Source organism: Bombina bombina, chromosome 5 (assembly GCF_027579735.1).
Source record: "Bombina bombina isolate aBomBom1 chromosome 5, aBomBom1.pri, whole genome shotgun sequence".
Lineage (NCBI taxonomy): Eukaryota > Metazoa > Chordata > Amphibia > Anura > Bombinatoridae > Bombina > Bombina bombina.
Genome location: NC_069503.1, coordinates 97141124 through 97429481, shown reverse-complemented (window position 1 = coordinate 97429481; position 288358 = coordinate 97141124). Strand labels below are relative to the sequence as shown.

General features: G+C 40.3%; 2 protein-coding genes across 2 annotated transcripts; one reads left to right on the top strand and one right to left on the bottom strand.

Moving 5' to 3' along the window:
• Positions 1-108446: 108446 nt before the first annotated feature.
• On the bottom strand, positions 108447-133755 carry LOC128659968 (oocyte zinc finger protein XlCOF6-like). The gene is made up of 3 exons (XM_053713560.1): positions 133724-133755; positions 120021-120136; positions 108447-119123 (listed from the first exon to the last, which is right to left on the bottom strand). Exons 2-3 carry the CDS (start codon positions 120037-120039, stop codon positions 116854-116856), a joined length of 2289 nt encoding a protein of 762 aa, XP_053569535.1. The 5' UTR covers positions 120040-120136; positions 133724-133755; the 3' UTR covers positions 108447-116853.
• Positions 133756-135777: 2022 nt separating this feature from the next.
• On the top strand, positions 135778-282544 carry LOC128661353 (uncharacterized). Its single transcript, XM_053715617.1, has 8 exons — positions 135778-135808; positions 159444-159559; positions 160480-162234; positions 185038-185807; positions 192782-192844; positions 237097-237376; positions 279067-279223; positions 279393-282544. The coding sequence occupies exons 2-8, from the start codon at positions 159541-159543 to the stop codon at positions 280828-280830; spliced, it is 4482 nt and encodes a 1493-aa protein (XP_053571592.1). The 5' UTR covers positions 135778-135808; positions 159444-159540; the 3' UTR covers positions 280831-282544.
• Positions 282545-288358: the final 5814 nt, after the last annotated feature.

Here is a 288358-nt window from a genome sequence, read left to right as displayed (position 1 = left end):
CTGCAAATTATTGGGGATGGAAACCCGATGATACCAACTGAAGACAAGCCACATCCGGTGCCAGGGACCTCTGGACAAACAAGATGGACAAAAGTAAACCACAAATGAGCAAAGAAATGATACAATTCTGATACAAGAGAAGTTGTTCCTTGCTCTCTACTCTCATGACACCACATGGGGAGGGAAGCCCCCCATCAAAGCCATCATCTGAATGTCTACAATATCCAGGGATAGGAACGAGCCAAGGCTGTGGCGGACATTTTCTAAAGTAAACACCTTTAGTGAAGGACACTAAGGTACATTTACAATAAAAACTATTATTTTATAGTGCTGAATTTTATTATATAGATGCAGAAGATACACATCCAGTATTTCACTCAGGCTTTATTTATTCCATAACTTATCACCCAATATTGCTAGCAGTCTCTTGACAAGCCACTAATTTTATTCTCACTAAATATTTGCCCTTTCCTATTATTTAATCAGAAAGAAAAGATATACTAAGGTTATGATTCACAACCTTACTATATCTTTTCTTTCTATTTAAATACTACTTATAATAAACCTCAGGTGCTGGTTAAAGTGCTTTACCTTTGCATATAAAGCTCCAGGGACACAGTGGCAGCTTGCTTCTTGAATCTTCCCTCCCTCTCTGTCTCACTCAGTCATTTTCTGGTACTAAGCGGCATCATGTGGGAGTGGCCCCAACCATGCAAAACGTAGTGCCGCATGTGTTAAGGAGGAGTCAGGACCAGTATTCATCTGTCTCACTCCTCCCTCCCCACAGCAAAATGGGCGGCGGACATTGCAAGGGCCAGTCACGGACACCAGTGTCCCTCTACGGACACCTTGCCTATCCCTGACAATATCAGATGCTCTCTGGAAGGAGCACCTATGACAGAAATGTTAACTCTGCACCTGTTGAAATGAGACAAAGCTAATAGTTTACTTCCTTTAATATGAGGAAGAAAGTTGACAACAGTTAGTTCTTGTTTAGAATATATGTTCAGTTAGGATAGAATGGTTTATAAGCTGCTGACACTTTAGCTAACCATATACCCTTTGTTATTACTCAGCTCCAATATCTAGCCCTGAACTGTTATTAGGACTAATGTACATCTACCTACTAGCTAGGGTGTAAACTCTGTTATTATATTTTTTGTTTTCAATGTTTGTTTTTTATTAGTACTGTTTTATTAACATTCTCTATCTTTTTTAAGGATGCTGGGAATTCTCTCCCCCTCAGGTCAGAACAACACATAACTACCCTCTTGGTGGAACCACCCAACCTCCCAGGGCTGTATGTATCAAAGGTCTATGTTTTTAGGCTGTCAATGATTGTGCACCACAATACACTAACGTCATGATCCCAAGAATACACCTTATATCTCACATTGTGAGAGGTTTAAATTCCAATGTTAAAAGACGTACAGCTATGTCCCAATACCACCACTTAGGGGCCAATATTATTTTCTTCAGGAAACTCATTTTACTAAAGATATAATCCCAAAATATTGGGCTAGAAACTTCACACAACACTTTCACGCAACCACCAAAACTAAAAAAAGAGGGGTGTTGATCCTCATCCACACAAATTTAGCTTTCAAACACGAATCCACTATTGCGGATAAAGAAGGACGATATCTCATAATTAAAGGCCAGTTCGATGAGACTAACATCATTCTATGTAACATATATGCACCAAATGACAACCAACATTCTTTTTTCAGCCATGTCTCCAACCTGCTCACTAACGGGTCCCAACATAAAGTTATATTGGCGGGAGATTTCAATATTACCATGACCAAATTTATAGAAGCCAAAATTAAACTTACAGCTAAACGAATTAGACATAACAAAATAGTGAACTCTATTCAAGAACACTTAGCTCCACATGCACTATTTGACTCATGGTTCATGCTATACGGAGATACAACAGACACGACTTTCTATTCGGCAGCCCACAAACAGTACACAAGACTAGACTATGTCTATATTATGGATGTGTTAGAAAAATTAAGGGATTTTGGCATTGAAGCCAAGTGCTGAATTAGGCACTAGTAAATTAATATGAAAAGGGGTTAAAAATAAACACTTTATTTAACAAATATGAAGTAACAAACAAAAATATCAAAATGGATCAAATTAGGAAGTGGGTAATCACCATCCACTCCTAAATATTCATTGTTAAATGATCCAACAAATTTAAAAACATTAAAATGGGCTGTGTGCCCTAGAGGCTGAATTGCTGCAACACAGAATATAGAATGAAATGAGCATACAGGAATAGGTATCACACAGACCATACAGACTATGCGCTCAAAGGCGTCCTCCTGCCTGCGTACTGCTGGGATTGAACCCAGTCAGCCGATTTCTAAATAATTGCCCTGTATCTTGTTATCACATTCATACCACAAATCACTCAGTGGCTTTTCATATCATACGGTATGCTTATATTCTTAAAACTGCTCCAAATTCACTCTAAATGGCTTGTATACGTTCATAGATAGATACAGTGTGTTACCAATTGTCACTGTGTAACACAGAAACTAATCATAAATTCTTCTGTATACTAAATATATTCGGTAGTTTCAAACAATAACTATATTCACTTTATGCTCAATATTATGCCCAATATTAGGATAGCGGTATCTCTATATAATGTAAAGTACACATTGTGCACTAAGAGCCAATCTTGTTGGACTCTAGATAATATATAGAGTCTGCAGTCAGCTTATAAATCACTATCATAGGCTATTGTAGCAATAGTTAGACCAAAATAACAAGCCGTAGTAACTGTGAGCAACAAAGAGCGCCTCTAGGACACTATGTCTATATTAGCCAGATTTTACAACCATTCCTCCAGACATCGACAATTCATACGTGCGTGTGGTCGGACCATTCTATACTATCCCTACACTTGGAAGGATTTGTTGACACTCAGAGAGCTAGAACCTGGACTTTCGATCCATCAAATTAAAAAAATCCCATACATAAAGATAAATTCATCAAATCACTAACTGACTTTTGGGAAATCAATAAAGGTTCTACATCCAACACAATATCCCCTTGGGCGGCACATAAAACGTATATGCGAGGATTACTCATCCAGGACAAATCCATCAGGAATAAACAACACAAAGCACAACTAACACAATTACACAAAGAAATATCTGACCTAGAGAAACAACACAAACTTACTCAGAAGAAGGAAGTTGTATCTACCCTCACAGTTAAGAAAGACAATTTGGCTAACACATTAAATAATCATTCCATTAGAGCAATCCAGAGATTGAATACACAATATTACATCCATGGGAACAAACCTGACAAATTCTTAGCAAATAAACTAAGAGAAAGATGCAAGGAGTCTATTATCCCCTCTATTTTACTGGCAAATGGCGCCTCCGTGTCCCATCCACAGCACATAGCAGACACGTTTGCAGATTTTTACGGAAATCTGTATGACGGCAATAAAGTAACGTACTCCAACACCCTAGAGCAGCAAACGACGAAATTTCTGAAGGATACTGATTTACATACACTCACAAAAGAGGACAATGATACACTGAATGCCCCAATCACGAGTGCAGAAGTCTTGTCGGTCATTAAGGACCTCAATATGGGGAAGGCAGCAGGGCCGGATGGGTTTGCAGGGGAATACTATAAAACATTTAAAGAAATATTAGTTCCACACCTTACGGATTTTTGTAATTTTATTCTAGAGGGACATAGTATACCGAAAGATATGTTACAAGCAAAAATAATAGTGATCCCCAAACCTGGCAAAAATCATAAGATATGTGCAAACTACCATCCTATATCGCTTATCAACCAGGATCTGAAAATCCTGACAAAAATTCTAGCCAATAGACTAAAACATATTCTCCCAAAACTGATCCACCCGGATCAAGTTGGGTTTGTAAAAGACAGAGAAGCACCGGACAACGTACGATGGTTGCTGAACATCATAGATTATGCAGGGGGGACTCGGATGCCTTCTCTGCTCCTTTCGTTGGATGCGGAGAAGGCATTCGATAGAGTAGACTGGAGGTACATGTCGGCTGTGCTGCGCTATATGGGATTCGGGGGTGCCTTCGTTAAAGCCCTAGACACAATTTATTCAAACCCTACTGCCCAAGTATCTGTCTCAGGATATAAACCTAAGATTTTCCCTATATTAAATGGCACGAGACAGGGGTGCCCGCTTTCCCCTCTCCTTTTTGCAATTTGTATAGAGCCCCTTGCAGCTAAAATTAGAATGGCAACAGACATTACAGGTGTGAAAATCAAAGATCAAGAATACAAGTTGACACTCTTTGCGGATGATATCCTTCTAACACTATCCAAACCCCTTACATCATTACCCAACTTATACAAACTCTTGGATCAATTCTCCCAAATTTCAGGGTATAAAATTAACCTCGATAAATGCGAAGCACTGTCTCTAGGGCTTCCTCAACATACCAAGAAATCCATAGAAATTAACTTCGAAATAAAATGGGCCACTCACTCACTTAAATACTTGGGAATATACCTAACACCACAGATCAACCAACTATATAAATATAATTATGAACCTATATACAAAGAGATTGGGAAAGACATACGCAATTGGAAGAAACACACTTTCTCGTGGTTAGGCAGACTAGCATCAGTCAAAATGTCAATTCTACCCAGGATACTATATTTATTCAGGACCCTCCCTATAAAAGTACCGATAAATGATTTAAAAAAACTACAAAGAGACTTAATAGCCTTCATTAGAGGGAACAAAATAGCTCAAATAACAACCGCGCTCATTACAAAACACTGTGGGTTGGGAGGAATAGGAGCCCCCAATATAATAGAATATTACAGAGCAGCAAGGCTGGCCCAGACGACAATAATGGGAGGGAGATTCAATGGGATCATATGGCCTAACCTGGAAGCCAAACTTAGAGACTCAACCTACCCTGATGATAGTCTATGGAATAAACACATTACGAGGGAACTTACAGACAAACCAGGCCTACAAGTCACAACGCACACTATTCAAATGTCGTCTTTCTTGACCAAAAGACAAAACCTATTATCCAACCAAACACTAGTCTGCCCAATCACATACCTACTTCCTAAAGACTTACAACATACATTAGATAAACGGGCCAATAAGGGCCTATATAGGGTTGCAGATTGGATGGATGGTAGGAAAACTAAGACATTCAACCAGATTCAGACCCAATTAGATACAGTGCAACTACAATGGTTCCAGTATCTGCGAGTCAATTCGGCAATTCAAGAATACACTAGAGACCTTCAGCCTAATATATCCACTGCACTAGAGAGACTGCTTAATTCCACACATAGACGGAAGGGGGCCATCTCCAAATTGTACATACAGATCCAGGCATCCAGTAACTCACTTAAATCCAAGATGCTCCTGAACTGGGAGAGAGATTTGAATATGAACAAAGATAAAGAATGGTGGGATGACATGATTAACTCAGCTTGTAAGGGACTATTAAGTGCAGACATGAGAGAGAACACAATCAAGACCATGTTTAGATGGTACTTGACCCCGGTTAAAACTGCCCACATGTCATCTAGTCATAATATATATTGTTATAGGGGATGCGGGGAAATAGGCTCATATTGTCATATGTGGTGGGAATGCCAGACAATACAAGAAACTTGGACTAAAACATCCAGTCTGCTTAGCTCTGTCCTGGAGGAACATATTCAGTTAACCCCGATTCAGGCTCTGTTACATGAACCTCTACCACAGTTCAACAAACAGATAAATACATTTATTAGAATCATTTGCACAGTCACTAGAACCTGTATTGCAAAATACTGGAAAACCTCAGCCCCTCCTTGGGAGGAAATATACAATAGAATTTCCCTAACATACCCAATGTACGAATCTGCATCACAGGTGATGGATACACAGACACAGTTTGAGAAGGTCTGGTTCTACTGGACATTGAATAGGACATCAACTACTGAGATTTAGATCTGTTTTTTAGATGAAAAGAGGAGACTTAATTATTGACCTGTGGTGGGAGGTAGGGGAGAGACTCTCGGCAATCCTTTTTTACTTTTTTCTTCTTTATGTTTTCTTTTTTTTTTGCCTGAACTGGTTACCAAGAGATCTAGAGAGATACTAAAGAAAGCAAATTAGGTTTTCTTTCCTTTCATTTTAATTGGTTAATGTTTTAGAGTTTATCTAGGAGTTACTGTTATACTCTCATGAAAAATGGTATGCAAAAGATATCACATCTGGGTGCCTTCAGGAATCCGAAAGAAGGTAGGGTTTAACCTGTTTTTAGAAACTAGTTGACATGAAGATAATGAACAACAGTATAGTTCTTGATGATGAAGCAAGTTGAAGCTTTTACAAAAAAGAAAACTATAAGGAACTCATGTTATATAACAAGCCTGTCTTAAGCACTTTGCCCTGATTGTTAAGCCATCTGCAAACTGGCTACTCCATTGATGTGTTAATACTCGCTGTATTCAGTATACCTTTAATAAAAAAGATTTAAACATAAATGATTAATCTATTTGCAAGAGTTAAACACAAAATTGTCAGTGGTATGATATTTTTAAAAAACTACTTGTCCAAGGGACTAAAGCAGGAGCCCAATCTACTTGTTCTGATTCATAAAATAATTTAAACCAAAACGGGGTAATGGGTGGGATCAAAAGTTGTGAGTGGCGAATATAAAAAAATGACTGCACAATAAGGGGGGCTCCTTGCATATGTCTAGCCAATGTGAAACACCTTATTGTGCAGTCTTTTTTTTATATTATTTTTGTTTTCTAACATAAATTAAATAATACTACATAAATTAACAAAAAATAAGTGCATAGCAGTTAGCAAGATCAGCTAGGGTTCTGGGGAAGACAACAGCTGGACAGAAAAAGGAAATTGTTGAACTGAGAGAAAGCAAGCAGAGTGTGTTGACATTAATGCGAGGTCATAGCAGACCAGGGGATTTTTTTATATAATAATAATCTCTTATCTATCTTTCTCCACTCCCTCCTCTCTTCAGTCTCTCTTTTTACCCTCTCCCTTCTCTCTCAGGCCATATCTCCTCTTTACCCTCTCTCCTCTCTCTCAGGCCATATCTTCTCTTTACCCTCTCCCTTCTCTCTCAGGCCATATCTTCTCTTTACCCTCTCTCCTCTCTCTCAGGCCATATCTTCTCTTTACCCTCTCCCTTCTCTCTCAGGCCATATCTTCTCTTTACCCTCTCTCCTCTCTCTCAGGCCATATCTTCTTTTTACCCTCTCTCCTCTCTCTCAGGCCATATCTTCTCTTTACCCTCTCTCAGGCCATATCTTCTTTTTACCCTCTCCCTTCTCTCTCATGCCATATCTCCTCTTTACCCTCTCTCATCTCTCTCAGGCCATATCTTCTCTTTACCCTCTCTCCTCTCTCTCAGGCCATATCTTCTCTTTACCCTCTCTCCTCTCTCTCAGGCCATATCTTCTTTTTACCCTCTCCCTTCTCTCTCAGGCCATATCTTCTTTTTACCCTCTCCCTTCTCTCTCAGGCCATATCTTCTCTTTACCCTCTCTCCTCTCTCTCAGGCCATATCTTTTTTACCCTCTCTCCTATCTCTCAGGCCATATCTTCTTTTTACCCTCTCCCTTCTCTCTCAGGCCATATCTTCTCTTTACCCTCTCTCCTCTCTCTCAGGCCATATCTTTTTTACCCTCTCTCCTATCTCTCAGGCCATATCTTCTGTTTACCCTCTCTCCTCTCTCTCAGGCCATATCTTCTCTTTACCCTCTCTCCTCTCTCTCAGGCCTTATCTTCTCTTTACCCTCTCTCCTCTCTCTCAGGCCATATTTTCTCTTTACCCTCTCCCTTCTCTCTCAGGCCATATCTTCTCTTTACCCTCTCTCCTCTCTCTCAGGCCATATCTTCTCTTTAACCTCTCTCCTCTCTCTCAGGCCATGTTTTCTCTTTACCCTCTCCCTTCTCTCTCAGGCCATATCTTGTCTTTACCCTCCCTCCTCTCTCTCAGGCCATATCTTCTCTTTACCCTCTCTCCTCTCTCTCAGGCCATATCTTCTCTTTACCCTCTCTCCTCTCTCTCAGGCCATATCTTCTTTTTACCCTCTCCATTCTCTCTCATGCCATATCTTCTCTTTACCCTCTCTCCTCTCTCTCAGGCCATATCTTCTCTTTACCCTCTCTCCTCTCTCTCAGGCCATATCTTCTCTTTACTCTCTCTCCTCTCTCTCAGGCCATATCTTCTCTTTACTCTCTCTCATCTCTCTCAGGCCATATCTTCTTTTTACCCTCTCCCTTCTCTCTCAGGCCATATATTCTCATTACCCTCTCTCTCAGGCCATAGCTTCTCTTTACCCTCTCTCCTCTCTCTGAGGCCATATCTTCTTTTTACCCTCCCTCCTCTCTCTCAGGCCATATCTTCTCTTTACCCTCTCTCCTCTCTCTCAGGCCATATCTCCTCTTTACCCTCTCTCCTCTCTCTCAGGCCATATCTTCTTTTTACCCTCTCTCCTCTCTCTCAGGCCATATCTTCTCTTTACCCTCTCTCCTCTCTCTCAGGCCATATCTTCTGTTTACCCTCTCTCCTCTCTCTCAGTGTCAGGTTTTTTTCCCTGTTGTGTTTGCCATGTGCTGCTGGCAGCCATTTTACTCACCTCTCTTCCTGACTTGGTGCATTGTGGGGGATGCTGCTCATTGCCTGCACTTCCTTTTATGGCCAGACTGTTGTGCATCATCTATGTGAGACAGGATGCGGTCTCAGAATTGTGATGTCATCACTTATTATTTAAAGGCCCTCTGTTCAGTATGCTTTGCCCTTGCGTTGTCTCAGACCTGTTTGTGAGAGCTCCTGTGTTTTACCTGGCTGCCTGACGTCCTTTCTGCTTCCTGATCCCTGGCTTGTTCCTGACTCTGCTGTTTTCCTTGTTCCTGATTCCAGCTCATCTGACTATTCGCTTTGGCTCCTGACTCGGCTCGTCTGACTACCAGCTCTGGTTTTGACTCCTGGCTTTGTTATTTGACTTGTGGACTTTTTATAATTTTTTCTATTAATAAAGGTGTGATTATTTTTGTACTTCTCGTCTCAGTCTGATTCCTGGCACCCTGACAGTTTTTGAACCAGGTGGGCATTTAGTTTGAGATGTTACCTCAGGCGTTTCCCTATGACAGAGCTAAGGTGGGATTTCTCATCTCGTTACTCTCTGACACAGCTCTTGCCTGGGCTAATTCCTTGTGGGAGACTAATAAACCTGTGATTTCAAATTACCCTGAATTTGTGGCCTCCTTTCGAAGGGTATTCGATGTTCTGGCTCGCTCCTCCTCTGCTGCTAAACGACTCATGTCCATTCAGCAAGGTACAAGATCTGTTGCTCAGTATGCTATTGAGTTCCGTACACTTGCCGCAGAGGTAGGTTGGAACAATGAAGCCCTTGTTGCCGCCTTCTGTCATGGGCTCTCTGATGCGATCAAAGACGAAGTTGCTGCCAGAGATTTACCAGAGGATCTCGAGGCATTGGTGTCTTTTTTATCCTAATTGACAAAGGAGAGACAGAAAAGACAGGGGCTTAAATAGCACTCATCCTTACTAGATAATAGTAATGGTAAATATAAAAATTATATACTTTAATATTAAAGGTTAAAATAGGGTAAAACACCCCTAATATATCCTAAACCCACTACCATAGAAAACAATTAGCAAAAAATTAAAACCAAACTAACAGTCACTTTTCTGTTTCCTGGCCGATAGCGGGAAACGTCGGCATCAGGTGGCTGAAGTGACTGTATAGTATGGAGTAAAGTAATCTTAAAACAAACGCGTTTCGGCTAATCCATAGCCTTTCTCAATGCTGTACTTTACAATGTCAAAATGTTTAAGCCGAAGCTCAAGCGTGTGTGGCCTTATATACCGGTTAGTAACTTAACGACCAGCCAATCAGGAGTGTCTAGAGGGAAACGCCTACGTATTGTCCAATCGTAGTGTGACACTAGAAACGTCTTCTGTTTTGGCTGCTATGTGTGGTTAAAGAGTATACCTTCGGTCATAACATACACGCTCATTGGGTGACTTGAAAAAGATAGCTCAGAAGCCCAACTTTATGGCAACAACACAACGATCACATTGTAACTTCTGGGTAACAGAACTTATGTACCAAAAAGAACGAACGAATTTCAATGAACCACTATTATGTAACATAGCAATATTTAGTAAATAGATTCGTCACGATCGTGTTCCGCACAATACCCCGGTGTGACTATCCCAACAGAAAAAAGACCAATCCAAACACAGTGATCAATCAATACACACTGATAATATCCCCAGGATAATATCCCAAATCGGAATTACGTGTTTGATTCCTGAGTACTTTATATTTTTATAAGTGTGGCATATTGTGTGTGCGAATTTGAATTGGGTTTCAGGTTAGATGGTAAATATTAAGACTGTAATCGTATACATATGCAATAGTGTCAGTATACAACCTTATAACTTATTTGTAATAGAATATTGATCAAAGCTAAACAAATTGTTTCCTGCTTTATACAGTCATATGAAAGAATGTATGCTCACAATTCTCCTCATAACTATATAAGTAATAATGGTTCAATCATGGCAATATTAAAATTATTACATTTACCTTCAATAGACTATGTATGTATGTGGGAAAATAAGGTATATGTTTGCTATGATCATAAATTCCGTTTTTTTAAAAAGTATATATAGTGAGTTGTGACTGACATATGCATTATGTGTTGTCATTATGGGTTTTCTATCAAAAAGATACAAGCATACCCATAGTGGACTAGGTTGCCATAATTCAGAATGGGCAAATGGTTATCTTAGTGTCACCCAATTTAGATATACACCCAATAATTATTATACTCATTCATACCATTGGGTATGACGGTATTCAGATTAAAAACCCACTTGGTTTCCATCTGTAATGATTTATTCTCAGTACTTCCCCCTCTTATTCCAGGCTTGAGTCGTTCCAAGCCCCAACATCTTAAAGCATTGGTCTTCCCATTATGGGCATGTAGAAAGTGTCTTGCGACACTTGTTATTTGTTTATGTTTATCCACATCCCTCTGGGCAGTCCTTATATTACTGAGATGTTCTGTAATACGTGTTCCCATACTTCTTGTTGTCATACCAACATAAAATAAATTACAGCTACAAGAGATACAATAGATGACATTAGTACTCTGGCAGTTGATATGTTGTCTGATTTTACACGTATTCCCAAATCTATCGACTATTGTTTGTTTTTTAACCATATGCTGGCATACTGAGCAATGCCCACACGTGATAGAGCCTTCATAAATAGGTGATTTTTTAGCATTTCTGTCATAATGGCTTGTTATGAGTGTATCTTTGATATTGCTAGCTCGCCTATACGTTAATAGAGGTCTATCTGGTAGCAATGGTTTCAATAGTTCGTCTCTGGTAAGGACATGCCAATGCTGTTTTAAAATGTTGGTAATTTGGTCACTTTGTGTGGAATATGTAGTGATACATCGCAGGGGAGTATTATTCTCTTTAACTTTCGGGGTTAATAACTCTCTCCTATCCTTTAGCAGTGCTCTGTTATAGGCTTTAGCCAATGATTTTCTAGAATAGCCTCTTTCAAGTAGTCTTTTTCTTAGATCGTGTGCAGCTTTTTTGAAACTATCTAGTGTACTACAATTTCTACGTAGGCGTGTATATTCTCCCATGGGTAACCCTTTAATTGTGGCAGGATGGTGGTAACTGCTTGCATGTAGTATATTGTTAGTAGACGTGGGTTTTCTATATGCATTAGTTTCAATTAAGTTGCCTTTCTTGTGGATAGTAAGATCTAGAAATTCTACTTTTGATTTTTGTATAGTAGATGTTAAATATAATCCAAAAGGATTATCATTCAGAGTATCTATGAAATCTATGAGGAGGTTTTCAGGGCCATTCCATATGAATAGAATATCATCTATATATCTGGACCAGTGGGAGACATGTTGAGTGAAGTGTTTTAGATTTTCATTAAACACTACTGTTTCTTCCCACCAGCCCAGATATATATTCGCATATGTCGGGGCACACGAAGTGCCCATGGCCGTCCCACATATCTGCAAATAGAATTTATCATCGAATACGAAAAAGTTGTGGGTTAATATAAATTCTATCATATTCAGCAGAAATTCTTTAACCTCCTCACTCATATTGGTGTTTTTGTTTAAGTAGTATGATACCGCTTTACACCCCCAGTGTGTTTTTATACTGGTGTAAAGCGATTCAACATCACATGACACCAATACAGAGTTAGTTTCAATATTGATTTCATTGATTTTGTTAAGTAGATGCATTGTATCTCGTGTATAAGATGGTAAAGAGTCTACAATGTATCTTAAACGTGCATCTACATATTTGCTTGCTTTTTCTGTGAGGGAGCCGATCCCAGACACTATCGGCCTCCCTGGTGGCTTGTGCATGTCTTTATGTATTTTTGGCAGCAAATATAATGTGGCTGTTTTTGGATCTTTAATTTCTAGAAATTTAAATTCCTTTTGATCAATGATTCCATTAGTGAAGGCGGAATGAATAAGTGTATTATAACTATTCAAAAACATATCTGTAGGATTACACAGAAGTGCCTTATAGTTTGAAGGATTGTTTAGCTGGCGCAATGCTTCCTCACGATACATTGTATCAGGCCAAATGACAATGTTACCTCCCTTGTCACTATTTTTTATTTGTATTCCTTTCATATCTTTGAGTTGTTTTAAAGCTAAACATTCACCCTTTGTCAGGTTTTGATTGGTGCCTCCATCATTATCTTGTATTTCTAAAATATCTTGACATACTAAATTGAGGAAGGTTAATGTATTGTGTGACGTAGTGTTAGGGGGTACAAATTTTGATTTTGCTTTGAGGATTTTGCGCCAGCTACTATTTTCTTCTTCAGAGGTAGTACTAATGGTTTCATCTAAAAGGGCAATTAAATCATTGATAGCCACTTGATCACTGGCATTTAAGGAATTAGATTCAGAGTTATTAAAGTATTTTTTCAAAAGAATTTTTCGAGTAAAAAGGTGTATATCTTTAATGGCTTCGAATTTGTTGAATTTTGGTGTGGGTATAAACGACAGGCCTCTTTTAAGGACTGATATCTGATCATTAGTAAGAGTTAAATTGGAAAGGTTGATAATATTTAATTCAGGGCTCTCTACTTCTTCTTGTGTTGTGGTTTGTAATTGAACCTGACTTGTCTCCTGGTTCTGGGTTTTGTGCTTGCGGCCCCTTCGTGTTCTACGCCTAAAGGGATGTTTGTATTGTTCACTTTATGAGGTATAATTCTATTTTTTAGGATGGTTTTGGGTAGAGTTTCACCATCAGATATTTCTGCATCAGTGCTATCTCCTTCTTTATCAGAATTGTCTATATCTAGACTCGCTGTTTTGTTCTGACCCCATGTATATATTGTATCTGAGGAATAGTCATTGAGATCTCTGTCAATTTTGCGTTCTTTTCTTTCAGAGATATAACGTGCAAATTTCTCAACCTCTCCCTTAGTTTTATTATAAGACTTTTGAAATTCCTCATTACATTCATATTGTTTGAGTTCATCACATAATTTCGATATTCCCTCATTAATCTCATTTAGCTTGTCTAGTTCATGTTCTGTTAAATACCCCATCAATTTAAGTGAACATTCAGTTAGAGCACTTTCCCATTTTAATTTGAATTCAGGTTTATAATCACTGAAAGAAGGAAACAATTTCAATCTTAGACCTCTAGGAATGACATTGTTGTCTTTATAAAAATTGTACATTCCTATATTCCACTGTTTTTTAATTTGTTTCCTTCTAAATTTCTTTAGATCTTTTAGAGAATCAAACCATTCCATGATGTTATTATTTTCAATAGTACTTTTGTTTTTTAACTCTGAAGTAAGATTGGTTATATCATTAGTCCATTGTAGCATTTCTGCTCCTAGATCAAAAGAGGCCATAGTTAGGAGTTATTTATGTGTGTGCTCAAGTTAAATAAGAAAAATGTGAGTGCAATTCTCACATCGATAATGCAACAGTTTAGAAGAAATGTTAACTGGCACTACACACATATGCTAAGTAAGGAAAAAAATCTGTAACACAGATTCCGGTGCTGTCCCTTTAAAGTGAATATTAACAAAGGAGAGACAGAAAAGACAGGGGCTTAAATAGCACTCATCCTTACTAGATAATAGTAATGGTAAATATAAAAATTATATACTTTAATATTAAAGGTTAAAATAGGGTAAAACACCCCTAATATATCCTAAACCCACTACCATAGAAAACAATTAGCAAAAAATTAAAACCAAACTAACAGTCACTTTTCTGTTTCCTGGCCGATAGCGGGAAACGTCGGCATCAGGTGGCTGAAGTGACTGTATAGTATGGAGTAAAGTAATCTTAAAACAAACGCGTTTCGGCTAATCCATAGCCTTTCTCAATGCTGTACTTTACAATGTCAAAATGTTTAAGCCGAAGCTCAAGCGTGTGTGGCCTTATATACCGGTTAGTAACTTAACGACCAGCCAATCAGGAGTGTCTAGAGGGAAACGCCTACGTATTGTCCAATCGTAGTGTGACACTAGAAACGTCTTCTGTTTTGGCTGCTATGTGTGGTTAAAGAGTATACCTTCGGTCATAACATACACGCTCATTGGGTGACTTGAAAAAGATAGCTCAGAAGCCCAACTTTATGGCAACAACACAACGATCACATTGTAACTTCTGGGTAACAGAACTTATGTACCAAAAAGAACGAACGAATTTCAACGAACCACTATTATGTAACATAGCAATATTTAGTAAATAGATTCGTCACGATCGTGTTCCGCACAATACCCCGGTGTGACTATCCCAACAGAAAAAAGGATGAGTGCTATTTAAGCCCCTGTCTTTTCTGTCTCTCCTTTGTTAATATTCACTTTAAAGGGACAGCACCGGAATCTGTGTTACAGATTTTTTTCCTTACTTAGCATATGTGTGTAGTGCCAGTTAACATTTCTTCTAAACTGTTGCATTATCCTAATTGACATCAGACTCAGAGAGAGGCCCTCTTTCAAGGAGCGCTTGCGGAAGCCTCCTGTTCCATTGTCTCCTACGTGTTTGTTCCCAACCATGCCTCCCTCTCCTCCCATGCCTCCTGGTCCCAAGTCACCAGGGCTACAAGTTGAATAGCCGATGTGAGAAACCGGACCTGCAGTGAGGACTTCCAAGCGTGCCGAGCGTTCGCGCCGAAAACAGACGCGGCGCTGCAGAAACAATGGCATGCTGAACAGACGGTAACCGCATACAATCGCCTGAGAGAAGCTGGTTGTGAGGCACACTGAGAAAGAGCAGACACAACGGCTGTATGTGGGCTAGCTACCCGGACCGATCGGATCCTTCATCGCCACACAGGTAGGCGGCAGCCATAAGTATTACATACCGGCCTAGTGAAGTCTTAAACAACTAGATTATTGCTAACAGCGGGAGAGGGAGATCATCCTACTGGAACAGTTGTGCCTCTTTTTGTCTCTTCACACTGCAAAACATTACGAGAAAAGCAGCAATAGAGAAAGAGAGTAAATATTACAGACTGCATTCTTTTACACGCTCTGAAGGGGATATGCAAAACACAGAGACATTAGACGGGGCCATTTGGGGCACAACAATATGAAAGCAACAATATAGAGATGTGTTATTTTCTATAATATAGAAAAGAACTGAGGCCACCTCTAGTCAGATGATTACTAAGAAAAGCTTACATCAAATAGATGTGAGAATACAGTTATAATGGGAGAACCGATAAAGGCAGTATAACCCATGCTATATATGCCCACGCAGCAATAAATAAGGGACACTGGAAGTTAACTACACCTCATTATAAGCATGCAAACAGACAGCTCTATCTCTCCCATCTAATCTGAGGCATTTTTTTTTCACCTGACTAGCAGAGTTGATATGCAACAATAGAATAATATTCCCAGTCTGAGGACCCCGCACAATTATTTGCTCCTCTGCAAGATACAACCCACACTTTTGACAGCTAGCAGCTAATATGTCAGTTAAAAAACCTGTTAAGGGAGATAAAACAAATAAACCATCAAACGTGAGCACTTTCTTCAAGCCCTCGTGCCACACCAAATCAACGGAGCCAGCAACAATGGCAATGGAAAGGGACTCAGATACAGAAATAGATCCCTCTCCTCTTAGTGAGACATCCCCAGTAACAAAAGCAGACCTCAAAGATCTGGTCTCAAAACAGGACATTGCGGCAAACTTCGAAAAGCTATGGGGGAAAATAGATTCGATGCATACAGCTGTCACATCTAGCCTTACAGAAATTCGGGCCGATTTAGCGGACCTAGGAGGTAGATTGGAAGTTCTAGAAGAACACAGAGAGACAGTAGCAGACGAAATGGAAGCTTCTTCTCGGGCTTTGCAGTCACAACAACAAACCATCAATGATCTGCAAGACAAGGTCGACGACCTAGAAAATAGGTCACACAGAAATAATATCAGACTAAAGGGAATCCCAGAAACAATTACCAACCCTGATCTCCTCACATATCTGCAACACGTATTCAGAAATATTACAGGGGAGACGGAAGAATCTGAGTTTGCTATTGAAAGAGCCCATAGAGCGCTAAAAGCAAGACCTAAAGGAGAATCACCCCCTAGGGATGTCATTATAAAACTATCATTCTTCCAGATAAAGAAAAACTTATGCAGGCCTCCAGAAATAAGCCAACCTACAAATTTCAAGGAAGTATCATAGAATTCTTCCAAGACCTCAGCCTCAGGACTCTTCAAAGAAGAAGCTCCTTACGCCCCTTAACCTCTCTTCTACGCAAAAAAAACAAATTAAATACAGATGGGGCTTCCCCTTCGCCCTACATATCCTCAAGGATAACAAAACCATCACAGTCCATGATATTGAAGATATTTCCTCTACCTGCAAATTATTGGGGATGGAAACCCGATGATACCAACTGAAGACAAGCCACATCCGGTGCCAGGGACCTCTGGACAAACAAGATGGACAAAAGTAAACCACAAATGAGCAAAGAAATGATACAATTCTGATACAAGAGAAGTTGTTCCTTGCTCTCTACTCTCATGACACCACATGGGGAGGGAAGCCCCCCATCAAAGCCATCATCTGAATGTCTACAATATCCAGGGATAGGAACGAGCCAAGGCTGTGGCGGACATTTTCTAAAGTAAACACCTTTAGTGAAGGACACTAAGGTACATTTACAATAAAAACTATTATTTTATAGTGCTGAATTTTATTATATAGATGCAGAAGATACACATCCAGTATTTCACTCAGGCTTTATTTATTCCATAACTTATCACCCAATATTGCTAGCAGTCTCTTGACAAGCCACTAATTTTATTCTCACTAAATATTTGCCCTTTCCTATTATTTAATCAGAAAGAAAAGATATACTAAGGTTATGATTCACAACCTTACTATATCTTTTCTTTCTATTTAAATACTACTTATAATAAACCTCAGGTGCTGGTTAAAGTGCTTTACCTTTGCATATAAAGCTCCAGGGACACAGTGGCAGCTTGCTTCTTGAATCTTCCCTCCCTCTCTGTCTCACTCAGTCATTTTCTGGTACTAAGCGGCATCATGTGGGAGTGGCCCCAACCATGCAAAACGTAGTGCCGCATGTGTTAAGGAGGAGTCAGGACCAGTATTCATCTGTCTCACTCCTCCCTCCCCACAGCAAAATGGGCGGCGGACATTGCAAGGGCCAGTCACGGACACCAGTGTCCCTCTACGGACACCTTGCCTATCCCTGACAATATCAGATGCTCTCTGGAAGGAGCACCTATGACAGAAATGTTAACTCTGCACCTGTTGAAATGAGACAAAGCTAATAGTTTACTTCCTTTAATATGAGGAAGAAAGTTGACAACAGTTAGTTCTTGTTTAGAATATATGTTCAGTTAGGATAGAATGGTTTATAAGCTGCTGACACTTTAGCTAACCATATACCCTTTGTTATTACTCAGCTCCAATATCTAGCCCTGAACTGTTATTAGGACTAATGTACATCTACCTACTAGCTAGGGTGTAAACTCTGTTATTATATTTTTTGTTTTCAATGTTTGTTTTTTATTAGTACTGTTTTATTAACATTCTCTATCTTTTTTAAGGATGCTGGGAATTCTCTCCCCCTCAGGTCAGAACAACACATAACTACCCTCTTGGTGGAACCACCCAACCTCCCAGGGCTGTATGTATCAAAGGTCTATGTTTTTAGGCTGTCAATGATTGTGCACCACAATACACTAACGTCATGATCCCAAGAATACACCTTATATCTCACATTGTGAGAGGTTTAAATTCCAATGTTAAAAGACGTACAGCTATGTCCCAATACCACCACTTAGGGGCCAATATTATTTTCTTCAGGAAACTCATTTTACTAAAGATATAATCCCAAAATATTGGGCTAGAAACTTCACACAACACTTTCACGCAACCACCAAAACTAAAAAAAGAGGGGTGTTGATCCTCATCCACACAAATTTAGCTTTCAAACACGAATCCACTATTGCGGATAAAGAAGGACGATATCTCATAATTAAAGGCCAGTTCGATGAGACTAACATCATTCTATGTAACATATATGCACCAAATGACAACCAACATTCTTTTTTCAGCCATGTCTCCAACCTGCTCACTAACGGGTCCCAACATAAAGTTATATTGGCGGGAGATTTCAATATTACCATGACCAAATTTATAGAAGCCAAAATTAAACTTACAGCTAAACGAATTAGACATAACAAAATAGTGAACTCTATTCAAGAACACTTAGCTCCACATGCACTATTTGACTCATGGTTCATGCTATACGGAGATACAACAGACACGACTTTCTATTCGGCAGCCCACAAACAGTACACAAGACTAGACTATGTCTATATTATGGATGTGTTAGAAAAATTAAGGGATTTTGGCATTGAAGCCAAGTGCTGAATTAGGCACTAGTAAATTAATATGAAAAGGGGTTAAAAATAAACACTTTATTTAACAAATATGAAGTAACGAACAAAAATATCAAAATGGATCAAATTAGGAAGTGGGTAATCACCATCCACTCCTAAATATTCATTGTTAAATGATCCAACAAATTTAAAAACATTAAAATGGGCTGTGTGCCCTAGAGGCTGAATTGCTGCAACACAGAATATAGAATGAAATGAGCATACAGGAATAGGTATCACACAGACCATACAGACTATGCGCTCAAAGGCGTCCTCCTGCCTGCGTACTGCTGGGATTGAACCCAGTCAGCCGATTTCTAAATAATTGCCCTGTATCTTGTTATCACATTCATACCACAAATCACTCAGTGGCTTTTCATATCATACGGTATGCTTATATTCTTAAAACTGCTCCAAATTCACTCTAAATGGCTTGTATACGTTCATAGATAGATACAGTGTGTTACCAATTGTCACTGTGTAACACAGAAACTAATCATAAATTCTTCTGTATACTAAATATATTCGGTAGTTTCAAACAATAACTATATTCACTTTATGCTCAATATTATGCCCAATATTAGGATAGCGGTATCTCTATATAATGTAAAGTACACATTGTGCACTAAGAGCCAATCTTGTTGGACTCTAGATAATATATAGAGTCTGCAGTCAGCTTATAAATCACTATCATAGGCTATTGTAGCAATAGTTAGACCAAAATAACAAGCCGTAGTAACTGTGAGCAACAAAGAGCGCCTCTAGGACACTATGTCTATATTAGCCAGATTTTACAACCATTCCTCCAGACATCGACAATTCATACGTGCGTGTGGTCGGACCATTCTATACTATCCCTACACTTGGAAGGATTTGTTGACACTCAGAGAGCTAGAACCTGGACTTTCGATCCATCAAATTAAAAAAATCCCATACATAAAGATAAATTCATCAAATCACTAACTGACTTTTGGGAAATCAATAAAGGTTCTACATCCAACACAATATCCCCTTGGGCGGCACATAAAACGTATATGCGAGGATTACTCATCCAGGACAAATCCATCAGGAATAAACAACACAAAGCACAACTAACACAATTACACAAAGAAATATCTGACCTAGAGAAACAACACAAACTTACTCAGAAGAAGGAAGTTGTATCTACCCTCACAGTTAAGAAAGACAATTTGGCTAACACATTAAATAATCATTCCATTAGAGCAATCCAGAGATTGAATACACAATATTACATCCATGGGAACAAACCTGACAAATTCTTAGCAAATAAACTAAGAGAAAGATGCAAGGAGTCTATTATCCCCTCTATTTTACTGGCAAATGGCGCCTCCGTGTCCCATCCACAGCACATAGCAGACACGTTTGCAGATTTTTACGGAAATCTGTATGACGGCAATAAAGTAACGTACTCCAACACCCTAGAGCAGCAAACGACGAAATTTCTGAAGGATACTGATTTACATACACTCACAAAAGAGGACAATGATACACTGAATGCCCCAATCACGAGTGCAGAAGTCTTGTCGGTCATTAAGGACCTCAATATGGGGAAGGCAGCAGGGCCGGATGGGTTTGCAGGGGAATACTATAAAACATTTAAAGAAATATTAGTTCCACACCTTACGGATTTTTGTAATTTTATTCTAGAGGGACATAGTATACCGAAAGATATGTTACAAGCAAAAATAATAGTGATCCCCAAACCTGGCAAAAATCATAAGATATGTGCAAACTACCATCCTATATCGCTTATCAACCAGGATCTGAAAATCCTGACAAAAATTCTAGCCAATAGACTAAAACATATTCTCCCAAAACTGATCCACCCGGATCAAGTTGGGTTTGTAAAAGACAGAGAAGCACCGGACAACGTACGATGGTTGCTGAACATCATAGATTATGCAGGGGGGACTCGGATGCCTTCTCTGCTCCTTTCGTTGGATGCGGAGAAGGCATTCGATAGAGTAGACTGGAGGTACATGTCGGCTGTGCTGCGCTATATGGGATTCGGGGGTGCCTTCGTTAAAGCCCTAGACACAATTTATTCAAACCCTACTGCCCAAGTATCTGTCTCAGGATATAAACCTAAGATTTTCCCTATATTAAATGGCACGAGACAGGGGTGCCCGCTTTCCCCTCTCCTTTTTGCAATTTGTATAGAGCCCCTTGCAGCTAAAATTAGAATGGCAACAGACATTACAGGTGTGAAAATCAAAGATCAAGAATACAAGTTGACACTCTTTGCGGATGATATCCTTCTAACACTATCCAAACCCCTTACATCATTACCCAACTTATACAAACTCTTGGATCAATTCTCCCAAATTTCAGGGTATAAAATTAACCTCGATAAATGCGAAGCACTGTCTCTAGGGCTTCCTCAACATACCAAGAAATCCATAGAAATTAACTTCGAAATAAAATGGGCCACTCACTCACTTAAATACTTGGGAATATACCTAACACCACAGATCAACCAACTATATAAATATAATTATGAACCTATATACAAAGAGATTGGGAAAGACATACGCAATTGGAAGAAACACACTTTCTCGTGGTTAGGCAGACTAGCATCAGTCAAAATGTCAATTCTACCCAGGATACTATATTTATTCAGGACCCTCCCTATAAAAGTACCGATAAATGATTTAAAAAAACTACAAAGAGACTTAATAGCCTTCATTAGAGGGAACAAAATAGCTCAAATAACAACCGCGCTCATTACAAAACACTGTGGGTTGGGAGGAATAGGAGCCCCCAATATAATAGAATATTACAGAGCAGCAAGGCTGGCCCAGACGACAATAATGGGAGGGAGATTCAATGGGATCATATGGCCTAACCTGGAAGCCAAACTTAGAGACTCAACCTACCCTGATGATAGTCTATGGAATAAACACATTACGAGGGAACTTACAGACAAACCAGGCCTACAAGTCACAACGCACACTATTCAAATGTCGTCTTTCTTGACCAAAAGACAAAACCTATTATCCAACCAAACACTAGTCTGCCCAATCACATACCTACTTCCTAAAGACTTACAACATACATTAGATAAACGGGCCAATAAGGGCCTATATAGGGTTGCAGATTGGATGGATGGTAGGAAAACTAAGACATTCAACCAGATTCAGACCCAATTAGATACAGTGCAACTACAATGGTTCCAGTATCTGCGAGTCAATTCGGCAATTCAAGAATACACTAGAGACCTTCAGCCTAATATATCCACTGCACTAGAGAGACTGCTTAATTCCACACATAGACGGAAGGGGGCCATCTCCAAATTGTACATACAGATCCAGGCATCCAGTAACTCACTTAAATCCAAGATGCTCCTGAACTGGGAGAGAGATTTGAATATGAACAAAGATAAAGAATGGTGGGATGACATGATTAACTCAGCTTGTAAGGGACTATTAAGTGCAGACATGAGAGAGAACACAATCAAGACCATGTTTAGATGGTACTTGACCCCGGTTAAAACTGCCCACATGTCATCTAGTCATAATATATATTGTTATAGGGGATGCGGGGAAATAGGCTCATATTGTCATATGTGGTGGGAATGCCAGACAATACAAGAAACTTGGACTAAAACATCCAGTCTGCTTAGCTCTGTCCTGGAGGAACATATTCAGTTAACCCCGATTCAGGCTCTGTTACATGAACCTCTACCACAGTTCAACAAACAGATAAATACATTTATTAGAATCATTTGCACAGTCACTAGAACCTGTATTGCAAAATACTGGAAAACCTCAGCCCCTCCTTGGGAGGAAATATACAATAGAATTTCCCTAACATACCCAATGTACGAATCTGCATCACAGGTGATGGATACACAGACACAGTTTGAGAAGGTCTGGTTCTACTGGACATTGAATAGGACATCAACTACTGAGATTTAGATCTGTTTTTTAGATGAAAAGAGGAGACTTAATTATTGACCTGTGGTGGGAGGTAGGGGAGAGACTCTCGGCAATCCTTTTTTACTTTTTTCTTCTTTATGTTTTCTTTTTTTTTTGCCTGAACTGGTTACCAAGAGATCTAGAGAGATACTAAAGAAAGCAAATTAGGTTTTCTTTCCTTTCATTTTAATTGGTTAATGTTTTAGAGTTTATCTAGGAGTTACTGTTATACTCTCATGAAAAATGGTATGCAAAAGATATCACATCTGGGTGCCTTCAGGAATCCGAAAGAAGGTAGGGTTTAACCTGTTTTTAGAAACTAGTTGACATGAAGATAATGAACAACAGTATAGTTCTTGATGATGAAGCAAGTTGAAGCTTTTACAAAAAAGAAAACTATAAGGAACTCATGTTATATAACAAGCCTGTCTTAAGCACTTTGCCCTGATTGTTAAGCCATCTGCAAACTGGCTACTCCATTGATGTGTTAATACTCGCTGTATTCAGTATACCTTTAATAAAAAAGATTTAAACATAAATGATTAATCTATTTGCAAGAGTTAAACACAAAATTGTCAGTGGTATGATATTTTTAAAAAACTACTTGTCCAAGGGACTAAAGCAGGAGCCCAATCTACTTGTTCTGATTCATAAAATAATTTAAACCAAAACGGGGTAATGGGTGGGATCAAAAGTTGTGAGTGGCGAATATAAAAAAATGACTGCACAATAAGGGGGGCTCCTTGCATATGTCTAGCCAATGTGAAACACCTTATTGTGCAGTCTTTTTTTTATATTATTTTTGTTTTCTAACATAAATTAAATAATACTACATAAATTAACAAAAAATAAGTGCATAGCAGTTAGCAAGATCAGCTAGGGTTCTGGGGAAGACAACAGCTGGACAGAAAAAGGAAATTGTTGAACTGAGAGAAAGCAAGCAGAGTGTGTTGACATTAATGCGAGGTCATAGCAGACCAGGGGATTTTTTTATATAATAATAATCTCTTATCTATCTTTCTCCACTCCCTCCTCTCTTCAGTCTCTCTTTTTACCCTCTCCCTTCTCTCTCAGGCCATATCTCCTCTTTACCCTCTCTCCTCTCTCTCAGGCCATATCTTCTCTTTACCCTCTCCCTTCTCTCTCAGGCCATATCTTCTCTTTACCCTCTCTCCTCTCTCTCAGGCCATATCTTCTCTTTACCCTCTCCCTTCTCTCTCAGGCCATATCTTCTCTTTACCCTCTCTCCTCTCTCTCAGGCCATATCTTCTTTTTACCCTCTCTCCTCTCTCTCAGGCCATATCTTCTCTTTACCCTCTCTCAGGCCATATCTTCTTTTTACCCTCTCCCTTCTCTCTCATGCCATATCTCCTCTTTACCCTCTCTCATCTCTCTCAGGCCATATCTTCTCTTTACCCTCTCTCCTCTCTCTCAGGCCATATCTTCTCTTTACCCTCTCTCCTCTCTCTCAGGCCATATCTTCTTTTTACCCTCTCCCTTCTCTCTCAGGCCATATCTTCTTTTTACCCTCTCCCTTCTCTCTCAGGCCATATCTTCTCTTTACCCTCTCTCCTCTCTCTCAGGCCATATCTTTTTTACCCTCTCTCCTATCTCTCAGGCCATATCTTCTTTTTACCCTCTCCCTTCTCTCTCAGGCCATATCTTCTCTTTACCCTCTCTCCTCTCTCTCAGGCCATATCTTTTTTACCCTCTCTCCTATCTCTCAGGCCATATCTTCTGTTTACCCTCTCTCCTCTCTCTCAGGCCATATCTTCTCTTTACCCTCTCTCCTCTCTCTCAGGCCTTATCTTCTCTTTACCCTCTCTCCTCTCTCTCAGGCCATATTTTCTCTTTACCCTCTCCCTTCTCTCTCAGGCCATATCTTCTCTTTACCCTCTCTCCTCTCTCTCAGGCCATATCTTCTCTTTACCCTCTCTCCTCTCTCTCAGGCCATGTTTTCTCTTTACCCTCTCCCTTCTCTCTCAGGCCATATCTTGTCTTTACCCTCCCTCCTCTCTCTCAGGCCATATCTTCTCTTTACCCTCTCTCCTCTCTCTCAGGCCATATCTTCTCTTTACCCTCTCTCCTCTCTCTCAGGCCATATCTTCTTTTTACCCTCTCCATTCTCTCTCATGCCATATCTTCTCTTTACCCTCTCTCCTCTCTCTCAGGCCATATCTTCTCTTTACCCTCTCTCCTCTCTCTCAGGCCATATCTTCTCTTTACTCTCTCTCCTCTCTCTCAGGCCATATCTTCTCTTTACTCTCTCTCATCTCTCTCAGGCCATATCTTCTTTTTACCCTCTCCCTTCTCTCTCAGGCCATATATTCTCATTACCCTCTCTCTCAGGCCATAGCTTCTCTTTACCCTCTCTCCTCTCTCTGAGGCCATATCTTCTTTTTACCCTCCCTCCTCTCTCTCAGGCCATATCTTCTCTTTACCCTCTCTCCTCTCTCTCAGGCCATATCTCCTCTTTACCCTCTCTCCTCTCTCTCAGGCCATATCTTCTTTTTACCCTCTCTCCTCTCTCTCAGGCCATATCTTCTCTTTACCCTCTCTCCTCTCTCTCAGGCCATATCTTCTGTTTACCCTCTCTCCTCTCTCTCAGTGTCAGGTTTTTTTCCCTGTTGTGTTTGCCATGTGCTGCTGGCAGCCATTTTACTCACCTCTCTTCCTGACTTGGTGCATTGTGGGGGATGCTGCTCATTGCCTGCACTTCCTTTTATGGCCAGACTGTTGTGCATCATCTATGTGAGACAGGATGCGGTCTCAGAATTGTGATGTCATCACTTATTATTTAAAGGCCCTCTGTTCAGTATGCTTTGCCCTTGCGTTGTCTCAGACCTGTTTGTGAGAGCTCCTGTGTTTTACCTGGCTGCCTGACGTCCTTTCTGCTTCCTGATCCCTGGCTTGTTCCTGACTCTGCTGTTTTCCTTGTTCCTGATTCCAGCTCATCTGACTATTCGCTTTGGCTCCTGACTCGGCTCGTCTGACTACCAGCTCTGGTTTTGACTCCTGGCTTTGTTATTTGACTTGTGGACTTTTTATAATTTTTTCTATTAATAAAGGTGTGATTATTTTTGTACTTCTCGTCTCAGTCTGATTCCTGGCACCCTGACAGTTTTTGAACCAGGTGGGCATTTAGTTTGAGATGTTACCTCAGGCGTTTCCCTATGACAGAGCTAAGGTGGGATTTCTCATCTCGTTACTCTCTGACACAGCTCTTGCCTGGGCTAATTCCTTGTGGGAGACTAATAAACCTGTGATTTCAAATTACCCTGAATTTGTGGCCTCCTTTCGAAGGGTATTCGATGTTCTGGCTCGCTCCTCCTCTGCTGCTAAACGACTCATGTCCATTCAGCAAGGTACAAGATCTGTTGCTCAGTATGCTATTGAGTTCCGTACACTTGCCGCAGAGGTAGGTTGGAACAATGAAGCCCTTGTTGCCGCCTTCTGTCATGGGCTCTCTGATGCGATCAAAGACGAAGTTGCTGCCAGAGATTTACCAGAGGATCTCGAGGCATTGGTGTCTTTTTTATCCTAATTGACAAAGGAGAGACAGAAAAGACAGGGGCTTAAATAGCACTCATCCTTACTAGATAATAGTAATGGTAAATATAAAAATTATATACTTTAATATTAAAGGTTAAAATAGGGTAAAACACCCCTAATATATCCTAAACCCACTACCATAGAAAACAATTAGCAAAAAATTAAAACCAAACTAACAGTCACTTTTCTGTTTCCTGGCCGATAGCGGGAAACGTCGGCATCAGGTGGCTGAAGTGACTGTATAGTATGGAGTAAAGTAATCTTAAAACAAACGCGTTTCGGCTAATCCATAGCCTTTCTCAATGCTGTACTTTACAATGTCAAAATGTTTAAGCCGAAGCTCAAGCGTGTGTGGCCTTATATACCGGTTAGTAACTTAACGACCAGCCAATCAGGAGTGTCTAGAGGGAAACGCCTACGTATTGTCCAATCGTAGTGTGACACTAGAAACGTCTTCTGTTTTGGCTGCTATGTGTGGTTAAAGAGTATACCTTCGGTCATAACATACACGCTCATTGGGTGACTTGAAAAAGATAGCTCAGAAGCCCAACTTTATGGCAACAACACAACGATCACATTGTAACTTCTGGGTAACAGAACTTATGTACCAAAAAGAACGAACGAATTTCAATGAACCACTATTATGTAACATAGCAATATTTAGTAAATAGATTCGTCACGATCGTGTTCCGCACAATACCCCGGTGTGACTATCCCAACAGAAAAAAGACCAATCCAAACACAGTGATCAATCAATACACACTGATAATATCCCCAGGATAATATCCCAAATCGGAATTACGTGTTTGATTCCTGAGTACTTTATATTTTTATAAGTGTGGCATATTGTGTGTGCGAATTTGAATTGGGTTTCAGGTTAGATGGTAAATATTAAGACTGTAATCGTATACATATGCAATAGTGTCAGTATACAACCTTATAACTTATTTGTAATAGAATATTGATCAAAGCTAAACAAATTGTTTCCTGCTTTATACAGTCATATGAAAGAATGTATGCTCACAATTCTCCTCATAACTATATAAGTAATAATGGTTCAATCATGGCAATATTAAAATTATTACATTTACCTTCAATAGACTATGTATGTATGTGGGAAAATAAGGTATATGTTTGCTATGATCATAAATTCCGTTTTTTTAAAAAGTATATATAGTGAGTTGTGACTGACATATGCATTATGTGTTGTCATTATGGGTTTTCTATCAAAAAGATACAAGCATACCCATAGTGGACTAGGTTGCCATAATTCAGAATGGGCAAATGGTTATCTTAGTGTCACCCAATTTAGATATACACCCAATAATTATTATACTCATTCATACCATTGGGTATGACGGTATTCAGATTAAAAACCCACTTGGTTTCCATCTGTAATGATTTATTCTCAGTACTTCCCCCTCTTATTCCAGGCTTGAGTCGTTCCAAGCCCCAACATCTTAAAGCATTGGTCTTCCCATTATGGGCATGTAGAAAGTGTCTTGCGACACTTGTTATTTGTTTATGTTTATCCACATCCCTCTGGGCAGTCCTTATATTACTGAGATGTTCTGTAATACGTGTTCCCATACTTCTTGTTGTCATACCAACATAAAATAAATTACAGCTACAAGAGATACAATAGATGACATTAGTACTCTGGCAGTTGATATGTTGTCTGATTTTACACGTATTCCCAAATCTATCGACTATTGTTTGTTTTTTAACCATATGCTGGCATACTGAGCAATGCCCACACGTGATAGAGCCTTCATAAATAGGTGATTTTTTAGCATTTCTGTCATAATGGCTTGTTATGAGTGTATCTTTGATATTGCTAGCTCGCCTATACGTTAATAGAGGTCTATCTGGTAGCAATGGTTTCAATAGTTCGTCTCTGGTAAGGACATGCCAATGCTGTTTTAAAATGTTGGTAATTTGGTCACTTTGTGTGGAATATGTAGTGATACATCGCAGGGGAGTATTATTCTCTTTAACTTTCGGGGTTAATAACTCTCTCCTATCCTTTAGCAGTGCTCTGTTATAGGCTTTAGCCAATGATTTTCTAGAATAGCCTCTTTCAAGTAGTCTTTTTCTTAGATCGTGTGCAGCTTTTTTGAAACTATCTAGTGTACTACAATTTCTACGTAGGCGTGTATATTCTCCCATGGGTAACCCTTTAATTGTGGCAGGATGGTGGTAACTGCTTGCATGTAGTATATTGTTAGTAGACGTGGGTTTTCTATATGCATTAGTTTCAATTAAGTTGCCTTTCTTGTGGATAGTAAGATCTAGAAATTCTACTTTTGATTTTTGTATAGTAGATGTTAAATATAATCCAAAAGGATTATCATTCAGAGTATCTATGAAATCTATGAGGAGGTTTTCAGGGCCATTCCATATGAATAGAATATCATCTATATATCTGGACCAGTGGGAGACATGTTGAGTGAAGTGTTTTAGATTTTCATTAAACACTACTGTTTCTTCCCACCAGCCCAGATATATATTCGCATATGTCGGGGCACACGAAGTGCCCATGGCCGTCCCACATATCTGCAAATAGAATTTATCATCGAATACGAAAAAGTTGTGGGTTAATATAAATTCTATCATATTCAGCAGAAATTCTTTAACCTCCTCACTCATATTGGTGTTTTTGTTTAAGTAGTATGATACCGATTTACACCCCCAGTGTGTTTTTATACTGGTGTAAAGCGATTCAACATCACATGACACCAATACAGAGTTAGTTTCAATATTGATTTCATTGATTTTGTTAAGTAGATGCATTGTATCTCGTGTATAAGATGGTAAAGAGTCTACAATGTATCTTAAACGTGCATCTACATATTTGCTTGCTTTTTCTGTGAGGGAGCCGATCCCAGACACTATCGGCCTCCCTGGTGGCTTGTGCATGTCTTTATGTATTTTTGGCAGCAAATATAATGTGGCTGTTTTTGGATCTTTAATTTCTAGAAATTTAAATTCCTTTTGATCAATGATTCCATTAGTGAAGGCGGAATGAATAAGTGTATTATAACTATTCAAAAACATATCTGTAGGATTACACAGAAGTGCCTTATAGTTTGAAGGATTGTTTAGCTGGCGCAATGCTTCCTCACGATACATTGTATCAGGCCAAATGACAATGTTACCTCCCTTGTCACTATTTTTTATTTGTATTCCTTTCATATCTTTGAGTTGTTTTAAAGCTAAACATTCACCCTTTGTCAGGTTTTGATTGGTGCCTCCATCATTATCTTGTATTTCTAAAATATCTTGACATACTAAATTGAGGAAGGTTAATGTATTGTGTGACGTAGTGTTAGGGGGTACAAATTTTGATTTTGCTTTGAGGATTTTGCGCCAGCTACTATTTTCTTCTTCAGAGGTAGTACTAATGGTTTCATCTAAAAGGGCAATTAAATCATTGATAGCCACTTGATCACTGGCATTTAAGGAATTAGATTCAGAGTTATTAAAGTATTTTTTCAAAAGAATTTTTCGAGTAAAAAGGTGTATATCTTTAATGGCTTCGAATTTGTTGAATTTTGGTGTGGGTATAAACGACAGGCCTCTTTTAAGGACTGATATCTGATCATTAGTAAGAGTTAAATTGGAAAGGTTGATAATATTTAATTCAGGGCTCTCTACTTCTTCTTGTGTTGTGGTTTGTAATTGAACCTGACTTGTCTCCTGGTTCTGGGTTTTGTGCTTGCGGCCCCTTCGTGTTCTACGCCTAAAGGGATGTTTGTATTGTTCACTTTATGAGGTATAATTCTATTTTTTAGGATGGTTTTGGGTAGAGTTTCACCATCAGATATTTCTGCATCAGTGCTATCTCCTTCTTTATCAGAATTGTCTATATCTAGACTCGCTGTTTTGTTCTGACCCCATGTATATATTGTATCTGAGGAATAGTCATTGAGATCTCTGTCAATTTTGCGTTCTTTTCTTTCAGAGATATAACGTGCAAATTTCTCAACCTCTCCCTTAGTTTTATTATAAGACTTTTGAAATTCCTCATTACATTCATATTGTTTGAGTTCATCACATAATTTCGATATTCCCTCATTAATCTCATTTAGCTTGTCTAGTTCATGTTCTGTTAAATACCCCATCAATTTAAGTGAACATTCAGTTAGAGCACTTTCCCATTTTAATTTGAATTCAGGTTTATAATCACTGAAAGAAGGAAACAATTTCAATCTTAGACCTCTAGGAATGACATTGTTGTCTTTATAAAAATTGTACATTCCTATATTCCACTGTTTTTTAATTTGTTTCCTTCTAAATTTCTTTAGATCTTTTAGAGAATCAAACCATTCCATGATGTTATTATTTTCAATAGTACTTTTGTTTTTTAACTCTGAAGTAAGATTGGTTATATCATTAGTCCATTGTAGCATTTCTGCTCCTAGATCAAAAGAGGCCATAGTTAGGAGTTATTTATGTGTGTGCTCAAGTTAAATAAGAAAAATGTGAGTGCAATTCTCACATCGATAATGCAACAGTTTAGAAGAAATGTTAACTGGCACTACACACATATGCTAAGTAAGGAAAAAAATCTGTAACACAGATTCCGGTGCTGTCCCTTTAAAGTGAATATTAACAAAGGAGAGACAGAAAAGACAGGGGCTTAAATAGCACTCATCCTTACTAGATAATAGTAATGGTAAATATAAAAATTATATACTTTAATATTAAAGGTTAAAATAGGGTAAAACACCCCTAATATATCCTAAACCCACTACCATAGAAAACAATTAGCAAAAAATTAAAACCAAACTAACAGTCACTTTTCTGTTTCCTGGCCGATAGCGGGAAACGTCGGCATCAGGTGGCTGAAGTGACTGTATAGTATGGAGTAAAGTAATCTTAAAACAAACGCGTTTCGGCTAATCCATAGCCTTTCTCAATGCTGTACTTTACAATGTCAAAATGTTTAAGCCGAAGCTCAAGCGTGTGTGGCCTTATATACCGGTTAGTAACTTAACGACCAGCCAATCAGGAGTGTCTAGAGGGAAACGCCTACGTATTGTCCAATCGTAGTGTGACACTAGAAACGTCTTCTGTTTTGGCTGCTATGTGTGGTTAAAGAGTATACCTTCGGTCATAACATACACGCTCATTGGGTGACTTGAAAAAGATAGCTCAGAAGCCCAACTTTATGGCAACAACACAACGATCACATTGTAACTTCTGGGTAACAGAACTTATGTACCAAAAAGAACGAACGAATTTCAATGAACCACTATTATGTAACATAGCAATATTTAGTAAATAGATTCGTCACGATCGTGTTCCGCACAATACCCCGGTGTGACTATCCCAACAGAAAAAAGACCAATCCAAACACAGTGATCAATCAATACACGTGTGGGTATAAACGACAGGCCTCTTTTAAGGACTGATATCTGATCATTAGTAAGAGTTAAATTGGAAAGGTTGATAATATTTAATTCAGGGCTCTCTACTTCTTCTTGTGTTGTGGTTTGTAATTGAACCTGACTTGTCTCCTGGTTCTGGGTTTTGTGCTTGCGGCCCCTTCGTGTTCTATGCCTAAAGGGATGTTTGTATTGTTCACTTTATGAGGTATAATTCTATTTTTTAGGATGGTTTTGGGTAGAGTTTCACCATCAGATATTTCTGCATCAGTGCTATCTCCTTCTTTATCAGAATTGTCTATATCTAGACTCGCTGTTTTGTTCTGACCCCATGTATATATTGTATCTGAGGAATAGTCATTGAGATCTCTGTCAATTTTGCGTTCTTTTCTTTCAGAGATATAACGTGCAAATTTCTCAACCTCTCCCTTAGTTTTATTATAAGACTTTTGAAATTCCTCATTACATTCATATTGTTTGAGTTCATCACATAATTTCGATATTCCCTCATTAATCTCATTTAGCTTGTCTAGTTCATGTTCTGTTAAATACCCCATCAATTTAAGTGAACATTCAGTTAGAGCACTTTCCCATTTTAATTTGAATTCAGGTTTATAATCACTGAAAGAAGTTATAAGGTTGTATACTGACACTATTGCATATGTATACGATTACAGTCTTAATATTTACCATCTAACCTGAAACCCAATTCAAATTCGCACACACAATATGCCACACTTATAAAAATATAAAGTACTCAGGAATCAAACACGTAATTCCGATTTGGGATATTATCCTGGGGATATTATCAGTGTGTATTGATTGATCACTGTGTTTGGATTGGTCTTTTTTCTGTTGGGATAGTCACACCGGGGTATTGTGCGGAACACGATCGTGACGAATCTATTTACTAAATATTGCTATGTTACATAATAGTGGTTCATTGAAATTCGTTCGTTCTTTTTGGTACATAAGTTCTGTTACCCAGAAGTTACAATGTGATCGTTGTGTTGTTGCCATAAAGTTGGGCTTCTGAGCTATCTTTTTCAAGTCACCCAATGAGCGTGTATGTTATGACCGAAGGTATACTCTTTAACCACACATAGCAGCCAAAACAGAAGACGTTTCTAGTGTCACACTACGATTGGACAATACGTAGGCGTTTCCCTCTAGACACTCCTGATTGGCTGGTCGTTAAGTTACTAACCGGTATATAAGGCCACACACGCTTGAGCTTCGGCTTAAACATTTTGACATTGTAAAGTACAGCATTGAGAAAGGCTATGGATTAGCCGAAACACGTTTGTTTTAAGATTACTTTACTCCATACTATACAGTCACTTCAGCCACCTGATGCCGACGTTTCCCGCTATCGGCCAGGAAACAGAAAAGTGACTGTTAGTTTGGTTTTAATTTTTTGCTAATTGTTTTCTATGGTAGTGGGTTTAGGATATATTAGGGGTGTTTTACCCTATTTTAACCTTTAATATTAAAGTATATAATTTTTATATTTACCATTACTATTATCTAGTAAGGATGAGTGCTATTTAAGCCCCTGTCTTTTCTGTCTCTCCTTTGTTAATATTCACTTTAAAGGGACAGCACCGGAATCTGTGTTACAGATTTTTTTCCTTACTTAGCATATGTGTGTAGTGCCAGTTAACATTTCTTCTAAACTGTTGCATTATCCTAATTGACATCAGACTCAGAGAGAGGCCCTCTTTCAAGGAGCGCTTGCGGAAGCCTCCTGTTCCATTGTCTCCTACGTGTTTGTTCCCAACCATGCCTCCCTCTCCTCCCATGCCTCCTGGTCCCAAGTCACCAGGTACTGCTGAGCCGATGCAGCTGGGATTCACGCGTCTCTCCGCGGTGGAGAGGGCCTTTAGGAGGAGGGAGGGGCTCTGCCTCTATTGTGGGTTATAGGGCCACCTTTTGAAATCTTGTCCTACACGGCCGGAAAACGCTCACACCTAAGGTCCTGTCGGGGGCAGACCTTGGGTGGTTTATCATTGTCCCCGGAACCACTTAAGGAGAAACCTTTGGTCATGGTTGTCCTTTCCTGGGTGGACTCCTCCATAGTCACTCAGGCTCTTGTTGACTCCGGTGCTGCGGGCTATTTCATTGACAGTGCTAATGTATCAAAGCATTCCATTCCTGTTTTGCCTCGGTCCGTTCCGCTTGCTATTGAGGCCATTGATGGCAGGCCCCTTCAGCCTGCACTCGTTACTCACAAAACTACTCCGTTGTCCATGGCTGTTGGGGCTCTCAATTTTGAAACCCTCCAGTTCCAGGTGATAAACTCTACGCATTTTCCGGTTGTTCTGGGTTATCCCTGGCTCCAAAAGCACAATCCCAGTCTTGACTGGCGCAGGTCCAAAATTTTGTCGTGGTCCCCGCAATGTATTTCCACTTGTCTTCGGAAACCAGTTAAAGTCTTGTGCACTTCTTAGGTATCTCAATTGCCAGAGGAGTACCGAGAGTTCCTAGACGTGTTTGACAAGGTGCGTGCCGGTACGTTGCCTCCTCACCAGGCTCTTACGATTGTGCCATAGACCTGCAACCCGGAGCCATTCCTCCTCGGGGCCGGGTGTACCCTCTGTCTGTTGCAGAAAATTGTGCTATGGAGGAGTATGTTGCCGATGCTCTGTCGCGGGGGATCATCCGCAAATCCTGCTCTCCTGCAGGGGCTGGCTTCTTCTTTGTGAAGAAAAAGGGTGGTGAGTTAAGACCATGTATTGATTATAGGGGTCTTAATCGTCTTACCATTAAGAATGCTTACCCTATTCCGCTTATTACGTAACTCTTTGACCGCCTCAATGGAGCTACGGTCTTTACTAAACTTGATTTGAGGGGAGCGTACAATCTCGTTAGGATTAAGGAGGGCCACGAATGGAAAACAGCATTTAACACCAGGAGCGGGCTTTATGAGTATCTTGAACAAGAAAGGATTGTGGGTGGCGCCAAAGAGAGGCAGGCTGTTTAAGAAAAAAAGTTGAACTTCAATTTTAGAGATACATATAATTTTATTTGTAAAAAATTGAATAATTTCCAAATCAGAAGATTTATTAATTTATATTTCATTCAATTTGTCAATACCCAATAAAAATAATAATATTAAAAACAAGACCTAAGAGACTTCCGGTGGGCGGGCGCTGAGAGTGGAAGCAGGGGAGAGGAGCTCCGGACCCTTGGCCCCTACTTTGAGCTGGGAACACTCGAAACGGCCCATAACTATCCAAATTCCTTGGCAGGGAATAAATACCCCTGTCCGGAGCACTACGGTAAGGAGTCTGACACCCGACTCCCCCGCCGCGAAGCGCAACCAGAGAGAAAGGCAGAGGAGAGTGGCTGCAATAAGGGCGGCTGAAAGATAGGGCATAATAATAGCCCCAGAATTGTACCGGAGGGCTCCTTCAGGATCTAGAGTTCCGAGCGAGGTGCCCCAAGCAGAAGGAAGGAGAAAGGACCGGGTGAGGGGGTGAGTTGGAGCTTTGGCGGCAAAACGCCATCTTGACATAGCTGAGGGGAAGGTGAAGTGACGCACACAATATTACATAGTGCTAGCCCCCGCAGAGACATACACCAAAAGAAGCCTGAGAAGCTAAACGCCAAACACAAAACTTACACAAACAAAAGAGAAAGGCCCCAGATTGTAACAGGATTTGAGAGTTATAAACGCTATTGCTGCATATCAAGCGACAGGCTAGGGCCTGTGCTGTGTTGGGACTTTATTATTTTATTACTGCAGCAAACAGCCTCACCCACTGGTGTTAACCAACAAAGAAGTATTCAACACAATTCCAAATAAAAACACAGTCAGACAAAGGATTATAAGCAAACCCATCTGCCACATGTCAAGCATAATAGTTGATTGCTAGTTTGCTGAGCAATATAACAGGGGAGGTGTAAGACAGGACCTGCAGAGACATATCACAGAAGAAGGCAGGAGAGTCCTATACAGATATTCTACATATACCACAGCTGAGGGATTACAAGATCAAGCCTAACTCTCTGGTCACCTTTTTTTCTCTGTGGAAGTTGAGTATACACAGGCACAACATACAGGCTGCGCTAGACAAAATCACATACGCAGCTGAGAGTGACTTCTCGCCAGATCCCATAGAGAGGGTCACCCTCAAGGACATCACTGACATTCTCATTCATTTACCTGATATAAAAGGCTGTGATAACGCACCCCATCACAATGCAGGGCTAATCTGAATGGGCTCACGCCCCCCCGCTCACCCTTCCTTTATGTTTACTGAATATTGCAAGATCCTCTAAAAGACCTGAGACACCCAGACCTGTTTCTAGCGGTCCATTATCCTTATAATATACATTACACCATATATGTGTACAGTTGAAGCAACAACTGTGGAACTCTCAACGCTGTATGCAAAAGTATTACGATTCATACTCCAAGAAAACGGACACAATGACAAACAGGCTAAAGAACGCTGATAAAAGAAAGCACCAGGTGGAGAGTCACCAAGCTCCAGGGCCTGCGGAAGATGCTGGACCCAATAGTCTCATGGATGCCCATCCAATTGTCTCACAAATCTCAGCGTTGTTCCTACCCAAGATAGACCAACTCCAAACAGGTATGGATTCTCTTACAGCCGAAGTTAAATCTTTTAATGGCAGATTGACACGGGTGGAGCAGCAGGTGGCAGAAGGGGAGACCCGTCACAGAGAAACTGAATCCCATGTCCATACCTTACAACAACAGAACGAACGGCTGTGGGCAAAGATTGACGACCTGGAAAATAGGTCGCGACGGAACAACCTAAGGATAGTGGGCATCCCTGAGTCAATCCCAGGCTCCCAGCTGGTGGAGTTTGCAGAAAACACCTTGCCGGGACTCCTTAATATCTCCAAAGACTATCTCCCTTGCACAGTGGAAAGAGCGCACAGAGTGGGAGACCAGAGCAAACACAAGGAAAAAAACCAACCATCACGCCAAGTCATGGTGAAATATCTCAACTTCAAGGACAAAATCTCAATTCTACAAGCTTATAGGAAAGCTCCCACTCTCGAATACAATGGAAAAAGACTATACCTCTTCCAAGATTACTCTGCGGCAGTGGCTGCCAGGAGGCGAGAATTTTCACCATACTGTAAGCAACTGTTAGAACAGGGCAGAACAGCAGCCTTATTGCTTCCGGCAAGATTGAGATTACAAACCTCGAGAGGACCACTGTTTTTTGACTCGCCTAACTTGCTCAAGCTTCACCTGCAAAAAGAGGGGGAGAGAGGGCAAGGGGCAAATGAAAATGAAGATGACTCTGATGCTTAGGACTGGGTTCTTTGCCTGGTCGATAGAAAATGATCATTAACAGATAAGCAACATTATTGCAATGAAGAAATGTATCCTTGCAAAGTGAGGGGGGGGGGGGGGACCCACTTTATTGTTGGACAGGAAAGTTAGTCCATTGTTGAACTGTTGGGTTTGTTAAGAGGGGAGGTTATTGTTCATTTGGTTCTAAATGTATGCACTGTTTACCGCATTTGTGTCACTTAATTTTGTGTACTAACTATCTGTATTAGGAAAAGAGCTGACCGGGCCTGCCTCTGGGTGCCACCTTGGAGGGGAGGGTAGAATTATCGGTAATAAGCACAGTAACGGTGAGTACCACATCTTTACGTATACTCTGAAATCAATCTGCACCACTACACAAGCATAAGATTCACCCACGAAGATAAAACACCATAAATAAATATACACGAACATATAAAATGAGACTGACCACATGGAATGTGGGTGGGATTACATCCCCAATTAAGAGAAAGGCTATACTCAGACATTTGAACACCTTAAAGACAGACATAGCAATACTTGAAGAAACTCACCTCTCGCAGAAAGAACATCAAAAACTCAGACAGGGCTGGGTGGGGGAAGTGCTACACACAACTTACGAAAAAAAAAGGGCCAGGGGAGTGGTGATCCTCTTCCGCAGAGGTCTAGACTACACTATTTCGCAATCTCTAGTTGATACTGAAGGCAGATTTGTAATGGTAAATATGACAATAGGGGAACTTCGAATGGTTATCTGTGGGGTGTATGGTCCACATACTGAAAAGAAAACTTTTCTCACACAGTTACAGACCAAGCTTATACAGTTTGCAGACCTTCCAATGGTGGTAGGGGGAGACTTCAATATTGCCCCACACACGCCAGCAGATAGGTACCGAAACCCAAACTTCACATCACAACACCGAATAGAATACAAAGGATCTAAGAGGGAAACACGTATCTTACATAACTTCAAAGGTTCCTTGTCACTGTCAGACGTCTGGAGAGATAGAAACCCAGAAGCGCGAGGCTACACTTGCCTACACCCAGCAAAAACTACCCTATCACGTATAGACTATTTTCTGATCACCAAATCCTTTTGCTCCCGTATAACAGATACTAAAATTGATCCTATAACAATCTCAGATCATGCACCAGTCTCCTTACAAATAGACACTGATATTTCACACAAACGAGGACATAGATGGAAATTCCCGACACATCTGTACCATGACCTTAACTTGCGCAGGCACCTAATAGGAGAATGGCTGGTGTATAGGGACCTCAACGCCGAACATGTGAATAATATTTCACTTTTCTGGGAAACGGCAAAAGCAGTCCTGAGGGGGGTGGTGACAGCATATGCAGCCAAAGTTAGGAAAAAATGTAGAGCAAGAGGGGAACTCCTTCTGCGGCAATTACTTAATGCCAGAAACAAATACTTGCGTAATCCCACCACACAGAACAGACTCAAATATAGAAAGACCAAAGACCTTAGAGACACCTACCTCATCCAAACCACGATTTCCGCTCAAAACCGCTCACAGGCCAAATTTTATAGGTATGGAAACCGTACTGGGAAACTATTAGCAAGACTCACTAGGTTAGATAGGAAACCTAACAACATCTTAGCTATTAAGGACAAAGACAACATACTCACCCAAGACTCAGAAATACAACAAGCATTCACCTCATACTACTCGAACTTATATGACTCAGAAGACATTGACCCAGGAAAGAAAGAACAATTCTGGAGAGACTTGATACTGCCACAGCTAAGCGAAGACCACATACAAAAACTCAATGCCCCAATCCAACCATTAGAAATCACCAAGGCTATCGATTCACTCCCTCTAGAGAAATCCCCGGGGCCTGATGGCCTTCCTGGAGAATTCTATAAAATGCTCAGTACAGAAACTGCAGACACCCTAGCCCTACTATTTAATGCAATTCTAGAAGGGAAAACAAATTTATCCAACAGATTTGCAGAGGCAAACATTACGGTCCTTCCCAAACCTGACAGAGACCCATTGTTAACGGCATCCTACAGGCCAATCTCCCTGCTAAACTCTGACTACAAATTATTCACGAAAATACTGGCCAATAGATTAGCAGAAGTCCTTCCCCTCCTAATTCATGAAGATCAAACTGGGTTTGTAAAAGGGAGGTCAGCAGTAAAAAACATGAGAAAACTACAACTGGTATTATCACATTTTTGGGAGCAGGAGGGAGGAAACAGGCAGAAGAGTGCGGGGGAGGCATGTTTGATTCTAGTAGACGCAGAAAAAGCTTTCGATAAGATACTATGGGACCATTTATTTACCACCCTTAAAAAATTCGGACTGAAGGGATCCTACATGAGAGCTATCGAGACCATTTACAGTACCCCCCAAGCGGCGATTTTGATAAATGGGTCACCATCAAAAGTATTTCCCCTTAGAAGGGGAACAAGGCAGGGGTGCCCGCTCTCACCACTTCTGTTTGACCTGGCGCTTGAACCACTGGCGATTAAGATCAGGAACGAAGCAGAGGGATTGACCATAGGCAGAGACACCATACACCTGTCGCTCTTCGCTGACGACATGGTGCTGTACACAGAAAACCCCAGAGAGAACATACCTAAATTATTGACGACGATAGCTGAGTTTAGTGACATATCAGGATACCGGATAAACAAGGACAAATCAGAGCTATTATGGCTACTAAATAGGGACCCTAACACACCATTGGAAGATAACTTTAAAGTAATCACAAACACGTTTAAATATCTAGGCATTAAACTAACAAAAGATCCCACTCAATGGTATTCAATAAATTTCAAACCATTATTGCAGAACCTCAAACAAATGCTCCTGAATTGGACGCCATTGCCACTGACCCTGACAGGAAGGATAGGGCTGATAAAGATGACCCTGTTCCCCAAACTTCTCTACACCCTACAAATGCTGCCAGAGCTACTTCATAAGCAAGATCTCAAGACACTAAATAGGGACATTTTGAATTTCATATGGAGGGGGAAAAAACATAGAATCAGTTACCAAAAGCTAACATGCCAACCAGAGCAGGGGGGGCTAGGACTCCCCAACATAGAATATTACAACTGGGCAACCCTTTCAAAATATGTGATGGATTGGCTAGTGGATGGGGGACAATTTACTAACAAGTCGCTGGAGACAGCATTTATCAAACCATGGTCGCTTAAAATGCTCCCACACATGAACAGGGCACAGGTAGAGCCCATTCTCAGGGGGGCGGGCCTTTTTAGCAATACAATAAAGGCTTGGTGGAAGTTATGTGGAACTCTCGGAGTCTCACATGGCAGTACAGTTTACTTGCCCCTGGGGGGTAACCCAGATTTCCCCGCAGGATTTACCACTAAACCATTTAAACAATGGGAGAAATGGGGGGGTAACAACCCTAAAACATGTCTTATCAGGTAACGGGTCCACAGTCAGACCATTTATAGAACTGCAGAACGACTATGGCATACCAAACTCCCACCACTTCGCCTACCTACAGGTAAAACACTACGCGCAAGGTCTACTGAAAGCCGGTAATATGATGGAAATAGACTGTGACATTTATAAACTCTTAAGGTTGACAAAGGGAGGGGTGACCTCCATCTCGCATACCTACAACACGCTCCAATCAAAAGTACACAAAGCCAATATCGCACATTTACAAACTGCCTGGGGGAACCTGGTGGGACATGACATCACAGATACATGTGTAGTGCAGAGCTTTGTCGAGGTGAGGGAGGCATCGCTCTCAAATGACATAAGAGAATCCCACACCAAACTAGTCCACAATGCATACATAACCCCCAAAATATTCCACAAGTGGAAGAGTGATACATCAGGGCTGTGCCCGAAATGTTCCAACCCTAACCCAAACATTACTCACATGATATGGAACTGCCCGAAACTAACGAAATTCTGGGGCATGGTGCAGAGGTGGGTGGAAACATGCACAGGGGAAAAAATTCACTTATCAAACGAGTCAGTCATATTTCTAAACCATCAAACGAAGATACCGAGATACACAAGATTCATAAACAATGTAATTCTACTCACTAGAAAACTCATCTTGCAGCACTGGATGTCACAGGCATCACCAAGCCTAACACAACTCAAAGACACCCTGAGAAAACAAATGATTTATGAGCAACTGGACACTCAGGGAGACATAACACGCAGAACAAAAAAATTCATAACCAAATGGGAACCCTTCATTACCACTTTAGACACAGCGAACCAAAAACAAATAATCTATCCATTCAAAGACACAGAATACATACTGAATGCACAACTGCATGGGAAATGGAACATATTTACCTAAAAGACCAGAATCAGCAACCATGACCGGTGGCGGTACAGGGACAGACACATAGAGGAACCTGGGTGGCACCCGGGGGGAGGGTCAGGAATAAGGTAAGCTCTGAGGAGGGAGGGGAACTGGCAGGATGGATATTAGAAGAATGAGATAGAATCAGATTAAGTATCCAGTAGGTATGGTACCAACATGTTATCCTGCATATCAAGAACTGATTTATGTTATAATCCAACTTAGTGAGTGAAGATAACAATTAGGTGGGGAGTGAGAAGAAGCCCTAAAAGGGATGGAGAACGGATCTCCAAGGAAAAATACTGGAAAACTGAGATGCTAATGTATTGAATAGACATGTCATCATACTGTATTTAGCTGAATGACTCTGTAATTCTAGATGTTTGTCTATGTACTTGGCATTGAAAAAATAAAATATTTAAAAAAAAAAAAAAAAAAAAAAAAAAACAAGACCTAAAAAAATACATACAAAATCTAAGACACCGGTGTCTAACAGTCACTAATTGAAATTCATTAGACTCACTTTTAAAAACCAGTTAATTTTTACAATTTAATTTAAATTCATTAAACTCAGCAATGGCTGTTTTGCAGAGTTAATTAGTGGATGCAACTAGTTGTAAAATTAATACAATTGGCCAGCGTTGTGAGTTAAAATGTCTCTCTAACCTGATACAGTAGTACAATTTGATACAATTTGCAACTTGATCACACAATTTGAGATGAACTGTTAGAGGGTTAATACAATATTTCACTTATAATTGTCTCTTTTCAAGCTTTGTGTTTTTTGCCGCTTTCCAATGTTAGGTGAAAATCGTAAATCAATGTTAAACATATATGCAATATCCACAGTGGTTAAGTGATTGCTGAAATGCTTTTTATAAAACAGATAGCGTTCCCAAACTGCTGGAATCCGTAATCCTTAGCACAGTATGCAAGAACTTTCAAGTATAGTCAATTTTTAAATAGGTTTTAGAAAGGTATTACCTTAATCTTGTAATTCCCATCGATGCTTCTTTAAAGATGCATCGATGGGAATTACAAGATTAAGGTAATACCTTTCTAAAACCTATTTAAAAATTACTGACTATAATTTTGGCACTTAAGGAATGGAGGCATCTTCTCGAGGGTACTAGCGTGCCAGTGCTCATTCTTACTGACCACAAGAATTTAACTTATCTATCTGAAGCAAAACGTTTGTCCCCCCGACAGGCCAGATAGGCGCTATTTTTGTCTCGGTTTAATTATGTGGTCTCCTACCTGCCTGGTAGTAAGAATGTTAGGGCTGATGCCCTCTCTCGACAATTTTCGCCTCTGTCCAAGGAGGAGTCTGTACCTACTCCTGTTATACCTCCTGACCATATTTTGGCTACCATACGTACTAATTTGACTTCTCCCTTGGGGGAGGAGATCCTGGCTGCACAAACCAATTCACCTCCTGAGAAACCTAGTGGTAAGTGTTTTGTTCCTGAGAATCTTCGAACTAAACTTTTGCACACTTACCACTATCCTAAAGCCGCAGGTCACCCAGGCAAGAACCAAATGATTTGGTCTGTCACTCAACAATTCTGGTGGCCAGGTCTTCGTTCTGATGTTGCTGCGTATGTTGCCTCCTGCTCAGTTTGTGCACAGAATAAGACTCCTCAACGTCTTCCTGTGGGTCTTCTTCAACCTATTGCTAATGGTGAGGGTCCTTGGACACATCTTTCCATGGACTTCATTGTCAAGCTCCCTGTTTCCAATGGCAATACTGTTATCCTTATGGTGATTGACCGTTTTTCTAAAATGTCACATTGCATTCCCTTGATGAAGCTGCCTACCACTCAGGAGCTTGCTTAAATTTTTGCCCGGGAGGTCTTCCGTTTACATGGGTTACCCAAGGAGATAGTGTCGGACCGGGGTAGCCAGTTTGTCTCCAGATTTTGGAGTTCCTTTTGTATTTAAATGGGGATCCAGCTTTCCTTCTCCTCTGCATTTCACCCTCAATCCAATGGGGCTGCGGAACGGTCTAATCAAGCTCTGGAACAGTTCCTCCATTGCTATGTCTCAGTTCACCACAATAATTGGTCTGAACTGTTACCTTGGGCAGAGTTTGCTCGTAATAGTGCTATTAATGCTTCCTCCAAGTTATCCCCGTTCATGGCGAATTATGGGTTTCAACCATCCTTGTTGCCCGATTCATTCATGTCTCAGGGTATTCCGGCTTTGGAGGAGCATCTCCGGCAACCCCATTCCACGTGGGTGCAGATTAAGGATTGCCTTCATTGTTCTATGCAGCGCCAAAAGTTCCAGGCTGATCGTAGGCGTCTCCCCGCACCTACCAGGTTGGTGAGAGAGTTTGGCTGTCCTCCCACAACTTGAACCTTTGTGTGCCTTCCAATAAATTGCCTCCCCGTTATGTTGGTCCTTTTCGAATACTCCGACGGGTTAATCCCTGTGGCTTACACTCTTGACCTTCCTTCTGCTATGCGCATCTCCAATGTTTTTCATGTCTCCCTCTTGAAACCATTGGTTTGTAATCGATTTACCACTGTGTTGCCTCGTCACCGTCCTATCCTTGTTGACAACCATGAGGAGTATGAGGTCAGCAGCATTATTGACTCTCGTATGTCCAGGGGCCGTGTACAGTATTTGGTTCACTGGAGGGGCTACGGTGGAGCATTCTTGGGTTCCCTCCTCTGATGTTCATGCTCCTGCCCTCCTCCGTGCCTTCCATTCCCATTTAACCAATAAGCCTTTTGTCCTCCCGCGGGGGAGGGGTCGTTGAGGGGAGGGTACTGTCAAGGTTTTTCCCTGTTGTGTTTGCCATGTGCTGCTGGCAGCCATTTTACTCACCTCTCTTCCTGACTTGGTGCATTGTGGGGGATGCTGCTTATTGCCTGCACTTCCTTTTATGGCCAGACTGTTGTGCATCATCCATGTGAGACAGGATGCGGTCTCAGAATTGTGAGGTCATCACTTATTATTTAAAGGCCCTCTGTTCAGTATGTTTTGCCCTTGCGTTGTCTCAGACCTGTTTGTGAGAGCTCCTGTGTTTTACCTGGCTGCCTGACGTCCTTCCTGGCTCCTGATCCCTGGCTTGTTCCTGACTCTGCTGTTTTGCTTGTTCCTGATTCCGGCTCGTCTGACTATTCGCTTTGGCTCCTAACTCGGCTCGTCTGACTACCAGCTCTGGTTTTGACTCCTGGCTTGTTATTTGACTTGTGGACTTTTTATTATTTTTTGCTATTAATAAAGGTGTGATTATTTTTGCACTTCTCATCTCAGTCTGATTCCTGGCACCCTGACACTCAGGCCATATCTCCTCTTTACCCTATTTCCTCTCTCTCAGGCCATATCTTCTTTTTACCCTCTCTCCTCTCTCTCAGGCAATATCTTCTCTTTACCCTCTTTCCTCTCTCTCAGGCCATATCTTCTCTTTAGAGAAACTGTAACTTATGTCCACAGTGCTTATTTATTCAAAATGACTTTTATTTATCACACAGACTTTACACTTAAAAGCGACGTTTCGGGTAACAACCCTTATTCATGCTTAATATGATTATGATTACAAAAGTCATTTTGAATAAATAAGCGCTGTGGACATTAGTTACAGTTTGTGGATTTGTAGGGATTTGGCAGAGTCCCTGTCTTCATCTGCGCAAGTCTTTGGGTTGCTGTCTCACTCCTAAGTTCTCTTTAGAGAAGGGGGGGGGGCGGAAATCCCTGATAATTAAATCAGGGAGGTAAGGGTTAGTGAACAATCACCCAAATCCCTCCTACCATAGTATATACATATAGGAGGGCAGTGCCTATATAGATATATTAGAAGAAAAGAAACACTATTGTGACACACTAATGCTATAAGCGGGTAATATGTACAGTCTAAATAGCCGAAGAGGATTGGAAGACCGGATTTGATATATACAACTTTACTTTTACTATGATTATTCTATAAAAAAGGGTGAAAAAACACAAACATTTAAAAACAACTAAAAAAACATATAAGATTGACTGCTCCCTGAGTGTCACACCATATACTATAAGGTCCCAAGACCGGCTTGATAATTACAGATACATATCATAGAATATAAGGATGGTAATTCCTAAGCAAGTAGCTTGAAAAGACACAATTAAAGGTATCAGCCAAAATGGCTGATATAAATTACCATGAAAATCTAAATAGTGCTTATTGTAATTTTACCTTTATAGAAAGGACACTAAGCCTACAAAGGTGAGGGGGGTATGTAGAGAAAGGTATAAACTTTATTACAATGAAAGAGATAGACAGTGTGGTGACTGATATGACGGTGTAAAGGAATAAAGCTATTGGTCCTCCAGTTAAAGGTTGTGTTCAAATCTTGTTTCAAAATACATGGGTACTATAGGTACCAACCGTAGCTCATATATCAAATATCTTTAGTAAATTTATCAGTCTGTTAGTATCACAGTCAAAAGTGACTTGAGTTATACCTCTTAATACCGTATTGCAATAGTAGCCAGAATAGATAAACTAGTAGTATCACAGCCAAAGGGGCTGGATAGTACTTATTAATACTTTTTAATCAAAATATCAGTCTGTTAATATCACATCCGAAAATGACTGAAGTTATACCTTATAATACCGCATTAATTGATATTGCAGCCAAGGCGGCTGAATGCCACTAAATATTGCAGCCAAAATGGCTGGATAATACCTATTAATACCATTACTGTGGCTACCTATTACTTTACAACCAAAGTAGGCAAAGTGGAGAAAAAGATTAATTTAAAAATCCGGACCCACGTACATATTACAGCAGTTGGGAGAGAGAATGCTATCAATAGGACATAAAAGCAGGGAGCAGTGCGAACGCCTGACACACGTTTTGCAACTGCTTTTTCAAAGGCACCGGTCATTAACCAAAACCACTCCTTTATACCAGCAGAAGCCAATCATATTTGGGAAACACTGCTCGTCACTGAGCATCACTATTCAAGAGATGTCCCTAGAGAGGTAAAATATTGAAGACGATTGGTCAGGGTGAGGGGGTGTTGGCACCAATCATATTAACTGATTCAACACACGCCTTTTTTCTGAGCATCCAGCATACATTGCTCTGACAGGAGGCGTGTCATGATAATACTTGTAATTGAGGTCCCGATATAGCTGTCATTGCTCAACTAATAATCCGTACTTGACGGTATGTCAAAAAAAGAGCAAGAATGGCTCTGTATGTACCATGATCTATTGCTTTATTCACAAATTACCTCTGATCTAATGTAGTCATATATGATGCCACCCCTCTGTGGATGACAGAAAAGGGGGAGACAGGAGTGTCAGATTTGGAATTACGCACTAATCACTATAGTTTGAGAAACTTAGATTTCTGATCTAGGATATAAATGGTGTTTTATAACATTAATTTTGTTTTATTTACTCTGTCCTATATTATCACATATATTGTGTGTACAGAGCGCCAACAAGTTTTTTTTCTATTAGGACATGTTGTATGTCCTTTATAACGATTGTTAATTCAGGTCAAGTAGTTGTCATTGTTCATATATTAATATTTTATATCAATAAAAGTGTCTCGCATTATTCTCAAGAAAAGAGAGGGGTGGGGATGGGAAGAGTGAATAGATATTATTACCCAGATGTCCAGGTATTGAAATACATCTGAAAAATATATAAATCATTACGTGGAGGGGGGGGGACTTTAAGCAGAAACCCTCTTTTATATATATGTATATATATATATATATATATATATATATATATATATATATATATATATATATATATATATATATATATATATATATAGTTATTACAGAAAGGCACTGTAGCTAATTTATTCATTCATCCCCAGTGGAGACATACTTTGCAACCAGAAGATCCACATGGTTTCTGCTTTCAGAATTTCTTTTTCAGTATCACCTCCTTGTATCCCTAGTTTGATTTTTTGGAGTATACAGCATTTTAGTTTGGGTTTTCCGTTGTAGTTCCCTTAGGAAATATCTTGCAACAGTGGTCAACTTTTTGTTCTTATCTTTTTCCAAATCTTGTTGTGCATTTTTAATGTTGCAGTTATGTTCCCCAAGTCTAGTTCTCAGTTCCCTTGATGACATCCCCACATACCTTTTGCCGCACCTGAATTCAATGCAATATATTATATTTGATGTTCTGCAGTTGTATTATTCAGTCATTTGTCTTTTTCCACTTTGGAAAATATCCATTTCCTTTACATTGGACATATATGGGCAGAACTTGCAAGTGCCACACGGGAACATGCCTTTTAGTTTGTCTTTTCTTCCTGAGATATTTTTGACAAAATTACTTTTCAGTATTTTGTCGTCTCCATGTGACTGCTATTTTGTCACTTAAACTTTTCGCAATATCTTCATCTGTATGTAGGATGTGGAGATGCTTGTTAAGGATCTTGGTAATTTCCTCATTGGGATTGTTGAAAGTACCAATGAATCTGATGTGGGTATATGTGGCCCGTTTGTCCTTAGTTTTAAATAAATCAGTTCTAGGGGTATGAAGTGCCCTGTGATATGCCAGTTTCAAACTCCTATTAGGGTTTTGCCTCTGTTTGAGTCTCTCATGATTTTTGGCTTGTTGTTTGAATATTTCTTTATCTGAACAGTTTCTGCGTAGGCGTGTAATTCTCCAAAGGGGATAATGTTTTTGGTAGATATATGGTGAGCGTTTTCATAACTCAGGATAGAGTTTTTTGCTGTCTCTTTATGAAAGAGATCGGTTTCCACTCACCCAAACATGTCTCGGTAGATGGTGAGATCCAGGAAGTTGACTTTCTCAAAGTCAATCTCTGTAGTTAGTCTCAGATTCATGTAATTCTTGTTCAGGGTATCGATAAATTGATCGAAAAGATTTCTCTCTCCTCTCCAAAGGATGAGAATATCAAGCTCCCTACAAGCTACCTAATTAACTCCTTCACTGCTAGTCATAATACACGTTTGATGCGCAGCGGCAATTAGCGGCCTTCTAATTACCAAAAAGCAACACCAAAGCCATATATGTCTGCTATTTCTGAACAAAGGGGATCCCAGAGAAGCATTTACAACCATTTGTGCCAAAATTGCACAAGCTGTTTGTTAATAATTTCAGTGAGAAACCTAAAGTTTGTGAAAAAGGGAACATTATTTTTATTTGATCGCATTTTGCGGTGAAATTGTGGCATGAAATATACCAAAATGGGCCTAGATCAATACTTTGGGTTGTCTACTACACTACACTAAAGCTAAAATTAACACTACAATCTCCCTAATTAACCCCTTCACTGCTGGGCATAATACACAGCATTTACAACCATTTGTGCCATAATTGCAGCGTAACCTGCTTCCAGGTGGATTCCGAAAATGGCAGGGTGGTTCCGTCACCACAAAAGACTGCCCTCTGGGCAGGCTTTCCCACTTGTTTATATAAAAAAGAGTTACAAAATAGGTTGTTTCTACATCTGTAGTTTAAACAAAAATTAGACTGCCCTTATCGATATATATATATATACTAATGTCCCTGTCTCTCTCTCTCTCTCTCTATATATATATACTAATGTCTCTCTCTCTCTCTGTATATATATATACTAATGTCTCTATCTCTCTCTTTCTCTCTCTCTCTCTCTCTCTCTCTCTATATATATATATATATATATATATATATATATATATATATATATATATATATATATATATATATATATATACACTAATGTCTCTCTCTCTCTCTCTCTCTCTCTCTCTCTCTCTCTCTCTATATATATATATATATATATATATATATACTAATCTCTCTCTCTCTCTCTCTCTCTCTCTCTCTCTCTATATATATATATATATATATATATATATATATATATATATATACTAATGTCTCTCTCTCTCTCTCACTCTCTCTCTCTCTCTCTCTCTCTCTCTCTCTCTCTCTCTCTCTATATATATATATATATATATATATATATATACTAATGTCTCTCTCTCTCTCTCTCTCTATATATATATATATATATATATATATATATATATATATATATATATATATATATAGTGAAGTATGGGGTTCAGATGTCAGCACTCATAGAAGGGAGAGAACAAAAACATAGAAACAAATTATGGTGCAGTATGAAAACACTGGTGTGTCGTGTGACAAAAAAGTGAAAGAATATTGCTCACCTTTTAAAACCTCAAACATGTGAGATATGTTGGAAACATGGAGGGGATTTAATCCCTATCTGTGTTTAAAGCTGTTTTACCGTTTGGGTGATCACTTGTAGTGTGGCGCTTCCTTCTTCCAGTACCTAAAGGTATGGGTGGCTTCTTCTCTGTAGAGTAAGGTAAACCTTTCCTTCTCCTGGATGTGGTGAGCCTCCCTGTTGTGAAAGGAGGTGTACTTCTTCCCCATGGAGTAAGGTACGCTTCTTTTAAATAGACTTCTCGTCTATGGAGTATGGGACAATATTTTCTTCTTATTGGTAGACTTCTCCTCTATGGAGTATGGTGTAATTTTTATGTATAGTTGGAAGCCTATACAATGTGGTAGTGAGGGTTAACAATCCTCCTGTGTATAAAAAATGAGGTGCATAAAATATGCAAAGCCAAATGATATTTGCAGACAACCAGGGTGGCTGTTAAAAACTACTTTATTAAATAATGTCTAAAAACATAACACAATTGTTTGTGATAGTTGTATGTGAGGTTCTCCTTTTTAAACAGTACCAAAAGGAAGTAAGCTGTTGAAAGTAAATTGGCAAAGGGTATGTAAATGTCAAAACGTTCTGTGTATGATTTGTGTGTTAATGTTCAAATGATGATGGAGGTGGTATCCTGTTTCCATAGGTGCTGTCCTGAAATTGGAGACCAGGATCAATTATATAGGATGTTTCTGTTACCTATTTGATAACACTTTTGTATCTAGGTAGTTTGTAGAGTCTGGGTGTTCTTCAGTAATTCGGATGGCTGTGGATTGAAAAGCCTGTCTGTGACAGAGTCCGTTTCTGGCTGTATGATGAACAATGGTGTTGCTCTCTGCTTTCCTCATTAATATTCTAGATTCTGGCCTTTAAAGTTAGCAAAAATGCACAGTAACACACTACATAGCATACACTTACACATGCACATACACACACACTACATAGCCTACACTTACACATGCACCTACACACACACTACATACCATACATTTATACATGCACATACACACACACTACATAGCATACACTTACACATGCAGATACACACACACTACATTGCATACACTTACACATGCAGACACACACTACATATCATACACTTATACAGGCACCTATACACACACTACATACCATTCACTTACACATGCACAACACATACACACACTACATTGCATACACTTACACATGCAGACACATACTACATAGCAAACACCTAAACATACTGATACACACACAGACACACTACATACCATACATTTACACATGCACATACACACACACACTACATAGCATACACTTACACATGCACATACACACACACTACATAGCATACACTTACACACACACTATATAGCATACACTTACACATGCAGATACACACACACTACATATCATACACCCATACATGCACATACACATACACTATATAGCATACACTTACACATGCAGATACACACACACTACATTGCATACACTTACACATGCAGACACACACTACATATCATACACTTTTACAGGCACCTCCACACAAACTACATACCATACACTTACACATGCACATACACACACACTACATAGCATACACTTATGCATGCAGATACACACACAAACACTACATACCATACATTTACACATGCACATACACACACACTACATAGCATACTCTTACACATGCAGACACACTACATATCATACACTTATACAGATAGATACACACAGTCACACTACATAGCACACACAATTTAATTTAGACAGGTGCATACAAATCCAAGTATTTTCAACACAAACACATCCAGACATTCCTGGATCCAAAGCTATTGTACACAAAAATATCAGGATCCTACCAGAACCAACTCTGCTGAATCCAGTGATATATTTATACACAAACAAAATGTGTTGGTTCTGAAAGGACCTAGATGTTTTTGTGTAAAATATGGTTGGATTTAGAAGTGTCTGAATGCGTTTGTGTGGAAAACACTTATATGTGTGTATATCTGTCTAAATTAGTCATGAATCTGGTAGGATCCAGCTGTTTTTGTTTTAAAAAAAAAAAAGAGTTAGTTCTGAAAGTACCCAGATGTTTTTGTATAAAATATTGTTGGATCCAGAAGTGTATGGATGTGTTTGTCTGGGATAACAGTTACATTTCTGCGTATCTGTCTAAAATAAACATGGATCCTCTAAATTAGACATGGATCTGTCAGGATCTGACAGTTTATTTTATAAAAAAGTATTGCTTCTGAAACAATCCAGAAGTTTTTGTGCAAAATATTGTACGATCCAGAAGTGTCTGGATGAGTTTATGTGGAAAACATTTAAATTTGTGTGTATCTGTCTAAATTAGACATGGATTCGGCAGGATCCGGCTGTTTTTCTGTAAAAAAGTGTTGTTTCTGAAAGGACCCAGATGTTTTTGTGTAAAAAAAATTGGTGGATCCAGATGTGTCTGAATGTGTTTGTGTGTAAAACCGTTAAATTTGTGTGTATCTGTCTAAATTAGACATGGATCCAGCAAGATCCAGCTGTTTTTCTGTAAAAAATGTGTTAGTTCTGAGGACCCAGATGATTTTGTGTAAAGAATTGGTGGATCCAGAAGTGTCTGGATGTGTTTGTGTGTAAAACAGTTAAATTTGTGTATCCCTGTCTAAACTAGACATGGATCCAGCTGTTTTTCTGTAAAAAAAGTATTGGTTCTGAAAGGACCCCGATGTTAATGTGTAAAAAAAAAATGGTGGAATCAGATGTGTGCTGTTTTTCTTTAAAAAAAAGTGTTATTTCTGAAAGGACCCAGAAGTTTTTGTGTCAAAAAATTGGCATGTCCACCAGATCTGCATACCAAGTCCTGCGTGGCCACGCAGGTGCTATCAAAATCACAGAAGCTCTCTCCTGCTTGATTCTAGCAATCAGACGAGGGAGGAGCGGAAATGGTGGAAACACATAAGCCAGGCTGAAGGACCAGGGCACTGCTAGAGCATCTATCAGCGCTGCCTGGGGATCCCTTGACCTGGACCCATAACAAGGAAGCTTGGCGTTCTGACGAGACGCCATCAGATCCAGTTCTGGTTTGCCCCATAGTTGAATCAACTGGGCAAATACCTCCGGATGGAGCTCCCACTCCCCCGGATGAAAAGTCTGCTGACTTAGAAAATCCGCCTCCCAGTTCTCTACTCCTGGGATATGGATTGCTGAGAGATGGCAAGAGTGAGCCTATGCCCATAGAATTATTTTGGAAACCTTCATCATTGCCAGGGGACTCCTTGTTCCCCCCTGATGGTTGATATAGGCTACAGTCATGATATTGTCCGACTGAAATCTGATGAACCTGATCGCAGCCAGTTGAGGCCAAGCCTGAAGAGCATTGAATATCGCTCTTAGTTCCAGAATGTTTATCGGAAGGAGGGCTTCCTCCTGAGTCCACGAACCCTGAGCTTTCAGGGAGTTCCAGACTGCTCCCCAGCCCAGAAGGCTGGCATCTGTCGTCACTATAGTCCAATCTGGCCTGCGGAAACTCATTCCCCTGGACAGATGAACCTGAGATAACCACCAGAAAAGAGAATCCCTGGTCTCTTAATCCAGATTTAGCAGAGGAGACAAATCTGTGTAGTCCCCATTCCACTGATTGAGCATGCAAAGCTGCAGTGGTCTGAGATGTAGGCGGGCAAACGGAACTATGTCCATTGCCGCTACCATTAGGCCGATTACTTCCATACACTGAGCCACTGACGGCCGAGAAGTGGAATGAAGAGCACGGCAGGAAGTTAGAAGCTTTGATATCCTGACCTCTGTCAGAAAATTTTTCATTTCTACTGAATCTATCAGAGTTCCTAAAAAGGAAACTCTTGTGAGAGGGGAGAGAGAACTCTTTTCTCTGTTCACCTTCCACCTGTGAGACCTCAGAAAGGCCAGAACAATGTCCATATGGGACTTGGCGATTTGAAGAGTCGACGCCTGGATCAGGATGTCATCTAAGTAAGGAGCCACCGCTATACCCCGCGGCCTTAGAACCGCCAGTAGGGACCCTAGCACCTTCGTAAAGATTCTTGGCATCGTGGCTAACCCAAAGGGAAGAGCCACAAACTGGTAATGCCTGTCTAGGAAGGCGAACCTGAGGAATTGATGATGATTTCTGTGAATCGGAATGTGGAGATAAGCATCCTTTAAGTCCACGGTAGTCATATATTGACCCTCCTGGATCATAGGAAGAATGGTTCGGATTGTCTCCATCTTGAAGGATGGGACCCTGAGGAATTTGTTTAGGATCTTGAGATCCAAGATTGGTCTGAAAGTTCCCTCTTTTTTGGGAACTATAAACAGGTTTGAATAGAAACCCTGCCCCTGTTCCTCCCTTGGAACTGGATGGATCACTCCCATAACCAGTAGGTTTTGAACGCAACGTAAGAATGCCTCTCTCTTTATCTGGTTTGCAGATAGTTGTGAGAGATGAAATCTCCCCTTTGGAGATGAACCTTTGAATTCCAGAAGATATCCCTGAGAAATGATCTCCACTGCCCAGGGATCCTGAATGTCTCTTACCCAAGCCTGGGCGAAGAGAGAAAGTCTGCCCCCTACTAGATCTGGTCCCGGATCGGGGGCTACTCCTTCATGCTGTCTTAGAGGCAGCAGCTGGCTTTTTAGCCTGTTTTCCCTTGTTCCAAGTCTGGTTAGGTCTCCAGACTGGCTTGGACTGGGCGAAATTTCCCTCTTGTTTTGTACTAAGGGAAACGGACGCCGCGCCACTCCTGAAGTTTCGAAAGGAGCGAAAATTAGTCTGTCTGATCCTTAACTTATTAGAATTATCCTGGGGTAGAGCGTGCCATTTTCCCCCAGTAATATCCGAAATGATCTCCTTCAGACCAGGCCCGAATAGGGTCTTTCCTTTGAAGGGGATGTTAAGAAGCTTAGACTTTGATGAAACATCTGCTGACCAGGACTTAAGCCATAGCGCCCTACGCACCATAATGGCAAAACCTGAATTCTTAGCTGCAAGTTTAGTTAACTAAAAAAAACGGCGTCTGAAATAAAGGAATTAGCAAATTTAAGAGCTTTAATCCTGTCAAAAATCTCCTCCAATGGAGTCTCCACTTGTAGAGCCTCTTCCAGAGACTCGAACCAAAAAGCCGCTGCAGCCGAAACTGGAGCAATGCATGCGAGAGGCTGGAGAACGAAACCTTGATGTGTGAAGATTTTCTTTAGGAGACCCTCCAATTTTTTATCCATAGGGTCTTTGAAAGCACAACTGTCCTCAATCGGAATAGTTGTACACTTAGCTAAAGTAGAAATAGCTCCCTCCACCTTAGGGACCGTTTGCCACGAATCCCGCATGGCGTCAGCTATGGGAAACATCTTTTTAAACACAGGAGGGGGAGAGAACGGTATACCTGGTCTATCCCATTCCTTAGTTATAATTTCCGAAAACCTTTTAGGGACTGGGAAAACATCAGTGCAAACAGGAACTGCAAAGTATTTGTCCATTTTACACAACTTCTCTGGCACCACAATGGGGTCACAATCATCCAGAGTCATTAAGACCTCCCTAAGCAATACACGGAGGTGTTCAAGCTTAAATTTAAATGATGTCATGTCAGAGTCGGTCTGAAGTAATGACTTCCCTGAATCTGAAATGTCACCCTCAAATATCAAATCCCTTGCGCCAGCTTCGGAACATTGTGAGGGCATATCGGACATATCTACTGTGACAGACCCTTCTGTCAGGACTGAAGGAGTTAATTGTGTTTAGCTAAGAAACTAATTTCTAAAGACAGAGTTGCTGGCTCCAGCTATAATCTAATTAGTGCTAAGCATTCTATTGTTTGATCACCTCCAGAGAGAAAACGCCTAAGTGATAAGAAGAGCCAAGAGTGTCTTGTGGTTGAAGTGTTTAAGTAATATAATTCTATTGTATCATGTCAAAAGGGCGCTTCTCCCTTTTATCTAATGTACAACATTCTTTCAACCCCCATCTGGGGTCAGACCTGCATAAATACTAGGCATAGCCTTTTAATAAATGTCATTCTGTTTTAAACCTGAAACTGGCTGGGTTGTGAATTGTTGATTCCCTATGCAGGACATTGTTCATCTGGTATTAACCTTGGCATCCTGTTGGTACCGTAACAATTGGTGGCAAGCGACGGAATGAACCTTATCGCCCAGAAGAGCAACTACACAAGCCAGTAACCTCAGGAAGAGGGGGATTATTACAATACTGACTAAGATGGAAAGAGTACCAGGGACAGAAGGAACCAATGGGCCCAGCATATCAGACAGAACCCCTGAAGAAGCAAGCTTTGATCGGGCGGTTAAAATAAGACTGGCACATTATGGCCCCAACCCATCTGCGGAAATTATCGACCGGGTCATAGCAGCTGTGGAGGCCAACCTACTTCGCCAAAGCGGCGCTGCAGCAGCCCAAGTCACAGCAACCCCAGTGGAAAAGGGAAAAGTAAATTTTGCAGCTTTTAAAAACTTCCTGGAAACAGAAGGAGAGATTGATGGGTACCTTGCGGATTTTGAGAGGCAATGTGCACTACACAAGGTACCCGCAGAGGACTGGGTCATGATATTATCCAGAAAATTATCCGGCCGGTCCAGTGAGGCTTTTCGGGCCATTCCAGATGAGGAAGTCGGGGATTATAATACTGTAAAAGAGGCTCTGCTCTCCAGGTATGCGGTTACACCGGAGGCATACCGGAGGCGGTTCAGAGACACTGTTAAATTAACTGGAGATTCCTACCTTGAGTGGGCATGTAAGGTGCACCGCACAGCAGCTCACTGGATAGCGGGGTGCCAAGCCATGTCTGGGGAAGAGGTGCTGCAGCTATTCCTGTTGGAACATTGCTTCGACAAGTTACCCGCAGGAGTTCGAGAGTGGGTTCGGGACCGTAAACCCTCCACCCTGCATGAAGCGGCTCGCTTGGCAGATGAGTATACGGATGCCCGCAAACTGGACACTTCTACCACTAAGCCCCCTGCTAGAGTGGAGTACAGACCCCCAGTCACCCCAGCAGCTGCCAGTTACCAACCCCCGGCACACCGCTATACCACACGGCCTCTGGCCATGAACTACCCTCAGAGAGCCCGGTTCAATTTGCGGGGCTACTCACAACCGATTCGGTGCTTTGGATGTAAGCAACTAGGGCACAAAAGACCAGAGTGTCCCCTAAATGCAGCAAACCAAGCACAGTCCTGGAGAAGACCCGCCAGCGGAATCCCACGTAATCCTCAGCCTGCGGCCCGCTACGTAGAGGCGCAAGAATGCTGGGGCATCCTACATGAGGCAGACCTTGTGCAAGCTGCCCACCGGAATAACTGGCAACTGGTTAAAGTGAATGGGAAGGAGGTCAGTGGTCTACGGGATACTGGTGCTACCATGACCTTGCTTCGAAAGAACTTGGTGTCTGAGAAACAGCACACAGGAGACAGTGTGGCTGTGAGGGTAGCAGGGGGCACTGTGTTCCGCCTACCTGTTGCCAGGGTACATTTGGATTGGGGAGTGGGCGCTAGACCTGTGAATGTGGGGGTCATGAAGGATTTACCCGCTGATGTTCTCCTTGGAAATAACTTGGCCCCCCTTGTTTCTGCCTACGCTCCTATGGGTCCCGCTGATGTTAACCCTGTGACTACCCGTGCCCAGATCCGTGCAGCAGAGACTGACCCCCCTGCTGCTAAGCCCCAGGACGCTGAGCTCAGTAAATCTCTGTCCGCTATTGATACGTGGAAGTCCCGTTACAATGCGCTGATGAAGGAGAAGAGGAGCGCAGAGGAAAAAGCACGCTTAGAACAGGAATCTCTGCTAGACAGGCTGCACCGACAGACTGCAGAAAACACCAGCTTGAGAGTGGAACATGGAACATTAAAGACAAACTTAGTGACACTTGAGGAGAAGCTGACGCTGGCTCATAGTGAGGTGCAGCAACTCAAGGGCACCCTATGTCAGTATGAAGGGATTGTGGATACCTATAAAGAGCAGGTACAGAAAACTCGTAAAGAAGCTGATGGGATTTTGAAGGACTGTTTAGCCCTCGTCTGGGCACTGAGGAAGATGAACCCTTGTTTGTATGGACAGGAATTCTCTCTCATAACGGAAATACAGATGGATTGTCCTGACAAACTGACATGCCTACCACCTCCTAGTCCGGTCATCCACAGGTTGACCCGCCAAAGGGTCAAGCCGGGTCTGCCGGAGTGTTCCACAAGGGGGGAGCTATGTGACAGACCCTTCTGTCAGGACTGAAGGAGTTAATTGTGTTTAGCTAAGAAACTAATTTCTAAAGACAGAGTTGCTGGCTCCAGCTATAATCTAATTAGTGCTAAGCATTCTATTGTTTGATCACCTCCAGAGAGAAAACGCCTAAGTGATAAGAAGAGCCAAGAGTGTCTTGTGGTTGAGGTGTTTAAGTAATATAATTCTATTGTATCATGTCAAAAGGGCGCTTCTCCCTTTTATCTAATGTACAACATTCTTTCAACCCCCATCTGGGGTCAGACCTGCATAAATACTAGGCATAGCCTTTTAATAAATGTCATTCTGTTTTAAACCTGAAACTGGCTGGGTTGTGAATTGCTGATTCCCTATGCAGGACATTGTTCATCTGGTATTAACCTTGGTATCCTGTTGGTACCGTAACATCTACTAAAGCGTCAGAAAGCTCTGTATTTGTTCTAGCCCCAGAGCTGTCTCGCTTTCCCTGTAACCCTGGCAGTTTAGACAACACCTCAGTGAGAGTAGAATTCATAACTGCCGCCATGTCTCATAAAGTAAAAGAATTAGACGCACTAGATGTAGATGGCATCATTTGTGCGGGTGTTACGGGATCAGACCCATGGGGAGAGCTAGATGGCATAATCTCCCTTCTTACAGTCTGAGAATCCTCTGGTGATCTATTTTTTAAAGCCACAATATTGTCTTTGTAGCAAATAGATAGTTCAGTACAAGTGGAACAAATTCTAAGAGGGGGTTCCACAATGGCTTCTAAACATATTGAACAAGTAGATTCTTCTATGTCAGACATGTTTAACAGACTAGCAAAGACACAAACAAGCTTGGAAAACACTTTATTAAGCAAAAAACAGCAATTTCATCAAAACGGTACTGTACCTTTAAGAGAAAAAAAAGTAGCACTTAAACTGCATAACAGTAAAAAAAAGCAGTAAACTCTTTGAAATTTTTACAGTGTGTATATAGGCCCCAAGTAATATTGCACCCACTTGCAAATGGACGATTAACCCTTTGGCCCCCAAAACGGATTGAAAAAAACGTCTACCACTGGAAAAAAAATGCTAAACACTTCGCCACAGCTCAGCTGTGGCGCATCCCTGCCCTTAGAACAAACAGGAATGGAAGAAACCCTCTGTAGTGGTCCTCAGATACAGAAGGACTCCTTATGGAAGCTTGATATCTTTGCAAGAGAAAACAACTGCGCAACTGAGGTGCGAAAATAGGCCCCTCCCACCATACTCGATGTCAGAGGGGCCATAAAGAAACACACCTAGGAGTTTCTGTAAAGCCATGTGGATAAATAAAGTTTTAACCCTCTCAAAAAAACTACCTTCATGTGTAAACTGAAAACGTTTTTAGCACCTTAATCACCAGAGACATATAACATGAGAAATAATTAACTTTGCAAGCTTGATCCCAGTCATTATTAAATCACTGTATCTAGCTTACCTCATTTCTTAAAAGGTTCTGTCAGCATTTTCTAGAACTTATCATCTCTCTAGAAACAATTATACTGAACATACCTCAAAGCAGGCAATCTGCAGGCCGTTCCCCCAGCTGAAGTTTTCCCATATTCTTCAGTTATGTGTGAGAACAGCAATGGACCTTAGTTACAATCTGCTAAGATCATCATCCTCCAGGCAGAATTCTTCTTCTAATTTCTGCCTAAGAGTAAACAGTACAACGCCGGTACCATTTAAAATAACAAACTCTTGATTGAAGTAAAAAAACTACACTAAATCACCACATATCTCTTTATACTTCCTATCTTGTCGAGAGTTACAAAGAGAATGACTGGAGGTGGGGGTTAGGGGAGGAACTATATAGACAGCTCTGCTGTGGGTGTCCACTTTGCAACTTCCTGTTGGGAAGGAGAATATTCCACAAGTAATGGATGAACCCGTGGACTGGATACACCTTACAAGAGAAAATAACAACCTGTCTTAAAAGAACAGGGCGGACTGTGGACTCATCGTGTCTAAAAAGAAACAAATTTATCAGGTAAGCATAAATTTTCTTTTCTTTTTAAAGACACGATGAGTCCAAGGATCATCATCCTTACTTGTGGGATAACAATACCAAAGCTAGAGTAAAGGGATGATAAGGGAGGGACAAGGCAGGAAACCTAAATGGAAGGCACCACTGCTTGAAGAACCTTTCTCCCAAAAACAGCCTCAGCCGAGGCAAAAGTATCAAATTTGTAAAATTTAGAAAAAGTGTGAGAAGACCAAGTTGCAGCCTTGCAAATCTGTTCCACAGAAGCTTCATTTTTGAATGCCCATGAGGAAGCAACCGCCCTAGTGGAATGAGCCGTAATGCTTTCAGGAGGCTGCTGTCCAGCAGTCTCATATGCAAATTGGATGATACTCCTCAACCAAAAAGAAAGAGAGGTAGCCGTAGCTTTCTGACCCTTACGTTTTCCTGAAATAATTACAAACAGAGAAGATTGACGAAAGTCTTTAGTTGCTTGTAAGTAAAACTTCAAAGCACGGACTACGTCCAAATTATGTAGAAGTCTTTCCTTCTGAGAAGAAGGATTAGGACACAAGGAAGGAACAACAATCTTCTGATTAATGTTCCTGTCTGAAACAACCTTAGGAAGAAACCCCAGTTTAGTATTTAAAACTACTTTATCCGAATGGAAAATAAGGTAAGGCAAATTGTATTGCAACGGCAAAAGCTCAGACACTCTTTGAGCTGAAGAAATAGCAACAAGAATTAAAACTTTCCAAGATAACAACTTAATATCTAAAGAATGCATAGGCTCAAACGGAGCCCCCCTTAAAGAACCTTAAGAACTAAATTCAGACTCCATGGAGGAGTAATTGGTTTGAACACAGGCCTAATCCTAACCAAGGCCTGACAAAAAGATTGAACATCTGGGACATCAGCCAGACATTTGTGTAACAAAATAGATAAGGCAGAGATCTGACCCCTTAGGGAACTTGCCGATAAACCCTTCTCCAATCCTTCTTGGAGAAAAGACAAAATTCTGTGAATCCTAACTCTACTCCATGAGTAGCCCTGGGATTAACACCAGTAAAGATATTTACGCCATATCTTATAGTAAATTTTTATAGTTACAGGCTTACGCGCCTGAATCAAGGTCTCTATGACCGAATCAGAAAAACCATGCTTGGATAGAACTAAGAGTTCAGTCTCCAAGCAGTCAGCTTCAGAGAAATTAAATTTGGATGAAGGAAGGGTCCCTGAATGAGAAGATCCTTCCTTAATGACAGTCTCCAAGGTGGCAGGGATGACATATCCTTATGTAGAAAGAGCAAAATTATTGGCACTGTGACTATAATTAGTGGGAATAAGGGATATAATAATCCCTGGTGCTGACCCTTAATTACTCTAATGGAGGCAAAAGGGAGGGGGAAGTGGGACAAGAAGGGGTTAAATAGCACTCATTCCCTTGAATATTGTGATAGTGTTGAAGACTATTCAACTCCTAAATTAATTGGTTTATTTAAAAACGTTTATTTATTAACCACTATTTAAAAGTAATAAATATTATAGTGAAAAAGCTACCAAATACCACCCCTAAATACAGCAGAAAGCAAAAAAGAGAATTGCAATTAACAGAGACAGTGAACACAGCCCAAACCACCCCCCTGTATTCCTGGCCGGTAACAAGATACGCCGGCTTCAGGTGACAGGAATGGCTAGAAAACTATGTCCAAATCTCTTGCAATTTTAATTGTTAAAGCGGAAGAGCGATATTATGAGTTAAAAACAAAACATTCACACTAGCTAGATATACACAAATGCGTTTCGGCCGAGTAGCTGCCTTTCTCAATGTGCTGAAAATGACAAGCTGAGTGTAAGGCTGAGAACACTTTAAATACCCTGGTAGTATACACACATGGCCAATCGTATCGTGATTTGCATTCACGCCCATGTTACGTGGGAGTAGGTTTAATAGATAACTGGCTCACGATTGGCTGAAGGTACGCCATTATTGTCCAATCCGAGCTTGTTGACACTACATATGTTGCTCTCCATGAAGCTGTCATGTACTTTCAAAGGGTAATAGTGCGATCGCTCTTATCACTCATCTGTAACCCCAAATCTAGCGTGCACCACAAAGATACTAAATACTTAGATATGGTACCAAATAAAGAACAAGTAAGACTGGTTAACTCTGAAGATGAGTTGAGACCAAAACCAATCCTACGAAGGAGAATTACCCCACACAATAGTAATGGGGACATCCCTTTAGGCGTAGAACCCGAAGGGGCAGAGGCAAGCAAACCCAGGACAAGAAAACAAGTCCAATTCCATCAAAAATCATTCCCCAAAAAGAAACAAGCCAACAAGAACTAAACATAATTAATCTTTCAGACAAAATTTTAACTGAAACACAAATTTCAGTTTTGAAAAAAGGCTTATCATTTGTTCCAACAGCTACACTTGACAAGTTTGAAACTATAAAGGATGTACACCTTTTTACACGCAAAATACTGCTTAAAAAATACTTTTCCTCAAATAGAGAGATAGAAGGCCTGAGCCATGATGATGCTATAGCTATTAAAGACTTAATCTCTCTCTTAGAGGAATCAGAAACTGACCCAAATGAGATAACACACAGTGATAGAAAATGGCGAGAGATACTAAAAATTAAATCTAGTTTTATACCTCCAGCAAGTACCTCTCATAACACCCTAACATTCTTAGATTTAGTGTGCAAGGATATACTGGCAATCTCCTCTGATACTGACAGATCATTAAACAATTTGTCTGAACAAGAAAAACTTGCACTAAAATCAATGAATCAATGGACTGATGTCCAAATCAAACAGAGTGACAAGGGAGGGAATATTGTTATATGGCCCACCGAAATGTACACAGCTGAGGTTAAAAAACAACTCCATAATCAAAAAAATTACAAAAATCTCTTTGGGAAAAGAGGATTTTCTTAAGCAGTATAAAAGGTTGATTAATTCTGCAGCCTCTGATGGCACGATTGACAAAAAAGAACTACAATATCTAGATGTCAAAAACCCCAAGGTAGCAACACTCTATTTATTACCTAAAATCCACAAAAATCAAGAATGCCCACTAGGAAGACCCATTGTCTCAGGCATTGGGTCTTTAACGGAAAAGGCCAGTAAATACGTGGATGCTAGACTTAGGTAAATTTTAGACTCACTACCCTCACACACTAAAGATACGATGCACATCCTTAATAAAATCAATACATTAACTGTAACCCCACAATCAACTCTCGTCACTTGTGACGTAGAGTCACTATACACGAGTATAGACAAACATTGGGGATGTATAGCTGTTTCCCACTTTTTAACAAAAGATCAACTTTTATCCAACAAATCCAAACAGTTTATTATCAACCTATTGGAATTCGTTTTGGATCACAATTATTTTGTTTTTGATGGGAGGTTTTATTTGCAGTTATGTGGAACAGCGATGGCGACATCTTGTGCCCCCACGTATGCGAACATATACCTGGGCTGGTGGGAGGAATCTGTAGTATTTCACAGTAATCTCCAACAATATACCAAATATATCACCCACTGGTCCAGGAATATAGACAACATATTTTTTTGTGTGGGAGGGATCTACAGAAGTACTCAATGAGTTCATTTCATTACTGAACAACAATCCTTTTGGACTTTTTCTAACTATGACACATGATGACTATAAGGTGGAGTTTCTAGATCTAATCATAAAGAAAGTGGCTGATCATTTAGAGACTGACTCCTTCAGGAAACCTACTGCAACAAACAACATCTTGCATGCGAATAGTTTTCACCATCCGAACACAATAAAAAGCCTTCCAATAGGTGAATATCTAAGAATTCGCAGAAATAGTTCATCTTTAGAATCATTCCAAAAAGCAGCAAATGAACTAAGAGATAGATTGCTACTACAAGGGTATTCGAGAAAATCTCTTAAGAGAGCCTATCAGAGAGCTATAAATAAGAATAGACAAGAACTTTTAAGACCCAAAAAGTCAGATGAAAATTCCAACCCTTTAAGATTCATCTCAACATATTGTAGCCAAAGTCACCAAGTATCCAATGTACTATTAAAACACTGGCACATTTTACAATCAGATGAACAGTTAAGTTCTATAATTCCCACGAAACCTCAATTTACCTATAGACGAGCTGGCAATCTGACCAACTAACTAAAAGTTATTTTGACAGAAATGCCAAAAAGCCCCCATTATACAAAGGTTCAATAGCCTGTGGAAATTGCAAAGTATGCACACATATGGTCAAAAAGAAAACAATGATGGATAGATTCCATAGGCAATGGACCATCCAGAACCATATTACTTGCAAAACCCCAAATGTGATATATTGTTTAACCTGTAGTTGCAATTTATTATATGTAGGGATGACCACAAGACTAATGGGCAAAAGGATGACTGAACATCTTAGCAACATCAAAAATGCTGCAAAAGATGTTGAAAATGGTAAACAAATTACAGGCGTCGCTAGACACTTCCTACACCACCATAATGGGAAAACAAGTACATTTAGATGCGGGGGATTAGAAACCCTATGTCCAGGTATTCGTGGGGGTGATATAGAACAAGCTTTGCTAAAAAAGGAAGCAAAATGGATATTTAATCTGAACTGTGTAATGCCTAATGGCATGAATGAGAACAACAACTTTTGGGTGTTCTTGTAAAATCTGATATAAATTTTATAGCAGAAATATGCTGGTGTGTCACTTTAAGAGTTTAAACAGTTCCCCTTTTCTTGACGTGCACCCAGAGTCCCCCTTTAGAGGCACCTTTGAATTTAATAGCACATGAATTACAACCTTAAATATGGGTAGCAATTGTAAATTGACTATAGAGTCTATTACGATATGAGCTCCCATGACATTTCTTAATTATTTATATATTATGTGGGTCAATATTATATCACTATAAATAAAAATCACTATCTAGGGGGCACGTAGGCTATCTCAAATTACTAACATAATGGATAAACAAAAGCAGCCTCTTTTAAAGTGATGATTATAAGAAATGTATTTCTCCTTCATATTCACAATACAAATGAGTATTATGCATGATATTACCCATACGTTATCCTCACAATTCTCATGTGATTACTGTCCCTGGGTAGTACACAACATAAATACAATTTTTTTTTCTCTTGTATTATATGATCGATCATGTTTATTATCTTTTCAAGTTGTCATCTATTAATAGGATACTGAAGCAAGGGTAAAACATAGAACGATACAGACTATTGCAAGGATTGATGTAGTACGTTTTAACCAGTCTTACTCATTCTTTATTTGGTACCATATCTAAGTATTTAGTAACTTTGTGGTGCACGCTAGATTTGGGGTTACAGATGAGTGATAAGAGTGATCGCACTATTACCCTTTGAAAGTACATGACAGCTTCACGGAGAGCAGCATATGTAGTGTCAACGAGCTCGGATTGGACAATAACGGCGTACCTTCAGCCAATCGTGAGCCAGTTATCTATTAAACCTACTCCCATGTAACACTAAACGTGATTCGACCAAAGATGGGCGTGAATGCAAATCACGATACGATTGGCCATGTGTGTATGCTACCAGGGTATTTAAAGTGTTCTCAGCCTTACACTCGGCTTGTCATTTTCAACACATTGAGAAAGGCAGCTACTCGGCCGAAACGCATTTGTGTATATCTAGCTAGTGTGAATGTTTTGTTTTTAACTCATAATATCGCTCTTCCGCTTTAACAATTCTCTTTTTTGCTTTCTGCGGTATTTAGGGGTGGTATTTGGTAGTTTTTTCACTATAATATTTATTACTTTAAAATAGTGGTTAATAAATAAACGTTTTTAAATAAACCAATAAATTTAGGAGTTGAATAGTCTTCAACACTATCACAATATTCAAGGGAATGAGTGCTATTTAACCCCTTCTTGTCCCACTTTCCCCTCCCTTTTGCCTCCATTAGGGATGACATGTCCACCAGATCTTAATACCAAATCCTGCGAGCCCACGCCGGAGCAATGAGGATCACTGATGCCTTCTCCTGTTTGATTTGAGCAATGACTCAAGGAAGAAGAGCAAATGGAGGAAAAAGTAATGCTAGGCTGAAGGACCAAGGAACTGCTAGAACATCTATCAGCTCTGCCTGAGGAACCCTGGACCTTGACCCGTATCTCGGGAGCTTGGCATTCTGACGAGATGCCATGAGATCTAACTCCGGCTGACTCCATTTGAGAATCAGGTTGGAGAATACTTCCGGATGGAGTTCCCACTCTCCCGGATGAAAGGTCTGCCTGCTCAGAAAGTCCGCCTCCCAGTTGTCCACCCCTGGGATGTGTATCGCTGACAGATGGCAAGAATGGGCTTCTGCCCACCGGATTATCTTGGCTACCTCTGTCATCACTAAGGAACTTCTCGTTCCTCCCTGATGATTGATGTAAGCCACTGTCGTTATATTGTCCGTCTGGAATCTGATAAACTGGGCCGAAGTCAACTGAGGCCAGGCTAGAAGAGCATTGAAAATTGCTCTCAGTTTCAGGATGTTTATAGGAAAAACAGACTCTGCCAGAGTCCACACTCCCTGAGCCCTTAGAGGACCCCAGACAGCTCCCCACCCTAGAAGGCTGGCATCTGTTGTCACAATCACCCAGGATGGTCTGCGAAAACATGTTCCCTGGGATGGATGATCCAGAGACAACCACCATTGAACTGAATCCCTTGTCTCCTGCTCCAGGGATATTCGAGGAGACAAGTCTGCATAATCTCCATTCCACAGCCTGAGCATGTAACTGCAGAGGTCTGAGGTGAAACCGAGCAAACGGGATGATGTCCATTGCTGCCACCATCAGTCCTATTACTTCCATGCACTGGGCCACTGACTGCCGAGGATTGGACTGAAGGGCTCGACAGGTATCTAGAATCTTTGACTTCCTGACCTCTGTCAGAAAAATCCTCATGGATATCGAATCGATTACAGTTCCCAAGAAAGTCACCCTTGCTTTCGGGATTAAGGAACTCTTTTTCAGATTTACCTTCCACCCGTGAGTTCTCAGGAAGGACAGTACAATGTCGGTATGAGATCTTGCTTGTTGACAAGATGGCGCCTGGATTAGAATATCGTCCAGATAAGGCACCACCCCAGACCCCAGAACCTTTGTGAAAATTCAGGGTGCTGTGGCCAGCCCAAAAGGAAGAGCCACAAACTGAAAGTGTCTGTCCAGAAATGCAAATCTTAGGAACTTGTAATGATCTCTGTGGATAGGAACATGTAGATATGCATCCTTTAAGTCCACTGTTGTCATAAATTGACCCTCCTGGATCAATGGAAGAATGCTACGAATAGTTTCCATCTTGAAAGATGGAACTCTGAGAAACATGTTCAGACTCTTGAGGTCTAAAATATATCTGAAAGTTCCCTCCTTCTTGGGAACTACAAACAGATTTGAATAAAAACCCTGCCCGTGTTCCTGTACACAATGTAACAACGCCTCTCTTTTTGTCTGGTTTGCAGATAATCTTGAAAGAAGAAATCTTCCTCGAGGAGGAACATTTTTGAACTCCAGTTTGTATCCCTGGGACACTATTTCTATAGCCCAGGGATCCTGAACGTCTCGCACCCAAGCCTGAACCAAGAAAGAAAGTCTGCCCCCCACCAGATCCGGTCCCGGATCAGAGGCATGCCCTTCATGCTGTTTTGGAGTCAGCAGCAGGCTTCTTGGACTGTTTACCCTTGTTCCAAGGCTGGTTGGGTCTCCAAGTAGACTTAGATTGCGAATAGTTTCCTTGATGTTTGGAGGAGGAAGAGAAGGAATTGCCCTTGAAATTGCAAAAGGAACAAAAATTACTTTGTCGTCCTTTTTGCTTATTTCTCTTATCCTGAGGAAGGAGATGACCCTTACCTCCCGTAATGTCAGAGATAATTTCCTTCAGACCAGGTCCAAACAAGGTCTTTCCCTTGTAAGGAATAGCTAGAAGTTTAGACTTAGATGAAACGTCCACAGACTAAGGCTTTAAGCACAAGGCTCTGCGGGTTAGGATAGAAAACCCTGAACTCTTAGCTGCTAATTTAGTAATTTGCAGAGAGGCATCCATAATAAAAGCATTGGCTAACTTCAGAGCTTTAATCCTATCCTGGATCTCCTCCAAAGAAGTCTCATACTTAAGAGCCTCAGAAAAAGCATCAAACCAACAAGCTGCCGCACTAGTGACAGTAGCAATGCACGCAGACGGCTGCAAAAGCAGACCCTGGCGAACATAAATCTTTTTAAGTAGACCCTCTCACTTCTTGTCCATGGAATCCTTAAAAGCACAGCTATCCTCAATAGGAATAGTAGTTCGCTTGGCTAAGGTGGAGATAGCCCCCTCCACCTTAGGAACCGTTTGCCAAGTTTCTTTGATAGCATCGGCTATAGGAAACATCTACCTGAAAATAGGAGATGGAGAGAAGGGAATACCTGGTCTCTCCCATTCCTTAGAAACAATCTCCGAAGCTCGCTTAGAAACTGGAAAAATATCTGAGAAAGTTGGAACTTCGAAATATCTGTCCAATTTACTCGCCTTCACAGGAGCGACTACTACTGTGGAATCACAGTCGTCTAAGGTAACCAAACCTCCCTAAGTAACAGACGGAGGTGTTCTAGCTTAAATCGGAAAGAGACAACCTCTGAATCAGTCAAAGGTTCCGAATCTGAAAACTCGCCATCTGATAAGACCTCTATACCCTTCATTTCAGTTCCGTGGGAGGGTACCTCTGAGACTGCCACCATGGCATCAGAAACCTCACTGATAGCATGCTTGTCTTTCCTCTTGCGGGTAGCTTGAAGCATAGGAAAAGCAGACAACGCATCAGAAATTATGGAGGACATAACCGCCGCTATGTCCTTTAAAGTAACTCCAGCAGGAGCTAAAGCAGAAGTGCAGGGTACTGCTGGCGGGGGCATTGATTTTTGGGACACTTGGGCAGAAAGTTGCGGCATAAATTGACCCTCATAAGAAGACTCTTGGACAACATCCGCCTGAGAGGAGATTTGGCTCAGTAAAAATGTTATCCCTAGAACTTACAGTCCTTTCAATACATGTAGGACAAAAAAAAAAAGATTGGTGGTTCCACATTTGCATCAAGACATAAAGCACATGTAACTCCTTGCACCTCATCTTGATCCATCTTTTCACAAAAATATTGATATTAAGCAGAAAAAAATACTGGAAAAAGCAATAAAATAAAATTATCAAAAAACATTACTGTCTCTTTAAATTCAAACGGTTTTTCTTTCTCAGACAAATACTGACAATTTTACTATAGTAAAATAACACTCAGAAAAAAGTAAGCAATAAATAAACCTCTGCACCACAGCAACCTGCTGATGTGCACCTACCTGAACCAATGCTAACGGATCCCAGAAGCAAACGATCTGCTACTGCAGTCTGTCAAAAGGACCGGATTAAGGACGCATCTGTGCTAAAAGTGCATGAAAAGGTGATTACATGCTGCTCTAACCCAGAAAACCAGTACAGCCCAACTGAAGCCTGCAACTGCTTGGGAATAACGCTACAAGCAGAGGCCCCAAAAAAACAGGAAGTCCCGCCCTTCATGGGCGTGCTGCAACACTATGTTTCCCTCTATAGAAAAAAAATCAAAATGAAACCACCGGAGCCCTCCATTGCAATTAAAATGAGCAAACTAACTCCAGCCCCAGTGCCTGCACCAAATCACTGCCCAAATAAGATTTTATATTCAGAAAGTCTAACACAGTCCCCACATAAAAGCAGACATCCCAACTCTCCCTGAAGTTCAGTTAGTCTCCCTGATTGTAATAGCGGCTCCCTGATGCCAGCAAATGGAGTGCAATCTCCCTGAAACTCCAAGTACCATGATTCAATGTGGCCCAAATCTGGAAAAGTGTTTCTTTAAGAAATGCCTTTAGTTGCTGAGACGTTATAGAACCCTCAAAGCATGCATCAGTAACCAAAAAGTCCCCACTGATTTTAATAAAATAAAACACAAATACTACCTTATTTACTGCACGTAATTAAACTTCATATTCTAAAATATTTAAGCATTCAACAAGCGTACGATCACTGGGAAATCGGTTTGTTGTATGTGGTTGTGCAATAAAGCTACTTTTTTTTTTTTTTTTTTTTTTTCCAAAATTTTTTTATTGAGACAATTAAATGAGAAACAATACAAAGCCTTCAAATGATATGGAACAAAACCAATTGTACGTGTGAACACAATAGATAGGAGATATAACAATAGTTTGAGTAAATACAAGCATATACATATACATGGTAAGAGCATATAAAAAAAAGAAGGGGCATGAAAGAGGTCTCTTTTCTGAAAGTGGTCTATATAAGGAAATATCGCATAGAGCTGTGTCTGCTATTAACTGCATTTGGGAGTAGTGTCTTACTGTCTTGGGAACAGTGGGACCTGGGGGGAGTAGCGACCATAAGAGGGAGAAGGGGAGGAAGGGGAAAGAGAACACAGAGGGAAGAAGCATAAGAGAGAAAAAAAAAAAAAAAAAAAAAAAAAAGGGGGGGGAGGAGGGGAAAGGGAGGGAAGCACTAGGGGAGGGGGGTCTAAAGGTTAGTATCCCAGGCTGGGAATTTGGAAATCCAAGGGAACCAGATCTTGTGGAAAGAGTCCACCCTATCAAGGACTTTATGGGAATATTGTTCCATTTGTCCCACATAGTGGATAGTGGATATAATCTGGGAGAGAGCCGGTGAGCTTTCCTCTTTCCAGGCTCTGGCTAGGGCGAGTTTCGTGGCCATAAGGACATATATTGTGAGGGCTTCCTCAGGGGGGGTGAGGTTGGGCATCTGCATGTGTAGGAGGGCCACTTCTGGAGTGAATGGGGGAGTGAGGCCAAGTGTATGGAGGAGAGCGTATATTTTCTTCCATAACGGCTGGATCACTGGGCAAGACCACCATATGTGAAGTGCCGTACCGCTAGCTCTGCACTTCCTCCAGCATTCAGGGGATTGCGACTGGTAGATCTTATGTAGGACAACTGGGACAAGGTGCCAGCGAACCAGGACTTTGTAATATAGTTCCCAAAGTGTGGCGCAGTGGAGGAGTTTTTTAGTGGTCATAATTCTGGAGTGCCAAAGATCCAGTGGAGCAGTGAACCCTATTTCTTTTTCCCAAGCATGGTGCTGTGATATTTTGTGGGAGGGTTGTGAGTTGGTGAGGAAATTGTAGTGGAAGGATAAGAGGTGTTTAAGACAATGGGCTCCCAGCCAAGCCTTCTCCCAGAGTGTGATGGGACGGAGAGCCTGTTTGGGGTAGCCCCATGTGCGAAGGCGGGTGCTCAATCGAAAACCTTCAAAGGTTAGTCTAGGTGGAAGTTGTAACTTAGTACATAGGGCAGGGTGTGAAAGCCAGGTATCATTTTCATAAAAGTCTGTTACTCGGAGTGTTTGTAGTTGTGGCCACAGGTCAACGTGAGAGTCTGGTAGACAGTGTAGTGCAGCGGAGATTGTGAGCATAGGGGACGGGTGAGGGGAGATATCTGGGTTATGTCTTATCTGATCCCAGAATTGTAGTGCGTGTTTGAAGATGGGATGCAGGCTGTCAAGATCTCGTCTGTGATGGGTAGGAATCCACAGGAGATCAGGGAGGGTTACACTAGTGGGCAGTAGTGAGGATTCTAGGATGTACCAGCTCAATTGTCTTTCGGGATCATTCCAGCGAAGGATGTGGGACAGCCTAGCTGCGTTGTGGTAAGAGATTATATTCGGTAGGGCCAGGCCGCCTTGTGAGATCGGCTTTTCTAAGGTGCGTCCCGAGGTTCTGGGCCTACGGTCTCTCCATACGTAGGAGGTGATTAGGCTTTGGAGCCTGTTGAGGAGCGGTCTAGGGATGTTATAAGGGATGGCTCTGAGGAGGTAGGTTATCTTGGGGAGGAAAGACATCTTGACCGCGGCAATACGTCCAGTCCACGAGATTTCCCGGAACTCCCAAGACTCTAGGGTCTTTTTAAAGTCTGATAGTCTATCAGTGAAATTCAGAGCTATCGTGGTGGGGGGGTCTGGGGAGAGATGGGCTCCCAAAATCTTAAGAGAAGTAGTGTTCCACTGGAAGTGGTGTGACATCTGCATGGGAGCAAGGTCAGTAATAGGGATATTTACAGGGAGAGCTTCGGTTTTGGCGATATTGAGCTTGTAGAAGCTCAAGTCGCCAAATTTCTTTAGGATGATAAATACTGCAAGAAGAGAGTCTTTGGGAGATGTTAAAAAAAGAGTGATGTCATCTGCGTAGAGGGAGATTTTGTGGGTATAAGGCCCGATGGTGAGGCCTCTAACACGGGGGTCACGTCGAATAGATTGGGCGAGGGGTTCTATGGCCAAAGCAAACAGGAGGGGAGATAGGGGGCAACCCTGTCTGGTACCGTTGGCTATGGTAAATTTGGAAGATTGGAACTCGGCTCCTCGAACGATGGCCGAAGGGTGATGGTAGAGGGCCTTTACTGCAGATATAAAGACTGGAGGAATTTGAAGAGCATTCATGGTTTCCCATAAATAGTCCCACCTGACCCTGTCGAACGCCTTTTCAGCGTCAAGCGACAGGGCCAGGAAGGGAGCGTCTCCTTGAGCTGCGATGTTGAGGATGCCTAGTATCCGCCTGGACGCATCTGAGCCCTCCCTATTCGGGATAAAGCCAACCTGGTCGTTCGCTATGAGGGGGGGGATAATTTTTGAGATCCTGTTGGCTAGGAGTTTGGCATATATCTTAGTGTCAAGATTAATCAAGGATATAGGGCGATAACTGCTGCATAAGTCAGGTGGTTTGCCTGGTTTCAAAATTGTAATTATTACGGCTTCTAGGAACTCTTCTTTGAAGGAGGCTCCTGAAAAAATCTCTTGGAAGAATCTACAGAGAATAGGGGTAATCTGAGGAAGGAAGACTTTGTAAAATCTGGCTGTGAAGCCATCTGGGCCCGGGGCTTTTCCTAATTTTAAGTTCTGGACAATTTTCGATATTTCCTCCGTTGTTATCGGAGTTGTTAGGGAGGGGGCGTCCTCAGGGGGCAGCAAGGGAAGAGAGAGAGAGTTAAGGAAGGTTGTGATGTCTTCTAAAGGACATGCTGGAGATTTCAAGTTTGCTTCAATATTATATAGACCGAGATAGTATTGTCTAAAGGTGTTCCCTATGTCTGCTGGGGCAAAGACAGAGGTCCCTGAGGAGGTTTGCATGGACAGTATTCTAGCTTGGGCTGTTCTGTGTTTGAGTTTAGAGGCTAAGAGTGTGGAGGCTTTATTGCCGTGATAATAATATATTTTTTTAAATTTCTCTAACATGGTGTGAGTTTTTTTGAGTTCTAAGGCTTGGATTTGTTTCGCTACTTTTGCTATTTCATTATTAATGGTGGGAGAATAAGCGCGAGAGAGATCAGTTTTTAAGTTACGGAGTTGTATATTTAAGGAGGAGAGGGAAGCTTTGGCTTTCGAGCGGGCCTCAGATTCTGCCTGTATGAGGTGGCCCCTCATGACTGCCTTCAGTGTGGCCCATAGATTTTGAGCGGTGGTTTGGTTATTATCGTTAAGGGTGATAAATTCGTCTAACTTGTTCTGAAGGGTTGTTTTAAGGAGAGGGTCTGTAACTGTCCAGTCTTGAATGCGCCATAACCGAGGGGAGGGTTTGACATGTGGGCCTAGGTGTAAATGTAGAGAGTCATGATCAGACCAGGAAACAGGAGTGATGAATACGGAGTGAACATTGTCTAGTGATTTTGCGTCGGTGAAGAAGTAGTCAATGCGTGTGTGAGATTTGTGGGGGGAGGAATAGAAGGTAAATTCTTTGTCTTGGGGGTGTAGGGCTCGCCAGACGTCATATAACTCATATTGTGCCATCAAAAGTTGGAAGGCTAGAGAAAGAGAATGGGTTGCTCTATCCCTTCTAGAGAGTGGGGGTCCTGTTCTGTCTAGTTTTATGTCCCATATTAAATTACAGTCACCTCCGAGTATAAGGTCCCCTTGCTTAATTGTTTCTACAATCTTGAGGAGAGCTCTGAGAAATTTTACTTGTTTAACATTCGGGGCGTAGACATTGAGGAGGGTGACTAAGCGTGTGTTCAATTTACAAATGGCAACTATAAATCTCGCCTGGGGGTCTTGTTCTAGGTAGATCGGTTCATATGTGACATTTTTACCTATGTAAATAGCAACTCCCCTAGACTTGGAGGAGAAAGAGGCTTCTAGGAGTACAGGGAAATGTCTAGATGTGCGGGGGGCCGTGGGGACTGACTTCCAATGAGTCTCCTGTATAAAGGCGATGTCTATGTGTTGTTTGCGCATGTAAGTGAGTAGTAAACTGCGTTTGGTTGGGGAGTTTAATCCCTGTGCATTGAGGGTGAGTAGGTGAAGTCCTTCCATGACGTCTCGGGTTAGTGGAGAGAAAGGGAAAAAAAAAAAAAAAAAAAAAAAAAGGGGGGGGGGGGGGAGGAAAGAGTGGAGAGGAGTAGGTGAGTGGAGCAACAGTGTTTGGTCCGGTATAAATATCTAGGGAAAAATAGGGAGAGCTAGGAGATGGTGAGGAGGAGTATGTAGCGGGCTGACACAGCTATGTGTAGAGTATTTTGCTTTCTTAAATACAGTACTTGTGGGGGGTAGGAGGCAGCGGTCCAGAGCCGCTTTGGTTAAAAGGAGCAAGGGGTGGAGGGTTGGAGGATAGGGGGTAAGTTGGCAAAAGGGGGAGATATGTGACGTGGCGTATTATATAGGTATGGGAGGGGGTAAATAGAGTAAGGGAGGGGGGGGGGGGGGAGCCTAGGGTGAATAACCTGCCGGAGGTTAGAGTGTAGGTGGGTGTTAGAGCTTACTAGTAAGAGAGATAGGGAGGGCCGGGAAACAAGACTGAGTAAGGAGATGTGAGGGGATAGGAATTCTGGATAGGAAGAGGGGATGAGGTCTGGTGGGAGTGGTTGAGCGGGGGACTGAGGGAGTTAAGATATCAAGTAAGTTGTGGAGTGGGAAGGTGCTGGGCAGAGCACCCCCTCCAGTTTGTTGAGTAGCAGGAGAGAAGGACAGGAGGAGGAATTAACTATGGGACCACAGCTAACGTTGTAGTCGGGATAGGTGTGTGGACTTTTGGAGAGGAAAGGAGGGAATCTGTATAGGTTAAAGGGGGGAGAGGGAGACAGTGTGTATACATTGAGGATAACATGGACTAGTCAACAAGTATTTAACTTTTGAGATAAAAGTTTTTAAGAGACATGAGTAGAGTCTTGGGATGGAAGCTAGGCTGGAAGCAGTTGTCAATCTGGAACATTTGTATGGCAATTAAGGACAAGCATAGTGGTTAACATCATTTACATAGTAGGAAGGCTAATAGGGTATTCTAGAGTAACCTTAGTGGAACAAAACATAGAACAATAATATCGAAAAAAGATAGTGCACAATGATAAATAAAACAGAATTTCTCATTTGAGTCTAAATGTATTAAGGTGTATGGGTGTAGACATAAACATATCTGAAAGAAATTGTCAGCTTGATACATAAGCAATACTCTGATAGCTCAGTAAGACCAAGGGTCTAATGAGTCCAAAGGGCTATAGGAGTACTTAGCCTAAGATAGTAAGACAATTCCCAGAAGAACAAAATCTAATAAGCAATATAACTAAAACAGTGGAAAGCAAAACTGTAAACAGATGACCTTATAGCCATGAGCTAGAGTAGGGTAAAGTGGGTACCCGTGTGTGAGCTCCAGGCTTACCTGTCCGGGGGTCGTGTAATGAAGAAGTCTTGTTCATGGGGGTGGAGGAACATGGAGTGAGAGGAGAGTAAGATATGTACCCGTATGTGCACTCCGTTCCTTAAAATGGGCTTCCATCAATGTATGCAGTAACTCTCAGTCCAGAGAGAGTACCCGATGGGGGTGGAGGCCAGTGGAAGTGGAGGGTAGAGAAAGTTACATCAGGGCTGTTCTGAATCCGAAGGTGGAGGAAGTGGGGTGCGTGAGCGCCACTCTGGGGCTGAGATGTTAAGATCCCCCTCACTTCTTCTGTGGATAAGGAGAGGGTCAGGAGTCTCCGTAGGTTCCAGGGTGTTTAAGAGCTTCATGCCCTGATCCACAGATGAGATCATGTAGGAGCGGTCTTGATGTTGTACGTAGATCTTTACGGGGAATCCCCATCGGTATTTGATTTTGCGCTGTCTGAGCGCCAGAGTAAATTGGTGAAAGGTTCTCCTCTTGGCTAGTGTATATGGGGACAAGTCCGGAAAGATCTGTAGGGTTTGGTAGGGTTCTTTAAGAGGTTTATTAACAAAAGAGGCTCTCATGATTCTTTCTTTGGTGGTATAGTAGTGTAGACGTATTATAACGTCCCTAGGGGTATCCGCTGTAGAGTTGCGAGGGCGTGTCGTCCTATGTGCTCTGTCCAGAAGGAGGTCCTGTTCCGTCGTGGTATTTAGAAGAGCCTTAAATAAGGTGATCAAGTATGTCTGGAGTTCAGATGAGGAGATGTCTTCTGGAATGCCTCGGATCCTGAAGTTGTTCCGGCGAGCTCTGTCCTCCATGTCTGCCATTTTGGATTCCAGGTCCGAGATCTGTTCTGCCAGAGATTGGGAGTAGGACAGGAGGTTGGAGTGGTCAGTTGCTAAGTCTTCGTGTTTTCTTTCCAAGATCTCCGTCCTCTCTCCAAGAGAGGAAATATCACGTTTCAGTTCGCTCACCGATTGGCGAAGTTCTTGTCTTAGCGATGCATAGTGAGTGTCCATCTTGTCTGTTAACACTTTGATGGATTCTAGGAAGGTAGATTGAGATAGTGCTGCTTTGTCTTTACGTGTACCTTCTAGTCTGGCATGTTCAGACGTTAAGGTTATTGAATCTCTGGAATCCTCTCCCGATAGGTCTGGGTCTGAGAGGTTTTTGCTGTGGAAATGGTCAGTCAGGGTCCTCTTGGGGTTGTCTTGATGTTTTGGCTTTCTTTTGACTGAGTGCGCCATATTGAGAGGGATCAGTGTTAGGGTTGTAGTAATTAGTATGGCGAAGCGTCCTCCTGTTGTAATTGGTATCTGGGGGGGTGTACAGTCCGCACCTCTAAAGCATGGCGCCCTAGCCCTCCATCTCTCCTCTAAAAGCTGAAGGTAGGAAAATCAAGGCTATAAGAGATCACCCAAAAAAACCAGATATAGGCTGAGTGGACTGGTAGAGCGTCAGCAGTGGCCCCTCTCCAGGGAAAGTGCCACCTCTGGGCGAGTCCGGGAAAGGGAGGTGGGTATGACCCGCAACCTTGAGTGGTTGCGGGAAAGGGAGGAGAGGGGAGCTCTTGTAAAACAATTCGGTGTGCTTCTGAGGGATCTGCGCCGTTTAGACACAGAAGTGTGGTATCCCAATTATCTCCTAGGCGGAGTGTAGTGGAAATTTAATGGTGTTCTGTCCCAGGGAGGCTAAAAGATTAGAAAGAAGGGACAGGGTTCTGCAGCTGTTATGTGATTTACAGCGATAAGCAGGGAGTGCCAGAGATTATGCTTGTATTGATGATGTATCTGTAGCACTTATATGGAAGTTGTATCCTATATTAGCTGGAGCAGGTAAAGTGTAATCACAGAATGGGTTAGTGCTGGCTGCGTGCAAACCCACAGGAATTGATTGCTGCAATTGGGCCTTGTGGCACAGAATATATGGAGGGGAATGTGAAAGCTGTGCTTATTTCCCCTGTGTAGAGCTCACTAGTAGGCAATTTGGGGTTGATGGGGGGCACAGACTAAGTGCAGAGGGATCAGAGACAGTCACCCCAGACTTTTGTGTAAAGAGAAAAGGTTTTTTTTTTTGTTTTTTTGTTGTTGTTGTTTTTACTCACTCAGGGCATCAAGGTCCGGTGTACACTTTAAGATGCCTCCCTGCAGCCGTGCTGTGTGAAGGTGATGATTATGGCTGAAGTGCTGGAGCGGGCTGTCTTCAGTGAGAGGAAGAGCAAGTGCAGACCAGGCTGTTAGAGGGTCTCCGGTTTGCGCTGTTAATTCTCCGCTGCACAGTCTGGGTGAGTCAGAGCTCTGAGGGTGATGCGGCGCTCCGTATCCTGTGGAGCAGAGCTAATATGGCCGCCGTTCGCGGGCTTTTTGGAGCCTCAGTAGCGCCTCTCACAAGATGCAGGCGATGAAGTGCCGGGGCCTCCCACAAAGTCTCTTTTGTTGCCGGAGGTTCTGGAGAAGGTGAGGAGGCTAGTGGTGGGTAAGAGGGAGATCCGGTTGAAGTTACTGTACCCCGGTGGAGAGCGGCTGTGTTGGGAGACTGGTATGGCAGCAGGGGAAGATAGCCAGGGGAGTAAGAGACTGTGCTGGGCGGAAAGTAAAGGACTAGCGGGGTTTAGTAATGGGGGAAGTATGGGGGATATTACAGTCAATCAAGGGGTCTCTCAGGAGAGGTTTGGTGGTCTTTTAGGGCTAAATTTGGCTATGGTGGTATGAGAGCTCCAGCTCTGTGCCTAAAGCTACTTTTTTAATGTGACTTTAGTGGGAAGCTACTTTAATGATAAGTCTCTCTCTTTTTTAGGGTTTCAAGGTGTCCAATATATAACTGGGACGGGGGGTGGTGGCGCAGTAGCCGGTGAAGCAACCTCCCTGAAATGAGTTTGGGATGTCTGTAAAAGGCTCCATTGAACCCTTATGTGCCATAGTGCTAAGATGCTTCTCTCCAATGCAAATGAAAAACTGTGCAGCCTTCTGCTCCTGTGTCCACTTGTCAGCATCAGGGCCAGCAAATTATAATTCCATGAGCTATCTCCATCTTGTCCAGTGCTCAGATACATTACCTTTATCAAAGTCCATAGGAGGCACTTGCTGTCTGCTTGCAGCCATGACAAACTTATAGGGACAGTCTATACCAAAATTCATATTATTTAAAAAGATAGATAATCCCTTTATTATCCATTCCCCAGTTTTGCATAACCAACACAGTTATATTAATATACTTTTTACCTCTGTGATTACCTTGCATCTAAGCCTCTGCAGAATGCCCCTTCTCTCAGTGCTTTTGACAGACATGCAGTTTAGCCAATTAGTGCAGACTCCTATATAACTCCACGGGAGTGAGCACAATGTTATCTATATGGCACACGTGAATTAGTACTGCCTAACTGTGAAAAACTTTCAAAATACACTGAGCTAAGAGGTGGTTTTCAGCGGTTGAGAAATCAGTTTCAGCCTACCTAGGTTTAGCTTTTAAAAAATGCCAGCAAGGGAACAAAGCAAATTTAATCATAAAAGTCAATTGGAAAGTTGTTTAAAATTGCATGCCCTATCTGAGTCATGAAAGTTTATTTTTGACTAGACTGTCCCTTTAAATAAATCTGTTTACACTCCAATAGTGCAGATGGTCTATTTTAAAATGAACAATGCTCCCAGTAATAAATCCCCACTGAGATTGAATACTCACATACGATGCGCACTATAATGCAGTGCAAGTTGAGCAGGCTGGTATATCTGAGCCCACCAGCTGGCTCACTCCAGTACACAGGAACCAAAATATATGCAAGAAATAGGTCCACAGAAGGAATATATTCCTCAAAAGAAGCTCACAAATCATAAAAGATAAATATCACAAAACATGGGATATAGTTTATTAAAAAATGAAATTAAAATCAATACAAACAATCTGCTACGCGTTTCAAGGTGCTAATGGCACCCTTTCATCAGACAGTGATAAGTGAGCTATAAAATACACAACATATATATAGAGCATAACATTATACAATAATTAGAATAACATTAAGAGCACATGGTGACACCAAGTCACATGATTCTGATCAATGATGGTCTGCTGCTGAATGGAGATAAACTTGTTACACTCCCCCTCCACTGAGACAGTGTTTTATACCAGTTATAAAAATACTTATTGTCTCTGCAAACAAAACCCCACACCGATCACAATCAACGGATCCTAATGTTAACAGCAAATCCAAATGTCCTAACATGATTGTGTGAAAAACATTGCAGTTCATACAAACAGTCACAATTACATATTCCTAGTCATATCAAATAGGCATACTACAAGGTGTTATAATATCCCCGTGGATGTCCTAAACTTACATCTACCTTAGCAGGAGCATCACAAATGTTAGCTAAGACAAAGCAAATTCATTCCTGTTACAATAACCGTTCATGTTGTTCGGGTCACTGATCACCCACATTACGGCATCCCCATTGATAGTATGTATACCATGTGAACATAGTCGTCCACGTAAACGTGACGTTGTCATAGCGATGTATCCACACCAGCTATGACTCATCATTACAACAACCAACCAGGTGCCGCAATGCGGAGTTTCCAACAGTGTCTCAAGGGTACTTCGCAAAACAAACTAGTACGATACATTGTCAGCAATTGGAATTAAAATACAAACCTAAGACAAAATTAGTCCTACGTATTGTATAAAGGATATAACGTGTCTAAGAATATCCCAAAAGAACTTTCAAAGTATAACAAAAGTGATTGAATAGTGTTCCAAAATCATTTACACAGGCTCATGTGGAATATGGCCAGCTGGATAGACATATTGTAGACACAGTCGGCTAGATTTAGAGTTCTGCGGCCAAAGGGATGCGTTAGCTACGCATGCTTTTTTCCCCCCGCACCTTTTAAATACCGCTGGTATTTAGAGTTCACAGAATGGCTGAGTTAGGCTCCAAAAAAGGGAGCGTAGAGCATATTTACCGCCACTGCAACTCTAAATACCAGCGTTGCTTACGGACGCGGCCAGCTTCAAAAACATGCTCGTGCACGATTCCCCCATAGAAAACAATGGGGCAGTTTGAGCTGAAAAAAAACCTAACACCTGCAAAAAAGCAGCGTTCAGCTCCTAACGCAGCCCCATTGTTTACTATGGGGAAACACTTCCGAAGTCTGCACCTAACACTCTAACATGAACCCCGAGTCTAAACACCCATAACCTTACACTTATTAACCCCTAATCTGCCGCCCCCGCTATCGCTGACACCTGCATATTTTTTTTAACCCCTAATCTGCCGCTCCATATACCGCCGCAACCTACATTATACCTATGTACCCCTAATCTGCTGCCCCTAACACCGCCGACCCCTATATTATATTTATTAACCCCTAATCTGCCCCCCACAACGTCGCCGCCAGCTACCTACAATAATTAACCCCTAATCTGCTGATCGGATCTCGCCGCTAGTCTAATAAATGGATTAACCCCTAAAGCTAAGTCTAACCCTAACACTAACACCCCCCTAAGTTAAATATAATTTAAATCTAACGAAATAAATTAACTCTTATTATATAAATTATTCCTATTTAAAGCTAAATACTTACCTGTAAAATAAACCCTAATATAACTACAATATAAATTATAATTATATTGTAGCTATTTTAGGATTAATATTTATTTTACAGGCAACTCTGTAATTATTTTAAACAGGTACAATAGCTATTAAATAGTTAATAACTATTTAATAGCTAAAATAGTTAAAATAATAACAAAATTACCTGTAAAATAAATCCTAACCTAAGTTACAATTAAACCTAACACTACACTATCAATAAATTAATTAAATAAAATACCTACAATTAAATACAATGAAATAAACTAACTAAAGTACAAAAAATAAAAAAGAACTAAGTTACAAAAAATAACAAAATATTTACAAACATTAGAAAAATATTACAACAATTTTAAACTAATTACACCTACTCTAAGCCCCCTAATAAAATAACAAAGCCCCCCAAAATAAAAAAATGCCCTACCCTATTCTAAATTAAAAAAGTTTTACCTTACCAGCCCTGAAAATGGCCCTTTGCGGGGCATGCCCCAAAGAATTCAGCTCTTTTGCCTGTAAAAAAAAACCATACAATACCCCCCCCCAACATTACAACCCACCACCCACATACCCCTAATCTAACCCAAACCCCCCATAAACACTAAGCCCCTGAAGATCTCCCTACCTTGTCTTCACCTCACCGGGTTCAGCGATCGGTCCAGAAGAGAATCCGAAGTCTTGATCCAAGCGGCGGCTGAAGAACTCCATCATCGGGCTGAAGTCGGAAGTCCATCATCGGGATGAAGTCTTCTATCAAGCGGCATCTTCAATCTTCTTTCTTCCGGAGCGGAGCCATCTTCTTCACAGCCGACGCGGATCCAACCTCTTCAACCGACGCCTACTCGCCGAATGACGGTTCCTTTAAATGACGTCATCCAAGATGGCGTCCCTCGAATTCCGATTGGCTGATAGGATTCTATCAGCCAATCGGAATTAAGGTAGGAATATTCTGATTGGCTGATGGAATCAGCCAATCAGATTCAAGTTCAATCCGATTGGCTGATCCAATCAGCCAATCAGATTGAGCTCGCATTCTATTGGCTGTTCAGATCAGCCAATAGAATGCGAGCTCAATCTGATTGGCTGATTGGATCAGCCAATTGGATTGAACTTGAATCTGATTGGCTGATTCCATCAGCCAATCAGAATATTCCTACCTTAAATCCGATTGGCTGATAGAATCCTATCAGCCAATCGGAATTCGAGGGACGCCATCTCGGATGACGTCATTTAAAGGAACCGTCATTCGGCGAGTAGGCGTCGGTTGAAGAGGTTGGATCCGCGTCGGCTGGGAAGAAGATGGCTCCGCTCCGGAAGAAAGAAGATTGAAGATGCCGCTTGATCTAAGACTTCATCCCGATGATGGACTTCCGACTTCAGCCCGATGATGGAGTTCTTCAGCTGCCGCTTGGATCAAGACTTCGGACCCTCTTCTGGACCGATCGCTGAACCCGGTGAGGTGAAGACAAGGTAGGGAGATCTTCAGGGGCTTAGTGTTAGGTTTATTTAAGGGGGGTTTGGGTTAGATTAGGGGTATGTGGGTGGTGGGTTGTAATGTTGGGGGGGGTATTGTATGTTTTTTTTTTACAGGCAAAAGAGCTGAATTATTTGGGGCATGCCCCGCAAAGGGCCCTTTTCAGGGCTGGTAAGGTAAAAGAGCTTTTCTATTTTAATTTTAGAATTGGGTAGGGCATTTTTTTATTTTTGGGGTCTTTGTTATTTTATTAGGGGGCTTAGAGTAGGTGTAATTAGTTTAAAATTGTTGTAATATTTTTCTAATGTTTGTAAATATTTTTTTATTTTTTGTAACTTAGTTCTTTTTTATTTTTTGTACTTTAGTTAGTTTATTTTATTGTATTTATTTGTAGGTATTGTATTTAATTAATTTATTGATAGTGTAGTGTTAGGTTTAATTGTAGATAATTGTAGGTATTTTAGTTAATTTATTTATTGATAGTGTAGTGTTAGGTTTAATTGTAACTTAGGTTAGGATTTATTTTACAGGTAATTTGTAATTATTTTAACTAGGTAGCTATTAAATAGTTATTAACTATTTAATAGCTATTGTACCTGGTTAAAATAATTACAAAGTTGCCTGTAAAATAAATATTAATCCTAAAATAGCTACAATATAATTATAATTTATATTGTAGCTATATTAGGATTTATTTTACAGGTAAGTATTTAGCTTTAAATAGGATTAATTTATTTAATAAGAGTTAATTTATTTAGTTAGATTTAAATTATATTTAACTTAGGGGGGTGTTAGGGTTAAGGTTAGACTTAGCTTTAGGGGTTAATAAATGTATTATAGTAGCGGTGAGCTCCGGTCGGCAGTTTAGGGGTTAATACTTGAAGTTAGGTGTTGGCGATGTTAGGGAGGGCAGATTAGGGGTTAATACTAATTATTATAGGGTTATTGAGGCGGGAGTGAGGCGGATTAGGGGTTAATAACTTTATTATAGTAGCGGTGAGGTCCGGTCGGCAAATTAGGGGTTAATAATTGTAGGTAGGTGGCGGCGACGTTGGGGACGGCAGATTAGGGGTTAATAAATATAATATAGGGGTCGGCGGTGTTAGGGGCAGCAGATTAGGGGTTCATAGGGATAACGTAGGTGGCAGCGGTGTGCGGTCGGCAGATTAGGGGTTAAAAAATTTTAATAGAGTGGCGGCGATGTGGGGGGACCTCGGTTTAGGGGTACATAGGTAGTTTATGGGTGTTAGTGTACTTTAGAGCACAGTAGTTAAGAGCTTTATAAACTGGCGTTAGCCCAAAAAGCTCTTAACTACTGACTTTTTTCTGCGGCTGGAGTTTTGTCGTTAGATTTCTAACGCTCACTTCAGCCACGACTCTAAATACCGGCGTTAGAAAGATCCCATTGAAAAGATAGGCTACGCAAATGGCTTAGGGGGATCTGCGGTATGGAAAAGTCGCGGCTGCAAAGTGAGCGTTAGACCCTTTCCTGACTGACTCCAAATACCAGAGGGCGGTAAAAACCAGCATTAGGAGCCTCTAACGCTGGTTTTGACGGCTACCGCCCAACTCTAAATCTAGGCCAGTGTGTGCACAAACCTGTGAATATAAATATACACATAGAATGCACACAAATATGTGAATACACATGCAGTAAGTGTCTATCCAAAAATGACAAATATACAAGTAGAAAATTGCAAAATCATCTATAGAACTTCATATAAATAAAGCTATCTTGACTGACATGCTATACAGATTGTGCACAAATATGCAAGCGCACATGTAGTTAAATATAATGCTACAAATAATACTCCTATTTGGATCTACAGGTATACTATCACAGACAGTATGGGAACCTACTGGAAAGCCACCAGATCAATATTTTCATTTAACCCTTCAGGGAATAATGTCTTCAGCTTCCATATCCAGTAGGTCTCCCTCTGTCGTAACCTATTGAATCTATTGGAGCACAAAGATTTGGGGATATATTCTGAGTGTTAGTGTACTTTTTAACATTTTAGTTATGAGTTTTATGGTACAGCTTTGTAACGTAAAACTCATAACTACTGACTTTCATATGGCAGTAGGAATCTTGTCGGTATAGGGTGTACCGCTCACTTTTTAGCCTCCCAGGCAAACTCGTAATACCGGCGCTATTGTACCACTGATTGTATATAACTATATATTTAAAGGGACAGTCTACACTTTGGTCATCATAAAGTTTCTGGCCACTTTGAAATGGCTGCCAAGCTCAGCCCACTGATGACATCATGATCTGGGCTGCATATGGCATCCAATCACAAAAGGTTCACTAGTTGGATTTAAAAGAATGTCATTGCTATTCAGCAGAGTGCCTAGATGCAGCCCAGATCATGATGTCATCAATGGGCTGAGCTTGGCAGTCATTCAAGGTGTAGACTGTCCCTTTAACTCCTACAAAGTCAGCTATAGAGCAGCAATGTACTACTGGGAGCTAGCTGAGCATATCTGATGAGCCAATGACGAGAGGCACATGTGTGTAGCCACCAGTCAACCCCCAGTAGTACATATGTTTGATAACAGAAGTGAAATTAAAAGTATCATAAAATTACACATTTTATCTGAATCATGAAAGTGTAATTTCCTATCCCTTTAAGTATGATTTAAGTAACAGAAAATGTCTGTGCATAAAGTCTTGCTAAAAATATATGTAAGGGAGCTGCTTAAAAATATAGAAAAAAGATTTTTATTTGTTAATAATAGTTATATGTGTCCAAATATAATAGGAGGTGCAGACCCTATAATACTACTATTTATACAAAAACAAAAGAAAGAGAGTAAGGATAAGTGATCCTTACATACAGATAGGGAATTCAGCACTCTCCACACATATAAATCCTAAAAATATATTAATATATAAAAAAAGGATCTTCAAAATTTATTCCAAAGGCTAGTGTAGAGCTTGGTGGTGACAGAGAAAAAAACTTGAAAAAACCAGCATGCGTTTAAAGCACCAACATTTTATTGCAAAATCACCCAATAAAGTTTATTCTTTTAATATATACATGATATCTATGAGAGACGTCTCTAGGGGATAGAATATAAGTGTAAAAATAAACAGGCTTTAGAAGAGAGCTTCGGGGGCCCCATCCGATATGCAGCGTCGCCCGCAAAAGCCGGCGACGTCAATTTTTGCACGTTTTTGGTATCCTATATACAGCGCCGCATATAAATGCGGCACGTATATTTCACCCGTCGCTCGCAATTTTTACTCCCATAAGCTAACATGGGACTGCGTCATAAATCGGTATCCAATATCCAGTGCAAGGCCTTTACGTGGCGAAAATGGAGAAATCTTACTCCATTTTCACCTCGCCATAAAATGCAGCCATAGCAGGCCTTGCGCTGAGTATGGGAGCACCGTAACTCCCTAAAATGCCTGCAAAAAAAAAAACTAACACCTAACGCATGCGCAATGACTATCTACCTGTCAACTGCAATCCCCCACCGCAATAACTAATAAAGTGTATTAACCCCTAAACCGCCATAGCCCACACCGCAATAAACCTATTCTATTATTAACCCCTAAACCGCCATAGCCCACATAGCCTATTAAATCTATTAACCCCTAATCTGCCGCCGCCAACGTCGCTGCCACTATAATAAAGTGATTAACCCCTAAACCTAACCCTAACACCCCCCTAACTTATGCCTAGATTTAGAGTTTTGCGTTAGCCGTCAAAACCAGCGTTAGGGGCTCCTAACGCTGGTTTTGGCCGCCCGCTGGTATTTAGAGTCAGTCAGGAAAGGGTCTAACGCTCACTTTGCAGCCGCGACTTTTCCATACCGCAGATCCCCCTACGCCATTTGCGTATCCTATCTTTTCAATGGGATCTTTCTAACGCTGGTATTTAGAGTCTTGGCTGAAGTGAGCGTTAGAAATCTAACGACAAGACTCCAGCCGCAGGAAAAAGCCAGGAGTTAAGAGCTTTCTGGGCTAATGCCGGTTCATAAAGCTCTTAACTACTGTGCTCTAAAGTACACTAACACCCATAAACTACCTATGTACCCCTAAACCGAGGCTGCCCCACATCGCCGCCACACTAATACATTTTTTAACCCCTAATCTGCCGACCGCACACCGCCGCAACCTACATTATCCCTATGTACCCCTAATCTGCTGCCCCTAACACCGCCGACCCCTATATTATATTTATTAACCCCTAATCTGCCGCCCCCAACGTCGCCGCCACCTACCTACAATTATTAACCCCTAATCTGCTGACCGGACCTCACCGCTACTATAATAAAGTTATTAACCCCTAATCCGCCTCACTCCCGCCTCAATAACCCTATAATAAATAGTATTAACCCCTAATCTGCCCTCCCTAACATCACCGACACCTAACTTTAAGTATTAACCCCTAATCTGCCGACCGGACCTCACCGCTACTCTAATAAATTTATTAATCCCTAAAGCTAAGTCTAACCCTAACACTAACACCCCCCTAAGTTAAATATAATTTTTATCTAACGAAATAAATTAACTCTTATTAAATAAATTATTCCTATTTAAATTTAAATACTTACCTGTAAAATAAACCCTAATATAGCTACAATATAAATTATAATTATATTGTAGCTATTTTAGGATTAATATTTATTTTACAGGTAACTTTGTATTTATTTTAACCAGGTACAATAGCTATTAAATAGTTAATAACTATTAAATAGCTACCTAAATAATTACAAGATTACCTGTAAAATAAATCCTAACCTAAGTTACAATTAATAATTCCACCGTTTAGTAGAAATAAAAGTCTTTTGAGACAGAGCGTTAAATTGTTGCTGTAAATTTATTCAATACATAAACAGGTGAACACCACTCCACACACACCTCAGCCACATCCGACGCGTTTCCTGCCGCTAAACGGCACTTCGTCAGGGATATTGTCAGCTGTTACAATCCTCCCTTAAAAAGGCTCAACCCTAGCATATACATTTAAAGGTACAGTACTTACTCTAAAGCCTTTCATTCAAGGGAGTCATACATATACACAATTGCAAAATAAAATAACATAAAATGTTCAATACAATGTTTCAATTTGAGCACACTGAAAATAAAAAAAAGGAACAATATAGGTACTGTTAACTAACTTAATACGGTATCAATTGCCGTATATAGATATTATTCAAACATCTTGTAACTCTGTACGCACTAATAGAAGATACTAATTTAAGAATAGATTACGATTTATATATAAAACATACCAAACAAATCATGAATAATAGCAAGGAAACTAGTACTTATACAGTAAATTTCATATAAAAAATCATCATAATTCGACTTCAAGATATTATTACTTAGATCCCACAGTGTGTTATTATCCTATACCATAAATAGATAGAATACTGAATTTATAAGGAAAAACATATCCTAGTTGCCTACATACAATTTAACATCTGAATTCATATTTATACCCAGTGGGCTTCCTCGAATTCCGATTGGCTGATAGGATTCTATCAGCCAATCGGAATTAAGGTAGGAAAATCCAATAGAACAGCCAATAGAATGCGAGCTCAATCTGATTGGCTGATTGGATCAGCCAATCGGATTGAACTTGAATCTGATTGGCTGATTCCATCAGCCAATCAGAATTTTCCTACCTTAATTCCGATTGGCTGATAGAATCCTATCAGTCAATCGGAATTTGAGGGACGCCATCTTGGATGACGTCCCTTAAAGGAACCGTCATTCGTCAGGAAGTCGTCGGCCAGGATGGATGTTCCGCGTCGGCGGGATGAAGATGGATCCGGAAGAAAGAAGATTGAAGATGCCGCTTGATAGAAGACTTCAGCCGGTTGATGGATCTCTTCAGCCCCCGTTTGGATCAAGACTTCAGCCGGATGATGGACCTCTTCAGCCCGATGATGGACCTCTTCAGCCCCCGCTTGGGCTTGGATGAAGACTTCGGAGCCTCCTCTGGACGGATCGGTGATACCTGGCGTGGTGAAGACAAGGTAGGAAGATCTTCAGGGGCTTAGTGTTAGGTTTATTTAAAGGGGGTTTGGGTTAGATTAGGGGTATGTGGGTGGTGGGTTGTAATGTTGTGGGGGGGTATTGTATGTTTTTTTTTACAGGCAAAAGAGCAGAATTCTTTGGGGAATGCCCTTTTAAGGGCTGGTAAGGTAAAAGAGCTTTTCTATTTTTATTTTAGAATAGGGTAGGGCATTTTTTTTATTTGGGGGGGCTTTGTTATTTTATTAGGGGGCTTAGAGTAGGTGTAATTAGCTTAAAATTATTGTAATATTTTTATAATGTTTGTAAATTATTTTTTTATTTTTTGTAACAGTTCTTTTTTTATTTTTTGTACTTTAGTTAGTTTATTTAATTGTATTTATTTGTAGGTATTTGTATGTAATTAATTTATTGATAGTGTAGTGTTTTGTTTAATTGTAGATCATTGTAGGTATTTGTATGTAATTAATTTATTGATAGTGTAGTGTTAGGTTTAATTGTAACTTAGGTTAGGATTTATTTTACAGGTAATTTTGTAATTATTTTAAATAGGTAGCTATTAAATAGTTATTAACTATTTAATAGCTATTGTACCTGGTTAAAATGAATACAAAGTTACCTGTAAAATAAATATTAATCCTAAAATAGCTACAATATAATTATAATTTATATTGTAGCTATATTAGGGTTTATTTTACAGGTAAGTATTTAGCTTTAAATAGGAATAATTAATTTAATAAGAATTCATTTATTTTGTTAGATAAAAATTATATTTAACTTAGGGGGGTGTTAGTGTTAGGGTTAGACTTAGCTTTAGGGGTTAATATATTTATTATAGTAGCGGTGAGGTCCGGCCGGCAGATTAGGGGTTAATAATTGTAGGTAGGTGGCGGCGACGTTGGGGGCGGCAGATTAGGGGTTAATAAATATAATATAGGGGTCGGCGATGTTAGGGGCAGCAGATTAGGGGTACATAGGGATAACGTAGGTTGCGGCGGTGTACGGAGCGGCAGATTAGGGGTTAATTGTATAATGCAGGGGTCAGTGATAGCGGGGGTGGCAGATTAGGGGTTAATAAGTGTAAGGTTAGGGGTGTTTAGACTCAGGGTACATGTTAGGGTGTTAGGTGCAGACATAGGAAGTGTTTCCCCATAGGAAACAATGGGGCTGCGTTAGGAGCTGAACGCTGCTTTTTTGCAGGTGTTAGATTTTTTTCAAGCTCAAACGGCCCCATTGTTTCCTATGGGGGAATCGTGCACGAGCACGTTTTTCAAGATGGCCGTGTCCGTAAGCACCGCTGGTATTGAGAGTTGCAGTGGCGGTAAATTATGCTCTACGCTCCCTTTTTGGAGCCTAACGCAGCCCTTCTGTGAACTCTAAATACCAGCGGTATTTAAAAGGTGTGGGGAAAAAAAACACGCGTAGCTAACGCACCCCTTTGGCCGCAGAACTCTAAATCTAGCGGTTAATTATTATTTAAATAAATCTAAATAATATTACTATTATTAACTAAAGTATTCCTATTTAAAACTAAATACCTATAAAATAAACCCTAAGATAGCTACAATATAATTAATAATTACATTGTAGCTATTTTAGGATTTATTATTATTTTACAGGCAACTTTGTATTTATTTTAACTAGGTACAATAGCTATAAAATAGTTAATAACTATTTAATAGCTACCTAGTTAAAATAATTACAAAATTACCTGTAAAATAAATCCTAACCTAAGTTACAAATACACCTAACACTACACTATCATTCAATAAATTAAATTAATTAACTACAATTAGTTAAAATTAAATACAATTAACTAAAATAAACTAAAGTACCAAAAAAAAATAAACACTAAATTACAGAAATTTTTTTTTCCAAGAAGTTTAAACTAATTACACCTAATCTAAGCCCCCTAATAAAATAAAATGCCCCCCAAATAATAAAATGTCCTACCCTATACTAAATTACAAATACCTTACTAAAGGTAGGAAAAATCTGATTGGCTGATTTAATCAGCCATTCGGATTGAAGTTCAATCCGATTGGCTGATTGGATCAGCCAATAGAATGCAAGGTCAATTCTATTGGCTGATCCAATCAGCCAATCGGATTGAACTTCAATCCGATTGGCTGATTAAATCAACCAATCGGATTTTTCCTACCTTAATTCCGATTGGCTGATAGAATACTATCAGCCAATCGGAATTCGAGGGACGCCATCTTGGATGACGTCATTTAAAGGAACCGTCATTCGTCGTTAGTCCGTCGTGCTGGAAGGATGCTCCGCGCTGGATGTCTTCAAGATGGAGCCGCTTCTCGTCAGATGGAAGAAGATAGAAGATGCCGCTTGGATGAAGCCTTCTGCCGGTCCTAATGTCTTCTTCTGCCCGGATAGGATGAAGACTTCTGCCAGTCTGGATGTCCTCTCGGATGAAGACTTCTGGCCGGATCGGATGACTACTGGGTGAAGACGGCTCAAGGTAGGATGATCTTCAGTGAGGTAGTGTTAGGTTTTTTAAGGGGGGATTGGGTGGGTTTTAGAGTAGGGGTGTGTGGGTGGTGGGTTGTAATGTTGGGGGGGTATTGTAATTATTTTTTTACAGGTAAAAGAGCTGATTACTTTGGGGCAATTTTATTATTTTGGGAGGCTTTTTTATTTTATTAGGGGGCTTAGATTAGATGTAATTAGTGGGGTTTTTTTGTACTTTAGTTTATTTTAGTTAATTGTATTTAATGTTAGCTAATTGTAGTTAATTAATTTAATTGATTTAATGATAGTGTAGTGTTAGGTGTATTTGTAACTTAGGTTATGATTTATTTTACAGGTAATTTTGTACTTATTTTAACTAGGTAGCTATTAAATAGTTATTAATTATTTAATAGCAATTGTACCTAGTTAAAATAGATACAAAGTTGCCTGTAAAATAAAAATAAATCCTAAAATAGCTACAATGTAATTATTAATTATATTGTAGCTATCTTAGGGTTTATTTTATAGGTAAGTATTTAGTTTTAAATAGGAATACTTTAGTTAATAATAGTAATATTATTTAGATTTATTTAAATAATAATTAAGTTAGGGGGGTGTTAGGGTTAGACTTAGGTTTAGGGGTAATAACTTTATTATAGTGGCGGCGACGTTGGCGGCGGCAGATTAGGCGTTAATAGATTTAATAGGCTATGTGGGCTATGGCGGTTTAGGGGTTAATAATAGAATAGGTTTATTGCGGTGTGGGCTATGGCGGTTTAGGGGTTAATAATTTACTTATTACTTGTGGTGTGGGCTATGGCGGTTTAGGGGTTAATACATTTATTATTAGGAGTGAGAGGGGGATTGCGGATATAGGGGTATACGTGTCGGGCTTATTTGGGAGGCGTGTAAGACAGTTACGGGAGATTTTAAATTTTAATTTTCTTAGGCGCCGGCAGTTTCTAAAGTGCCGTAAGTCACTAGCGACTCCAGAAATTTGTAGTTACGCTTATTTCTGGACATCGCTAGTTTATCCGACTTACGGCACTTTAGGAACTGCCGGTGGGGTATATGTAATACCCCGATGTGCGAGCTGAAATTACGGGTGGCGCGGGTTCCCTCGCTTGCGCCAAAACCTACGCCGTATATCGGATTGCGCCCCGGAAAGGAGAAAATCTACAACTCCTCTATAAGAGGACAGCCCCAAAACACACATAAGGGATATGCTGTCATGATAACAATATGAGGATCTATGTAGTAGACTCCCAAATAAAGCCAATAAGAAACATATAAAGCCAATAATACACAAATATGCATAAGTGAACAAACATAGGAAGTTTGCAATTATAGATTGTGATCACAGAAGCAGCAAGGGTGGAGGAAGTCCCTGTCAGTCAAGGGGATGAAACGCACGTAGGCAGCAGCTGATTTCTCTGATGAGACGCCTACCTTTGGGATTCGTTACTTTCCGTTTCAAACTTTATGGAACTTGTTTGCTTGGAGCAATCGGCTGTTTGAGTGCACCTCACTGCTTATGTGCACGCCTTGATGCAGCTGTGGATTACGGAGTCGTGACTTTGTTACATCTGAGACTGTGAGTGTTCAGATCGCTGCTTTTATCAGGCAGTGGAAATTCCTTCTTTTCCTACCGCACAATAACTTGATGCCTGGACATTTACTTTACTATATCACAGCCACAAAGAAAGATTGACCACCTACATGAACTTTCACATTTATTGTGTTATTTTGTTCTAAAAGCTTTCTTTGGTACCTATAAATTGGGTTATATCTATTGTACAGTTTACGGTCTCTGCATCTATTCCATACCTTTTTCTAAACACATAGATCCTCTATACATATCATGACAGTATTAACCCTTTATATTGGGACTGCCCTCTGATTGTGGTGTTGTGTTTAGTTGATGGAATAAGTTTCCAGTGTTTTGCTGCTTCTGTGATCACAATCTATAATTGCAAACTTCCTATGTTTGTTCACTTATGCATATTTGTGTATTATTGGCTTTATATGTATCTTATTGGCTTTATTTGGGAGTCTACTACATAGATCCTCATATTGTTATCATGACAGCATATCCCTTATGTGTGTTTTGGGGCTGTCCTCTGATAGAGGAATTGTAGATTTTCTCCTTTCTGAAGCTCTCTTCTAAAGCCTGTTTATTTTTACACTTATATTCTATCCCTAGAGACGTCTCTCATAGATATCATGTATATATTAAAAGAATACATTTTGTTGGGTGATTTTGCAATAAAATGTTGGTGCTTTTTTTTTTTTTTTTAAGTTTCAAATAAACTTTATTTAAAAGTTAGTCAAATATACAGCATGCTTTTCAGGTCAGGAGGGAGACAATCCCTCTCCTCCCTTCCTTTGAAATAAATCTTTCAAGTTATCGTCAACATTTGCTTTTCATATCTGCAGTACTGATTTTAACCTTATATCCAACTATTCAATATAACATTATTAACGAATGTCCATCCATATTATCTGTTTCCTTCAGTGTCCATTAAGCAATTCAGAGCTATCCACGCTCAACTAGGTGATATCATATCAAACATCTTAATGTTCAACATTATTAACAATAGGCAAATTACAATACCAAGTGCATGTCTATGTACAGTCAGTATAGCTATTTTCTATTAATAAGCTTCAACCTTGCCCGAGTGTGTCTATTATGTCCTTCCCTTTGTTACCATTTCTCGCCAATATATCTTGTTTTCTAACCTCTATGATGTTATGGTTTGATGTTATTAATCTCTTGGTCTATCGGATCTTTGACATTCCTTCCACTGCATCAGCATTATCTTGTGAGTGTCTAATGTGTTATTCTGCATGTGGTGGTACCTTTCCAGATGTAGTAAGGTGACTACCTGCCTTTTCCATTCCTCAACTGATGGAGCGGCTTTGTTTTTCCAGTGTTTGGGGATCAGCATCTTTGCCCCATTTAACATGACTAGTCTAAGGGCATTCGCAGCCTTACTTTCGAGGCTGGGTAGTAAAAGAAATAGTAAGGTCTTGGGGTTATTCTGCAAAGATTTCCCTGTTGCTACTCTAACATACTCAAGAATCTCTGTCCAGAACCGATCTAAGCCTGGGCAGTCCCACCATATGTGAGTCAGTGTGCTGCCACTCCTACACTCCCTCCAGTACTTCCCTGAAGTCGTTTTTTATATTTGCTTTAGTCTGACAGGGGTAAGGTACTATCTCAATAAAAATGTATAACTTTATTATTGTACTATGGTTGAGATTGAGGATTGTTTTGTGGTCTGAAATGCTGTTAGCCATTCCTGCAGCTCAATGTCTGTATGTAGTTCCTTCTCCCATGCTTTGGTGAACGTGGGCAAGATTTGTGCATCTTCCAATATCAGTAATTTATATAAAATGGATGTTGCATGGTCTGTAGGTGTTTCACGTAAGCAGAGAGTTTCAAATGCGCCTGCCTGAGTAGATTATGTTTATGTCTGTGTGTCGCCAAATAGTGGCTCACCTGTGAATACATCAACCAATTCATATTGTCACCTATCTCAGTCTCTTTAATGTTCTCGAGGGGTTTCAGTTTACCATCGTCAGTCAAGGCCCTGAATACCCGTCTTTTAATGGGAGGGTTTTGACTCAAATCTGGTTCCCTGTAATTCCAAGGTAATGCAGGATTCTGACATATTGGGGACATGGGTGAAAAGTGTGATATCTTCTCTGAAGTGTTCATAAGTTTGTCCCATATAGTGAAAAGATCTACATACAATGGGTAGTTTTCTGCCGTCTGTGGTCTGTCCTTTTTAGCTAGCCATGCTATGCCTCCTACATTCCCTGTGCCTAAAATGGTGCGATCCAATTGTACCCAGATTTTGTTATGGTTATTATAGCACCAATCAAGCAAAGTGCGTAGCGCAATCGCTTGTTTGTATACCTCTATGTTTGGTAGTCCCAACCCTCCTCTGTCTCTTGGCAATTAAAGTGTTTTTTTGGGAATTCTTGGTCTAATACCCCCCCAGATATACTGTTCTATTATGTTTTGAATTCTCTTTAAATATCTAGGTGGCAAGGGTATGGGCGTCGTTTGTAAGAGGTATAGGAGTCTTGGTAAAACATTCATCTTAATGATGTTAATCCTGCCCAACCATGATATTGTTTTATTTTTCCAATTAGACAGATCAATTACCAAAAAATTTTCCAGCTGTTTATAATTTGACTGAAAAATCTCTTGTTAGTTTGGGGATATATAAATGCCTAAGTATTTCATTTTGATATCTTGTCCTCTGAGTGGGCATTTTTGTAGGGTGTCATTAAGTGTTGTTGTGTTGCATGTTATATTTAATAATTCAGATTTTGAGAGATTTAGCTGGAAGTTTGATACCGTATTCTTTGAAAATCTCTAGTACCCTGGGCAATGAGGTGTCTATATTTGTCAGAGTGAGCAAAATGTCGTCCGCATAGAGTGCCAATTTATGGTGTCTGTTTGTGATGCTGAGACCAGTTACTAATCCATCATCCCTGATTCTCTGGGCCAATGCTTCTTTTGTGAGTGCAAAGAGTATAGGGGAAAGCGGGCATCCTTGTCTTGTGCCGTTCTGAATCAGAAACTTTTCCAAAAGTAGTCCATTCACTTTTGTTTTGCGGTGGGGTTTCTGTATAGGGTAAGAATTAGTTGTATAAACCTACTACTAAATTTCATTTTGTGAAGGACTGATTTAAGGAATTGCCAATGCCTTTTCCGCATCTGTAGATATAAGGGCCATTTGTAGTTTGTTTAATTGTGCGTATGAGGTTAGTTGGAATGTCCTAAGTGTATTGTTGCGTGCCTCACGACCGGGCACAAATCGCACCTGGTCTGGATGCACCAATCCAGGGAGATAAGTGTTTATTCTAGTGGCAAGAATTTTGGCAAATATTTTTATGTCTGAATTTAGTGAGATGGGTCTATAATTTTCTGGTCTGTCCGTTGTTTTCCCTAGTTCGGGAAGAACCGTAATATGGGCTTCTAGCATGTTGTCTGTAAAGCCCCCTTCCTTGAGTAGAGAGTTAAATAATGTGGTCAGGGGAGCCAGTAAATAATGTGTGAATGTTTTATAGGATTTTATACTTAGACCATCTGGTCCTGGGCTTTTGCCGTTTATCATGTTTTTGATGGCTATTTTTATTTCTTCAGGTGTTATTGGCAAATCTAAGGTTTCAGAATATTCACTATTTAGTTCATTAAGCTGTATGCCAGCTAGAAAACTGTCTATGTCTTCTTGTTTATTTTTCGTCTGAATATTGTATAGCTTCCCATAATACTGTTTGAAAATATCAGTGATTTGTATACTGTCCTTTTGTGTTTGGCCTGTCAAATCTATCATGTTATATACATGGGCATCTAGCTGCTTTCTTTTAAGAGCTTTCACTAAAGATGAGCCAGTTTTGTCATTAACATCAAAGTATTGTTGCTGTAACATATTTGCTTTCCTCTGGTATTCCTTTATCAGGTAATTGTTAAGTTCTGTTTTATTTTTGGTTAGGTTATGTAATATATCAGTGGAGTTAGGTTGTTTTTTGAGTTCTGTTTCCCAATATCTAATTTGGGAGGTTATTGAGTTCACAAATTGCCTATTGTTTTTATTTTCCCTGGCTTTGTGTCTTATAAACTCTCCCCTCAGTAAGCATTTATGTGCCTCCCACAGTACAGAAGTGGCAATATCTTCACTAGAGTTTTCCCGAAAGTAATGGCCTATAACAGAGTCAAGTTCTGTCCGAATTAGGTGATTGTTTAGCATGTGTTCATCCAATCTCCATATAAACGGTTTTACCGGAGTACTTGGCCACCTAATTGTGCATTTTACTGGGGCGTGATCTGACCATGTAGTCGGCAATATTGTAGAGTCTTCTATCAGTGTTAACCCTACCTGGTCTGTGAGGATGTAATCGATTCTGGTGTATATATGATGCGGGTGTGAATAAAATGTGTAATCCCTTTAGTGCAGATGTATTGCCCTCAAAACATCATGCAATCTAAGTTGTTGCATTTGAGTGTGTATGCCCTTTATCACCTTGTGAGATGTGCTGGTTTTACCTAAAGAGGTATCCTTTATCAGCTCCAATGGAATGTTAAAATCTCCCCCAAGTAAAATAATACCCTTCGAGTTGGGTGACCTGTTTGAATAGCATGTGTTGCCCTTCATTCGGTAGATAGACATTTACTAGTGTGACTTGTGTGTTAAAAAGTGATCCTATCACTATTAAGTAAGCGCCATTAGGGTCTTTAATAACATGCGATGGGAAAAAGTGGATATGGTTTCTCATAAATATACATACTCCTCCCTTTTTGTGTAGGGCCTGAGGCCAGAAATGCTGTTTTGGACCTGTTATTGATAAACTTAGGTTCTTTTCCCTTTTTAAAATGTGTTTCTTGTATGTACAATATATCCTCAAGTTCCTTATGCATCTGATTGAAGGCTATGGAACGCTTCTCTGGGCTGTTTAGTCCTTTTGCATTAATAGTTAATAATTTTATTTGTCTCTGGGTCTCTAGATGTGCTATACTACACTGTGTCAACAGATGCTATTTCTCAAATATAGATGGCTCTTGATGGTGTCAGACAGTCTATGCGTTAGGTCTCAGATTCTATACTAACCAGGTAGAGAGTAGCGTGTAGTTTGTAAAGTGATGCCTTAGGGCATGAAGTGCTCCCCCGAGTTTCTGTATAAAACTGGTACTGGTGTATGTGCCTATGCTCTGTGCCTCTTTTAACTGAAAAATAAAGAATGAGTATTCCTTACAAATATATCTTTTTTGTTTTTCAATTAAATGCAATAACTTATATTATCTAACACAGATACTAACCTGTGTCACAATACAGTACAATACAAAACAATATAACTCAATACAATTCAAAACAGTTGAGGCAGTATCCCTGCCCCCAAACCCAACCTGTACATAAGAAATAAAAAGTTAAACATTATTAGCATACAACCTTGTGTCATCTGTCCAGATTCAGAGCATTCACTGCCATTATCTCTCAACTGTTAACCCCAAGATCATGTAGCAGATTCGGTATCTGCGTCTGCTGTTATTTCGGACTGAGGGGCTTTCTCTAGAGTGGATGGTATCTTCTTTAAGGATGAGCGGGAGCTGTTCTCACGTGGTGATAATCTTGTTTCAGCGTACTTCGAATTTTCCAGTTGTTGTAGGTTGAGCTTCAAGGCCTCACAAAAATGTGCAAGATCTTCTTTGATTTTAAGAATCACGGTTGTGTCTCTGGTGGCGATAATGCTGACTGGGAAGCCCCATCTGTATACAATATTTTGTTCTCTTAAAGCATTTGTGATGTAGTTGAGTTCTCTCCTCTTCTGAAGGGTGGTCGGGCTGAGATCCTGGAAAATTTGGATGCGGTTTCCCGCGTGTGTAATATTTTGTTTTATTCTTGTTTGCCGCATTATTTCTTCTTTATCCTTGAAGTGAAGCAATTTGATTATTACGTCTCTCGGTGTTGCTTTGGGTGGTGGTTTCGCACGTAGTGCTCTGTGTGCTCTTTCGAACACCAAATCTGGTGCACAGTTATCTCCTTTAACTGTTCTGAATAGATCTTGCAGACACCCCTCTAATGTCACTTGCTCGACTGTTTCTGGGATGCCCCTTATCCTCAAGTTGTTTCTCCTTCCTCTATTATCCAGATCTTCAACTTTTTCTAGTAGGTGGTGTATGGTCTCTTCCTGATCATATGCCAAACGTGACATGTGTTGAATATCTGCATCCATGGTATTATGGCTTTCTTCCAAGTTTGTAACCCTCTGGGTTACTCTTGATAAATCTCTCTTCAAATCTCCATACCAGTTTTTAACTTCTGTTACTATTTCTTTAAGATCATTCTTAGTACAGAGTGGTAAAAGGTCCTCTTTTGTAAGACCAGCGTTGTCATGTATCATAGGGGTGCTTTCCACCAAGTCTTCTTGTGGATTGTCTGTGTTGGTGGTTACTGGCGTGGGGTCTAATATGGGATCAATAGGTTTCAAATAATGTTGTAACATTCTGGACCTCGGCGTGTTATCTGGTTTATTGGGCTTTCGTCCTGGCATTTTACTTATGCAGTGGAAACACATGTTGAAGCTCACTGAATGTAACTGAAAGAATTGTAAATTTACTGGGCCAGAACAGCTTGTTTTTAATAGATATGTGCATGATCAAAAAATTAGTTTCGGTTCGATTCAGATTTTTTCGAATTTCGTTTCGGATCGATTCGAATTCTGAAAAATTCTAATGAATTCGTTTCGGATTAATTTCGGATTCATTCGGATTCGAAAAAATTTGGCTGGATTTTGTTCGGAAATTCGGTATGTGTTAGGTGGGATATGCTGTGTATTAGACTAGTATTATGTACTATATATTAGGTGTAACCAATAGCAGAGTGATATAACCTAATATACTGTACAATACTAGTGTAATCCATGGCCATCCGAATTTACCGAATAAATCCGAACTAATTCGGATTTATTCGGTAAATTCTGCAGTATTTTAATTCGGAAATTCAAATCCATCCGAATCTCCGAATTTGCTGAATTGATCCGAAACGAATGGCACATGTCTAGTTTTTAAATGTGTGTGACCCCTGCTTGTACAGTTGCTTTAATGTATATGTGGAATTTCAGGGTAGTGGAAAAATAATCTGGCCAACCCAACTTGTAAATTGGATTTCTCTTCCTTGTTAACTTTTCAGAGGTGTCCCTTTATTATACACCAGAGTCCAGGATATTTTCCCTCGTATGTCTTTTTATCTATTTCCACCCCTACAAAGTGTTGTTTCCCCCTGTGTGTTATATGCGGTACAGCTCTTTACTACTTGATTAACTTATGGAGCTCGGTCTATAATACTCCTATCTGTGCTCAAAGATCTCCAGTGTGGGGTGTTATGTGGCACACTTACTGTGTATTTATGTCTCTTTTGCTTTTTGGAGCTGCCGCTTGTGCGACCTTACCTCTCGATCCTCTCCGATATTATGAGCCTCCTCTACTGTCGCGTGGTCACGTGGTGTTGCGGTTCCGCTTTTTAGCTTCAGTCTCCGCTGCCCACCGCTTCTCCTCTGGTTCTACACGGTGCCTTAAGGTGTGGGTCTTTACTTTGCTGCTACTATACACCCAATCCGGTGCTCTATTTGTGCAATTGCCTGTACTTTATGTCCGGTGCCTCTGTTCAGACTTCTCTCCGCTGCTCTTGTCTTTGCTTCCTTTTTTTTTTTTTGTTTCCTCCCTCAGCCGATGTCTGTGAGGTGCAGAGTGATAAGTGCTGCTGAGAGGGGGGTTTAAAAGTGCCGATGCCTGTTAATTTAGTTGGGTTTGGGGTTGCTAGGGCTTGGGAGCTATTAGATCATGCAGCCATCTTCCTGACCGGCTAAGCCCCGCCTCAAAATGTTGGTGCTTTAAACGCATGCTGTTTTTTTCAAGTTTTGTTCTCTGTCTCCACCAAGCTCTACACTAGCATTTGGAATAAATTTTGAAGATCCTTTTTTTTTATATATTAATATATTTTTAGGATTTATATGTGTGGAGAATGCTGAATTTCTATCTTTATGTAAGGATCACTTATCCTTACTCTCTTTCTTTTGTTTTTGTATAAATATAAAGTCTTGCTGGTGATTATTAATCTGGGTTGGTGTAGGTTGGGGGTTAATTTAATATTGTTTTATGTGCTGTTAAAGGGACAGTTAAGTCAAAATTAAACTTAAATGGATTGGATAGAACATGACATTTCAATACTTTCCAATTTACTTATATTATCATTTGTGCTTCGTTCTCTTAGTATCCTTTGTTAAAGAGTAATCCTAGGTGAACTCAAGTGCGTGCACGTATCTTCAGACGGCAGAATTTGCAACAACATTTATAGCAATGTTATACATAGTAACAAACACTGCTGCACAGAGTGCTAAATACACGTGCACGCCCCTAAGCTCATATAATATCAGCCTCCTAGGTGTACTCTATAACAAAAGATACCAAAAGAACAAAGCAAATTAGATAACAGAAGTAAATTGGAAAGTTGGGTAAAATTCCTGCTCTATCTAAATTATCAGCATTTAACTTTGGCTTCTGTCTTTGATTATGTTTTCCTAATTCTTCTGTGATATTGTGTTTTTAATTATACAAAAAACACAAAATACTGGTCTGGATTACAATCACTTTTTATTTGCAGGAAAAAACATTTTATATCATTATATAGTAAAAAGCAGCATTACATGATATATGCACACAATGGTATAAATATACCTAACACTTGTGCTCTTGATACAAAGGGATTATAGTTATAGTAGCCATTTAAATTAAATTGATTATGATCACGTGACACACATATTACATACCCAGTATGCATGTAGGTTATAGTAGCCATTTAAATTAAACTGATTATGATCACATGACACACATATTACATACCCAGTACACATGTAGGTTATAGTAGCCATTTAAATTAAACTGATTATGATCACATGACACACATATTACATACCCAGTACACATGTAGGTTATAGTAGCCATTTAAATTAAACTGATTATGATCACATGACACACATATTACATACCCAGTACACATGTAGGTTATAGTAGCCATTTAAATTAAACTGATTATGATCACATGACACACATATTACATACCCAGTACACATGTAGGTTATAGTAGCCATTTAAATTAAACTGATTATGATCACATGACACACATATTACATACCCAGTACACATGTAGGTTATAGTAGCCATTTAAATTAAACTGATTATGATCACGTATGTACCGGTTACTGATATTGTGTCTCATGAAATAAAATCAGTTTCCCCTCAGTAATTCCTCTGGTATATAACATGTACAATGCTAAGCATCTATTGCTATAAGAAAAGGTTTATCCACATGATGTGCACATTAAATATATCTCCCAGATGTCAATCATTTGAGACTGATGTTCTTGTTTATGTAATTGTCTAACACTCTATTCATATAAAGACTCCTTTATTCTGTAAATGTAATTATTTTCTCCCCTATGTAAATCAAACATACAACTCCTAACACTGGGGGTGCTCTGGTGGTGAATGGTTGTGTAAACTGGTCAGTATGAGGACAGATCTGTATATTCCTGTGTGGTGTTTGGATTCTATCACATTTATATGAGAGAAACTGAGGTGCACATATATAGAGCACAAAGGACAGCAGGAGAGCACTTCCAATCTGGGGCTTTTATAACTGGGATTTAGAAAGTATTATGTACACTATCATCCTTTTTGATGCTTCTATTTAGAGAGTTTGTCCTCTTTAGGATAATTGTAAAAAGGTTTGTACACTGTGTATATAAAGTTTATTTGTGTGTAAATATTTGGTGTGACGGATACCCCATGACTACCCCTGCTGGGTAACTCCACCTAACAGGTCCCGATTCCTCCCTGCCGACTGTAGCTATGTATCTGGCAAGTGACCACAGCCTGTAGCCACCCCTGATGCCCGACAGCACCAGTATTCAGGGTCTCACCCTGTGACAGATTCCAGCTACCCTGACTAGGTAGCTCTGCCAGAGAAGTGGCCACTATGTAGCAGAGAAGTGATTTAGAAGGAGCCCACCCAAATAACTAGACATACTAGCATTCAGGTGGAACAAGAACTGATTTTTTTGGAAAACACACTCCTTTTATACACAAAGCTCATGTTGATAAGACACTGCATAATCCCACAATTTTCCTGCCATTCCCACCCCTCCAGACAGGCTGGCACCTCCATAGCAGCCACAGTCCCACAGAATCCCAGTACCCAGGGGTGGTGTTTTCGTTGATTATCCCAGTGGAGAGGCGGCCCTTCCAGGGTGTCATTTTAAAGCTCTCAGTCCCCAGATGCCACAGGCCAAAAAGTGGTGTTATTAGTTACTGGGGACTGGAGAGACAGTCAGTTGGAGTTATGGGGGTAGGATTGTTCCCAAAGGAGCTCCCCTCTGGTAATGACCGGGCATTCCAGGAGCCTGGCCAGCCCAGGAAGGTTTCTATGATCAGAGACCAGCTCTTCTCTGACAAAGTACTCATCACCAGATAAATGAAACAAAAGGTCTGGGAGATCACGGTTGCTCTCCGTAGCCCAAATCTGCTGAGGAACAGGAGGGTTGAGGTGGTAGGGGTTCAACTCTTGCGACCTGGCACAGCATGGCAAAACAGTCAGGCAGGCAGTGTGGGGGGGGGGGCAGCCTTGGCTGTCTGGTATCCGTGACATTTGGTGTTTTGTGATACCTGATTTCAATAAAAACCTTTTTTTTCACTTTATAATAGGGTTGCCACCCATCCGGGTTTCACCCGCAAAGTCCAGGTTTAATTTTGAGTCATGTGCCCGGGTTTCAGATAGCGTTGCTACCCGGACAGTGTCGGCTGCACACAGATCATCAGAAATCTGTTCACACTTTGTGTGTGACCAGATTCAGGAGGAAGGGGGGCGTTACACATACGGCAAGCAGGAAGTCTACAGGGAGCTAAGGCAACTGTGAGGTCAGTAATTTAGTGTACTCTGAGCTGACCAAACTCACCCATGTGCAGGAACCTTGGAACAGCAGTTATCTGTCACACACTGAGCCTCAATAAACTGATGTGGCAGAGAGGTCAGTGGCTGCTTAGTATTACATTACACAGATCAGTGTAGCATCGAGGGAGCTCTAGTGAAGTAATGGTCCTCTAAGTTACACAGTAGTTCTCAGTCTGTTTACTAGAACCTGCATTACTTATATACTTTATTCTGAACAATAAAATATGTATCAGCAAAAAAATCTAAATAAAAATGTTTCAGCATTTACATAATGTTTTTTTTTTTTTTTTAATATAGTTTTTTTTTTATTGAAGTTATGGAGATAATACAACATATATGAAACACCAAAAAATATAGATGGCAAATTATATAACAAACAGATATATATTGATTAAAGCAAAAGTGATACATTGAGTCTATATGGCTAGTTATCTTGAACCCCTGTTTTATATTATATTCTGAAATGTGTCCCTCTATGAAAACACTGGGTTACTTTTGAACCCAACTAAGCTAATGGACACTGAGAGAGGGAAATGGCTTTGAGAGTGGTCACTTTTGGACCTGGTACTTAAGAAAGCAAGATGGGGAAAATCAGCAGGCCAGAGCTGCTTTGGAGAAATGAAAAAAGAGGGGAGAAGAAAGGAGGAGAAGTAGTAAAGGACAAGAGGAATGGGGGGGGGGGGAAGGTTGGGCTCTTGTTACTCAAGAGGTAGAGTGACATAAAAACCGTGACATCAGTGACAACTTTTAGGAGTATTTCTAACTAGACCCCTTAGCAAAAATGGAGGTAACTGTAAAATGAAAGGCGTCAAACCATGTGAGTAACAAACGGCTTAAGGTCGTATGTGCATAATAGTTGAGGCCAGCAGGGCCGGATTGGGCAGCCGGGATGCCGGGAAAAATCCCGGTGGGCCGGCAGCTCAGCTGGGCTGAGCAGTTGTTTTGACAGTAACTGTCTGATATTTATATTTACAAAGTGATTTGTTGTTAGTTCATTAATTAGGCTATTGCTAATAATTTAATATCCTAAGACTCGGCATGCTACTGACTTTCTCAGCTCAGTGCTTACTGTCTGTAACCAATATTAACCCCCTGCCCCTGGGGCCAGCCCGCAGCGCAACCTACAGCAACGCACTGTTACGCAAGCTAATCAGACTGAGTCTGTGTCTGACTCCCATCTGTCAATCAGTCACACAGCTCAGTCTGTCACTGGATGAGGGTAGCCACTCTAGGGAGGTGAGGAATGCAGAGGTGGGCTGGGCCGGACCGGTTGCCGCTTACTTCCTTGACGTCACACTGACTTTCGTCAGTCGTCTCCCAGTGCCACGTGACGTGGAGTGAAGGGAGCCTGGAATGCTACCCAGCCTCAGCCTGAGAGGAGCGCTGTGTGAGCGTCAGCAACAAGCCTAGTTGAGGGCGGAGCGGAGGCCACGTGGGGTCATGTGTAGGGACAGTCATCACAGTCTGACTAAAGAAGACCAGAGATGAGACGGTCACAGGACACACTGGCAGCCAAAGAACTTAGAGAAGAAGTCGTCAAGTCAAGTGTGATTCAGCAGTCAGTCAGTCTCAGTGAAGATGAAGTAAAGTTCAGTGTCAGACAGTGAATAGAACTGTTAGCACTACCACCAGCTCGTGCAGCATTAAAACGTATGTAATTATTAAAATTAAATTACTCTGGCTGTTTTAATAGTAGTATTAACTGCTCAACTCAACTGTTATGTACGTTTGGCATAATAGCATCAATTCTATATAATACTATACTACTACAACATACATCATTGCTGTGTGTGTATATGACTCACTGACTGATTATTTTTTAGCCCCCATGATTTCATAACCCCCACCACTATATATATATATATATGTATATGTGTATATATATATATATATATATATATATATATATATATATATATAAAGACTGAATCTAAAGCAAGGAAGGGCAACAACAGCAGCCTTTTAGAATAAAGTAAGGAGGTTTCTATTGTATGCATTATTTACAGACAGGTCATATCACTGGACACTAATAATCCTGAAAGTGATTTAAGATTTTTATTAAGCATTCTTGCATCATAAAGAACATTATCTCACCGTCACAGAATATGATGTGTATATATATATATATATATATATATATATATATATATACACACTTCATATTCTGTGACCGTGAGATAATGTTCTGATGCAAGAAGAATGCTTTTAATTTAGATCAGGCAGTAAAAAAAAAAAAAAATCTTAAATACCTTTCAGGATTATTAGTGTCCAGTGATATGATCTGTCTGTAAATAATGCATACAAACTGGCTCCTTACTTTATTCTAAGGCTGTTACATAGTATATAGTGTATATTATTTGAACTGAGTCAGCATTGTCCTATCCATTATTTTAATTAACATTGCTTTTGTCATAATTAAAAAAAAAATCCATCTTATAGTGCATTAGTGGTCTGTGGATTAAAGTTAATTCATTGTAATAGTGCTATACATTAGGGCTTTACCTAGTAATGCTGTCTGTGAGTGCTCCTCAAAGGTAAAATTAGAAAAGAGTTGTCTGACTTGGAGGGGGCATGGCTGGGCTGGAGGGGCAGGACTAGGCTGGAGGGGGCGGGGCTGGGCCGGTTTATACAAATTTCCAGGGCCGGTCTGATTTCCCAGTCTGGCCCTGGAGGCCAGCCAATCTTGTAGATGTATACATATTTATGACATCTCCCTATTAATTGTCTTTTCTGGATAGGACTGACGGCAAACTAGCCAGGCATCTGTAGTAGTTATATAACCTAGTAATTAAGAGTTTCATGCATTTATATAGAGGGGATTCTCGCCTTATGTATATAAGTAGGGAGATGTCAGCGGCCACATTCTAGGATAAGGGGGCTAATAACAAGGAATATGAACAGTTGTCCGTTTCTGGATATCTCTATGTCCCTGGGAATATCTTAGCAGTTATTGTTGAATATACATAAAATCACATTGCAATGTTATACTAACCACACTATTACATATGTGCATGCAAACAAGAAAAAAGACCAAGACTTTGCTTAGTGTTAACATATATCATTGCCGTGTAGTCTCATAGACAGGTTACCAAGAGCATAAAGATAAAACAAAAATATACCCTCTTTATTTGCTGCGTACCCATAGTCACCAGTACAAAGTATTTCAGGCCTGTTAGCCGTCATAAGGGCTCATAGTAGCTGGCGATTGCTGGGCTGCAATCTGGATCTTAGACTTAAGTGATGGTAAACTCTCCCCTTTATAAAATCAGATCTGGAATGTAAGCGGTATTTTAGATGAAGTTTAATTCATTAGCTGTAATGAAGATGCAGTATAACTTAGTTATTAATATAGATATGAAATTCAAATACTGCATGCTCCTCCGCCCACTTCAAAAGTAAACTTTTCTGTGAGCTAACAGATTGAATTGTTGTCCAATCAGCGCTCTCCCCATATGGCACTTTTGTTGTAGCTAGAGCATTGATTGGAGAGTAATTCAATCATTTAGCTGACAGGAAAATTGACTTTTGAAGTGGGTGGTGTAACGTGGGGTATTTGAATTTCATATCTATATTAATAACTAAGTTATACTGCATCTTCATTACAGCTAATGAATTAAACTTCATCTAAAATAGCGCTTACATTCCAGATCTGATTTTATAAAGGGGAGCGTTTACCATCACTTTAGATCTTATCTCTAAGTAGGGAAACCCTGGGAGTAGTGAACGGAATTAGTTAAGACCAATGTATGGTCTTATGTGGAATATGTCTCTTCCCTTTGGTGTCTCGAGAAGCGCTGTTAGCTGAAGGGAATGCTAGGCTCCGGGTGTATGTCTAATCTATCCCACCCCACATCTCGAGGCTTGAGGGGCTCCTGCCCACTGACAGGGCTGTGGTAGGTGTTCCTGTCCTCTGAGGGATCCCTGAAGTCGGCTATGTCTCCGGGAGGTATGTAGGAGCTTACCCTCAATTAAGTCCCCGGATTCAGCAGGAATCAAGAGCGGATGAGCGGTGCAGAGAGCATCAGTTAGGCCAGTGGAGACCACAGTGTCTGTGGAGTGAGAGCTGACAGACTCGGTCTCCGGTAGCTCAGGACCACCTGTCTGACAGAGCAGCTCTGTCTTATGGATCTTCCTGATCATCGGCAGATAATCAGGAGTCGTGCAGGCATCGCCAGTAGGGTTAAAGGAAAGTTTCAGCTTTTCGTACAGTATCCGTAGATGTCCTTTAATGTCCATGTATGTCTCGGATGACAGACAGCCATCGTAGGTCTGCATAACGATGTTGTGGGCATTGTTCCCATTAGGTTTCAAAGTGTGTAAATAGTTTGCCATGATGTACGGCTGACCGCTAAACTGTAATTAAGCGAGGAGCACTAGTGGGTAGGTGAACCACAAGTCTTCCTCTGCCCGTCCAGTAGCCGTTCAGTAGAAGCGATGTTGGCGCTTAGTTCATCAACCAGTGCTCCCGGTATAGGGACTCTCTAATCTCCCAGGTTGAGGGTTTCATAGTTGCCAGGAAAAAACTCTTGTTATGCTTCTTCCTTGCGCAAATCACCTCGTGGAGTTGGGGTTAGAAGATGGCCACTCTCAAGGGCTTTGGTTCATTGCTCTGCAGAGTCGTGCTTAGTAGATAGACATATGCATGTTCCTTCATCTTGAGACCTCTCCGGAACAATCTATGGACAATTAGGGACTTTATGTCAATAAGATAAACTGAGCTGAACGGTCTGGTATATATTTATTTATAGTAGGTAGCTGGAGCTATGGCATCTTGCGACCGTTCAGACTCAGGGCTAGCCCCGCTCCCCTACATGTTTTTTTTTTTTTTTTAAGAAAACTTTATTGAAAGATTTAATAAATATTATACAAGTGTAAAAAAGAGACATTCATTGCATAAAAGGATATTAAATGATACTGTTGGAACTCAGATGTAGTACAGCATGGGCCCATCGCATCCAGAGTTCAAAATGTCTCTTTGAGTATTTAAAGCTTGCGGTGTTTTCTTCTTTTTTCTCCAAACAAAACTTTTAACTTTAATAACACATAAACATAAGCAATGCTACACGTTGTTTGAGTTTGCAAATGTTGTTTCAAATACAAATTTCTATGTATAATAATCTTTCTTTAAAGAGGCTGGGCATGGGGATATTTCCTTTCCGGAGTTTTCCATACATAGCAGTTATGTTGTATTAACTTAGTTATCACTAACTTTACTTCTTAGAGATCTGGGATTATATGATTCTATATGATTCCAACTGTGCAGGGTCTATATCTATTTTTATAGCAATTTAGACTACCCTAAGGTGCTGTGGATTTGTGTATGTGATAATGCAGATCTTTATATAGTATTGGTGATAGCGGAATGGAACGGAGTACGGTAGGACAGGATATGCCTAGGCATAACTTGGGTACAGATCATAGCCTTTATGTCCTCAGTGTATCGCTGTGCTAATTTATGTGTTAGTGTCCTGTTGGAGTTGTTTGGGTGGGGGTGATATCTGCATCCGTATGTATGTATGTTTCCCAGTATAGAGACATTGCACAATAGAAGTCCATTCTGTCTGTGTTGAGATAATGATATTTCTCTAATGACAGGAGAAGTGTGACATTTTGAGACCAATCCTGTTTGGACGGGATCTTGCTCTGTTTCCAGAGTCTCTGGATTAATTGTTTTGCGCTGCTAAGCATAATATATAATAGAGTGGATATATATTTACATTTAATCTTTGTAGGCTTATTGAATAGCAGCGTTAGGGGGTCAAAGGGGATTTTCTGTGTGAGTACTTTCTGCATTTCCCCATGTATCTCCTGCCAATATGGTCGGAGTATTGAACACTCCCACCAAATGTGATATAATGTGCCTTTCTGCTTACAATTCCTCCAACAGAGGGGGTCTGAGTGTTGAAATTTTTTTGCTAACCTGCTTGGGTACAGATACCATCTTCCTAGCAGTTTCATATTTGTCTCGGTTATTCCCATTGATGAGGGTGCCTTGCCCATTTGTTGGAAATTAGTGTTCCATGTGTCTGGGGGGACTGTGATAGACATCTCCACCTCCCACACCTTGGTATAAGATGGCAGGTTTTTCGAGTGTAGGGCTAGTAATATTTTGTATATCATAGATAATGATCCCTTCGTTACTTGCGGTGAGTGGCATAATTGTTCAAAGGGGTTAAGATTCCGAGTCAGATCGGACTTATCTTTGTGGTGGGAGAGAAAGTGCGATAGTTGAAGATATTCGAACCATCTATTAAAGTATGTTATGTTTTTTTCCATTAAAGATGTTTTAGCTAGGATAGCCCCTTGGTCTATCACCGAGCATATAGGTAGGCCTGCTGCGATAGAATATGAGCCTCTCGCCCACAAATGTCTAAGTGGTGGGTAGTCGCTGTTATGGCATAAGGGGGTCAATGGTGACGGGATTGTGGATATGTTCCTCTGGGATCTGGTCAGGTTGTCCCATGTAGTTAGTGTATCTGTTATCAGCGAGGGAGCAACTAAAAGATTATGTCTGTGTTGCCTATGTGTCCAGCATATAGCTCCTAAGCTCTGTGAGCCCGCTAGGTCATGCTCTAGCTTTACCCATTCCTTATTTGGTGCATTTTTACACCAGTCAATCACTCTGGTAAATTGAGCCGCTTGGTGATAAAATAGGTTAGGTACTCCTAGGCCAACCTTATCTCTACTTCTGTAAAGTACCGGTTTTGCTATTCTAGGGCATTTGTGGGCCCAGATAAAGGTGTTGACTATTTTTTGTGCGTTGTTAATGTATTGCGGTGGAGGTTGTATGGGCACAGTCTGAAACAGGTACAGAAGTCTGGGCATTACGCTCATCTTAAAAGCCTGAATCCTACCCAACCATGAGAGGCACTTACAATGCCAAGTTTTTAATCCTGTTCTGATAGATTCTAGGAGGTGGTGGTGGTTTAATTGATACAAGGAATCCTTGGAGTTCGTTATGTGTACCCCTAGATACTTTATAGAGGTGGTTTTAGACGTGAACTGATATTGTGTCGTGATCTGAGTATTTACTTGATCTGTTGTCCCTATGCCTAGGAACTCTGATTTTGACAAATTTATTTTGAAGTTAGAGTATGTACTGTATGTCTCGATCTCTGGCAGTAGTGTCGAGAGGGACTGTAAGGGAGAGGTGAGCGAGAATAGGATATCGTCGGCATATAGCGTTAACTTGTAGTGTGTGTTGTTTATATGAATCCCTTGTATGCCTTCATTTCCCCTAATTTTAGAAGCTAGAACCTCCATGGCCAGAATAAACAATAGGGGGGATAGGGGGCAGCCCTGCCTTGTTCCGTTTGAGATATGAAAAGGTTTTGACAGTGAGTCGTTTAATTTAATACGGGCTGTTGGCGATTGATATAAAGCAAAGATTTTCCCTATAAGTTTTTCGCCCATGCCGAACCGAGCTAAAGTAAGTTTCAAAAACGTCCAATCCAGCCTGTCGAACGCTTTTTCGGCGTCGACAGCTAGATAAATTGTTGGGATGTTATGGGATTGGGTGTATTCTAATAAGTTAAGAACCTTGATGGTGTTATCTCTCGCCTCCCTTTGGGGCACAAAGCCCACCTGGTTCAGATGGATTAGTTGGGGTAGGAATTTATTAATTCTGGTGGCTATTAGTTTCGCATATAGTTTGATGTCTACGTTCAGGAGGGAAATGGGGCGAAAGTTGGAAGGGGTGTCTGGTGATTTTCCGGGTTTGGGTATTACTGTCACGTGGGCCTCTAGCATTGAAGAAAGAAACGGGTGTTTCTGGTCAACAGTGTTGAAGATAGAGCATAAATGTGGCAATAAGGTGTGTGCATTTTTTTTGTAATATGAGACGGTGAAGCCATCCGTCCCTGGGCTTTTGCCAGTGGGTAGTTGTTTAAGGGCTGTAAGAATTTCCGATATTGAGAAGGGAACTTCCAGCTCTGTCGCCTGCGCCGTTGTCAGTTGGGGTAGGGAAGTGTCTGCTAAGTATGCATTAATCAATTGTGGCGTGTCTATTGGGTGGTTATTTTTTCCCGTGAGGTCATAAAGTTGAGAGTAGTATGTTAGGAATTGAGACAGGATTTCTGGTATGGTGTGTACCTTTTCATTTGAGGGGGTTTTTACTTCATGTATAAAAGTTTTGAGTTTTTTCAGTTTAAGGGAGCGTGCGAGGAGCTTTCCTGCTCTATTACTTTCAAAATAGAACTTTTGCTTAGTTTTTAGGGCTAAAGTATTAGCTTCTTTTATTAGTTGATCATGAACTGCCTTCCTAGCTTTTACAAGATCTGCAAGAGTTTGTGGGGATGTGGGGTTTCGCTTGTGTTCATATTCTAATTTAGATAGGAGCTCGGTGGATGATTTGTATAATAATCGTGCTTTCTGTTTAACGTGCGCTTGATATTTTATAAATATCCCTCTCATAAAACATTTGTGGGCTTCCCATACTATCAGGGGATCTGTCTTGGGAAGGGAATTAAATTGGAAGTATTCTGGGAGCAGTTTCTCAATTTTGTTATTAAGGTCAGGGTACCTTAGCAAATTATCCTCCAGTTTCCACTGATAAGTGCTTTTTGGTGCAGATGGCCAGTCAAGTCTCGTAAGTACTGCAGAGTGGTCTGACCAGACAGTGTGTGAGAGTCTTGATGATAGGACGTTAGTGAGTCCCTTTTGATTAGTGAGTTGATAATCGATTCTGCTATATGTGCGGTGTGGGGAGGAGAAGAAGGAGTAATCCCTCTTCTCGGGGTGTTTGAATCTCCAAATGTCAAACAGAGTCTGTTCGTGCATTAGTCTCCATAATTGTTTAGTTACATGCTTAGGTGTTGTGGGTTTGGGGTTTGTGGTATCTAGATTTGGTTGGATAGGTGTATTGAAGTCCCCTCCCATATAGAGTGCTCCTATTGTGTGGTCTAATATCTGTGTGAAAACCTTTCTGAAGAAGTGGAGCTGTTTGGTGTTGGGAGAATACAGGTTGACCAACGTCACCGGAATACCAAACAACAGGCCAGTGACGCAGAGATACCTGCACCCTGTGTCGGTGTGTGTTTGTATGGGAGTAAAAGAGATGTTTCTGCCTATAAGGATGCTTACGCCACTGCGCTTGTGGTCAAATGAGCTATGGAAGCATTGCGTATAATGTCCTCCATAGTATCTAGGTTCCTTTGATTTTTTGTCACCCCCCTTCCTGCGGAGGTCTTTCATAGCTAAAGAGCGTTTTTGTGCTGAATTTAGGCCTCTAGTGTTTTGACTAATTAATGTGATTGTTCTATTGTTAGTGGCCATGGTTAATCCGTGAGAGGGAAGCTATTGGGTTGTCCATGAGGGTGTGAATGATATCTAGCATGATAGATTCTGCTTGTACATTGTGCCCTGAGTGCGTCCCCACACCCAGTCCTCTGACGTGTAGCAATAACATGTTAAACACTAAACAATACAAGAAATAAAACAAGTAGCATAAATCAAATCTTAGTAAGAAGTATCTTAGATTACATAACGTCATATGACTTTACCAATGCGAGAGGGGCTATAAACCAGCTCCTTATCACTAGTGCTTATTGTTTAAAGATCTAACAGGTGTCTGAAATAAACTAACCTTTTCATCTCAGTTTTTGACACAGGATTACTTTGAGGGTGGGCATTACACTTATTACTACAGCCCCCCAGGTTTTTATAGAGAGGGCCCTGTTCCTGGAGGGTGATCTTGGCAACCATTTTCTTTACTATTGACTATATAAAACAGCATATATTACAAATAGTGTTGACAAGATTATTCACAGGTAAAGTCGTTAAGCATTATACGTTACCAGGGCATAGTTCCCTAATGTTGTTCACAGTCTGTGTGGCAGTTCTTGGATGTTTTTTGCAAAGTAACCCCTTATGTGGCAAGGTCTCTAGGTTAGGGGCTGGGGTGTGATACCCCGGGGCCTTGCCAATGCTTGGGTCTTGGATCTAGAGACCGCCTTTTGCCAGTCCCCTGGGGCCATTCTCGATGGTTTTTCCTAGGGGGTTCAAGATGATCGTCTGCCAGTAGGACCTCTGGCGGGTCTATTTCCAGTGCAGAGCAGAAATCACTGACATCTTCTGTGGACTTGCAATCCAGTTTCCTATTGCCATGCAGAACATATAGATGGAATGAAAATCCCCATCTATAGAGGATTTTCTTTTGACGGAGTAGTGCCGTTAATGGAGCTAATTCTCGTCTTCTTTGGAGTGTCCGTTGCGACAGGTCCTGATAGAATTGGAGTATAGTACCCCTGAATTTCACTGGTTGGCGTTTGCGTGAGAGGTTTAGGAGCTCCTCTTTCATCCCAAAGTCCTTAAACTTCATGATTATATCTCTTGGAGGAGCCGTATCTGGGGGGTTTAGGCCTGAGGGCCCTATGTGCTCTAACCCAGGGGATATCTGTAGAAGGAGGGGTATTCTTAAGGTGGGCAAAAAGTGCCGGGATATAGGTTGGGAAGTCTTTGGGTAGCACCGACTCAGGAACCCCGCGGATTCTGAGGTTTTTCCGTCGGCTACGGTTCTCGAGGTCCTCTATTTTGTCGTATAGATCAGCTATAATTTTTGTATGATGCGTTGTGGTGTCTTGAACCTCGTTAATTTCTTCTTTTAAGTGGTCAGAGAACTCCTCCAGTGCTTCCACTCTGTTGTTCATAGAGTGCAAGTCCTGTTTGATCTCAGCAATTTCTTCACGTATGCATGAGCGTATAATATCTGCTATGTCCTGCTTGGACGCTAATGTGGAGAGAATGTCATTTGGTACTGAGGTGCTTTCTTCTGATCCCTCCGTGTTTTTTTGTGGTGTTTGTTGTTTTTGTGAAAGCGATCTTCTGTGCTCCGCACTTGTTGAGGTCTTAAAGCTTGTGGGAAGAAAAACTGTTCCACTAGATTGTCCTTTTGGCAGGTTGATTTTAGCAATTTGTGGGGTTTTGCAGAGCGCTTGGTGTTCATTGTGCCTCAGTGCTCAGTATCAGCAATTGCGTAATTACCTCCTCAGTGGTCTTACTGTGAGCTGGATGTCAATGCCCTTGTGTACACTGTTGGTGTATTTGAACTATCAGGTTCTATTAAATAGAGTACCCCCTGGAATGTGTTCTGTGAGTCTCAGCCTATACTCCTGATTTGGGTGAGCTGTAGCACCCGAGTATGTAGAGTGAGAGGAGCTAATTGTGTGTGCTTGACGGGGCTGCTCCTTGGCGAAGTGTGTTTACGCTGCAAGCGTGATGGCTTCCTGTTGCAGCTATTTGTCTTGATTAGAGGGGCCCTGCGGGGGTTCTATGCTCTAGCCCGCTGTTTGTTTATAGAAGTAGTTAATTAATATGCAGATGTTGCTACGTCTGGGCTCTGAGGCCTTTTCGTGCTGACTCAGGGAACATCTGCTCTTTGGACAAGATGGCGGCTTACTAACTGTATGTAGCGTGGTAAGTGTCACTCCCGCAGACAGATATTGAGGTCTGTGCCTATGTACGAGCGTTTGTTCTTACCGCCTTTCGGTCCGTCAGTGCGGTGTCTAATAATACACTATCGTGCGGCTTCTTCTGCTGTTTTCATTATCGGGCAGGAACGAAGTGCGTCAGAGGCCTCTGTGGTAGCCTTGGTTAATATTTTAGTGATAATATTTTTCTCTGCACGTGCATGTGAAGCATAACTAGATATTCTCTGTGTACCAGCATTATAAACACTGCAGCTGCTCATAGCACCAGTGGGTCTTGTATCATATCAGCAATGAACAAATTGAGTCATTACCAGATGGTAAAAGCAACTTAGGATCTCTGAGCAAGTACCGTGCTTAAAATTCTGGTGCATGGTGCATACTTAAATACACTTTTGAAACAACTATAACTTTTATTAGAAGCATTACTTTCATGTAATTGGCAAAAGTCCATGAGCTAGTGACGTATGGGATATACAATCCTACCAGGAGGGGCATAGTTTCCCAAACCTCAAAATGCCTATAAATACACCCCTCACTAAACCCACAATTCAGTTTTACAAACTTTGCCTCCTATGGAGGTGGTGAAGTAAGCTTGTGCTAAGATTTCTAAGTTGATATGCGCTTCTCAGCATTTTGAAGCCCGGTTCCTCTCAGAGTACAGTGAATGTCAGAAGGATGTGAAGGGAGTATCACCTATTGAATGCAATGGACATTAATGCAAATAGACTTCTAGTCTATTTGTTATCTTTCCTGGTTCTAGGAAAGGTCAGAAGGCTTCTGCTGTTTCCTTGGCTTCGTGGTTAAAGCTTTTGATTCATCAAGCTTAGTTGGAGTCGGGTCAAGCCTCACCTCAGAGAATTACAGCTCATTCTACTAGATCAGTCTCCACTTCATGGGCTTTTAAGAAAGAAGCTTCAGTTGATCAGATTTGCAAAGCAGCAACTTGGTCTTATTTGCATACATTTACTAAATTCTACTGTTTTGATGTATTTGCTTCTTCAGAAGCAGTTTTTGGTTGAAAAGTTCTTCAAGCAGCTGTTTCAGTTTGATTCTTCTGCTTATGTTTTAAGTTTTTCTTTTCATTTGTGAGAATAAACTTATATTTTGGGTTGTGGATTAATTTTTTTCAGCGTAAATGGCTGTTTTTATTTTATCACTCCCTCTCTAGTAACTCTTGCGTGGAGTTCCACTTCTTGGGTATTGTTATCCCATACGTCACTAGCTCATGGACTCTTGCCAATTACATGAAAGAAAACATAATTTATGTAAGAACTTACCTGATAAATTCATTTCTTTCATATTGGCAAGAGTCCATGAGGCCCACCCTTTTTATGGTGGTTATAATTTTTTTGTATAAAGCACAATTATTTCCAAATTCATTTGTTGATGCTTTTTACTCCTTTCTTTATCACCCCACTTCTTGGCTATTCATTAAATTGAATTGTGGGTGTGGTGAGGGGTGTATTTATAGGCATTTTGAGGTTTGGGAAACTTTGCCCCTCCTGGTAGGATTGTATATCCCATACGTCACTAGCTCATGGACTCTTGCCAATATGAAAGAAATTAATTTATCAGGTAAGTTCTTACATAAATTATGTTTTTTTCTAATACATGTATATTGCAAAAATGCTTCTACTCAAAACTGAAATGCATACACGTGGATTCCAAATTTGGCTGGAAGGTCCATTTAGGGTAGTGTGAAGCCACACCCCTAACCACATCCTCAACCACGCCCATTTGCAAAGTGTCAGATAATCGGCTGTGCAAAAGGTAGCAACCCTACTTTCTAAACATGTTAAAGGTTTCTTCCCTTGTGAATCTTTTCATGAGTTTTCAGATTACTCTTTTTTGTAAAACGTTTTCCACACTCTCTACATGTGAAAAGCTTTTCTCCTGTGTGAATCATTTCATGGGTTTTCAGACAATCCATTTGTGTAAACCTTTTTCCACACTCTGTACATGTGAACGGCTTTTCTCCTGTGTGACTCCTTTCATGCTTTTTTAGATCACTTTTTTGTGTAAAGCTTTTTCCACACTCTGTACATGTGAAAGGCTTTTCTCCTGTGTGAATCCTTTCATGAGTTTTTAGATTACTCTTTTCTGTAAAACTTTTTCCACACTCTGTACATGTGAAAGGCTTTTCTCCTGTGTGAATCCTTTCATGAGTTTTCAGATTACTCTTTTCTGTAAAACCTTTTCCACACTCTGTACATGTGAACGGCTTTTCTCCTGTGTGAATCCTTTCATGAGTTTTCAGATTACTCTTTTCTGTAAAACGTTTTCCACACTCTGTACATGTGAACAGCTCTTCACCTGTGTGACTCCTTTCATGCTTTTTCAGATCACTTTTTTGTGTAAAGCTTTTTCCACACTCTGTACATGTGAAAGGCTTTTCTCCTGTGTGAATACTTTCATGAGTTTTCAGATTACTCATTTCTGTGAAACTTTTGCCACACTCTGTACATGTGAAAGGCATTTCCCCTGTGTGAATCCATTCATGCTTTATCAGATTTCTCTTTTTTGTAAAACCCTTTCCACACTCTATACATGTGAAAGGCTTTTCCCCTGTGTGACTCCATTCATGAGTTTTCAGATTATTCTTTTGTGAAAAACTTTTTCCACACTCTATACATGTGAATGGCTTTTCCCCTGTGTGAATCCTTTCATGCTTTATCAGATCACCCTTTTGTGTAAAACTTTTTCCACACTCTGTACATGTGAAAGGCTTTTCTCCTGTGTGACTCCTTTCATGACATTTCAGACAATCCATTCGTGTAAAACTTTTTCCACACTCTGTACATGTGTAAGGATTTTCTCCTGTGTGAATCCTTTTGTGAGTTTTCATTTGACTCATTTCTGTAAAACTTTTTCCACACTTTGTACATGTGAACAGATCTGCCCCTGTGTGACTCCTTTCATGAGTTTTCAGATTACTTATTTGTGCAAAACTTTTTCCACACTCTGTACATGTGAAAGGCTTTATTCCTGTATGAATCCTTTCATGCTTTATCAGATAACTCTTTTCTGTAAAACTTTTTCCACACTCTGTACATCTGAAAGGCTTTTCTCCTGTATGAATCCTTTCATGCTTTTTCAGATCACTCTTTTCTGTAAAACTTTTTCCACACTCTGTACATGTGAAAGGCATTTCCCCTGTGTGAATCCATTCATGCTTTTTCAGATTTCTCTTTTTTGTAAATCCTTTTCCACACTCTGTACATGTGAAAGGCTTTTCCCCTGTGTGACTCCTTTCATGAGTTTTCAGATTACTTATTTGTGCAAAACTTTTTCCACACTCTGTACATGTGAAAGGCTTTTCTCCTGTGTGAATCCTTTCATGAGTTTTCAGATTACTCTTTTCTGTAAAACTTTTTCCACACTCTGTACATGTGAAAGGCTTTTCTCCTGTGTGAATCCTTTCATGCTTTTTCAGATCACTCTTTTCTGTAAAACTTTTTCCACACTCTGTACATGTGAAAGGCTTTTCTCTTGTGTGAATCCTTTCATGCTTTTTCAGATCACTCTTTTCTGTAAAACTTTTTCCACACTCTGTACATGTGAAAGGATTTTCCCCTGTGTGAATCATTTCATGAGTTTTCAGATGATTCATTAGTGTAAAACATTTGCCGCACTCAGTACATGTGTGTGGTTTCTCATCTGTGTGAATTTTGTGGTGTTCTAGTAGATGAGACTGCCATCTAAAGCTTTTCTCACATTCTGTAGATTTGAATGGTTGCCTCTTTGTATGAATTATTTGGATAGACTGTAGACTTTTCTCTTCTTTAATATGTTTTGAAAACTCGGTAAATATGTGTGGTTTATCCTCTGGGATAATAATTTCACTAGATAAGGCATACATCTTGTCTTCTTGTTTGATGACTAAATTACTCTCTGTACATAATAATTGCTGCCCAGTTTCTGCAAATTCACCATCTCCTTTCAATATCTGCTGTGATATCCCCAATGTTTGTGAGTAGTCATTGGTGTCTAAGACTTTTGGAGTCTGTGGTATCAAACTGAGGCTTCCTGTAGTGAAGGATGGAGATGAACTACTGATGTGTTTGTCTACATAAAAAGAAATGGAATAAAGAAAAATAAGACTGTTTATTCTTTATAATATAATCCATCTCAATAAAAAAAAAACATTTTTTATACTCAAAAATGTCTTCCTTTTTGTATTTTTAAATTTATTTACCTGTAATCACAAATTAAAAATGGATGACATAGAATGTAAACATTACTACATCATAGTAACCTAAATTACTGATTACTGATGACAACACGTTATAGGGCCGCATTAAACAAGGTGCGTGTGAATAATGTTCTCAGTCAGGGAACAAGTACATCTGTATTCTGGGCAAGAGAGGTGGCATCCACCATTCTTATTTAACATTTCACAAGCAACTGCAAATACAGCCCTGCCCAGCTCATGCTCACACAGTTGGGTGAGAACATGATGCATTAATCATCACAGACTAATGATAAGTGTGAGATGTTTTGAGAGGGTGTGGTGGTTTGATTTATACAAACAGCCAAAAACTTTATTAGTTTAATAATAATAAGTCACTGTAAAATTAAACACACAGATCAGTGGTGGTTTTGGTGTGGGGAACACTGGAGAAAATGTGCGTCTTACACACATAGGAACAAGGTAGGCATAAATATAGTTATGGGTGTTCCATGAGCAAGGTCAGGGCAGGGGAATTTGGAGTTGCTGGTGTTCTGAGTAATGAACCAGGTCTGGGGGTGAGGTTAGGTAGTTGGACATGATCTATCTAAAAGGACAGAGGGGGGGGGGTAGTATTTTTTACCCTACACCTCAGCCCAATAGAGGTTGCTCCTTCTTTATAACTGTCAGTGACACAAATGTTCTTAAAAGATGCAGATATAAATATAATAGTTGTTTGTTTAATGAGTGATCTATTTTATTTTTAAAGTCAGCATAATATCCATTTTATTTACCTAACACATATGAGTTCATGGTGATAACAGGCTCCAATGTCTGTGCTCAGGAAGAAGGTTCCCTTATTCACTCCAGTTACATCAATACCTGATATCTCTCAGTGCTCTGGCCGTGTCTGTAAAAAGTATATTAAATGGTTTAGACAGATAATAAATTATGGTTCTGATTAACTGTATGTATGGTATAATTAAAGGCAAATAACAGTTCATGTGATACAGATCAGCTGATTAGGTTATTACATATGTGATGTTGATTCAGCACAAGCAATTAGTACAGATATCTTTGTTAGTGTTATAATTGCCCTTTGAATATGAATCTTCCCAGATCTATACAACATAATGGTAGAAAATCTATTTAAGTGGAGCCATATCACAACATTACAAATATATTATAATCTTTGTTTTCTATAATTTATATGAAACAATATTTTCTCCTGAAAGAAATGTTAAATATCAGTTGTTTAAATATGTTAATTTGGATGCTGCAGTATTGGTATTGTACTTCCTACTAATTATCACTGTCAGACATCTTGTCATGTGCTTCACCCCCAGTCCTTTAACTTCTCTTGGTCAATACTGAGTTGTTTTAAATCACACTGCTAGAGGGTGTGGGAGAGATAGGCAGTAAAATGTTAATGTCAATTGTTTTCTTGGATAGAGTTAAGAAAAAAAATAGTTTTTACATAGAGTGATAATATAATGAGATGTTATGTTGGCAAATTCAGTCCATTTAAAAAGGACCATAAAATATAGAATTACAAAACCACAGATGTATAATAAAAATACAATGCAATAGGGGGGACTTCAGGGCGACGGCCATCTTAATGGTCGCACTGAGCTTCGGCTCCTTAAGTTATCTCATAAAATCACTAATATTGTGAAGCTAAAACTGGATATATATTATTCAAACTATTGGAGAAACTGGTCTGTGGACAGCCTGATTTGAAATTTAGGGTTTTGAATCTTGACGTTGCTTAATTGCCCTCAGTACCACGCTATTCCTCTGAAACTAGCACTGTCCCTATTGATGAGAGGACTACATAGTCGCAGCATACTAAGACTAAAGTTTACGCTATCCCCTACATGCTAACTGAAAATGGAGGAAGCTTTCTTTCTTATGCAATTGCGAGTGATACTACAGAAGCATGCCCAGAGACTGGATGAAAGAATGGCGGTGATCTTTTACCCAGCTCTCCACAAGCCAGATAGGGTAAGACCAACCGGCTTACAAGAGACCGACCACTTGGACTCTGACCCAACAGACACAGATACGACGAGAGGTGACTACCCCACAGCAGGGAAAAGAGCTTCCTCTCTGGAAACTGGCGACCAGGATACTCTATATTTGGAGACAGTGGATATACCGATGCAGCTTAGCCCAACAGCCTGGCTATCACAGCAAGGGAAGAATCTGCGCCTGAGACTGCCACATTCCAGCTTTAAATCAACAAAACAACAGATGGAGCAAACAGAAGCTGCGCAAGCATGGGAGAAAATCTTCCTCTGATGAAAGAAACTTGCGGTGGTTCTGCAGACATGGAAGGATCATCTCCCGCAGAAAGCTTGGAGCACACACTGTCAGCAACCCCTGAGATCACAGCTATTCTGTTGGATACACTAAACACAGAGGTATGGCTGCATTTCCTCATCACCCTTGGCCCAGCCACCGAATTGATTAGCAGAGACACTGCAAATTACCGGGTCTCCCGACAACTGCCATCTATCTGTGAATACATGATGATGAGGAGTATACTCCGGGACACAGACAATCTTTCCCAACTGACCCAACTGCCTTACATCAAGTTCGAGTTTGCTGAACTGGCTCCCGAAGCCACGTCGCTCCTAGGAAAAAACTCTCCCAATTATCCAGGTACTGAACTATTGCATTGAAATGGGGTGACAATTTCCCCCGCCCTCATTTAAAAAGCTTCCCTTCTATGCTGAGAGCAGTTTGGGAGGCAAAATAAAGAACATTAAGGATCTTAACCTATTAACTAAATTGTAATATAAAGCCATGGCCAACAATATGTTTTTGTATTTCATATTACGAGACTTTATTATTCCACTTCTGACTATTAAGTTCCCCTATGTATCTCACATGCCTATCATCTATGTTTATTATGGATGAAATGTTTTCCTACATGGATCAGAGAAAGTTAACATAATTTTTGCTGCCTACTGTTTATAGAATATGCACTACTGATGTGGTGTAGCAGGTCTTAACTTTATATTTGTTAAAAGCCTATGACTGGGCAATATATGATGTTCAGCGTACCCCTCTTAAGATGTTGTTAGTGATGACCGTATTGTCTGACTGCAGTAATAACAGAGAGATCACCTGGGAGGTTGTATGCCCTCATATTCCTCATTTTTTCTGCTATAAATTACCAGATATATTAAACCCTCATAAGTTTATATCGTGTATTTCACATGTTTATCAAGTATATCATGTTGTTACTGAGATCTTTGAAGTCCAATGTACATAAAATATACACTGTTAATACGGTCCGGTTCTACTATGAGCGCATATCTTAGCAATATACCATTATCAGCTTCCCCTCTCAATATGGTATCAATGACGACCACTAGGTCTGATCGAGACTTTCATGGAGAGACCACGTAAGGGGATAGGTGTGCTTAAATTGCTTCTTTTGTCTCTCCAATCCCCTCAGTTTATCTGCATATAGTCTACATATATTTAGCAGCAAGCAAGGTCGGTCTCAATATTAAAATAGTCAGAGGTTCAATTAAGCCATATATTACATCATACTCACATCCCCCTAGCTTCCCATTACTATATGATGTCATAATGGGAAGGATCTGTGTGAACAGAAAACAGAGGCGCCTTATGGGACAGTATCGTCAAACAACAGAAGAGCAGAGTAGGCAAAGCAGCCCAAAGCAGGGGTACTCACAAGTGTAGCGGCATAAACGTATGCCTCACAGCACAGGACGGGACCTTTATTCGCCCGACAGACAAACACACTGGATCAGCACGTGGAATCCAAGACCCAATCAGCAGCAACTTGCAGGACCACGTCACAATGGGAGCTGTCTGTAAAGTAACCAGTCACCAGCCTCGGCAGTTAGATAGACAGGTCAGCGAACCAACCAACCATAAACAACAGGCGTAGAGCAGGTAATCAAAAACTCAAAAGTTTATTGGAATTAAAAGTTTAAAAATATGTACAGCGACAAGCAATGCGTTTCTCGACCTTCAGGTCATTTAATCAGATTTATACTGAACAATGATAACCTGCTCTACTTAACAAGGAAGAGGACCTATCACAAATCACCCTACATGCACACCCCTCTCTCCTCCAATAGGGAAGATCCTACGCGAGGCATCCTCTAAGCCAATCGCTGAGATCCTATGAATGAAGGATGTGCATTCCCTATTGGAGGAGAGAGGGGTGTGCATGTAGGGTGGTGTCAGAGTTTCCTCTTCCCTTCCTTTTCACTGCCTTTCTGTCCCTTTAAATTTGCCTCTTCATTCCCTATAAAGGCTTCCTAATCCTAGCTGTCATTGCTGGATTATTGAATCTCTCTATCGGAGACTCGTTTACTCACCAGCCTATCCGGCTCTACCAAATCTTCAGCTCCTCCTGCTTGCTTCCACGGCTGCAGCTGCATCCCAGAAGCACCTGTTCTCTGCCTCAGTCATCTGACTGCACCTCCTCTGGGCCAACGCCTCTCAGCAGCAGTGTCTCACTGTGCAAACAGCAGCAGAGTCTCTCTGATACTGGAGCCAGCTTTCCTCCTGCACTGAACTTTACCTCTCATCTGCAAAGGATACAGGTTGTATATTTATCTTGATACTAACTGCCTAACCTGATATACAAAGCATTATTGACTTTACTTTTGCTTGTTACTTTCTCTGCTCAAAGCAGTACCACTGTGTTTGTGTTGCTTAAACAGTTACTGCAGCTCCTCCTCTGCCTAATGATCAATTGAGCTTTTCTGTCTGTGAACAAGCTTCCTTGTTGTTTGGCTATATTAACACAGAGCAGTTAACTTTGTAGTCTGTAAGATTCTGTTAACTCCACTGTCACACATCCCACTTTTCCAGTGTTGTATATTCCTGCTAACAAAAAATCCTCTCATTAAATGCACAGACTCTCAGTAAATCTGGTAACATCAGGTCTCTGATATAATTCTGATAGGTGGTTTGTGATAGGTCCTCTTCCTTGTTAAGTAGAGCAGGTTATCATTGTTCAGTATAAGCCTGATGAAACGACCTGAAGGTCGAGAAATGCGTTGCTTGTCGCTGTACATATTTTTAAACTTTTAATTCCAATAAACTTTCGAGTTTTTGATTACCTGCTCTACGACTGTTGTTTATGGTCGGTTCGCTGACCTGTCTAACTGCCGAGGCTGGTGACTGGTTACTTTACAGACAGCTCCCATCGTGACGTGGTCCTGCAAGTTGCTGCTGATTGGGTCTTGGATTCCACGTGCTGATCCAGTGTGTTTGTCTGTCGGGCGACTAAAGGTCCCTTCCTGTGCTGTGAAGCATACGTTTATGCCACTACACTTGTGAGTACCCCCGCTTTGGGCTGCATTGCCTACTCTGCTCTTCTGTTGTTGGACGATACTGTCCCATAAGGCGCCTCTGTTTACTGTTCACACAGATCCTTCCCATCGATTCCATTTCTAGGAGTGCTGCTTGACCATACGAGTGATCTGCTGTCCCAAGACCATCTTGTTATCCAGGATTGGTTTCTATCGATCTATTGCGCACCTTATTTAGAGACTCCTTTTACTCTATTTTCTTACATGATGTCATAATGTAGCTCACGCTTGCTAGCTGTGAGAAGTCTATATGTGGGCTATACATTGATGCTGATCTAAAAGTCATTGCTGTCTCATATACCCCCCTTCCTTATGTCTAGCTCTATTTACCAGTCCAAGAGGACTCTTTTTTTTCTCATTGCGCAGCTGTAGAAATCTCCTCTTATAATTACTTATTGACAGCACTTTCCACTAAACCTTTATGATACATTTAGCTATAGTGTGCCATGAGATATAAAACAAACTGTTAATAACAGACAGAATATAAAACAAGACACAATATTATCTGAGAATACACAAATAGATAAGGGAGAATGTGACAATCAGCACAAGGTGTTGTGTAACTGGAAGGAGTAGGTGCTGGGGAAGGTGGGGTAGATAAGGTAAGAAGGGAGATAGGGAAGAATAATGTATAGGGGAGTATAGAGCACAGAGGCAGTAAATGACATAAGGCAGGGCTCGACAAACCCAGGAGCCTGGGAGCCACTGGCTCCTAGAATTTTACCCCTGGCTCCTAACCTTTTGGGTTATTATCCATATATCTATATATAAATCCAACTGTCTGGCTCCTAAAAATATGCCTGGCTCCTAAATATTCTTATTGGCTCCCAATTTTTGAACATATTCGTCAACCACTGACATAAGGTGCTATTAGACACAATGTCTGTACCTGATCGCATATAACAGCCAATGACACTAAATACTGAGCATGGGCTAAATTAGCATCACTTTCTCTTATTTCATTTATACTAATAAAGGGACGTTGTAAAGCTGCACAATATACAGGGCACTACACAACAGGCTGAATGCTGCTGTAAACACAATATAGTAACATATTTGTACATAATAAATTATTAGCAAGAGATCTGCTAAACTAGATTATTCCATCAGTTAAGTAGCCCAGAGAGCTGAGTGTGCCAGCGTGTATATATCTATAGTTACACTCTTATATCAGGGCATTATAGTGACAAAGTGACATGATCATGTCGTATTATCACTATACACCCTGCATATTTATGTGTTTAAACCTCACAACAGGGTTAAACCCACAGGTAAAGTATGACTTAGGAGTCACAGAGAACTGCTGGTCCAAATCAGAAACTGTTGGTTAACCAATCAGTAGCGTTAGTCACACAGATGGGCGAGTGTAACATAGATTGTATTATGTATATTCTATATAATGTGATTTTTGGTAAAAGTATTTTATATTTGCTCACTTAGGTTTAGTGTTGTATCTTTTTGAAAACCACAACTCATTAACCCCTTAATGACCGCAGCACTTTTCCATTATCTGTCCGTTTGGGACCAAGGCTATTTTTATATTTCTGTGGTGTTTGTGTTTAGCTATAATTTTCCTCTTACTCATTTACTGTACCCACACATATTATATACCGTTTTTCTCGCCATTAAATGGACTTTCAAAAGATACCATTATTTTCATCATATCTTATAATTTACTATAATTATTTTTATAAAATATGAGGAAAAAATGAAAAAAAAAAAAAAAAAAAAAACACTTTTTCTAACTTTGACCCCCAAAATCTGTTACACATCTACAACCACCAAAAAAACCCCATGCTAAATAGTTTCTAAATTTTGTCCTGAGTTTAGAAATACCCAATTTTTACATGTACTTTGCTTTTTTTGCAAGTTATAGGTCCATAAATACAAGTAGCACTTTGCTATTTCCAAATCACTTTTTTTCAAAATTAGCGCTAGTTACATTGGAACACTGATATCTTTCAGGAATCCCTGAATATCCCTTGACATGTATATATTTTTTTTTAGAAGACATCCCAAAGTATTGATCTAGGCCCATTTTGCTATATTTCATGCCACCATTTCACCACCAAATGCGATCAAATAAAAAAAATTGTTCACTTTTTCACAATTGTTTTCACAAACTTTAGGTTTCTCACTGAAATTATTTACAAATAACTTATACAATTATAGCATAAATGGTTGTAAATGCTTCTCTGGGATCCACTTTGTTCGGAAATAGCAGACTTATATGGCTTTGGCATTGCTTTTTGGTAATTAGAAGGCTGCTAAAGGCCACTGCGCACCACACGTGTATTATGCCCAGCAGTGAAGGGGTTAATTAGGGAGCATGTAGGGAGCTTCTAGGGTTAAGTTTAGATTTAGTGTAGTGTAGTAGACAACCCCAAGTATTGATCTAGGCCCATTTTGGTATATTTCATGCCAACATTTCACCGCCAAATGCGATCAAATTAAAAAAAAAAAACGCAAAATTTTTCACAATTTTAGGTTTCTCACTGAAATTATTTACAAATAGCTTGTTCAATTATGGCACAAATGGTTGTAAATGCTTCTCTGGGATCCCCTTTGTTCAGAAAAAGCAGACATATATGACTTTGGCATTGCTTTTTGGTAATTAGAAGGCCGCTAAATACTGCTGCACATCACACGTGTATTATGGCTAGCAGTGAAGGGGTTAATTAGGTAGTTTGTAGGGAGCTTGCAGGGTTAATTTTAGCTTTAGTGTAGAGATCAGCCTCCCACCTGACACATCCCACCCCCTGATCCCTCCCAAACAGCTCCCTTCCCTCCCCCACCCCACAATTGTCCCCGCCATCTTAAGTACTGGCAGAAAGTCTGCCAGTACTCAAATAAAAGGTTTTTTTTTTAAAGTTTTTTTTTTATAGCATATTTACATATGCTACTGTGTAGGATCCCCCCTTAGCCCCCAACCTCCCTGATCCCCCAAAAACAGCTCTCTAACCCTCCTCCTCTGCCTTATTGGGGGCCATCTTGGATACTGGCAGCTGTCTGCCAGTACCCAGTTTGCAGAAAAAAATGTTTTTTTTTCATTTTTTCTGTAGTGTAGCTTCCCTCCCACACAAACCAACCCCCACCACCTAACTGAGGTTTATATTTTAATATAATTTCCCCCCATTGTTTCAGTTTTGTACAATTTTTTTCTGTAGTGTAGCGGTTCCCATCCGCTCCCTCCCCGTGCATGTGCCCACCCCCCCCGTAAACGTGCGCGCGTCCGTGCGTGCCCCCGGCCATCCCTGCCCACGATCCCGCCCCCCTCCAGATGAGCATGCCCATCGATGGGCGCCACCCGCCTCCCATACCGGCTCCCACCCACCAACAAAAATAGCCACGGATCTCCGGTGCAGAGAGGGCCACAGAGTGGCTCTCTCTGCACCGGATGGCTAAAAAATGTTATTGCAGGATGCCTCGATATCGAGGCATCCTGCAATAACCGGAAAGCAGCTGGAAGTGATCAGGATCGCTTCCAGCTGCTTTCCAGACCGAGGACGTGCAGGGTACGTCCTTGGTCGATAACTGACTTTCTTTTAAGGACGTACCCTGCACGTCTTCAGTCGTTAAGGGGTTAAAGAACCAGTGAACACAGTAGATTTGCATAAACAACACATGCAAGATAACAAGACAATGCAATAGCACTTAGTCTGAACTTCAAATAAGCAGTAATTTTTTTCTGACAATTTTAAAAGTTACGTCTATTTCCACTCCCCCAGTACCATGTGACAGCCATCAGCTAATCACAAATGCATACACGTACCATATGACAGCCATCAGCTAATAAAAAATGCATATACGTACCATGTGACAGCCATCAGACAATCACAAATGCATACATGTACCATGTGACAGCCATCAGCAAATGCATATACGCTTAGTCTGTGAATTCTTGTACATGCTAAGTAGGAGCTGTTGACTCAAAAAGTTTAAAAAAGGGACAGTCAACACAAAAATAGTTTTAACATATATCTATAAAGTTGCCCTAAATTAGTTTTTAACGATAATCCGTTTTCAAGTTAAATCACTTACTTTTCCCCCGGCTTTAAAATGTCTGTGTAGCACCGCCCCTTTTTCATTATCCGTGACATCATTAAAATCCTGTGTTCCCTGTAATTGTTCTAAGTTACTCGTAACAGTTTGTTGCGCATGCGCAAGTGAGGAAATACAATATATGAGGCTGTACAATAGGAGTTGTGAGCGTACAAATGCTGGGAAAAGCGTTTCCCACCCTACAGTGCTTTTAATATAAAAGACCCATGACAGTTTTTTCCCTGCATTGAAATAACAGCACAAACCTGGTATTATCTGACAGTTAAACAGAAGGACAGACAGAAAGTCCCTAAGGCCGGAACACAGTTAGGTTTGCTGAAGTCACCAATAAGCAGAAGAGGGAATCTTTATTTCACTGTAGGGCTGAGCTCTGTAAATATATCCCATCTGTTATACCCTATATGTTTGTACCGCAAGCTCAAGAGTAAAACATCTGCTCCTATATCCTAGGTCAATTACAGAAGAAATGTTCACATATACAGTGCGCCCCTGGGATTCAGGCACAGAGCATCCAGTGGAAGAAATGAATGGTGGAAATGTGCTGTGCATTCTGATAATGAAAATAGTTATTCTCCCACTGAGTTTGTATCTATTAATATACTTTTTACCTCTGTGATTACCTTGTATCTAAGCCTCTGCAGACTGCCCCTTGTCTCAGTTCTTTTCACAGACTGGCATTTTAGCCAATGAGTGCAGATTCAAATAACTCCATGGGAGTGAGCACAATGTTATCTATATGGCACGCATGAACTAGCACTGTCTAGCTGTGTGAGGCTGTCAAATGCACTAAGATAAGAAGCAGCCTTCAAGGGCTTATAAATGAGCATATGAGCCTACCTAGGTTTAGCTTTCAATAAAGAATACCAAGAGAACAAAGCAAATTTTATGATAAAACCAAATTGGAAAGTTGTTTAAAATGACACGCCCTATCTGTATCATTAAAGGGACAGTCCACACAACATTTATAATGACTTATTCCTATTTAGTAGTTAATGTTAATTTAATCCTCCTGTAGCCCATGTTTAATGCATATATGTTTTTTGTTCAAAATCACTTTTCATTCTCCGGCTGATTTGAAATGGCCGCCAGACCCCTCTTTTCCCTGGCGTCATCCTAAATGAATGCTCTGTTGAAAATAACTGCTTCGTGTCGAGCAAGCTCGTGTACATCTTTTGCGCATGTGCATTGTATTTAAGAGTTTAGTCTCACAGCGCCAAGTGCAAGCTCCTCTGAATTCTCCCTTGACTTCTAACCTGACTTTCACTGCATAATCCCCCCTCACAATTACTCTGCCATACGGTTCCTCCCTACAAAGCAGCCATGTCACGTAACACACAATACTTGCAGCTATACAAATGGCATGAGCCAGACACCATGGGGGGAGCTTTATAATATTGTCAGTAATTAATGCAAACGTCAGAATTCACACACTGGTAGCGCCAAGTGCAAACACCTTGCACATCAATAGAAAATAAAATGCAATGCATGTACTGGTGTCTTTAGTACTAGATACAGAACTGCACAATGTCAGACCACACACAGCCCAACCACTAAAGTGTAATGTTACACCGAGATATTTCTGTCACAGCCTCAGTCCACATACATAATACTATAAATGAGGACTTCAACTAACGATTATTTTCATAATCGGTTAATCGGACGATTATTTTTTCAATTAAATCGGACTATAAAAAAATCCTATATTTAAAATAAAATCCACATACTGAGTGTTATAAATATAAAATTCAGACTAAAACTTTACATTAACATAACTGTTTGTCCAATTTTTGAACCTGCAGCATAACACATTTTTCTAATCAAGCCAAAAAAACACAAACTGTTTCAAATGAGGTAGAACTACAAAAAGGTAGACTATTACTGTTAATAACATTCTGTTATTCACTCTCTCAGAAACTTTGCATTGAAATGCAAAAGTATCAACATGACCACATGCTACTGGCTGAGGCTGGCTTACTTTTTGCAAGCTATTTGGCCTGCAGCAGAGAAGAGGTGCTCAGATGGTGTTGAGGTGCCTGAGATGCATAAGTATGGTTTTGCCAATTTCACCAAGGTGGGGTATTTTGTTAACTCTCCACCAATGCAAGGGGCCTCTTAAAGTAAGCCTGGACTTCATTCTAACATAAAAATATCTTTATTATCTATATGCAATACTAAATAACCAGCTATAAAAGGTTAGGGGACAAATATCTAGTCCACACTTAAAATAATAGCTATATACTTATAGAGCTTGAATTTGGTACATATTACAATTAATTCAAAATAAAAAAACAAGAAAAGTCAAAAGCGCTAAGTACTGTATATCAGTAACAGGACAAAGCCTTACACATTAACCTATACTGTACATATAATCAGCAATAGCAAGTGATCCGCTAATAATTGTGCAAATCAATTCAAATAACAAATTCTATCAATCTAAAGTTAGGTGTAAATAACAAGCTTGGCACATATCATGCAAAGCATAGTCCAAACTCACCTAATTTAATATAAACAATCCAAATGATGACTCCTATTTTATTTCTGGTTTGCACATAAGCCGGGATTAGCTGTAAATTTATACTGTTCTGAAAAAGTGAAAAGTAAACTTCTGTAGACGTCCTTTAGGCTAAGGGCATAACCATAAAACACAATACCATGTGCAGGAGCTCATTAGAGTGAAGCAGCTGGTGTTGTGCACAGACCAACTAATCGATTATGAGATTCGCTGACAACTATTTTAATAATCTATTATTATCGATTATACTGATTAGTTCTTGCAGCTCTAAATTACATTGTGCAGTTCTGTATTTAGTGTAACACTGAATAATGAAATAAATATATTAGGTTTAATGTCCCTTTAAAACCGACCCTGCTACACAACTGCCCCTAGTTAGTCTGAGCAGGGGTGATAAGATCATGTAAAACAATACAAGTGCTGCTTACAAACTAATATAACAACCCCTACTCAGTAATAAGGTCAGATTGGCTCCTACAAATAAGGCAAACTATGACCGGGCGCCCTTCGATAAAGCTGGGCTGATAATGTTCGGTTTGGGGGCACAGTGTGTATTAACCCTTCACTGGAACAGAGAGCCACACAGTATGTATTAACCCTTCACTAGCACAGAGTGTAATAACCCATTCACTAGCACAGAGAGCAGCACAGTGGGTATTAACCCTTCACTAGCACAGAGAGCAGTACAGTGGGTATTAACCCTTCACTAGCACAGAGAGCAGCACGGTGTGTATTAACCCTTCACTAGCACAGAGAGCAGCACAGTGTGTATTAACCCTTCACTAGCACAGAGAGCAGCACAGTGTGTATTAACCCTTCATTAGTACAGAAAGCAGCACAGTGTGTATTAACCCTTCATTAGTACAGAGAGCAGCACAGTGTGTATTAACCCTTCATTAGTACAGAGAGCAGCACAGTGTGTATTAACCCTTCATTAGTACAGAGAGCAGCAGAGTGTATATTAACCCTTCATTAGCACAGAGAGAAGCACAGTGTGTATTAACCCTTCATTAGCACAGAGAGAAGCACAGTGTGTATTAACCCTTCATTAGCACAGAGAGCAGCAGCACAGTAGGTATTAACCCTTCACTAGCACAGAGAGCAGCAGCACAGTAGGTATTAACCCTTCACTAGCACAAAGAGCAGCATATTGTGTATTACCCCTTCACTAGCACAGAGAGCAGCACAGTGTGTATTAACCCTTCACTAGCACAGAGAGCAGCACAGTGTGTATTAACCCTTCATTAGTACAGAAAGCAGCACAGTGTGTATTAACCCTTCATTAGTACAGAGAGCAGCACAGTGTGTATTAACCCTTCATTAGTACAGAGAGCAGCAGAGTGTATATTAACCCTTCATTAGCACAGAGAGAAGCAGTGTGTATTAACCCTTCATTAGCACAGAGAGCAGCACAGTAGGTATTAACCCTTCACTAGCACAAAGAGCAGCATATTGTGTATTACCCCTTCACTAGCACAGAGAGCAGCACAGTGTGTATTAACCCCTTAACTAGCACAGAGAGCAGCACAGTGTGTATTAACCCTTCACTGGCACAGAGAGCAGCACAGTGTGTATTAACCCTTAACTAGCACAGAGAGCAGCACAGTGTGTATTAACCCCTTAACTAGCACAGAGAGCAGAACAGTGTGTATTACCCCTTCACTAGCACAGAGAGCAGCACAGTGTGTATTAACCCCTTAACTAGCACAGAGAGCAGCACAGTGTGTATTACCCCTTCACTAGCACAGAGAGCAGCACAGTGTGTATTAACTCTTCATTAGCACAGAGAGCAGTACAGTGTGTATTAACCCCTTCACTAGCACAGAGAGCAGTACAATGTGTATTAACCCTTCACTAGCACAGAGAGCAGCACAGTGTGTATTAACCCTTCACTAGCACAGAGAGTAGCACAGTGTGTATTAACCCCTTAACTAGCACAGAGAGCAGCACAGTGTGTATTAACCCTGCACTAGCACAGAGAGCAGCACAGTGTGTATTAACCCTTCACTAGCACAGAGAGTAGCACAGTGTGTATTAACCCTTCACTAGCACAGAGAGCAGCACAGTGTGTCTTAAGCCTTCACTAGCACAGAGAGCAGCACAGTGTGTATTAACCCCTTAACTAGCACAGAGAGCAGCACAGTGTGTATTAACCCTTCACTAGCACAGAGAGTAGCACAGTGTGTATTAACCCCTTAACTAGCACAGAGAGTAGTACAGTGTGTATTAACCCTTCACTAGCACAGAGAGCAGCACCGTGTGTATTAACCCTTCACTAGCACAGAGAGTAGCACAGTGTGTATTAACCCCTTAACTAGCACAGAGAGTAGTACAGTGTGTATTAACCCTTCACTAGCACAGAGAGCTGCACAGTGTGAGTTAACCCTTCACTAATACAAAGAGTTAAACAGCACTTAGTAACCCATTGCCTGGCACAAGCAGGTAAATAACATGCACTAAAATAACAACATTTATAACAATTATAAACTTTTTAAGAAGACCAGAAAGTGACTAAAACGTTTTATCACACAATACACACACAGCCTGACTCACTCACCCAGCAGCAGCTGCACAGGAAGTAAATGGGAGGGGATTGAGGAACAACAGAACAAAACCGAAGTATTCTAGCTGAAGACTGGAGATCCACTATAGACAGGAAACATGTGACCTCCACTCAAAGCTTTTTTTTTTTTTTTATCAACTTTATTGTTGTACCAGACAACCTATAGGCAATCATTCTGAAAACTAAACATTTTGCAGCTTTCTTGTTCTTCTTAATGTGCACTCACAGTGGTTTATGCTGATTGTGATTTATAAGGTAATCACTGTGACTGTCATTTATAAGGTAATCACTGTGACTGTCATTTATAAGGTAACCACTGTGACTGTCATTTATAAGGTAATCACTGTGACTGTCATTTATAAGGTAACCACTGTGACTGTCATTTATAAGGTAATCACTGTGACTGTCATTTATAAGGTAACCACTGTGAGTGCACATTAAGAGGAACAAGAAAGCTACAAAATGTTTCGTTTTCAGAATGATTGTCTATAGGTTGTTTGTTACATTAAAGTTTAAAAAAAAAAAAAAAAAAAAAAAAAAAAGCTTTGAGTGGAGGTCACATGATGTTTCCTGTCTATAGTGGAGCTCCAGTGTTTTGTTCTGTTGTTCCTCTCCCATTTACTTCCTGTGCAGCTGCTGCTGGGTGAGTGAGTCAGGCTGTGTATATTGTGTGATAAAACGTTTTAGTCACTTTCTAGTCTGCTTAAAAAGTTTATAATTGTTATAAATGTTGTCCTTTTAATGCATGTTATTCACCTGCTTGTGCCAGGGAATGGGATACTAAGTGCTGTTCAACTCTTTGTGTTAGTTAATGGTTAATACACACTGTGCTGCTCTCTGTGCTAGTGAAGGGTTAATACACACTGTGCTGCTCTCTGTGCTAGTGAAGGGTTAATACACAATGTGCAGCTCTCTGTGCTAGTGAAGGGTTAATACACAATGTGCTGCTCTCTGTGCTAGTGAAGGGTTAATACACACTGTGCTGCTCTCTGTGCTAGTGAAGGGTTAATACACACTGTGCTGCTCTCTGTGCTAGTGAAGGGTTAATACACACTGTGCTGCTCTCTGTGCTAGTGAAGGGGTAATACACACTGTGCAGCTCTCTGTGCTAGTGAAGGGTTAATACACACTGTGCTGCTCTCTGTGCTAGTGAAGGGTTAATACACACTGTGCTGCTCTCTGTGCTAGTGAAGGGTTAATACACAATGTGCTGCTCTCTGTGCTAGTGAAGGGTTAATACACACTGTGCTGCTCTCTGTGCTAGTGAAGGGTTAATACACACTGTGCTGCTCTCTGTGCTAGTGAAGGGTTAATACACACTGTGCTGCTCTCTGTGCTAGTGAAGGGTTAATACACACTGTGCTGCTCTCTGTGCTAGTGAAGGGTTAATACACACTGTGCTGCTCTCTGTGCTAGTGAAGGGTTAATACACACTGTGCTGCTCTCTGTGCTAATGAAGGGTTAATACACACCGTGCTGCTCTCTGTGCTAGTGAAGGGTTAATACCCACTGTACTGCTCTCTGTGCTAGTGAAGGGTTAATACCCACTGTGCTGCTCTCTGTGCTAGTGAATGGGTTATTACACTCTGTGCTAGTGAAGGGTTAATACATACTGTGTGGCTCTCTGTTCCAGTGAAGGGTTAATACACACTGTGCCCCCAAACCGAACATTATCAGCCCTGCTTTATCAAGGGGCGCCCGGTAACTAGCGCAGAGGGGCACCCGGTCATAGTTTGCCTTATTTTTAGGAGCCAATCTGACCTTGTTACAGAGTAGACAAAGTGTCACTGCTGTTTTGTTAGCAACACTTGTATTGTTTTACTTGATCTTATCACCCCTGCTCAGACTAACTAGGGGCAGATGTGTAGCAGGGTCAGTTTTAAAGGGACAGTAAACCTTATATATTTATTTCATTATTCAGTGTTACACTAAATACAGAACTACACAATGGTGTGCTTAATAGAGGCGCTGCTGGTTCTTTGTTGTCTGCTCCTTTATCACATTTTCCTCCTCGGTTATCGTCAGTTTCTAGATACAAGGAACAGTGCTGAGACATCAAACTGAAGCATCTGAAATAAGGTGAATATCTACTCACAGTAAAGATTCCAAATAGCCGGCTCTCTCCTGTTGCAAATAAACCATTCCACAGATTTTTCAATAAAAAAACTGTATTTTATTAAGCTCACCATATCTATACACACAGTGTTCAGGAGAGACTGTGAGACAGCTGCGGTTCAGTATTTAAAGGGAAAGTATTCACCCATATTGTACACCTTTTGTATGTGTAGAACTGCACAATGTAATTTAGCGCTGCAACAACTAATCAGTATAATCGATAATAATAGATTAGTAAAATAGTTGTCAGTGAATCTCATAATCGATTAGTTGGTCTGTGCACAGCACCAACTGCTTCACTCCAATGATGCTAATTTAGCCCATGCTCAGTATTTAGTGTCATTGGCTGTTATATGTGATCAGGTACAGACAATACATTGTGTCTAATAGCACCTTATGTCATTTACTGCCTCTGTGCTCTATACTCCCCTATACATTATCCTTCCCTATCTCCCTTCTTACCTTATCTACCCCACCTTCCCCAGCACCTATTCCTTCCAGTTACTCAACACCTTGTGCTGATTGTCACATTCTCCCTTATCTATTTGTGTATTCTCAGATAATATTGTGTTTTGTTTTATATTCTGTCCCCAGAGGCAGAACTTTTTTTCACTTTCTGCAATGAGATTTTTTTAGTGAAAAACTTTCTGCAGGTCATTTTTAAATAAAATAAAATTTTAAATTAGGCATTTCTATGATGACATCTCAGATCACTGTATGTTCTGCCTTGGGGTTCTGCCTGTTATTTACTGTTTGTTTTATATCTCTTGTTACTTTTCTGGTCTGTGTTTTATTAATATCTCTCTGTTTCCTCTTGTCATGTGAATGTATATGTGAATATATATATAACACATTGGCAAAAACCTTACTTTAACCCCTGAAGGACCTGGAATTTCAGACTAAATCTTCCCCAAAAGACCAGAGCATTTTTAGCATTTTTGCCATCACTACATTTAAACAGAAATAGAGCCTTGTTTTTTATTTATTTTTATTTACTTATATAAAACTATATTTTTAGTAGACAACCCAAAGCATTGATCTAGGCCCATTTTGATATAGTAAAACCCACCATTTCACAGCCAAATAAAAAAACTTTTTCACAAACTTTGGGATTCTCCCTAAAATGATTTACATAGCGCTTGTGCAATCATGGCATAAATGGTTATAAAAGTTTATCTGGATTCCCTTTTGTTCAAAAATAGCAAACAGACATGGCCATTGCTTTTTGGTAATTAGAAGAAAGCTAATTGCAGCTGGGCACCACACTTACTATTCCCAGCAGTGAAGGGGTTAATCGGGTAGCTTGTAAGGTTAAGTTTAGCTTTAGTGTAGAAATTGCTTTCCCACCTCCTGACCCCTCCCAAACAGCTCTGTTTCATCCTCTCCCCCCACTGGTCGCCCCATCTAAGGTACTGGCAGACAGTCTGCAGCTTTAGACCATTTTTTAATGTATTATTTTCTTCAGTGTATGATTACCCCCTTACCTTCCCACCTCCCTGATCCCTCCCAAAAAGCTCTCCAGCCCTCCACCTTTTAAATAATTTCTGCCATCTTAGGTAAGAAACCCAAAATGTATTTCATTATTTAAATAGAACATATAATTTTAAACAACTTTCCACTATACTTCTATTATGATATTTGCTTCATTCTCTAGGTATCTTTTATTGAAGCAGCAGCAATGCACTACTGGGAGCTAGCTGAGCAAATAAGACGAGCCAATGGCAAGAGGCTTGTATCTGACACTAATCAACAGCTAGTGCACCATAGTGCATTATATGATTTGCCACAAAGGTCCCCAAGGGAATAAAGCAAATTTGATAATAGAAGGAAATTGCAGAGTTGTTTTAATTTGAATAATAAAAGTGTAATTGTGACTTTGCTGTCCCTTTAATGTGTTTCTAATGACTTGTTTTACCGGTGTATAAAATAGTATAAAGTGTATGGGAAATTTCACCTTTAGCTTTAGTTTTTATGTAAAATAACTGTTTGCTGTTTGTAATTTATTTTCATTATTAAATTGTACACAGCCTTTTAAATGACCTGAGGCAGCGGCTCCTACTTAGCATATGCAGGAGTTCACATCATATAAAAATATGAGTCTGTTATTGGCTGATAGCTGTCACATGGTACAGAGGCAGAAAAAAATATCAGAAAAATAATCTACTGATCCTTTGAAATTCACATTTTATATTTTATGGTCCTTTTTTAAATGGACTGAGCTTGCCAGAAGACCATAACTCATGATGTTATTACTCTATTTAAACAGGCTTCCTTTCCTTATCTCTAACCAATATATCAATTGAAATGAACATTTTAGTGCCTATCTCTCCCACACCCCATTGCAGTGTGATTTAAGACAACTCAGTATTGACCAAGGACTGGGGGTGGAGCACATGACAAAATGTCTGACAGTGAGAATTAGTAGGAAGTACAATACCAATACCGCAGTATCCAATTTAACTTATATTTAAACAACTGATGGGGACTTCCTGTAGGTGGAGCTAGACGGAGCACGCAAATCTGGCGTGCTGCCTGAAGGAGCTTGTGGAAGACCAAGCTGCCGTCACTGTCCGCTGTTGGAGTACCTGGTTTACTCCCTATGACATTCCCCCATTGCTGCAAGGGGTAAGACGGGGAAGTCTTCTAAAGCTGATTGAGGCTCCCTAGCCAGAGCTGCTGCCGCAGTAACCACTAAACCATCAGAAGGGACCTGCTTTCGGAAGTTGGTTGCTGGAGACTTTCAACTTCTTACCCGCAAGGTTTCCTCAAGACTGTCATCTCAGATCATCATACCAGGAGCTTTCCTTCATCTGCTGAATTTGGAGCACGTCGCTGCGGGATCCGTCCTGCTGGTGGAGAAGGGGTGAGAGCGTTACTCTGGGCAGCCTGTCCTAGTAAAGGAGCATAAATCTATTTGACGACAGCGAGGCTGCTCGGAGCTTAAACTGGAACTAGCGGATTACACTGCCAACCGTTGGAACTTCTGGGCTTACACGCCATATGGTCTTTGAAGCTCTCAGCGGCAAGTCAGTCGGGCCGATCCCAGGCCTGGAGGAATCTCTCATCTGAGAGGGCTTGCACGAGCGGGAAACAAGGAGAGGACGGAGGAGTAAGGGCCCACCAGGAGACACCAAGAGGAGTTGGTGGAGCTTCTCTTTTTCCCAAGGAAGTCACATCGATCCCCTTATAAGTGCAGCAAAAGCGCAAGTACTCCTTTCCATTTATTTTGAAAATTTTACTTATGCTGCAATACATATTTCACTCGCTAAAGCTGTCAGCTTTATTTTTCTTTTGCTGTTTCCTGAGAGAATACCTATTCTATATACCTTCCTGGGGAAGATAAAGAACACTTGGACTCATAACGTGTCCTTTAACGAACTCTGATCTACGGTACTCACTCACTCCTGTGACTTGTTTCCTATAAACAGGATGAGCTAATTTACAACCTAATGGGGTTTTTTTCTCTGTGTTTTATCCCTGTTTGTTAGCTGTAAAGAAACAGTGGATCACATATTGATCTTCTCATATATCTGAACCATACAATGTTTTTGATATAACTCCTAACTGGTATGCTATCTATCTAATTTTTTAGTTTTTTTGTATCAGCAGCTAAAGTATCAGTTGTTCAGATATTGCTACCTTGTTTAGGATTCAATACAAATAAGGTCCTCAACTTAGATGTTTGTAACAAAGATATATGCCCCAAGTGGGAAATTTTAGGCTGTCTTTTTTTTTTTGGTTCAAGATGCTGTAATTTTTGGTTGCTAGTTATTAAATATCTGCTGGCCAGTGGCCAATCTAACAGCTGTGTAGACAGCACTATCGAGTTTCAAAATTTGATATTGGCAATATCTATGATCTAAGGGTTTGTTGAAGCGTTTTAAGTCATATGTGTTTAACCTGCAATATAAGGTCTTGCAATTCTCTGTTTATCATTCAGTTCTTAGCGAATTATTAATACTTTTTTGGCTAATATTTTAATAGTCTCAAGGGTTAGGTATTACACTGAGATTGAGGAACAGTTACCGCTCCAGGTTTAAATATGTCTGCCAGAAAGCTAAATGGTTACCTTCCTCTCTGCAAATATTAATTGTGCAATATATTATCTCTTTTTGCGCATGAGCATTTGACACATGTCACACTGAAGATCACTTTTCTCCTTTCTTTTTGTCTCACTCCGCCAATATTGATTAATGTCCTGAAATCTTCTATAAAGTCCTGTATTAAAGATATCTAATGTAATTGACGGTTAGAAGGTCAAACTTGATTGGCAGCTCCTCTTATATCAAATAAAGCAACAAAACGATCTGTGAGAAAAAATCACAAAGAAGAGAGGGCGCCTCCTAGTGCAATATTACAAAATAAATGGCACAGATGACAGATGTGAAGATTAAATACTCACAAAAGAAGCAGCACCCATGTGCTGATTGAGACAGGCTGGGGAATCACAGTGACCCAGCTACACTGATCCTGAGCAGGATGATGAGTTCCAATGTATCCAAATGGTTCTGTGGGAAGGAAATCACAAAGAAAGGGCTCCTCCTAGTGCAATATTGTAAGACAAATGGGAAAATGATATACTCACAAATAGAGCAGCACCCATGTGCTGATTGAGGCAAGCTGGGGAATCACAGTGACCCAGCTACACTGATACTGCAGAAGGATAATAATATCCAGTACACCAAACTAATGAACAGGCATAGGCTTCCATAAAAAAATGACAATTTATTGTCCAATTGTTAAAGATTAAAAGGATATAGACAGTTATACCCTAATAAATAAAAAACTAATGTTAAAACCAGTTGCAACGCGTTTCTCAGCCAAACAGGCTTTTTCCTCAGTGGCAAGGTTGGCACCAGTTTGTTTGCCATAGAAACCATTGGGCCAGGCTGAGAACATGTCTATACTATGAAGGGGCTCACACCCTATATATATCCACACAGAAATTAGTGGCTCAAAGGATTTTAATCATTTTTAAGTACCAATTACTTATTTAGAAAAGGTCAAATATATGAGGTGGCAAGGTTGGCACCAGTTTGTTTGCCATAGAAACCATTGTGCCAGGCTGAGAACATGTCTATACTATGAAGGGGCTCACGCCCTGTATATATCCACACAGAAATTAGTGGCTCAAAGGATTTTAATCATTTTTAAATACCAATTACTTATTTAGAAAAGGTAAAATATATGAAGTGGCAAGGTTGGCACCAATGTGTTTGGCATAAAGACCGTTGGGCCAGGCTGATAACATCTGTTCTATGATGGGTTCACGCTATAGTTGCCCCCTCGGCCATGTTTTCCTGGACACTTATGAATTACACATCCTGCAGGGAGGAACATGAATAGTGCTGTCCAGGGGTACAATTCATGTTCCACTCTGCACACCCTGCAGCATGTGTAACTCATAAGTGTCCAGGAAACCATGGCCGAGGTGGCAACCCTAGCACGCCCTGTATATATCCACAGAAATGAGTGGTCCAAAGGATTTGAACCTTTTTAAAATACCAGTTACTTATTCAGAACATAATCACAATTGTGTCACGTTTGCCATCTGTTTATTGCAATATAAGATCATGTAACAAGTTTTTGCAGGTTGGGATGTCTGCTGTAAGTTTGTTTAGATATTTAGAAAGTGTATTATTTTATTTAAATAAAAATAATGCTAGATATTTTGTTTATAAAGCTTTATTGTGCAAATTGCAAGTGGTTGCAGAATAAAAAGCTGTCTGAATAAGAAGACAATTTCAGCCTTGTTCAGTTTGCTTTCTTGTGCTTAATGTTCACTCACAGTGGTTACTTTATAAATGACAATCAGCATAAACCACTGTGAGTGAACATTAAAGGGACACTGAACCCAATTTTTTTTCTTTTGTGATTCAGATAGAGCATGCAATTTTTTTTTTTTTTTTTATATTAATATTTTTATTGAGAATTTTGGTGTACATAGAATAAACAACAATACGTCCATTTACATCAGAAGCTGGAGCATATAGAGAAATGACTTATAGTCTGAGGAATAATGTAAGCCACTAAACATCAGCTTTGCAAGCATGCACTATAATAGGTAAATGTGCAAATGTCTGTGAACAAATATACCATAAGCCCTTTTGTGTAAGAATTAGGACAAACAATATCACAGAGGGAAAATGACTTGCAGTACTAACTATTTAAGAAACAGCCTGAACAGTAGTTTTGTAAGAGCTCAGAGAGGAATTATCTAAAAACTCAAGCTTGTTTACAAACCAACCAAATATGTCAACATTAACAACATAAATGAACAGCGTACGATAAATCTCATTTTACTTTTGTATGGTAATGCAATACCTCTCAAGATGACTCGGGTCGCTCTTGTACCCTGAAAATACAATATGAACATGTAGTCACTTTTGGACCCTTTAAAAACTCATGAGAGAACAGAGTACAAAATATGAGCAATAGCATAGGAGAAATGAATGGAGGAGGGTACATGTAAAGAAGGGGGTAAGACAGGACCTATGAGGATTATTCAGATATGGGGCAGGCACGAAAGCTTAGTTACCTTATAAATATGTCACTATGAAATTTGGCTAGGAAGAGCAACTTGTCAATTATTTAAGGATTAAGTGAGAAACAGTATTAAGAAACACCTTCAGGTCACCTGTATGATGTGAGTTATAGTACAACCGAGCATAAGAAACATAAGGGAACAGTCTGGTCTGACATGTGATCAAATTATGCAGGCACAATAGGTGGATAGCAGGGTGAAGATGTATGTATTGTATAAAAGGGGTTAGTGAGAAGGACGAAATGAATATTAATTTATGTTGAAAACATAGCTAATTCCACTGTATTGAGCCCAATGTACTAACTTAAATGAGTCTCCAAAGATACTAACCGTAAAAGCAGCTTACTTCCCTTTAAATAGTTCATGTTAGTCTAGACACTGAGCTAATGACATGTAACATGAAAATTAAAGTTAAAACTATACTTATCCCCTTCCACAAGAGTTATTTTCCTATAACAAGTATTTCCCTTGAGTAGAGATGCCTATTAGCTGCTGGGTATAATGGGCCAGCCGATTTGGTATAACTAAAGACACATTGTCCTGGTATAAAGAATTGGTCATAATGTGTACCGCAATGTATTGCAGCATATCAGACAGAAAAGTCGTCCTTTATATGCAGATGGGGAATATGTCCTAAAACAGAGTGCAGATTCAGATATAAATGTCTGTAGCCTAGCCGATGGCTCTTGCAGCCAGTTATTCACCTTTGGGCTGGCAGGGACGACGGCTGTGGCTCCGCTGCACAGTGCACACCGATGTCTTGATCTTGAAATCCACGGTAATGGCAGATTGTTCCTTGTTAGGGGAGTAGCTGTGAGTCTCCCTCAGTGCCGAGTTGCCCCTAGTCCCGGGGGGCACAATAGTAGGCAGGACGTCTTGGGTATGGGAAGCTCCGTCTCTCTCCCTCTCTCTGCAACTTAGCTCCCGTTGGAGAGATCTCTCTGAGTTGCATTCACCGTTAGGGTTAAAGGGACAGTCTAGGCCAAAATAAACTTTTATGATTCAGATAGAGCATGTAATTTTAAACAATTTTCCAATTTACTTTTATCACCAATTTTGCTTTGTTCTCTTGGTATTTTTAGTTGAAAGCTTAACCTAGGACGTTCATATGCTAATTTCTTAGACCTTGAAGCCCACCTCTTTCAGATTGCATTGTAACAGTTTTTCACCACTAGAGGGTGTTAGTTCACGTATTTCATATAGATAACACTGTGTTCGTGCATGTGAAGTTATCTGGGAGCATGCACTGACTGGCTACACTGCAAGTCTGTCAAAAGAACTAAAAAAAGTGGCAGTTTGCAGAGGCTTAGATACAAGATAATCACAGAGGTTAAAAGTATATTATTATAACTGTGTTGGTTATGCAAAACTGGGGAATGGGTAATAAAGAGATTATCTATCTTTTAAAACAATAAAAATTCTGGTGTAGACTGTCCCTTTAAGCACCATTTGCAGTTTCTCCTCAAACATGACATTTAGGAGATCGGATGGATGCAATTTTTCTTGCGCTGTTTCTTGTCGCAGGACTGTACTCCCCACTGAATTAGGCACGGTCATTGTGGAGAAGGCTTGATCGATTCTCAAGTATATTTTCTCTTCATACTCCTTCAGTAGTGTCTTAATAGAGATGCAAAACTCCTCCATATTCGACAAATGTCAGCAGTGTTTGCGCAGCTTGTATTGAAAACTGCTTTACAGCCAGCATCCAGGGATACCGGCTGGGGGGGTTGGTGAGGAGGCAGAGGCCTCAAGATTGTCTCTGGAATATTAGGGCTGCTAAGTGGTGTAATATATAGATCAGTCTGTGCAGAATTCTTTCCCAATCTAGGATCTAATGAATTAGGCTTGTCATAGTTCCAAATGATGTGGATTTTTAGAAAAATATCCTGTGAGTGAAGCAGCTCAAAATATTTCAACCTAAGATGGCCGCTGCCCGGAATTTCCCCAGAGCATGCAATTTTAAAGGGACATAATACTCATATGCTAAATCACTTGAAACTGATGCAGTATAACTGTAAAAAGCTGACAGGAAAATATCACCTGAGCATCTCTATATAAAAAAGGAAGATATTTTACCTCACAGTCTCCTCAGCTCAGCAGAGTAAGTTCTGTGTAAAAAGTTATACTTCACCTGCTCCCAGCTGCAGGTAAAAATAAAAAAAAAATGAAGAAATGAACAGCAGCCAATCAGCATCAGCAGTGCTGAGGTCATGAACTCTTACTGTGATCTCATGAGATTTGACTTAACTCTCATGAGATTTCATAGTAAGCTTCCTTTACCTGATTGGTGAAATAATATGAGAGTTCACGAGGCTCATCCCCTAAGCTGTCCTAGGACAGACACACTAAAATGCTGCTTAGAAATCCTTTACAATGGGAGGTGGCTACTGAGGAACTTTTGAGGTAAAATATCTTTCTTTTTTACATAGAGATGTTCAGGAGATATTTTCTAGTCAGCTTTTTACAGCTATGCTGCATCACTTTCAAGTGTTTAAACATTTGGGTATTATGGCCCTTTAAGCAACTTTCTAATTTACTCCTATTATCAAATTGTCTTTATTCTCTTGGTATCTCTATTTAAAAAGCAAGACTGTAAGTTTAGAAGCCGGCCCATTTTTGATAAACAACCTGGGTTGACCTTACTGATTGGACAGTACCAATAAACAAGTGCTGTCCGTGGTTCTGAACCAACAATTAACTAGCTCCTTAGCTTAGATGCTTTCTTTTTCAAATAAAGATAGCAAGAGAACGAAGAAAATTGATAGTAGGAGTAAATTAGAAGGTTGCTTAAAATTGCAGGCTCTATCTGAATCAAGAAAGAAAAAAATTGGGTTCAGTGTCCATTTAAGCACAAGAAAGCTGCAAAATGTTTAGTTTTCAGAATTATTGTCTACTGGTTGTTTGTTACATTAAAGTTTATTTAAAAAAAAAAAAGCAAACAAAAAAAACCTTTGAGTGGAGGTCACATGTTTCCTGTCTATAGTGGAGCTCCAGTGTTTTGTTGTTCCCCTCTCATTTACTTCCTGTGCAGCAGTTGCTGGGTGAGTGAGTCAGGCTGTGTGTATTGTGTGATAAAACGTTTTAGTCACTTTCTGGTCTGCTTAAAATGTTTATAATTGTTATAAATGTTGTTCTTTTATTGTATGTTATTCATCTGCTTGTGCCAGGCAATGGGATAGTAAGTGCTGTTCAACTCTCTGTGTTAGTTAACCCCTTAATGACCACAGCACTTTTCCATTTTCTGTTCGTTTGGGACCAAGGCTATTTTTACATTTCTGCGGTGTTTGTGTTTAGCTGTAATTTTCTTCTTACTCATTTACTGTACCCACACATATTATATACTCATTACTGTACCCACACATATTATATACCGTTTTTCTCACTATTAAATGGACTTTCTAAAGATACCATTATTTTCATCATATCTTATAATTTACTATAAAAAATTTTTATAAAATATGAGGAAAAAATGGAAAAAAACACACTTTTTCTAACTTTGACCCCCAAAATCTGTTACACATCTACAACCACCAATAAACACCCATGCTAAATAGTTTCTAAATTTTGTCCTGAGTTTAGAAATACCCAATGTTTACATGTTCTTTGCTTTTTTTGCAAGTTATAGGGCACTAAATAAAAGTAGCACTTCGCTATTTCCAAACCATTTTTTTTTCAAAATTAGCGCTAGTTACATTAGAACACTAATATCTTTTAGGAATACCTGAATATCCTTTAACATGTATATATTCTTTTTTTAGTAGACATCCCAAAGTATTGATCTAGGCCCATTTTGGTATATTTCATGCCACCATTTCACCGCCAAATGCGATCAAATAAAAAAAATCGTTCACTTTTTCACAAATTTTTTCACAAACTTTTGGTTTCTCACTGAAATTATTTACAAACAGCTTGTGCAATTATGGCACAAATGGTTGTAAATGCTTCTCTGGGATCGCCTTTGTTCAGAAATAGCAGACTTATATGGCTTTGGGGTTGCTTTTTGGTAATTAGAAGGGCGCAAAATGCCACTGCGCACCACACGTGTATTATGCCCAGCAGTGAAGGGGTTAATTAGGGAGCATGTAGGGAGCTTTTTGGGGTAATTTTAGCTTTAGTGTAGTGTAGTAGACAACCCCAAGTATTGATCTAGGCCCATTTTGGTATATTTCATGCCACCATTTCACCGCCAAATGCGATCAAATAAAAAAAAAAGTTACATTTTTCACAATTTTAGGTTTCTCACTGAAATCATTTACAAACAGCTTGTGCAGTTATGGCACAAATGGTTGTAAATGCTTCTCTGGGATCCCCTTTGTTCAGAAATAGCAGACATATATGGCTTTGGCGTTGCTTTTTGGTATTTAGAAGGCCGCTAAATGCCGCTGTGCATCACACGTGTATTATGGCTAGCAGTGAAGGGGTTAATTAGGTAGCTTGTAGGGAGCTTGCAGGGTTAATATTAGATTTAGTGTAGAGCTCAGCCTCCCACCTGAAACATCAGACCCCCTGATCCCTCCCAAACAGCTCTCTTCCCTCCCCCACCCCACAATTGTCCCCGCCATCTTAAGTACTGGCAGAAACTCTGCCAGTACTAAAATAAAAGGTATTTGGCCCTTTTTTAAAAAAAAAAAAAAAAGCATATTTACATATGCTGATGTGTACGATCCCCCCTTAGACCCCAACCTCACTGATCCCCCCCCAAACAGCTCTATAACCCTCCCACTCTAACTTAATGGGCGCCATCTTGGGTACTGGCAGCTGTCTGCCAGTACCCAGTTTAGAGGAAAAAATGGGTTTTTTTTTTACATTTGTTAAACGTTTCTGTAGTGTAGCTTCCCCCCACACAAAACCAACCCCTCATCCCTCCATGATCACTTTTTGTGCTTTTGCACAAACAAGATTAGGCCACTTTTATTAAAACATTTTCCGTAGTGTAGCGGTTCCCACCCGCTCCCGCCCCGTGCACGCGCCCGCCCTCCACCCTCCGTGCACGCGTGCGCGCGCCCGTGCGCGCCCCCGACGATCCCGCCCCCCTTGACGTCACGCGGCACACCGATGGCCGCCCACCCGCCTCCCAAGTCGGCTCCCACCCGCCTCCCAAGTCGGCTCCCACCCACCAACGAAACCAGCCATCGATGTCCGGTACAGAGAGGGCCACAGAGTGGCTCTCTCTGCATCGGATGGCCATGTGAGGTTATTGCAGGATGCCTCCATATCGAGGCATCACTGCAATAACCGGAAAGCAGCTGGAAGCGAGCAGGATCGCTTCCAGCTGCTTTCCACACCGAGGACATGCAGGGTACGTCCTCAGGCGTTAACTGCCTTTTTTTTGAGGACGTACCCTGCACGTCCTCGGTCATTAAGGGGTTAATGGTTAATACACTGTGCAGCTCTCTGTGCTAGTGAATGGGTTAATACACACTGTGTTGCTCTCTGTGCTAGTGAAGGGTTAATACACACTGTGCTGCTCTCTGTGCTAGTGAAGAGTTAGTACATACTGTGCAGCTCTCTGTGCTAGTGAAGGGTTAATACACACTGTGCTGCTCTCTGTGCTAGTGAAGGGTTAATACACACTGTGCTACTCTCTGTGCTAGTGAAGGGTTAATACACACTGTGCTGCTCTCTGTGCTAGTGAAGGGTTAATACACACTGTGCTGCTCTCTGTGCTAGTGAAGGGTTAATACACACTGTGCTACTCTCTGTGCTAGTGAAGGGTTAATACACACTGTGCTGCTCTCTGTGCTAGTGAAGGGTTAATACACACTGTACTGCTCTCTGTGCTAGTGAAGGGTTAATACACACTGTGCTGCTCTCTGTGCTAGTGAAGGGTTAATACACACTGTGCAGCTCTCTATGCTAGTGAAGGGTTTATACACACTGTGCAGCTCTCTATGCTAGTGAAGGGTTAATACACACTGTGCTGCTCTCTGTGCTAGTGAAGGGTTAATATACACTGTGCTACTCTCTGTGCTAGTGAAGGGTTAATGCACACTGTGCAGCTCTCTATGCTAGTGAAGGGTTTATACACACTGTGCTACTCTCTGTGCTAGTGAATTGTTAATACACACTGTGCTACTCTCTGTGCTAGTGAAGGGTTAATACACACTGTGCTGCTCTCTGTGCTAGTGAAGGGTTAATACACACTGTGCTGCTCTCTGTGCTAGTGAAGGGTTAATACACACTGTGCTGCTCTCTGTGCTAGGGAAGGGTTAATACACACTGTGCAGCTCACTGTGCTGCTCTCTGTGCTAGTGAAGGGTTAATACACACTGTGCTGCTCTCTGTGCTAGTGAAGAGTTAATACACACTGTGCAGCTCTCTGTGCTAGTGAAGGGTTAATACACACTGTGCAGCTCTATGCTAGTGAAGGGTTTATACACACTGTGCTGCTCTCTGTGCTAGTGAATGGTTAATACACACTGTGCTGCTCTCTGTGCTGCTGCTCTCTGTGCTAGTGAATGGTTAATACATACTGTGTGGCTCTCTGTTCCAGTGAAGGGTTAATACACACTGTGCCCCCAAACCGAACATTATCAGCCCTGCTTTATCTAGGGGCGCCCGGTAAGTAGCGCAGAGGGGCACCCGGTCATAGTTTGCCTTATTTATAGGAGCCAATCTGACCTTGTTACTGAGTAGGGGTTTTTATATAATTTTGTTAGCAACACTTGTATTGTTTTACATGCTCTTATCACCCCTGCTCAGACTAACTAGGGGCAGTTGTGTAGCAGGGTCGGTTTTAAAGGGACATTAAACCTAATATATTTATTTCATTATTCAGTGTTACACTAATTACAGAACTGCACAATGTAATTTAGAGCTGCAATAACTAATCAGTATAATCGATAATAATAGATTATTAAAATAGTTGTCAGCGAATCTCATAATCGATTAGTTGGTTTGCATGAGCTCCTGCACATGGTATTGTGTTTTATGGTTATGCCCTTAGCCTAAAGGACGTCTACAGAAGTTTACTTTTCACTTTTTCAGAACAGTATAAATTACAGCTAATCCCGGCTTATGTGCAAACCAGAAATAAAATAGGAGTCATCATTTGGATTGTTTATATTAAATTAGGTGATTTTTGACTATGCTTTGCATGATATGTGCCGAGCTTGTTATTTACACCTAGCCTTAGATTGATGGAATTTGTTATTTGAATTTATGTGCACTATTATCTGTTTGCACAATTATTAGCGGATCGCTTGCTATTGCTGATTATATGTACTGTATAGATAAATGTGAAAGGCTTTGTCCTGTTACTGATATACAGTACTTAGCGCTTTTGACTTTTCTTGTTTTTTTATTTTGAATTAATTGTAATATGTACCAAATTCAAGCTCTATAAGTATATAGCTGTTATTTTAAGTGTGGACTAGATATTTTTCCCCTAACCTTTTATAGCTGGTTATTTACCATTGCATATAGATAATAAAGATATTTTTATGTTAGAATGAAGTCCAGGCTTACTTTAAGAGGCAATAATATTGGGGGAGAGAACTGGCACTAGTTATAGTATAATAGTGGAATAAATGGAAAATATTTCCGGTGCTAACCCTACATACATACAACAATACAGGAGAGGTAAGAGAACCTCAAGAGTTGGGTTTATTAAGCACTCATTCCTACTAGTGGTTACTAAAAAATTGAATTTTTAATATAATTATTTTAAAATAGACCCTTATTCAAAACCGTTATGCAGTTCTCTGGGTACTTTACGGTTTTGAATAAGGGTCAATTTTAAAATAATTATATTACAAATTCAATTTTTTAGTAACCACTAGTAGGAATGAGTGCTTGTGATGAACCAAGGTTATCCAGCCCTGCGCCAGTCACTTATTTGGCACAGAAAGGGTTATCATACCCCTTCTACTCTCACTAATAGGTCCCAATCTAGCCACACCAGGCCAGCTTGTGATTAAGTTCAGTGGGTGCAAGGGTTAACAACACTCTCCAGTCTGTACTAGACGTAAATGAAATGCCCCAAAACTCCTTTAATGCCACCCCCACTAACTAACTACAATATCTCAGCTGCCACCACTTAAAATTTATTAAAGGGAAAATCCTAAGGAAAAACCCAGACTTACACATTAACTCTCTGAGTACAATTTAGCAGAAAAATAACCTAAATTATACAGTTCTAATATTCCAGTCCCTTTCAGTAACGTGGTTCAATTATTAGACAAAGGCCAAACTTAATAAAATAATTATTTATTATGCCAAAAATATTATGCACAATGCATTATTAATAAAAAGTTGGTACACATAAAATGACACATTAGCAAACAGTGTTTTAAAATAAAAAAGGAGAAAAACAGAATTGAATACTTTCCTAGTCTCAAGATCTATGTCAGGGGCTGGCATGAAGCGATGGATTCTTACTCTGCCGAACAGCTCCCCTTGTAAGAATGACATCTCATAGCTGAAAAAGATTCTTATACCTCTTTTCCATAGATCAGGTTGCCTGACCACACCCTCCTGGGTGGGCTAAGAAACCCCCTGTCTTTAAACACATATAGGCATTAGACCAATGTCCTTTTATTGGCCTCATCAGGATGTGGGGGAGAAGCACTGTGGTATCTCTGGAGCTGACAGATTGACTCAATGCATACACAATAACATTTGGAGGAAGGTTTTTTTTAGAAACTATTTATGATGGGTTCTGGCACTTCAAAGAAAACACAAACAATCCCAGTGCACAGCTATTTCTAAAAAACAAACAACGGTTCTTAGTTCACCACTACACAGAATTAACCCCTTTCTCAGCTAACTCCTGAGGTATTCGTGACAGTGCTTAATAAACCCAACTCTTGAGGTTCTCTTACCTCTCCTGTATCGTTACTTTAAGAGGCCCCTTGCATTGGTGGAGAGTTAACAAAATACCCCACCTTGGTGAAAGTGTCAAAACCCTACTTATGCATCTCAGGCACCTCAACAACGTCTGAGCACCTCTTCTCTGCTGCAGGCCAAATAGCTTGCAAAAAGTGAGCCAGCCTCAGCCAGTAGCATGTGGTTATGTTGATATTTTTGCATTTTAATGCAAAGTTTCTGAGAGAGTGAATAACAGAATGTTATTAACAGTAATAGTCTACCTTTTTGTAGTTCTACCTCATTTGAAACAGTTTGTGGTTTTTTGGCTTGATTAGAAAAATGTGTTCTGCTGCAGGTTAAAAAATTGGACAAACAGTTATGTTAATGTAAAATTTTAGCCTGAATTTTATATTTATAACACTCAGTATGTGGTTTTTATTTTAAATATAGGATTTTTTTATAGTCCGATTTAATTGAAAAAATAATCGTCCGATTAATCGATTATGAAAATAATCGTTAGTTACAGTCCTCATTTGTAGTATTATTCATGGGTACTGAGGCTGTGACAGAAATATCTCGGTGTAACATTACACTATAGTGGTCGGGCTGTGTGTGGTCTGACATTGTGCAGTTCTGTATCTAGTACTAAAGACACCAGTACATGCATTGCATTTTATTTTCTATTGATGTGCAAGGTGTTTGCACTTGGCGCTACCAGTGTGTGAATTCTGACGTTTGCATTAATTACTGGCAATATTATAAAGCCCCCCCCATGGTGTCTGGCTCATGCCATTTGTATAGCTGCAAGTATTGTGTGTTACGTGACATGGCTGCTTTGTAGGGAGGAACCGTATGGCAGAGTAATTGTGAGGGGGGGGGGTCATGCAGTGAAAGTCAGGTTAGAAGTCAAGGGAGGATTCAGAGGAGCTTGGACTTGGCGCTTTGAGACTAAACTCTTAAATACAATGCACATGCACAAAAGACGTACACGAGCTTGCTCGACATGAAGCAGTTAGTTTCAACAGGGCATTCATTTAGGATGACGTCAGAGAAAAGAGGGGTCTGTCGGCCATTTCAAATCAGCCGGAGAATGAAAAGTGATTTTGAACAAAAAGCATATATGCATTAAACATGGGCTACAGGAGGATTAAATTAACATTAACTACTAAATAGGAATAAGTCATTATAAATGTTGTGTGGACTGTCCCTTTAATGATACAGATAGGGCGTGTCATTTTAAACAACTTTCCATTTTGGTTTTATCATAAAATTTGCTTTGTTCTCTTGGTATTCTTTATTGAAAGCTAAACCAAGGTAGGCTCATATGCTCATTTCTAAGCCCTTGAAGGCAGCTTCTTATCTTAGTGCATTTGACAGCCTCACACAGCTAGACAGTGCTAGTTCATGCGTGCCATATAGATAACATTGTGCTCACTCCCATGGAGTTATTTGAATCAGCACTCATTGGCTAAAATGCCAGTCTGTGAAAAGAACTGAGACAAGGGGCAGTCTGCAGAGGCTTAGATACAAGGTAATCACAGAGGTAAGAAGTATATTAATAGATACAAACTCAGTGGGAGAATAACTATTTTCATTATCAGAATGCACAGCACATTTCCACCATTCATTTCTTCCACTGGATGCTCTGTGCCTGAATCCCAGGGGCGCACTGTATATGTGAACATTTCCTAGGAGCTCTCTTCTGTAATTGACCTAGGATATAGGAGCAGATGTTTTACTCTTGAGCTTGCGGTACAAACATATAGGGTATAACAGATGGGTTATATTTACAGAGCTCAGCCCTACAGTGAAATAAAGATTCCCTCTTCTGCTTATTAGTGACTTCAGCAAACTTAACTGTCTTCCGGCCTTAGGGACTTTCTGTCTGTCCTTCTGTTTAACTGTCAGATAATACCAGGTTTGTGCTGTTATTTCAATGCAGGGAAAAAACTGTCATGGGTCTTTTATATTAAAAGCACTGTAGGGTGGGAAACGCTTTTCCCAGCATTTGTACGCTCACAACTCCTATTGTACAGCCTCATATATTGTATTTCCTCACTTGCGCATGCACGAAAAACGGTGATTTAACTTGAAAACGGATTATTGTTAAAAACTGGCAAATATTTGGAAAAAACGATCTAGGGCAGCTTTATAGATATATGTTAAAACTATTTTTGTGTTGACTGTCCCTTTTTAAACTTTTTGAGTCAACAGCTCCTACTGAGCATGTGCAAGAATTCACAGACTAAGCGTATATGCTTTTGCTGATTGCTGTCACATGGTATGTGTATGCATTTGTGATTGGCTGATGGCTGTCACATGGTACTCGGGGAGTGGAAATAGACATAACTTTTAAAATTGTCAGAAAAAAATCTACTGCTCATTTGAAGTTCAGACTAAGTGCTATTGCATTGTCTTGTTATCTTGCATTTGTTTATGCAAATCTACTGTGTTCACTGGTTCTTTAATGAGTTGTGGTTTTCAAAGAGATACAACACTAAAACTAAGTGAACAAATATAAAATACTTTTACCAAAAATCACCTTATATAGAATATACATAATACAATCTATTCTACGCTTACCCAGCTGTGTGACTAACGCTGCTGATTGGGTAACCAACAGTTTCTGATTTGGACCAGCAGTTCTCTGTGACTCCTAAGTCATACTTTACCTGTGGGTTTAACCCTTTTGTGAGGTTTAAACACATAGATGTGCAGGGTGTATAGTGATAAATCCCCAAGGCAGAACATACAGTGATCTGAGATGTCATCGCAGAAAATGCAGCATTTCTGCATAAAGAATGGGACACATGCAGGAACTGTCAGTGATTTAACTTTGCAGCACTGCTCCACATTAGGCTGTTCTTTTCAAAAAGAGCTGTGCTCTGGCTGCATTGTGTACGTTTTTCTTAACACAGTGCATTCAGAGCAAAGTGCTGTTTGAAGTGAACAGTCAAATATGCAGTAGAGCTGCAAAGCAGCAGTGTATGGATTGTTGACTGGCTCTCTGGGATTTTTCCAAACCCGTCCCCCTAGCCTTTCCCAGTCTGCAGAGCTGTTTTTTCTGAATGTAAGACGTTAGTATGAGCAATGCACCTTTTTTAATACTACACTTTTATGTTAGACAAAGAGAAAAAGGAAACAAATTTATTCAAGGAACATTTTACAAATGTTTTTGTTTGTCTGCAGCTAATTTGCAATGCAATTTGTCAACTACTGCACTATATTATAAAACTTTAAAAATGGCTTTATTCTCCAGTTAACCAACACATTGCAATTGTACTGGTTCTTTAGTGTAACTGCCTAATTTAAAATTTTATTTAAAAATGACCTGCAGAAACATTTTCACAAAAAAAAAATCTGCCTCTGGGGTGATAATACTATATTATCATGTCACTTTGTCACTATAATGCCCTTATATAAGAGTGTAACTATAGATATATACACCCTGGCACACTCAGCTCTCTGGGCTACTGAACTGATGGAATAATCTAGTTTAGCAGATCTCTTGCTAATAATTTATTATGTACAAATGTGTTACTATATTGTGTTTACAGCAGCATTCAGCCAACTTATATGCTTACGTGCAAATTCATCACTTCATAAAATCCAAGAACTGGAATGGCAGTGAGATGGTTGCATGGTCCACGTTAAGATCTAGTATTACTATTTCTAGAATTAAAACACCTTCAATCTCACTATTATACAGTATCATGTTGGCCAAACAAAGCGATTCCCTGGTGGATAGCCTCAATATAAAATGGAGACTAGTGATTCCAAGGGTCGATCACGAAAAAATTAGAGATAGCTGTAGATCTGTCAATTAGGCTCGAATACCAATGAGCTGGAAAGAGAGTCACATGAAACTAATTCATAATTTTTACTACACACCTCTGAAAATGTCTAAAATATACGTTAATCAAAACTTCTCATGTCCACGCTGTCTATATATCAATGCAGACATTTTACATATGTTTGTAAATTGCCCCAGGATTGGTCAGTTTTGGAAAAAGGTTGCTTTTTGGTTTAATAGTCTATATAGAACAAACATCTATTTTGATGTAGACATCATCCTTTTTCTCGATCATACCAATCTGGAGGCATTCCCCCAGAGAAAAAGTTTAAATGTAATTTTCCTCCTTGTTAGACATCTTATATTAAAAAACTGGAAAGCCAAAAAAATGCTGGTTTTCTCAGTATTTATTAAAGAAATCTAGATGCAAATAATTTTTGAATCCTTCCATTTGAGAGAAGCAAGTGAAAGGGAAGTTAGGAAGTTTTTATTAAGATGGTTACCGATAATTAAGACATATCCTGAAGGAGTTCAAAAGACTATTCTTTACCCATTTTTAAGCTCAGATAGCTTCAGGGACTTGGTATTATTAGGGGACTTTCCGGCAGACTGGATTATGTGTTACAGAGATTCATAATAGTACAATACTGATTTGAAACCATGGGCGTTCGTCCCGGATGCCTGACAGGGAGCTTAGGAGAGCAGGGGGGGGCGGGAGTTTGTGCTACCCCCCCCTCCCCCCCCCCCCCGATTTTTCCCTTTATTTTTATTTTTCTCTTCTCTTTTTCCCTCTATATTCTGTTTACACATTAATAATAATAAAAAAAAAAGGCCATAAGTGTAAAAAGCAGAATTCGCTACGATAATATTTTTACTTACACTTCTAAGATAAAGTGGTTAGAACTTGTATTTTCTGTTATTGCATTATTGTATAGTACTCTGTTTATTATTGTTTGTTTTCCTTTTTTCTTTTTGTATCTATTGAGAATGATGCCCTGCGTGGTGTTTACTCTACTGTAATATGTATAACTTTTACACTGTTGGCATATATAAATAAATATTTTTTTAAAAAAAGCATTCAGCCTGTTGTGTAGTGCGCTGTATATTGTGCAGCTTTACACCGTCCCTTTATTAGTATAAATGAGACAAGAGAAAGTGATGCTAATTTAGCCCATGCTCAGTATTTAGTGTCATTGGCTGTTATATGTGATCAGGTACAGACAATACATTGTGTCTAATAGCACCTTATGTCATTTACTGCCTCTGTGCTCTATACTCCCCTATACATTATCCTTCCCTATCTCCCTTCTTACCTTATCTAACCCACCTTCCCCAGCACCTATTCCTTCCAGTTACACAACACCTTGTGCTGATTGTCACATTCTCCCTTATCTATTTGTGTATTCTCAGATAATATTGTGTTTTGTTTTATATTCTGTCTGTTATTAACAGTTTGTTTTATATCTCTTGGCACACTATAGCTAAATGTATCATAAAGGTTTAGTGGAAAGTGCTGTCAATAAGTAATTATAAGAGGAGATTTCTACAGCTGTGCAATGAGAAAAAAAAAATAGTCATCTTGGACTGGTAAATAGAGCGAGACATAAGGAAGGGGGTATATGAGACAGCAATGACTTTTAGATCTGCATCAATGTATAGGCTACATATAGACTTCTCACAGCTAGCAAGCATGGGCTACATTATGACATCATATAGTAATGGGAAGCGGGGGGATGTGAGTATGATCTAATATATGGCTTACTTGGACCTCTGACTATTTTAATATTGAGACGGACCTTGCTGGCTGCTATATAAGGTGGAGTTTAAACTATATGCAGATAAACTAAGGGGATTGGAGAGAGAAAAGAAGCAATTTAAGCACACCTATCCCCCTACGTGGTCTCTCCATGAGAGTCTCGATCAGACCTAGTGGTCGTCATTGATACCATATTGAGAGGGGAAGCTGATAATGGTATATTGCTAAGATATGGGCTCATAGTAGAACCGGACCATATTAACAGTGTATATTTTATGTCCATTGGACTTCAAAGATCTCAGTAACAACATGATATACATGATAAACGTGAAATACATGATATAAACTTATCAGGGTTTAATATATCTGGTAATTTATAGCATAAAAAATGAGGAATATGAGGGCATACAACCTCCCAGGTGATCTCTCTGTTATTACTGCAGTCCGACCATGCGGTCATCACTAACACCATGTTAAGAGGGGTACGCTGGACATCATATATTGCCCAGTCATAGGCTTTTAACAAATATAAAGTTAAGACCTGCTACACCACATCAATAGTGCATATTCTATATATAGTAGGCAGCAAAAATTATGTTAGGTTTCTCTGATCCATGTAGGAAAACATTTCATCCATAATAAACAAAGATGATAGGCACGTTAGATACATAGGGGAACTTAATAGTCAGAAGTGGAATAATAAAGTCTTATAATATGAAATACAAAAACATATTGTTGACAATGGCTTTACATGACAATTTAGTTAAAAGGTTAAGATCCTTAATGTTTTTTATTTTGCCTCCCAAACTGCTCTCAGCATGGAAGGGAAGCATGTTAAATTAGGGCGGGGGGGGGGGGGGGGGATTGTCGCCCTATTTCAATGCAATAGTTCAGTACCTGGATAATTGGGAGAGTTTTTTCCTAGGAGCGAGGTGGCTTCGGGAGCCAGTTCAGCAAACTCAAACTTGAGGTAAGACAGTTGGGAAAGATTATCTGAGTCCCGGAGTATACTCCTCATCGTCATATATTCAGATAGATGGCAGTTGTCGGGTGACCCGGTAATTTGCAGTGTCACTGCTAATCAATTTGGTGGCTGGGCCAAGGGTGATGAGGAAATGCAGCCATACATCTGTGTTTGGTGTATCCAACAGAATAGCTGTGATCTCAGGGGTTGCTGACAGTGTGTGCTCCAAGCTTTCTGCGGGAGATGATCCTTCCATGTCTGCAGAACCACCGCAAGTTTCTTTCATCAGAGGAAGATTTTCTCCCATGCTTGCGCAGCTTCTGTTTGCTCCATCTGTTGGTTTGTTGATTTAAAGCTGGAATGTGGCAGTCTCAGGCGCAGATTCTTCCCTTGCTGTGATAGCCAGGCTAAGCTGAATCGGTATATCCACTGTCTCCAAATGTAGAGTATCCTGGTCGCCAGTTTCCAGAGAGGAAGCTCTTTTCCCTGCTGTGGGGTAGTCCCCTCTCGCCGTATCTGTGTCTGTCGGGTCGGAGTCCAAGTGGTCGGTCTCTTGTAAGCTGGTTGATCTTACCCTATCCGGCTTGTGGAGAGCTGGGTAAAAGATTGCCACCATTCTTTCATCCAGTCTCTGGGCATGCAACTGTAGTATCACTCGCAATTGCATAAGAAAGAAAGCTTCCTCCATTTTCAGTTAGCATGTAGGGGATAGCGTAAACTTTAGCCTTAGTATGCTGCGACTATTTAGTCCTCTCAGCAATAGGGACAGTGCTAGTTTCAGAGGAAGGACTGTGCACAGCTTGTTATGGGGACAGTGTTGAGGCTTCTGTGATAGGGGAATGCCTCAGAATGAATAGCCCAGTACTGAGGGCAATGAAGCAATGTCAAGATTTAAAACCCTAAATTTCAAATCAGGCCGTCCACAGACCAGTTTCTCCAATAGTTTGAATAATATATATCCAGTTTTAGCTTCATAATATAAGTGATTTTATGAGATAACTTAAGGAGCTGAAGCTCAGTGCGACTATTAAGATGGCCGCCGCCCTGAAGTCCCCCCTATTCCATTGTATTTTTATTATGCATCTGTGGTTTTATAATTCTATATTTTATGGTCCTTTTTAAATGGACTGAATTTGCCAACATAACATCTCATTATATTATCACTCTATGTAAAAACAATTTTTTTCTTAACTCTATCCAAGAAAACAATTGACATTAACATTTTACTGCCTATCTCTCCCACACCCCCTAGCAGTGTGATTAAAACAACTCAGTATTGATCAATAGAAGTTAAAGGATTGGGGGTGAAGCACATGACAAGATGTCTGACAGTGATAATTAGTAGGAAGTACAATACCAATACTGCAGCATCCAAAGTAACATATTTAAACAAATTATTTTTAACATTTCTTTCAGGAGAAAATATTGTTTCATATAAATGACATAAAACAAAGATTATAATATATTTGTAACATTGTGATATGGCCCAACTTAAATAGATTTTCTACCATTATGTTGTATAGATCTGGGAAGATTCATATTTAAAGGGCAATTATAACACCCACAGAGAGATCTGTACTAAATGTTTGTGCTGAATCAACATCACATATGTAATAACCTAATCAGCTGATCTGTATCACATTAACTTTTATGTGCCTTTAATTATACCATACGTACAGTTAATCAGAACCATAATTTATTATCTGTCTAAACCATTCAATATACTTTTTACAGACACGGCCAGAGCACTGAGAGATATCAGGTATTGATGTAACTGGAGTGAATAAAGGAACCTTCTTCCTGAGCACAGACATTGGAGCCTGTTATCAGCATGAACTCATATGTGTTAGGTAAATAAAATAGATATTATGCTGACTTTAAAAATAAAATAGATCACTCATTGAACAAACTAAACTATTATATTTATATCTGCATCTTTTAAGAACATTTGTGTCACTGACAGTTATAAAGAAGGAGCAACCTCTATTTGGGCTGAGGAGGAGAGTAAAAAATACTACTCCCCCCCTCTGTCCTTTTAGATAGATCATGTCCAACTACCTAACCTCACCCCCAGACCTGGTTCATTACTCAGAACACCAGCAACTCCACCTTCCCCTGCCCTGATCTCGCTCATGGAACACCCATAACTATACTTATGCCTACCTCGTTCCTATGTGTGTAAGACGCACATTTTCCCCAGTGTTCCCCACACCAGAACCACCACTGATTTGTGTGTTTAATTTTACAGTGACTATTTATTATTATTATTATTATTATTATTATTATTAAACTAATAATGTTTTTGGTTGTTTATATAAATCAAACAACCACACCCTCTCAAAACATCTCACACTTATCATTAGTCTGTGATGATTAAGACATCATATTCTCACCCAACTGGTTGAGCATGAGCCGGGCAGGGCTGTATTGCAGTTAATTGTGAAATGTTAAATGAGGATGGTGGATGCTACCTCTCTTGCCCAGAATACAGATGTACTTGTTCCCTGGCTGAGAACATTATCCACATGCATCTTGTTTAATGCGGCCCTATAACTTGTTGTCATCAGTAATCAGTAATTTAGGTTACTATGATGTAGTAATGTTTACATTCTATGTCATCCTTTTTTAATTAGTGATTACAGGTAAATAGATTTAAACATTCAAAAAGGAAGACATTTTTGAGTATAAAAATGTGTTTTTTTATTGAGATGGATTATATTATAAAAAATAAACAGTCTTATTTTTCTTTATTCCATTTCTTTTTATGTAGACAAACACGTCAGTAGTTCATCTCCATCCTTCACTACAGGAAGCCTCAGTTTGATACCACAGACTCCAAAAGTCTTAGACACCAATGACTACTCACAAACATTGGGGATATCACAGCAGATATTGAAAGGAGATGGTGAATTTGCAGGAACTGGGCAGCAATTATTATGTACAGAGAGTAATTTAGTCATCAAACAAGAAGACAAGATTTATGCCTTATCTAGTGAAATTATTATCCCCGAGGAAAAACCACACATGTTTACTGAGTTTTCAAAACATATTAAAGAAGGGAAAAGTCTACAGTCTAGCCAAATAATTCATACAAAGGAGCAACCATTCAAATCTACAGAATGTGAGAAAAGCTTTAGATGGCAGTCTCATCTACTAGAACACCACAAAATTCACACAGGTGAGAAACCACATACATGTACCGAGTGTGACAAATGTTTTACGCTAATGAATCATCTGAAAACTCATAAAAAGATTCACACAGGAGAAAAGCCTTTCACATGTACAGAGTGTGGAAAACGTTTTACACAAAAGGGTAATCTGAAAACTCATGAAAGGATTCACACAGGAGAAAAGCCTTTTAAATGTACAGAGTGTGGAAAAAGTTTTACAGAAAAGAGTGATCTGAAAAAGCATGAAAGGATTCACACAGGAGAAAAGCCTTTCACATGTACAGAGTGTGGAAAAAGTTTTGCACAAATAAGTAGTCTGAAATGTCATGAAAGGAGTCACACAGGGGAAAAGCCTTTCACATGTACAGAGTGTGGAAAAGGATTTACAAAAAAGAGAAATCTGAAAAAGCATGAATGGATTCACACAGGGGCAATGCCTTTCACATGTACAGAGTGTGGAAAAAGTTTTACAGAAATGAGTAATCTGAAAACTCATGAAAGGAGTCACACAGGGGAAGATCTGTTCACATGTACAGAGTGTGGAAAAAGTTTTACAGAAATTAGTCAAATGAAAATTCACCAAAGGATTCACACAGGAGAAAATCCTTACACATGTAAGGAGTGTGGAAAAAGTTTTACACGAATGGATTGTCTGAAATGTCATGAAAGGAGTCACACAGGAGAAAAGCCTTTCACATGTACAGAGTGTGGAAAAAGTTTTACACAAAAGAGTGATCTGAAAAAGCATGAAAGGATTCACACAGGGGAAAAGCCATTCACATGTACAGAGTGTGGAAAAAGTTTTGCACAAAAGAGTAATCTGAAAACTCATGAAAGGAGTCATACAGGGAGAAAGCCTTTCACATGTACAGAGTGTGGAAAAGGTTTTACAAAAAAGAGAAATCTGAAAAAGCATGAATGGATTCACACAGGGGAAATGCCTTTCACATGTACAGAGTGTGGAAAAAGTTTTACAGAAATGAGTAATCTGAAAACTCATGAAAGGATTCACACAGGAGAAACACCTTTCACATGTACAGAGTGTGGAAAAAGTTTTACACAAAAGAGTGATCTGAAAAAGCATGAAAGGAGTCACACAGGTGAAGAGCTGTTCACATGTACAGAGTGTGGAAAACGTTTTACAGAAAAGAGTAATCTAAAAACTCATGAAAGGATTCACACAGGAGAAAAGCCTTTCACATGTACAGAGTGTGGAAAAAGTTTTACACGAATGGATTGTCTGAAAACCCATGAAATGATTCACACAGGAGAAAAGCTTTTCACATGTAGAGAGTGTGGAAAACGTTTTACAAAAAAGAGTAATCTAAAAACTCATGAAAAGGTTCACAAGGGAAGAAACCTTTAAAAGAAAGTAGGATTGCTACCTTTTGCACAGCCGATTATCTGACACTTTGCAAATGGACATGGTTGAGGATGTGGTTAGGGGTGTGGCTTCACACGACCCTAAATGGACCTTCCAGCCAAATTTGGAATCCACGTGTATGCATTTCAGTTTTGAGTAGAAGCATTTTTGTAATATACATGTATTAGAAAAAAACATATTTTATGTAAGAACTTACCTGATAAATTAATTTCTTTCATATTGGCAAGAGTCCATGAGCTAGTGACGTATGGGATATACAATCCTACCAGGAGGGGCAAAGTTTCCCAAACCTCAAAATGCCTATAAATACACCCCTCACCACACCCACAATTCAGTTTAACGAATAACCAAGAAGTGGGGTGATAAAGAAAGGAGTAAAAAGAATCAACAAAGGAATTTGGAAATAATTGTGCTCTATACAAAAAAATCATAACCACCATAAAAAGGGTGTGCCTCATGATCTCTTGCCAATACGAAAGAAATGAATTTATCAGGTTCTTACATAAATTATGTTTTCTTTCATGCAATTGGCAAGAGTCCATGAGCTAGTGACGTATGGGATAGCAATACCCAAAAAGTCGAACTCCACGCAAGAGTCACTAGAGAGGGAGGGATAAAATAAAAACAGCCATTTTCCACTGAAAAAAATTAATCCACAACCCAAAATATAAGTTTAGTCTCATAAATGAAAAGAAAAACTTAAAACATAAGCAGAAGAATCAAACTGAAACAGCTGTCTGAAGAACTTTCTTTCATGTAATTGGCAAGAGTCTATGAGCTAGTGACATATGGGATATACAATCCTACCAGGAGGGGCAAAGTTTCCCAAACCTCAAAATGCCTATAAATACACCCCTCACCACACCCACAATTCAGTTTTACAAACTTTGCCTCCTATGGAGGTGGTGAAGTAAGTTTGTGCTAAGATTTCTACGTTGATATGCGCTTCTCAGCATTGTTGAAGCCCGATTCCTCTCAGAGTACAGCAAATGTCAGAGAGACGTGAAGGGAGTATCACCTATTGAATACGATGATTTCTCTAACGGGGGTCTTTTTCATGGGTTCTCTGTTATCGGTCGTAGAGATTCATCTCCTACCTCCCTTTTCAGATCGACGATATACTCTCAAATTTACCATTACCTCTACTAAGAACTGTTTTAGTACTGGTTTGGCTATCTGCTATATGTGGATGGGTGTCTTTTGGTAAGTATGTTTTCATTTACTTAAGACACTCTCAGCTATGGTTTAGCACTTTATGCAAATTATATAAAGTTCTAAATATATGTATTGTACTTATATTTGCCATGAGTCAGGTTCATGTATTTCCTTCTGCAGACTGTCAGTTTCATATTTGGGAATATAAACACTTTAAGAAATTTATTTCTTACCTGGGGTTTAGTCTTTTTCAATTTGACTACTTTTGCATTTGCGGGTATTAGGCACACGGGTGCGTCAAATGTTAGACTTTATTATGTAATTTTTGGCGCAAATTTTTTTGGAGCTGGAAATTACGTTTTTGACGCAACTTCGTCATTTCCAGCGTCATACGTGACGTCGAGACCTTTTCACACGGCGGCATCATTAGTGACGCAAGTGTGTCATTTCCGGCCAATTTTTTCATTATTTCAATACCCCATTGTTGTTTGCCTCCTGCTTTCTTTTCTATCAAGAGGCCTATGCATTTGCATTTTTTTCCCATTCCTGAAACTGTCATTTAAGGAAATAGATAATTTTGCTTTATATGTTGTTTTTTCTCTTACATTGAGCAAGATGTCCCAATCTGATCCTGCCTCTGAAGTTTCTGCTGGAACATTGCTGCCTGACATGGGTTCTACAAAAGCTAAGTGCATTTGTTGTAAAATTGTAGAAATTATTCCACCGAATGTCATTTTTAATAGTTGTCATGATAAACTTTTACATGCAGATAGTGTTTCTATCAGTAATAGTACATTGCCATTTGCAGTTCCTTCAACTTCTAATGTGCATGATATACCTGTAAATTTTAAAGAATTTGTTTCTGATTCTATTATGAAGGCTTTGTCTGCATTTCCACCTTCTAATAAACGTAAAAGGTCTTTTAAAACTTCTCATTTAGCTGATGAAATTTCAAATGACCAACAACATAATAATTCATCCTCTTCTGATGAGGATCTATCTGAAACGGAAGATCCTTCCTCAGATATTGACACTGACAAATCTACTTATTTATTTAAAATAGAGTATATGCGTTCTTTATTAAAAGAAGTGTTAATTACTTTGGATATTGAGGTAAACAGTCCTATTGACGTTCAGTCTAATAAACGTTTAAATACTGTTTTTAAACCTCCTGTGGTTTCCCCAGGTGTTTTTTCCCATTCCTGAGGCTATTTCTGATATGATTTCTAGGGAATGGAATAAGCCAGGTACTTCCTTTATTCCTTCTTCAAGGTTTAAGAGATTGTATCCTTTACCAGCAAAATCTATAGAGTTTTGGGAAAAGGTCCCCAAAGTTGATCGGGCTATTTCTACTCTTGCTAAACGTATCACTATTCCTATGGAAGATAGCACTTCCTTTAGGGATCCTTTAGATAGGAAACTTGAAACTTATCTAAGGAAGGCCTATTTATATTCAGGTCATCTTCTCAGACCTGCTATTTCTTTGGGTGATGTTGTGGCTGCATCAACTTTCTGGTTGGAAAATTTTGCGCAACATGAATTGGATTTTGACATATCTAGCATTGTTTGCTTACCCCAACATGCTAATCATTTTATTTGTGATGCAATTTTTGATATAATCAAAATTGATGTTAGATCCATGTCTTTAGCTGTATTAGCTAGAAGAGCTTTATGGCTTAAATCTTGGAATGCTGATATGACATCTAAATCTAGATTACTATCTCTTTCTTTCCAAGGTAATAATTTATTTGGGTCTCAGTTGGATTCTATTATTTCAACTATCACTGGAGGAAAAGGAGTTTTTTTGCCTCAGGATAAAAAACCTAAGGTTAAATCTAAGGCTTTTCACCGTTTTCGTTCCTTTCGTCAGAATAAAGAACAAAAACTCAATCCTCCTCCCAAGGAATCTGCTTCCAGTTGGAAGCCTTCCTCAAATTGGAATAAATCCAAGCCATTTAGGAAACCAAAGTCTGCCCCTAAGTCCGCATGAAGGTGCGGCCCTCATTCCAGCTCAGCTGGTAGGGGGTAGATTAAGGTTTTTCAAGGATTATTGGATAAAATCTGTCCAAAATCATTGGATTCAGAGCATTGTCTCTCAAGGGTATCGAATAGGATTCAAAGTAAGACCTCCTGTGAGAAGATTTTTTCTCTCACGCATCCCTGTAAATCCAGTAAAAGCTCAGGCTTTTCTGAAGTGTGTTTCAGACCTGGAGTCTTCAGGGGTAATCATGCCAGTTCCTCTTCAGGAACAAGGTTTGGGGTTTTATTCAAACCTATTCATTGTACCAAAGAAAGAAAATTTGTTCAGACCAGTTCTGGATCTGAAAATTTTGAATCGTTATGTAAGAGTACCAACTTTCAAGATGTTGACTATAAGGACTATTCTGCCTTTTGTTCAGCAAGGACATTATATGTCCACAATAGACTTGCAGGATGCATACCTTCATATTCCGATTCATCCAGAACAGTTTCTGAGATTCTCTTTTCTAGACAAGCACTACCAATTTGTTGCTCTTCCATTTGGCCTAGCAACAGCTCCAAGAATCTTTTCAAAGGTTCTGGGTGCCCTACTATCTGTAATCAGAGAACAGGGTATTGTGGTGTTTCCTTATTTGGACGATATCTTGGTACTAGCTCAGTCTTTACATACTGCAGAATCTCACACGAATCAACTAGTGTTGTTTCTTCGGAAACATGGTTGGAGGATCAATTAACCAAAAAGTTTCTTGATTCCTCAGACAAGGGTCACCTTTTTAGGCTTCCAGAAAGATTCAGTGTCCATGACTCTGTCTCTAACAGACAAGAGACGTTTAAAATTGGTTGCAGCCTGCCGGCACCTTCAGTCTCAGTCATTCCCTTCAGTTACTATGTGCATGGAAGTTTTAGGTCTCATGACTGCAGCATCGGACGCAATCCCTTTTGCTCGTTTTCACATGAGACCTCTACAGCTTTGTATAGTGAATCAATGGTGCAGGGATTATACAAAGATATCACAATTAATATCCTTGAATCCTAATGTACTACACTCTCTGACATGGTGGATAGATCACCATCGTTTGGTTCAAGGGGCTTCTTTTGTTCGTCCAACCTGGACTGTGATAACAACAGATGCGAGTCTTTCAGGTTGGGGAGCTGTTTGGGGATCTCTGACACCACAAGGGGTTTGGAAATCTCAAGAGGCGAGATTACCAATAAATATTTTAGAACTCCGTGCAATTCTCAGGGCTCTTCAGTTCTGGCCTCTACTAAAGAGAGAACCGTTCATTTGTTTTCAGACAGAAATATCACAACTGTGGCTTATGTCAATCATCAGGTTGGGACTCACAGTCCCCAAGCTATGAAAGAAGTATCTCGGATACTTTCCTGGGCGGAATCCAGCTCCTGTCTAATATCTGCGGTGCATATCCCAGGCGTAGACAATTGGGAGGCGGATTATCTCAGCCGCCAGACTTTACATCCAGGGGAGTGGTCTCTCCATCCAGATGTGTTTTCTCAGATTGTTTAGATGTGGGGGCTTCCAGAGATAGATCTCATGGCCTCTCATCTAAACAAGAAACTTCCCATATACCTGTCCAGGTCCAGGGATGTTCAGGCGGAAGCAGTGGATGCGCTGACACTTCCTTGGTGTTATCAACCTGTTTACATCTTTCCGCCTCTAGTTCTCCTTCCAAGAGTGATCTCCAAAATCATCATGGAACAGTCTTTTGTGTTGCTGGTGGCTCCAGCATGGCCACACAGGTTTTGGTATGCGGATCTGGTTCGGATGTCCAGTTGCCCGCCTTGGCCACTTCCGTTACGGCCGGACCTACTATCTCAAGGTCCGTTTTTCCATCAGGATCTCAAATCATTAAATTTGAAGGTATGGAAATTGAACGCTTAGTTCTAAGTCATAGAGGTTTCTCTGACGCAGTGATTAATACTATGTTACAAGCTCGTAAATCTGTTTCTAGAAAGATTTATTATAGAGTTTGGAAGACTTACATTTTGTGGTGTTCTTCTCATAAATTCTCCTGGCATTCTTTTAGAATTCCTAGAATTTTACAGTTTCTTCAGGATGGTCTGGATAAGGGTTTGTCTGCAAGTTCCTTGAAAGGATAAATCTCCGCTCTTTCTGTTTTATTTCACAGAAAGATTGCTATTCTTCCTGATATTCACTGTTTTGTACAGGCTTTAGTTCGTATTAAGCCTGTCATTAAATCAATTTCTCCTCCTTGGAGTCTTAATTTGGTTCTGAAGGCTTTACAGGCTCCTCCATTTGAGCCTATGCTTTTGGTGATTAAACTACTTTCCTGGAAAGTGTTGTTCCTTTTGGCTATTTCTTCTGCTAGAAGAGTTTCTGAGCTATCTGCTCTTTCTTGTGAGTCTCCTTTTCTGATTTTGCATCAGGATAAGGCAGTTTTGCGGACTTCTTTTCAATTTTTACCTAAGGTTGTGAATTCTAACAACATTAATAGAGAAATAAATTGTTGTTCCTTCCTTGTGTCCTAATCCTAAGAATTCTTTGGAGAGATCCTTACATTCTTTGGATGTGGTAAGAGCTTTGAAATATTATGTGGAAGCTACAAAAAAATTCAGGAAGACTTCCAGTTTATTTGTTTTATTTTCTGGTCCTAGGAAAGGTCAGAAAGCTTTTGCTATTTCCTTGGCTTCTTGGTTGAAACTTTTGATTCATCAAGCTTATTTGGAGTCGGGTCAAACCCCGCCTCAGAGAATTACAGCTCATTCTATTAGATCAGTCTCCACTTCATGGGCTTTTAAGAATGAAGCTTCAGTTGATCAGATTTGCAAAGCAGCAACTTGGTCCTCTTTGCATACATTTACTAAATTCTACCATTTTGATGTATTTGCTTCTTCGGAAGCAGTTTTTGGTAGAAAAGTTCTTCAGGCAGCTGTTTCAGTTTGATTCTTCTGCTTTTGATTTAAGTTTTTTTCTTTCAAAGTGAAAATAACTTATTTTTTGGGTTGTGGATTATTTTTTCAGCAGAATATGGCTGTTTTTATTTTATTCCCTCCCTCTCTAGTGACTCTTGAGTGGAAGACTCCATATCTTGGGTATTGATATCCCATATGTCACTAGCTCATGGACTCTTGCCAATTACATGAAAGAAAACATAATTTATGTAAGAACTTACCTGATAAATTCATTTCTTTCATATTGGCAAGAGTCCATGAGGCCCACCCTTTTTATGGTGGTTATGATTTTTTGTATAAAGCACAATTATTTTCAAATTTCCTTTGTTGATGCTTTATACTCCTTTCTTTATCACCCCACTGCTTGGCTATTCATTAAACTGAATTGTGGGTGTGGTGAGGGATGTATTTATAGGCATTTTGAGGTTTGGGAAACTTTGCCCCTCCTGGTAGGATTGTATATCCCATATGTCACTAGCTCATGGACTCTTGCCAATATGAAAGAAATGAATTTATCAGGTAAGCTCTTACATAAATTATGTTTTTCTACCAAAAACTGCTTCTGAAGAAGCAAATACATCAAAACAGTAGAATTTAGTAAATGTATGCAAAGAGGACCAAGTTGCTGCTTTGCAAATCTGATCAACTGAAGCATTCTTAAAAGCCCATGAAGCAGAGACTGATCTAGTAGAATGAGCTGTAATTCTCTGAGGTGGGGCTTGACCCGACTCCAAATAAGCTTGATGAATCTAAAGCTTTAACCACGAAGCCAAGGAAACAGCAGAAGCCTTCTGACCTTTCCTAGAACCAGGAAAGATAACAAATAGACTAGAAGTCTATTTGCATTCAAGTCCATTGCATTCAATAGGTGATACTCCCTTCACATCCTTCTGACATTCACTGTACTCTGAGAGGAACCGGGCTTCAAAATGCTGAGAAGCGCATATCAACGTAGAAATCTTAGAACAAGCTTACTTCACCACCTCCATAGGAGGCAAAGTTTGTAAAACTGAATTGTGGGTGTGGTGAGGGGTGTATTTATAGACATTTTGAGGTTTGGGAAACTTTGCCCCTCCTGGTAGGATTCTATAACCCATACGTCACTAGCTCATGGACTCTTGCTAATTACATGAAAGAAATGCTTCTAATAAAAGTTATAGTTTTTTCAAAAGTGTATTTAAGTATGCACCGTGCACCAGCATTTTAAACACGGCACTTGCTCAGAGAGCTTAAGTTGCTTTTACCATCTGGTAATGACTTAATTTGTTCATTGCTGATATGATACAAGACCCACTGGTGCTATGAGCTAAAATGCTGGTACACTGAGAATATCTAGTTATGCTTCACATGCACGTGCAGAGAAAAATATTATCACTAAAATAGTGATAACTTTTTACTAGAAACATTTTTGCCAATGCATGTTTATTGCAAATATGTTTCTATCCAAAGATTTAATTAACCTGTGTATTTAAATTTTGACAGGAGTGTCCCTTTAATAAAATATATATATTACCATTTTTTGGTCTGTCATTTAAGGTTTGAGTGTTATAATGTTTAATTTAATACACACAGCAAAGATATATGAGAGAAAGATATATACAGTTTGGTAGACAGAAAGGTATATACATATATATATATATATATATATATATATATATATATATATTATTATTTTATTATATACACATTGGTAGATACAGACATTTAAACGGATAAATAGAAAAGATAGGCATAAAGATATAGACAGATATATAGATACAGACTAGTATATAGTTGCTTACATATAAACAGACCAATATAGAAAGATAATAGAGAGACAGAGAGCAAGACAAATAGACAGAGATAAATAGATAAACAGAAAGACAGATAGGTATACAGAAAGATGAGCAGGAAGAGACATAAAAGGAAGATTTAAACTGAACTTGATGATGCTTGAACTTGTAAATGCTGAGACATTTTTATTTAGATTTTTTGCTGATACATATTTTATTGTTCAGAATAAAGTATATAAGTAATGCAGGTTCTAGTAAACAGACTAAGAACTACTGTGTCACTTAGAGGACAATTACTTCACTAGAGCTCCCTCGATGCTACACTGATCTGTGTAATGTAACACTAAACAGCCACTGACCTCTCTGCCACATCAGTTTATTGAGGCTCAGTGTGTCACAGATAACTGCTGTTCCAAGGTGCCTGCACATGGGTGAGTTTGGTCAGCTCAGAGTACCCTAAATTCCTGACCTCACAGCTGCCTTAGCCCCCTGTAGACTTCCTGCTTGATGTATGTGTAACGCCCCCCCTTCCTCTTGCATCTGGTCACACACAAAGTGTGAACAGATTTCTGATGATCTGTGTGCAGCCTACACTGTCCGGGTGGCAACCCTTTCTGACACACGGACACATGACTCAAAATTAAACCTGGACTTTGCGGGTGAAACTCAGATAGGTGGCAAACCTATTAGAAAGTGGAAGAAAAGTTTTTTATTGAAATCGGGTATCACAAAACACCAAATGTCACGGATACCAGACAGCCAAGGCTACCTCCCCCAGTAACTGCTGGACTCCTTGTCACACCAAATTTGGCCCTTTCATGGCTAGCGGGATCTTGCTGTCTCTTGCTATCTACTGTTTTGCCATGCTGTGCCAGGTCGCAAGAGTTGAACCCCTACCACCTCACCCCCTCCTGTTCCTCAGCAGATTTGGGCTACGGAGAGCAACCGTGATCTCCCAGACCTTTTGTTTCATTTATTTGGTGATGAGTACTTTGTCAGAGAAGAGCTGGTCTCTGATCGGAGAAACCTTCCTGGGCTGGCCAGGCTCCTGGAATGCCCGGTCATTACCAGAGGGGAGCTCCTTTGGGAACAATCCTACCCCCATAACTTCAACGGACTGTCTCTCCAGTCCCCAGTAACTAATAATGCCGCTTTTTGGACTGTGGCATCTGGGGACAGAGAGTTTTAAAATGACACCTTGGAAGGGCCGCCGCTCCACTGGGATCATCAACGAAAACACCACCCCTGGGTACTGGGATTCTGTGGGGCTGTGGCTGCTATGGAGGTGCCAGCCTGTCTGGAGGGACGGGAATGGCAGGAAAATTGTGGGATTGTCTAGTGTCTTATCAACATGAGCTTTGTGTATAAAAGGAGTGTGTTTTCCAAAAAAATCAGTTCTTGTTCCACCTGAATGCTAGTATGTCTAGTTATTTGGGTGGGCTCCTGCTAAATCATTTATCTGCTACATAGTGGCCCCTTCTCTGTCAGAGCTACCTAGTCAGGGTAGCTGGAATCTGTCACAGGGTGGGACCCTGAATACTGGTGCTGTCGGGCATCAGGGGTGGCTACAGGCTGTGGTCACTTGCCAGCTACATAGGTACAGTCGGCAGGGAGGAATCGGGACCTGTTAGGCGGAGTTATCCAGCAGGGGTAGTCACGGGGTATCCGTCACACCAAATATTTATACACAAATAAACTTTAGATACACAGTGTACAAACCTTTTTACAATTATCCTAAAGAGGACAAACTCTCTAAATAGAAGCATCAAAAAGGATGATAGTGTAAATAATACTTTCTAAATCCCAGTTATAGAAGCCTCAGATTGGAAGTGCTCTCCTGCTGTCCTTTGTGCTCTATATATGTGCACCTCAGTTTCTCTCATATAAATGTGATAGAATCCAAACACCACACAGGAATATACAAATCTGTCCTCATACTGATCAGTTTACACAACAATTCACCACCAAAGCACCCCCAGTGTTGTTTATTAATATGCCAGTGTTAGGAGTTGTACATTTGATTTACACAGAGGAGAAAATAATTACATTTACAGAATAAAGAGTCTTTATATTAATAGAGTGTTAGACAATTATATAAACAAGAACATCAGTCTCAAATGATTGACATCTGGGAGATATATTTAATGTGCACATCATGTGGATAAACCTTTTCTTATAGCAATAGATGCTTAGCATTGTACATGTTATTTACCAGAGGAATCACTGAGGGGAAACTGATTTTATTTAATGAGACACAATATCAGTAACCGGTACATACGTGATCATAATCAGTTTATTTTAAATGGCTGCTATAACTAAAGGGGACATTATATATCTGATAAACCCTTTGTATCAAGAGCACAAGTGTTAGGTATATTTATACCATTGTGTGCATATATCATGTAATGCTGCTGTTTACTATATAATGATATACAATGTTTTTTCATGCAAATAAAAAGTGATTGTAATCCAGACCAGTATTTTGTGTTTTTTGCATTATTAAAAACATAATATCACAGAATAATTAGGAAAACATCATCAAATTCAGAAGCCAAATCTGACAGTCAAAGTTAAATGCTGATAATTTAGACAGAGCAATAATTTTACCCTACTTTCCAATTTACTTCTGTTATCTAATTTTCTTTGTTCTTTTGGTATCCTTTGTTATAGAGTAAACCTAGGAGGCTGATATTATATGAGCTTAGGGGCGTGCACATGTATTTAGCACTCTGTGCAGCAGTGTTTGTTACTATGTATAACAGCTATAAATATTGTTGCAAACTCTGCTGTCTGAAGATACATGCACGCACTTGAGTTCACATAGGATTACTCTTTAACAAAGGATACTAAGAGAACTAAGCACAAATGATAATATAAGTAAATTGGAAAGTTTATTGAAATGTCCTGTTCTATCCAATCCATTTAAGTTTAATTTTGACTGTACTGTCCCTTTAACAGTACATAAAACAATATCAAATTAACCCCCGACCTACACCAACCCAGATTAATAATCACCAGCAAGACTTTATATTTATACAAAAACAAAAGAAAGAGAGTAAGGATAAGTGATCCTTACATAAAGATAGGAAATTCAGCATTCTCCACACATATACATGCTAAAAATATATTAATATATAAAAAAAAGGATCTTCAAAATGTATTCCAATGGCTAGTGTAGAGCTTGGTGGAGACAGAGAACAAAACTTGAAAAAAACGCATGCGTTTAATCACCAACATTTTATTGCAAAATCACCCAAAAAAATGTATTCTTTTAATATATACATGATATCTATGAGAGACGTCTCTAGGGGATAGAATATAAGTGTAAAAAAAACAGGCTTTAGAAGAGAGCTTCAGAAAGGAGAAAATCTACAACTCCTCTATCAGAGGACAGCCCCAAAACACACATAAGGGATATGTTGTCATGATAATAATATGAGGATCTATGTAGTAGACTCCCAAATAAAGCCAATAAGATACATATAAAGCCAATAATACACAAATATGCATAAGTGAACAAACTTAGGAAGTTTGCAATTATAGATTGTGATCACAGAAGCAGCAAACACTGGAATCTTATACCGACGACTAAACACAACACCACAATCAGAGGGCAGTCCCAATTTAAAGGGTTAATACTGTCATGATATGTATAGAGGATCTATGTGTTTAGAAAAAGGTATGATACAAAACACATTCTGCTGAGCACCTGGAGGGTTCTCGCATACAAAGTTTATACAGCCTCCCACTGCCCTTGTTACCTTCATCCACCAGACCTCCTGAAATGCTCAGCTCAAACGGATCGCCAAGTTGCAGTACACCGTTTCCACCAGTTAGACACAACACTTATACACACAAAAGGGGTAACTCACATAGAGGGGTTATAGCCGCCGGACTTCACCTCCTTTTCATCCAGGTTCACTTACGATATCCCTTGGAGGCTCTACTCTCTGCAGACGTCCGACTTTCCACCCTCAGCGTGAGACTTTCGCATTCCTTCCCAGTCTGTGTGCTTGCATGCGATCCGTGACGTCAGGCCAAGCTCCTGTCACGTGGGCGGCAGTGGGGGCGAAGGAGAACCAATCCCAATAGAGTGCTCAATCGACAGTTCCAAACAGAGCACGAAACAAAGCACCAGAGCACCTCCACGGGTATTGAGATAAAACGATAATCTTTATTCCGGATTTGTTAAAATCTTCACACAGCGCCACAACATAGCAAAGGTCAAGGGATAATGGTCAAATCCCAGTGACCCACTGACGCGTTTCGACTGTTAAGCCGTAATCGTAGTGTGGTCAAATGGCCTAATTTTGCCCCTTTTAAATTGTTAAGAATCATCCGATTGGCTAAAACCAAAATTTTGCGATTTAACCCCTATCCTCCCCTTCTCTGCTTGCAAAAATTCCATTATACTAACACCTCATAAATACAGTGTTCATTCATAATATGTGAATATGGAGTAAAGTTAAATACATATACATTTATAAGGAAACATAAATTATATTAAATGCATATACAATTTCTTATCTAGGATCCTATTTATAATTAGACTTGAAGCACTGATAAGAATATATGTGATATAGAGTGAATAAATGGATCTGTGACACTTTCTCATAAATACATTTCACACTCCTATTAACAAAAGCAGCCTTTTAAGCAATAAATGTTATATTCTATGAGGCTTTTAAAACTGCTGCATATGCTTATCAATATATTTCTTGCTGTTCATGATATAATACAGATATAGTTTATATCGATATGAACATACATTTTTTTTTTCATTAGTTAATAGTTTGTGCACTGCTGTACTTATCCTTAAAGTTGTAAATAGATAAATATACAAATAGATAAATTAAACTAGTCAAAACATAATATGTTAATGATAGTGATGGATAATTCATCAATTTATTAAGCCTATACTATCAAATTTTAGTGACCTCTCCTCCAATGTAACTTATAGTTAATTCATATACCTATTACGAATATTTGGACATAATATATACATAATATATACAGGTAGCCCTCAGTTTACGCCGGGGTTAGGTTCCAGAAGGAATGGTTGTAAATTGAAACCCAGTTTATAATGTAAGTCAATGGGAAGTGAGGGAGATAGGTTCCAGGCCCCTCTCAAAATTGTCATAAGTAACACCTAATACATTATTTTTAAAGCTTTGAAATGAAGACTTTAAAAGCTAAACATTATAAACCTGATAAAATAATCACACAACACAGAATATATAATTAAACTAAGTAAAATGAACAAAAACATTTGCTAAACAGCATTATAAACATAATACAATTATCACACAACACAGACTTCACTTGCATTTTTCAGCAAACAGTTCTTTCTATGCATTCCAATCTGGACTGATTTATAGACAGGAAGATCTTGTTCCTTTGAAATCTGCTCGATAGCTCAGGTCTGGTTAAACTGATTAATTTCAGCTTGCTTGGCTTTGCTGCAGTACAAGCGGACAGCTCCACCTACTGGCTATTTTAATAAATCTACTGCTTCTCAATGCTTTTCAATAGCAGTCACATGACTGGAAAAAAGGTTGTTATTCTGAAACGGTGTAAACTGAACCGTTGTAAAACGAGGGCCACCTGTACATATATTATTATTATTGCCTCTGATTCTGTTTTTGGATACACAGTTCAAGGGCACTATAGACTACAGCCAAAAATTAATCAGATCAAACTCTGAATTTAGGCCATAGGGTAGTCTCGTCCTTAACCTGGGTATCCAAAACACCTCTCTTTTTCCTAGGATGGACTCTCTGTCACCACCCCTTCTGTTGGTTTTGACATTCTCCATTATAGTCCATCTAAAAGAATGGCTACTTTGATTGTGAAGGTTTTTAAAGTGCAAAACTAATGGGGTTGTTAATTTGCCCAATTTAATATTGGACAAATGCTCACGAATTCTGAACTTTACCTCCCTTGTAGTAAGACCTACATACTGTACTTCACATTCCGTACATATTAGGAGGTAAACTGAATATGTAGCCCTACAATTAGTACAGCTATTGTGTTAAAAAATGTCTCCTGTTGCACAACTCCTAAAGGCCGTTCTATTATCTAATTTCTCACAGGCTTTGCATTGAAAATTGCTGCATTTGAAAACACCTTTATGCTGTAACCACAAACTCACTCTGGGATTTTCTTTTCTTAGCTGGGTAGAAGCTATTATGTTACCTATAGATAGCCCTTTCCTAAAGGCAAATCTACATTTTTTTGGGACTAAAGTCTTCTAGGCCATCATCCGCCCTAAGCATAGATAGATTCTTTCTGACAATATTACAGATCTGTTCATACTGATTACTGTATTGTGTCACATCTTTCATCTTTCTGCTGACTCTTATCCTTGTACCTATTCTGACCTGTCTCTAGAAAAAGGTATGGTATAGATGCAGAGATCGTAAACTGTACAATACATATAACCCAATTTATAGGTACCAAAGAAAGCTTTTAGAACAAAATAACACAATAAATATGAAAGTTCATGTAGGTGGTCAATCTTTCTTTGTGGCTGTGATATAGTAAAGTAAATGTCCAGGCATCCACTTATTGTTTGGTAGGAAAAGAAGGAGTTTCCACTGCCTGATAAAAGCAGCGATACGAACACTCACAGGGGCCTAGTTATCAAGCCTTCAACCTCAAATACGCTGGAATTCTGCAGCGTATTTGTGGCGAGGCTGATTCGCCTTAGTTATCAAAGGCTAGAGACTGGCAAAAGTAGAATTTTGTGACGTAAACTTCGATCCGCCGGACTCAGTCCGACACAGATTGATTCTTGCGTCACTCCAGATGTTCCGCACACAAGTTCGGCACAATCTGACTACTTTTGCTAGTTATCAACAAAACTAGCAGGTACGCTCGGCACTTTTCCGGCCCAGCGTACCTGGTTTTCAAACCGCCGCACTGGAGGCGGCGGATCCCATAGAAATCAATGGGAGTCTGACCATAGCGAAAGTACAAGTTCGCTGCTGACAGACATCCCATTGATTCCTATGGGAGATGTCTACACCTAACACTCTAACATGTACCCCGAGTCTAAACACCCCTAATCTGCCCCCCCCTACACCGCCGCAAGTAAATAAAGTTATTACCCCCTAAACCGCCACTCCCGGAGCCCACCGCTGCCACCTACATTATACCTAGTAACCCCTATCCTGCCCCCTATACCGCCGCCCTCTATAATAAAGTTATTAACCCCTATCCTGCCGATCCCGCACCTCGCCACAACTAAATAGTTTAACCCCTAAACCGCCGCTCCCGGACCCTGCCGCAACCTATATTAAATTTATTAACCCCTAATCTGCCCCCCTACACCGTCGCCACCTATAATACATTTATTAACCCCTATCCTGCCCCCCACTACACCGCCGCCACTGTAATAAATTTATTAACCCCTAAACCTAAGTCTAACACTAACCCTAACACCCCCCTAACTTAAATATTAATTAAATAAATCTAAATAATATTTCTATTATGAACTAAATTAATCCTATTTAAAACGAAATACCTTTAAAATAAACCCTAATATAGCTACAATATAAATAATAATTATATTGTAGCTATCTTAGGATTTATTTTTATTTTACAGGCATCTTTCAATTTATTTTAACTAGGTACAATAGCTATTAAATAGTTATTAACTATTTAATAGCTTACCTAGCTAAAATAAAGAGAAATTTACCTGTAAAATAAAAACTAACCTAAGTTACAATTACACCTAACACTACACTATACTTTAATAAATTATTCCTATTTAAAACTAAATACTTACCTGTAAAATAAACCCTAAGATAGCTACAATGTAATTAATAATTACATTGTAGCTATTTTAGGAATGATATTTATTTTACAGGTAACTTTGTATTTATTTTAGCTAGTTAGAATAGTTATTAAATAGTTATTAACTATTTAATAACTACCTAGCTAAAAGAAATACAAAATTACCTGTAAAATAAATCCTAACCTAAGTTACAATTAAACCTAACACTACACTATCATTAAATTAATTAAATAAATTAACTACAAATAACTACAATTAAATACAATTAAATAAACTAACTAAAGTACAAAAAATAAAAAAAGCTAAGTTACAAAAAATAAAAAAAATAAGTTACAAACATTTAAAAAATATTACAACAATTTTAGGCTACTTACACCTAATCTAAGCCCCCTAATAAAATAACAAACCCCCCCAAAATAAAAAATGCCCTACCCTATTCTAAATTAAAAAAGTTCAAAGCTCTTTTACCTTACCAGCCCTTAAAAGGGCCTTTTGTGGGGCATGCCCCAAAGAATTCAGCTCTTTTGCCTGTAAAAGAAAAATACAACCCCCCCCCAACATTAAAACCCACCACCCACATACCCCTAATCTAACCCAAACCCCCTTAAAAAAACCTAACACTACCCCCCTGAAGATCATCCTACCTTGAGTCGTCTTCACTCAGCCGAGCAGCGATGGAACCGAAGAGGAGACCCAGAGCGGCAGAAGTTATCCTCCAAGCGGCGCTGAAGAAGTCTTCCATCCGGGCGATGTCATCTTCCAAGAGGCGCTGAAGAAGTCTTCTATCCGGGCGATGTCATCTTCCAAGCGGGGTCTTCAATCTTCATCCCGCCGACGCGGAACATCCTTCTTTACCGACGGACTACCGACGAATGAAGGCTCCTTTAAGGGACGTCATCCAAGATGGCGTCCCTTCAATTCCGATTGGCTGATAGGATTCTATCAGCCAATCGGAATTAAGGTAGGAAAAATCTGATTGGCTGATTGAATCAGCCAATCAGATTCAAGTTCAATCCGATTGGCTGATCCAATCAGCCAATCAGATTGAGCTTGCATTCTATTGGCTGATCAGAACAGCCAATAGCATGCAAGCTCAATCTGATTGGCTGATTGGAAGTTTTTTGCAACAACTGTTTGTGAAAGAAAATTGCTACAATAAATTCACAGTGTTTTGGAAGTATTGGATGGATCCGCCTCTTCTTTTCTACTTCATGTAACTTGCAAACAGGAAGGAGTTTGCTCTCAGGATCACATCCCAAATTGGAAGGCAGCATCAGGTGCAGCTGTGACCGGGCGAGCTGTAAAATTTGGGACACAACAGGAACCGCGATTGTGGAGATTGCAAGCGGACACTCTACACCAGGTAAGACCTCTTCCTTCTGCATTGAAAGGAGTCAGATCCGGGAGGACAGACCAAGTGAGGCTGCCGCATGAAGAGCGGGGTGAGTGAGAGTGTATCTAACCGCATTTAGCAACCTGTACCTGTAGTTCATATAAAGCTTGCTATAAAATAAAGGGGAATAACACACTGCACCTTATGTACTTGTGGCTAAGGGACTAAAGACATTGCACAGGGCAAACCTGGTTTTGCCATTTTTTCAGAAAACTTACTGCATGTGTATTCACATATTTGTGCGCATTCCGTGTCTATATTTATATTCACAGGTTTGTGCACACTCTGTGTCTACAATATGTCTATCCAGCTGGCCATATTCCACATGAGCCTGTGTAAATGATTTTGGAACACTATTCAATCACTTTTGTATCGTTAGACTTTGAAAGTTCTTTTGGGATATTCTTAGACATGTTATATCCTTTATACAATATGTAGGACTAATTTTGACTTAGGTTTGTATTTTAATTCCAATTGCTGACAATGTATCGTACTAGTTTGTTTTGCGAAGTACCCTTGAGACACTGGGGGGTAGTTATCAACGTGTCTACTTTCCTGCCTTCGCCGGCCCAATACGCCCGCCTAAGCTCGCCTACCTTCGCCGCCGCGGACCTGAAAAAATACGCCTAAGTTATCAAAAAAAGCTGTCAAAAAGCCGCGGGGCGATGAGCAGCGGACTGTGAGAGTTATCACTCATCCGATCTCGCTGCTCTTCGGCTGTTTGACAGCTTTTTTGCTAGCCTGTCACTAAGCACTCACACTAAACTGCACTGTTCTACCCCCTATACCGGCGCCCCCGGAGCCCCCCGCAACTAAATAAAGTTACTAACCCCTAAACCGCCGCTCCTAGACCCTGCCGCAACTATTAAAATGTATTAACCCCTAAACCGCCGCTCCTAGACCCCGCCGCAAGTCTTATAAATGTATTAACCCCTAAACCGCCGCTCCCGGACACCGCTGCCACCTACATTATACCTAGTAACCCCTATCCTGCCCCCCCTATACCGCCGCCCTCTGTAATAAAGTTATTAACCCCTATCCTGCTGATCCCACACCTCGCCGCAAATAAAAAAATAGTTTAACCCCTAAACCGCCGCTCCCTGAACCCGCCGCAACCTATAATAAATTTATTAACCCCTATCCTGCCCCCCACTACACCGCCGCCACTGTAATAAAATTATTAACCCCTAAACCTAAGTCTAACACTAACCCTAACGCCCCCCTAACTTAAATATTAATTAAATAAATCTAAATCATATTTCTATTATTAACTAAGTTAATCCTATTTAAAACTAAATACTTACCTATAAAATAAACCCTAATATAGCTACAATATAAATAATAATTATATTCTAGCTATTTTAGGATTTTTTTTAATTTTACAGGCAACTTTCAATTTATTTTAACTAGGTACAATAGCTATTAAATAGTTATTAACTATTTAATAGCTTACCTAGTTAAAATAAAGAGAAATGTACCTGTAAAATAAAAACTAACCTAAGTTACAATAACACCTAACACTACACTATACTTTAATAAATTATTCCTATTTAAAACTAAATACTTACCTGTAAAATAAACCCTAACATAGCTACAATGTAATTAATAATTACATTGTAGCTATCTTAGGATTTATATTTATTTTACAGGTAACTTTGTATTTATTTTAGCTAGTTAGAATAGTTATTAAATAGTTATTAACTATTTAATAACTACCTAGCTAAAAGAAATACAAAATTACCTGTAAAATAAATCCTAACCTAAGTTACAATTAAACCTAATACTACACTATCATTAAATTAATTAAATAAACTACCTACAATTAAATACAATTACATAAACTAACTAAAGTACAAAAAATAAAAAAGCTAAGTTACAAAAAATAAAAAAATAAGTTACAAACATTTTAAAAATATTACAACAATTTTAAGCTACTTACACCTAATCTAAGCCCCCTAATAAAATAACAAACCCACCCAAAATAAAAAAAAAATGCCCTACCCTATTCTAAATTAAATAAATTTCAAAGCTCTTTTACCTTACCAGCCCTTAAAAGGGCCATTTGTGGGGGCATGCCCCAAAGAAAACAGCTCTTTTGCCTGTAAAAGAAAAATACAACCCCCCCCCCACATTAAAACCCACCACCCACATACCCCTAATCTAACCCAAACCCCCCTTACAAAAACCTAACACTAATCCCCTGAAGATCATCCTACCTTGAGTCGTCTTCACTCAGCCGAGCAGCGATGGAACCGAAGTGGACATCCGGAGCGGAAGAAGTTAATCCTCCAAGCGGCGCTGAAGAAATCTTCCATCCGATGAAGTCATCATCCAGGCGGGTCTTGAATCTTCATCCCGCCGACACGGAACATCCTCCTTTCCCGACGAACTACCGACGAATGAAGGCTCCTTTAAGGGACGTCATCCAAGATGGCGTCCTCCAATTCCGATTGGCTGATAGGATTCTATCAGCCAATCGGAATTAAGGTAGGAAAAATCTGATTGGCTGATGGAATCAGCCAATCAGATTCAAGTTCAATCCGATTGGCTGATCCAATCAGCCAATCAAATTGAGCTTGCATTCTATTGGCTGATCGGAACAGCCAATAGAATGCGAGCTCAATCTGATTGGCTGAGGGGCAGCAAGAAAGCCAGAATCCCCTCTCATGTCCTCCAACAGCATAGACAATTAGGATGAGTAGGAGCACCAAATTTAATTCACTACTATCAAGCAGCGAGGTTGGCGCAGACCACCTTAATGAGTATGAAATCGGAGGACTTGGTGTGGGTGAGGGTGGAGACACTGTTGGCAGGGTGCAGGCGACCAGACGACATACTGTGGGGACAGTTGAGACAGCCTCTTAGGGACACCCACATTTCGAAGCTTACAACAGAGATGATGCAGACTTGGACTTCTGTGTCCAGCTCTCTTCATCTAATCCCAAGGGACTCAGTGGTTAGACCACTGAGGACCCTTTTGAACGTAGACTTCCACATGCAGCTGAGAAAATGGGAAAATAAAGGACTCTACAGAGTCGCAGATTTTCTATATAATAATAAAGTAGCTACATTCCAACAAATTCAGGATAAAATTCACCCAGAAAAGCTGCAATGGTTCTTATATTTACAAGTGGCATCAGCAGTAACTAGATTTAGATCACTCAGCACCACCATAAGATTAACAACCCTTGAACACTTCTGTAGCACATCACAGCGACTCAAAAAATTAATCTCTGCAATATACTTAGCACTACAGAGGGCCAGACTCTCCACTAAATCATCTGTGATGGAGAGGTGGGAAGAGGAACTAAATACAACCCATAATCTAGAGGACTGGGAAACAATCTTATATATATCCAGCAAAGGGCTAATTAGCGCAGATTTCAGGGAAAACAGCATTAAAACATCCTTCCGATGGTATCTCACCCCTGTTATCACCTCACATTATACACAAAGAGGTAACAAATTGTGTTATAGAGGTTGTGCTGAAACAGGAACATACATCCACATGTGGTGGGATTGCCCACAGGTTAAACAGATTTGGTCCCAATTATCTAAATTACTTAGCGAGGTACTTTCTGTAAATATTTCCCTATCTGCACCACAAGCACTATTAAATGATAGGATCAGACAATTCAACACAGCTACTAACACGTTTATTCGCATTCTATGCACGGCTACCAGAATATGGTTAGCAAGACACTGGAAAACGGGGGCACCCTCATGGGGGGAAGTTAAGGATAAGATCCAGGTCACATATAAAATGTCAGAGACGATAGCCTTTATACAGAATAGCCAGGATCAATTTTTGAAGGTGTGGTATTACTGGATTTTGGCGGGCCACTAATAACTCAGGAAACGTGAAGAGACCGACACATTAACATAGAGAGAGGGTGGGGGAAGGGGTTCACAAAATGACATAGGTAATCCATTGATTTATAGATTTGGGTTGTGCCAAACACTGGGGGTGGTCCCCCTCATGGACTTGGTGGCGGAGGGATGGCACGGCGGACAGGTTCGATTAAGTTTTGAGGTAATGTTATTGTTTGTTGATGGGGTGTTCGTGGGAGGTGAATATAATATACACAAATTAGAAATCGGGGGAGGGGAGGGGAGGTGGAATTGTTCTTGTAAGCTTTTCTCTGATGTTCCCTTTGTCTCTATCCCCAATCCCCGAGTATACTGAATTGCAAGAGACTCTACAGGCCTTACAGTCTGAACTGAAGTATAATCATTTAATGGTTTTGTCAAATCAATAGACTTTCCGAAATCATCTCCACATTGGAATAAAGAATGTTGGATCTCTGACATTTGTTAGAGGTCAAGGGGGGAGATGTGTTATGTATGAAGGGATACTGTGGCCTGTAATTTCTATGTGTATGACAATAAAAATTATTTCAACTAAAAGAGACCATCTGCATGGGGGCGGAGCGTGGCCAAGCTGGAAATGGCCGCAAAAGACACTGGAAAACGGGGGCACCCTCATGGGGGGAAGTTAAGGATAAGATCCAGGTCACATATAAAATGTCAGAGACGATAGCCTTTATACAGAATAGCCAGGATCAATTTTTGAAGGTGTGGTATTACTGGATTTTGGCGGGCCACTAATAACTCAGGAAACGTGAAGAGACTGACACATTAACAGAGAGAGAGGGTGGGGGAAGGGGTTCACAAAATGACATAGGTAATCCATTGATTTATAGATTTTGGTTGTGCCAAACACTGGGGGTGGTCCCCCTCATGGACTTGGTGGCGGAGGGATGGCGCGGCGGACAGGTTCGATGAAGTTTTGAGGTAATGTTATTGTTTGTTGATGGGGTGTTCGTGGGAGGTGAATATAATATACACAAATTAGAAATCAGGGGAGGGGAGTTGGAATTGTTCTTGTAAGCTTTTCTCTGATGTTCCCTTTGTCTCTATCCCCAATCCCCGAGTATACTGAATTGCAAGAGACTCTACAGGCCTTACAGTCTGAACTGAAGTATAATCATTTAATGGTTTTGTCAAATCAATAGACTTTCCAAAATCATCTCCACATTGGAATAAAGAATGTTGGACCTCTGACATTTGTTAGAGGTCAAGGGGGGAGATGTGTTATGTATGAAGGGATACTGTGGCCATAATTTCTATGTGTATGACAATAAAAATTATTTAAACTAAAAGAGACCATCTGCATGGGGGCGGAGCGTGGCCAAGCTGGAAATGGCCGCAAAAGTCTGAAGCTCTGAGCAGGTCCGACGATTCTCAGCCAAAACCTTGATGTCGGATACTGAATTAAGGGGACATTTATCGCCCTAACATTCACACTTATCTACAAGACCAGCGGGGGCACGAAAAAACCGACATAAAATACCGGAAGGGACCGGAATGCAAAGTTAAACAGGGGCTGGAATGGCACTGCTGTGCAGGCCCAAGCCCTGACAGCCTGTAAAACGGAGGGGAGCAGGATCGCAACTATCACGGAGGTCAGTTATGCTGACCGGATTGCATATAAAGGAGATCAGGGGATCATCCTCAGGTAATAGGCAGGAACTATGAACTATAGCTACATAACTTACACAGAACATATTTGATAGACATGAAGCGCTGCAGCTTATAAGACAGCCCACGTGGCTCTCACCAGTCCCAATATACATAACTCTCCCAGTGCTGCTCTCTGCTAACTTGTAGTGGAACAAAACACAAACGACTGGGAGATTATATAAGATAATAAATAACTGCCATTACTCAAAACCTTACTCCTAGGGATGGCCTCAAAGAGACTTAACAAACAGATTAAACTACTGAAAAGCCAAACACAGTCTCCAGTATCAGTAAGTAACTATTTAAAACCTCAAGATAATTCACAAAGGGAGATGGACACTAATGCAATGGAGTCGCAGATCAATCCTTCAGCGGTGTCAATCTCTAAGGAATATGCGGATCAGTTAAAAATGGATATCTCTAACTTGCCTACCAAGGCAGACTTGGTAATAATACAGAGTGGATTATCTACCATGAAACAAGATATAAAGGAGATAGGGAATAGGATAGAGTATATAGAAGATGCTCAAGATACCACAGAAAAAATAGTGGACTCATTATCAACCCACACCATGGAGCAAGAAGCTTACATGGAAGCTATGGATGATAAGCTAGAAGACCTTGATAACAGGGGCCGCAGAAATAATCTGAGGGTAAGAAGAGTGCCAGAAACCATTTCTCCAGCAGAAATTCCTGAATATTTACAAGGGTTTTTCAAGCATCTGCAGAACAATCAGCAAGCGCCAGACATGGAACTGGACAGTGCGCACAGAGCCCTACGGCCCCCTCCACCACCAAATGCTCCTCCAAGAGATATCATTTTACATTTCTTAAGGTTCTCAGACAAGGAGAAGATTTGGCTACAGGCGAGACAGCTTAGACAGATTTCTTATCTAGACCACCATCTCCAAATATTCTTAGACCTCAGCCCAATAACGGTGCAGAAAACAAAGGAGGTTTGCTTCATAACCAAAGTTCTGCAGGGAAAGAATGTGAGATATAAATCTGGCTTTCCATTCTGTCTACACGTCCAACACGAAGGGAGATAGGTGACATATAGATCTCCTAAAGACCTGGAAGCCCTATCCCAACTATCTAGGGGGAGCATGGCTCACATTTGGTGGCAATGCCCTTCGATAGTTGAGATGTGGGAAAATGTGGCTAGGGAGACCACAGAGATGGTGGAGTTTACGATTCCCCCAGATCCTCGCATATGGTTATTTAATATCACCCCCAAAAAACTACAATTGCATGTGAAAAAATTAATATTTATTGCAAGTAATAGCATGAAGTCACTTATAGCTAGGAATTGGAAACAAAAAGATGTACCCAGCATAGCCAAATGGCTCCACACATTCCAACACATTTTACAGATGGAGGAATACGCACATATTAAATTTAGGAATGATGAATCATATAGCATAATGAAAATCATTTGGAATAAATATGTAGCTAACAAATTTCCCATGCAGAGGCCACAATAGGTCACCTGATGATGTTTATTCATGTGCTTGACTTTTGGTTCTAGTTACCTGACAAATGTAGCAAAAAAATGTTTTGGTTGATCATTGTTAAACGCATCACACTGTACAACTGTAAAACTGTTAGAGATGAGAAGACTGCTTATTGTATTTTGTTGACGATGGTCAAAGAAATTTGTACTTACAGAAGGATATTTGCATATTTTTCCATTTTATTGTATTGTACGAAACATATATGACAATAAAGCTGTTTTTTTCTATAAAAAAAAGAGACCATCTGCACTATTGGAGTGTTTTTCCCTCCCTCCAAATTTCTCTCCTACTACTACAGAGCCGAGGGTACATTGGATCCTATGTGAGCTACCTGGTGGGCTCTGATCAATCCAGCCTGTTGGATTAGCACTGCATTATACCTGCTTTTAGAGAGGGTGTCTTTGGGAATATTGAACCTATCTGTTGTAACATACTGCACTACTGGAGCGCCTTCTTCTTTTTGTTTTTATGTTTAGAATCACCATCTGTATTTAAAAAGAGCTGACCTTGGTGACCGTCTACCATTGACTATAGCCTGTGGAGGGCGCCTTTGTCCTTTGCTACCATCATTTGGATGGTTATCATTTGGTAACTTTATGTCATTAACCAAGCCTCCAGACTAAAAAGAAAAAGAAAAGGTCTGGGAGGCATTCCGCTCGAAAGGGCTGTGCAGGGATTTGAACCTGTGGCTCTGTGGTTACTATTCCTGTTTTGCTTGCTTGTTGAGCCACAGGGGCATATGTATCAAGCTCCGAATGGAGCTTGATGCCCCGTGTTTCTGGCGAGCCTGCAGCAGTTATTAAGCAGCGGTCACAAAGACCGCTGCTCCATAACCTGTCCGCCTGCTCTGAGCAGACGGACACACATCGCCGGAAATCGACCCGATCGAGTACGATCGCATTGATTGACACCCCACTGCTGGAGGAGGATTGTCCCCCAGTCAGCAGGGGGCGGCGTTGCACCAGCAGCTCTTGTGAGCTGCTGGTGCAATGCTGAATATGGCGAGCGTATTGCTCACCGTATTCAGCGAGGTCTGTCGGACCTTAATAACTAGAGGCCATAGTCAGTTCTAGCAATAGCATGCAACTTTTAAATCTCTTATATGAGGATTTGCCTTACTTGTAATTACACCTGTGCAACACACAGGTGTTCTCAATTTTGGATTTTCTCAGAACCAATCCTGTGCAGAACCTGTTTCCTGTACTTCTGTACTTATTTGGAGAAAGACTTCACCTTTGCACCTGTTTACAAGGTATTACCAGAAGAAAGAATTTACCTTTAAACCTGTTACCTGTTTACAAGTTGGTTCCCTGCCTTGTGCAAATCCTGCACTTCAGCTATTACCAGGAGAAAGACTTTACCTTTAAACCTGTTACCTGTTTACAAGTTTGTTTCCTGCCTTGTGCAATTCCTGCACTTCAGCTATTACCAGGAGAAAGACTTTACCTTTAAACCTGTTACCTTTTTACAAGTTTGTTCCCTGCCTTGTGCAAATCCTGCACTTCAGTTATTACCAGGAGAAAGACTTTCCTTTTTGAATCTGCATCTCTGCTTACTTTGTTTGTTTATTTCCACTCCTGCCGTATGTGGACTTAACATACCTGAGTAGCACATTTAAATATAACCTGCAAGTATTTGCTTAATCAAAGTATTTTGTTATTTTAATAAATCTGATATATATTTTCAATCTATATGGCTTCTACTAATCTTCCTTTAAAGCAACTCTTCCAGACAATGAAGCTCTCACAAGATATCCTGAGACAGAACATGACAGAATGTGAAGACCTAAAAAGAGAGCCCTCTGGGATTATTGCTGTATTGGAATCAGTGTTAACATTTATTAAGGACATACTGATTAACTTTATGGAGCTGGTGGAAACGTTATATATCCCAACAGAAACCTTGTCTGAAGTTACCTCCCAAACAAGGAAAGGTTTTAAAGAACCCTTAACAGAAGAGGAAAAGACTTGGCGAAGACAACTTAACCTCTGTTTCTATTGTGGGGGAACTGGTCACCGCATCACAGGGTGTCCAGTAAGACCCCCTAGAGCAGTGCTTTCCAAACTGTGTGTCATGACACATTAGTGTGTCGGCAGCAGTGTCTAGGTGTGTCCCTGCTTCAGCACAAATTTTTTTGAATTTAAAATTATTTTTACATTTTTTTTTTTGGTTTCCGACTTTCCGCCTGCCTTGACACGTGATTGATATCTAGTGGGTACTGAAACTATTCCAATTGGCAGCACATTGGCTCCTGACTGCACATGTAGTCTCCTCAATAGGCTCGTGACTGCATGTGTAGTAAGTGAGTGGGACAGCAGTGGGTTTTCAGCATGGGTAGTAGTCAGTCGGACTCGCACAGCTCTGAGGGCAGCAGTTTAAACACTGAGCTGAAGTCAGAAGTCAAAGTGTTCGTTTTTATTGCAGCTAGCTCCCAGTAGTGCATTGCTGCTCCTGCTCTTGATATATGGATAGGAAGTGGAAGCTTACAAATGCTTGATGATGAAATACGAGTGTCTTTATCTAATATTCCACCAAATATTCAGAAACCATGTTCATCCCATCAACCTCATGCATCCCATTAAAATAGTAAGTAGCTATTGGTGTTATTAAACTTTTTTTTAATTCTTGCACATACTTACTGTTACTTGTACATAAATTAATTATTATTTAATTTATGTATGTATCCGTATCTCTTAAAACAAGTTAGTTTAACCTCCTGTTTGCTAGTACAACTGAATTTCTGTGTTGCAAAATGATGTAGGTCTAAAAAGTGTGTCACCAACATGAAAAGTTTGGAAAGCTCTGCCCTAGAGGATCAAGTCGAGATACAGCCAAGTCTAAAATGGACTCTGATGCTAAGGGAACAAATGATACTTTCACTAGCAAACTGAAAGATACCCCTGGAGAGGACCCAGCTACAGAGAATACATCTATTCTACAAGCAACCATTTCTAACACACTTCAAGAAATGGTACCTGATTTCAAACAGATGGTTGTTGGCAGTACAACTTCAACTACATCCACTACCCATGCCACTGCCTCTGTTTCTGCATCTACCACATTGGGGAACTCTGCAAAAATACCTCCTGGAAATCCTGCACATTACCTTGTCTCTGCCCTGGCTGGAGCTCCATCTAACAAAAGTCACTCATCAGACATAAAAGTGACAAACGTTCCAGCTACTCATTGACTGAGAAAGAAATGGATGATATGGTTGATTTGGAAATATATGACACAGATAATGAATTCCTTGACTCTAAAGGAGAGGTTATATCCTACCCAAAGGTACTCTATCCATCAGCCAGTCCATTGCAAGCTGCTGGGCATAAACAGGAACCTCCAAATCAAACCGACCTTTGTTTTTCAACTCTTATTATGCCTACAGTGGAATCTTCTATGGGTCCCCAATCTCAGGCAGCTGTTCCAAGGGAAGAATCAATTCCATCTGATTGTATTAGGGCTTCAAATGGAAAACTTTTACGTAAATCCCACCTTCAGATGTTTGAACAGGCTTTGAGCGCCCGGAGTGCGCTCTTTGGAGGGGGCATCTGTCATGAACCAAGCCTCCAGACTAAAAAGAAAAGGTCTGGGAGGCATTCCGCTCGAAAGGGCTGTGCAGGGATTTGAACCTGTGGCGCTGTGGTTACTATTCCTGTTTTGCTTGCTTGTTGAGCCACAGTCAGTTCTAGCAATAGCATGCAACTTTTAAATCTGTTATATGAGGATTTGCCTTACTTGTAATTACACCTGTGCAACACACAGGTGTTCTCAATTTTGGATTTTCTCAGAAACAATCCTGTGCAAATCCTCTCTATTTAAGGCTGGCTGTTAGACTGCATGTTGTCTTCACATTGGATCTGTTTTGTCACAAGTCAGAACCTGTTTTCTGTACTTCTGTACTTATTTGGAGAAAGACTTCACCTTTGCACCTGTTTACAAGGTATTACCAGGAGAAAGACTTTACCTTTAAACCTGTTACCTGTTTACAAGTTTGTTTCCTGCCTTGTGCAAATCCTGCATTTCAGTTATTACCAGGAGAAAGACTTTACCTTTAAACCTGTTACCTGTTTACAAGTTGTTTACTGCCTTGTGCAAATCCTGCATTTCAGTTATTACCAGGAGACTTTCCTTTTTGAATCAGCATCTCTGCTTACTTTGTTTGTTTATTTCCACTCCTGACGTATGTGTACTTAACATACCTGAGTAGCACATTTAAATATACCCTGCAAGTATTTGCTTAATCAAAGTATTTTGTTATTTTAATAAATCTGATATATATTTTCAATCTATATGGCTTCTACTAATCTTCCTTTAAAGCAACTCTTCCAGACAATGAAGCTCTCACAAGATATCCTGAGACAGAACATGACACTTTATTTTATAATACATGTCTTATTTCTATTACCTGCACCTGTTTGTCATCAGAACGTTTATCCCACTGATCTGTGACTGATTCTTGTTGTTAGTAAAGACCTTAGTGAGTGTATTCTGCACCTTCAGCTTGTTGCTGTTTGTCACATGATCACAGACCTAAAGGGACAGTGTCCTGTAAATTTGGTTTTCGTTGAAAGAGACGTTAAACACTAAGGGCTAGATTACAAGTGGAGCGCTAATTTAACATGCTGCTGTAAGCAGGCAAAGTCACCTTTATACTGGCGCACGTTAAATAACCAGCCATTACAAGTGGCTGGTTAATGCTACTATAAATTTGCAGTAGCAATAAGCGCTCTGAAAATTAACCAGGGGTCAGACCTCTGGTTAATTTTAAAAATGTCCGCTAATTGCCCGCAAAATATAATGTAGTGTGTAATGAATATATCATAATGGTTTCTTCCAGTTGTTGCTGTTTATATTTGTTGCAGTTCATATATTCTAACACTAGGGACAAGCATGAGATATAACAGTGAAATGGGTGTGTTATCTTCAGTTAATAAAAAGTTCTTGAAGTTAAACAATGGTGCATTCATGAGTTCTGTGCATTCTATAACAGGAGATCTTTATGGCATCAGAAGTAAACAGATTTATTTAAAGGGACAGTCTAGTCAAAAATAAACTTTCATGACTCAGATAGGGCATGCAATTTTAAACAACTTTCCAATTGACTTTTATGATTAAATTTGCTTTGTTCCCTTGCTGGCATTTTTTAAAAGCTAAACCTAGGTAGGCTGAAACTGATTTCTAAACCGTTGAAAACAACCTCTTAGCTCAGTGTATTTTGAAAGTTTTCACAGTTAGGCAGTACTAATTAATGTGTGTCATATAGATAACATTGTGCTCACTTCCGTGGAGTTATTTAGAAGTCTGCACTAATTGGCTAAACTGCATGTCTGTCAAAAGCACTGAGAGAAGGGGCAGTCTGCAGAGGCTTAGATGCAAGGTAATCACAGAGGTAAAAAGTATATTAATATAACAGTGCTGGTTATGCAAAACTGGGGAATGGATAATAAAGGGATTATCTATCTTTTTAAATAATAAGAATTTTGGTGTAGACTGTCCCTTTAAGTTTGTCATGGCTGCAAGCAGACAGCAAGTGCCTCCTATGGACTTTGATAAAGGTAATGTATCTGAGCACTGGACAAGATGGAGAGAGCTCATGGAATTATTATTTGCTGGCCCTGATGCTGACAAGTGGACACAGGAGCAGAAGGCTGCACAGTTTTTCATTTGCATTGGAGAGAAAGGCAGAGATATCTGCAGATCATGGAGTGCTAGTGGAGCTGTATCTGCTGAAGGTAAAAAGGATCCCAATGTGTTATTTGAGAAGTTTGAGGCATAATGTAATCCTAAGAAAGACATAACTGTACAGAGAAAAGTGTTTTAGGAAAGACATCAGGGTAAAACAGAATCTATAGATCAGTGGTCACACAGCTAAGCTAAAGACGGTGCCTTACATGACTGTGATAAGATAAAAGATAGAATTGTGATGGTATCAAATTCTAGGGAAGTTCAGAAAAAAATACTGCTAGAAGAGGGGTGTGGGTAAAATCCGGATCCTGCCGGATCCATGTCTAATTTAGACTGATATACACAAATGTAAGTGTTTCTTTTTAAAGACACGATGAGTCCACAGATCATCATCCTTACTTGTGGGATATCGTCTCCTGGTCAGCAGGAGGAAGCAAAGAGCACCACAGCAGAGCTGTTAAATAGCTCCTCCCTTCCCTCCCACTCCAGTCATTCTCTTTGCCAGTATTAGTGCTAGGAAGAGGTAAAGTGAGGTGTTAGGTTAGATTCTTTAATCAAGAGTTTGTTATTTTTAAAGTGGTGCCAGAGAGTGCTACTTTGTTCTGGGGTGTAGCCGTAGTCCATATCAGTCTCTACAGTAGAGCTTTTTGTGGCTTTAGAGCTATGGGAACTTGTGGGACATAATTCTCACTGCGCCTCCTATTTTCAGCTGCCCTATATCCTTCAGTCTGAGTTTCTCTCTGACTCAGCATGACTTTATCTTTCAGGCCAATGTGAGGGAGAGGACCTCTCAAGCTTTGGAACTGCCTTCCTGCGAGGCAGTGTTTGAGGTAAGTGCTACCTTTTCTGGGATTTAAGGAGTCTCAGTGTTGTTATCTTAGCACTATGGCACATAAGGGGTTAATGGAGCCTTTTATGTGGGGACTGTGTTAGACTTTCTGAATATAAAGTCTTATTTGGGCAGTGATTTGGTGCAGGCACTGGGGCTGGAGTTAGTTTGCTCATTTTATTTTCAATGGAGGGCTCCGGTGGTTTCACTTTGATTTTTTTCTATAGAGGGAAACATAGTGTTGCAGCACGCCCACGAAGGGCGGGTGTGACGAATCACGCCTTCTCAGTGTCACAATAGAGGGGTGTGGGCATGAAGGGGTTAATGGCACACAGCTCTGGTTCCCTTATCCTTGCAACTCTGCAAAAGGACCTTAAAAGGGACACCTCATTAGCCCCCTATTCTTGTCCACGCTGCTCTAACAATTTCTCTGCTGCCACCGCAAAAACTTTTAAAATTAAAGGGGAGTTCTGGGGAACCCCTCAGAAACTCACACTATTTAACAATTAGGTAACGTGCCTTTAACCTTGTCTCAACAGGAGTGTGAATTCAGATATTAGAGCCCTTACTTATTATCAAATTCCTTTAGGTATGTGGAGAGCTGCCATCTGATGTTAGTCTCTTGGTCCCAAGGCAGTTCTGACTAAAAAAGTCCTGCTGTTGCATACTTAAAACAGAATTCCTTTGTCTTGTCAAAGACAACGCCCGGGTTATAATTTACAACGAGTCTGGACAATAAAAACAAGTCTTAGCCCCCACTTGTCTCCAAGGGGAGGAGCGTTCTGCATTCCTTTACAGTTACATTTAACAGCACTAGGCTGAGGAGGGGGGAAGGAAGGGGGGGAAGGAAGGAGGAAGGGGGGAAAGAAAGTCTCAGCTTACAGCCTTCTGAGCAGATTTCACACAGACAAAGGCAATTCACATTAACCTTTTTCCAGGCTGAGAACCCAATACCACCTCTGCTGAGTAGCCAATCCAGGTATCAACTACTCCACATGCTTGTATCATGACACCTCCCCTTTTAAAATGGTGGAAATAGGGGGTCAGCCCACGCTGATCCCCTATGTCAACCTACATCCTAATCTTTCCTCATTCATAAGACCAGATCTGCCCTTTCTGCACACTCTCAGCATTCATTCGCCCCCTGTAACAATTGGCATCAGCTGACACAATTCCTCTCGTGGAGGACATTTCCTTGCAGGATATCACACACTCGCTCTCACTCATAAAGGGATCTAGCAGCCCCTCCGGGTAACTCACTGGGGGACTAAGAGTAATTCTTGCTATGCTTAGGCCAGATACTCCACTGTTCACACCTACCCCAGTATGCTCTGTAGGAGTAGTAGGTTCATTAGTCACTGCAGCTACATCTCCCTCCCCCTCTTCTTCACATCTGCCATTCCTGTAGGGGAGGTCCACAGCCACACCCAAGGTCCCATCTTGTTTTACCCTCTGTAACAGGGCAGGATGTACTCTGACCCCTACACCAGCCATGCCATTCACTCCTCCTTGCATATGCAATGCTGGTTCTAGCACAGCCCAGCCCTGCTGCTCTCTCACATTCCCACACACTGCATCAGGCATCCCATTGTCACAATCAATTTCAGTATACCCCTTTTCACTGGCACAATACAGTACTGGTACAGGTTCAGGTAAATCATCATTAACCCTAGGCTCTCCCTCTCAGCGCCCAAGTTCAATAGCAGCAACATTGTTACAAACATTTTCAATACATCCCTCCCTAGGCTCTCCCTCCCAGCGCCCAGGTTCAATAAAAGTAACATGGTCACAAACATTTTCATTACATCCCTCTTCATCAGAACAAGACATTACTGGTGTACACACAGGCAGAGCTGCATTAACCCTCAGCCCCCCTCCCAGCAATCATGTTCAAGGGAATCATCCCTTATCCTTTGGTGGGATACCTCCAGCTCTGGTGCAGCTAGCGATGTGTCCATCCCCAGCCTCCCCGCTGGCTCCCCCAAAGTTTCACACAGTACCTCAGTTGGTGCAGGGCCCTCTACTGGCCCTTCCAGGTTGCAGGTGTTGTCTTCTGGGGCGTACTGACAAAGCATCCGGCCCACATCATCCCCCAGCAAAACAACAGGGATAGTCGCAGAAATCCCCACCTCCTGCAAACCTTTTCCCACATCCCAATCCAGGGGTACACATGCCGCAGGGCAGTCCCCACAAATTTCTTCATTATCCACAGTCTCTCCTGGGATAACATCCTCTGCCACTTCAGGGCGCACCAAGCGATATCCAGCCCCAGTGTCCTGAAGTCTCATGGTCACACAGTCTCCCTCTGTGACACTCTGCAGATTACCTGCTGACCCACCCACAAACAAAGCTGCTACAGGTTTCCCTGCTGAATTCCCACTCCAGATTGCATGTTGAGGTTTCTGCTTGGTGGGGCAGGCAAATCCCCCTTGCCCAATGCAACTTCTGCCCCCTTGATGGGAGATGTTCCAGGGGAAGGTACTTCTGTAGAATCAGTTGTCAGTTGCTGGCACATTCCGTCCCTCCAGGGAGGTGATACAGCTTGCACAGTGGAACACTTGGCTACTGGGGCTTTGTTGTTAGTGCTGTCTGTAGCCCCTGCTGCTGAATCAGGTTCCATTCCCAGGAGCAGTCTTCTGGCCAATGGGCTCACTGTCTGGCAAATATATGGCAAAAATTCTGGGTACAGGAGAGGTGCCTCGGTTATGGTAAAGTAAAAAACCTCTAGCACATGTCTCAGCTGGGTATCCCTTATAGCTTTTTCGTGCTCTCTTTTTCTCTCAGCAGCTTCTCTCTCTCTTTTTCTCTCAGCTGCCTCTCTCTCTCTTTTTCTCTCAGCTGCCTCTCTCTCTCTTTTTCTCTCAGCTGCCTCTCTCTCTCTTTTTCTCTCAGCTGCCTCTCTCTCTCTTTTTCTCTCAGCTGCCTCTCTCTCTCTTTTTCTCTCAGCTGCCTCTCTCTCTCTTTTTCTCTCAGCTGCCTCTCTCTCTCTCTTTTTCTCTCAGCTGCCTCTCTCTCTCTCTCTTTTTCTCTCAGCTGCCTCTCTCTCTCTCTCTCTTTTTCTCTCAGCTGCCTCTCTCTCTCTCTCTCTTTTTCTCTCAGCTGCCTCTCTCTCTCTCTTTTTCTCTCAGCTGCCTCTCTCTCTCTTTTTCTCTCTTGATACTGGAGGATCAGTTCCATTCTTAGTTTGGGTTCAACATCCCCCAAGTAGTCTGTCTGTAGCTCAGACTCCATGACACTTACAGGGTTAACAGCACCAGGTAACAATCCTTGGGCTACAGGAGGATCAACAGTGTTGGGTACCAGGTCTTGAGTTACAGCTTCCACAGTAACCCTTTCTGTGAATGTTTCAAACTCTGTTGTGAGGCCCTCTGCCTCCAGCAATCCCAGTATCACCTGTTCTTTCCCTTTGCCAAGAATAGTAATTCCTCTTTTCTTGCAAAGAAACTCCAGAGACCATTCAGGCATTCTCCTATATTCTTCCATACTGAGCACAGCACAAACAACATGAGGGAGGGAAAAAGAACTGCTTCTTTGCACTGCAACTCTGTACTGTCTCTATAATTAGGCACTGAGTTCTGTTATTGGGAAATTACACAGAAACATGCAATTTCTTTTAGTACTATACAAATAGCACTAAAAAACTCTAAATATCCCCACCGCTGCCAGCCAGTTTGTGATGAATCACGCCTTCTCAGTGTCACAATAGAGGGGTGTGGGCATGAAGGGGTTAATGGCACACAGCTCTGGTTCCCTTATCCTTGCAACTCTGCAAAAGGACCTTAGAAGGGACACCTCATTAGCCCCCAATTCTTGTCAATGCTGCTCTAACAATTTCTCTGCTGCCACCACCAAAACTTTTAAAATTAAAGGGGAGTTCTGGGGAACCCCTTGGAAACACACTATTTAACAATTAGGTAACGTGCCTTTTAACCTTGTCTCAACAGGAGTGTGAATTCAGATATTAGAGCCCAAAGACAGAATTAGATTTTCTATGTGTTTAATAACAAAAATATCAACACAGGTTGCACAGTGCAATATTACACAGACATTCAAAATAAACATACAAATGCAAAGCTACAGTTCTTTAAAAACAAATTTGGACCTGAAAAGAATTACACAATACCTTACTTATTATCAAATTCCTTTAGGTATGTGGAGAGCTGCCATCTGATGTTAGTCTCTTGGTCCCAAGGCAGTTCTGACTAAAAAAGTCCTGCTGTTGCATACTTAAAACAGAATTCCTTTGTCTTGTCAAAGACAACGCCGGGGTTATAATTTACAACGAGTCTGGCCAATAAAAACAAGTCTTAGCCCCCACTTGTCTCCAAGGGGAGGAGCGTTCTGCATTCCTTTACAGTTACATTTAACAGCGCTTGGCTGAGGAGGGGGGAAGGAAGGGGGGGAAGGAAGGAGGAAGGGGGGAAAGAAAGTCTCAGCTTACAGCCTTCTGAGCAGATTTCACACAGACAAAGGCAATTCACATTAACCTTTTTCCAGGCTGAGAACACAATACCACCTCTGCTGAGTAGCCAATCCAGGTATCAACTACTCCACATGATTGTATCATGACAGCGGGACTTCCTGTTTTTTTGGTGCCTCTGCTTGTAGCGTTATTCCCAAGCAGTTTCAGGCTTCAGTTGGGCTCTACTGGTTTTCTGGGCTAGAGCAGCATGTAATGACCTTTTCATGCGCTTTTAGCACAGATGCGTCCTTAATCCGGTCCTTTTGACAGACTGCAGTAGCGGATCGTTTGCTTCTGGGATCCGTTAGCATTGGTTCAGGTAGGAGCACCTCAGCAGGTTGCTGTGGTGCAGAGGTTTATTTATTGCTTATTTTTTCTGAGTGTTATTTTACTATAGTAAAATTGGCAGTTTTTGTCTGAGAAAGAAAAAACGTTTGAATTTAAAGAGACAGTAATGTTTTTTTGATAATTTTATTGCTTTTTCCAGTATTTTTTCTGCTTAATATCAATATTTTTGTGAAAAGATGGATCAAGATGAGGTGCAAGGAGTTACATGTGCTTTATGTCTTGATGCAAATGTGGAACCACCAATCTTTTTTTGTCCTACATGTATTGAAAGGACTGTAAGTTCTAGGGATAACATTTTTACTGAGCCAATCTCCTCTCAGGCGGATGTTGTCGAAGAGTCTTCTGATGAGGGTCAATTTGTGCCGCAACTGTCTCCCCAAGCGTCCCAAAAATCAACGCCCCCACCATCAGTGCCCTGCACTTCTGCTTTAGCTCCTGCTGGAGTTACTTTAAAGGACATAGCGGCGGTTATGGCCTCCATAATTTCTGATGCGTTGTCTGCTTTTCCAATGCTTCAAGGTAAGCGCAAGAGGAAAGACAAGCATGTTATCAGTGAGGTTTCTGATGCCATGGTGGCAGTCTCAGAGGTACCCTCCCAAGGAACTGAAATGGAGGGTATAGAGGTCTTATCAGATGGCGAGTTTTCAGATTCGGAACCTTTGACTGATTCAGAGGTTGTCTCTTTCCGATTTAAGCTAGAACACCTCCATCTGTTACTTAGGGAGGTGTTGGTTACCTTAGACGACTGCGATTCCACAGTAGTAGCCACTCCTGTGAAGGCGAGTAAATTGGACAGATATTTCGAAGTTCCAACTTTCTCAGATGTTTTTCCAGTTCCTAAGCGAGCTTCGGAGACTGTTTCTAAGGAATGGGAGAAACCAGGTATTCCCTTCTCTCCATCTCCTATTTTCAGGAAGATGTTTCCTATAGCCGATGCTATCAAAGAAACTTGGCAAACGGTTCCTAAGGTGGAGGGGGCTATCTCCACCTTAGCCAAGCGAACTACTATTCCTATTGAGGATAGCTGTGCTTTTAAGGATTCCATGGACAAGAAGTGGGAGGGTCTACTTAAAAAGATTTATGTTCACCAGGGTCTGCTGTTGCAGCCGGCTGCGCGCATTGCTACTGTCACTAGTGCAGCAGCTTATTGGTTTGATGCTCTGTCTGAGTCTCTTAAGTCTGAGACTTCTTTGGAGGATAGAAAAAATAAGTCCAAAAAGTCGCCAATGTAGATAAATAAAAGTCCAAATTTTATTCAGGATTCATATCCAAATTCGTTAACTGCTGTTATGTGTGGAGGAGGGCTGAGTAAGTAGCGTTGCTTGGAATTGGTGCTGTTCGGGAGCTGACGTAGGACCACGCAAACAGGAAGTGCCATTGCGCATAGTTGTGCAGCCTCACGGAGGTGAAGGCACAGAACGCCGAACAGGTATACCGGTCATATTTGGGCTATAAGCACATAAGCCTTTGAAGCAGGACCGGCTGGATGTTGCTGTTCTCCCGTCGAGCGGGTGAGTTCGTCTACTTGTGAACAACAAGTTTTACTACCTTCAGCATTTACATTTTGCACCTTTAACGCTACAATACCCTCCACACACAGAGACATTTCTATTTCCAGGGCTTGTTATATTATGCACAACCATACATATTTTCTGTACCCGACACCATCATAATTCTACCGGAGTACACTGTACGCTAGTACTACTTTTTATGGAAACTTCTTTGGAGGATATCCAGGACATGATTAAAGCTCTTAAGTTAGCCAATGCTTTTATTATGGATGCTTCTCTGCAAATTACTAAATTAGCAGCTAAGAGTTCAGGGTTTTCTGTCCTAGCCCACAGAGCCTTGTGGTTAAAGCCTTGGTCTGCGGACGTTTCATCTAAGTCTAAACTTCTAGCTAATCCTTACAAGGGAAAGACCTTGTTTGGACCTGGTCTGAAGGAAATTATCTCTGACCTTATGGGAGGTAAGGGTCATCTCCTTCCTCAGGATAAGAGAAATAAGCAAAAAGGACGACAAAGTAATTTTCGTTCCTTTTGCAATTTCAAGGGCAATTCCTTCTCTTCCTTCTCCAAACAGGAAGGAAACTATTCGCAATCTAAGTCTACTTGGAGACCCAACCAGCCTTGGAACAAGGGTAAACAGTCCAAGAAGCCTGCTGCTGACTCCAAAACAGCATGAAGGGCATGCCTCTGATCTGGGACTGGATCTGGTGGGGGGCAGACTTTCTTTCTTGGTTCAGGCTTGGGTGCGAGATGTTCAGGATCCTTGGGCTATAGAAATAGTGTCCCAGGGATACAAACTGGAGTTCAAAAATTTTCCTCTTTGAGGAGATTTCTTCTTTCAAGATTATCTGCAAACCAGACAAAAAGAGAGGCATTCTTACATTGTGTAAGAGACCTCTCCTCCCTGGGAGTAATTATTCCCGTTCCTGTACAGGAACACGGGCAAGGTTTTTATTCAAATCTGTTTGTAGTTCCCAAGAAGGAGGGAACTTTCAGACCTATTTTAGACCTCAAGAATCTGAACAAGTTTCTCAGAGTTCCATCTTTCAAGATGGAAACTATTCATACCATTCTTCCATTGATCCAGGAGTGTCAATTTATGACAACAGTGGACTTAAAGGATGCATATCTACATCTTCCTATCCACAGAGATCATTACAAGTTCCTAAGATTTGCCTTTCTGGACAGACACTTTCAGTTTGTGGCTCTTCCTTTCGGGCTGGCCACGGCACCCAGAATTTTCACAAAGGTTCTGGGGTCTCTGCTGGCGGTTTTAAGACCGCGGGGCATTGTGGTGGTGCCTTATCTGGATGATATTCTAATCCAGGCGCCATCTTTGTCAACAAGCAAGATCTCATACCGACATTGTACTATCCTTCCTGAGAACTCACGGGTGGAAGGTAAATCTGAAAAAGAGTTCCTTAATCCCGAAAGCAAGGGTGACTTTCTTGGGAACTGTAATCAATTCTATATCCATGAGGATTTTTCTGACAGAGGTCAGGAAGTCAAAGATTCTAGATACCTGTCGAGCCCTTCAGTCCAATCCTCGGCCGTCAGTGGCCCAGTGCATGAAAGTAATCGGACTGATGGTGGCAGCAATGGACATCATCCCGTTTGCTCAGTTTCACCTCAGACCTCTGAAGTTAAACATGCTCAGGCTGTGGAATGAAGATTATGCAGACTTGTCTCCATGAATAACCCTGGAGCAGGAGACAAGGGACTCAGTTCAATGGTGGTTGTCTCTGGATCATCTATCCCAGGGAACATGTTTTCACAGACCATCCTGGGGGATTGTGACAACAGATGCCAGCCTTCTAGGGTGGGGAGCTGTCTGGGGTCCTCTAAGGGCTCAGGGAGTGTGGACTCCAGCAGAGTCTGTTCTTCCTATAAACATCCTGGAACTGAAAGCAATTTTCAATGCTCTTCTAGCCTGGCCTCAGTTGACTTTGGCCCAGTTCATCAGATTCCAGATGGACAATATAACGACAGTGGCTTACATCAATCATCAGGGAGGAACTAGAAGTTCCTTAGCGATGACAGAGGTAGCCAAGATAATCCGGTGGGCGGAAGCCCATTCTTGCCATCTGTCAGCAATCCACATCCCAGGGGTGGACAACTGGGAGGCAGACTTTCTGAGCAGGCAGACCTTTCATCCGGGAGAGTGGGAACTCCATCCGGAAGTATTCTCCAACCTGATTCTCATCTCCTTGCCCAGTGTGCTTAGAGGAATGTGGCTGCACCTCACTGACGAGGCCCATAGGAGACCGAAACGATCGTCTGGGGTTGTCATGTTCCTTGTTCAGAGGAGAATTGCCTGGTATTTCGGTGCTGGACTGACCTTACTTGGCGGGATCAGACTGATATATTTCAGGAAAGTTTTCTTCTGTGAAAAGCACACTGGTCTAAAAGAGGCTGCTTCCGGGGGGTAAATCGCCATAGAACAAGCCACTGAACTGTTGTTCGTTCCTGGTAGAGCGCTTCTCTCTTTGTATGCAAATTATTATGACCCTGGGGAAGTCTCCCTATCGGTGATGGGGGAAACCAGACGTGGACTCCTTGCCCAATGTGCTTAGAGGAATGTGGCTGCACCTCACTGACGAGGCCCATAGGAGGCCGAAACGATCGTCTGGGGTTGTCATGTTCCTTGTTCAGAGGAGAATTGCCTGGTATTTCGGTGCTGGACTGACCTTACTTGGCGGGATCAGACTGATATATTTCAGGAAAGTTTTCTTCTGTGAAAAGCACACTGGTCTAAAAGAGGCTGCTTCCGGGTGGTAAATCGCCATAGAACAAGCCACTGAGCTGTTGTTCGTTCCTGGTAGAGCGCTTCTCTCTTTGTATGCAAATTATTATGACCCTGGGGAAGTCTCCCTATGGGTGATGGGGGAAACCAGACGTGCACTCCTTGCCCAGTGTGCTTAGAGGAATGTGGCTGCACCTCACTGACGAGGCCCATAGGAGGCCGAAACGATCGTCTGGGGTTGTCATGTTCCTTGTTCAGAGGAGAATTGCCTGGTATTTCGGTGCTGGACTGACCTTACTTGGCGGGATCAGACTGATATATTTCAGGAAAGTTTTCTTCTGTGAAAAGCACACTGGTCTAAAAGAGGCTGCTTCCGGGTGGTAAATCGCCATAGAACAAGCCACTGAGCTGTTGTTCGTTCCTGGTAGAGAGCTTCTCTCTTTGTATGCAAATTATTATGACCCTGGGGAAGTCTCCCTATGGGTGATGGGGGAAACCAGACGTGGACTCCTTGCCCAGTGTGCTTAGAGGAATGTGGCTGCACCTCACTGACGAGGCCCATAGGAGGCCGAAACGATCGTCTGGGGTTGACATGTTCCTTGTTCAGAGGAGAATTGCCTGGTATTTCGGTGCTGGACTGACCTTACTTGGCGGGATCAGACTGATATATTTCAGGAAAGTTTTCTTCTGTGAAAAGCACACTGGTCTAAAAGAGGCTGCTTCCGGGTGGTAAATCGCCATAGAACAAGCCACTGAGCTGTTGTTCGTTCCTGGTAGAGCGCTTCTCTCTTTATATGCTGATTCTCATATGGGGTCAGCCGGAGTTAGATCTCATGGCGTCTCATCAGAATGCCAAGCTCCCGAGATACGGGTCAAGGTCCAGGGATCCTCAGGCAGAGCTGATAGATGTTCTAGCAGTTCCTTGGTCCTTCAGCCTAGCATATCTTTTTCCTCCGTTTGCTCTTCTTCCTCGAGTCATTGCTCGAATCAAACAGGAGAAGGCATCAGTGATCCTCATTGCTCCGGCGTAGCCTCGCAGGATTTGGTATGTCGATCTGGTGGACATGTCATCCCTGCCACCTTGGAGACTGTCATTAAGTAAGGATCTTCTCATTCAGGGACCCTTCCTTCATCCAAATCTAATTTCTCTGAAACTGACTGCTTGGAGACGGAACGCTTAGTTCTATCCAAGCATGGTTTTTCTGATTCGGTCATAGAGACCTTGATTCAGGCGCGTAAGCCTGTAACTAGAAAAATTTACTACAAGATATGGCGTAAATATCTTTATTGGTGTGAATCCAAGGGCTACTCATGGAGTAGAGTTAGGATTCCCAGAATTTTGTCTTTTCTCCAAGATTTATTGGAGAAGGGTTTATCGGGAAGTTCCCTGAGGGGTCAGATCTCTGCCTTATCTATTTTGTTACACAAATGTCTGGCTGATGTCCCAGATGTTCAATCTTATTATCAGGCCTTGGTTAGGATTAGGCCTGTGTTCAAACCAATTACTCCTCCATGGAGTCTGAATTTAGTTCTTTAAGGGGCTCCGTTTGAGCCTATGCATTCCTTAGATATTAAGTTGTTATCTTGGAAAGTTTTATTTCTTGTTGTTATTTCTTCAGCTCGAAGAGTGTCTGAGCTTTCGGCGTTGCAATACAATTCGCCTTACCTTATTTTCCTTTTGGATGAAGTAGTTTTACGTAATAAACTGGTTTTTTTTCCTAAGGTTGTTTCAGACAGGAACATTAATCAGAAGATTGTTGTTCCTTCCTTGTGTCCTAATCCTTCTTCTCAGAAGGAAAGACTTCTACATAATTTGAACATAGTCCGTGCTTTGAAGTTTTACTTACAAGCAACTAAAGACTTTCGTCAGTCTTCTCTGTTTGTAATTATTTCTGGAAAACGTAAGGGTCAGAAAGCTACGGCTACCTCTCTTTCTTTTTGGGTGAGGAGTATCATCCGATTTGCATATGAGACTGCTGGACAGCAGCCTCCTGAAAGAATTACGGCTCATTCCACTAGGGCGGTTGCTTCCTCATGGGCATTCAAAAATGAAGCTTCTGTGGAACAGATTTGCAAGGCTGCAACTTGGTCTTCTCTTCACACTTTTTCTAAATTTTACAAATTTGATACTTTTGCCTTGGCTGAGGCTGTTTTTGGGAGAAAGGTTCTTCAAGCAGTGATGACTTCCGTTTAGGTTTCCTGCCTTGTCCCTCCCTTATCATCCATGTACTCTAGCTTTGGTATTGTTATCCCACAAGTAAGGATGATGATCCGTGGACTCATCGTGTCTTTAAAAAGAAAAGAAAATGTATGCTTACCTGATAAATTTGTTTCTTTTTAGACACAATGAGTCCACGGCCCGCCCTGTTCTTTTAAGACAGGTGGTTATTTTTTTTGTAAACTTCAGACACCTCTGCACCTTGGCTTTTCCTTTCTCATCCTAACTTCGGTCAAATGACTGGAGTGGGAGGTAAGGGAGGAACTATTTAACAGCTCTGCTGTGGTGCTCTTTGCCTCCTCCTGCTGACCAGGAGGTGATATCCCACAAATAAGGATGATGCTCTGTGGACTCATCGTGTCTAAAAAGAAACAAATTTATCAGGTAAGCATAAATTTTCTTTTTTCACACAACCACATCCAGACACTTCTGGATCCACCAATTTTTTGACACAAAAACTTCTGGGTCCTTTCAGAAATAACAGTTTTTTTTAAAGAAAAACAGCACACATCTGAATCCACCATTTTTTTTTTACACATTAACATCTGGGTCCTTTCAGAACCAAGACTTTTTTTCAGAAAACCAGCCAGATTCATGTCTAATTTAGACAGATATACACAAATTTAAATGTTTTCCACACAAACACATCCAGACACTTCTGGATCCACTAATTTTTTACACAAAAATATCTGGGTCCTTTCAGAACCAACACTTTTTTTTACAGAAAAACAGGCGGATCCATGTCTAGTTTAGACAGGGATACACAAATGTAACTGTTTTACACACAAACACATCCAGACACTTCTGGATCCACCAATTCTTTACACAAAATCATCTGGGTCCTCAGAACTAACTTTTTTTTACAGAAAAACAGCTGGATCCTGCTGGATCCATGTCTAATTTAGACAGATACACACAAATGTAACGGTTTTACACACAAACACATCCAGACACATCTGGTTCCACCAATTTTTTTTTACACAAAAACATCTGAGTCCTTTCAGAAACAACACTTTTTTACAGAAAAACAGCCGGATCCTGCCGGATCCATGTCTAATTTAGACAGATACACACAAATTTAAATGTTTTCCACATAAACTCATCCAGACACTTCTGGATCGTACAATATTTTGCACAAAAACTTCTGGATCATTTCAGAAGCAATACTTTTTATAAAATAAACAGTCAGATCCTGACAGATCCATGTCTAATTTAGAGGATCCATGTTTAATTTAGACAGATACGCAGAAATGTAACTGTTATCCCATACATTACAATATTTTATACAAAAACATCTGGGTACTTTCAGAACTAACTCTTTTTTTTTAAACGAAAACAGCTGGATCCTACCAGATCCATGTCTAATTTAGACAGATATACACACATATAAGTGTTTTCCACACAAACGCATTCAGACACTTCTGAATCCAACCATATTTTACACAAAAACATCTAGGTTCTTTCAGAACCAACACATTTTGTTTGTGTATAAATATATCACTGGATTCAGCAGAGAGTTGGTTATGGTAGGATCCTGATATTTTTGTGTACAATAGCTTTGGATCCAGGAATGTCTGGATGCGTTTGTGTTGAAAATACTTGGATTTGTATGTACCTGTATAAATTAAATTGTATGTGTGTGTGCTATGTAGTGTGTGTATCTGTCTGTATAAGTGTATGATATGTAGTGTGTCTGCATGTGTAAGTGTATGCTATGTAGTGTGTGTATGTGCATGTGTAAATGTATGGTATGTAGTGTGTGTGTGTATTTGCATGTATAAGTGTATGCTATGTAGTGTGTGTGTGTGTGTATCTGTATGTATAGGTGTTTGATATGTAGTATGTGTCTGCATGTGTAAGTGTATGCTATGTAGTGTGTGTGTATGTGCATGTGTATGCTATGTAGTGTGTGTGTATGTGCATGTGTATGCTATGTAGTGTGTGTGTATGTGCAAGCGTATGCTATGTAGTGTGTGGGTGTATGTGCATGTGTAAATGTATGCTATGTAGTGTGTGTGTATGTGCATGTGTAAATGTATGCTATGTAGTGTGTGTGTGTGTGTATCTGTATGTATAGGTGTTTTCTATGTAGTATGTGTCTGCATGTGTAAGTGTATGCTATGTAGTGTGTGTGTATGTGCATGTGTAAGTGTATGCTATGTAGTGTGTGTGTATGTGCATGTGTATGCTATGTAGTGTGTGTGTATGTGCATGTGTAAGTGTATGCTATGTAGTGTGTGTGTATATACAAGTGTAAATGTATGCTATGTAGTGTTTGTGTGTGTGTATCTGTATGTATAGGTGTTTGCTATGTAGTATGTGTCTGCATGTGTAAGTGTATGGTATGTAGTGTGTGTATAGGTGCCTGTATAAGTGTATGATATGTAGTGTGTGTCTGCATGTGTAAGTGTATGCGATGTAGTGTGTGTGTGTGTGTGTGTGTGTGTGTAATGTGCATGTATAAATGTATGGTATGTAGTGTGTGTGTATGTGCATGTTTAAGTGTATGCTATGTAGTGTGTGTGCATGTGTAAGTGTATGGTATGTAGTGTGTGTGTGTAGGTTCATGTGTAAGTGTAGGCTATGTAGTGTGTGTGTATGTGCATGTGTAAGTGTATGCTATGTAGTGTGTTACTGTGCATTTTTGCTAACTTTAAAGGCAAGAATCTAGAATATTAATGAGGAAAGCAGAGAGCGACACCATTGTTCATCATACAGCCAGAAACGGACTCTGTCACAGACAGGCTTTTCAATCCACAGCCATCCGAATTACTGAAGAACACCCAGACTCTACAAACTACCTAGATACAAAAGTGTTATCAAATAGGTAACAGAAACATCCTATATAATTGATTCTGGTCTCCAATTTCAGGACAACACCTAAAGAAACAGGCAGTGGCGTAGCGTGGGTTGCCAGCGCCCAGGGCAAGGCAAGTATTGCGCCCCCTACACCTATACCCACATAGTCATGCACATATGCATACACCTATACCCACACAGTCATGCACATATGCATACACCTATACCCACACAGTCATACACATAAGCATACACCTATACCCACACAGTCATGCACATATGCATACACCTATAGCCACACAGTCATGCACATATGCATACACCTATAGCCACACAGTCATGCACATATGCATACACCTATACCCACACAGTCATGCACATATGCATACACCTATACCCACACAGTCATGCACATATGCATACACCTATACCCACACAGTCATGCACATATGCATACACCTATACCCACACAGTCATACACATATGCATACACCTATACCCACACAGTCATACACATATGCATACACCTATACCCACACAGTCATGCACATATGCATACACCTATACCCACACAGTCATGCACATATGCATACACCTATACCCACACAGTCATGCACATATGCATACACCTATACCCACACAGTCATGCACATATGCATACACCTATACCCACACAGTCATGCACATATGCATACACCTATACCCACACAGTCATGCACATATGCATACACCTATACCCACACAGTCATGCACATATGCATACACCTATACCCACACAGTCATACACAGATGCATACACCTATACCCACACAGTCATACACATATGCATACACCTATACCCACACACATGCATACACTGTGATGCTCGCTCAGTAACCTATATACACTCAAGCAGACATATAGTGAAGTATAATTGTTAGAGTAGCCTGTGACTTGAGTCTCACAACTTTTTTATGTAGGCAATTCAAATCTTGAGCATTAACAATGGAAGCATAATCAGAGTTTATACACTATATACTTCTATGTGATCATGCTTACTTCTAGTATACAGTAATACAGTTACAGTATGTGTAGAGCACTCAAAGGGAAATCAAATTAAAAGATGGAGATTCGGCAGTTGCCAAGACTTAGACAGCTTACCCTGTAACAAAACAGTTAACCAGCAGATTCCTAGTCCATTAGCCTCTGCAGACACCGGAGCTAAAAACATAACGTCGTTCTCACACACTGTGATCTTGTAGAAGGCAGCAGGAGCAGATTTCACAGAGCAGAGTGTGAGAAGTCAGAGTTTTTTGCCATTGTCTCCAAAGGCTAATAGATTGGTAACCTGTGCAGGGTGAGAAGATCTGTGCTGTGTTATGTAGCTACCCTGACAGCTTATTTTCATAAGCAGGTGCACAAATCGTGCTGCTATTATTTGTTCCTTTGGTTCATGGAAAGGGAAAAAAACTTGTACTGTTGAAAAATGAGTCGTTAATTATTAAAGGCTCATTTGTCAACAAAGCTAAACTTTAGTACACGTTTTCTTCCCTTTTCATGCACCAAAGAAACAAAAAATACCAGCACGATTTGTGCACTGAATACAACAGAACAATGTCAGGACTCAGGAGACTTGTTACTGAAATGCCTCTACTGAGTCTGCGTTCATATGACATAATATAAGCTTGAGACCTGGATAGTTGGGGATAACGAACCTCCACAATAGTACTAGCAGAACATCTGCATGTTGTATGCCCATACAGGAATCCAAAGAATTCAGCTGCCTGAGATTCGTAACTCACTGTGTTTCAGAGGTGGGTGAAGGGTCTTCCTGCTCAACTGCACAGCTGTTAACCACTTCCTGTGTGCACAGTGCAGTCTCCCTTTGTCCACACACTTCACTCCTTACATCGCACGCTGAGCCATGGGAGACGAAACGATTACACCCCCAGCCCCCCCACTGAAGTTAACACAATAAACTACATTTTTATTTATTACAAAAAATACCTTTTTTGAATGTTTTCTCCCTTAGTACTGCATCTGCCTGTAGTAGAGAAGGGACGATGTGAGACAGTGAATGCGCAAATTTTGCGCCCCTAAGAATTATGCGCCCGGGGCAGCCGCCCCTGTGCCCCAAACCCCCCCCGCCCACGCTACGCCACTGGAAACAGGATACCACCTCCATCATCATTTGAACATTAACGCACAAATCATACACAGAACGTTTTGACATTTACATACCCTTTGCCAATTTACTTTCAACAGCTTACTTCCTTTTGGGACTGTTTAAAAAGGAGAACCTCACATACAACTATCACAAACAATTGTGTTATGTTTTTAGACATTATTTAATAAAGTAGTTTTTAACAGCCACCCTGGTTGTCTCCAAATATCATTTGGCTTTGCATATTTTATGCACCTCATTTTTTTATACACAGGAGGATTGTTAACCCTCACTACCACATTGTATAGGCTTCCAACTATACATAAAAACTACACCATACTCCATAGAGGAGAAGTCTACCAATAAGAAGAAAATATTGTCCCATACTCCATAGAGGAGAAGTCTATTTAAAAGAAACGTACCTTACTCCATGGGGAAGAAGTACACCTCCTTTCAGAACAGGGAGGCTCACCACATCCAGCAGAAGGAAAGGTTTACCTTACTCTACAGAGAAGAAGCCACCCATACTTTTAGGTTTTAAAAGGTGAGCAATATTCTTTCACTTTTTTGTCACACGACACACCAGTGTTTTCATACTGCACCATAAAGTGTTTCTTTGTTTTTGTTCTCTCCCTTCTATGAGTGCTGACATCTGAACCCCATACTTCACTATATATATAGAGACATTAGTATATATATATATATACAGAGAGAGAGAGAGACATTAGTATATATATATATATATATATAGAGAGAGAGAGAGAGACATTAGTATATATATATATATATATAGAGAGAGAGAGAGATTGGTATATATATATATATATATATATATATATATATATATATATAGAGAGAGAGAGAGAGACATTAGTATATATATATACAGAGAGAGAGAGAGAGACATTAGTATATATATATATACATATATATATATATATATATATATATATATATATATATCTCAATAAGCCTGCCCAATGGGCAGTCTAATTTTTGTTTAAACTACAGATGTAGAAACAACTTATTTTGTAACTCTTTTTTTATATAAATAAGTGGGAAAGCCTGCCCAGGGGCAGTCTTTTGTGGTGATGGAACCACCCTGCCATTTTCAGAAGGGCGGTTTATCGTGGTGATGGAACCACCCTGCCATTTTCGGAATCCACCTGGATGCAGCTTACGCTGCAATTATGGCACAAATGGTTGTAAATGCTGTGTTTTATGCCCAGCAGTGAAGGGGTTAATTAGGGAGCTTGTAGCGTTAATTTTAGCTTTAGTGTAGTGTAGTAGACAACCAAAAGTATTGATCTAGGCCCATTTTGGTATATTTCATGCCACCATATCACCGCCAAATGCGATCAAATAAAAAAAAAAGTTCCCTTTTTCACAAACTTTAGGTTTCTCACTGAAATTATTAACAAACAACTTGTACAATTTTGGCACAAATGGTTGTAAATGCTTCTCTGGGATCCCCTTTGTTCAGAAATAGCAGACATATATGGGTTTGGCATTGCTTTTTGGTAACTAGAAGGCTGCTAAATGCCGCTGCGCATCAAACGTGTATTATGGCTAGCAGTGAAGGAGTTAATTAGGTAGCTTGTAGGGAGCTTGAAGGGCTAATTTTAACTTTAGTGTAGTGATCAGCCTCCCATCTGACACATCAGACCCCTGATCCCTCCCAAACAGCTCTCTTCCCTCACCCAGATTACAATATATATATATATTTTTTTTTTGTAGTGTAGCTCCCCCCCCCCACAGATCAACCCCCCACCCTTTCCCAGATCCCTTAGTTATTTTTTAAAAACTATTGCCTCTCCCCTTTCTCCCATTTTTACATTTAGATTTTTGCCGTAGTGTAGAGGTTCCCACCCGCTCCCTCCCCGTGCACGTGCCCGCCCCCCAACACGCGCACGCGTCAGTGTGTACTGGATGTACCCTGTACGTTGTCGGCCGTTAAGGGGTTAAATTCTGCAAATTCATAACATTAGTAACTGAGCACAGTGTCACTGCCATATCCTCTACTTGTGCATTACAGCTACACTATATACATAAAGCTACACAATATATATTAGCACTTTCACTAGCACTGAGAAAAGCTGCACTTTGTATTAACCCCTTCACTAGCACAAAGAGCTGCACTTTGTATTAACCCCTTCACTAGCACAGAGAGCAGTACAGTGTGTATTAACCCCTTCACTAGCACAGAGAGCAGCACAGTGTGTATTAACCCTTTACTAACACAGAGAGCAGCACAGTGTGTATTAACCCCTTCACTAGCACAGAGAGCAGCACAGTGTGTCTTAACCCTTCACTAGCACAGAGAGCAGCACAGTGTGTATTAACCCTTCACTACCACAGAGAGCTGCACAGTGTGTATTAACCCTTCACTAGCACAGAGAGCAGCACAGTGTGTATTAACCCTTCACTAGCACAGAGAGCAGCACAGTGTGTATTAACCCTTCACTACCACAGAGAGCTGCACAGTGTGTATTAACCATTCACTAGCACAGAGAGCAGCACAGTATGTATTAACCCTTCACTAGCACAGAGAGCAGCACAGTGTGTATTAACCCTTCACTAGCACAGAGAGCAGCACAGTGTGTATTAACCCCTTCACTAGCACAGAGAGCAGCACAGTCTGTATTAACCCCTTCACTAGCACAGAGAGCAGCACAGTGTGTATTAACCCTTCACTAGCACAGAAAGCAGCACAGTGTGTATTAACCCTTCACTAACACAGAGAGCAGCACAGTGTGTATTAAGCATTCACTAGCTCAAAGTACACAAAAATAAAATCATCCCACCTGGAAGACCTATTGTGTTGGGTATGGGTGGCCTATGTGAGCAAGCATTGAAATACCTTGATATAAGATTACGCAATACAGTACTTACACTACCTTCGTATATACGCGACACAATGTATGTCTTGTGTAAGATTGAAGAAATTGTTATAGACGATCAAATCTTGCTGGCAACATGCGAAGTGGAGTCCCTCTACACCTCAATCGAGCATGACAGAGGTTACCATGTGGTGGAGTATTTCCTAAATATGGAACACACTCGCCTATATTTAGAGTTTTGCGGCCAAGGGGGTGCGTTAGCTACGCATGCTTTTTTCTGGCCGCACCTTTTAAATACCGCTGGTATTTGGAGTTCACAGAATGGCAGGGTTTTCAGTGCGTTAGGCTCCAAAAAGGGAGCGTAGAGCATAATTTAACGCCACGGCAACTCTAGATACCAGCGTTGCTTACGGACGCGGCCAGCCTCAAAAACGTGCTCGTGCACGATTCCCCCATAGGAAACAATGGGGCTGTTTGAGCTGAAAAAAAACCTAACACCTGCAAAAAAGCCGCGTTCAGCTCCTAACGCAGCCCCATTGTTTCCTATGGGGAAACACTTCCTACGTCTGCACCTAACACCCTAACATGTACCCCGAGTCTAAACACCCCTAACCTTACACTTATTAACCCCTATTCTGACGCCCCCGCTATCGCTGACACCTGCATATTTTTTTAACCCCTAATCTGCGCTCCGTAAACCGCCGCTGCTTACATTATCCCTATGTACCCCTAATCTACTGCCCCTAACACCGCCGACCCCTATATTATATTTATTAACCCCTAATCTGCTGCCCCCAACGTCGCCTCCACCTAACTACACTTATTAACCCCTAATCTGCCGACCGGACCTGAGCGCTACTATAATAAATGTATTAACCCCTAATCCGCCTCACTCCCGCCTCAATAACCCTATAAGAAATGGTATTAACCCCTAATCTGCCCTCCCTAACATTGCCGACACCTAACTTCAAGTATTAACCCCTAATCTGCCGATCGGAGCTCACCGCTACTCTAATACATTTTTTAACCCCTAAAGCTAATTCTAACCCTAACCCTAACACCCCCCTAAGTTAAATATAATTTTATTCTAACGAAATAAATTAACTCTTATTAAATAACTTATTCCTATTTAAAGCTAAATACTTACCTGTAAAATAAACCCTTATATAGCTACAATATAAATTATAATTACATTGTAGCTATTTTAGGATTAATATTTATTTTACAGGCAACTTTGTAATTATTTTAACCAGGTACAATAGCTATGAAATAGTTAATAACTATTTAATAGTTACCTAGTTAAAATAATTACAAAATTACCTGTAAAATAAATCCTAACCTAAGTTACAATTAAACCTAACACTACACTATCAATAAATAAATTAAATACAATTCCTACAAATAAATACAATGAAATAAACTAACTAAAGTACAAAAAATAAAAAAGAACTAAGTTACAAAAAATAAAAAAATATTTACAAACATTAGAAAAAAATTACAACAATTTTAAACTAATTACACCTACTCTAAGCCCCCTAATAAAATAACAAAGACCCCCAAAATAAAAAAATGCCCTACCCTATTCTAAATTACAAAAGTTCAAAGCTCTTTTACCTTACCAGCCCTTAAAAGGGCCCTTTGCGGGGCATGCCCCAAAAAATTCAGCTCTTTTCCCTGTAAAAAAAAACATACAATACCCCCCCCAACATTACAACCCACATACCCCTAATCTAACCCACACCCCCCTTAGATAAACCTAACACTAAGCCCCTGAAGATCTTCCTACCTTATCTTCACCACGCCGGGTTCACCGATCGATCCAGAAGAGCTCCTCCGATGTCTTGATCCAAGCCCAAGCGGGGGGCTGAAGATGTCCATGATCCGACTGAAGTCTTCATCCAAGCGGGAGCTGAAGAGGTCCATGATCCGGCTGAAGTCTTCATCCAAGCGGGAGCTGAAGAGGTCCATGATCCGGATGAAGTCTTCATCCAAGCGGGAGCTGAAGAGGTCCATGATCCGGCTGAAGTCTTCTATCAAGCGGCATCTTCAATCTTCTTTCTTCCGGATCCATGTTCATCACGCCGACGCGGAACATCCATCTTCACCGACGACTTCCCGACGAATGACGGTTCCTTTAAGGGACGTCATCCAAGATGGCGTCCCTCGAATTCCGATTGGCTGATAGGATTCTATCAGCCAATCGGAATTAAGGTAGGAAAATGTAATAGAGTGGCGGCGATGTGGGGGGACCTCGGTTTAGGGGTGTATAGGTAGTTTATGGGTGTTAATAACTTTATTATAGTAGCAGTGCGGTCCGCTCGGCAGATTAGGGGTTAATAAGTGTAGGCAGGTGGAGGCGACGTTGAGGGGGGCAGATTAGGGATTAATAAATATAATATAGGGGTCGGCGGTGTTAGGGGCAGCAGATTAGGGGTACATAAGGATAACGTAGGTAGCGGCGCTTTGCGGTCGGCAGATTAGGGGTTAATTATTGTAGGTAGCTGGCGGCGACGTTGTGGGGGGCAGGTTAGGGGTTAATAAATATAATATAGGGGTCGGCGGTGTTAGGGGCAGCAGATTAGGGGTACATAAGTATAACGTAGGTGGCGGTCGGCAGATTAGGGGTTAAAAAAATGTAATAGAGTGGCGGCGATGTGGGGGGACCTCGGTTTAGGGGTGTATAGGTAGTTTATGGATGTTAGTGTACTTTAGAGCACAGTAGTTAAGAGCTTTATAAACCGGCGTTAGCCCAGAAAGCTCTTAACTACTAACTTTTTTCTGCGGCTGGAGTTTTGTCGTTAGATTTCTAACGCTCACTTCAGCCACGACTCTAAATACCGGAGTTAGAAAGATCCCATTGAAAAGATAGGATACGCAATTGACGTAAGGGGATCTGCGGTATGGAAAAGTCGCGGCTGGAAAGTGAGTGTTAGATCCTTTCCTGACTGACTCCAAATACCGGCGGTAGACTAAAACCAGCGTTAGGAGCCTCTAACGCTGGTTTTCACGGCTACCGCCAAACTCTAAATCTAGGCCACTGTAACTTAATGATGAAATCACTCTCCAGAGGGCACTGAAGAGTGATTTCATCATTAAGTTACTGAGATTTGTGTTGAGCCACAATTATTTCGTTTTTAATGACAGTTTTTATCTGCAGACAAGGGGAACTTCCATGGGCACAGCATGTGCACCAACATACGCAAACATTTATTTAGGATGGTGGGAGGGGGAGATAGTCTTCTGTGATTCAAATTGGATCTTTACTTAGCATGTAATGCTTTAGTTGAGATATAATCAATGATATTCTCATCCTTTGGAGAGGAGAGAGAAATCTTTTCGATCAATTTATCGATACCCTGAACAAGAATTACATGAATATGAGGCTAACTACAGAGATTGACTTCGAGAAAGTCAACTTCCTGGATCTCACCATCTACCGAGACATGTTTGGGAGAGTGGAAACCGATCTCTTTCATAAAGAGACAGCAAAGAACTCTATCCTGAGTTATTAAAACGCTCACCATATATCTACAAAAAACAGTATCCCCTTTGGAGAATTTCTACACCTATGCAGAAACTGTTCAGATAAAGAAACATTCAAACAAGAATCATGAAACACAGACTCAAACAGAGGCAATACCCTAATAGAATTTTGAAACTGGCATATCACAGGGCACCTCATACCCCTAGAACTGATTTATTTAAACCTAAGGACAAACGGGCCACAGATACCCGCATCAGATTCATTGGTACATTCAACAATGCCAATCAGGAAATTACCAAGATCCTTAACAAGCATCTCCACATCCTACATACAGATGAAGATATGGCGAAAAGTTTAGGTTACAAAATAGCAGTCACATGGAGACGGACTCCCACCATAAGGGACAAAATAGTGAAATGTAATTTCGTCAAGAATATCTCAGGAAGAATAGACAAACTAAAAGGCACGTACCCGTGCAGCACTTGCAAGTTCTGCCCGTATATGTCCAATGTAAAGGAAATGGATATTTTCCAAAGTGGAAAAATACAAATGACTGAATTATACAACTGCAGAACATCAAATATAATATATTGCATTGAATTCAGGTGCGGCAAAAGGTATGTGGGGATGTCGTCAAGGGAACTGAGAACTAGACTTGGGGAACATAACTGCAACATTAAAAATGCACAAAAAGATTTGGAAAAAGATAAGAACTAAAAGTTGACCACTGTTGCAAGATATTTCCTGGAAAACCCGAACTAAAATGCTGGATACTCCAGAAAATCAAACTAGGGATATGGGGAGGTGATATCGAAAAACAAAATTTATGCTTACCTGATAAATTTCTTTCTCTTGTGATGTATCAAGTCCACGGATTCATCCATCACTTGTGGGATATTCTCCTTCCCAACAGGAAGTGATAAATAGAGCACCCACAGCACAGCTGTCTATATAGCTCCTCCCCTGACTCCACCCCCCAGTCATTCGACCGAAGGCTAGGAAGAAAAAGGAGAATCTATAGGGTGCAGAGGTGACTGAAGTTTTTTAATAAAATATACTACCTGTGGACTCGATACATCGCAAGAGAAAGAAATTTATCAGGTAAGCATAAATTTTGTTTTCTCTTGCAAGATGTATCGAGTCCACGGATTCATCCAATACTTGTGGGATACCAATACCAAAGCTTTAGGACATGGATGAAGGGAGGGACAAGACAGGTACCTAAACGGAAGGCACCACTGCGTGTAGAAGCTTTCTCCCAAAAATAGCCTCCGAAGAAGCAAAAGTATCAAATTTGTAAAATTTGGAAAAAGTATGAAGCGAAGACTAAGTCGCCGCCTTACAAATCTGTTCAACAGAAGCCTCATTTTTAAAAGCCCATGTGGAAGCCACCGCTCTAGTAGAGTGAGCTGTAATCCTTTCAGGAGGCTGCTGGCCAGCAGTCTCATAAGCCAAACGGATGATACTTTTCAGCCAAAAAGAAAGAGAGGTTGCCGTAGCTTTTTGACCTCTCCGCTTTCCAAAATAGACAACAAACAATGAAGATGTTTGACGGAAATCTTTAGTTGCTTGTAAGTAGAACTTTAAAGCACGAACCACATCTAGGTTGTGCAACAGACGTTCCTTCTTGGAAGAAGGATTAGGACACAGAGAAGGAATAACAATTTCCTGATTGATATTCCTATTAGAAACAACCTTAGGAAGGAATACAGGTTTGGTACGCAAAACCACTTTATCAGCATGGAAAACAAGATAAGGTGAGTCACGCTGTAAAGCAGATAATTCAGAAACTCTTCGAGCCGAAGAGATAGCTACTAAAAACAGAACTTTCCAAGATAGAAGCTTAATATCTATGGAATGCATAGGTTCAAACAGAACCCCTTGAAGAACTTTAAGAACTAAATTTAAACTCCATGGCGGAGCAACAGGTTTAAACATAGGCTTGATTCTAACTAAAGCCTGACAAAATGCCTGAATGTCTGGAACATCCGCCAGGCGCTTGTGTAAAAGGATAGACAAAGCAGATATTTGTCCCTTTAAGGAACTAGCTGATAATCCCTTCTCCAATCCTTCTTGGAGAAAAGATAATAGCCTAGGAATACTGATCTTACTCTATGAGTAACCCTTGGAATCACACCAGTAAAGATATTTACGCCATATCTTATGATAGATTTTCCTGGTGACAGGCTTTCGAGCCTGAATCAAGGTATCAATGACCGACTCAGAGAAACCACGCTTTGCTAAAATCAAGCGTTCAATCTCCAAGCAGTCAGACGCAGAGAAATTAGATTTGGATGCTTGAATCGACTCTGAATCAGAAGGTCCTGTCTCAGCGGCAGAGTCCATGGTGGAACGGATGACATGTCCACCAGATCTGCATACCAAGTCCTGCGTGGCCACGCAGGTGCTATCAAAATCACAGAAGCTCTCACCTGCTTGATTCTGGCAATCAGACGAGGAAGGAGAGGGAATGGTGGAAACACATAGGCCAGGTTAAAGGAGCATCTATATAGTATCTATCTATCTAGCATCTATCAGTACTGCCTGGGGATCCCTTGACCTGGACCCGTAACAAGGAAGCTTGGCGTTCTGACGAGACGCCATCAGATCCAATTTGGGTGTGCCCCATAGCTGAATCAATTGGGCAAATACCTCTGAATGGAGCTCCCACTCCCCCAGATGAAAAGTATGACGACTTAGGAAATCCGCCTCCCAGTTCTCTACCCCTGGGATATGGATTGCTGAAAGATGGCAAGAGTGAGTCTCTGCCCATCGGATTATTTTGGAAACCTCTATCATCGCTAGAGAACTCTGTGTTCCCCCTTGATGATTGATATAAGCTACAGTTGTGATGTTGTCCGACTGAAATCTGATGAATTTGGCCACAGCCAGTTGAGGCCACGCCTGAAGCGCCTTGAATATTGCTCTCAGTTCTAGAATGTTTATTGGGAGGAGAGTCTCCTCCTGAGACCATAAACCCTGTGCTTTCAGGGAGTTCCAGACTGCACCCCAGCCCAGTAAGCTGGCATCTGTCGTAACTATGACCCACTCTGGTCTGTGGAAACACATTCCCAGAGACAGGTGAACCTGTGACAACCACCAGAGAAGAGAATCTCTGGTCTCCTGATCCAGATCTATCTAAGGAGATAAATCTGCATAATCCCCATTCCACTGTTCGAGCATGCATAGTTGCAGTGGTCTGAGGTGTACGCGAGCAAACGGAACCATGTCCATTGCCGCCATCATTAGTCCAATTACCTCCATACACTGAGCCACTGACGGCCGAGGAATGGAATGAAGAGCTCGGGCAGTTTTGATTTCCTGACCTCCGTCAGAAATATTTTCATTTCTACCGAGTCTATCAGAGTCCCTAGGAAGGAAACACTTGTGAGGGGGAGAGAGAACTATTTTTTATGTTCACCTTCCACCCATGAGATCTCAGAAAAGCCAACACGATGTCCGTGTGAGACTTGGCTAGTTGGAAAGTTGACGCTTGAATTAAGATGTCATCTAGATAAGGCGAGAACTGCCAGAAGGGACCCTAGCACCTTTGTGAAAATTCTGGGAGCCATGGCCAACCCGAAGGGAAGGGCCACGAACTTATATACAGTGTATGTATATATATATATATATATATATATATATATATATATATAGATATCAAAATAACAAAATAACAAGAGTATTGCATTGAGCAATGATACTTTTTTATTGGACTAACTATACATTTATAAGTTGACAAGCTTTCGGAAGAGTTCCTTCCTTTATCAAGTCTAAAGCAATACTGACCAATTCAATGGAATTTGCAGATTATATTTTAAATCACAGAATAGCTAAAAAGTCGGTGCAGGGAGAGGAGGAGGTGTCATAAAAATCATGAGGGGGGCTTAGGTAACAGGCAGACAGTGTCCAGTGTAGGAGAACAGACAGGGGAAATATATAGCTTTACATAGAGCATATACTGACATAAAGTTATATATCAACATTGAATCAATATCTATAAAGATGTGAAATTGTATATACAGGGGGAATACAAAAGATAAAAAAAGACAAAAGTGTGGACATAGGCTTACCTGTGTACCTATGTATAAAGAATGTGGAATATACAATGTAATTGACTAAATGAAAGTAACACATTATCAAAATTTGTTGTAATGTACTTTCATTTAGTCAATTACATTGTATATTCCACATTCTTTATACATAGGTACACACAGAGGCGTAACTAGAAACCACAGGGCCCAGGTGCAAGAATCTAAGAAGGGCCCCCCTACCCCCCCCCAAAAAAAAAAGGTGAATTACATACATATTTTTTTTTTTTTTTTTTTTTTTACATTTAACACGGAATAAAAAATGTGAATCAGATTACATGTCTACAAAAGGTGGTACCATGTGCCCACAGTCTGTGACCTCTATTACTGTATATAGTGACACTGTTTAACCCACCAGTACTGTATAAAGTGAGTTAGTGATGTCTGTAATCTGCCGGTGAGATGGCTGGCCTGACCCTACCTGCTCCAGTACTTTATAAAGTGACCACAGTAGTGACATGGTCCAGCCCCTCCCCGTACTGTATTTAGGGTTGCCACCCGTCCCTTAAAATACAGAACACTTATAAGTTATACATGCTGCAGGGTGTGCAGGGAGGAATATGAATAGTGCTGTCCAGAAACACAATACATGTTCCTCCCTGCACACCCTGCAGCATGTGTAACTCATAAGTGTCCAGGAAAACATGGCTGAGGTGGCAACCCTAACTGTATATAGTGGTACTGTATAGTGACACTGTTTACCCCCCCCCCATGCTGTAGTAACAAGGTCTGTAATTTGCTGGTTCCACAAACATACACACACACATGCATAAATACACACACAGTCACATACACACATTCACACACACACACATAAACACCAATGGGTAAAACAGAAACACTAACCCCTGTAGTCAGAGACACTAGTAAAGCATCATGTCACACTCACATGATATCTGTGCAGCCAGTGGCAGGTCAACGTTTTTTATGGGGGGGGAACTATTTTTTTTTTAAAGCTGGGCCCCCACCCTCAGGGGCCCAGTTGCAGTTGAAACCTCTGCACCCCCTGTAGTTTTGCCCCTGGTTCCACCCCTGCTTGAATTGGTGTCATTTTATTATACCAGGATGTTTATAAGTAGGGAGAGCAGCAGGGGATTCTGTGGGGTAGTTGGATAGAAAGCTTTTTTTCTTTATTTTGTACCAAACTACATTTTGCACTTAAAATAAAACAAATACTGATAATATTAATAATGAAACCAGTGATATTCCATTCCACTAGTTCAGTCATAAGCAGCTTACTAACATTTTGGGGATACAGTCAGATCAAATTTTAGAAGACTTTTTAAAAGATTCAGATAAATTAATGGCTATTAAACACACAAATAATAATATATTTCCTAAAAATGTCCAGTGCCACAAGGCCAAATTTAGGTAAAGTTACAGGGTACTAATCCCCTCTCTTTTGAGTTGTGGCTACCCCAAAGCACATGTTTTTTTTTGGTTTTTTTTTCCTGGGGCCACAAAAACTAGTTCAGAGGGCCACATGAGTTCTTCAGGACACTAGTTGGCCATCCCTGCTCTAGATTACTAAAAACAGGATAAGGAAGGTCACTCTCAAACACATTTAAGTTGATCACTGTGACTGAGAACTAGATTCAGTAACAACATATCTAATGTCTCTAGTCTCTCTGATTACTGTGTTATTTTATGGAGCCCCTTTCCTAAAACCCCCACTTTCTATTGCTTAGTGAATGAGTGGAGCAGAATAAAATAGGAAATGGTGAGACTGGAGAAATGGGATTAACACCTGATATGTTGTTTTCTTTTTTAGGTCATTATACCATTCAAATAATTATTTATAATTGTAAGGTACATTACCTCTTAAAATGTATTATCGTGCAAAAGAATTCTTAGCCAGCAAAAAAAAAAAGGTTAAATCAAAAAGCATCTCCCATACTTTTTGTACATGTGTGTGATTTGAGTGTTTAACCTTTGCACTCAGGATCAAATATATACATGTATAATTACCTATACAGATTTGATGTTACACTTATCAGCTTCTGTATTAATGCAGTTGCGTACTTATGTATATATAGGTCAATTAATGGGTACATTTGTATTGTTATTTATACTTCCACTGTCATGTGATACATTGCCCCTTGATTACCTAACGCCAGATGATTCAGAAGAGCACTTTTTCATGATCTTATTGCCTTGTTAGTAAAGCTTACCTATTCTGGAGTTCTATATTACCTCTGTCAAGACTGTCACGTCTCTAAAAACATTGGTACGTCCTCACCTTTTGTATGTTACTGTTAGGAGACCTTTTCACTGTCACATGAGGAAAATGTATTATGAGCTGCTTTGTTAGTGGAAGGTTACGAAGGTATCATGCTGTCATGCTGATTTCAGATGCCACTTTCCTGTCTCTCTCAGCCGTTTGTTCATTGTCCCCGTTTTAAGGGAATACCTCACACAGAATATCAGCTGTGCTGCGGTCGGAGTTATGGGGTTGCAATGACCAAGTGTCATGGGGCTGATTAACTATCTCAGCAGAAGTTGTAATGTGTGAAGGATACTCAGTTGCGGAACTAATTATTGGAATGTATCACAGTGTATTCGAGCTGGAACAAACAGAAAAGTACCAGCAGAGAATATGTTGTGAGTTGATATAGTAATTGGCTACTTAATCCCAATGTTGCAATTAAAACAGAGGGGCGAACTAGAGAAGCATCAAATTAAACTGAAAGGAAACTAACTATTCTATAACTAAATCCCTATAATAACACTAACTAAACCTGTCAAGTATGCTACTATGAACTCGTAATCCTGTTGCTTCACAGGAGAGTGCTTTATATACTTCAGACTTGCAGCTTCTTAATATGCACAAGAGACTCTCCTACTATTACAAGGTAAAGTTCAATCAAGTGGTGAACAGCGCTGAGTGCGCATGGAGCTGCAGCAGTTGAGAGGCAGTGAGACCGGAGAGCCGTTACCTGTTACGTCACAGGGGGGCGTGTTGCTATGCCGTGAAGCGGCGAGAATTTGGCGATTCCGGTAGATAACAAACTTCCAGATAGAACTCCCCAGGAGGGGTGACAAGGGTAGGTGAAATTGGTGGAGACAATTCCTATCACGGATAGCGGGTAACAACGTGTGATATTGTCACAGACTTCCGGAGTAAGAGAGGGGTGTTTTCATAATCCGTGACTGCCTGTATAACTGTCTCCGTTAATTACAGTTCCTACTAACAGTTGTCAGAGTAAGTTGGCAAAGTATGTGTGACGCAGTCCGCTGCTGCTTCCAGGAAAACAAGGAAAACTCCAAGTGGTTTAGCTTCAGAGGCTAGCTTGATAAGAGAGAGCGCAGGATGTCAGCAGTTGCTGAGTGGTGAGACAAGCACTTCTCTAATCCAAAATACTAAGCACCTGTCTGCACTTGACTGACAGGATTTATAGGGAAAGTGGGTGGAGTATAGTAAAGGTAATATCCTGACACCAAGTAGATTATAGCTAGGTTTAGCAATGCATTGCTAAACCTAGCTATAATCTACTTGGTAATTGCGACCCCATAACAATGCAGCGCAGCTGATATTAATGTGAGTGAGGTATTTTCTTAGGTATTCTGTTAAAACTGCTGGCTGGGGCAATGAACGAACGGCTGATGGTGCCGTGGTTAGGGTTCCAGGGGATGCAATCTCAATGCACTGACTTACCTTCCTGACTTAGTTTCACTTCACAGACAGATCAGTCCCTGCGTTACTGGCTGCATTCACGTAGACAGCTCCCGAGTCCTGCCTCCTTCTTTCCCGCTCTGACCGCTCAGCAGCAAATGTTTAAGAGCGTTGCCATGGTAGCCCGCGGCAACGCTCTGATTTAAAACTGAAAAAAACATCTGAAAACAAACACAAGTTTTTTGGGAAAAAAAGGTTGTTAAAAAAAAAAAAAGTTGTTAAAAAAAAAGTTATTTGTGCTGAAGCTGGGGCCCCCTTGAGAGTTTGACCTGCCGGGCCCGGTTGCAATTTCGATCTCTGCACCACCGATAGTTACGCCCCTGGGTACACAGGTAAGCCTATGTCCATACTTTTGTCTTTTTTAACTTTTGTATTCCCCCTGTATATACAATTTCACATCTTTATAGATATTGATTCAATGTTGATATATAACTTTATGTCAGTATATGCTCTATGTAAAGCTATATATTTCCCCTGTCTGTTCTCCTACACTGGACACTGTCTGCCTGTTACCTAAGCCCCCCTCATGATTTTTACGATACCTCCTCCTCTCCCTGCACTGTCTTTTTAGCTATTCTGTGATTTAAGATATAATCTGTAAATTCCATTGAATTGGTCAGTATTGCTTTAGACTTGATAAAGGAAGGAACTCTTCCGAAAGCTTGTCAACTTATAAATGTATAGTTAGTCCAATAAAAAAAGTATCATTGCTCAATGCAATACTCTTGCTATTTTGATATCTAAATCTCTGGACTAACACGGCTACTCCAATCAACGTATATATATATATATGTATATATATATATATATATATATATATGTGTATGTATCTAATCTAAATTTCTTTTACAAAGATATGACGAGTCCACGGATTTCATCCTTACTTGTGGGGTATTAAAGGGACAGTCTACACCAGAATTTTTATTGTTTTAAAAAATAGATAATCCCTTTATTACCCATTCCCCAGTTTTGCATAACCAACACAGTTATAATAATATACTTTTAACCTCTGTGATTATCTTGTATCTAAGCCTCTGCAAACTGCCCCTTTACTTTAGTTCTTTTGACAGACTTGCAGTTTAGCCAATCACTGCCTGCTCCCAGATAACTTCACGTGCACGAGCACAGTGTTATCTATATGAAATACGTGAACTAACACCCTCTAGTGGTGAAAAACTGTTCAAATGCATTCTGAAAAGAGGTGGCCTTCAAGGTCTAAGAAATTAGCATATGAACCTCCTAGAAGCTTTCAACTAAGAATACCAAGAGAACAAAGCAAAAATGGTAATAAAAGTAAATTTTAAAATTGTTTAAAATTACATGCTCTATCTGAATCATGAAAGTTTATTTTGGCCTAGGCTGTCCCTTTAACCTCCTGCTAACAGGAAGTGGCAAAGAGCACCACAGCAGAGCTGTATATACAGCCCCTCCCCTTCCCCTCCACCCCCAGTCATTCTCTTTGCCTGTGTTATACTAGGAAGACATGGTAAAGTGAGGTGTTAGTTTTAGTTTCTTCAGTCAAGAAGTTTTTTATTTTAAATGGTACCGGTGCGTACTATTTTCCTCAGGGGGATATGGAAGAAGATTTCTGCCCTGAGGTTTGATGATCTTAGCATTTGTAACTAAGATCCACGCTGGTTCCCACAAGACTTCTGAAGGTAACCATGAGACATCTTCAGTGTGGAGACCGGTTTCATGCTACAAGCATCATTAAGGTATGTGCAGCCTTTTTTTCTGAGGAGACTTGGTGTATCAGAACTGGCTGGCATTATTTCCCTGTATGGGAATGGGGTAGGCAGTAAAACCTATTTTAATAAGAGGGGTGTTACTGGAGTCCCTATTTTATATTTATCATTAGTTGATATTTGGGCACTATGTGACATGGGAGACAATATAAGAAACAATGTTTTATGTTTTTTATTTTTGGCACTTAAAACTTATTGGTTTTATGCTTGAGGGTTATATTGTGTGTGTATTTTTACTTTAGTGCAAAACTGCATTTCCATGTGGTGTTGTTTGGGCCTACTCTGACTTTTGACCTTAAGGGGTGGAGCCTATTTTGGCGCAATTTCTTCAGGCTTAGCAGCAGCAAACATTAACTCGGTGGCTCCTGGACTGTGTAGCTGGTCTGAAGGGTTGGAAACTTGATTCGAAGTACCCTGGGGGCAGGTAGGCACCACAGCAGAGCTGTGGCGAGGTGCAGAGTGTATTCTTATCTATCTTTTGACTACATGTTGATATAAGTACTTCTAAAGCCTTATTTCTGCCCTTGCTTCTGGGTGCAGTAATTTTTGGATTAACCAACAATATTAAGTTAAATTTGGGAATAATTTAACGTTTTTTGTGCATTTTGGAAAAATTGTTTACTTTTTCTTTTCTTAAAGGCACAGTACACATTTTTTCTAATGTTTATTTTAAGCTATAAATAAGTGTTTTAAAACAACTTTTGTGGTATTACTAGTCTGTTCAACATGTCTGAAATTGATGTTTCTCATTGTTCTATGTGTTTAGAAGCTATTGTGCAACCCCCTCTAACATTGTGTAACTTTTGTACTGAAAGGGCTTTCCAATGTAAAAAGCATATTTTAAATAAAGTAAGTGTGCCTAGGGATGATTCTCAGTCTGAAGAGAATCAGAATATGCCATCCAATTCTCCCCAAGTGCCCACACAAGCGATGCCTAGTACTTCTAGTGCGTCTAATTCCTTTACTCTGCAGGAGATGGCTGTAGTTATGTCAACTACTCTTACAGAGGTATTGTCTAAATTACCAGTGTTGCAGGGTAAACGCAGTAGGTCAAGTATTAATGTAAATACTGAATCCTCTGATGCTTTATTAGCTATTTCCGATGTTCCCTCACAGTGCTCTGAGTTGGGGATCAGGGAATTACTGTCTGAGGGTGAAATTTCTGATTCAGGTAATGTTTTGCCTCAGACAGATTCGGATGCTATGTCATTTAAATTTAAGCTTGAACACCTCCGCCTGTTGCTTAGGGAGGTTTTAGTGACAATGGATGATTGTGATCCTATTGTGATTCCTCCAGAGAAATTGTGTAAAATGGATAAATATTTGGACGTTCCTACTTACACTGATGTTTTTCCGGTTCCTAAGAGAATTTCGGAAATTATTAGTAAGGAATGGGATAGACAGGTATACCGTTTTTTCCCTCTCCTAATTTTAAGAAAATGTTTCCTATATCAGATACCATTCAGGACTCATGGCAAATGGTCCCTAAGGTAGAGGGAGCTATATCTTCCCTAGCTAAGCATACTACTATACCCATTGAGGATAGTTGTGCTTTCAAGGATCCTATGGATAAGAAATTAGAGGGTCTACTAAAGAAATTATTTGTTAATCAGGGATTTCTTTTACAACCTATGGCTTGCATTGTTCCAGTAACTACTGCAGCAGCTTTTTGGTTTGAGGCTCTAGAAGAGTCTCTTAAGGTTGAGACTCCAATAGATGACATTCTAGATAGAATTAAGGCTCTTAAGCTAGCTAATTCTTTTATTACTGATGCTGCTTTTCAAATTGCTAAATTAGCAGCAAAAAATGCAGGATTTGCTATTTTAGCACGTAGAGCATTGTGGCTCAAATCTTGGTCTGCTGATGTGTCATCAAAACATAAGCTTTTAGCTATTCCCCTTAAAGTTAAGACCCTTTCTTTCATGTAATTGGCAAGAGTCCATGAGCTAGTGACGTATGGGATATACATTCCTGCCAGGAGGGGCAAAGTTTCCCAAACCTCAAAATGCCTATAAATACACCCCTCACCACACCCACAATTCAGTTTTTACAAACTTTGCCTCCCATGGAGGTGGTGAAGTAAGTTTGTGCTAGATTTCTACGTTGATATGCACTTCGCAGCAGGCTGAAGCCCGGTTTTCCTCTCAGAGTGCAGTGAATGTCAGAGGGATGTGAAGAGAGTATTGCCTATTTGAATACCATGGTCTTCCTCTAGGGGATCTATTTCATAGGTTCTCTGTTATCGGTCATAGAGATTTCTTCTCCTACCTCCCTTTTCAGATCGACGATATACTCTTATATACCATTACCTCTACTGATTCTCGTTTCAGTACTGGTTTGGCTATCTACTGTATGTAGATGAGTGTCTTAGGGTAAGTAAGTCTTATTTTATTCATGACACTCTAAGCTATGGTTGGGCACTTTATATGTAAAGTTCTAAATATATGTTTTAAACTTATATTTGCCATGATTCAGGATAATCAGTATTCCTTCTTTCAGACTGTCAGTTTCATTTTTTGGGAAAATGCATATGAATTTTTATTTTTCTTACCTTAAAAATTTTCAATTTACTTTTTTTCTAAATTGCAGGCTGTTAGGCTCGCGGGTGCAGAAAATGCTTCAATTTATTGCGTCATTTTTGGCGCGAGACTTTTTTGGCGCAAAAATTTCATCATTTCCGGCATCATAGTTGACGCCGGAAGTTTTCACGTGGTTGCGTCATTTTTTACGTATGTGTGTGGCGGACGTTTTTGGCGCCAAAAAATATGGGCGTCATTCTTGGCGCCAAAAAATGTGGGCGTTATACTTGGCGCCAAAAATGTGGGCGTCATACTTGGCGCCAGTTTTTTTCACATTATTTCAGTCTCACTTTTTAGTTGCTTCTGGTTTCTAGAGGCTTGTTTTGTTTTGCATTTTTTCCCATTCCTGAAACTGTCATTTAAGGAATTTGATAATTTTGCTTTATATGTTGTTTTTTCTATTACATATTGCAAGATGTCACTACCTGACCCTGGATCAGAATCTACTTCTGGAAAGACGCTGCCTGATGTTGGTTCTACCAAAGCTAAGTGCATTTGTTGTAAACTTTTGGTAACTGTTCCTCCGGCTGTAGTTTGTGTTAGTTGTCATTATAAACTATCTAACGCAGATAATATTTCCATTAGTAATAATCCATTACCTGTTGTTGTTCCTTCAACATCTAATGTTCAGGATGTTCTTGTTAATATAAGAGAATTTGTTTCTAATTCTATTCGGAAAGGCTCTGTCTGTTATTCCTCCTTCTAGTAAACGTAAAAGGTCTTTTAAAACTTCTCATATTTCAGATGAATTTTTAAATGACCGCCATCATTCTGACTTATCTATTTCTGATGAGGATCTATCTGGTTCAGAAGATTCTGCCTCAGATATTGACACTGATAAATCTTCATATTTGTTTAAGATGGAGTTTATTCATTCTTTACTTAAAGAAGTGTTGATTGCATTAGATATGGAGGAGTCTAGTCCTCTTGATATTAAAACTAATAAGAGTTTAAATTAAGTTTTTAAACCTCATGTAGTTATTCCAGAAGTTTTTCCAGTTCCTGATGCTATTTCAGAAGTAATTTCTAGGGAATGGAATAGTCTGGGTACTTCATTTACTCCTTCTCCAAGGTTTAAGAAATTGTACCCTTTGCCATCTGATAGATTAGAGTTTTGGGAAAAAATCCCCAAAGTTGATGGGGCTATCTCTACTCTTGCTAAACGTACTACTATTCCTACAGCAGATAGTACTTCTTTTAAGGATCCTTTAGATAGGAAGCTTGAATCCTTTCTAAGGAAGGCTTATTTATGTTCAGGTAATCTTCTTAGACCTGCTATTTCTTTGGCTGACGTTGCTGCAGCTTCCACCTTCTGGTTGGAGGCTTTAGCGCAACAAGTATCAGACCATAATGCTTATAGCATTGTTAAACTTCTTCAACATGCTAATAACTTTGTTTGTGATGCCATTTTTGATATCTTTAGAATTGATGTCAGGTATATGTCTTTAGCTATTTTAGCTAGAAGAGCTTTATGGCTTAAGTCTTGGAATGCAGATATGACTTCTAAGTCAACGTTGCTTTCTCTTTCTTTCCAAGGTAATAAATTATTTGGTTCTCAGTTGGATTCAATAATGTCAACTGTTACTGGGGGGAAGAGAGCCTTTTGCCTCAGGACAAAAAATCTAAAGGTAAATATAGGGCTGCTAATCGTTTTCGTTCCTTTCGTCAGAATAAGGAACAGAAGCCTGACCCTTCCCCTAAAGGAACAGTTTCCGTTTGGAAACCTTCTCCAGTCTGGAATAAATCCAAGCCTTTTAGAAAGTCAAAACCAGCTCCCAAATCCGCATGAAGGTGCGGCCCTCATTCCAGCACAGCTGGTAGGGGGCAGGTTACAATTTTTCAAAGATGTTTGGATCAATTCGATTCTTTGGATTCAGAACATTGTTTCACAAGGGTACAGAATAGGTTTCAAGGTAAGACCGCCTGTGAGAAGATTTTTTCTCTCAAGCATTCCAGTAAACCCAGTAAAGGCTCAGGCATTTCTGAAATGTGTTTCAGACCTAGAGTCGGCTGGGGTAATTGTGCCAGTTCCAGTTCTGGATCGGGGTCTGGGGTTTTACTCAAATCTGTTCATTGTACCAAAGAAGGAGAATTCCTTCAGACCAGTTCTGGATCTAAAAATATTGAATCGTTATGTAAGGATACCAACATTCAAAATGGAGACTATAAGGACTATTCTGCCTTTTGTTCAGCAAGGGCATTATATGTCTACAATAGACTTACAGGCTGCATATCTTCCTATTCCAATCCATCCAGATCCCTTTCAGTTTCTGAGATTCTCTTTTCTAGACAAGCATTACCAGTTTGTTGCTCTTCCGTTTGGCCTAGCAACAGCTCCAATGATCTTTTCAAAGATTCTCGTGCCCTTCTCTCTGTAATCAGAGAACAGGGTATTGCGGTATTTCCTTATTTGGATGATATCTTGGTACTTGCTCAGTCTTTACATTCTGCAGAATCTCATACGAATCAACTTGTGTTGTTTCTTCAAAGACATGGTTGGAGGATCAATTTACCAAAGAGTTCCTTGATTCCTCAGACAAGGGTAAACTTTTTGGGTTTCCAAATAGATTCAGTGTCCATGACTTTGTCTCTAACAGAAAAGAGACGTCTGAAATTGGTTTCAGCTTGTCGAAACCTTCAGTCTCAATCATTCCCTTCGGTAGCTTTGTGCATGGAAATTCTAGGTCTCATGACTGCTGCATCGGACGCGATCCCTTTTGCTCGTTTTCACATGAGACCTCTCCAGCTTTGTATGCTGAACCAATGGTGCAGGGATTATACAAAGATATCACAATTAATATCCTTAAATCCCAATGTTCGATCTTCTCTGACTTTATCGTTTAATTCAATGGGCCTCTTTTGTTCGTCTAACCTGGACTGTGATCTCAACAGATGCGAGTCTTTCAGGTTGGTGAGCTGTATGGGGATCTCTGACAGCGCAGGGGGTTTGGGAATCTCAGGAGGCAAGATTACCAATCAACATTTTGGAACTCTGTGCGATTTTCAGAGCTCTTCAGTTCTGGCCTCTTCTGAAGAGAGAATTGTTTATTTGTTTTCAGACAGACAATGTCACAACCGTGGCGTATGTCAATCATCAAGGTGGGACTCAGAGTCCTCAGGCTATGAAAGAAGTATCTCGGATACTTGTATGGGCGGAATCCAGCTCCTGTCTAATTTCTGCGGTTCACATCCCAGGTATAGACAATTGGGAAGCGGATTATCTCAGTCGCCAGACGTTACATCCGGGCGAATGGTCTCTTCACCCAGAGGTATTTCTTCAGATTGTTCAAATCTGGGGACTTCCAGAAATAGATCTGATGGCTTCTCATCTAAACAAGAAACTTCCCAGGTATCTGTCCAGATCCATGGATCCTCAGGCGGAAGCAGTGGACGCGTTGTCACTTCCTTGGAATTATCATCCTGCTTATATCTTTCCGCCTCTAGTTCTTCTTCCAAAATTGATTTCCAAAATCCTAATGGAGCGTTCGTTTGTACTGCTGGTGGCTCCAGCATGGCCACACAGGTTTTGGTATTCGGATCTCGTTCGGATGGCCAGTTGCCAACCTTGGACACTTCCGTTAAGGCCAGACCTTCTATCTCAAGGCCCATTTTTCCATCAGGATCTCAAATCATTAAATTTGAAGGTATGGAGATTGAACGCTTAATACTTAGTCATAGAGGTTTCTCTGATTCAGTGATTAATACTATGTTACAGGCTCATAAATCTGTGTCTAGAAAGATTTATTACCGAGTTTGGAAGACTTATATTTCTCGGTGTTCTTCTCATAAATTCTCTTGGCATTCTTTTAGAATTCCTAGAATTTTACAGTTTCTTCAGGATGGTTTGGAAAAAGGTTTGTCTGCAAGTTCCTTGAAAGGACAAATCTCTGCTCTTTCTGTACTTTTTCACAGAAAGATTGCTAATCATCCTGATATTCATTGTTTTGTACAGGCTTTGGTTCGTATTAAGCCTGTCATTAAGTCAATTTCTCCTCCTTGGAGTCTTAATTTGGTTCTGAGGGCTTTACAGGCTCCTCCGTTTGAACCTATGCATTCTCTGGATATTAAATTACTTTCTTGGAAAGTTTTGTTCCTTTTGGCCATCTCTTCTGATAGAAGAGTTATCTGCTCTTTCTTGTGAATCTCCTTTTCTGATTTTTCATCAGGATAAGGCGGTGTTTTGCAGACTTCATTTAATTTTTTACGTAAAGTTGTGAATTCTAACAACATTAGTAGAGAAATTGTTGTCCCTTCTTTATGTCCTAATCCTAAGAATTCTCTGGAGAGATCTTTACATTCTTTGGATGTAGTAAGAGCTTTGAAATATAATGTTGAAGCTACTAAAGATTTCAGGAAGACTTCTAGTCTATTTGTTATCTTTGCTGGTTCTAGGAAAGGTCAGAAGGCTTCTGCCATTTCTTTGGCGTCTTGGTTAAAGTCTTTGATTCATCATGCTTATGTAGAGTCGGGTAAATCCCCGCCTTAAAGGATTACGGCTCATTCTACTAGGTCAGTTTCTACTTCCTGGGCTTTTAAGAATGAAGCTTCTGTTGATCAGATTTGCAAAGCAGCAACTTGGTCTTCTTTGCATACTTTTACTAAATTCTACCATTTTAATGTTTTTTCTTCTTCTGAAGCAGTTTTTGGTAGAAAAGTACTTCAGGCAGCTGTTTTAGTTTGATTCTTCTGCTTATAATTTCAGTTTTTTTTCAGTTTTTTTCATTATGTGATTAAAACTTTTTGATTTGGGTTGTGGATTATTTTTTCAGCGGAATTGGCTGTCTTTATTTTATCCCTCCCTCTCTAGTGACTCTTGCTTGGAAGTTCCACATCTTGGGTATCTGCTATCCCATACGTCAGTAGCTCATGGACTCTTGCCAATTACATGAAAGAAGACATAATTTATGTAAGAACTTACCTGATAAATTCATTTCTTTCATATTGGCAAGAGTCCATGAGGCCCACCCTTTTTGTGGTGGTTATGATTTATTATTCCAATTCCTTGTTTGATGCTTTTGCTCCTTTCACCCCACTTCTTGGCTATTCATTAAACTGAATTGTGGGTGTGGTGAGGGTGTATTTATAGGCATTTTGAGGTTTGGGAAACTTTGCCCCTCCTGGTAGGAATGTATATCCCATACGTCACTAGCTCATGGACTCTTGCCAATATAAAAGAAATGAATTTATCAGGTAAGTTCTTACATAAATTATGTTTTTTGGGCCAGAATTGAAGGAGATCATTTCTGATATTACAGGAGGTAAGGGCCATGCCCTACCTCAGGATAGGTCGGTTAAAATGAGGGGTAAACAGAATAATTTTTGTTTCTTTCGGAACTTTAAAGGAGGGCGCCCCACTTCTTCTTCTTCCACAAAGCAGCATGAACGGGTGGCCCCCGATCCGGGACTGGATCTAGTAGGGGGCAGACTTTCTTTCTTTGCTCAGGCTTGGGCAAGAGATGTTCAGGATTCCTGGGCACTAGAATTAGTGACCCACGGTTATCAATTGGAATTCAAGGATTTTCTCTTAAGAGGGAGATTTCATCTTTCAAAATTATCAACAAACCAGATAAAGTGAGAGGCGTTCTTACGCTGTGTAAAAGACCTTTTTACTATGGGAGTAATCTGTCCTGTTCCAAAATTGGTTACCTTCATATTCCAATCCACAAAGATCATCATCGGTTTCTAAGGTTTGCCTTCTTGGACAAACATTATCAGTTTGTGGCTCTTCCTTTTGGGTTGGCCACAGCACCCAGAATCTTCACAAAAGTTCTAGGGTCTCTTTTGGCGGTTCTCAGACCGCAAGGGATAGCGGTGGCACCTTATCTGGACGATGTTCTGATTCAGGCGTCAACATATCATCTGACAAAATCTCACACGGACACAGTGTTGTCTTTTCTGAGAACTCACGGCTGGAAGGTGAACATAGAGAAGAGTTCACTTGTTCCACAGAGAAGGGTTCCTTTCTTGGGAACTCTGATAGACTCGGTAGCCATGAAAGTCCATTCCTTGGCCATCAGTGGCTCAGTGTATGGAGGTAATCGGATTAATGGTAGCAGCAATGGACATCGTTCTGTTTGCTCGCTTTCATCTCAGACCACTGCAACTGTGCATGCTCGGTCAGTGGAATGGGGATTATGCGGATTTATCTCCAAAGATAATTCTGGATCAAGAGATCAGAAACTCTCTTCTTTGGTGGTTGTCGCCAGATCATCTGTCCCAGGGGACTTGTTTCCACAGACCCTCATGGGTGATAATGACAACAGATGCCAGCCTTCTGGGCTGGGGTGCAGTTTGGAACCCCCTGAAGGCTCAGGGTGTTTGGACTCAGGTGGAGTCTCTACTTCCAATCAATATTCTGGAACTGAGAGCAATATTCAATGCGCTTCAGGCGTGGCCTCAGTTGGCTTCGGCCAAATTCATCAGATTCCATTCGGACAACATAATGACTGTGGCATATGTCAATCATCAGAGGGGAACAAGGAGTTCCTTAGCGATGATAGAAGTATCCAAGATAATCAGTTGGGCAGAGGCCCACTCTTGTCATCTGTCAGTGATCTACATCCCAGGGGTAGAGAACTGGGAAGCAGATTTTCTAAGTCAACAGACTTTTCATCCAGGGGAGTGGGAACTTCACCCGGAGGTATTTGCCTCATTGATTCTCAGATGGGGCAGACCGGAATTGGATTTGATGGCATCTCGTCAAAATGCCAAGCTTCCAAGATACGGATCCCGGTCAAGGGATCCTCCGGCCGAACTGATAGATGCCTTGGCAGTACCTTGGTTGTTCAGCCTAGCTTATGTGTTTCTGCCGTTTCCTCTCCTCCCACGCGTGATTGCTCTAATCAAACAGGAGAGAGCTTCAGTGATCCTGATAGCGCCTGCGTGGCCACGCAGGACTTGGTATGCGGATCTAGTGGACATGTCCTCTCTGCCACCGTGGAAACTTCCGTTGAGACAGGACCTTCTCATTCAAGGTCCTTTCCAACATCCAAATCTAATTTCTCTGCAACTGATTGCGTGGAGATTGACCGCTTGATTTTATCGAAGCGAGGATTCTCTGATTCAGTTATCAATACTTTGATACAGGCTAGAAAGCCTGTCACTAGAAAGATCTATCATAAGATATGGCGTAAATATCTTTATTGGTGTGAATCCAAGGGTTACTCATGGAGTAAAGTTAGGATTCCTAGGATTTTGTCTTTTCTCCAAGAAGGATTGGAGAAAGGGTTATCAGCAAGTTCCTTAAAGGGACAAATTTCAGCTTTGTCAATTCTGTTTCACAAACGTTTGGCAAATGTATCAGATGTTCAGTCTTTTTGTCAGGCTCTATCTAGAATTAAGCCTGTATTTAGACCTATAACTCCTCCCTGGAGTTTGAATTTAGTTCTTCGAACTCTGCAAGGGGTTCCATTTGAACCTATGCATGCCATAGATATTAAACTATTATCTTGGAAAGTTCTGTTTTTGGTTGCTATTTCTTCTGCTCAAAGAGTTTCTGAGCTTTCAGCATTACAGTGTGATTCGCCTTATCTCATATTTCATTCTGATAAGGTGGTTTTACGTACCAAACCTGGGTTCCTTCCTAAGGTTGTTTCGAATAAGAATATTAATCAGGAAATTGTTGTTCCTTCCTTTTGTCCTAATCCTTCTTCTAAGAAGGAGCGTCTGTTACATAACTTGGACATGGTCCATGCCTTAAAGTTTTACTTACAGGCAACTAAGGATTTCTGTCAATCATCTTCATTATTCATTGTTTATTCTGGAAAGCGTAGGGGTCAGAAAGATATGGCTACCTCTGTTTCTTTTTGGCTGAGAAGTATCATCTGCCTGGCATATGAGACTGCTGGACAGCAGCCTCCTGAAAGAATTACGGCTCATTCTACTAGGGCTGTGGCTTCCACATGGGCTTTTAAAAATGATGCATCTGTGGAACAGATTTGTAAGGCTGCGACTTGGTCGTCCCTTCACACTTTTTCCAAATTTTACAAATTTGATACTTTTGCTTCTTCTGAGGCTATTTTTGGGAGAAAAGTTCTTCAAGCAGTGGTGCCTTCCATTTAGGTTCCTGTCTTGTTCCTCCCTTTCATCCGTGTCCTATTGCTTTGGTATTGGTTTCCCACAAGTAAGGATGAAATCTGTGGACTTGTCATATCTTTGTAAAAGAAAACTAAATTTATGCTTACCTGATAAATTACTTTTTTTTACAATATGATGAGTCCAGGGCCGTCTTTAATATTGACTGGACCCTCTGCAAAAATTTTCTTGGGCCCCCACCCCCTAGCCCATGCAATTTTGCTCTCCACCCCAACATCCCAAAAAACAACTAAATCAAATTTTTTTTTATTTTTTTAATTATTAGCCCAGTGGTGGATCATCCACTGCTGGGTTAATCATTTAAAAAAAATGAAATAAATTGCAATATGTGAAACTGGACCTAAGCAGTACTAATAAGTAAATAAATATATAAATTCCTCCACTGTGGATTCATTTAATATTCTTTTGAATGTGATTCTGGTGGGAGGTTAGCTGGTTAAACAGATTTAGGGCAGCCAACAGGAGCAAAGCAAGGTAGAGACTGAGGAGGAAGCATGGAGGTGCAGACAAATATACGTTTACTGACTAGAACAGCAGAACTACTATGGGAAGCTGTAAAATCTGAGACAGAGAGAAAATAAAAACTATAAAAATAAACCTTACACACAGAACTCAGGTTAGAAAAGAAATCCAAAACATACACACGAATGAATATCAGAAGATGGCTTTACGGAGTCAACAAAAGTACTATGAATTCGGTGATAAACCTGGGAAGTTATTAGCAAGGGCCCTCAAAAGAAAACATCTAAAAACACACATCCACTCTCTAGAGGACAAACACAATTTCGCACACACCAATAGCCTGGACATAGCAGAGACTCTAAGAGCATACTACCACAAACTATACAATATACAGAACCCCTCCCACCCTCTGCCAGAAGGAGAGGAGAGCTCGACTTCTTTAGCTATGAACCAATATTTGGACTCAATCACATTACCCTCGCTCTCACAGACAGAGACGGATGCTCTAGACACCCCTTTCACTTCTGAAGAAGTCTCACATACTATTGACGACCTGCCGACAGGCAAAAGCCCGGGCACAGGTGGCTTTAGCGCTAAATACTACAAGCTTTACAAATCTATTCTGTCTCCTCATCTGGCCTGCTTATTTAATTCCATAGACACCTCCCAGGGTTTCCCTCCTTCCATGCTCTTAGCCCACATCACGACCATCCCCAAGCCGGTTAAACCCACTAACAAACCAGAAAACTTTAGACCAATATCACTTCTCAATGTTGATATCAAGATTTTTGCAAAAATCCTCTCTAATAGATTAAACAAATTTTTACCAAACTTAATCTCACCTGACCAGGTTGACTTTGTACCCGGCCGTGAGGACAGGGATAATACTATAAAGGCCACCCTGCTTGGAAACTATGCACAAATAAACAAGATCCCGTCGATCCTGGTGTCTACTGATGCAGAAAAGGCCTTCGACAGGATTAGCTGGAAGTTTTTGAAGGCGGTCCTGTCGAAGATGGGGTTTGGCCAAGTCTACATGCATATAATCTTCTCCCTCTACACAGCCCCCTCTGCTCACCTCTGCTCAAGTCAGGGTCAATAACATCCTCTCCAATCCATTCAACATAATGAACGGCACCAGGCAGGGTTGCCCCCTGTCGCCGCTATTATTTGCCCTGGTTATGGAGGCTCTGGCCCAGAGAATTAGAGTTAACAAGAAAATTAAGGGTATCCGGATTGGGGACCAGAAACACAAGTTGTCCATGTACGCAGACAATGTCCTGCTCTCCCTGACAGACCCCATTACGTCACTCTCTGAGGCTTTGAAAGAATTCGAGATATACGGTAAATGCTCAAACTTTCACCTAAATAAAACTAAATCCGAAATATTAAATATTAATCTTCCAAAATGAGAACTCAGCCAACTGTCTTCCATGTGCCCTCTACGTATCCAAACCCGCACCCTTAAATACCTAGGGATTTATCTCACCCCCTCTATGGAAGCTCTCTACGAGGCTAACTACACAAACTTACTCACCATGATCACTGGGGATCTCTCCTCTTGGAGAAATAAACCGGTCTCCTGGCTGGATAGAATTGGCATTGTAAAAATGAATACACTACCTAGAGTTCTGTACTATCTCCAAACACTCCCGATTCCTCTACCCACACACTACCTACAGAAATTACAGGGCGTGTTGGAGGAGTTTATCTGGAAAGGTGTTAGGCCGCGAATTGCACGAAAAACCCTCTACTTAGCAAAAGACAAAGGAGGTCTGGGGGTACCTAGCCTAGTTACATATAAAAAAGCCATTAACATTCAGCACCAAGTAGAATGGAGTCACAATTCTCAAGATAAAACTTGGGTTCAAATTTGTAGGACAATCCTGGGAGTGCAGAATATGGGAACCCTGGGATGGACCTCAGCTAAATCCCGACCAGAACTAATAAATAGTTATCCTATCCTTAGAGAATTTTTCAAATGTTGGGACCAATTAATAGTAGAACACTCACATATTACCTCCAACCCCTCACCTCTTACACCATTCCTGGACAATCCAGACATACCCTTCACAAGTGCACAACGTACCCAGATTGACAAAACCCAGATCTCACAGACGTCCTTCCACCGACTTCTCGCGGAGCAGATGCTTAGAGACAGGGCTGATCTAGGGAGGTCAGGACTCGAAATCTCCTGGTATTTTCACACACAACTCCAACACTTTTTGAAGACACATAAAAGACCAAGCAATATAACCAGACACCTAACCATCTTAGAGTCCCTGTGCCTCCTGCAGCATACGCCCAAACACCTGATCTCCATAGCTTATCGCCTACTCCTCTCACATAGAGAAACCCCACTGCCTGGTTATGTAAAACAATGGAATAGAGAAATTACTCCCCCACCAAGTGACAAGGATTGGGGAAAATTTTTTAAGACACACTCAAAGATATCTGTCTCAGCGAGAGTGTTAGAGTCTAACTACAAATACCTGTCCGGGTGGTATCTTACGCCTGACAGGTTGCAGAAGATATATAAACAGACAGATGGGAGGTGTTGGCGGGGTTGTGGGGAGACTGGCACTCTTATACATATTTCGTGGGGGTGTGGGAACATCGGGCCATATTGGCACTCGGTGTTGGACATAATGAAACGGTGATTGGGGCATCCCTGACCAGGTCACCTGGTCTTCTATTGTTTCATGGCCTCCCTAAATTTAAAGATAAGCCTACAAAACAGCTTTTTTTTATTATGCTTAATAGCGCCAAGTCCCTTATCCCTAAGAAGTGGAAGAGCACAGAAGTGCTGCTGGTGAAGGATTGGACTGCCCAAGTAGACAGATACCTTCAGTTGGAAAGGTACAGATTTCTGAGAGATGACAGAATAGAAATACACGAATATATGATGGAACTCCGGTGATAACCGGCCAGGGGCCTGGTATCTAAAGACTTGTTTGGCCGGGGCGATGATGCGATCTCAGCAGATGTGTCATGACTCGGTTAGGAATCCTCACTTTCCCTGGGGAGGTCCGGCTGTCTCCCTTTCCCTAGCCCCTTCCACACACTGGTTTACCCTCCCTCCCCCCTCCCTCCATTCCCCTCCCCCTCTTCTTTTTTTTTTTTTTTCTTCCCCTCCTTCTCCCTCCCTCATGCTTCTCTTCCTTTCTCTTCCTCTGCTCACATTCATTTCTGACGTGGGTATGTGAGCTAGCCCATGTCCGAACTATATGTTATTTACCTCAATTATACATTATACTGTTATGATAATTTGTTGTACAGCAAAGAAGGCATATTTGGACAGTGGAGTCACCCTTGAACTTTTTGCCACGCTGGCCCCATTTGTGGGCAATCAGGACCTTTGACCCATACTTGTCCCCACTGTGAACATTGTACCTAAACCCAATGTATCTTAAGACATTTGCTGTATGTATCATTTTCTTTTTCATTTATTCTTGAATAAAGCTTTGAAAACCAAAAAATAAAAAAAATAAAAAATAAACCTTACATTAATGTGTGCAGTATCAGCATGACACTATACATCAGCCACAGCAGCACATGTCACTTCTTTGCTAGGAACAAGTTCCCTCTCACCCTGCACTAGACAATGCTGCATGGGGAGGGGCGTATGTGCACTCACTTATTCTTCCCACTGACACCTTTCTACGAAGCACTGTTCCCCTAACCAACTTCAGTTAGTTGATCTTAGGGCCACAGCAGAAAGAGCAGGGCTAAGGGGACCAGCAGACTGGATGCTGTCTGTCCAAGGCTGCATGGATACAGTGTGAGATGAGTCACACAGCCTCAAGACTGAAGACAGCAGTGTATGCAGCTGCACAGATGCTCAAATCCTCATGTGCCTGCCGCTCCAGCTTTCTGCTGCATGAGCCTACAGTTAGCCCTACCCAGAAACAATCCCCACAACCAGAGCAGTTACCTGGTAACAGTGGTAACCCCAGTAGGACCTTTTCTGATGCAGTGGAAATGGCTGGATGCCGAGTTAGGGCTTTGCATTCAGTGCTACACAGTGCACATCTAAAACAGCACATGGCAATAGCTTGGCATGTCACATGACACCGGCACGGTCTGGCACAGTTTTTTAAAAAAAAAAAAAATATATATAAGCAGAGTACTTTTGACTTTGACAGTATTAGGACTGAATGTGTGTGTTCCCCATGTCACATCATCAGTCGGGTATGAACCATAAAAACATTTTTTTTTTTTTTTTAGGACTCTTGGGCCCCTCAACAGAGACTGGGCCCTGGGCAGCTGCCCCTTTTGCCCTGTGTTAAAGACGGCCCTCCCTGTTATTTTAAGACAGGTTTATTTTATTTTTTGAAAACTTCAGTCACCTCTGCACCTTTTTAGCCTTTCCTTTTCTCTTCCTATAACCTTCGGCCGAATGACTGAGGGTGGAGGGGAAGGGGAGGGGCTATATATACAGCTCTGCTGTGGTGCTCTTTGCCACTTCCTGTTAGCAGGAGGTTACTATCCCACAAGTAAGGATGAAATCCGTGGACTCGTCATATCGTAAAAGAAAGTAATTTATCAGGTAAGCATAAATTTAGTTATTTAACAAAAAACGGTTGATGATACCTAGGTATCCAACTATAGGGGAGCGCTATAACAAGACAAAATAAATAAATTTGCACAATTATGTATATAACAAATACCAGTAATGTACAAACATATGACTATTATAAATGGACACTTAACTGGATCCTTGACCTAAGCAATGAAGTTTAAGCCAATATTGATTAATGTCCTGAAATCTTCTATAAAGTCCTGTATTAAAGATATCTAATGTAATTGACGTTTAGAAGGTCAAACTTGATTGGCAGCTCCTCTTATATCAAATAAAGCAACAAAACGATCTGTGAGAAAAAATCACAAAGAAGAGAGGGTGTCTCCTAGTGCAATATTACAAAATAAATGGCACAGATGACAGATGTGAAGATTAAAGTGAAGGTAAAGTTTTTCGTTTTTGCAGCCTGTATTCTATTCCTCATCTAATATATAGTATGATCGCAACTTTTTTTTAATTTTTTTTATATATATTATTGTTATAAATACACTTTATATTTACATTCCCGGCCGTTCCTAGCTCCGCCCTCCATGTATTTCCGGATAATTGCCTTTATTACGTACAGAGCGGTCCCACTCGCTCTGTACGTACTTCAAATGCGCGTTCCCGATTGCCGGAAAAATTGCGCATGCGCAACATTCCCCATACAATCGATTTGCGCCTGCGTGACCCAAAAAATGTTATGCCTAAAGCGCAGGCGTCAATCGTTGCAACATAGTATTCAATGACTAGCCATTCATTACTATGTTGTAAGCGAATTGTGAAGGCTGCAAGGGCCCGATCCGATATGCAGCGTCGTCCGCAAATGCCGGCGATGCTGAAATTTGCGCTGGTTTGGTATCCTATATACGGCGTAACCTAGAAGTTACGCTCGTATATTTCTGCCGTCGCCCGTAGTTTTTTTGGGCCATAGGCAGGTATACCAAACCAGCGCAGTTTGGTATCCAATATACAGCGTTATGACTTACGTGGCGAAAATGGAGAAATCTTACTCCATTTTCACCTCGCCACAAAAAGCAGCCGTAGTAAGCCTTACGCTGTCTATTGGAGCCCTGTAACTCCCTAAACTAGCTACAAAATAAACCTAACACCTAACGCATGCGCAATGTCTATCTACCTGTCAACCGCGATCCCCCGCTGCAATCCCTAATAAAATATTTAACCCCTAAACCGCCGCTCCCGGACCCCGCCGCCACCTACATTAACTACCCCCTAATGTGATCCCCCTACACCGTCGCCAACAATATTAAACTACCCACTAAAGTGAGCCCCTTATACCGCCGCCATCTACCTTAGCTACCCCCTAATGTGAGCTCCTACCCCGCCGCCATCTATTTTAAAATTATTAACCCCTAATTTAATCCCCCTACCCCGCCGCCACCTATATTAAATTAATTAACCCCTAATCTAATCCCCCTACCCCGCTGCCAGCTATATTAAATTATTTAACCCCTAAAATACTAAACTATCCCTACCACTAAACCCAAGTCTAACCCTAAAAATAGCCCTGAAAAGGGCCTTTTGCATGGCATTACCCCAAAGTAACAGCTCTATTGCCAGCCCTTAAAAGGGCTTTTTGCGGGGCTTTGCCCCAAAGAATTCAGCTCTTTTACCAGCCCTTAAAAGGGCTTTTGGCGGGGCTTTGTCACAAAGTAAACAGCTCTTTTGCATCTAATCTAAATCCCCCTACACCGCGGCCACCTATAATAAATGTATTACCCCCTAATCTAATCCCCCTACACCGGCCCTACCTATAATAAATGTATTAACCCCTAATTTAATCCCCCTACACCGCCGCCGCCTATATTAAACACATTAACCCCTAATCTAATCACCCTACACCGCCGCCAGCTATATTAACTATATTAACCCTAATTATATTAGGGTTAATATAGTTATTATATTATATATATTAACTATATTAACCCTAATTATATTACTGTTAATATAGTTAATATCGTTATTGTATTATCTATATATTAAGTATAATAACCCTATCTAACTCTAACATCCCTAACTAAACTCTTATTAACCCCTTAATGACAACTGACGTACCAGGTACGTCATGCATTAACAAGCAGTTAATGACAATGGACGTACCTGGTACGTCAGTTGTCTAACAGAGTGCTAGAAGTGATCACAAATGCTTCCAGCAGCTCTGAGGGTATTGCAGTGATGCCTCGATATGGAGGCATCCTGCAATACCACTTTACAAGCCTCCGATGCAGAGAGAGCCACTCTGTGGCCCTCTCTGCACCGGTAGCGATAGTGCCGGGTGTGGTAGCGATAGTGCCGGGTGTGAGGGTGCGCGTGCGCGTGCACAATGCGCGAGTTTGCACGTGAGCGTGCACATGCGCATGCACGATGGGCGAGTGTGCACGTGCGCGCGCGTGCACGTGCACCCATTAGCCACACTGACACCAATGAATGAGGGCAGAAAGGGGAAAAAAAAGGGAATTTTTTTAAAAAAAATATAAAAGGATCTGGGGGGGGGGGGGGGGGGGGGGGATTGTGGGGGGCTGCTACACTACAGAAATAGTTTTTTAAGTAAAAAATAAAATAAAAATACTTTTTGGGGGTTTTTTGGGGCCAAACTGGGTACTGGCAGACAGCTGCCAGTACCCAAGATGGCGGTAATTAGGTAGGGGAGAGGGTTAGAGAGCTGGAGGGGGGATCAGGGAGGTTGGGGCTAAGGCAGGGGTCCATCACAGCTAAAATACTTTATTATTTTTATTTAAAAAAAAAAAAAAACCTCTTTTATTTAGTACTGGCAGACTTTCTGCCAGTACTTAAGATGGCGGGAACAATTGTGGGGTGGGGGAGGGAAGAGAGCTGTTTGGGAGGGATCAGGGGGTGGGATGTGTCAGGTGGGAGGCTGATCTCTAAAATTAACCCTGCAAGCTCCCTACAAGCTACCTAATTTAACCCCTTCACTGCTGGGCATAATTAACGTGTGGTGCGCAGCAGCATTTACCGGCCTTCTAATTACCAAAAAGCAACGCCAAAGCCATATAAGTCTGCTATTTCTGAACAAAGGGGATCCCAGAGAAGCTTTTACAACAATTTCTGTCATAATTGCACAAGCTGTTTGTAAATAATTTCAGTGAGAAACCTAAAATTGTGAAAAATGTAAAGTTTTTTTTTTTATTTGCTCGCATTTGGCGGTGAAATGGTGGCATAAAATATACCAAAATGGGCCTAGATCAATACTTGGGGTTGTCTACTACACTACACTAAAGCTAAAATTAACCCTACAAGCTCCCTACAAGCTCCCTAATTAACCCCTTCACTCCTGGGCATAAAACACGTGTGGTGCGCAGCGGCATTTAGCGGCCTTTTAATTACCAAAAAGCAACCCCAAAGCCATATAAGTCTGCTATTTCTGAAAAAAGGGGATCCCAGAGAAGCATTTACAACCATTTGTGCCATAATTGCAGAAGCTGTTTGTAAATAATTTCAGTGAGAAACCTAAAGTTTGTGACAAATTTTGTGAAAAAGTGAACTTTTTTTTTTTTTATCGCATTTGGCGGTGAAATGGTGGCATGAAATATACAAAAATGGGCCTAGATCAATACTTTGGGTTGTCTTCTAAAAAAAAATATATACATGTCAAGGGATATTCAGGTATTCCTGACAGATATCAGGGTTCCAATGTAATTAGCGCTAATTTTGAAAAAAAGTGGTTTGGAAATAGCGAAGTGCTACTTGTATTTATTGCCCCATAAATTGCAAAAAAAGCAAAGAACGTGTAAACATTGGGTATTTCTAAACTCAGGACAAAATTTATAAACTATTTAGCATGGGTGTTTTTTGGTGATTGTAGATGTGTAACATATTTTGGGGGTCAAAGTTAGAAAAAGTGTGTTTTTTTCCATTTTTTCCTCATATTTTATTATTTTTTTTTTAGTAAATTATAAGATATGATGAAAATAATGGTATCTTTAGAAAGTCCATTTAATGGCGAGAAAAACGGTATATAATATGTGTGGGTACAGTAAATGAGTAAGAGGGAAATTACAGCTAAACACAAACACTGCAGAAATGTAAAAATAGCCATTGTCATTAAGGGTAAGAAAATTGAAAAATGGTCCGGTCATTAAGGGGTTAAAATAAATCTAATATTAATATTATTAATGAAAATATTCCTATTTAAATCTAAATACTTACCTACAAAATAAACCCGAAGATAGCTACAATGTAATTAATAATTACATTGTAGCTATTTTAGGGTTTATATTTATTTTAAAGGTAACTTTGTATTTATTTTCACTAGGTACAATAGCTATTAAATAGTTAATAACTATTTAATAGCTACCTAGTTAAAATAATTACCAATTTACCTGTAAAATAAATCCTAACCTAAGTTACAAATACACCTACACTATCAATAAATTAAATAAACTACAAATATCTAAACTAAAATACAATAAAATAATCTAAACTAAATTACAAAAAAAACAAACACTAATTTACAAAAAATAAAAAAAAATATTACCAGATTTTTAAGCTAATTACACCTATTCTAAGCCCCCTAATAAAATAATAAAGCCCCCAAAATAAAAAAATTCCCCTGCCCTATTCTAAATTAAGAAAAGTTAGCTCTTTTACCTTACCAGCTCTTAAAAGGGCCTTTTGCGGGGCATGCCCCAAAGAAAACTGCTCTTTTGCCTGAAAAAAAAAACACAATACCACCCCCCAACATTACAACCCACCACCCACATACCCCTATCTTCAATCAAGCTGCAGAGAAGTCTTCTTCCATCCGGTGATGTCTTCAAGCAAAGCGGCATCTTCAATCTTCTTTCTTCGCTCCTCCGCTGCGGAGCATCCATCCGGCACGACGACTTCCCGACGAATGAGGTTCCTTTAAATGACGTCATCCAAGATGGTGTCCGTCAAATTCCGATTGGCTGATAGGATTCTATCAGCCAATCGGAATTAAGGTAGAGAAATCTGATTGGCTGATTGAATCAGCCAATCAGATTAACTTGAATCTGATTGGCTGATTCAATCAGCCAATCAGATTTTTCTACCTTAATTCCGATTGGCTGATAGAATCCTATCAGCCAATCGGAATTCGACGGACGCCATCTTGGATTACGTCATTTAAAGGTACCTCATTCCTCGTTTAGTCTTCGTGCCGGATGGATGCTCCGCGGCGGAGGAGCGAAGAAAGAAGATTGAAGATGCCGCTTTGCTTGAAGACATCGCCGGATGGAAGAAGAGTTCACTGCCGCTTGATTGGACATCGTCCGGATCGGATGAAGACTTCTACCCGGCTGGGTGAATACAAGGTAGGGAGATCTTCAGGGGGTAGTGTTAGGTTTATTTAAGGGGGGTTTGGGTGGGTTTAGAATAGGGGTATGTGGGTGGTGGGTTGTAATGTTGGGGGGTGGTATTGTGTTTATCTTTACAGGCAAAAGAGCAGTTTTCTTTGGGGCATGCCCCGCTAAACGCCCTTTTAAGGGCTAGTAAGGTAAAAGAGCTTTGAACTTTTTTAATTTAGAATAGGGCAGGGAATTTTTTTTATTTTGGGGGGCTTTATTATTTTATTAGGGGGCTTAGAATAGGTGTAATTAGCTTAAAAATCTTGTAATATTTTTTTTATTTTTTGTAATTTAGTGTTTGTTTTTTTGGTAATTTAGTTTAGTTTAATTTATTGTATTTTAGTTTAGATATTTGTAGTTTATTTAATTTATTGATAGTGTAGGTGTATTTGTAACTTAGGTTAGGATTTATTTTACAGGTACATTGGTAATTATTTTAACTAGGTAGCTATTAAATAGTTAATAACTATTCAATAGCTATTGTACCTAGTTAAAATAAATACAAAGTTGCCTGTAAAATAAATATAAACCCTAAAATCGCTACAATGTAATTATTCGTTATATTGTAGCTATATTAGGGTTTATTTTATAGGTAAGTATTTAGATTTAAATAGGAATATTTTAATTAATAATATTAATATTAATTAGATCTATTTTAATAAGAATTTAGTTAGGGATGTTAGAGTTAGATAGGGTTATTATACTTAATATATATATAATATAATAACTATATTAACCCTAATATAATTAGGGTTAATATAGTTAGTATAGCTGGCGGCGGTGTAGGGGGATTAAATTAGGGGTTAATATTTTTAAAATAGATGGCGGCGGGGTAGGCAAGATAGATGGTGGCGGGGTAGCTAAGGTAGATGTCGGTGGGGTAGGTGGGGTAGATGTCGGCGGGGTAGATGGGGTAGATGTCGGCGGGGTGGATGGGGTAGATGTCGGCGGGGTGGATGGGGTAGATGTCGGCGGGGTAGATGGGGTAGATGTCGGCGGGGTGGATGGGGTAGATGTCGGCGGGGTGGATGGGGTAGATGTCGGCGGGGTAGATGGGGTAGATGTCGGCGGGGTAGATGGGGTAGATGTCAGTGGGGTAGATGGCGGCGGGGTAGATGGCGGCGGGGTAGATGGGGTAGATGGCGGCGGGGTAGATGTCAGCGGGGTAGATGGGGTAGATGTCGGCAGGGTAGATGTCAGCGGGGTAGATGTCGGCGGGGTAGATGTCGGCGGGGTAGATGTCAGCGGGGTAGATGGGGAAATGTCGGCGGGGTAGATGGGGTAGATGTTGGCGGGGTAGATGTCAGCAGGGTAGATGGGGTAGATGTCGGCGGGGTAGATGTGAGCGGGGTAGATGGGGAAGATGTCAGCGGGGTAGATGTCGGCGGGGTAGATGGGGTAGATGTCGGCGGGGTAGATGGGGTAGATGTCGGCAGGGTAGATGTCGGCGGGGTAGATGTCAGCGGGGTAGATGGGGTAGATGTCGGCGGGGTAGATGTCGGCGGGGTAGATGGGGTAGATGGCGCAGGGGTAGATGGCGGCGGGGTAGCTAAGGTAGATAGCGGCAGTTTAGGGGTTAATAACTTTATTAGGTAGCGGCGGGGTCCGGGAGCGGCGGTTTAGGGGTTAAACACTTTATTAGGGATCGCGGACCGCGGTTGACAGGTAGATAGACATTGCGCATGCGTTAGGTGTTCGGAATTATTTGCGCATGCGCTACATGTGAACGAGCATGGATTGTCAATGACGATTTGTTAGGGAACGCATGTGCAGTTTGATCGCGTTACGTGTGCAAAAAGGGGCTGGATGCCACGGGGTATGAGCTATAATTCGTTAAGGGCAATGTCAATCAAATTAGATACGAGGGACAAGATGGCGGGCGGAGTAAGAAAGTAAGCGAAGTAGGGTTTTAAATCCTTCGATTATGGTTTTAGTCTTAAATTATAAAAAAATGATGAATTAAACTAACGTTTATTTTAGGTAATTAACAAGATGAGGAAGAGTGGTGAACGTGACTTGACATTCACTTTAAATACTCACTAAAAGAAGCAGCACCCATGTGCTGATTGAGACAGGCTGGGGAATCACAGTGACCCAGCTACACTGATCCTGAGCAGGATAATGAGTTCCAATGTATCCAAATGGTTCTGTGGGAAGGAAATCACGAAGAAAGGGCTCCTCCTAGTGCAATATTGTAAGACAAATGGGAAAATGATATACTCACAAATAGAGCAGCACCCATGTGCTGATTGAGGCAAGCTGGGGAATCACAGTGACCCAGCTACACTGATACTGCAGCAGGATGATAATATCCAGTACACCAAACTAATGAACAGGCATAGGCTTCCATAAAAAATGACAATTTATTGTCCAATTGTTAGAAATTAAAAGGATATATACAGTTATACCCTAATAAATAAAAAACAAATGTTAAAAACAGTTGCAACGCGTTTCTCTGCCAAACAGGCTGTTTCCTCAGTGGCAAGGTTGACACCAGTTTGTTTGCCATAGAAACCATTGTGCCAGGCTGAGAACATGTCTATACTATGAAGGGGCTCACACCCTATATATATATCCACACAGAAATTAGTGGCTCAAAGGATTTTAATCCTTTTTAAATACCAATTACTTATTTAGAAAAGGTAAAATATATGAATTGGCAAGGTTGGCACCAATTTGTTTGCCATAAAGACCGTTGGGCCAGGCTGATAACGTCTGTTCTATGAGGGGTTCACGCTATAGTTGCCCCCTCGGCCATGTTTTCCTGGACACTTATGAATTACACATCCTGCAGGGAGGAACATGAATAGTGCTGTCCAGGGGTGTAATTAGGGTTGCCACCTGCCCCGGTTTCACCGGGACAGTCCCGGTCTGGGACTGTATGTCCCGTGTCCCGGAACTACAGTCAAATGCCCCGGGCTAAGAGCTCCCCTTGGGCGGGTACAGCACAGTGAGCGCAGATAAAAAACAAATTAGCTGGCCAGGGGACCTCTTAGCCCGGCGGGAGGAGAGACGGAGGAGCCTGCTGCTGCCAGGAGTAGTATAGCATAGCATTAGCATACTGTATGTGGGAGGGAGCAAGAGGAGGGTCACTGACACTTACAAGTCCATTAGTCGCTGCACTGAGCCTGTGCTGCGCCTGCGCAGCTGTGATGCTTAGATTGGCGCCATTAGCTCTGTAGAAGTGCTCACTGCTCAGAATGGACCTTGGGAGCAACAGCTGCAGAGCAGAGTGCAGAGAACTTGAAGAGGATAGACGAGACAGTCAAACAGCAGAGGTTCAGAGGTGCGTGCAGCCGGTGACCGGTCCGATAACTAATCGCACAGAGGACCTCTGTGATAATTGATGCTGTTTGATTGCAAGTCTAAGTCTTGTAGATCTGGCTAACTTGTGAAATACAATAAATATGTCCCATATATTTATGACAAAAATATCAAACATACTTAGAAGGCGTTTTGCATTTTCTTTGCAGTATATAAGGAAGGCTGCGTGTCTGTTGGACCAGCTGGGACAGGGTGTGTTACTCACACTTGACACCATTACTTAAAAATTACATCACCCATGAATTAAACAATTTATTTTCTGCAGTAATTAAACAACTAATATAATTAATATATAAATTAATATATATATATATATATATATATATATATATATATATATGTGTATATATTATATTAATTATATTAGTTTTTTAATTACTGCAGAAAATAATATGAATTTCATAATGAATTTGAGACCGCGACAAGCCACGCCCCAAGCCACACCCTCACCACGCCCACTTAAAAACTGTCCAGGATTTTTTTGGGCAAAAGGTGGCAACCCTAGGTGTAATTCATGTTCCACTCTGCACACCCTGCAGCATGTGTAACTCATAAGTGTCCAGGAAACCATGGTCGAGGTGGCAACCCTAGCACACCCTGTATATATCCACAGAAATGAGTGGTACAAAGGATTTTAACCTTTTTAAAATACCAGTTACTTATTCAGAACATAATCACAATTGTGTCCTGTTTGCCATCTGTTTATTGCAATATAAGATCATGTAACAAGTTTTTGCAGGTTGGGATGTCTGCTGTAAGTTTGCTTAGATTTTTAGAAAGTGTATTATTTTATTTAAATAAAAATAATGCTAGATATTTTGTTTATAAAGCTTTATTTTGCAAATTGCAAGTGGTTGCAGAATAAAAAGCTGACTGAATAAGAAGACAATTTCAGCCTTGTACATTTTACTTTCTTTTAGGTTTACTGGCCCATTAAGCACAAGATAGCTGCAAAATGTTTAGTTTCCAGAATTATTGTCTACTGGTTGTTTGTTACATTAAAGTTGATTTTAAAAAAAAAAGCAGCCAAAAAAACCTTTGAGTGGAGGTCACATGTTTCCTGTGATAGTGGAGCTCCGGTGTTTTGTTCTGTTGTTCCCCTCCCATTTACTTCCTGTGCAGCTGCTGCTGGGTGAGTGAGTCAGGCTGTGTGTATTGTGTAATAAAACGTTTTAGTCACTTTCTAGTCTGCTTAAAACGTTTATAATTGTTATAAATGTTGTTCTTTTTAGTGCATGTTATTCATCTGCTTGTGCCAGGCAATGGGATACTAAGTGCTGTTTAACTCTTTGTGTTAGTTAATGGTTAATACACACTGTGCTGCTCTCTGTGTTAATGAAGGGTTAATACACACTGTGCTGCTCTCTGTGCTAGTAAAGGGTTAATACACACTGTGCTGCTCTCTGTGCTAGTGAAGGGTTAATACACACTGTGCTGCTCTCTGTGCTAGTGAAGGGTTAATACACACTGTGCTGCTCTCTGTGCTAGTGAAGGGTTAATACACACTGTGCTGCTCTCTGTGCTAGTGAAGGGTTAATACCCACTGTGCAACTATCAGTGCTAGTGAAGGGTTAATACACACTGTGCTGCTCTTTGCTAGTGAAGGGTTAATACACACTGTGCTAATCTCTGTGCTAGTGAAGGGTTAATACACACTGTGCTGCTCTCTGTGCTAGTGATGGGTTAATACACACTGCACTGCTCTCTGTGCTAGTGAAGGGTTAATACACACTGTACTGCTCTCTGTGTTAGTTAAGGGTTAATACACACTGCGCAGCTCTCTGTGCTAGTGAAGGGTTAATACACACTGCGCTGCTCTCTGTGCTAGTGAAGGGTTAATACACACTGTACTGCTCTCTGTGCTAGTTAAGGGTTAATACACACTGCGCAGCTCTCTGTGCTAGTGAAGGGTTAATACACACTGCGCTGCTCTCTGTGCTAGTGAAGGGTTAATACACACTGTGCTGCTCTCTGTGCTAGTGAAGGGTTTAATACACACTGTGCTGCTCTCTGTGCTAGTGAAAGGTTAATACACACTGTGCTGCTCTCTGTGCTAGTGAAGAGTTAATACACTCTGCTGCTCTCTGTGCTAGTGAAGGGTTAATACACACTGTGCTGCTCTCTGTGCTAGTGAAGGGTTAATACACACTGTGCTGCTCTCTGTGCTAGTGAAGGGTTAATACACACTGTGCAGCTCTCTGTGCTAGTGAAGGGTTAATACACACTGTGCAGCTCTCTGTGCTAGTGAAGGGTTAATACACACTGCTGCTCTCTGAGCTAGTGAAGGGTTAATACACACTGTGCTGCTCTCTGTGCTAGTGAAGGGTTAATACACACTGTGCAGCTCTCTGTGCTAGTGAAGGGTTAATACACAATGTGCAACTATCAGTGCTAGTGAAGGGTTAATACACACTGTGCTGCTCTTTGCTAGTGAAGGGTTAATGCACACTGTGCTGCTCTCTGTGCTATTGAAGGGTTAATACACACTGCTGCTCTCTGTGCTAGTGAAGGGTTAATACACACTGTGCTGCTCTCTGTGCTAGTGAAGGGTTTAATACACACTGTGCTGCTCTCTGTGCTAGTGAAAGGTTAATACACACTGTGCTGCTCTCTGTGCTAGTGAAGAGTTAATACACTCTGCTGCTCTCTGTGCTAGTGAAGGGTTAATACACACTGTGCTGCTCTCTGTGCTAGTGAAGGGTTAATACACACTGTGCTGCTCTCTGTGCTAGTGAAGGGTTAATACACACTGTGCAGCTCTCTGTGCTAGTGAAGGGTTAATACACACTGTGCAGCTCTCTGTGCTAGTGAAGGGTTAATACACACTGCTGCTCTCTGAGCTAGTGAAGGGTTAATACACACTGTGCTGCTCTCTGTGCTAGTGAAGGGTTAATACACACTGTGCAGCTCTCTGTGCTAGTGAAGGGTTAATACACAATGTGCAACTATCAGTGCTAGTGAAGGGTTAATACACACTGTGCTGCTCTTTGCTAGTGAAGGGTTAATGCACACTGTGCTGCTCTCTGTGCTAGTGAAGGGTTAATACACACTGCTGCTCTCTGTGCTAGTGAAGGGTTAATACACACTGTGCTGCTCTCTGTGCTAGTGAAGGGTTTAATACACACTGTGCTGCTCTCTGTTCTAGTGAAGGGTTAATACACACTGTGCTGCTCTCTGTGCTAGTGAAGAGTTAATACACACTGCGGCTCTCTTTGCTAGTGAAGGGTTAATACACACTGTGCTGCTCTCTGTGCTAGTGAAGGGTTAATACACACTGTGCTGCTCTCTGTGCTAGTGAAGGGTTAATACACACTGTGCTGCTCTCTGTGCTAGTGAACGGTTAATACACACTGTGCTGCTCTCTGTGCTAGTGAAGGGTTAATACACACTGTGCTGCTCTCTGTGCTAGTGAAGGGTTAATACACACTGTGCTGCTCTCTGTGCTAGTGAAGGGTTAATACACACTGTGCTGCTCTCTGTGCTAGTGAAGGGTTAATACACACTGTGCTGCTCTCTGTGCTAGTGAAGGGTTAATACACACTGTGCTGCTCTCTGTGCTAGTGAAGGGTTTATACACACTGTGCTGCTCTCTGTGCTAGTGAAGGGTTAATACACACTGTGCTGCTCTCTGTGCTAGTTAAGGGGTTAATACACACTGTGCTGCTCTTTGTGCTAGTGAAGGGGTTAATACACACTGTGCTGCTCTCTGTGCTAGTGAAGGGGTTAATACACACTGCTGCTCTCTGTGCTAGTGAAGGGTTAATACACACTGTGCTGCTCTCTGTGCTAGTGAAGGGTTAATACACACTGTGCTGCTCTCTGTCCTAGTGAAGGGTTAATACACACTGTGCTGCTCTCTGTGCTAGTGAAGGGTTTATACACACTGTGCTGCTCTCTGTGCTAGTGAAGGGTTAATACACACTGTGCAGCTCTCTGCTAGTAAAGGGTTAATATACACTGTGCTGCTCTCTGTGCTAGTGAATTGTTAATATGCACTGTACTGCTATCTGTGCTAGTGAAGGGTTAATACAGACTGTGCTGCTCTCTGTGCTAGTGAAGGGTTAATACAGACTGTGCTGCTCTCTGTGCTAGTGAAGGGTTAATACAGACTGTGCTGCTCTCTGTGCTAGTGAAGGGTAAATGCACACTGTGCAGCTCTCTGTGCTAGTAAATGGTTAATACATACTGTACTGCTCTCTGTGCTAGTGAAGGGTTTAATACACACTGTGCTGCTCTCTGTGCTAGTGAAAGGTTAATACACACTGTGCTGCTCTCTGTGCTAGTGAAGAGTTAATACACACTGCTGCTCTCTGTGCTAGTGAAGGGTTAATACACACTGTGCTGCTCTCTGTGCTAGTGAAGGGTTAATACACACTGTGCAGCTCTCTGTGCTAGTGAAGGGTTAATACACACTGTGCAGCTCTCTGTGCTAGTGAAGGGTTAATACACACTGCTGCTCTCTGTGCTAGTAAATGGTTAATACATACTGTACTGCTCTCTGTGCTAGTGAAGGGTTAATACCCACTGTGCTGCTCTCTGTGCTAGTGAAGGGTTAATACACACTCTGCTGTTCTCTGTGCTAGTGAAGGGGTTAATACACACTGTGCTGCTCTCTGTGCTAGTGAAGGGGTTAATACACACTGTGCTGCTCTCTGTGCTAGTGAAGGGTTAATACCCACTGGACTGCTCTCTGTGCTAGTGAATGGTTAATACACACTGTGCTGCCCTCTGTGCTAGTGAATGGTTAATACATACTGTGTGGCTCTCTGTTCCAGTGAAGGGTTAATACACACTGTGCTGCTCTCTGTGCTAGTGAATGGGTTATTACACTCTGTGCTAGTGAAGGGTTAATACATACTGTGTGGCTCTCTGTTCCAGTGAAGGGTTAATACACACTGTGTAGCTCTCTGTGCTAGTGAATGGTTAATACATACTGTGTGGCTCTCTGTTCCAGTGAAGGGTTAATACACACTGTGCCCCCAAACCGAACATTATCAGCCCTGCTTTATTGAGGGGCGCCCGGTATCTAGCGCAGAAGGGCACCCGTTCATAGTTTGGCTCCTACAAATAAGGCAATCTGACCTTGTTACTGAGTAGGGGTTGTTATATTAGTTTGTTAGCAACACTTTTATTGTTTTACATGATCTTATCACCCCTGCTGAGACTAACTAGGGGCAGATGTGTAGCAGGGTCTGTTTTAAAGGGACATTAAACCTAATCCCAGAGGCAGAACTTTTCTTTACTTTCTGCGATGAGATTTTTTTTTAGTGAAAATTTTTCTGCAGGTCATTTTTTAAATAAAATTCAATTTTAAATTAGACAGTTACACTAACGCACCAGTTCAATTGCAATGTGTTGGTTAACTGAAGAATAAAGCAATTTTTAATTGTTATAATATAGTGCAGTAGTTGAAAATTGCATTGCAAATTAGCTGCATACAAAAAAAAAAGAAAATTTTTAAAATGTCTCTAATAAATCTGTTTCCTTTTCTCTTGGTCTAACAGAAATGTAGTAATAAAAAGATGCAGTGCTCTTACATTTAGAATAAACAGTTTTGCACACTGGGAAATCTCTGAGAGACAGTCAACAAGCAATGTGCTGCTGCTTTGCAGCGCTACTGCATATTTGACTGCTCACTTCAAACAGCACTTTGCTCTGGATGCACTGTGTTAAAAACACAGCTCTGTTTGAAGAGAACTGTCTAATGTGGAGCAGCACTACAAAGTTTAAGCGCTAACAGTTCCTGCATGTGTCCTGTTCTTTCTGCAGACATGCTGCATTTTCTGCAATGACATCTCACATCACTGTATAATCTGCCTTGGGGAACCTAATATATTTATTTCATTATTCAGTGTTACACTAAATACAGAATTGCACAATATAATTTAGAGCTGCAACAACTAATCGATATTAATAGATTATTAAAATAGTTGTCAGCGAATCTCATAATCGATTAGTTGGTTAGCAATTAGTTGATCTGTGCACAACACCAGCTGCTTCACTCTAATGAGCTCCTGCACATGGTATTGTGTTTTATGGTTATGCCCTTAGCCTAAAGGACGTCTACAGAAGTTTACTTTTCACTTTTTCAGAACAGTATAAGTTTACAGCTAATCCCGGCTTATGTGCAAACCAGAAATAAAATAGGAGTCATCATTTGGATTGTTTATATTAAATTAGGTGAGTTTGGACTATGCTTTGCATGATATGTGCCAAGCTTGTTATTTACACCTAACTTTAGATTGATGGAATTTGTTATTTGAATTGATGTGCACTATTATCTGTTTGAACAATTATTAGCGGATTGCTTGCTATTGCTGATTATATGTACTGTATAGATAAATAAGTATAGTAAACTCTTAAATACAATGCGCATGCGCAAAAGACGTACACAAGCTTGCTCGACATGAAGCAGTTGGTTTCAACAGGGCATTCATTTAGGATGACGCCAGGGAAAAGAGGGGTCTGTCGGCCATTTCAAATCAGCCGGAGAATGAAAAGTGATTTTGAACAAAAAACATATATGCATTAAACATGGGCTACAGGGGGGATTAAATCAACTTTAACTACTACATAGGAATAAGTCATTATATATGTTGTGTGGACTGTTCCTTTAATAATTCAGATAGGGCGTGTCATTTTAAACAACTTTCCAATTTGGTTTTATCATAAAATTTGCTTTGTTCTCTTGGTATTCTTTATTGAAATCTAAACCACGGTAGGCTCATATGCTCATTTCTAAGCCCTTGAAGGCAACTTCTTATCTTAGTGCATTTGACAGTCTCACAAAGCTAGACAGTGCTAGTTCATGCGTGCCATATAGATAACATTGTGCTCACTCCCATGGAGTTATTTGAATCAGCACTCATTGGCTAAAATGCCAGTCTGTGAAAAGAACTGAGACAAGGGGCAGTCTGCAGAGGTTTAGATACAAGGTAATCACAGAGGTAAAAAGTATATTAATAGATACAAACTCAGTGGGAGAATAACTATTTTCATTATCAGAATGCACAGCACATTTCCACCATTCATTTCTTCCACTGAATGCTCTGTGCCTGAATCCCAGGGGCGCACTGTATATGTGAAGGTTTCCCAGGAGCTCTCTTCTGTAATTGACCTAGGATATAGGAGCAGATGTTTTACTCTTGAGCTTGCAGTACAAACATATAGGGTATAACAGATGGGATATATTTACAGAGCTCAGCCCTACAGTGAAATAAAGATTCCCTCTTCTGCTTATTAGTGACTTCAGCAAACCTAACTGTGTTCCGGCCTTAGGGACTTTCTGTCTGTCCTTCTGTTTAACTGTCAGATAATACCAGGTTTGTGCTGTTATTTCAATGCAGGGAAAAAACTGTCATGGGTCTTTTATATTAAAAGCACTGTAGTGTGGGAAACCTGCATTTGTACACTCACAACTCCTATTGTACAGCCTCATATATTGTATTTCCTCACTTGCGCATGCGCGAAAAACTGTTATGAGGAACTTAGAACAATTACAGTGAACACAGGATTTTTATGATGTCACGGATAATGAAAAAGGGGAGCGGGGCTACACAGACACTTTTCCCCTGGCTGCCGTTTTAAAATAAGTGATTTAACTTGAAAACGGATTATCGTTAAAAACTGGCAAATATTTGGAAAAAAAACGATCTAGGGCAACTTTATAGATATATGTTAAAACTATTTTTGTGTTGACTGTCCCTTTTTAAACTTTTTGAGTCAACAGCTCCTACTGAGCATGTGCAAGAATTCACAGACTAAGCGTATATGCTTTTGCTGATTGCTGTCACATCGTAGGTGTATGCATTTGTGATTGGCTGATGGCTGTCACATGGTACTGGGGGAGTGGAAATACATAACTTTTAAAATTGTCAGAAAAAAATCTACTGTTCATTTGAAGTTCAGACTAAGTGCTATTGCATTGTCTTGTTATCTTGCATTTGTTGTTTATGCAAATCTACTGTGTTTACTAGTTCTTTAATGAGTTGTGGTTTTCAAAGAGATACATCACTAAACCTAAGTGAGCAAATATAAAATACTTTTACCAAAAATCACCTAATATAGAATATACATAATACAATCTATTTTACACTTACCCATCTGTGTGACTAACGCTGCTGATTGGGTAACCAACAGTTTCTGATTTGGAACAGCAGTTCTCTGTGGCTCCTAAGTCATACTGTACCTGTGGATTTAACCCTTTTGTGAGGTTTAAACACAAAGATTTGCAGGGTGTATAGTGATAATACTACATGATCCTGTCACTTTGTCACTATCTATAATGCCCTGATATAAGAGTGTAACTATAGATATATACACCCTGGCACACTCAGCTCTCTGGGCTACTGAACTGATGGAATAATCTAGTTTAGCAGATCTCTTGCTAATAATTTATTATGTACAAATGTGTTACTATATTGTGTTTACAGCAGCATTCAGCCTGTTGTGTAGTGCCCTGTATATTGTGCAGCTTTACACCGTCCCTTTATTAGTATAAATGAGACAAGAGAAAGTGATGCTAATTTAGCCCATGCTCAGTATTTAGTGTCATTGGCTGTTATATGTGATCAGGTACAGACAATACATTGTGTCTAATAGCAACTTATGTCATTTACTGCCTCTGTGCTCTATACTCCCCTATACATTATCCTTCCCTATCTCCCTTCTTACCTTATCTACCCCACCTTCCCCAGCACCTATTCCTTCCAGTTACACAACACCTTGTGCTGATTGTCACATTCTCCCTTATCTATTTGTTTTTTTATCAGATAATATTGTGTTTTGTTTTATCTTCTGTCTGTTATTAACAGTTTGTTTTATATCTCATGGCACACTATAACTAAATGTATCATAAAGGTTTAGTGGAAAGTGCTATCAATAAGTAATTATAAGAGGAGATTTCTACAGCTGTGCAATGAGAAAAAAAATAGTCCTCTTGAACTGGTAAATAGAGCTAGACATAAGGAAGGGGGGGTATATGAGACAGCAATGACTTTTAGATCTGCATCAAAGTATAGCCTACATAGACTTCTCACAGCTAGCAAGCATGGGCTACATTATGACATCATATAGTAATGGGAAGCTGGGGGGATGTGAGTATGATCTAATATATGGCTTAATTGAACCTCTGACTATTTTAATATTGAGACGGACCTTGCTGGCTGCTAAATAAGGTGGAGTTTAGACTATATGCAGATAAATTGAGGGGATTGGAGAGAGAAAAGAAGCAATTTAAGCACACCTATCCCCCTACGTGGTCTCTCCATGAGAGTCTTGATCAGACTTAGTGGTCGTCATTGATACCATATTGAGATGGGAAGCTGAGAATGGTATATTGCTAAGTTATGGGCTCATAGTAGAACCGGACCGTATTAACAGTGTATATTTTATGTACATTGGACTTGATCTCATTAACAACATGATATACATGATAAACATGTGAAATACATGATATAAACTTATGATTGTTTAATATATCTGGTAATTTATAGCAGAAAAAAATGAGGAATATGAGGGCATACAACCTCCCAGGTGATCTCTCTATTATTACTACAGTCAGACTAGGGCTGCGCATCTTCACTGTTCTCACGATTCGATTCGATTCGATTACGATTATCATGGTAACGATTCGATTTGGCGATGCATCACGATTACTAGCCTATTTATGCCCAGGATTTACATTTTTCACAAAAAAAAAAATCAAACAGTCAAAAGAAATCTTTTTTTTATTTTATTAGCTCAAAAAAGGACAGTCTTCCTGTGGCAAAGTCTGAACACAGCAGACAACAGTATTTATAGAACAGTAAATACTAAATAAATGGCAATTGTTGTATTGGTTTGGCAACAATATTATGGCATCAAACTGTAGTAGTGTAAAAAAGTGCAGTGCTCGCAGTGTACTTCTTCAATAAAAGAAAATATTTAAATGTATATAGTATACAAATAGTACAGTCAAGTATAAACAAACATGAACATAAATAAATGTCTAACCTATCTATCTATGTTGGTTTTAATGTAATGTCTATTTACTTAGTAATAATAATACAATACAATAGACATTAAATTAAAACCAAAATAGATAGGTAAGCTTAAGTTAAAGTTACCACTGTCGAGGTATATGTAAAGTTAATAAATATATATTTTTATCATATATTTCAAGATTAATAAATCTGTATCTTTGATCAGATATTTTCACTGATCAGTAGAAAATAACTCATTGCATTCATAAGAACTGGCTTCAGACAGGTTTAGTTCTCCCCCACTTCTTCAATTACACAGGAAACTCCTAAGGATTACTTCAAAAGAATCATTCCTAGCTAAAGTGTGAACATGAAGCCCATACCAAATTTGCTATAATCAACTTACAGTTTGAGACAGGACCAAAACCATTTGTTCTTTAATTAAAAATACAAGCTTCAGAGCATCCCTTACCCCATACAGTTAATACAAACATAAATGTCTAAGGCTGTTGATTTAAGAGATAATGAGATGGGAATTAGCAGACTGGAATCAGGATACCATTTGTCTTTCAAACTGAAAAGGTGTAATAGGATCTCAAAAGTAACATGCTTTATGAGAGTTTCAGCGTTTACACTTAGGAGCAGAGGACCCCATGTGGTGAGTATGAGACAAAAAGTCTGGCAACTGAAGTTACTGAAAGGGCAGTTAGAATGTTAGGATAACAGCACATGATTTGAAAACAACTGTAGTTACATTTCAGCATTATAAGAAAATATATATATTTTTAATGGATATGTGACGGTCTTTTATATAATAATAAATATAAACGCATATAATATTATTTCATTTCCTTTTATTGCAAGTATATTTCAATATGTTCATGGATATTAACTAAATAAAAGAATTCAGATATTTATATTAATTGTATGGTCTAGTAAGTGCATGTTGATTAAGGATTTCTATTTTTAAGGAAAATTATTATTTGTATTACATTATAACCTTGCCATAAGCTGATATATTAATTGGATAGCACTACTAAGACTTTCATAAATATACTGGCATAATAATTGGAGGCACTTTTCTGAGATTTATTAATATTCCATCATATTTGATATAATATATTTGTGGTAGATAGAAATTATTATAAAAGAGAGAAAAAGTTTCATATTTCGATATTAATATTTTGAAGATATAATTTTTGAAGAGTTGAAATATTGATTTTCATATTTCGAGATTGATATTAATATCTTGAAATATTATTAAAGATTAATTTTTGAAAGTTTAATAAAAATATACATTTTTCATATTTAAAAATTAATCAAAAATATTAATTTTTCATATTTTCAAAGTTAATCAAAAATATAAATTTTTCATATTTCGAAATATTAATTTTTCATATTTCAAAATTAATAATATTATTTTTTTTTTTTTTTAAATATAATTTTTTTTTTCTTCTCTCTTTTTATTGGCAAAAATTGTATTAGCGTTTTAGTTTAACTGAATACTAAACCAATATAATAATGTCTGTAGCCAGAAGTGACTCATTTAATTCTATACATAGCGATGAAAATGGTCCCATAACCATACCTATTACTAAAGGTCAGGTCCTTAAGAAAGATATCTTAAGTTACCTTAAAGGGAAGTTTAATATTGCGGGTGAATTAAATGATTTTATGAATATGCTTGAAACTAGGGCTAAAAATATTACCGTTAATAATAATATGTGGAATGAAGAGAATGAATTCTTCCAGGAATAATTAATGATTAATCAATGCAAAGCTCCCAAAAAGCGAGAAGAACTAATACTAAAATCTTGGCCCCTTTTAATATGCATTATTGACGAAATGTCGTTTTGCGTCACAGACAAACGATTGCAAATACAGGAGCTAGAAAATAGTATTCGTTCCTCGCGCAAACGCGAAGAGGGTTTAAAAATAGCCAAAATAAAAATGGATGAATTTGCCCAAAACCTAACCGCCTTAGATAAGCATAATACAGACTTAATTGCGCAGATACAAGATTTAAATAAACGGCTTGCGCAAAGCCAGAGAGAATTAAGCGATTTAAAAAGGTCATATCGCCATAATGAAAACCCTTATATTAACAGTGAGAATAATGCAGATAATGCTAACTCCTTTAGCGAACGCGTCAGGGACGAGGTACAAAAACATATGGAACAGTATAGACAAATGACCCCTAACGGGTCAGAAATAGATTTCCCAAATAGGCAGTCACCTCATGATGTAAATCCAGAGAACTGCTGTAGTGCAGCTGGTGCAGGGGAGGGAAACTCTAACACAGAAGCCCAAAATAAATCTGATAAAGTCTATGATTCCCATAAAATAATCACCTTCGTACAACGCGCAGTACCCATATTCTCCAATAAGGGAACAACATCTGTAATTGATCATTTAGAGGCTTTTGAAAATGCGTTAGCTATAATGAATGTTACAAGTGAGAAATTGAAAATTGAATTTCTGCCCTGGGTATTTGACAGTAAGCATCACAAATTCTTTGCTTCACTAAAGGATATGAATATTCATTCCTGGAATGGGGTAAAACGACAATGCAGAAAAGAATTTGGGCAATATCGCACTAAAACTGCCGCGAAAATAGCGGTATACGGTTTAAAGTGTTGTGCGAATCAGAGTCCAATCGAATTCCTTTCTGTATTGAAAAATGCGTACAGTATGGCTTAAGATAATCCCAAATTTGATGGCTCAGAATTTGTAAATTTATTTTTTGAAGCACTGCCTACACCCATCAAAATCAACTTAGCTAGAGATTTTGATGAGGACTGCTCATTGGAATGGCTGATCAAAGAGAGTACAAAGTTATACTCTATTCAGCAGTCCAGTGAACAGGGGGTGAAAAAGGAGTCAAAACACAAAATTGTAGCAGAAACTAGGGTATCACCTAGCCCCCTCAATTTGGAGTCTAAAAAGAAGACCTATGCAGAGGTGGCCAGTCAAAACAGGCCATCTCCACAGAGGTTTAATTCTGCCCCTCCCCCTACACAGGTTGAGGCGCAGGGAGACTATGACCAAAGTGGGGGACATAATCAGGTGAATAATTACTCACAAAAGAGAATACTCACCAAATAATTGGTATCCGCGCAAGGGTAGATACAATAGACGGCGAAGATATTCTCAGGGTAACCAGATACCCCAGGTATATAATGCTCCCCAAGGTACTAATGCTGAACCCCAGGGGCAACCACGCCAGAATAGAAATAGCGGCCCTGATTCTGAGGGAAACCAATGGTCCAGGAATCATTATCATGGGGCACCAAGAGATAGGCCCAGGGGTAGAGGTAACTTGTACAATCAGGTAGATATGCTGTTTACCCAGTTAAATCGGTTGAGCGAACAAATCGCTAATATGAGTCAAAAATCTACGGCTCAGCAACCGAACAATACTTTTTTAGGGGTACAGCCAGTGGTCAGCAGTGGACCACAGGCACAGTCATAAATACTGCAGCATCACCTGAGGGGGAGGGGAGAGATGTACAAAATGTAATGATAAATATCAATGATATTAATCATGTTCTCTCCCCACAGACCGGAAACGGACAATTTAGCTGTGATGACAGGCAACCTCATCTGGGAAAAATTAACAAAACTCTTCCCTTGCAGCTCTCTCTTAACCTTATCTCCACAGATGCAGTACACAAGAATCCAGCCGAACCTGTCCTAGAGGAAACAGGTAGGTATGAAGATTCTTCTGCATCAGAAAGCATGGCAAACTCGGGTAACACGTGGCGAAGCCCACAAATGTTTGATAACGCCAACTTTATGTGTGAAATGGTAGAAACTGCAGGAACATATTATGTATTAGTTGAGCTGCAAGATTCAGTCTCCAACCCTATCAGGGGATTAATTGACACTGGGTCACAGGCAACTATCTTATCCCACAGGTACTACACACAGCTAAATGAGCTAACACCCCACAAACCTAAAATAAGAGAATTTGACGGTTCTCTAATAGGTGTTGGGGGTGACTCCCTAAAAGTCTACGGTACTGCCTGGTTAAAATTTAAATTGGGGAACAGGGTCATAAGACACCCTGTCATTATAGTGGATCTGCCAACTGATCGTTTAATTATTGGTAGTGATCTCCTGAAGCGACTAAGCACCATAATTGATTGCATAAATAATATAATTTGGTCACAAGTTAAGAGACCTATCAATTATGAAAAATCTGATATATCTCGCACCCGACATAGCTGTCACATGGTGGAAGAGAAACCAGATGCTGTGGAGATTCATTTCAGGAATAACTCTGTACCTGAAATCACTATTCTACAAATAGATGATCAGACTCCTTTTAGTGGCTCTGATGGTAATACTTTTAAAATATCACCTGGAAAGATAGCGAATATTTCCCTAGATGGCGATGTATTAACCATATCACTCCACAAGGGGGATCATAAAATCCCTAAGGGTGGAGGCCACACTCAATACCTCACAGGGATTGAGAGAGTTAAAGAGGATCTATTTATCCCTATACAAGTACATGACCTTGGTAAAACCAAGTATGCTAAAATAAACTTAAAACAGGAAGCTAGCTATATAAGCGAAGGTTTATTAGCACAAATAGCTGAGCCTAAAGTGATTAAATATCTTTCTCCCCAAGACCACTGTGTCCACAACCTGGATAACAGGTCTGAAAGCTATAACATCACAGCTAAGTGCTTATTATCTATCTCTATTGGTAATAAGTCAGTGAAGCACCTGTTTTTAGTTTTAAATACTCCCCATAATCAAATATACATTGGCAATGATATCTTACATAGATATGCCATACAAATAGATTTGATTAATTCTTGCCTCTGGAGCAGGTTAAAGGGGGACCCTGAAGTATTTCAGGATGAAAATACAGCCCTGAAATCAAACCAGCAATTGCCATATGCTGTGAATATGCAGGTATCTAGCGATGTTATAATTCCTGCTGGGGCTGATAAATTTCTTTTACCCTTACAGGTAAAGAGAGGTCAGAAATTAAAAACTTCTGAAACACTAATTTGCCTCTCCCATAGAATACAAAATCTGGGTGTCACAGTAACCTACACTCCTATGGTGAATATTGGAATTGTTCCAATACATATTGTTGTGCATAACATGACCCCACAGGATATAACATTATCCAAGGGAACTACCATAGGATATGCACTGGAATCAAGTTATTACACTTTTGGATTCCAGAATAATGTAATTGGGCTAATACCTGAAGGATACTTAACTGAAGAACAATTAATAGAACAATCCTTTGCATCTATGCCAGAGGGTCTATTTAATATTCAGTCCATTTATCCCTTCAGCTCAGAGGAAGGCATCTGTAAAATTGAAGAAGCCTCTCTAGTGTTTGATCAGCCAATCAAACAGCAAGATTACCCCAATACCCAGAGTCATGGGAGCAATGTAAATTATAATCAAGGGGATCTCACCTCTAGACTGGAAGAAGCCTATGAAATAGGACAGCCTGAAATCTTTCCAGGATTTCAGCAAATAGTCGAAGAGCAAATATCCTTAGCTAATGGCTGTTCCAGCGATGATGAACGCCAACAGCTGCGAGAACTCCTGATGGAGTACAAGGATATTTTTGCTAAGGATTCTTATGACTGTGGTACTACAGACTTGCACATTGCAAGAATACAAACAGATCCCGATGCACCACCTGTATTTGTCAAACAATACAGACTTCCCTTAGCCTCATATGATTCTCTTGCAGAGATCATAAGGAATTTGGAAGAAAGAGGTATTATCAGACAGGTGCACAGCTCTTATAATAATCCTATTCTAGGTGTCCTTAAGCCCGATGGACAATGGCATTTGTGTGCTGACTTAAGACAGCTAAACAAACGAGTATACATGTCTGGCTGGCCTGTGCCATACATTGACCAGTGCCTAGCACAAATGCAGGGATCCAAAATATTCACTGCCATTGATTGTGCACAGGGATATTGGACCATAAAGGTACATGAAGAGGACCAATATAAGCTAGCGTTCTCTTTCCAAAAGGTCCAATATGCATTCCAGAGACTTCCATTTGGATACATAAATTCTGGACATGAATTTGCTGGATTCATGCATAAGGCTATGCCTGATGCACTGGAAAGGGGGACCTTATCTTATGTTGATGATGTTTTAATCAAAAGCACAGACTTTGAAAAACACATCGCAGAGCTTAAACACGTCCTCAGCCAACTTAAAAGGGCAGGTGTCAAATTATCCCTACAAAAAGCTCAATGGTGCCGCACTCGTGTAAACTTCTTGGGACATGAAGTTACCTCTGAAGGATTAAATCCCCAAAAGAAAAAGGTGGAAGCTATAGTGAATTCTAAAAACCCAACTAACTTAAAGGAATTGAGATCATTCCTGGGTATGACAAATTATTCTCGCAAATTCATTGATAATTATGCGGAATTAGCTAAACCACTACTACTTCTTCTAAAGAAAGATGTGAAATGGCACTGGAGTGAGTCTCAAGAGACAGCCATCAGAGAGCTGAAGAGAAAACTCACTCAAGCACCTTGCTTAGCGTACCCTGAAGGTGGTAAACCTTTCTTCTTAGAGACAGGTTACACAGATATAAGCATGAGCGCTGTTTTATACCAAAAGCATAATAATTCGAACAAAGCCATTGCTTATGCGAGCAAAAATCTATCCCCAGTAGAAATAAAGTTTAACGATTGCGAAAAAGCCCTCTTATCTACTGTATGGGCTCTACAAAATTTCCGCAGCTATATACAGGGCGAGAAAATTATTGTAGAAACGGCCCACCAGCCTTTGCTATATTTGCAAAGTGAGAGAATAAGAGATGGGAATTTGTCTAATAGCCGCATAACAGCATGGACTCTTTCCTTGCAAGGCTGGCCATTAGAAATTTGCTACAAGCAGAATAAAAAGAATCCAGTCGCACAAGGGCTTGCTGAGCTCAACGACTGTACTGCTAGAGATCCTGGGGAAGAATTATCAGAAGATGATTTTCTAGAGGAACAATTGCTTTCCCCATATAAAATATACAATGAGGACCATTGTCAAACATTACCTTGGGTGTATGTTGATGGTTGTTCTTACCATGCCACTATTGATTATGAGCACAGATTAGTCGCTGGCATTGGTATAACTGGGGCAAATGGATTCCCAAATATATCTATAGGTTTCAACATTGGACCAAGATCCAGTCAAGTTGCAGAACTAACTGCTGTTTTCAAAACCATTGAAATGGCTATTGAACATGGTATTCATGAATTTGTGATCATAACTGACTCAAATTATGTGCGTGACAGTTTTGTTGAATACCTGCCAACTTGGAAAAGAAATGGCATGCAGAAAAGCAATAACAAACCAGTCAAGCATGGCAAGTTGTTCTGCGAGATTGATAATCTGGTGGTATCCAATGATTTAACCATACACTGGAAAAAGACCAAGGGTCATTCCAGAATTCTAGGTCCTGATAAGGAAGGCAATGACCTTGCAGACTCATTAGCCAAACAAGGAACCATAACTGGAGAACTCCTTAATATTGACCACTTAATGGGTGCAATTCAGATAGAAGCCATTACCAGAAACCAGGCAAAGCAACAGAGTGAGTCTAACTTGGTACAATGGAGTCAGGATTCTCCTAGTGAGGACCTGATCACTAGTCAAAAAGAAGACCCCATTGTAGGCATCTTCTATAAACACATAGAAGATCCTGAAAGCAACCCCATCTCAAAAGATGATTGTATTGGCAAGGAAGATCTTAGAATCTTAATAAAATCTAAATCACAATTCAAGTTACAGGATGGTTTGTTAATTAGAACCTCCAAAACTGGCATCCAGCAGTGGGTAGTACCCACCAAGTTCAGAGGTCTAATGCTTCAACATGCCCATGATGCTCCCACATCTGGTCATCGCGGTGCCATACTCACGTATGAAATATTGCGTGATTACGCTTTTTGGCCACACATGTTGAAAGATGTTCAAACCTACTGTCAAGGGTGTTTAATCTGCCCACAGTTTCAACCCACTGCACCAACGCATAGAGCGCCATTGCAGAAAAGGGGGATGGTAATGCCATGGTTAGATATACAAATTGATTTTATTGGTCCGGTAACAAGGTCATCAAGAGGTAACAAATACATGTTAACCGTGACATGCCTGTTCACTAAATGGGTAGAGTGCATTAGTGCACCTAACAATAGTGCGGAAACATGCGCGGCGTTGCTCATTAACCATGTATTTTCCAGATTTGGTTTACCCCAAAGAATCGAGTCAGATCGGGGGACCCACTTCACTAGCGAAGTGATGACCAAAATGTGGAAAATACTAGGGGTTAAAAGAAAGCTCCATATTGCTTATAGAGCTGCCTCAAGTGGTGGTGTAGAGCGTTACAACCAGTCCATTGTTAAAATCCTCAAAAAGTTTGTGAGTGAAACGGGTAAAGACTGGGATGTAAAACTACCTCTAGTCTTAATGGCATTAAGAGCAACTCCAAGTAGCGCTACCAAAATGTCACCTTTTGAACTGATGACTGGTAGAAGAATGGTTCTACCTCAGCATCTGTTATACCATACATCAGACCAAAACTTGATAAACGCTGCCAATACACATCAATATGTGGAGAACTTAAGAAAGCACCTGCAACATGCCTTTGCATTTGCTCAAAGGAATTTAGAAAGATCCGCAACTGCCACTAAAACCTATTATGATCTCAAAACATCCAAAAAGCAATATGAAATAAATGATAAAGTTTATCTTTATAACTTTGGAAGAGATCAGGTTAGGGAGAAGAAATTTCTTCCCTCATGGAAAGGTCCTTTTGTCATTACTGACAAAATATCTCCAGTGGCCTATAAAATAAGGATCCCCAAAAATGAAAGTTTCATAGATAAATGGGTCCATATCAATCAATTGCGAGCATGTCATCCAAGATCCCAACTACAAGTTATAGAGGGAGAATGAAGTGTAATATCCCCAACTGCACTAAAGACATACTGTAGTTTGAAGATGACTGGTTCAAAAACAACGGACTTTCTACTTAAAAGACTGCCTATGATGCATACGGCCAATATCCTCACCAAATACCACTAACTTTGATCCAATTCAAATACATGTGTCCTACATATTTTTGAATTTGAAAGGGGGATTTATGTCGAGGTATATGTGAGGTTAATAAATATATATTTTTATCATATATTTCAAGATTAATAAATCTGTATCTTTGATCAGATATTTTCACTGATCAGTAGAAAATAACTCATTGCATTCATAAGAACTGGCTTCAGACAGGTTTAGTTCTCCCCCACTTCTTCAATTACACAGGAAACTCCTAAGGATTACTTCAAAAGAATCATTCCTAGCTAAAGTGTGAACATGAAGCCCATACCAAATTTGCTATAATCAACTTACAGTTTGAGACAGGACCAAAACCATTTGTTCTTTAATTAAAAATACAAGCTTCAGAGCATCCCTTACCCCATACAGTTAATACAAACATAAATGTCTAAGGCTGTTGATTTAAGAGATAATGAGATGGGAATTAGCAGACTGGAATCAGGATACCATTTGTCTTTCAAACTGAAAAGGTGTAATAGGATCTCAAAAGTAACATGCTTTATGAGAGTTTCAGCGTTTACACTTAGGAGCAGAGGACCCCATGTGGTGAGTATGAGACAAAAAGTCTGGCAACTGAAGTTACTGAAAGGGCAGTTAGAATGTTAGGATAACAGCACATGATTTGAAAACAACTGTAGTTACATTTCAGCATTATAAGAAAATATATATATTTTTAATGGATATGTGACGGTCTTTTATATAATAATAAATATAAACGCATATAATATTATTTAATTTCCTTTTATTGCAAGTATATTTCAATATGTTCATGGATATTAACTAAATAAAAGAATTCAGATATTTATATTAATTGTATGGTCTAGTAAGTGCATGTTGATTAAGGATTTCTATTTTTAAGGAAAATTATTATTTGTATTACATTATAACCTTGCCATAAGCTGATATATTAATTGAATAGCACTACTAAGACTTTCATAAATATACTGACACCACCATTACCTAGTATCAATACCATTATTAAAAACAAAACATAAATCCCTTATATGCGGTACAATAAATTACAGGTGTGCCACTGCCTTGAATCATGACTGGCAAACAAACATCACGTGAGTCTGGAACACAACACATACACACACATGATATAATACACAGTACAGACTGTAGTAGAGAGACATTTAAAACAAGTAGCATTGAACTGAAATATAACTACTAGTTTCTTGATTATAATATCTTTATGGGATCACAAATATATTACTTAGTGTTAAAGCAGTACACTACAGTACACACACAACTGAACACACACAGTCATACACAGTGTATTACAGTTTTACACACACACACACACACACACACACACACACACACACACACACACACACACACACACACAAACAAACAATACAAAAAAACCCCACAGACATCAAGGAGTAAATCATGGTGAAGAAAGAAAGGGTGGCACGCCACGCACATGAGGTGTGTGTGTGCTTTATTTTTGTATTGTGTATTTGTGTTGTGTGTGTGTGCTGCTGTCTGTGTACTGTCTGTTACAGTATATATTTGTGATCCAATAAAGATTTACTCAAGGTTTTAAGCTTCAATTTACGATTTATTCTGTCAAGGCTTTTCCTTCCCCTAATAGTGGTTTAGCTTCCGTGGTCTCTGGAGGAGTACACATTTAGGATTTATTAGTAGAGGCGCTGACTGGCGGTGGTGGTGGTTAGGTTATGGTTATTGTTATTAATTAACTGGTTGGTTAACCCCTACAGATCAGCCTGGGAGTGGGATAGCATACTGTTGTGATCATATGATATCTTTCTTAAAGGGGCTATTTAAAATAGACACTTTTTAAAAGTTTTTAGTGTGAATGAATAATCCCTTATGCAATATATGCACCCACTCACTGCATTGCATACAATACAGGTGTGCTGTAAACTATAGCACAACATCTACAAAACAGAGCACTTCCAAATTCCAATCCTAACTGGCAAACATCACACAGTAACTAGAAGTAGTAAATTAGACATTACAACAACAAGTAGCATTGAACTACTAGATGAACTTGATTATCTTTATGGGATCACAAATATATATTATTGTTACACAACCCAACACAGTCACACACACACAAACACACACAGTCAAACAATACCAAAAAAAGAGTGAATGGTGAAGAAGGGTGACACACACACAATGAGGTGTGCAGTTGTGTGTTGTTTCTTTTGTATTGTTTGTGTGTGTGTGACTGTCTGTGACAGTGAGTGACATGGTCGGGTTGTTAGTATATTTGTGATCTAACAAAGATTTACTCAAAGTTTTAAGTAGAGCTGCAACAACTAATCGTCATAATCGATTATGAAAATAGTTGTTAACGACTCTCATAATCGATTAATCGATTAGTTGGTTTGCAATTACTTGGTCTGTGCACAACACCAGCTGCTTCACTCCAATGAACTCCTGCACATGGTATTGTGTTTTATGGTTTTGTCCTTAGCCGAAAGGACGTCTACAGACGTCTACTTTTCACTTTTTCAGGACAGTATACGTTTACAACTACCCCTGGCTTATGTGCAACCCAGATATAATAGTCATCATTTGGATTGTTTATATTAAATCTGGTGATTTGGAACTATGCTTTTCATGATATAGTGCCAAGCTTGTTGTTTACACCTTGCCCCTAGATTGATGGGAGTTATTTAAATTGATGTGCACTATTATCTGTTTGCACAAATATTAGCGTATTGCTTGCTATTGCTGATTATATGTACTGTATACATAAATGTGTAAGGCTTTGCCCTGTTATTGATATACAGTCCATAGCGCTTTTTGATTTTGTTTTTATTGTTTTTTTTATATTTTTAATAAATTGTGATAATATGTACCAGATTCAATCTTTATAAGTATATATCTGTTATTTTTAGAGCGGACTAGATATTTCCCCTAACCTTAGCTGGTTATTTACCATTGCATATAGATATTCAAGATATTTTTTATGTTAGAATGAAGTCAAGGGTTACTTTATTGAGAGGCCCCTTGCCAAGGTAGAAAACACTTAGCATTGGTGAAGAGCTAACAAAGATAAATATCCCGCTTTGGTGAAATTGGCAAAACCCTACTTATACAACTCAACAGCCTTTTCTCTGCTGCAGGAAATATAGCTGCAAACAGAGAACCAGCCTTAGCCAGAAGCATGTGGACATGTTGAGATGTTTGCATTTCAATGCAAAGTTTCTGAAAGAGTGAATAACAGAATGTTATTAACAGTGATAGTCTAACTCTTTCTAGTTCTACCTCTTTTCAAACAGTTTGTGGTTTTGTTTTGTTTAATTATAAAACTGTGCTCTGCTGCATAAAAATTGAAGAAACAGTTGTGTTAAAGGGACAGTCAAGTATAAATTAAACTTTCATTATTCAGATAGGACTTTTAATTTTAATTGACTTTCCAATTTACTTTTATCATCAAATTTGCTTTTTTCTCTTGGTATTCTTAGTTTAAACTAAACATAGGTAGGCTCATATGCTAATTTCTAAGCCTTTGAGGGCTGCCTCTTATCACATGCTTTTAAATCTATTTTCAACACAAAGAGACAGAAAGTACACGTGGGCCATATAGATAACACTGTGTTCAGGCACAGAGGGTTATTTAAGATTTAGCACAAAACAATGCTAAATTTAAGACAATAGATAATAAACAGTCACAGTCATGTGATCAGGGGGCTGGAAGAGGGTTCCTAGATACAAGGTAATCACAAAGGTAAAAAGTACATTAATATAACTGTGTTGGTTATGCAAAACTGGGGAATGAGTAATAAAGGGATTATCTATCTTTTAAAACAATAACAATTCTATGGTTGACTGTCCCTTTAATGTAAAGTTTTAGTCTGAAGTTTATATTTGTAACACTCAGTATATGGATTTTATTTAAAACATAGAAAACTATTATTGATTCTCTTTTTATCCGATTAGTCAATTAATCGAAAAATTAATCGGCCGATTAATCGATTTTGAAAATAATCGTTAGTTGCAGCCCTAGTTTTAAGCTTCAATTTTCAAAAAGCTATAAGCTATAACATTAAAGTGATGGTAAATTCACCCAAACACAGTTTCACATATTATAAAAGGTCTTCTCCTAAATAGCATTATTGATATGCTTGTTTAGCACAAAAGTCAGCTGTACTTTAATTTATCAGTGTTTTATTCACTCTGAGTCTATATATTAGCTCATCTAATGCAGCCTCTCACTACGATTCTCATTTGGCTTACTTGACTGGCAGCTGTTGTAGCCAATCGTAGCCTCACCATGCGCCCCATGTAAATGAATTGCCGCACGCTCCCGTGCTTGGAACTATGCCTATGATCACGGTTTATGTTGCGCAAATAGCGTAGAGGGTCACGCATGTGCATTTTAAATTATATGCAGAGTTCCAACCACGGGAGCGTGCGGCAATTCATTTACATGGGGCGCATGGTGAGGCTACGATTGGCTACAACAGCTGCCAGTCAAGTAAGCCAAATGAGAATCATAGTGAGAGGCTGCATTAGATGAGCTAATATAGAGTGAATAAAACTCTGATAAATTTAAAGTACAGCTGACTTTTGTGCTAACAAGCATATGCTATTATTTATATATTATTTAGGATAAGACCTTTTATAATATGTGAAACTGTTTTGGTGAATTTACCATCACTTTAACAAATATAAAATAACTTAATAACAATACTGCACTGGGCAGTGGGGCACACGGCACTTTCTGGATGTGCCAAAAAACATTAAATATAAACCTGAATCACTACTCAGAATTATGGAATATGTAGGTTTTTTTGTAAGAACACTAGTTGATCCACATGCTCTGGTTTGAGGGTGCTTCTTTTTGCTGTTACCACATCTCCTGCAGTGGAGAAAACCCGCTCTGCAGACACGCTTGTACCTGGGATACACAAGTATCACTTTGACAAATGAGAGAGGAGGGGAAATATGACCTCATGTACATGCCACCAGTTCAAAGGGTCTTCAGTGAGAGGCAGAGATGGTGCTTTACAATATTTCTCTATTTCCTCTTCAGCCTTGGCATAGGGGGTCTTGGGTTCTATTGTACCTTTAGTGTCAGTGAAAGACTGTCCCAGCAAAGTCATGAGCAGCGATGTGGACTGACTTCTTGGAGATTGAACGCCTGATTCTATCAAAGCGTGGTTTCTCTGAGTCGGTCATTGATACCCTGATTCAAGCTAGAAAGCCTGTCACCAGGAAGATTTATCATAAGATTTGGTACAAATATTTTTATTGGTGTTAATCCAAGGGTTACTCATGGAGTAAGATTAGCATTCCTAGAATATTGTCTTTTCTCCAAGAAGGATTGGAGAAGGGATTATCAGCTAGTTCGTTAAAAGGACAAATATCTGCTTTGTCTGTTCTTCTACACAAACGTCTGGCAGATGTCCCAGACGTACAAACATTTAGTCAGGCCTTGGTCAGGATCAAGCCTGTATTTAAACCTATTGCTCCACCATGGAGCCTAAACTTAGTTCTTAAAGTTCTTCAAGGGGTTCCGTTTGAACCTATGCATTCCATAGATATTAAGCTTCTATCTTGGAAAGTTTTGTTTTTAGTAGCTATCTCTTCGGCTTGAAGATTTTCTGAGTTATCTGCTTTACAGTGTGATTCACTTTACCTTTTTTTCCATGCAGATAAGGTGGTTTTGCGTACCAAACCTGGGTTTCTTCCTAAGGTTGTTTCTAATAGAAATATCAATCAGGAGATTGTTGTTCCTTCACTGTGTCCTAATCTTTCCTCAAAGAAGGAACGTCTGTTGCACAATCTTGATGTGGTTTGTGCTTTAAAGTTCTACTTACAAGCAACTAAAGATTTCCGTCAAACATCTTTATTGTTTGTTGTTTATTCTGGTAAATGGAAAGGTCAAAAGGCTACGGCTACCTCTCTTTCCTTTTGGCTGAAAAGCATCATCCGTTTGGCTTATGAGACTGCTGGACAGCAGCCTCCTGAAAGAATTACTGCTCATTCTACTAGAGCAGTGGCTTCCACATGGGCTTTTAAAAATGAGGCTTCTGTTGAACAGATTTGTAAGGCGGCGACTTGGTCTTCGCTTCATACTTTTTCCAAATTTTACAAATTCAATACTTTTGCTTCTTTGGAGGCTATTTTTGGGAGAAAGGTTCTACAAGCAGTGGTGCCTTCCGTTTAAGGTCCCTGTCTTGTCCCTCCCTTCATCCGTGTCCTAAAGCTTTGGTATTGGTATCCCACAAGTATGGATGAATCCGTTGACTCAATACATCTTACAAGAGAAAACATAATTTATGCTTACCTGATAAATTTATTTCTCTTGTGATGTATCGAGTCCACAGCCCGCCCTGTTTATTAAGACAGGCAGTATATTTTTATTTAAAAAACTTCAGTCACCACTGCACCCTATAGTTTCTCCTTTTTCTTCCTAGCCTTCGGTCGAATGACTGGGGGGTGGAGCTAAGGGAGGAGCTATATAGACAGCTCTGCTGTGGGTGCTCTTTTTGCCACTTCCTGTAGGGAAGGAGAATATCTCACAAGTATGGATGAATCCGTGGACTCGATACATCACAAGATAAATAAATTTATCAGGTAAGCATAAATTATGTTTTTATTTTCAATATTTGCAGACCAGGCAGGCATCCATGTTGTGAAAAACATCTAGATAATATTTCATTAGAACATAGGGGCCTGACGTGGTGTTGTCAGGTGTGGCAGCCTCAGTAACTAATAACGTAGTATTGATTTACCCCTTATTCCTGAGCTCTTTCTATCAGTCATCAGTACTTGCATTATATAATATACTTTTATTTTCAATATTTGCAGACCAGCAGGCATCCATGTTGTGAAAAACATCTAGATAATATTTCATTAGAACATAGGGGCCTGACATGGTGTCGTCAGGTGTGGCAGCCTCAGTAACTAATAACGTAGTATTAATTTACCCCTTATTCCTGAGCTCTTTCTATGAGTCATCAGTACTTGCATTATATAATATACTTTTATTTTCAATATTTGCAGACCAGCAGGCATCCATGTTGTGAAAAACATCTAGATAATATTTCATTAGAACATAGAGGGGTGTGGTGTCAGGTGTGGCAGCCTCAGTAACTATTAATAACGTAGTATAGATTTACCCCTTATTCCTGTGCTCTTTCAATGGCATTGGCAACATGTACGAAGTTTTGGTTAACTACTATAATGTACATGTACAGTTCTCACCATAGGTCTCCTTCTCTGTCTCCCACAAAATAAAAATGAGCCCGCCGTGTATACTCGGAATCGTCATCACCATCATCACTCTCGGCACCAGTCCTCCTACTGTGTCCTCCTACTGCGTTCGACGTGACGTCAAACGCTGTACCGCGCACTTTCTCTTACTTGTCCTGGAGGCGGGGTCACGTGGGTAACGTGAATCGATTTGCGCGCTTCACCGCATCGATGCAGAATCGTTTCATGCCGCATCGCGATGCATCGCCAATACGATTATTTTTGACAGCCCTAAATCAGACCATGCGGTCATCACTAACACCATGTTAAGAGGGGTACGCTGAACATCATATATTGCCCAGTCATAGGCTTTTAACAAATATAAAGTTCTGACCTGCTACACCACATCAGTAGAGCATATTCTATATACAGTAGGCAGCAAAAATTATGTTAGCTTTCTCTGATCTATGTAGGAAAACATTTAATCCATAATAAACAAAGATGATAGGCATGTGAGATACATAGGGGAACTTAATAGTCAGAAGTGGAATAATAAGTCTCGTAATATGAAATACAAAAAGATATTGTTGGCCATGGCTTTACATTACAATTTAGTTATTAGGTTAAGATCCTTAATGTTCTTTATTTTGCCTCCCAAACTGCTCTCAGCATAGAAGGGAAGCATGTTAAATTAGGGCAGGGGGGGAATTGTCACCCCTTTTCAATGCAATAGTTCAGTACCTGGATAATTGGGAGAGTTTTTTCCTAGGAGCGAGGTGGCTTCGGGAGCCAGTTCAGCAAACTCGAACTTGATGTAAGGCAGTTGGGTCAGTTGGGAAAGATTGTCTGTGTCCCGGAGTATACTCCTCATCATCATGTATTCACAGATAGATGGCAGTTGTCGGGAGACCCGGTAATTTGCAGTGTCTCTGCTAATTAATTTGGTGGCTGGGCCAAGGGTGATGAGGAAATGCAGCCATGCCTCTGTGTTTGGTGTTTCCAACAGAATAGCTGTGATCTCAGGGGTAACTGACAGTGTGTGCTCCAAGCTTTCTGCGGGAGATGATCCTACCATGTCTGCAGAACCACCGCAAGTTTCTTTCATCAGAGGAAGATTTTTTCCCATGCTTGCGCAGCTTCTGTTTGCTCCATCTGTTGGTTTGTTGATTTAAAGCTGGAATGTGGCAGTCTCAGGCGCAGATTCTTCCCTTGCTGTGATAGCCAGGCTGTTGGGGCTAAGCTGCATCGGTATATCCACTGTCTCCAAATATAGAGTATCCTGGTCGCCAGTTTCCAGAGAGGAAGCTCTTTTCCCTGCTGTGGGGTAGTCACCTCTTGCCGTATCTGTGTCTGTTGGGTCGGAGTCAAAGTGGTCGGTCTCTTGTAAGCCAGTTGGTCTTACCCTATGTGGAGAGCTGGGTAAAAGATTGCCACCATTTTTTCATCCAGTCTCTGGGCATGCTCCTGTAGTATCACTTGCAATTGCATAAGAAAGAAAGCTTCCTCCATTTTCAGCATGTAGGGGATAGCGTAAACTTTAGCCTTAGTATGCTGCAACTATGTAGTCCTCTCAGCAATAGGGACAGTGCTAGTTTCAGAGGAAGGACTGTGCACTCAGGCACAGCTTGTTATGGGGACGGTGTTGAGGCTTCTGTGATAGGGGAAGGCCTCAGAATGAATAGCCCGGTACTGAGGGCAATTAAGCAACGTCAAGATTCAAAACCCTAAATTTCAAATCAGGCCGTCCACAGACCAGTTTCTCCAATAGTTTGAATAATATATATCCAGTTTTAGCTTCACAATATTAGTGATTTTATGAGATAACTTAAGGAGCTGAAGCTCAGTGCGACCATTAACATGGCCGCCGCCCTGAAGTATTTTTATTATGCATCTGTGGTTTTGTAATTCTATATTTTATGGTCCTTTTTAAATGGACTAATTTTGCCAACATAACATCTCATTATATTATCACTCTATGTAAACACAATTTTTTTCTTAACTCTATCCAAGAAAACAATTGACATTAACATTTTACTGCCTATCTCTCCCACACACCCTAGCAGTGTGATTTAAAACAACTCCGTATTGACCAATAGAAGTTAAAGGACTGGGGGTGAAGCACATGACAAGATGTCTGACAGTGATAATTAGTAGGAAGTACAGTACCAATACTGCAGCATCCAAATTAACATATTTCAACAAATGATTTTTAACATTTCTTTCAGGAGAAGATATTGTTTCATATAAATGATATAAAACAAAGATTATAATATATTTGTAATCTTGTAATATGGCCCCACTTAAATAGATTTTCTACCATTATGTTGTATAGATCTGGGAAGATTAATATTTAAAGGGCAATTATAACACCCACAGAGATATCTGTATTAATTGCTTGTGCTGAATCAACATCACATATGTAATAACCTAATCAGCTGATCTATATCACATGAACTGTTATGTGCTTTTAATTATACCATACGTACAGTTAATCAGAACCATAATTTATTATCTGTCTAAACTATTTAATATACTTTTTACAGACACGGCCAGAGCACTGAGAGATATCAGGTATTGATGTAACTGGAGTGAATAAGGGAACCTTCTTCCTGAGCACAGACATTGGAGCCTGTTATCAGCATGAACTCATATGTGTTAGGTAAATAAAATAGATATTATGCTGACTTTAAAAATAAAATAGATCACTCATTAAACAAACTAAACTATTATATTTATATCTGCATCTTTTAAGAACATTTGTGTCACTGACAGTTATAAAGAAGGAGCAACCTCTATTGGGGCTGAGGAGTAGGGTAAAAAAATACTACCCCCCTGTCCTTTTAGATAGATCATGTCCAACTACCTAACCTCACCCTCAGACCTGGTTCATTACTCAGAACACCAGCAACTCCACCTTCCCCTTCCCTGACCTTGCTCATGGAACACCCATAACTATACTTATGCCTACCTCGTTCTTATGTGTGTAAGATGCACATTTTCCCCAGTGTTCCCCACACCAGAACCACCACTGATCTGTGTGTTTAATTTTACAGTGACTATTATTATTATTATTATTATTATTAAACTAATAAAGTTTTTGGCTGTTTGTATAAATCAAACAACCACACCCTCTCAAAACATCTCACACTTATCATTAGTATGTGATGATTAAGACATCATGTTCTCACCCAACTGGTTGAGCATGAGCCGGGCAGGGCTGTATTTGCAGTTGCTTTTGAAATGTTAAATGAGGATAGTGGATGCCACCTCTCTTGCCCAGAACTTACTTGTTCCCTGACTGAGAACATTATCCACACGCACCTTGTTTAATGCGGCCCTATAACTTGTTTTCATCAGTAATTTAGGTTACTATGATGTAGTAATGTTTACATTCTATGTCATCCTTTTTTAATTTGTGATTACAAGTAAATAAATTTAAAAATACAAAAAGGAAGACAATTTTGAGTATAAATTTTTTTTTATTATTAAGTTGGATTATATTATAAAGAATAAACAGTCTTATTTTTCTTTATTCCATTTCTTTTTATGTAGACAAACACGTCAGTAGTTCATCTCCATCCTTCACTACAGGAAGCCACAGTTTGATACCACAGACTCCAAAAGTCTTAGACACCGATGACTACTCACAAACATTGGGGATATCACAGCAGATATTGAAAGGAGATGGTGAATTTGCAGGAACTGGGCAGCAATTATTATGTACAGAGAGTAATTTAGTCATCAAACAAGAAGACAAGATTTATGCCTTATCTAGTGAAATTATTAACCCCGAGGATAAACCACACATATTTACTGAGTTTTCAAAACATATTAAAGAAGGGAAAAGTCTACAGTCTAGCCAAATAATTCATACAAAGGAGCAACCATTCAAATCTACAAAATGTGAGAAAAGCTTTAGATGGCACTCATCTACTAGAACACCAAAAAATTCACACTGGTGAGAAACCACACACATGTACCGAGTGCGACAAATGTTTTACACTAATGAGTCATCTGAAAACTCATAAAAAGATTCACACAGGAGAAAAGCCTTTCACATGTACAGAGTGTGGAAAAAGTTTTGCACAAAAGGGTAATCTGAAAACTCATGAAAGGATTCACACAGGAGAAAAGCCTTTTAAATGTACAGAGTGTGAAGAAAGTTTTACAGAAAAGAGGAATCTGAAAATTCATGAAATGAATCACACAGGAGAAAAGCCTTTTAAATGTACACAGTGTGGAAAAAGTTTTACACAAAAGTGTAATCTGAAAAAGCATGAATGGATTCACACAGGGGAAATGCCTTTCACGTGTACAGAGTGTGGAAAAAGTTTTACAGAAATGAGTAATCTGAAAACTCATGAAAGGAGTCACACAGGGGAAGATCTGTTCACATGTACAGAGTGTGGAAAAAGTTTTACAGAAATGAGTCAAATGAAAACTCACGAAAGGATTCACACAGGAGAAAATCCTTACACATGTACAGAGTGTGGAAAACGTTTTACACGAATGGATTGTCTGAAATGTCATGAACGGAGTCACACAGGAGAAAAGCCTTTCACATGTACAGAGTGTGAAAAAAGTTTTACACAAAAGAGTGATCTGAAAAAGCATGAAAAGATTCACACAGGGGAAAAGACATTCACATGTACAGAGTGTGGAAAAAGTTTTGCACAAAAGAGTAATCTGAAAACTCATGAAATGATTCACACAGGGAGAAAGCCTTTCACATGTACAGAGTGTGGAAAAGGTTTTACAAGAAAGAGAAATCTGAAAAAGCATGAAAGGATTCACACAGGGGAAATGCCTTTCACATGTACAGAGTGTGGAAAAAGTTTTACAGAAATGAGTAATCTGAAAACTCATGAAAGTATTCACACAGGAGAAAAACCTTTCACATGTACAGCGTGTGGAAAATGTTTTACACAAAAAATTGATCTGAAAAAGCATGAAAGGAGTCACACAGGTAAAGAGCTGTTCACATGTACAGAGTGTGGAAAACGTTTTACAGAAAAAAGTAGTCTGAAAACTCATGAAAGGATTCACACAGGAGAAAAGCCGTTCACATGTACAGAGTGTGGAAAAAGTTTTACACAAATGAATAATCTGAAAACCCATGAAAGGATTCACACAGGAGAAAAGCCTTTCACATGTACAGAGTGTGGAAAACGTTTTACAGAAAAGAGTAATCTAAAAATCCATGAAATGATTCACACAGGAGAAAAGCTTTTCACATGTAGAGAGTGTGGAAAAGGTTTTACAAAAAAGAGTAATCTGAAAACTCATGAAAAGTTTCACAAGGGAAGAAACCTTTAACATGTTTAGAAAGTATAGTTGCTACCTTTTGCACAGCCGATTATCTGACACTTTGCAAATGACCCTAAATGGACCTTCCAGCCAAATTTGGAATCCATGTGTATGCATTTCAGTTTTGAGTAGAAGCATTTTTGTAATATACATGTATTAGAAAAAAACATAATTTATGTAAGAACTTACCTGATAAATTAATTTCTTTCATATTGGCAAGAGTCCATGAGCTAGTGACGTATGGGATATACAATCCTACCAGGAGGGGCAAAGTTTCCCAAACCTCAAAATGCCTATAAATACACCCCTCACCACACCCACAATTCAGTTTAATGAATAGCCAAGAAGTGGGGTGATAAAGAAAGGAGTAAAAAGCATCAACAAAGGAATTTGGAAATAATTGTGCTTTATACAAAAAAAGCATAACCACCATAAAAAGGGTGGGCCTCATGGACTCTTGCCAATATGAAAGAAATTAATTTATCAGGTAAGTTCTTACATAAATTATGTTTTCTTTCATGTAATTGGCAAGAGTCCATGAGCTAGTGATGTATGGGATAGCAATACCCAAGAAGTGGAACTCCATGCAAGAGTCACTAGAGAGGGAGGGATAAAATAAAAACAGCCATTTTCCGCTGAAAAAAATTAATCCACAACCCAAAATATAAGTTTATTCTCATAAATGAAAAGAAAAACTTAAAACATAAGCAGAAGAATCAAACTGAAACAGCTGCCTGAAGAACTTTTCTACCACTACTTTTCTGAAGAAGCAAATACATCAAAACAGTAGAATTTAGTAAATGTATGCAAAGGAGACCAAGTTGCTGCTTTGCAAATCTGATCAACTGAAGCTTCATTCTTAAAAGCCCATGAAGTGGAGACTGATCTAGTAGAATGAGCTGTAATTCTCTGAGGCTTGACCCAACTCCAAATAAGCTTGATGAATCAAAAGCTTTAACCACGAAGCCAAGGAAACAGCAGAAGCCTTCTGACCTTTCCTAGAACCAGGAAAGATAACAAATAGACTAGAAGTCTATTTGCATTCAAGTCCATTGCATTCAATAGGTGATACTCCCTTCAAATCCTTCTGACATTCACTGTACTCTGAGAGGAACCGGGCTTCAAAATGCTGAGAAGCGCATATCAACTTAGAAATCTTAGCACAAGCTTACTTCACCACCTCCATAGGAGGCAAAGTTTGTAAAACTGAATTGTGGGTGTGGTGAGGGGTGTATTTATAGGCATTTTGAGGTTTGGGAAACTTTGCCCCTCCTGGTAGGATTGTATATCCCATACGTCACTAGCTCATGGACTCTTGCCAATTACATGAAAGAAATGCTCCTAATAAAAGTTATAGTTGTTTCAAAAGTGTATTTAAGTATGCACCATGCACCAGCATTTTAAACACGGCACTTGCTCAGAGAGCCTAAGTTGCTTTTACCATCTGGTAATGACTCAATTTGTTCATTGCTGATATGATACAAGACCCACTGGTGCTATGAGCAGCTGCAGTGTTTAAAATGCTGGTACACTGAGAATATCTAGTTATGCTTCACATGCACGTGCAGAGAAAAATATTATCACTAAATTAGTGATAACTTTTACTAGAAACATTTTTGCCAATGCATGTTTATTGCAAATGTTTCTATCCAAAGATTTAATTAATCTGTGTATTTAAATTTTGACCGGAGTGTCTCTTTAATAAAATATATATATTACCATTTTTTGGTCTGCCATTTAAGGTTTGAGTGTTATGATGTTTAATTTAATACACACTGCAAAGATATATGAGAGAAAGATATATACAGTTTGGTAGACAGAGTAACAGAAAGGTATATACATAAACAGAGAGAGAGAGACATATATATATATATATATATATTATATACACATTGGTAGCCACAGACATTTAACCAGATGGATAGAAAAGATAGGCATAAAGAGATAGACGGACAAATATATAAATAGATACAAACTATTTTATAGTTGCTTACATATAAACAGACCAATATAGACAGATAATAGACAGCAAGACAAATAGACAGAGATAAATAGATAAACAGACAGAAAGACAGATAGGTATACAGAAAAATGAGCAGGAAGAGACATATAAGGAAGATTTAAACTGAACTTGATGACAAAACATTTTATATTAACAAAGAAATGCAGTAAAAACATTATGTAAATGCTGAGACATTTTTATTTAGATTTTTTGCTGATACATATTTTATTGTTCAGAATAAAGTATATAAGTAATGCAGGTTCTAGTTAACAGACTAAGAACTACTGTGTAACTTAGAGGACCATTACTTCACTAGAGCTCCTTCAATGCTACACTGATCTGTGTAATGTAACACTAAGCAGCCACTGACCTCTCTGCCACATCAGTTTATTGAGGCTCAGTGTGTGACAGATAACTGCTGTTCCAAGGTGCCTGCACATGGGTGAGTTTGGTCAGCTCAGAGTACCTTAAATTCCTGACCTCACAGTTGCCTTAGCTCCCTGTAGAGTTCCTGCTTTATGTATGTGTAACGCCCCCCTTCCTCCTGCATCTGGTCAAACACAAAGTGTGAACAGATTTCTGATGATCTGTGTGCAGCCTACACTGTCTGGGTGGCAACCCTATCTGACACACGGACACATGACTCAAAATGATTTGAAACCTGGATTTTGCTGGTGAAACCCAGATGGGTGGCAACCCTATTAGAAAGTGGAAAAAGGTTTTTATTGAAATCAGGTATTACAAAACACCAAATGTCACGGATACCAGACAGCCAAGGCTGCTTCCCCCCCCCCCTCTGCCTGCCTGACTCCTTGTCACACCAGATCTGGCTCTTTCATGGCTAGCAGGATCTTGCGGTCTCTTGCTATCTACTGTTTTGCCATGCTGTGCCAGGCTGCAAGTTGAACCCCTACCACCTTACCCCCTCCTGTTCCTTAGCAGATTTGGGCTATGGAGAACAACCGCGATCTCCCAGACCTTTTGTTTCATTTATTTGGTGATGAGTACTTTGTCAGAGAAGAGCTGGTCTCTGATCGGAAAAACCTTCCTGGGCTGGCCAGGCTCCTGGAACTCTGTGACAACAGGCACCTGCCTAACCCCTCTCAGGCTGGCCAGGCTCCTGGAACTACCGGTCGGCCACAGAACAGCAGGACACCTGCTGACTTTATCCCTGGTTGCACCAGCAGCCATTTGCCCTAGAACGCTGCTCTTTTGGGAATTGGTACCCCCTAGGGGAGCTCCTTTGGGAACAATCCTACCCCCATAACTTCAACGGACTGTCTCTCCAGTCCCCAGTAACGAATCATGCCGCTTTTTGGACTGTGGTATTTGGGGACCGAGAGCTTTAAAATGACACCCTGGAAGGGCCACCGATCTACTGGGATTATCCCAAAAACACACCACAATTAAAGAGAGTCCAGCACACATATATACCATCTGCACGCTGCCAGGGATCCTGCAAACCCCCAAATAGACTCCACCAAAGAAGGCAGCAGCATAAATTTTCACCAAGTTTATTTGGCACAAATATTTGGCACAAAAAGCCCACAACGTTTCGGGGTATTACTCCTTAATCATGTGGAGCCAGTTGCCAATGTACCTGACGCTGCTTGTCGGATGTTGTAGTCCCTTGAGTGGAGGCTGTACTGGGCTGTCCTTCGCTTTGGTCGCTGTCCGACCCACCAACCTGTTCGCTAGCCCGATCGTCCTCCATCAGTTTGGCTATGAGCACTGCCTTTGTCTTGTTGCCGGCAAAAATTATCATTTTATTACTTAACTCTCCTGCATCCCACTGAGAGTATAATCTCTTCTGCTGGCTGTGTATACTTAGGCTATTCAATAGCCTGTACTCCAGTATTAATTTGTTCAGTATAGGTGGTGATACCACAGGCTAAATCAGCTATTTCAAATGCTGAAATAGGAGTATGAGTAAGAGTGGCAACACTCGAAACTTTGCTGTTTTTATGTCTGTAATTTACAGAAAATAAAGTATTTTGAATCACACAGTGCTGTGGACAAATTCGTTTCTACTATTGGAATTGGGGGAGCTTGGCAGGACCCTGTCTTCACTTGCACTATACTCCTGAGAATTGCTTTACTGACAAGTGGCTATATTGCTGAAATAGGAGTAAAGGAGCTACTTGTAACCAATTTAATACACTCTAGCAGGTTAAAAGGATCATTGGGAATAATTTAAAGGGGAGAATATTTTTGGGTGAACTGGTGCCAACCTTGTCAAATCACATATTTTACCTTTTCTAAATAAGTTACTGATATGTTGAAAAGGGTTTCTTTGTCATAGAAATGTTTGGGACAGTCTAAAAACACGTGGATTGTATAAAGGGGCTTACATCCTATATAACCACACAGAAATCAGTGGCCCAAAGGATTTTACCCGATTTAAAATAATATTTACTAAGATAAAGTAAAATATATAAAGTGGCAAGGCTGGCACCAGTTTATTTCCCATGAAAAGCATTGGACCAGGCTGAGAACATGTCTTTCTCCTATGATGGGGTTCAAATTCTGTATATATCCACACATAAATGAGTGGCCCAACAGATTTTTACCACTAACTTCTTCAGGAAATGTAAAATGTATGAGATGGCCACATTGGCAAAAGTTTGTTTGCTACAAAAAGCATTGGACCAGGCTGAAAACATGTCTATCCTATAAAGGGGCTCACTCCTTGTATATATCCACACAGTAATGAGTGGCTCAATGGATTTTAACCCTTTTAAAATATCTGATTTCTTATTTAGAAAAAGGTAAGATATATGAGGTGGCAAGGTTGTCACCAGTTTGTTTACTTCAAAAAGAGTTGGGCTACGGTGAGAACATGTTTATTCTATGGAGAGGTTCACGCCCTGTATATATCCACAAAGAAGTGAGTGGTCCAAAGGATTTTAACCCTTTCAAAATACTAGTTGCTTATTCAGAAATTTAAAATATATAATATTGCAACGTTGGCACCAGTTTGTTTGCTACAAAAAGCGTTGGACCAGGCTGAGAACATGTTTTCCTATGAAGGGGCTCACTCCCTGTATTTATCCACACATAAATGAGTGGCCCAAAATATTTTAACCCATTTGAAATACCAGTTATTTATTTAGAAAAGGTCAAATATATGAAGTGGCAAGGTTGACAATAGTTTTTTTGCCATAGAAACCGTTGGGCCAGTCTGAGAATATGTGGGTTTTATGAAGGGGTTCACGCCCTGTATATATCCACACAGAAATGATAGGCCCAAAGGATTGTAACCCTTTCAAAATACTAGTTACTTATTCAAAAAAGGTAAATTATAGGAAGTGGCAAGGTTGGCACCAGTTTGTTTGCCATAGAAACCATTGAGCCAGGCTGAGAAAATGTCTATACTATAAAGGGGCTCACACCCTATATATATCCACATAGAAATGAATGGCCCAAAGATTTTAACCAGTTACTTATTCAGAATATTTAAAATATATGAAGTTGCAAGGCTGGCACCAGTTTGTCTGCCATAGAAACCATTGGGCCAGTCTGAAAATATGTGGATTGTATGAAGGGGCTCATGCCCTATATACATCCACACAGAAATTAGTGGCTCAAAGGATTTTAATCATTTTTAAATACCAATTACTTATTTAGAAAAGGTAAAATATATGAATTGGCAAGGCTGGCACCAATTTGTTTGCCTTAAAGACCGTTGGGCCAGGCTGATAACATCTGTTCTATGACGGGTTCACGCTATAGTTGCCCCCTCGGCCATGTTTTCCTGGACACTTATGAATTACACATCCTGCAGGGAGGAACATGAATAGTGCTGTCCAGGGGTGCAATTCACGTTCCACTCTGCACACCCTGCAGCATGTGTAACTCATAAGTGTCCAGGAAAACATAGCCGAGGTGGTAACCCTAGCACGCCCTGTATATATCCACATAAATGAGTGGTCCAAAGGATTTTAACCTTTTTAAAATATCAGTTACTTATTCAAAACATAATCACAATTGTGTCATGTTTGCTATCTGTTTATTGCAATATAAGATCATGTAACAAGTTTTTGCAGTTGGGATGTCTGCTGTAAGTTTGTTTAGATTTTTAGAAAGTGTATTATTTTATTTAAAATAAAAATAATGCTGTCGTATATACCTCCTGTCTAAGGGCTGTCACTAAATGAGTGTTTTAGCAACAGATGTATATGTATGATTCTCGCAAAAGAGGATAAAAATGAGATGCTTGTAAGAATTATTCTTTTATATGACTTATTATGTGCCTTGGTTAGACAGGAAAACTCTAACTATAGACAGATATTTAATCTGGGTTATCTAACAGATTAAATTAATACTCATATTTATCAAATATTATTTGACATAAATCATTTATTAATCACAACAAGATTAATACATACCTTGAGGGAACTTCCGGGCAGCGGCCATGACTGGTCGCACTTCTGCAAGCTGCTCCAGCTTTCCTATAAAATTTACATGATATCACTCTATATAAGAAGCATCTGGGATTGAGATTGGTATACCTAGCATATACTAAAGAAAACCTATCCACCTATACCAGTTTCGCCGGGATCACTGCTGGCTTCAGAGTCCGGAGCTATTTTGAAGTTGTGGCCTCCACCATCAGCCACGTGAGAAACCCCCCGGCAGGATGCTTTTGGGCTCCTGTCGTTAGTTAGCACCGTGAGTGCATTTATACTACTTTATTCAATCTGCTGACTTCAAGCTCTTCTATAGAAGATCAATACGGACATGGAGTGCACTATTAACATTTTAGAAGCATTGCGCAATCTGCTATCAGACCACCATGCTGCCTTAGAAAAAACGCTGAGTATGGCATTTCACCCTGAGGTTTTACAAACATCCCAGCAAACAACTGGAGTCATTCCTGTGCTAGCGGTGCATCTGAACAATAGCGCTTTGGGGCCCCAGCGCTGTGTAACCACCTTGGTATACTTTGAGAAACAGGCACCTGCCTTCACGAAGCCTACGATAGGAAACATAGTGATCACGACTAGGAAGACCGCATGGGAAACTGTCAACAGCACAGCTCGGGTATGGATCAGCAGGGATGCCACAGCAGAGACAGCCTTTCTACCTATGGGGGAAAATAAAAGTAAGAGAGTCCCAATGGGGGAAGCGCCCGATGTTCGAGAGGAAGCATGTACATGGAAAGTTTACTCCCCAGAGACTTTGCAGTTTACAAGGCTAGACACACAGATCTGCTGCCGCTGTTCAAATGGGAGGATAGCCGGGAGCGGGGACGCTGCCTTTATGTCACATCTTTATGGCTTATACTTTTGACGATCCTGCAGCAGGCTCGGCATAATGACTTTCACAAGAGGACTCGCACCGGAGTTGGTTAGGTCTGTGACATGCGGGGAACAAACAGAGATATGCTCAATGCCCTACTTCCATACACAGTTCTGTTTGTGCTCATGCTTATCTTGACATTGGGACTTTTTCAATGCTCAGCCTACTGCTATTCTTAACCTGCTGCGCAGTACTGCACTGTCTGCGGCCGGGGCGGTGCACTATGAGCGTAGT

What these genes read in the sequence shown, in the direction of transcription:
- LOC128661353 (XM_053715617.1), top strand. An exon ending in AAGTTCTGCAGGGAAAGAAT is followed by an intron (nt 185,808 to 192,781) that starts GTGAGATATAAA and finishes TTTATCTTTCAG; the next exon opens with GCCAATGTGAGGGAGAGGAC. An exon ending in GAATTTGCAGGAACTGGGCA is followed by an intron (nt 279,224 to 279,392) that starts GCAATTATTATG and finishes ATTCATACAAAG; the next exon opens with GAGCAACCATTCAAATCTAC.